Genomic DNA, 288,358 nt, shown 5'->3' with positions numbered 1-288,358 from the left:
CAGCTTAAGATACAATGGATAGGGGTCCATCCTGGTGAAGGATGAAGGTGGCGAGAGACTATACATCCGGTGACTAGGATACAGTTGGGGCTGGAAAACTGGAATTTGTCAAAGTGTCAGAAGAATCATAGATATAGGGATAGGGCCTAAACTTGGAAAAGGAAAGGAAAGGAGAGAGAGAGAGAGAGAGAGAGAGAGAGAGAGAGAGAAAGAGAGAGGTTTGCATTTTTATAATGCCTTTCACAACCTCAGGACATCCCAAAGGGGCTTTACAGACAATGAAGTAATTTTGAAATGTAGTCACTGGTGTAATGTAGGAAGCGCGGCAGACAATTTGCGCAAATTAGCTCCCACAAACAGCAATGTGATGATGACCAGACAATCTGTTTTAGTGATGTTGATTGATGGATAAATATTGGCCAGGATACCGGGGATAACTCCCCTGCTCTTCTTTTAAATATTGCCATGGGATCTTTTACGCCACCTGAGAGAGTAGATGGGAATTCGGATTAACGTCTCATCCGAAAGACGGCACCACCGACAGTGGAGTGTCAGCCTAGTTTTTTATGCTGAAGGAAGAAAAAAGAGTTAAGATAAGAAGAAATAAATTTAGCGGGGCAGGGGCAAGAGCAGGCTGAAAAGACTGGTCAACTGAGACAGTCCTTTTTATAGACCTTAGGGAGGAGGTAGAAACAGTAAGTGCAGGGTTAGGGAACTATGAGATTGAAGGACATTTGGAGGGGAGTGGGGGGGATGGCGTGGAAGAAGTGATCTCCTCAGGAGATGATGTCAGCAGACCATTCCCTCTCCAAATCTCCGCTGCTCATATCCTGTTCCATAAAGTCTAATTCACCCATTCCTGCTGATCTGCACTGGCTCCCCATTCCTCAACATACTAAATTCTGATCCATCTCTCTATCTTTCCATCGGCTTGTCTTACACTATGTCTTCAAGCTCTTCTGCCCTATAATGAGGGCTCCCAAAAGCTCCATTCCTCTAATTCTGGTCTTCTACGCTTTGCGTCAGCACTGGTGGGAGAGCCTTCAGACACAATAATCCTGCTTTCTGCAACACTCTCTCTACCTCTTTCCACCTTTAAAATTCTTTTCAAAAACAATTTTTTCAGCCAAGCTATTCACCCTATTTCCTAATCTCGCTCTTCCTGGTATTCATTCTCAATTGCCAAATTATAAAGTGCCTTGGCATGTATTTTTTATACATTGAAGGCACTATATAAATTTAAGTTGTTCAATAAAAGTATAAATGTGGGAAGAACAGATATAAAACATTTAAGAGACAGCATCAAAAAAGCAGTTGAAAAGAAGTCTTCAGTAGACTTTGTAAACAGGACGAAGTAGATAAGGCTGTAGGATTTTGGGATGGAGTTCCAGAGGGCAGGATCGAGATAAATAAAAGAGTAGCTGCCAATAGTGGAGCAAAGAAAATGGGAAATGACCAATGTAAGAGCAGGAGAGTGTGAGCAGAAACATAAGGCTGAAAGAGGTCACTACAATGAGGGTGGCAGTGGGGGCGGCAAGGCCATGATGGAATGTGAAGGTGATAATAAATGTTTTAAATTGATATGTGGGAGAGTCAAGGAGCTTTTAGTAGGTAGATACGTGTTCTGAATTTTATCATAAAGATGTGAATCTCTATAAAGTCATGCCTAGATCTTCTATCAGCCCAACCCCGCCCCCCGTTCTACTCATGGCATAACTTTACTATATTTTTGCTTTCTTCCTTTTCAGTGGTTTTCATGAAACTCTGATAGCTGGTAGATTTGTTGAATGTTCACATAATATAAAAGGGAAACATAAATAACAGTACAGCATCCCCGATAGATGTATGCCTTCATATTGCTGCGATGTGTCATGTAAGAACATCCCACAAATTTAAGAGAACAATTTGAAAGAAAGAAAAAATCTATATAAACAATTTGTCGTTAAAATTCATTACTTCAACATTATACTGGGCACGAATACTCACCCAACCTCTAGGTTGCACATGAATTATTTCATTTTATATTTCTGTTTTCTTCAGGGAAACACCAGTATCAAATATAGGTTAAGGTGGGGTATAACATTTAGCTCAATTAAATGGCTCAGGCCTAATTTAAAACACTGGAAACAGTCATTTTACACCTGCAGTCCCCTAAATATGGAGCAAAAAAATCACTGTCAGACCATACACTTCCAATATATGGTGTTTAGTGTTGGCATAGCATGTCACTGGAACTGGAGACACATAGCAATCTGAAGCAACTGAATGGAATTGGAGCTAAAGACATAGATGGAGCACACAGTGAAATTCCACTGTTGGAGGAGCACAGAGCTCTCGGGGGGGTTGTGAGGCTGGAGGAGATTGCAGACATAGGGAGGGATGAGACCGTGGAGGTTTTGAACATGAGGATGAGAATTTTGAATTCGAGGCGTTGCTGGACCGGGAGCCAATGTAGGTCAGCGGGCACAGGGCTGATGGGTGAGCGGGACTTGGTACGTGTTAGGCCATGGGCAGCTGAGTTTTGGATGAGCTTAAGTTTATGGAGGGAGGAAGATGGGAGGTCTGCCAGGAGGACGTTGGAAAAGTCAAGTCAAAAGCAATCCAGACTGCACCAGCCAGAGCACCGAAGATGGAGTTTGTTACTGTAACCTTGTTAAATTTATTGTGTAATATAAAATAAAAACAGAAAATGCTGGAAATAGTCAGAAGGTCAGGCAGTATCTGCGGAGAGAGAAGCAGAGTTCAGTACAAAGCAAAAGGAGATGGTAATATCACTTTAACTCTCCGCTTTACCCCCACTCTGAGATCTCTGTCCTCGGCCTCCTACACTGTCTTAAGGAAGCTCAACGTTACCTCGAGGAACAGCACCTCATCTTTCGTTTAGGCACTTTACAGCCTTCTGGACTCAATATCGAGTTCAACAATTTCAGATTATAACCTCTGCCCCTATATTTTACACATGGCAGTTGTTGATGACTCTGCCAATCCCATTTACACCTCCTCTTAACTCATCTTTTGTGTCTTTACTTGTCCCATTATCATCTCCTTTTGCCTCGCACCATCATCTCTTTTGTCTCTCTAATCTCTCCTGCCTTCCACCCTATCACAGACCTTCCCTTTTGTTCTTTCCTCCCCTCCCCACTTTCCCTGCCCATACACTTGCTGAAAAACCTGTTACATCTCTGACTTTTTCCAGTTCTGACGAAGGGTCATCGACCCGAAACGTTAACTCTGTTTCTCTCTCCGCAGTTGCTGCCTGACCCGCTGAGATTTCCAGCATTTTTTGTTTTTATTTCAGATTTCCAGCATCCGCAGTATTTTGCTTTTCATAAAATGTATTCTCGGATTGCAAAAAATAATAATTTTACTCAATCTAATACTGAGCCACAACATCTAAAGGTCCCAGGTTCCATCCTTGGTCTATGTCATGTATCTTACATTATTATATATAACTGTATCCTAACATGCTATACATGACTGTAACCACCAGCATACCTTACCACCAGTGGTGCACTTGCAAGAGACAGGTATACAAGGACAGGTCTCAGGCAAGTGCAACATTCCAGAGCTGTGAAATAAAGGTGCAGGTCCAGAGTGACCTTGACTTCATTACATGTCTCATGTGAATCTGTACTGAGGGGACAGGACTTTACAGTCTACGCTGAGTGAGCTGATTTCAGTCACGGGACTAAAGGCAGATAAATCCCCTGGACCTGATGGCTTGCATCCTAGGGTCTTAAGAGAAGTAATGGTCGGGATTGTGGATGCATTGGCTGTAATTTACCAAAATTCCCTGGATTCTGGCGAGGTCCTAGCAGATTGGAAAACTGCAAATGTAATGCCCCCATTCAAAAAAGGAGGCAGACAAAAAGCAGGAAACTATAGACCAGTTAGCCTGACATCTGTGGTTGGGAAAATGTTGAAGTCCATTATCAAAGAAGCAGTAGCAGGACATTTGGAAAAGCAAAATTTGGTCAGGCAAAGTCAACATGGATTTATGAAGAGGAAGTCATGTTTGACAAATTTGCTGGAATTCTTTGAGGATGTAATGAACAGGGTGGATAAAGGGGAACCAGTGGATGTGGTGTATTTGGACTTCCAGAAGGCATTTGACAAGATGCCACACAAAAGGTTACTGCACAAGATAAAAGTTCACGGGGTTGGGGGTAATATATTAGCATGGATAGAAGATTGGCTGACAAACAGAAAACAGAGAGTCAGGATAAATGGTTCATTCTCTGGTTGGCGATCAGTAACGAGTGGGGTGCCGCAGGAATCAGTGCTGGGACCCCAACTATTTACAATCTATATTAACAACTTGGAGGAGGGGACTGAGTGTAATGTAGCCAAGTTTGCTGATGATACAAAGATGGGAGGAAGGTAATGTGTGAGGAGGACATAAAGAGGCTGCAGGAGGACATAGACAGGCTAAGTGAGTGGGCAAGAATTTGGCAGATGGAGTAGAATATTGGAAAATGTGAGGTCATGCATTTTGGCCGAAAAAAATCAAAGAGCAAGTTATTATGTCAATGGAGAAAGATTGCAAAGGGCTGCAGTACAGCGGGACCTAGGGGTACTTGTGCATGAAACACAAAAGGATAGTATGCAGGTACAGCAAGTGATCAGGAAGGCCAATGGAATCTTGGCTTTCATTGCAAAGGGGATAGAGTATAAAAGCAGGGAAATCTTGTTACAGCTGTACAGGGTATTGGTGAGGCCACACCTGGAATACTACATGCAGTTTTGGTTTCCATATTTACGAAAGGATATACTTGCTGTGGAGGCAGTTCAGAGAAGCTTCACTAGGTTGATTCCAGAGATGAGGGGGTTGACTTATGAGGAAAGGTTGAGTAGGTTGGGTCTCTACTCACTGGAATTCAGAAGAATGAGAGGTGATCTTATCGAAACGTATAAGATTATGAGGGGGCTTGACAAGGTGGATGCAGAGAGGATGTTTCCACTGATGGGGGAGACTAGAACTAGAGGGCATGGTCTTAGGATAAGGGGCCGCCCATTTAAAACTGAGATGAGGAGAAATTTCTTCTCTTAGAGGGTTGTGAATCTGTGGAAATTGTTGCCTCAAAGAACGTGGAAGCTGGGACATTAAATAAATTTAAGACAGAAATAGACAGTTTCTTAAATGATAAGGTGTTATGGGGAGCAGGCAGGGAAGTGAAGCTGAGTCCATGATCAGATCAGCCATGATCTTATTGAATGGTGGAGCACGTTGTAATCAGAAGGCAGCACGGATATTGTGAGCTGCCTGCGTTGATACTAACGTGCGGGGATAGCTCGCATCCCGCTCTCCAACTGTGACTGAGCATTATCCGATTTCTAGTTGCAATATCTCTTTAATGAAGGGAGCAGAACACTTCGAGCTGTGTCATCTCATCACAAGACCAAATGCCTGGAGCGGGGTTACTGCTGAATGCTGCAGTTTTCTTGATAACATAGCAAGCTATTTATCTGGGATCTGCTCCCTGCAGTGACACCGTTTTATTGCTCCATTACTGAGAATTAAATACCAGTACCACTGTTTGTCACGCAGAAGCAGGCGCCATTTCAGCGGCTGGTTTTATGTCTGAGTTATGACTCGCTCAGCTCCCTGTTCTGTTAGACTCATTTTCAAAGTCTCTCTTATCAATTTCTCACCTGAGGGGTGTTAATCGTCAGGAAGGCATGAAATTCATTTTTACCTCCGGTCTCCTTACTTGCCAGTGCTTTTCGCTGTGGCTCCAATAATGAATCGAGGAACTATCCAAATGATTCACTGGGGCCTGAGGTGACTCTCGGCCTTCACGAAAGGATTAGCCTGTGCCCCTGAGTGTCCAGTACATCCGCTCGTCAACCAGGGTGAAGTAGGTCACAGCACAGGCAGTCGGGCCCGCTCAACAGGAAGAACTTGCATTTATATAGCGCCTTTCACAACCTCATTCCATGGAAACTGACAGTCCTCCAGTATCTCATCAAAGACTGAAGGGTCGAAATTCGTTATGGCCGTTTTTTAGGCGGTGTCACCGCCAGAGTGCTGATTTTACCGCCGGGTGTTAGGCGCAGCCTCAAAATGCAATATTCAGTTTTAACGCCCAAAGATGAGAGAGCAGCGCTAAAAGGTGGTGTTGTGCACTCATCCTTGGGCGGAGCTCAGGAGGCCGATCGAATTTCCCCACAGGAGACTGCCGGCATGCTGGCTGGGAAACGGGAAGGGAAGGGATGAAAGAAAAAGCCCCTCAAACTTCTCCGACCCACACACACTTCCCCAATGAAAAAAATGAAGAAATAAAGAAAGCAAAAAAACTCACCTTGCTCTCTGGCCGATTCCGCCCGAGTTCCACTGTTTACTCACCACTTTTTCCAGGCTGTAAGAACGCCTGCCGGGAAGGCCGACGTTCAAACTAAATATCGCGATAGAGGTGCCAAGGGGGCGTTGCAGTCTGGATGATGTCACCACGTGGGTGGCATTAGCCAGCGCAGCGTTTGCTCTTGGCGCCTCTGCCAAAGAGCCTTCAACCAGGGTGAAGTAGGTCACAGCACAAGCAGTTGGGCCCGCTCAACAGGAAGAACTTGCATTTATATAGCGCCTTTCACAACCTCATTCCATGGAAACTGACAGCCCTCCAGTACCTCATCAAAGACTGAAGAGTCGAAATTCGTTATGGCCGTTTTTGAGGCGGTGTCACCGCCAGAGTGCTGAATTTCTGCACAGGTGTGGACGGTGCTTCCCCTCGAAGGTTGGCCTGTGCCGTCCGTTAGCCGCCTCCCACACGGAGCAACGGGTGGCAGTAGAAACGGAATTTCGCCTCCTGAGTGTTGGTGGGCTATTTGAGTCTGGGGAGGGTTACTGCTCATCCTGATCCTGCCCTCATCTGGATATCCACTCAGAGCCAGGAGTCATGGGAGGGCAATCGGGCTGGTCCTCCCTCCCCTTGGTCTGGAGGAACTGAGGCCAACCGTAAGAACATAAGAACATAAGAAATAGGAGCAGGAGTAGGCCATTCGGCTCCTCGAGCCTGCTCCGCCATTCAATATGATCATGGCTGATCTGATCTTGGCCTCAACTCCACTTCCCTGCCCGCTCCCCACAACCCTTGACTCTATTAAGACAGACGCACCGATATTAGCGTCCTCTAGCAAGCCAACATCCCCAGCATTGAAGCGCTGACCACACTTGATCAACTCCGCTGGGCAGGCCACATTGTTCGCATACCAGACACGAGACTTCCAAAGCAAGAGCTCTACTCAGAACTCCTTCACGGCAAACGAGCCAAAGGTGGGCAGAGGAAACGTTACAAGGACACCCTCAAAGCCTCCCTGATAAAGTGCAACATCCCCTCTGACACCTGGGAGTCCCTGGCCAAAGACCGCCCTAAGTGGAGGAAGTGCATCCGGGAGGGCGCTGAGCACCTCGAGTCTCATCACCGAGAGTGTGCAGAAATCAAGCGCAGGCAGCGGAAGGAGCGTGCGGCAAACCAGTCCCACCCTCCCTTTCCCTCAACGACTATCTGTCCCACCTGTGACAGGGACTGTGGTTCTCGTATTGGACTGTTCAGCCACCTAAGGACTCATTTTAAGAGTGGAAGCACGTCTTCCTCGATTGCAAGGGACTGCCTATGATGATGATGATGATGATGATAAGGGTGGCACAACACTGGGCAACAGGTGTGAGTACGATGTGCCTGAAGAGGCCTCGCAAGTTCCGGGTTTAGGCGCCGAAGTGCATGCACCTCAACCCAGCGCTCATGAGCTGTCAAATTTTCTTTTGACAGATTGCACGCATCCCCGGGAGAAGGGCCTTCGTGGGTGGAGATTTGGGCTATTTGCCCACCTCCTGCCCAACAAATGTCCTTCAAACTCTGACGCTTGGTAAAAGCAGGCTGCTTTTTCCAGCGTAAGAGTTTTAAAAGATAGAAAAATTAAATGTTATCACTGATTTTCATATTAAAATTCCTATCCATTAAGATAAGTTTATTTTTAACCCTATTGAAAAAAAATTGCAAAAACATTTTTTTTTTCTGAAACATTTAATTTAATTCAATTTCAATTTGTTTTAAACATGTGAGGTGTTGTTTTTTTTATTTATGTATTGTGTTTCTGTGTGTGGGGGTATTCTCGTTGATAGTAATGGGAGCTCCATACAAACCCAACTCACCATTGTTATCAATGGGAATACTCCATGTTTATTGGTGGTCCAGGCCCATGTGATCTCAGTGAGGTGCCTGCGCTGATGGGATATGTGAGCCTCTGCGCATCTAGGCCTCGGAGCGCAAGTGTTCCTTCCTCCGGGACCATCAGGTACTTTCGTTAAAACATTTTTGGTCGGAGGCCTTGGCCCCGCGGGAAGCCTACGACCGCAATTTCTGGCCCAATGATTCGTGCATGCAGCCACCTACGCTATTTATAGGCCACATGCCTATTGGGGGGGCAGCTGAGGCCGAGAGTCTGAGGCGCTACTTAAAGGCAGCCTGCACCTCTTAAAGGGGAGGTGCATTCTGGCTGCAGAGACTGTGGGACAACTTGTTTACGACATGGCTGAAGGAGGGAGAGAGCGAGCACCAAGGTGATGTTGCACTTGGAGGCCTTCATGCACATAGTGGAGAGGAGGAAGGACATCCTCTTCCCCCCAGTACCACCCTCTCCCCCCCCCGCCCCCCAGGAGGCAGTCAGAGCAGATTGCCGAGGACGTCAATCCCAGGAGCATTGCCCCAAGGACAGGGCTGAAATGCAGGGCAAAAATTCAATGATCTAATCAACACTGTCAAGGTACGCAGACTGCACTCATGCTTTCTCATCACAGTTGCACCGATCACAGCTTCATTGATTACACACTGACAGCACGCACACCACTCCCTACCCCCACACCCTGCACTGTCCTGCAATCACTGCACCACACTTCACTAAACACCCTTCCCCTCGCACTCACACGCTCACCACTGCTATAATCCTTACTTACCCAAAACTCACATCTCACACACACAAACTGTTAGCTATTCCACCATAACAGTCACATCCTCCAAACTCCTCACGAGACTTTCACCAACACATTTCACTCTTTCTTGCAGGAGAAGGTGGCACGACACTAGGCAACAGGCTGCCACCGGAGGAGGAGGAGGAGCATATCTCCACAACCTCTCCTCCCTTTGAAGAGAGCACGCTGGCTGTAATGGAAAGGGACAGCATGGAGGCCGTGGCCACTGGTGACGCTGGAGGGGTTTCTTTGTACCTCTTTCTCTCTGCCTCTTCTGACTTCTCCCTCGCCCACATGCTCTGCATGACAACCTGCAGATGCTTTCAGCACCCGTTTCTTTCTCTCAGCCCTCCCTCACACCACAAGCAAACGCCTGTCCCTCTGCTTCATTTCACCTGCTGAGGATGTCGACAGCCCTCAGCCAGTGGATGAGGAGCCCAGCCTCCCTAGAGACGCACTAGGTCAGAGACTGACACCATCCGGACTTTAGCGGTGACGTTAGTGGAGGGGTTTGCAAGTGGGGACTCACTGGGCACGAGCGTGCAAGGGCCGCGGGAGCGAGATAGGATGCCACAGGTGCCATCTCACCAGAGGGCGAGATCACTGTCATGTTTGCACCTGCAAGTATGCTCACAGGTTTGTAGAGCTGTTGACAGACAGAATTCCTCATCGGCGCCAAGCCCCGAAACCTCCCTCAGGAGCCGGCGCCTCACAACTTGAGCCGCCTCAGGGAAATCCCCTCCATGCCTTTCAGTTCTGCACGGAGGGGTTTCCTGTATGGGCTGCTCTTGCATACTCTCCACCTTGCCATCCTCGTCTGCCATTCGGACACGCCATGGCGCACCATCTTGCTGTCTGGAGGAGGCGGGGGTCTCCAATTAAGTGCAATCTACGCGGGATCCCTCCCACTATTTATCGGGGACTTGGCCTGGAGGGCATGGAGCAGTCCCGTGCAATGAATTTTTAAGCTGGTTCACGGGCTCCCAGGCCGCCTGCAATTTCTGTGGTCTGGAAGAGTCCGTGTTCCTTGTTTTTATTGAATGCACGAGGTTGCAGCCCCTGTTCCATTATTTGAAGGGGCTGCTCCTGAAACTCTGGCTGCACTTCAGTCCCACTTTCCTGATCTTTGGGCACCCTGTGCGGAGGGGAGCGGGTAGGTCCGAGGGCCTCCTTGTAGGACTGCTCCTGGGCACGGCCAAGGGGGCCATCAGCCGGTCCAGGCAGCGGGCGGTCGAGGGGGTCGTTCAGCCCGACTGCCTGCCTCTCTTCCGCGCCTACATCATGGCCAGGGTGTCCTTAGAGATGGAGCACACGGTGTCCGCCGGTACACTCGCGCCCTTCCGCGAGAGGTGGGCGCTGGAGGGACGGGAGTGCATCGTTACCCCCGGCAACGAAATTTTAATTTGATTTTATATGTCTTAAAGTTTAATTTGTTTTAATTGCCAGTTTTTTGTCCCCCCTCCCCTTTTAACCAATAAGGGAATTAAGGGTTATGGGGAGTGGGCGGGTAAGTGGAGCTGAGTCCACGGCCAGATCAGCCATGATCTTGTTGAATGGCGGAGCAGGCTCGAGGGGCTAGATGGCCTACTCCTGTTCCTAATTCTTATGTTCTTATGTTCTTATTTTATAGGGGGCACTTGTTAAAAAAAAAAATGATTTTAATGCCCCAAAAAAATCACAAAAAAAAAAAAAAAATATTTTAAAAAAGGGGCAGTTGAAAAGTGTCTGGAGTGTCCCCCAGATCGGGAGGCACTTGATCTAACTGTTAATTTTGTCCCCCAAAAAGAGTTGTAGAGCTGTTGATGGACAGAATTCCTCATCGGCGCCAAGCCCCAAAACCTCCCTCGGGAGCCGACACCTCACAACTTGAGCCACCTCAGGGAAATCCTCTCCGTGCCTTTCAGTTCTGCACGGAGGGGATTCCTGTACGGGCTGCTCTTGCACACTCTCCACCTTGCCATCCTCATCTGCCGTCCGGACACGCCATGGCGCACCATCTTGCTGTCTGGAGGAGGCGGGGGTCTCCAATAAAGTGCAATCTGCGCGGGATCCCTCCCACTATTTATCGGGGACTTGGCCTGGAGGGTGGTGCATGGAGCAGTCCAGTGCAATAAATTTTTAAGTTGGTTCACGGGCTCCCAGGCCGCCTGCAATTTCTGCGGTCTGGAGGAGTCCGTGTTCCATGTTTTTATGGAATGTGCGAGGTTGCAGCCCCTGTTCCATTATTTATACGGGCTGCTCCTGAAGTTCTGGCTGCACTTCAGTCCCACACTCCTGATCTTTGGGCACCCTGTGCGGAGGGGAGCAGGTAGGTCCGAGGGCCTCCTCGTAGGACTGCTCCTGGGCACGGCCAAGGGGGGCATCAGACGGTCCAGGCAGCGGGCGGTCGAGGAGGTCGTTCAGCCTGACTGCCTGCCTCTCTTCTGCGGTTACATCCGGACCAGGGTGTCCCTGGAGATGGAGCACGCGGTGTCCACCGGTACGCTCATGGCCTTCCACAAGAGGTGGGCACCGGAGGGACTGGAATGCATCTACACCCCCGGCAACCAAATTTTCATTTGATTTTATATGTTTTAAAGTTTAATTGGTTTATTGTGCCGGGTTTTAGTGTCCCCTCCCCTTTTAGCCAGGGGGCACTTGTATAATTTGTGATTTTAATGCCCAAAAAAAACACCAAAAAAAAACCACAAAAAAAAAACAAAAAAAAAGGGCACTTGAAAAGTGTTTGTTTATGTTGTTTTCCACAAAAATAGTTGTAGAGCTGTTGGAGTGCCCTCAAAAAAAAGGGGGGCAATTGTCTAAAAATGTTTGGTGTGTCCCCCTTTAATCAGGGGGCACTTGATTTATTGTTTTTATAACAAAAGAGTTGTAGAGCTGTTGACGGACGGAATTCCTCATCAGTGCCAAGCCCTGAAACCTCCCTTGGGAGCCAGCACCTCACAACTTGAGCCTCCTCGGGGAAATCCCCTCCATGCCTTTCAGTTCTGCACGGAGGGGTTTCCTGTACGGGCTGCTCTTCACACTCTCCACCTTGCCATACGCGTCTGCCATCCGGACACGCCATGGCACACCATCTTGCCGTCTGGAGGAGGCGGGGGTCCCCAATGGAGTGCTCTCTACGCGGGAGTCCTCCCTCTATTTATTGGGGACTTGGCCTGGAGGGTGTTTCACGGAGCAGTCCCGTGCAATAAGTTTTTAAGTTGGTTCACGGGCTCCCAGGCCGCCTGCAATTTCTGCGGTCCAGAAGAGTCCGTGTTCCATGTTTTTATTAAATGTACGAGGTTGCAACCCCTATTCCAATATCTGAAGGGGCTGCTCCTCAAATTTTGGTTGCACTTCAGTCCCACACTCCTGATCTTTGGGCACCCAGTGCGGAGGGGAGCGGGTAGGTCCGAGGGCCTCCTCATAGGACTGCTCCTGGGCACGGCCAAGGGGGCCATCAGCCGGTCCAGACGGCAGGCAGTCGAGGGGGTTGTTCAGCCCGACTGCCTGCCTCTCTTCCGCGGTTACATCCGAGCCAGGGTGTCCCTGGAGATGGAGCACGTGGTGTCCACCGGTACGCTCGCGGCCTTCCGCGAGAGGTGGGCGCCGGAGGGACTGGAGTGCATCATCACCCCCGGCAACCAAATTTTAATTTGATGTTTTTTGTCTAAAGTTTAATTTGTTCATTGTGTCGGTTTTAGTGCTCCCCCCCCCCCCTTTTAGCCAGGGGGTACTTGTATAATTTGTGCTTTTAGTACCCTAAAAAAAAACAAGGGGGCACTTGTTTGAAAGTGTTTGGAGTCCCTCCCCCCCCGCCCCCCTTTAATCAGGGGGCACTTGTTTTAATGATTTAATTGTCTTGCAACAAAATAGTTGTAGAGCTGTTGAGTGCAGTTCTCCCCCGTCTGAAGTGGCGGCTGTCCTGCAGGAGCTGCTGCTCAGGAATCCGTACCTCCACGACCGCGGTTTTAGGCGGCAGGTGGACGAGCGGCTGTGTCTGGCAAGATAACCAGAGTCAGGGACCTGCTCGATGGCGGAGGAGCGGGCTGTATGGCGCCAGACGTGCTGGCACGGTGTCTATCCTGGGCCGACGTCCGGCATGCAACCGACACCATCAAGTCGCTAAAAACAGCTCTGGGCCCTGACTCCATTAGGTGTGTCGAGGAGGCTCAAGCACGTGGGGAGATCCCGTCCGAGCTGACCCCCGTCTGGACAGAATTCCTCATTGGCGCCAAGCCCCGAAATGTCCCTCACAACTTGAGCCTCCTCCGGGAAATCCCCTCCGTGCCTTTCAGTTCTGCGTGGAGGGGATTCTTGTACGGGTTGCTCTTGCACAATCTCCACGTTGCAATCGTCGTCTGCTGTCGGGAGACGCCATGGTGCACCATCTTGCTGTCCGGAGGAGGCGGGGGTCCCGAGTGGAGTACTCTCTACATGGGAGTCCTCCCTTTATTTATTGGGGACTTGGCCTGGAGCAGTCCCATGCAATAAGTTTTTAAGTCGGTTCACGGGCTCCCAGGCCGCCTGTAATTTCTGCGGTCTAGAGGACTCCGTGTTCCATGTTTATATAGAGTGTGCGAGGTTGCAGCCCCTGTTCCATTATTTGAAGGGGCTGCTCCTCAAATTCTGGTTGCACTTCAGTCCTATACTTCTGATCTTTGGGTACCCTGTGCGGAGGGAGAGGGAGGGGAGCAGGCAGGTCGGAAGGCCTCCTCGTAGGACTGCTCCTGGGCATGGCCAAGGTGGCCATCAACCGGTCCAGGCAGCGGGCGGTCGAGGGGGTTGTTCAGCCCGACTGCCTGTCTTTCTTCCGCAGTTACATCCGAGCCAGGGTGTCCCTGGAGATGGAGCACTAGGTGTCCACCGGTACGCTCGCGGCCTTCTGCGAGAGGTGGGCGCCGGAGGAACTGGAGTGCATCATCACCCCCGGCAACCAAATTTTAATTTGAAGCAGTTGACTGTCCAAAGTTTAATTTGTTTAATTGTGTCGGTTTTAGTGCCCCCCCACCTTTAACCAGGGGGCATTTGATTTATTTGATTTACAGGTGCAACTTAAAATAGTTGTAGAGCTGTTGAGTTGGGAGTGGCTTAGCCAGTCACGTGATGTGCACAAGACTTAATAAAACCCCAGCCAATTGGGTTCGGGGGATCCACGATGAAGCAGGTGGTTGTGAGCCTGGTGGATGAACTGGTAATGTGTCGTGTGATTGTTAAACCTTTGTTGATAATCCAACTAGTTCTTAAGTTCTTAAGACCACGATTGCACGTTGTCACCCCTTGCCACCCCCACCCCTACCCCAGCAAAGCTCCTATTCTTCACGTGTGAGCCGAGGCACTGAATGTGTGTTTGGGGAGGGGGAGAAGGGGCACGGAATCCCATCCCAATCCTGCCCTCTGCTGACAACCACACTTGAACACTATAGCAGGAGAAAAGAAAACTTTCATTTATATAGCACCTTTCACAACCTCAAGACCTCCCAAAGCACTTGTTATGAATTCTTAAGCAAAGAACCCATGAAGCAAATACATTACTGGCTCTGCTACAGAGGACTCAGATGCTGACTTTGAGAGCCCAGGCTGTCTACGGAGGCTCATGGATATACATCGGGGGATGCTTGGTGCACTGGGCAGCTTGTGCACAATGTCGTGGGGCATGGAGGAGTCCAGCTCCAACCTGGCACAAGACTTTGCACAGAGCTCGGAGACCATTCTGTCCAACATGGGCCGAGTGGAACCCACCATGGTGAAGCGTCCCCTCACAACTCACTCAGCTCGCATGACAGCACAAGCTGCTGCCATGGAAGCTCAGGCCTCTGCCAGCTTGGCTTTGGGGGCTACTGTTGAAAGTGGCTTCCTGGGCGTCCCATCACTCCCTGCAGAGCCCTCGGAATGCTGAGCTTCCACCGCAGGACAGTGGCCTAGGCTCCATGAACGAGGCACCCGCTGTCCTCTCTCTCAGGACCACAGCCTGTCTGCTCCCCGCCAGACCCTCTGCCATTCCCCCTCGCTGCTGCCACTCAACCAGCCGCCCCAGGCTGCCGCAGCCCAGGCCGTGATGCTGCAGTCTACAGCCGGGCTGCAGCTACTAACACTTGCCAGACCACGATTGCACGTTGTCACCCCTTGCCACCCCCACCCCTACCCCAGCAAAGCTCCTATTCTTCACGTATGAGCCGAGGCACTGAATGTGTGTTTGGGGGAGGGGGAGAAGGGGCACGGAATCCCATCCCAATCCTGCCCTCTGCTGACAACCACACTTGAACACTATAGCAGGAGAAAAGAAAACTTTCAATTATATAGCACCTTTCACAACCTCAAGACCTCCCAAAGCACTTTACAGCAAATGAAGTACTTTTGAAACGTAATCACTGTTGCAATGTGCGAAACACAGCAGCCAATTTGCGCACAGCAAGCTCCCACAAACAGCAATGTGGTAATGACCAGATAATCTATTTTAGTGATGTTGATTGAGGGATAAATGCTGGCCAGGACACCGGGGATAACTCCCCTGCTCGTCTTCAAATAGTGCTATGGGATCTTTTACATCTGTCTGAGAGGGCAGACGGAGCCTCTATTTAACGTCTCATCTGAAGGGCAGTACCTCCGACAGTGCAGCACTCCCTCAGTACTGCACTGGGCGTGTCAGCCTAGATTGTGTGCTCATGTTTCCGGAGCATGATTTATATTCACAACCTGCTGACTCAGAGGAGCGTGCACTGCCAGCAGGAACCCTCCCGAGCCCAGGCTCACCGAGGCCACGTTCAGAGCACCAAGTGCTACCCAGCCAACTTAATACTGACCAAAGCATTGAACTTGCAACCTTCTAGTCTCTATGGAGCAGTACCCAACAGTTACTCACTGAAACATAGTTTGCACTTCATTTTATATGTACATATATTTTTAATTCATTCTCAAGATGTGGGCATCGCTGGCAAGGCCGGCATTTGTTGTCCATTCCTAGTTGCCATTGAGAAGGTGGTGGTGGCCTCTTGTCTTAAGCCGCTGCAGTCGATGTGCTGCAGGTACTCCCACAGTGCTGTTAGAGCGAGAGTTCCAGGATCTTGACCCAGCGACGATGAAGGAATGGCGATATTGTAATATATGTGAACTACTGCTCCACCTAGTGGACTCCTGTGGTAATGCAACTGCTGCTGTAAATACATTAAAAGTCACCTGATGTATTGGAACCATCTTGTAAAGTGTGTGTGTTAATGATGTCATAAAGATGATATCACATTTGAACTCTCTACAACTTCAGACTGTTTGTCTGCCTGACACGGACTCAGACCTAAATTCTGACTTTCTCTTGGACTTGTTTCGAATACATCTGATGTAGGATGTGCTACTGGTACTCTACTTGTAACAAGACTATCTGATGAGTCAGAAATAATCGAATCATTCCAACTTTCAACTCCTTCTACATCTGTAGGTAAAACATGATCACTGTGAACAAACCTTTCCTGTCCATGATCAAACATCTTGACCAAATATGTGTGAGAGCCACATACCTTCACAATCTTCCTAGTAACCACTTTAACCATTTATGGTGATGTTTTTCCCTTGCACCTGCTGCCCTTGTCCTTCTGTGCATTTGGTTTATTCGCTAGGATTAAGATATCAATTTGCACATTGGCTGATCACGTTTCGGTTCAGGACACAGGTGGTTTGATGTATGTCGGATACTATTTTGTGCCCTTTTTATGTTTCTTGTATTCGCTGCTCTCAGAAAACCGTTCTTGCGCTCCCAGTGCTTCTGTCTCGCTGTGCCGACTGCAACTGACAGTTCTTGTGTAAACTGCCAGAGCAGTCTGCTGCTGGCTGACTGCAAATGACAATCGGCCCCATTCTGACGAGTCCACCTTGCTCGTTGAATGCAAGCTGAACATTTCACCCGGGGACCGGTGAAAACAAATGCGAGGGGCTTGCGTCACTGGCTCGAAGCGCGGAGGGGGAAAAGGCATGATGCTGATCCAGGAGATTGAGTTCAGGGAAGTGGAACCGTGTGTCAGCTGCTGTGCACGGCGATGATTAAATATGCTCCGGGGCTAATGTACCTCTTTCTAGCACAGTCAGCCTTCAGACAATCAGCTAACGTTAGCTGAGAGACGTTGACTTGAATGGCAAAATATTTCATGAGGAGAATCAGAGATGATTTTCTGTTAGTATTAACTATGATCTGAATGAGTTGGAAACCACATGAGCCTTGCATTGGGCGCTGTGACAATAGCTGAGCTTTCTCGCTCCATTAAATAAGGAACATTTCTGTACATTTTTTTCACAGCGTGAGCCATCATCACCATAGGCGGTCCCTCGAATGAGGATGACTTGCTTCCACAAGAGTTCACAGATGCTTCAATGAAGGACCCGATGTTCCAGTCCTGAACTCCAGTTGAAGATGCCTGTGCGTGGATTTTTTTAACGTGTGGTGACCGTTGCACATCAGCCACCACACGGGCTTGACAGAACTAGGTCTTGATCCAGTGGCAAGGGTTAACCAGGATGACTGGAGACCTGCTCTGCTGCACGGACCTAGTGCACACACATATTGCAGTGTGGGCTGGCCCCGTGCTGCCCCTGGGCCCTCGGCTCTTCTGGGTCCCATACCCTCATTTGCCACACCTCCGCCATGATCTCTCAGCGCTCCTCCATCACAAAACACGGCGTGAGCCATGGTTCAGTTGGTAACGCTCTTGCCTCTGAGTCAGAAGGTCGTGGGTTCAAGACCCACTCCAGAGACCTGAGCTCATAAATCTAGGCTGACACTTCAGTGCTGTACTGAGGGAGTGCTGCATTGTTGGATGTGCCGTCTTTCGGATGAGACATTAAACCTTTCAGATGACTGTAAAAGATCCCACAGCAATATTTGATGAAGAACAGGGGAGATCTCCCATGTGTCCCTGGCCAATATTTATCCCCCAACCAACACTAAAAACAGATTATCTGGTCAGTATCACATTGCTGTTTGTGGGAGCTTGGTGTGTGCAAATTGGCTGCCACATTTCCTACGTTATAACAGCAACTACACTTCAAAAGTACTTCATTGGCTGTTAAGCGCTTTGTGATGTCCTGAAGTCCTGAAAGGCACTATATAAATGTAAAACTTTCTGTTACATTTTTTGGTATTTGATCTTAGATATGCTGAGTCGTGCTTTTGGAAATAGCGTGTGTTGCTCTGGGAACTGGTCTTCCTTATTAAACTGCAAAGTGGAGGCCAGAACACATTCTTCCATTCCGGGCCTATGAGTGTCATGAACCCTCTCCCCATATGAGTACAAGCATTCCATGATGCTGAGAATTAGAGGCCTGTTGGCCCTTTAAATGAGGTGTCCTTGAAGTTTAACATCATCCTATGTGGTCAGGCGAGAGCGCGGCTAGTGAGTGCATATGGTGATTGAGTGTTTGGAGAGGGTGCCTTTTGCATTCATGAGTTCCACTGACACCCAGGTGCTGAGAAAGGTGTAGAGGTGAGTGTAAGCTCCATTAGTGGCAGAGGTGTGGATTGGCACCAGAACCTTGACTTACCTTGGCCACCCCTGTCAGGTCATTGAACCTCTTCCTGCACTGTGTGCCAGTTCTTGGGTTGGCGGAGGTTGCATTGACTTCCTCTGCCACCTCACCCCCGGACAGCCTGTACCACCTCCTCATGGGGCTTTCTGACCCCACCTCCCAGAGTCAGTCCCTCCTGGCTCTAATCCCTACCAGCAGGACATCCACAGATGCAAGTTAAGATGCTGGTACCCTTGTTGCATAAACTAAGATGGCCTATTTCCCCCACTTTAACATTGCCCGTCTCCGTCCTTGCCTCAGCTCATCCCCAGCTGAAACCTTCATTCATGCCCTTGTTAGCTCTATACTGGACTATTCCAACACGCTCCTGGCTGGCCTCCCACATTCTACTCCGTAAACTTGAGCTGATCCAAAACTCAGCTGCCCGTGTCCTAACTCGCACCAAGTCCCGCTCACCCATCACACCTGTGTTCGCTGACCTACATTGGCTCCTGGTTAAGCAAATCCTCAATTTCAAAATTTTCATCCTTATTTTCAAATCCTTCCATGGCCTCGCCCCTCCCTATCTCTGTAATCTCCTCCAGTCCCACAACCCCCCGAGATGTCTGTGCTCCTCTAATTCTGCCCTCTTGAGCATCCCTGATTATAAACGCTCAACCATTGGTGGCCATACCTTCTGTTGCCTGGACCCCAAGCTCTGGAACTCCCTGCCTAAACCTCTCCACCTCTCTAGCTCTCACCTCTTTCAAGACGCTCCTTAAAATCTACCACTTTGACCAAGCTTTTGGTCAGCTGCGCTGATTTCTACCTAGGCGGCTCGGTGTCAAATTTCTATCGCATAATACTTCTGTGAAGCGCCTTGGGACGTTTCACTACATTAAAGGTGCTATATAAATACACATTTTTGTTGTTGTTGCCATGTCTGAGACAGCTGCTCCCTCAGCCACCCTACACTTGGCATGGCTGTCAATGCAGGGTCCCACTTTAACATCAGTGCATATACATGGTTGCGTAGACATCCCAAATAAAGCTCGGCCCCCACTGAGTGGGCTGATCTGACGCACAAGCAATTAATGTCTCATAGAAGCTGGCATTGTCAACTCTGCAGCCAGAGGCACAAGTGTATGAAAACACCTGAGCATCTTCTCCAATGGGCCTCGAGCCAGGGCCCAGCAACAGCCTGAGCTAGACTAATGGCACCGATTGTCCTTTCCCTGACTTCTCGTCCTCTCTATTTCTTTCTGTCTTTTCCCACCTTTTGTCTCCACCTTATCCATTTCTCATTTATTTTAAGTGATCTCTCCATTTCGCTTTCAATTCCCTTCTCTCCGTTTCTCTGTCTCTCTAAACTTTTCTCTTTCTCGCTCTCTCCGTTTTCCATTTTTCCTCCCTGTCAGTTTTTTTTTCTCCCTTTCTCCATCAAGTTTTCTTTCATTCTTTCTTGCTTTCCCTTTCTCACTCTGTGTTTCTCTCTCTGTTCTTTCGCTCTGCCTCCTTTTCTCACTCTCTCTTTTATCTTTCACTATCTCTCTCTCTCTCTCTTGCTTTCTCTTTATCACACTCTGCTTTGAACAGATTTGTTTTATCACCCTGCCTGCAAAGGCTAAAGCAGAGGCAATAAACATGCAAATAAGGCAATGACGCAGAAGGCCCCAACCGCCAAGTGTGAGTCAATTTGTTCCAATTCAGTAGCTTAATAACCAAATGATTCTCTTAAAGGCAGATCACCGCCTGCTGTCGCTCTCACATTTCACATCCGAGGGGTCTGGACTCGTACAGAACAGGAGGCGGCCCAATAAAACAACTCAGTGCAGCTGAAGGACAGGCACAGCTGTTCCGGCGAGTTTAATTTCGTTTAGTGAGAACGATTTCACAGAGTGTGGAGGACACGCTGCTGAGGTGGGGTACCACTCTCACAACTCTTATAGGGACAGCCGAGCCCATACACCAGCTCACCGAATATTCTGCTGTCCACACAGCTTGCCTTTGAACCCTGTGTCTATTTCCAATCAATAGGTCCTCCACTCCTGAAGGTGCTGACTCTCACTGAGGTTTTTAAGGAGATTAAAACTGAGGGAAGCTTGGCCCCATCTATGAGGAGCGGTATCATCTTAGCTTAGAAAAATAAAGGGGATAGAAGGGATCTGAATTGGAGGCCCATCACATTATTAAATGTGGATTATAAGATCTTGGTGAGGGTTATGGCAAATCTTATGAAGGAGGTGATGCTGCAGATAGTTTCGCCCTCTCAGTCCTATGGAGTCACAGGCCGGGACATCGCTGACTCTGGTCTCAATCCGAGATGCGGTAGAACTCATGGAAGAGAATGGGAGGGAAGCTTATGAGCTAAAGATGGATCGAGAGAAATCCTTTGATAGAGCCTCTCATGAGTTTTTATTGATGGTTTTGGAAGCATTTGGTTTTGGGGAAAATTTCATTGAGTGGATAAGGATTTTTTATTCAAACGCATTTAGCTGTGTTAAATGTAATGTTTTTTATCTAAGTATTTTCCAATCCAGAGATCAGTGAGACAGGGCTGTCCCCTATCCCCAGTGTTGTACACATTGGTAGCAGAACCATTAGGTTACATGATGCGAAAGGAACAAGGCGTAGTCGGGATTGCGGTTCCCAGTTCCGGGCGGGTGTCAGTAATACACCAATATGCAGATGATACAACCTTAACGTTGAGAGATGGGGAGTCAGTGAGGAAAGCTGTGGGAGTAGTGGAGGAGTATTGTAGAGCTTCAGGAGCCAGAGTAAATGATAGTAAGTATTATGTTCAGAATAACTCCACAAGACTGTGTTGTAAGCTTAAACCATTGTGACCTTGGTCTCTTTAATGTAACTCCAGAGTGAGGAAGCAGCATGGATTGCCTTTTATACCTGCTTGTCCAGGGTGCACAGGTGACCCTTAGGTCTCCCACAGGTGTGCCCCCTAGTGGCAAGTCTTACACATTGGTGAGGTTTGCATACATAACATCACTCCCCCCCCCCCCCAAAAAAAAAGTCTTGTACAAGTTATTTACAGGTTGAGGCGATCTGGCGCTCTGCGTTCCCGGGTCGATCGCCTGAGTTGAAGTCCTGGCATGGGTGAGTTGGTCGGATCATTGTTGCACGACAGCACGGCTGGTCTGATTGGGCTGTCGGGCATGGTGGGTTCATCCTTGTGGTTGACAGCGAGGTCGATTGCTGGTTGGGTGTGTGTTGGTGGATCATAGATGGTGAAGTCTTCTTCAAACTGTTCTTGGTCGTCAATGAATCGCAGTTTGATTTGATTCAAGTGCTTTCTGCACGTTTGCCTTCAAGAGTTTAACAACAAACACTATATTCCCCTCCTTGGCTAAAATAGTGCCAGCAATCCATTTGGGACCATGACCGTAATTGAGGTCGAACACAGGATTATTAACCTCAATGTCACGCGATACAGCCGCGCGATTGTGGTACACGTTATGCCGGTGACGCCGGGTTTCTACGTGATCATTGTGATCCGGGTGGACTAAGGAGAGCCTGGTTTTGAGTGCTCTCTTCATTAACAATTCTGCAGGGGGATCCCCGGTGAGCGAGTGCGGGCGCGTCTGGTAGCTGAGCAGGACCCGAGATAACCGGGTCTGCAAGAAGCCATCCGTTACGTATTTCAAGCTCTGCGTGATGGTTTGGACAGCCCATTCCACTTGACCATTGGATGTGGGCTTAAATGGAGCAGACCTGACATGCTTAATGCCATTGCGGGTCATGAACTCATTGCATTCCGAACTGGTGAAACTCGGTCCATTGTCACTAACAAGGATGTCGGTGTAGGGGGTGGTGTGTGGGGTCAGGTTCACCTCTGACCTTCTGAGTGGTTCGAACCGCTCCCACTCCCTGGGTTCTGGACTTTGGATTTATTTGGGGGATGTGACAAAGTGAAAGAGACAACTGGTTTGGTGCAAAAGAACTTTGATTTTATTAAGGACAAGAAAATACAATGTCAAACTTATAATCACTCAAATAAAGAGCACTATATCACACATTCAAAGGTGTTACAGTGAATAATACACCTCCCACCTCCAAATGCCTAACTCTGACTAGGTTAAACTCCAGGGCAAACAGGGACTATACTCACCAATCCTTTACTCGTAGTTGGCAGCGGTTCGCGATTTCGGGGTTCGCTGGATTCTGTAGATTCTGCTTGCCATACCCCGAACGTCGTAGAAAACTTCTTACTGCGCAATCTTCAGTTGGGTGGTGTCCGCTGATGCGGTAGGGCACGTATTGGACATATGGGGCGAGTACCCAATTTCTTTCATTAGAAATAGGTTTCAAAGTCTCTTTAGGCCTCTGTTGGTAGTCAGGCCTAGATTGTAGAGTAGAAACTTTCGAATCTTCGGTTTCTTCTTTGAGGAGTTTTGTTTCGGAGTTGGTCGATCGCGATGTTTTCGGTGGTACCATGTTGGCTGTGGTCGGTTGCTGCCGCGATGGCAATGTTCTTCCTTCCTTTTCGAAAGCAGGGCGATATGGCCCTGGGAGTGTCGTCGAGGCTGGAGAAGCTTGTTAAAACTGCTGCGGTGGTCTCTCTCCCTTCTTGATGCTCTATGATGCTATGCTGCTTACTTTCTGCTAAGCATGGCATATCTTTGTTAAAACAAGGCCCCAGTTTATACTTTTGGAGCTGTTCTAATCTTCGTGCCAAATCAGCCCTGATTCTTTGTTTAATTTTTGACGGCCTTGTTATCTCTTTGTCATATTTTGGTCAGCCCATTAAATGTTAACCTGTCTCGGATGTGTCGATCTTTTAAATCTGTTTCTTGATGAAAAATTTGCTTTGGTATTTGCAATGTCTGCCTAGGCTTGGGTTTTGCATGCGGGCTGGATGTGCCATTGTTATTATGTATGTGCTGGAATGGATTTCCTACTCAGGATGATAGCTAGCTATTTCTGGGTTGATTGTTGCTATGTTAATGTCTCCTAGGGAGAAGGGTTTTCGAGTATACAGAATTTCCCAGACAATTTATTTTAGCTTCAATACCCCAGACAGCTTCAATACTCAAAACTGGCTTCTTTGAAGGATAGAAACATAGAAACATAGAAAATAGGTGCAGGAGTAGGCCATTCAGCCCTTCGAGCCTGCACCACCATTAAATAAGATCATGACTGATCATTCCCTCAGTACCCCTTTCCCGCTATAGAAATAGATAGTTCCTTTAGTTCTTAGCCTTTCCCACACAGACCCAATCTGCCTCGTAAAATCCCAAATTCGATTAAAGTTCGTAGTTTCTTCCATGTGCACTTTAGGATCTCAAACTTTCTGGTAGATAGTTCCAAATTAAATTTCCTTTCCAATGAGTCCAAACACTGGGGGGGGTTTTCCCACGAATTTTGCAACTCTACAGTCGGGCAAACCATGGGTAGCGAACATGGCCCTGAGGCTTTCAATGGTGGCAGTGGACATACATGATGACATTATTATACATTCAATACATTTGGAGTAAGCGTCCACTGCTACTAGAAACATCTTTCCTAGAAAAGGGCCAGCAAAATCTACGTGGACCCATGACCATGGACTCAGTGGGGCCTCCCTGGGTGCGTTGCTCAACTGTGAGAAAGTGTTGCATTGGTGTACGCATAACTCCAATTCGGAGTCAATGCCGGGCCACCAAACGTGCGACCTGGCGATAGCCTTCATCATGACTATGCCTGGGTGGGTACTGTGTAAGTCGTGTATAAACGTTTCCCTGCCTTTTTTTGGCAAAACCGCGTGATTCCCCCATAGGAGACAATCCAGTTGGATGGACAATTCATCCTTACGTCAGTGGAACAGCTTAATTTCATCTTGCATTTCCCCGGGAACCGGCAACCAGCTCCCATCAAGGATGCAGCGTTTTACAAATGATAGCACAGGGTCCTGGCTAGTCCAGGTCCTGATCTGGCGAGCCGTGACAGGTGACCCCTCGCTCTCAAAAGCATCCATGACCAGAAATAAGTCTGCGGGCTGCGCCATTTCCACCCCGGTGGTGGGCAATGGTAGCCAACTGAAGACGTCAGTGCAGTTCTCTGTGCCTGGTCTGTGGCGGATTACATAGTCATACGCAGACAATGTTAGTGTCCACCTTTGGATGCGGGATGAAGCATTGGTGTTGATACCTTTGCTTTCTGAGAGCACTGAAGTAAGCGGTTTGTGGTCGGTTTCGAGCACAAACCAGAGACCAAATAGGTATTGGTGTATTTTCTTAACCCCGTATTGTAAGGGGTGGTCTTGGGGTTAGGTTCACCTCTGACCTTCTTGAACGGTTCAAATCGCTCCCACTCCCTTGGGTTCTAGACTCTAGATTTATTTGGGGGGGTATGAGGAAATGCAAGAGACAACTGGCTTGGTGCAAAAGAACTTTGATTTTATTAAAGACAAGAAAATACAATGTTACACATATAATCACTTACAATAAGGAACAGTACATCACACATTCAGTGAATAATACACCTCCCACCTTCCAATACCTAATACTAGCTAGATTAGACTCCAGGGCAAACAGGGACTATATTTACCAATCCTTTACTGTTAGTTAGCGGTGGTTCGCGATTTCGGGGTTCGCTGTATTCTGTCGGTTCTGCTTGCCATACCCCGAACATCGTAGAGGAGGCCTCACTGCGTAGTCTTCAGTTGGGTGGTGTCCGCTGATGTGATAGGGTGCGTTTTGGATCCATGGGGTAAGTACCCGCTTTCCTTCATTAGAAATAGGTTCAAAGTCTCTTCACCTGTTGGTAGTCAGGACTTAGATTGTAGAGTGGAAACTTTCGATTCTTCGGTTTCTTCCTTGTGGAGTTTTGTTTCGAAATTGGTCGATCGCGGTGGGTTTTTGGTGGTACCACGTTGGCTGTGGTCGGTTGCTGTCGCGATGATGATGTTCTTCCTTTCTTTTCGATTTCAGGATGTCGAGGCTGGAGAAGTTAGTTACAACTGCTGTAGTGGTCTCTCTCCCTTCTTGATGCTAAGCATCCCTAGCAGTGTCTTCTGAGACAGTAGCAACTGCATAGCATACCCTTTGTTAAAACAGAGCCCAGTTATACTGTTGGAGCTGTCCTAATCTTCACGCCAAATCAGTTCAGAATTCTTTGTTTAATTTTGGCGAACTCATTAAAAATGTTAACTTGACTCGGGGTGTCGATCTTCTAAATCTGTTTCTTGATGGAAATATTAGCTTGGTATTTGCAATGTCTGTCTGTGCTTAGGGTTTGCATGCAGGCTGGATTGGGCCTTTTGTTATTATGCATGGGCTGAATTGGTTTCCTGCTCAGGGTGATGGCTGGCTATCTCGGAATTGATTGTTGCTATGTTAATGTCTCTTGTGCAGAAGGGTTTTTGAGTATCCACAATTCTAGACAATTTACTTTAGTTTTCAATACCCCAGACAGCTTCAATAATCAAACTGGTTTCTTTGTGGGATGGTCACCCTTTAGTTTCTCTAAGCCCGCCCACACAGATTAAATATGTCTTGTAAAATCCCAAATTCGATTAAAGTCCGTAGTTCCTTCCATGTGTACTTTAGGATTTCAAATTTTCTGGTAGTTAGTTCCAAATTAAATTTCCTTTCCAATGAGTCCAAACACTGGCGGGTGGCGAGGAGGTTCCCCACGAATTTTGCCCCCTTCAGTATACACATGCTAATGCTTCTTTCTCAACCATACTGTAGGCTCTTTCAGCCTTGGATAAACTTCTGGACGCATATGCAACCGGTTGCAGTTTGCCTGACACATTTGCTTGCTGTAACACACAACCAACCCTGTATGATGATGCATCACAAGCTAGTACTAAACATTTACATGGGTCATATAATACAAGTAACTTGTTTGAGCATAGCAGGTTTCTGGCCTTATTATAGGCTGTCTCTTGAGATTTACTCCAAACTCAATTGTCAGCAATAAATGCAAGGGTTCTAGCAAAGTGCTCAATCCCGGTAGAAAGTTACCAAAATAGTTGAGGAGTCCCAGGAACGAACGCAGCTCCGTCACATTCTGTGGTCTGGGTGCATTCTTGATGGCCTCCATCTTGGAGTCCGTGGATCTGATGCCATCTACTGCAATCTTTCTCCCCAGAAATTCGACCTCTGGCACCAGGAAAACACGCTTGGAGCGTTTTAACCTGAGTCCCACTCTGTCCAGTCGCTTTTGAACCTCTTCCAGGTTGTGCAAGTGTTAGGTGGTGTAGCGGCCAGTGATCAGGATGTCATCTTGGAACACCACAGTGCATGGAACCAATTTCAGCAGACTCTCCATGTTCCTCTAGAAGATGGCCGCAGCCAAGCGAATCCCAAAGGGGCATCTGTGGTACACGAACAGTCATATCTGCGTGTTGATGCACATCAATTTCTTTGACGGTTCAGCCAGCTCCTGTGTCATGTAAGCAGAGGTTAGATCTAGCTTGGTGAATGACTTTCCCTCTGCTAGCGTTGCGAATAGGTCCTCCACTTTAAGTAGTGGGTACTTGTCCTATAACGAGACTCGGTTGATTGTTACCTTGTAGTCCCCACAGATTCTGACCGTCCCATCGCTCTTTATCACCAGCACAATTGGACTGGCCCACTCATTGAACTCGACTGGCGATATGATTCCCTCTCGTTGAAGTCTGTCCAGCTTGATCTCGACTTTCTCTCGCATCAAATATAGGACTGCTCGGGCCTTGTGATGAATGGGCCGTGGCCCAAGAACAAGATGGATCTGCACCTTGGCGCCTGTGAAGTTGTCGATGCCTGGCACAAATTTGTTTAGCACCTGGGTGCACGAGGCATCATCCACCGAAGACAGTGCTTTGATGTCATCCCAGTTCCATCGGATCTTTCCTCGCCAGCTTCTGCCGAACAGCGTTGGGCCATCGCCTGCTACAATCCACAGTCGTAAATCATGCACCATTCTGTCATACGATACTTTCACTGACACACGGCCAATAACAGGTATGAGTTCTTTGGTGTATGTGTGCAGCGTTGTGTGAATCGGGCTCAGTTTTGGCCTCTGTGCCTTGTTTCCCCACAGTTTCTCAAAGGCATTCTGGCTCATGGTTGACTTGCCCCCGTGCCCAATTCCATGGAAACTGGAATGCCATTAAGTTAACTTTTAACATTATCGGAGGGCTTTTGGTGGTGAAGGTGTGTACCCCATACACTTCTACTTCATCCTCAGGTTGAGCTGCCTTTCCGGCTCGTTCAGCGTGATCCACGCTGGATCGGTCACCTTCTGCTGACTCTGCCACGTGGTGAGTCAGAGATCGTTTGCACATTCGCTGGAGGTGCCCCATTGTTCCACAGCCCTTGCACACATAGTACTTGCATCGACATTGATGGGCTCTATGGTTGCCCCCACAGCGCCCACATGGTGTTAATGGATACGCATTCACACCCCACAGCAGCCTCTGATTCACCCTAGGCCTGGCCTCTGCAGTCGTGTGGACCCTGCCATGTACAGTTCTGCCTGCTGAAGGCATTATTTTATGCACAGTACTTGCCGGTGAGCTTCGATGCTGTGAAGATATCTGTTTCGTGTTGTCGCTTGTGGACATGAAAGCCTGGGCTATTGTGATGGCCTCGCTCAGACCTAGGAAACCAGCAGACAGCAGTTTGCGACGAATGACCTTGTGGCCGATTCCAAGCACGAAAAAGTCCAGCAGCATTTCCCCCAAAGATCCGGCAAATTCACACTGTCCCGCAAGGCGTCTTAGATCGGCGACAAAGCTCGCCATGTTCTGGCCCTCGGAGCGATGGTGCATGTAAAAGCAATACCTGGCCATTAGGATGTTCTCCTTCGGCTTGAGGTGTTCCCAAACCAGCGTGCACAGCTCTGTGTAAGTCTTGTCTGTTGGTTTGTCTGGTGCAAGCAGATTTTTAACAAGGCCATATATCGAAGACCCACATACGGTGAGGAGAATCGACCTGCACTTGACTGCAGTCTCAGCAGTGTCCAACTCATTGGCCATGAAGTACTGGTTGAGATGCTCAATGAAGGCTTCCCAATCATTACCCTCAACAAATCTCTCAAGAATACCAACGTCAGCCATTACCACATGAAAGTTCGTGATCTGTAACTCATCGCCAATTATTATGTTCAGAATAACTCCAAAAGACTGTGTTGTAAGCTTAAACCATTATAACCTTGATCTCTTTAATGTAACTCCAAAATGAGGAAGCAGCATGGTGGATTGTCTTTTATATCTGCTTGTCCAGGGTGCACAGGTGACTCTTAGGTCTCCCACAGCTGTGCCCCCTGGTGGCAAGTCTTACATATTGGTGAGGTTTGCATACATAACAGTAAGTCCCAATGCCTGGTTGTGGGAAGGAGTAGGGGGAGTGGTTGGAGGAAAGCCCTTTTAAGGTGGTGGAGGTTTTAGAAGTTCTGGGGGTGCATATGGGGTGCAAGAAGGATAGGGATGAAGTGGATCAACTAAATTGGGAACCGAACGTTATGAAAATTAAAAAGATTTTGTGAAGATGGGAAAGAAGGTGGTTGAAAGTGCAAGGAAGAGCGACAGTGGTGGCAGCTCTCACGCTGACTAAACTCTGGTACTTATTGACGGTGGAAAAGTCTATCCGAGAGGCTTGTGTAAAGTTTTTATGGGAAGGGAAACCAGCCTTGGTTGCTTACAATACCATCAATGGACAGCGAAATCAGGGAGGACTCAATTTCCCAGATAATGCGTTCAATTTTCCCCAGTGATTTGCGCCATTTTTTAGGCGCACACCGCTTTTTTTGGCCTAAATTTTAAAATCCAAGTTTCCCCAAAGATTGTGCGCCAACGTTACTCAGTTATTTACGATTTTTTTAGGTAACTTTTTTTTGTAACCTGATGTCTGCACCAGGTTTTCACAATTATGCATTTGGCCAACTTACATTTATCCTAGGACGACGTATGTGACCACTTCCGAAAAACCTTCTGGGCACTTAAGAAAAACCAGCGCACATCAAAAAATCGGCGCAGAAAGACACCATTATTTTGAGACAAAATTTTGGAGGGAGTTAAGAACACATAAATATGCATCATCAAGCTTAAAATTTTCAAACTTAAAACGCAGAAAATGGAAGTTTCATGGAATTCTTTAAGTTGTGATTTTTTTTAAAACTGCCACGCCTCCACCAAACGTCTCCAAACCGGGCTCGAGGGTTGGAGCGTCGGCCGGCAGAATCGCTCCCTTGCCCGGACACAGGGGCTCGGGGCTCAGCTTGAAAAGAAGCCCGTGGAGGGGTGGGGGGGGTGTGGAAGCCAAACTGAAGGCATGAGAAACCTTACTCTATGCCACTATGCATCAAATGAAGCCCAGGGGGGGTTCCCAATCATTGCACATGCTCAGACCTGGGTGGGGTCCATACTAGGGCATTAACCTTGGGGAGGGAGAACAAAAAACCTTGACCCGCCTGCCATTTTGAGCTTCTTGCAAAGGTACAAATTAATCATGGGGGCAATACTGACAATGTAATGCCTTGTGCAAATTTTCTGCATGGTGGTACTGCGGAGGAGACAATTGATTCGATGTCAGCACATGAGGAACCTCAGAGCCCATAGGATGATGGGCAGGAGGCTTTACCCACGTCGGGGATATTGAGACAGGCATTCGTACCTGCACCTGAGCGATGCAGACTGTGTCAGAAGGCTGCGTTTCTGCAAAGAAGTTGTAACCAAGATCTGTGAGTTAGTAAAAGCAGACCTGCAACCTAGAAACATCAGGAGGACTGCTTTGTCAGTTGAAGAGAAGGTTACAGCTGCACTTTCATTCTATGCATCTGGATCGTTCCAGGCCACAACTGGGGATGTATGCATCATTTCTCAACATGCAACACATGTCTGCACTCGGCAGGTGACTGCTGCACTATATGCCCGGAGGAATGACTAAATAAAGTTCCCCATGACCACCCAGGCAATGCGTGAAAGGGTTGTGGACTTCTCCAGGATCGCTGGCTTCCCAAAAGTACAGGGCTTCATTGATTGTACCCACATCACATTGCGAGCACCTTTGGAAGATTCCGAGATGTACAGGAACAGAAAAGGTATTCACTCCGTTAATGTGCAACTCGTGTGTGACGACATGCATCGCATCATGTCAGTTGATGCGACATACCCTGGGAGCACCCATGATGCATTCATCCTACACGAGAGCGCTATATCTGTCATGTTTCAGCCAGAAGAGCAGAGCTAGCTACTGGGAGACAAAGGGTACTGCCTCGCCACCTAGCTCATGGCGCCCCTATGCGTAATCCGGACAGAAGCTGACCGGGAATACAACATGTTGCACATTGTGACATGCAGCATAATAAAGAGGACCATTGGTTTCCGATGCCTGGACTATTCCGGAAGCTACTTGCAATAGTCCCCTGAGATTGTCGGTCAGTTCACTGTTGTGTGCGGCATGCTGCACAACTTAGCCATCATGAGGCAGCAGCATCTGGTAGTAGAAGACCCACCTGAGGTGAGAGTGGCTGATGATGATGAGGAAGATGCAGATGACGAGGAGGATGAGGATGTGGAAGCCATGCAACTACCTGAACCAGGAGCACGACGGCGGAGGAGGGCGGGCCGTCGTGCCCCTTTAACGATTGTTCGAGCCTTGCACCAGCAGCTCATCCGTGAACACTCTGCTGCCTGAAGGCTCAGCGGCAACTATTCCACATGGACCATGTTTACTGTTTGGACCTGTTCCGTAATGTTGTGTTGTTAACGGAACAAATGATGGAAATGATTCTTGTTTATTTCAAAAAGTTGTGTTAATAATGGAACAAATAATGTAAATGATTCAGTTATAATGTAAAATATATATTATTCAAAAGTTTAACAAACATTTGTTTGTACTTCACTTAACTTTAATAAAAATATTCTTGTATCAAACTTTAAAGTTTTCAGTTAAGATCACTTACAAACTTTAATATCACTTACAAACTCTAAGATCACTTATAAACTTTTAAACTTGTAAATTTACATAACTTACAAAAAACTTTTAATTTGAGAACAGTTACAACAGTAACAATAATAACAACAACAACAACAGCAGCAGCAAAGAAAGGCTGCACCCATCTCTCCTCCACCTTATTCTAAGACCGCCCGCCGCGCTTGGTCTTGGTGACTCCACCCCTGCCTGCAGGCGATGGCACAGTGTTTCTCGGGTTGGTATCAAGCTTGTTCTTTTGAACATCTCGGGTAATGCACATTTCTCGATGGAGGAGGGGGGCAGGCAGTAATGTGGAGGGCCCGGCTTGGATGTCTTCAGAGGCTTGTCTGGGGATTGGAATGGGAGTGGCAGTTGATTCTGTCAATGGGTGCGGGGTCTGGGCGTGTTCCCTTATTGCAGCAGCTAACTCTGACATTCCCTCCCTCATGTGCCCAGACAGTGTCTCACCTACCTGAAACATTCCCTCCCTCATGTTGAGCAAAAGTATGTCAACTACCTGCAACATTCCCTCCCTCATGTTCACCGACAGCGATCAGCTACCTGGGACATTTCCTCCCTCATGTGCAGACATTGTATCCGCTGACTGAGACACTCCCTCCCTCATGTTCCCAGACAGTGTTTCCATTTCTCGTGAGAGTGTTGTTACTTCTCCCAACAGTACCAATACCTCATCACCCATCCCACTGATGGTGTCCAGGAGCGATCATGTAAGATCTATGCTCTCCGCACTCATTGCCATCATCTGAGCCACATGTGTTAGATCCTGCACCTCAGGAGGGCACTGTCGAGCTCTCCTTCCCCTCCTCACCCTTGGTGTGGCTCACTGCATCTCACTGGGACCCGCAGCCTCGAAGGGTGGGGCCCTGGGTGTGCCTCGCTGCACCCCACCGGGACCCGCAGTCTGTGACGGTGGGAAACCATGGAATGTCCCACCAACACTCGACCACTCAGGAAAGGGGTTGGCACCTCAATGAACGGCACCTGCACCTCCTCCAGAGTGAGTACGGGATGGGGGCTTCATCCATCACCTCCACTCCCCCTCCCCCTCCCCCCCATGCTCTTGGTCTGGAAGGTGGGATTGGAAGATGTTCTCCTCTTCAGGCTCGGCCGTGTCTGAATCTTCTTCTGCATCGTCAGGATTGGCCTCAAGTTCTGCAAAATATAAGAGAACAGACAAATGGTTAGCAGCAGAGGAGGGCGCAGGGTGGGTGGCATGAGTAGGCTCACACAGCGCAGGCAGCAGGCTGATTTCAAGGGTCACGATGAATGATAGCACATTGCATCAACCGAAGCGTAGCTGATGGAGACATCCCCATGAACAGAAGCATGGCTAGCCCGCGCAGTACTTAACATTTATCAAAGCCAGACGGTGGAATTTGCAGGACTTACCCTTTCCCTCAAGTGTTGGCCCAGCTTGTGCAGTGGTGGTTGCTTTTCTCCAGGCAGGACCCATCAAAGCAGCGACCCTCTCTTCCAAGGGTATCAGTGGCTGCAGATTTGCCGGGCCTCCTCCTGTTCGAGTTCTTTCCCTTTTGTTGTGTGCCACCTTCCTCTGCAAAGATGAAAATATAACTTTTTAGAGAGGGTGTCTTTCTGCTGGGTGGGACATATACAGCTGGTCACATTTACAATTGCAATTCCATTGAATAAATTAAAATATTATTTACACCAACTACTTGACCAAGGTCCTGCCACTTTTTGCACTGGCCTCCAGACCTCGGGATGGTCACTTTCGCACAGTAATCTTCTGCAAGTTGGTTCCAGCATTTTTATTTATTTTGGTGAAACTTTTATGTGACCTCTGCTGGTGTCCAGCTCGTGCCATCTGCCCTCTACCACTTCATCCTGTAAGAAATTCTTTGTCCTTGAGCCGCGATGCATCTGTATAGCAGCTCCGATTTTTCCAAAGTCTCACACACAACTGGCTCTTTAAAAATGGCCGATTGCAGACCGGGAGCTCCTTTTTTTCGCACATGTGCAGAAGGAGGGAGCGTCGTTTTTTCGGAGCAGACATTGGGCTCCACCCCCCGAGGCTACAGGACAGGCTGCACGGCGCCAAATTCAAAAAATAGAACGGGGAAACTTGCTACTTATTTTTTTGGAGTAGTTGGGGCCAAGAAAAACGGGCGTAACTCTGGCAATACGCCACAAAACGGCATTGGGGAAAATTGAGCCCATTGATTTGAAGAAAAAATACCTTAGAATTAAATGGGTGAAGAAATTTCTTCAGAAGTCAAATACAAGTGTTTGGAAGAGTTGTTTCCAACATTTTTAAAAATTAATTGTGATAGGAGGGCAGGGAATATTTTACATGGAATACAACAATATGTTTTTGAAATCGATTAAACCTCTCCCTAGGTTTTATAAGGGGATTGTAGACACTTGGGTCCAATTTTTAAAAGTGTGCAGTTTATGCCCAAAGGTGCTGAGGAATTTTTAGAACAGCCCTTATTTTTGAACAGGTGGATCAACATTGAATCAAGCTTTAAAAAAAAACGGTATTATATATGTGAAAGATGTATTATATGAGGTAATTCCAGGTTGGTTGTTGGAAGCGGTAGTGAGGGACATGGTTTAGGAGGAGGATCAGGAGGTAGAGGAAAAAGCAATTATGATCATGTATGAGAAGATTGTGAGGGCAATGCCACAGGATTGGATGGAAGAAATAAATACGCAAATCTCCAAAGGATGTATAACGCGTCCCACTTTTCCAAGCTTTCTGCTGGAGAAAAGGGTGGAGTTGGTCCAAGTTGACAACTGTAATACTGGAGATTTCTACGGGGTAATTAGAGAATGGAGATTTAAGACACCCGCTGGTCAGGAGTTTTGGCAGAATATATACCCACAGCTGGACTTCAACAGGATTTGGAAGGGAGTGTGGGCGGATTTTAAATGTCCAGAATGGATTGAACTGGATTTCAAATTGGCTCATAACCGGATTTTTACCATGATGGTCTTATGTAAGATTGGGCGAGTAGAGGTGGCAACTTGCCCAGTGTGTGGGACGCGGGATGAGACTCTGTCCCATTTGCTGGTGTTATGCCCGCAGTTAAAGGATTTTAAGGACTATGTTCGACAGTTGTGTGAGGTTTTCTTGCTGGGTGAGGACCGAAGAGCAAGGATGGGAATCTGTTTTGAGATGGGGATTGCAAGAGAATGCCCACCACGCACTTCTCCTCATCAAGGTCCCGGCTGGGCTCGAAGTTGCCCAATGAATGGGGTCCAAACTCCACTATGGGAAAGAGTGGGGAAATCCTGTGTAAGTGACAGCATGTGCTGGCGGAACACATCTGACACGACTCTGACAGACACTCATGGGTCAGCGGGAAGTGTGTTTTCGGGGCGGTAATGGCGGCGGGGCGGTAAAGTTTGCGCCCGGGAACAGTTTGCGCTTCAGTCAGTAACATTGGGCAGCTGGGCCCTGAGTCAGGGGGTGCAGCACTAAGGGAGGCGGGAGAGGTGGGGGAGGGGGGGCGGAGCCACAAAAACATTTCCAATACATAGCCCACGCCACCACAACACAAATCGCAAAAAAAATTTAAAAGAATAAACAATCACACTTACCTCAGGAGCCCATTACTCACCTCTCCGCTGTCGGGATGGTTGGACCACCCTGATTTCCCAGGCGGTCAGTGCGGGGCGTGCTGCGGGGTGGACAGATCGGGCAAGAGTCAAAACTCGCGCCGGTGTCACAACCAGGGGCGTTGCACACCGGGCGCAGCTCTTCCGGGCGGTGCTGCTCCGTGCCGCGGCTAAAGCGGACCCGATGACCGCTGCGGGCGCTGGAGGCTGACCGTCCACCCAGAACACCTCACCGCCGCCATTGTTGCCGCTGGGAGGCGAAAAACAGAGCGCACAGGAGCCAAAAATCCAGCCCAAATATTGTGTGAAATATGGTGAGATGTTTCTGTGTCACGTGACCCGGAGTTGCGTAAACGCGAGTTTGCCTATTTGAGGTTTGCAGAAATTAGGTAAGATATGAATTTTTATTTCTAAACATTAAAAGAGTTCTGTTGCTGGTTAAAGTTCACATTGCTAACTTTGCACAACGGTCGAGTTTACCAAGGTCTAACAAATGTTTTTTCCTCTCTCACACAGAATTCTCCGCATTCCTTGAGGAGATTAGTATTTGCAGGGCTCCCTCGGGCTGAGCAAAAGCCTCAGAGAGAATGGAACTGAGGTTCACGTGCATTCACATGATAACATCACAGAGGATCTATTCATGAGCTCGAAAACAAGGCACGGTTCAGTCCAGTGACAGGCCACGGGTTTCGGGAACAATGTGTGACGTTCTTTAGCAATTGAGACTCTCCAAGTAAACAAATCAGAAGCTTATGTACAAGACGGCACTGACCCCTCTGAACAAAAGCATTTGGACACCAAGCTGACAGTGGTGTAGCTCTGGGCTACGCTGGATGCGGCCAGCGCGTGTATACATCATAAACAGGCGGACACTCCCAGTACAGTGCTGAGGGAGCGCAGCGCTTTTGGAGGTGCTGTCTTTCGGATGAGACGTTAAACTGAGGCCCCATCTGCTCTCTCAGGTGGATGTAAAAGATCCCATGGCCCTATTTCGAAGAAGAGCAGGGGAGTTATCCCCGGTGTCCTGGCCAATATTTATTCCTCAATCTACATAACAAAAACAGATTATCTGGTCATTATCACATTGCTGTATGTGAGAGCTTGCTGTGCACAAGTTGTCTGCCGCGTTTCCTACATTACAACAGTGACTACATTTCAAAGGTACTTCATTGGTTGTAAAAACGCTTTGGGATGTCCAATGGTCATGAAAGGCACTATAGAAATGCAAGTCTTTCTTTTATTCTTTACAATGGAGAGCTATGGGGGCGAAATTGCCCGCTTTTCGGAGGATCGTTAGCGCCTCCAGGAGGTGCTAATGGGGCATAAGAACATAAGAAATAGGAGCAGGAGTAGGTCATTTGGCCCCTCGAGCCTGCTCCGCCATTTAATAAGATCATGGCTGATTTGATCCTGGTCTCAACTCCACTTCCCTGCCCGCTCCCAATAACCCTTTACTCCCTTATCGCTCAAAAATCTGTCTACCTCCACAAATATATTCAATGCCCCAGCCACCACAGCTGTCTGGGGCAGAGAATTCCACAGATTTGCAACCCTCTGACAGAAGAAATTCTTTCTCATTTCAGTTTTAAATGGGTGACCCCCTATTCTGAGACTATGCCCCCTAGTTCTAGATTCCCCCACGATGTGAAACATCCGCTCTGCATCTACCCTGTCAAGCCCCTTCAGAATCTTATACGTTTCAATAAGATCACCTCTCAGTCTTTTAAACTCAAATGAGTAGAGGACCAACCTGCTCAACCTATCTTCATAAAGACAACTCTTTCATCTCAGGAATCAACCTAGTGAACCGTCTCTGAACTGCCTCCAATGCAAGTATATCCTTCCTTAAATATGGAAACCAAAACTGTATGCAGTACTCCAGGTGTGGCCTCAACAATGCCCTGTACAGTTGTAGCAGGAGTTCTCTGCTTTTATACTCTATCCCCCTTGCAATAAAGGCCAACATTCCATTTGCCTTCCTGAGTACTTACTGTACCTGCATACTAACTTTTTGTGTTTCATGCACAAGGATCCCCAGTACCGCAGCACTTTGTAATCTCTCTCCATTTAAATAATAATTAGCTTTTTTATTTTTCCTGCCAAAGTGGATAACCTGCGGGTAGCGCCCTGGGGGCCGTCGCGTGCCAACCCCTTACCGCACCCCCCCCCCCCCCCCATGGGGGGGAGGTGGAATTTGCCCCACGGCTCGCGAGGCTGCCGCCAGTGGGTGTCAACACCAGCTCCATGTGTCGTGAAGTGGGCCGACGTCCGTTCGCTGGGTGGAGGTTAAAGGGGAGGGTGCCAGCCCCGTGCCGCCACCTTTCATTTTTTGCCAACTCTCGGGTCGGCTCATTAACCTGATTTTTCCCGTGGTCCGGACAGTCATTGTGCAGCCCGGCACTCCACTTTGGGTGCCGGGCTGCAGCCCGGGTACCACGCTGCCTTGGTGGTCTAGTGGAGGCCTTCAGAGGCCTTGCAGAGTGCGCAGTGGCCCTCCCCTTTGCTTAAAGGGGAGGGATGTTGAAGCTCATCAGCGCTATGTGGAGCATCCGTGTAGCTCTGCTCTACTCGGCCCAGCACTGCTCCAGGACCTGCCCCTAAAGGATTGAGCTCCACTTTGTTTGAGGAGCAGTAAGCCCAATTGAGCGGCTGGGGCGGGTCTTCTGTGCCGGGCACAGGAAGTCCTGACCCCAACATGTTACCGCCCCCAATTGCAGGGCAATTTTGCCCCTCATAGAATATATGTAACATCTATTTCAGGCGTGGGCCCTGGATGCCTATGCGTGAGCCTTTACCAATATGGCGGGAAGCGTACTTCCGACATGGAATGCATGCATCATATTTGCCCGTTTTACACCTGCAAGATGGGAGCTGCCCAATTAACTTCGAGGCCAAAGTGTGTGCACTGTTTGCTTAGCGTGTACCAAGCGTGTGTTAGGCATGTGCTGTGCATGTGTACCAAGATTATGCTGAGCATGTGATATGTGTACCAAACGTATGTTAACTGTGTGTACGTGTGGTGTGTGTAAAGAAAGAAAGATAAAGGTCGAGAGGTGCATTATAGCCCAGGAATAGGCGCTGTCATTAGAAAAATTGGAGAATTACCACTAGGCGCTAATCATTGAAACCGCACGCAAAATTCCTGCTCACTGCTCAAAGAAATGATTGGAGCAATAATTCAAGTCTTTAAGCCCAAGCTCCTTGGCGTTACAGTCAAATGGTGGACCAATATCAGGTGCAGTCTAATCGCAAGTCATGATTGCAACAGCGGGCTTTTTTCACGACTTAAAGCGGAGGTTCATTGATGCTGCAGCACCTCATTCTCAGCATTGCTGGCTGTGCAGCTCCCTCAGCAAGTAGCAGCAGGTCAAAGAGAAGGAGACGGAGAACTGAAGCAGCTGTACTCATGGCAGATCCGCGCCCCAGGGAGAGAGCCCGCAGATCCTGCGATCAAGCATTGGCGCCGTTAGTGTTTACTGTGGAGAGACAGAGAGTGGCGCTCCACCCGTCAAGTGACCGGAGGCCCTCGTCACAAGTCGTCCACACCATGTGGAGGGAGGTAGCGCAGCACATCTCGGGCAGCGTGTCTCAGGCAGTGTGCCTCGGGCTGTGTGTCTCGGGCAGCATGTCTCAGGCAGCACTGTGATCCCCAGGACACACACACAGTGCAGGAAGAAATTTAACAACCTCACTTGGGTGGTCAGGGTAAGTGAATGTTCAACAAATGCTACGCACCACCATCTGAACCCCAGTCTTCACACACTGCCGACAGCACCACACCTCCAGCACTCACCCACCAACAATCCCTACCTACCAACACTCATACCCCCATTTCACACCTTGCACACAATGACAGCTGTTAAACAATGGCAAGACACATCACCCAAACACATTGCTCCCCACTCACTCACACACTTTCCTTTCTCTTGCAGGCCAAGGTGGCTCACAACAGGAGGGAGCAGGGGCGGACAGACGGGGGACGAGCCAACACCCAACCACTGTCTGCGCTGGAGAATCGAGTGTGGCAGATTATTGGGCATCAGGTGGTGGGCGCTGTGGCCACCGGCGACGTTGACCCCCTTGGGGACAACAACGGTATGTTCATCCCTACTCCTTCTTCTCACATCCCACTTCCCGCTCACCCCACAAGCGTTCCGCACTGTCCAGCTAATCGTGCTTTGTGCCTTCTGCCTTCCTGCCCCCCACCCCTCCCATCACGTTAATCCAACTCTTGTGCCTTCATGCTTTCAGATAATCGGCAAGCACCTGAGCAGCTTGAGCTTGTCCCTGAGAACATAAGAACATAACATAAGAATTAGGAACAGGAGTAGGCCATCTAGCCCCTCGAGCCTGCTCCGCCATTCAACAAGATCATGGCTGATCTGGCCGTGGACTCAGCTCCACTTACCCGCCCGCTCCCCGTAACCCTTAATTCCCTTATTGGTTAAAAATCTATCTATCTGTGACTTGAATACATTCAATGAGCTAGCCTCAACTGCTTCCTTGGGCAGAGAATTCCACAGATTCACAACCCTCTGGGAGAAGAAATTCCTTCTCAACTCGGTTTTAAATTGGCTCCCCTGCATTTTGAGGCTGTGCCCCCTAGTTCTAGTCTCCTCGACCAGTGGAAACAACCTCTCTGCCTCTATCTTGTCTATCCCTTTCATTATTTTAAATGTTTCTATAAGATCCCCCTCATCCTTCTGAACTCCAACGAGTAAAGCCCCAGTCTCCTCAATCTATCATCATAAGGTAACCCCCTCATCTCCGGAATCAGCCTAGTGAATCGTCTCTGTAGCCCCTCCAAAGCTAGTATATCCTTCCTTAAGTAAGGTGACCAAAACTGCACGCAGTACTCCAGGTGCGGCCTCACCAATACCCTGTACAGTTGCAGAAGGACCTCCCTGCTTTTGTACTCCATCCCTCTCGCAATGAAGGCCAACATTCCATTCGCCTTCCTGATTACCTGCTGAACCTGCAAACTAACTTTTTGGGATTCATGCACAAGGACCCCCAGGTCCCTTTGCACCACAGCATGTTGTAATTTCTCCCCATTCAAATAATATTCCCTTTTACTATTGTTTTTCCCAAGGTGGATGACCAAGGTCAGGGCAGGGCAGAGAGTGAGGCGAGAGAGGAGGAGGAGAAGGATGAACACACTGCGACACTGCATGTCTCACCAGCAGGCACCGGCTCAGATACTGGCACTACGTGTTCTATAGAGACCAGTATAGTAGTGGGATCTGCATGGGGTGAGGCACCAGGCTCGAGTGGGCTGCAGTATGGCCAGCGGGAAAGGGTACTCGAGGGCCAGCTCGTGTGCGAGTTCTGTTGCACAGGACTCAAAAGAGGACCTCAATGTGGAGGCATTTAGAAGAAGGGTGATGGGTATACACACAGAGATGATAGGTGCAATGGCAAGGGTGCCCGAGCACCTCTCTGCAATGATAAGGAGCGTGGAGGAGTCTGTGCATACCATGGAACCCATCATTTCCAGCAAAGGATGGTGGACTCCCAGAGAGACCGTGGTGACCCAGACCTGTTGCCGTGTGTAATGGGCGATCTGCAGCTTCCATTGCAGCACAGGCGGAAGTGACACAACATGTTGGTGCTGTAATGCAGTCTCTATTTGGTGGCATCCAATCTCAGACTGCTCTCATGCAGTCTCAGTGTGATGCCACGCAATCTGTCACTGCTGCCATCGTGGCTGGGTTTACCACTGTCGACCGTGGATCTCACAGTGTCTCAGCAGGCCAGCAATCTGTGCTCCAACAGACTGGCGAAGAATGCTGAGCTGCTGCCCCGGGGGAGTGGCAGTGGGTCAGTGGAGCAGGAACCTGCTGTCCTCTCTCAGGATGACAGCATTCCTGATCCCACCACTGTCACTCCACCATTGCACGTGTCGCTACCTGTCACCCAGCCAGCCCAGGCTGCTGCCGCCCATGCCGAGATGGTGTACTCGACAGTCAGGCCTTCCAGGCCCAGAGCTGGTCGAGGACGCCCCGCATGGACCTTCAGCAGCCTTCCACCAGCTCTGCTACAGCCGCTGGGCCAAAACTTCGTAGGAGCACTAGAGTCAGCAAAGGCACAGCTATGACAGGCATTAAGGGATTACACAAGGGTGAATAGTTAATATTTTTGGTGTAAATATGTGTTCGCTGATTTTTGATAAATTTATTCATTTAGTTTGGATTCTTTAGTGGCGTGTCTCATTCCAGCTTTGCACTGTGATACGGCCTGCGACAGGGATGGAATGATGGGGATGTGGTGAGCAACGGGAATCTGGGGTTTCATTCATTCGAAGCACGGACGGCCACGGACCATCCTTCAGGCAGGCCGATTGAGTGACTGCCTCCTCCCTCGCTCCTTTTCCTCCTCATTGTCATCCTCCTCGTCTTCTTCTTTGTCCTCCTCTTCATCCTCCCCCTCTTCCTCCTCTTGAGGTGGTCCAGCAATCCCTGGTGGCAAGGGCTGGGGCCCTCAAGGTGGCCAAGTTGTGCAGCATGCAGTAGACCACCACGAAATGAGACATCAGCTCATTCAATACTGGAGGGCTCCTCCTGAGCGGTCAAGGCAGCGGAACCTTTGCTTTAGTAGGCCGATGGTCTGCTCGATGATGTCCCCGGCAGCAGCAAGGCTCTCATTGTGCAAGTGCTGGGCAGGGGTGGTGGGGCTGCGGTGGGGAGTTATGAGCCAGATGGAGAGCGGATAACCCTTGTCTCCGACCAGCTGGTTGCGAGCTTGACGTGGTGGCTGGAAGAGAGCTGGCACACCAGTCTGGCGCTGGATGAAGCATCGTGGCTGCTGCCAGGATAGCGGGCATTGACGGTGAAGATTCGGTGCGCATGGTCGCACACCAAGCGCACATTAAGTGAGTGGTATCCTTTGCGGTTACGGAAGATCCCAGGATTGTTATGCGGTGCCTGCAAAGTCACGTGGGTACACCATGGCGCCCTGCACCATGGGAAATCCCGCTATACTGGCAAAGCAACATGCACGCACGTCCTGCTTCTCGCTGGTGATCGGGAAGCCAATTTGAGACGTTCATTCACCTGATGTAGAGAGCCTCTGTGACCTCCCGGATGCAATGAAGGACAGCGAACTGTGAAATGTTAGTTATGTCTCCTGTTGCAGACTGGAAGGATCTGCTGGCAAAGAAATTGTGGGCCACAGTGACTGATATGTCCTTACTATATAGTATAAATGCACACGAGAACCATACTTGAGAAAAGATCACTCTGTGACCAGTTACCTTTATTACCAAGACCTCAAGAGATAGACGGTGGGTGGAGCTTTCCCTTTTACACCAGAAAGTCCAGGTTAGGAGTGTCTCCCAAAAGTTCGCTTCCTGTGGTCAGTGTTCTCAAGGTGTACAACTTAGGTTAGTTTATACATGGGTTACAATGACAGTTGAATACATGACATCATCTCTCCCCCAAAGTCTTATTGGGATCACAGGTTAAGTCTCTCTGGTGGTTTACGCTCTCTTGTAGAGCGCCTGAGTTGGGGCTCCGGTTGTTGGGTGCTGGCCTGAGTGTCTGCTGTTTGCGGTGCCTCAGCCTGTCCAGACTGCCCACAGTGACTGGGCTCTCCTCCACTTGGTTCCGGTGTTCGGACACCTGTGGTGGAGTAAACTCTACGTCGTGTTCTTCCGCTGCTTCTTCTATGGGTTTGCTGAACCTCCTTTTAGTTTGATCCACATGTTTGCGGCAGATTTGTCCATTGGTAAGTTTAACTACCAAAACCCTATTCCCCTCTTTGGCAATCACAGTGCCTGCAAGCCATTCGGGCCCTGCAGCGTAATTAAGGACAAAAACAGGGTCATTGACATCAATACATCATGCCCTCGCATTCCTGTCATGGTAGTCACATCGTGACTGACGCCTGCTCTCAACAATTTCTTTCATAGTAGGGTGTATAAGGGATAACCTGGTTTTGAGCGTCCTTTTCATTAGCAGCTCTGCGGGTGGAACCCCTGTGAGCGAGTGTGGTCGGGATCTATTGGCCAACAGGAGGCGTGATAAGTGGCTTTGTAGGGAACCCTCTTGGATTCTGAGCATCCCCTGATTGATTATTTGCTCGTTCTGCCTGGCCATTTGAGGCCGGCTTGAACGGTGCCATTCTGACATAGTTGATTCCATTGCCTGCCATGAAGTCCTGGAATTAAGTGCTTGTGAAGCACGGGCCATTGTCGCTGATCAAGACGTCCGGTAGACCATGTGCAGTGAGCATTGCCCGTAGACTTTTTACCGTGGCAGAGGATGTGCTTGAATTTAAAATGGCACACTCAATCCATTTGGAGTAGGCGTCTACTACAACCAAAAACATTTTTCCCGTGAAAGGACCTGCGTAGTCCACATGGATACGTGACCATGGCTTGGCGGGCCAGGACCAGGGGCTAAGGGGGGCTTCCCTGGGTGCGTTGCCCAGCTGAGCACACGTGTTGCACCTGCGAACACAAAGTTCCAGGTCTGCATCTATCCCTGGCCACTAAACGTGTGACCTGGCAATTGCCTTCATCATGACAATGCCTGGGTACTTATTGTGAAGTTCTCTGATAAACATCTCTCTGCCCTTCTGGGGCATGACTACTCGGTTTCCCCACAGTACGCAATCGACCTGAATCAAGAGTTCATCCTTGCGCCTATGAAACGGTTTAAATTCCTCAGGGCATGCCCCGTAGGTGGCTGCCCAGTCCCCATTCAGGATACATTTCTTAACTAAAGGCAGTAGCGGGTCTTTATTAGTCCAGACTTCAATCTGACGGGCTGTCACAGGTGAGCCTTCGCATTTGAAAGCTTCAACAGCCATGACCATCTCAGCATCATGCTCAGCTGCCCCCTCAGTGGTGGCTAGTGGTAGCCTGCTGAGTGCATCGGCACAGTTTTCAGTGCCCGGTCTGAGGCGAATTGAGTAGTCATAGACTGCTAACGTGAGTGCCCATCTCTGTATGCGGGCCAATGCATTCGCATTTATGGCCTTGTTGTCGGCCAAAAGGGATGTTAGGGGTTTGTGATCTATCTCCAGCTCAAAGTTCCTGCCAAACAGGTACTGGTGCATTTTTTTTACTGCATATACACATGCTGGCGCTTCCTTTTCTACCATCCCGTAGCCCCGTTCTGCCCGGGACAGACTTCTGGAGGCATAAGCTACCAGCTGTAACTGACTATTGGTATTCACATGCTGCAACACACACCCGACCCCATAGGACGATGCGTCGCACATTAAAACTAGTTTCTTACACGGGTCATATAACGTTAACAGTTTGTTGGAGCATAACAAATTGCGTGCTCTATCAAAAGCCCTTTCTTGGCTGTCCCACCAGATCCAATCGTGACCTTTGCATAGGAGCACATGTAGTGGCTCTAACAGCGTGCTCAATTTGGGAAGAAAGTTGCCAAAATAGTTCAGGAGCCCCAGGAACGAACGCAGCTCCGTCGTGTTACGGAGTCTGGGTGCTCTCTGGATCGCTTCCTTTTTGGACACAGTAGGTCTGATCCCGTCTGCTGCTACCCTCCTCCCCAGGAATTCTACCTCTAGAGCTAAGAAGACGCACTTCGCCTTTTTCAGTCGCAGCCCTACCTGGTCCTTCTCCAGGTTGTGGAGGTTTTCTTCAGTATCACGACCCGTGATGAGGATGTCGTCTTGAAAAACCACCATCCTTCGAATCGACTTGAGGAGACTTTCCATATTTCGCTGGCGGCCGAACAAATCCCGAACGGACATCTGTTATACTCAAACAACCCCTTGTGTGTCGTGATGGTGGTCAGCTTCTTCGACTCACTCACCAGCGCCTGGGTCATGCAAGCTGAGGTCAGGTCCAATTTTGAAAAAAGTTTGCCACCGGATAGCGTCGCAAAGAGGTCATCCGCTCTCGGTAGCGGGTACTGGTCTTGGAGTGACACCCGATTGATGGTGGCCTTGTAATCGCCACATATCCTGACCGACCCATCCACCTTGAGCACCGGCATGATTGGGCTCGCCCAGACACTGAATTCGACTGGCGAGATGATGCCTTCCCTCAGCAGGCGGTCCAATTCGCATTCTATCTTTTCCCGCATCACATACCGCACCGCTCTGGCCTTGTGGTGTACTGGCCTGGCATCTGGGTTTATGTGAATCACTATCTTGGTCCCCATGAAAGTGCCGATGCCGGGTTGAAATAATGAGTCAAATTTGTCCAGGACCTGTGAGCATGATACTCGCTCCACAGAAGAAATTGCATTGACATCGCCCATTTCCAGTTCATGACAACATGCCAACTCCTCCCCAGTAGTGCGGGACCGTCCCCCGGGACAATTCAGAGTGGCAACCTGTTCTCCAAATCTTTGTGGGTCACGACTACCATGGCGCTGCCTAGCACCGGAATGATCTCCTTTGTATATGTCTGTAGCAGTGTGTCAATCGGCAATAATTTTGGCCTCCTGGCCTTGGGCACCCACAACCGTTCGAACTGTTTGATACTCTTCAGGGACTGGCTGGCTCTCGTGTCCAGCTCCATTAATACTGGGATGCCATTGAGGAGCACTTTCATCATTATCGGTGGCGTCCTGGTATAAGAACTGTATATGTGCTCTACATGAACTCGCTGAATTTCAGCTTCTAGCAATTTCCCCCAGTATTCATTTGGCCTCGTAGAGCTTACATCGGGCCTGTCCTCCTCGTACATCAACCTGGCTGCAGGCTTCCTGCATATACGCGGCAAGTGACCGCTGACGTTGCAGTTTCTGCAGGTATATTGCTGACACCTGCAAGCTCTGGCTGGGTGTTTGCCTCCACACCTCCAGCATGAGCTGGAGGCCCCAATGTTGGAAACAAAAGGTCCATTACCAGTCGATCGTCTCTGACTGTCTCTGTGAATGTCCTTAAGCGCACCATTAACAGGTGTTGCTGGCCCCATTACTGGCCGCATTGTCCATTGTGATGGCATGAATCGCCGTTCAGCTAGCCATTGTCTCTGTTGAATTCCCCCTTTGGGTTCGACTGCATGCTGGGGCATGTCCGATTGCCCTTGTCTGCCTAGAGAACTATGTGCCGCGTTAACAATGTTGTCTCCCTGGTCGTTTGCCGCATTTGAGCCAAGATTTTTTCCATAAATCATTCTGGTCTCTTCCTCCCCTGAGATAATTGTCTGGGCCATCATAGCCGCTGCTTCCAAGGTCAAGTCTTTGGCCTCAATCAGTTTCCTGAAAACCCCAGCATGCCCAATGCCCTCAATAAAAAAGTCTCACGGCATCTCCGCTCTGCATACATCTGGGAACTTACATAGGCTCACCAGTCGCCGGAGATCTGCCACGAAGTCTGGAACGCTTTGCCCTTCTCACTGCCGGTGCGTGTAAAACCGGTGTCTCGCCATGTGCATGCTGCTCGCCAGTTTAATTTGTTCCCCAATCAACTTACTGAGCTCTTCGAACGTCTTGTCCGCCGGCTTCTCTGGCGCTCGACGGTCCGTCATCAGGGAGTACGTTCTGGATCCACAAACCATCAGGAGATGAGCCCTGCATTGGTCGGCCGAATCCTGTCCCAACCATTCCTTAGTGACAAAACTTTGCTGTAGTCTCTCAATAAAGTCATCCCTATCATCATCAACACAGTACCTCTCTTCTGTGCTGCTAGTGGCCATGCTCACGTGGTTTAAATCCCAGTTTCTCGTCGCCAATAATATGTCCTTACTATACAGTATAAATGCACACGAGGCTCATACTTGAGAGAAGATCACTCTGTGACCAGTTACCTTTATTACCAAGACCTCAAGAGGCAGATGGTGGGTGGAGCTTCCCCTTTTATACCAGAAAGTCCAGGTTAGGAGTGTCTCCCAGAAGTTCGCCCCCTGTGGTCAGTGTTCTCAAGGTCTACAACTTAGGTCAGCTTATACATGGGTTACAATGACAGTTGAATACATGTCAGTGACCTTGACTACCACTGGGAGAGCCGTGGACGCCCTGGTCTGAGGCTGGGGGTCTGGTTGCAGGAGGTGAAGCGGAGCCTCCTAAAACACTGCTGCTCGCTTAATTGGAGGTAAGAGAAGTGCTGTCGGAATATCCTCGGAGGGTAAATCCTCTTGTTGAGAGCCCTGATGGCCCTCCTCCTCCCTCTGTGCACATGTTCCCATCTTTCTCACTGTCTCCACTCCCTCTGCCATAGATCCTGGAGGTCGAGGTCGACTGCCAGTACAGCCCCCCATTAATGTTACCAAGTTTTTGTGGAAAGAAACCACACGGAGTCATGGGTAGGCTTTGATGTGAGAAACTTTATTACAAGCATGCAGGGGAGAGAACTTCAGTGAACCAAAGACTCTCTCTGATCGGACAATTACATCAGATTTTATACATGATTGGGTGGAAGCGTTAGCTCAACAATCTACAAAAATAAGAAATGTCCATGTATGTCTGTGATTGATGGCTGCTCAAACGTTGGCCCTGCCCATGTGACAGGTTAATGACTACGTCCATGTCTCTTCCCTATCTAGAACAGAGTCTACAACGTAGGCTTTGAAAGATGCTTTCCGTTATCTCAAATGTTCCAGTTTCAAGGCCCTTATATTTCACTTTCTGTGGTTCTTCAACCACCGTATCTCGTCACAAGTTCAACTTATTGTCCTTGTTCTAAACTGCTGAAGCCTGAATTTTTAACATTTATAGCTCACAAATGGCCAAGCTTCCCATCATGCCTTGTGATTACAATGGCTTGTTACTGACATAACTACAGCATCCATTAAACAGTCATTGTGACTTACACGTGATGGAATAATCACAGGTTCTCATCGCATCAGCACATTGAACAATGCTACTATCCTATTGGCCCCTTAATTGGCTCCAGACCCTCCAGGTCGCCACTTCACAAGTGTAGCAGTTTGATTCTTTGAAGAATAAAGGTAGCTACTTTTTAGTTGCCACAACACTCCTGATACAAAAGAACCTTGAAATTACTGAATGAAACTGTGGAGTATGTGAAATTGCACTAATCTGACAGCTGCATGTCATCATTGATGATCCCTTTAAATAATGTCCCTGGCACCGGCTTCATGGTGCTTCACACCAGCTCTCCCTGTCGGTGTTTACTCCAGGCGCTAAGGCAGTTGGCGACAATCAATTTAGCAAATTGGGCAGTCAGTGAGCGTTGAACACTCACTGATGTCACGATCCACCTGGCGTTGATGTCGCCGGCGGTAACTCGGACCGGCGGTGCTGCGGGGTGGTGGGATTTGGCGTGTGGTGTTGGATTCACCTCACCCCATCAATACTGCTCCAGTGCCCCATTAGCACCATCGGCTGGCATTAACGGGAGGTGCTAAGGGGAGGAATCTTTCCCGCAAAAGCGCTGCATTTCTATAGTCCCTTGCACAACATCAGGATGTCTCAAAGTGCTTCATAGCCAATGAACCTTTGGAGTCACTGTTGTAATAATATATATTAATGATTTAGATGAAGGAATTGAATGTAATATCTCCAAGTTTGCAGATGACACTAAACTGGGTGGCAGTGTGAGCTGTGAGGAGGATGCTAAGAGACTACAGGGTGACTTGGACAGGTTATGTGAGTGGGCAAATGCATGTCAGATGCAGTATAATGTAGATATATGTATGGTTATCCACTTTAATGGCAAAAACAGGAAGGCAGAATATTATCTGAATGGTGACAGATTAGGAAAAGGAGAGGTGCAATGAGACCTGGGTGTCATGGTACATCAGTCATTGAAAGTTGGCATGCAGAACTGTACACAATACTCCAGGTGTGGCCTCACCAAGGCCCTGTACAACTGTAGCAACACCTCCCTGCCCCTGTACTCAAATCCCCTCGCTATGAAGGCTAACATGCCATTTGCTTTCTTAACCGCCTGCTGTACCTGCATGCCAACCTTCAATGACTGATGTACCATGACACCCAGGTCTCTTTGCACCTCCCCTTTTCCTAATCTGTCACCATTCAGATAATAGTCTGTCTCTCTGTTTTTACCACCAAAGTGGATAACCTCACATTTATCCACATGATACTTCATCTGCCATGCATTTGCCCACTCACCTAACCTATCCAAGTCGCTCTGCAGCCTCATAGCATCCTCCTCACAGCTCACACTGCCACCCAACTTAGTGTCATCCGCAAATTTGGAGATACTACATTTAATCCCCTCGTCTAAATCATTAATGTACAGTATAAACAGCTGGGGCCCCAGCACAGAACCTTGCGGTACCCCACTAGTCACTGCCTACCATTCTGAAAAGTCCCCATTTACTCCTACTCTTTGCTTCCTGCCTGACAACCAGTTCTCAATCCATGTCAGCACACTACCCCCAATCCCATGTGCTTTAACTTTGCACATTAATCTCTTGTGTGGGACCTTGTCGAAAGCCTTCTGAAAGTCCAAATATACCACATCAACTGGTTCTCCCTTGTCCACTCTACTGGAAACATCCTCAAAAAATTCCAGAAGATTTGTCAAGCATGATTTCCCTTTCACAAATCCATGCTGACTTGGACCTATCATATCACCTCTTTCCAAATGCACTGCTATGACATCCTTAATAATTGATTCCATCATTTTACCCACTACCGATGTCAGGCTGACCGGTCTATAATTCCCTGTTATCTCTCTCCCTCCTTTTTTAAAAAGTGGGGTTACATTGGCTACCCTCCACTCCATAGCAACTGATCCAGAGTCAATGGAATGTTGGAAAATGACTGTCAATGCATCCACTATTTCCAAGGCCACCTCGTTAAGTACTCTGGGATGCAGTCCATCAGGCCCTGGGGATTTATCGGCCTTCAATCCCATCAATTTCCCCAACACAATTTCCCGGCTAATAAGGATTTCCCTCAGTTCCTCCTCTTTACTAGACCCTCCGACCCCTTTTATATCCGGAAGGTTGTATGTGTCCTCCTCAGTGAATACCGAACCAAAGTACTTGTTCAATTGGTCCGCCATTTCTTTGTTCCCAGTTATGACTTCCCCTGATTCTGACTGCAGGGGACCTACGTTTGTCTTTACTAACCTTTTTCTCTTTACATATCTATAGAAACTTTTGCAATCCGTCTTAATGTTTCCTGCAAGCTTCTTCTCGTACTCCATTTTCCCTGCCCTAAACAAACCCTTTGTCCTCCTTTGCTGAGTTCTAAATTTCTCCCAGTCCCCGGGTTCGCTGCTATTTCTGGCCAATTTGTATGCCACTTCCTTGGCTTTAATACTATCCCTGATATCCCTGATAGCCACGGTTGAGCCACCTTCCCTTTTTTATTTTTACGCCAGACAGGAATGTACAATTGCTGTAGTTCATCCATGCGGTCTCTAAATGTCTGCCATTGCCCATCCACAGTCAACCTCTTCAGTATCATTCACCAATCTATCCTAGCCAATTCACGCCTCATACCTTCAAAGTTACCCTTCTTTAAGTTCTGGACCATGGTCTCTGAATTAACTGTTTCATTCTCCATCCTAATGCAGAATTCCACCATATTATGGTCACTCTTCCCCAAGGGGCCTCGCACAATGAGATTGCTAATTAATCCTCTCTCATTACACAACACCCAGTCTAAGATGGCCTCCCCCCTAGTTGGTTCCTCGACATATTGGTATAAAAAACCATCCCTTATGCACTCCAGGAAATCCTCCTCCACCATATTGCTTCCAGTTTGGTTAACCCAATCTATGTACATATTAAAGTCACCCATTATAACTGCTGCACCTTTATTGCACGCACCCCTAATTTCATGTTTGATGCCCTCCCCAACATCACGACTACTGTTTGGAGGTCTGTACACAACTCCCACTAACGTTTTTTGCCCTTTGGTATTCTGCAGCTCTACCCATATAGATTCAGTCAGTCAGTCGAGGAGGCGGGAGCTCGGAGCAGAGCGAGTCCGGGGTCGGCGAGAGGCCTACAAAGGCCAGCGGGAGTTGAGCAGTTCGTGCAGTCAGTCGAGGAGGCGGGAGCTCGGAGCAGCGCGAGTCCGGGGTCGGCGAGAGGCCTATAAAGGCCAGCGGGAGTCGAGCAGTTCGAGCAGTCAGTCGAGGAGGCGGGAGCTCGGAGCAGCGCGAGTCCGGGGTCGGCGAGAGGCGTGCCGGTGCAGCTACAGGGAGAAGGCAAAGAAAGAAACAAAGGTGACGTCACAGCCTAGGGGGTAAGTGATTGGCTGGTGATTGGTGAGTAGTTTTTCTTTTTCTTCTTATATTAGACAGTAACTTTTAACATTGTTGTTGCCAATTTAAGTGTATCTAAGGGTTCAGTCATGGCAGGAGAGCTCGGCCGGGTGTTATGCTTTCTTGTACCATGTGGGAACTCAGGGACACTTCCGGTGTCCCTGACGACTACGTGTGCGGGAAGTGTGTCCACCTCAAGCTCCTGACGGCCGCGTTACGGAATTGGAGCTGAGGGTGGATTCACTCTGGAGCATCCACGATGCTGAGAATGACGTGAGTATCACGTGTAGTGAGTTGGTCTTACCGCAGGGAAAGGGTCCACAGCCAGATAGGGAATGGAAGACCAGCAGGAAGAGTAGTGCAAGGAAGGTAGTGCAGTGGTCCCCTGTGGTCATCCCCCTGCAAAACAGATACACTGTTTTGGGTACTGTTGAGGGGAATGACTCATCAGGGGAGGGCAGCAGCAGCCAAGTTCATGGCACCGTGGCTGGCTCTGCTGCACAGGAGGGCAAGAAAAAGAGTGGGACAGCAATAGTGATAGGGGATTCAATGGTGAGGGGAATAGATAGGCGAGACTCCAGGATAGTATGTTGCCTCCCTGGTGCAAGGGTCAAGGATGTCTCGGAGCGGGTGCAGGACATTCTGAAATGGGAGGGAGAACAGCCAGTTGTCGTGGTGCACATTGGTACCAACGACATAGGTTAAAAAAAAGGGATGAGGTCCTACGAAACGAATTTAAGGAGCTAGGAGCTAAATTAAAAAGTAGGACCTCAAAAGTAGTAATCTCGGGATTGCTACAAGTGCCACGTGATAGTCAGAGTAGGAATCGCAGGATAGTGCAGATGAATACGTGGCTTGAGCAGTGGTGCAGCAGGGAGGGATTCAAATTCCTGGGGCATTGGGACCGGTTCTGGGGGAGGTGGGACCAGTACAAACCGGACGGTCTGCACCTGGGCAGGACCAGAACCAACGTCCTAGGGGGAGTGTTTGCTAGTGCTGTTGGGGAGGATTTAAACTAATATGGCAGGGGGATGGGAACCAATGCAGGGAGACAGAGGGAAACAAAAAGGAGGCAAAAGCAAAAGACAGAAAGGAGATGAGGAAAAGTGGAGGGCAGAGAAACCCAAGGCAAAGAACAAAAAGGGTCACTGTACAGCAAAATTCTAAAAGGACAAAGGGTGTTAAAAAAACAAGCCTGAAGGCTTTGTGTCTTAATGGAAGGAGTATCCGCAATAAAGTGGATGAATTAATTGTGCAAATAGATGTAAACAAATATGATGTGATTGGGATTACGGAGACGTGGCTCCAGGATGATCAGGGCTGGGAACTCAACATTCAGGGGTATTCAACATTCAGGAAGGATAGAATAAAAGGAAAAGGAGGTGGGGTAGCATTGCTGGTTAAAGAGGAGATTAATGCAATAGTTAAGAAAGACATTAGCTTGGATGATGTGGAATCTATATGGGTAGAGCTGCAGAACACCAAAGGGCAAAAAACGTTAGTGGGAGTTGTGTACAGACCTTCAAACAGTAATAGGGATGTTGGGGAGGGCATCAAACAGGAAATTAGGGGTGCATGCAATAAAGGTGTAGCAGTTATAATGGGTGACTTTAATATGCACATAGATTGGGCTAGCCAAACTGGAAGCAATACGGTGGAGGAGGATTTCCTGGAGTGCATAAGGGATGGTTTTCTAGACCAATATGTTGAGGAACCAACTAGGGGGGAGGCCATCTTAGACTGGGTGTTGTTTAATGAGAGAGGATTAATTAGCAATCTCATTGTGCGAGGCCCCTTGGGGAAGAGTGACCATAATATGGTGGAATTCTGCATTAGGATGGAGAATGAAACAGTTAATTCAGAGACCATGGTCCAGAACTTAAAGAAGGGTAACTTTGAAGGTATGAGGTGTGAATTGGCTAGGATAGATTGGCGAATGATACTTAGGGGGTTGACTGTGGATGGGCAATGGCAGACATTTAGAGACCGCATGGATGAATTACAACAATTATACATTCCTGTCTGGCGTAAAAATAAAAAAGGGAAGGTGGCTCAACCGTGGCTGTCAAGGGAAATCAGGGATAGTATTAAAGCCAAGGAAGTGGCATACAAATTGGCCAGAAATAGCAGCGAACCTGGGGACTGGGAGAAATTTAGAACTCAGCAGAGGAGGACAAAGGGTTTGATTAGGGCAGGGAAAATGGAGTACGAGAAGAAGCTTGCAGGGAACATTAAGGCGGATTGCAAAAGTTTCTATAGGTATGTAAAGAGAAAAAGGTTAGTAAAGACAAACGTAGGTCCCCTGTAGTCAGAATCAGGGGAAGTCATAACGGGGAACAAAGAAATGGCAGACCAATTGAACAAGTACTTTGGTTCGGTATTCACTAAGGAGGATACAAACAACCTTCCGGATATAAAAGGGGTCAGAGGGTCTAGTAAGAAGGGGGAACTGAGGGAAATCTTTATTAGTCGGGAAATTGTGTTGGGGAAATTGATGGAATTGAAGGCCGATAAATCCCCAGGGCCTGATGGACTGCATCCCAGAGTACTTAAGGAGGTGGCCTTGGAAATAGCGGATGCATTGACAGTCATTTTCCAACATTCCATTGACTCTGGATCAGTTCCTATGGAGTGGAGGGTAGCCAATGTAACCCCACTTTTTAAAAAAGGAGGGAGAGAGAAAACAGGGAATTATAGACCGGTCAGCCTGACCTCAGTAGTGGGTAAAATGATGGAATCAATTATTAAGGATGTCATAGCAGTGCATCTGGAAAATGGTGACATGATAGGTCCAAGTCAGCATGGATTTGTGAAAGGGAAATCATGCTTGACAAATCTTCTGGAATTTTTTGAGGATGTTTCCAGTAAAGTGGACAAAGGAGAACCAGTTGATGTGGTATATTTGGACTTTCAGAAGGCTTTCGACAAGGTCCCACACAAGAGATTAATGTGCAAAGTTAAAGCACATGGGATTGGGGGTAGTGTGCTGACGTGGATTGAGAACTGGTTGTCAGACAGGAAGCAAAGAGTAGGAGTAAACGGGTACTTTTCAGAATGGCAGGCAGTGACTAGTGGGGTGCCGCAAGGTTCTGTGCTGGGGCCCCAGCTGTTTCCATTGTACATTAATGATTTAGACGAGGGGATTAAATGCAGTATCTCCAAATTTGCGGATGACACTAAGTTGGGTGGCAGTGTGAGCTGCGAGGAGGATACTATTAGGCTGCAGAGTGACTTGGATAAGTTAGGTGAGTGGGCAAATGCATGGCAGATGAAGTATAATGTGGATAAATGTGAGGTTATCCACTTTGGTGGTAAAAACAGAGAGACAGACTATTATCTGAATGGTGACAGATTAGGAAAAGGGAAGGTGCAACGAGACCTGGGTGTCATGGTACATCAGTCATTGAAGGTTAGCATGCAGGTTCAGCAGGCGGTTAAGAAAGAAAATGGAATGTTGGCCTTCATAGCGAGGGGATTTGAATACAGGGGCAGGGAGGTGTTGCTACAGTTGTACAGGGCCTTGGTGAGGCCACACCTGGAGTATTGTGTACAGTTTTGGTCTCATAACTTGAGGAAGGACATTCTTGCTATTGAGTGAGTGCAGCGAAGATTCACCAGACTGATTCCCGGGATGGCGGGACTGACCTATCAAGAAAGACTGAATCAACTGGGCTTGTATTCACTGGAGTTCAGAAGAATGAGAGGGGACCTCATGGAAACGTTTAAAATTCTGACGGGTTTAGACAGGTTAGATGCAGGAAGAATGTTCCCAATGTTGGGGAAGTCCAGAACCAGGGGTCACAGTCTGAGGATAAGGGGTAAGCCATTTAGGACCGAGATGAGGAGAAACTTCTTCACCCAGAGAGTGGTGAACCTGTGGAATTCTCTACCACAGAAAGTAGTTGAGGCCAATTCACTAAATATATTCAAAAGGGAGTTAGATGAAGTCCTTACTACTCGGGGGATCAAGGGTTATGGCGAGAAAGCAGGAAGGGGGTACTGAAGTTTCATGTTCAGCCATGAACTCATTAAATGGCGGTGCAGGCTAGAAGGGCTGAATGGCCTGCTCCTGCACCTATTTTCTATGTTTCTATGTTTCTATTCCACATCATCCAAGCTAATGTCCTTCCAAACTATTGCCTTAATTTCCTCCTTAACCAGCAATGCTACCCCACCTCCTTTTCCTTTTATTCTCTCTTTCCTGAATGTTGAATACCCCTGGATGTTGAGTTCCCAGCCATGATCATCCTGGAGCCACGTCTCCGTAATCCCAATCACATCATATTTGTTAACATCTATTTGCACAGTTAATTCATCCACCTTATTGCGGATACTCCTTGCATTAAGACACAAAGCCTTCAGGCTTGTTTTTTTAACACCCTTTGTCCTTTTAGAATTTTGCTGTACAGTGGCCCTTTTTGTTCTTTGCCTTGGGTTTCTCTGCCCTCCACTTTTCCTCATCTCCTTTCTGTCTTTTGCTTTTGCCTCCTTTTTGTTTCCCTCTGTCTCCCTGCATTGGTTCCCATCCCCCTGCCATATTAGTTTAAATCCTCCCCAACAGCACTAGCAAACACTCCCCCTAGGACATTGGTTCCGGTCCTGCCCAGGTGCAGACCGTCCGGTTTGTACTGGTCCCACCTCCCCCAGAACCGGTTCCAATGCCCCAGGAATTTGAATCCCTCCCTGCTGCACCACTGCTCAAGCCACGTATTCATCTGCGCTATCCTGCGATTCCTAATCTGACTATCACGTGGCACTGGTAGCAATCCCGAGATTACTACTTTTGAGGTCCTACTTTTTAATTTAGCTCCTAGCTCCTTAAATTCGTTTCGTAGGACCTCATCCCTTTTTTTACTTATGTCGTTGGTACCAATGTGCACCACGACAACTGGCTGATCTCCCTCCCTTTTTAGAATGTCCTGCACCCGCTCCGAGACATCCTTGACCCTTGCAGCAGGGAGGCAACATACCTTCCTGGAGTCTCGGTTGCGGCCGCAGAAACGCCTATCTATTCCCCTTACAATTGAATCCCCTATCACTATCGCTCTCCCACTCTTTTTCCTGCCCTCCTGTGCAACAGAGCCAGCCACGGTGCCATGAACTTGGCTGCTGCTGCCCTCCCCTGATGAGTCATGCCTCTCAACAGTACCCAAAGCAGTGTATCTGTTTTGCAGGGGGATGACCACAGGGGACTCCTGCACTACCTTCCTTGCACTGCTCTTCCTGTTGGTCTTCCATTCCCTATTTGGCTGTGGACCCTTTCCCTGCGGTACGACCAACTCGCTACACGTGATACTCACGTCATTCTCAGCATCGTGGATGCTCCAGAGTGAATCTACCCTCAGCTCCAACTCCGCAACGCGGACCGTCAGGAGCTGGAGGTGGATACACTTCCTGCACACATAGTCGTCAGGGACACTGGAGTCATCCCTGAGTTCCCACATGGTACAGGAGGAGCATAACACATGACCGAGCTCTCCTGCCATGACTTAACCCTTAGATACACTTAAATTGGCAACAACAATGTTAAAAGTTACTCACTGATATAGAAGAGAAAAAAGAAAAACTACTCACCAATCACCAGCCAATCACTTACCCTCTTGGCTGTGACGTCACCTTTTGATTTCTTTCTACTTCTTTTTTGCTTTCTCTCCCCGCTGTAGATGCACAGGTAGGCCTCTCGGACTGCCGCCGCCTCTCACTGCCGCTGAGCCTTTTATAGGCCTCACCAATGCCAGGAACTCCCGCCTCTCGGACTGCTGCCGCCTCTCGCTGCCGCTGAGCCTTTTATAGGCCTCACCAATGCCAGGAACTCCCGTCTCTCGGACTGCCGCCGCCTCTCGCTGCCGCTGAGCCTTTTATAGGCCTCACCAATGCCAGGAACTCCCGCCTCTCGGACTGCCGCCGCCTCTCGCTGCCGCTGGGCCTTTTATAGGCCTCACCAATGCCAGGAACTCCCGCCTCTCGGACTGCCGCCGCCTCTCACTGCCGCTGGGCCTTTTATAGGCCTCACCAATGCCAGGAACTTCCGCCTCTCGGACTGCCGCCGCCTCTCGCTGCCGCTGGGCCTTTTATAGGCCTCACCAATGCCAGGAACTCCCGCCTCTCGGACTGACATGTGAAGAAAGACTGGATCGACTTGGCTTATATTCACTGGAATTTAGAAGAATAGGATCTCATAGAAACATAAAATTCTGACGGGATTGGACAGGTTGGATGCAGGAAGAATGTTCCCAATGTTGGGGAAGTCAAGAACCAGGGGTCACAGTCTAAGGATATAAGGGGTAAGCCATTTAGGACCGAGATGAGGGAAAACTTCTTCACTCAGAGATTTGTGAACGTGTGGAATTCTCTACCACAGAAAGTTGTTGAGATCAGTTTGTTAAATATATTCAAAAGGGAGTTAGATGTGGCCCTTACGGCTAAAAGGATCAAGGGGTATGGAGGGAAAGCAGGAAAGGGGTACTGAAGTTGCATGATCTGCCATGAACTCATTGAATGGTGGTGCAGGCTCGAAGTGATAAAATGGCCTACTCCTGCACCTTTTTTCTATGTTTCTATGTTTCTATGTAATGTGGGAAATGCAGCAGCCAATTTGCGCACAGCAAGCTCCCACAAACATGAATGTGATAATGACCAGATAATCTGCTTTTTTTTAATGCTGTTAATTTGTGGGATAAATATTGGCCAGGGCACCAGGGATAACTCCCTGCTTTTCTTCAAAATAGTGCCATGGGATCTTTTACGTCCATCTGAGAGGGCAAACGGGGCCTTGGTTTAACATCTCATCCAAGAGGCAGCACCTCTGACAGTGCAACTCTCCCTCAGTACTGCACTGGAGCATCAATCTAGATTTTTGTGCAAAATTCTTTGGAGTGGGACTTCAACCCCCAACCTTCAAACTCAGAGGCAAGACTCAGCTAACACCTGTACGCAGGTGGTGTGTGTACACGTGTCATGGTGGAAGTGCAGCGAATGCTTATGGCGGAGGAGCGGCGAGAGATCGTGGTGGAGGTGCGGCAAATGAGGATACAGGGCCCAGAAGAGCCGAGAGCCCAGGGGCAGCACGGGCCAGCCCACACTGCGATACGTGTGCGCACTAGGTCCGTGCAGCAGAGCAGGTCTCCAGTCCTTGCCACTGAATAAGGGCCTAGCTCTGTCAAGCCCGTGTGGTGGCTGGTGTGCAACGGTCACCACACGTTAAAAAAATCCACGTACAGGCATCTTCCATCCCTGGAGATCAGGAATGGAATATCGAGTCCTTCATTGAAACATCAGTGAGCTCATCCCTTTTGGTGTGGAAACACGTCATCCTCGTTCGCAGGACTGTCTATGATGATGATGTACCAAACATATTATGAGCATGTGTAGTGTGTGTGCCAAAAAGAAACCTTGTTGATGGGGGAAAGCCCTATCAAAATTGTGTATCAAACCTTTCAAAAAACTCTTGATAGAATACCCCAGATGAGGCTGCATCTTGTGGGACTGGGGGCCAGTTAGGAGGTTGGATAAAGAACTGCTTTCATTCAGGTAGAAAGAGGGTAGTTATTAATGATAGGAGCTTGGGTTGAGGGATGGGCACATGTGGAGTCACTGCACCATCAGTGTTGGGCCAGTTGCCCTTGGAGAAAGGATCTATGAGCTTGTGGATGTTACATACCATATGTGCGGGTATGAGGACGTCAGATGAGAAAAATAGGTTGTCGGCAGATTTGGACACTGTGGGGGAATGGGTCCATGTCCACCTAATGTCATGGAACATGGACAAGTGCAGCCTTTGGGCAGGGATAATTGTACACACCATGCAGAGGACCATGGTGTATGTGTGGTGTGCACTAAGTGTGAGCATGTGCAGTGTGTGTGGTGTGTGTACAAAGTGTGTACTGAGCATGTGCAGTGTGTATAGTGTGTGTACCAAGTGTGTTCTGAGCATGTGTGTTCTGGGCTGGGAACTCAACATCCAGGGGTATTCAACATTCAGGATGCATAGACAGAAAGAAAAAGGAGGTGGGGTGACGTTGCTGGTTAAAGAGGAAATTAACGCAATAGTAAGGAAGGACATTAGCTTGGATGATGTGGAATCTGTATGGGTAGAGCTACAGAATACCAAAGGGCAGAAAGCGCTAGTAGGAGTTGTGTACAGCCCACCAAACAGTAGTAGTGAGGTTGGGGACAGCATCAAACAAGAAATTAGAGCTGCATGCAATAAAGGTACAGCAGTTATCATGGGCGACTTTAATCTACATATTGATTGGGTTAACCAATCTGGTAGCAGTGCGGTGGAGGAGGATTCCCTGGAGTGTATTAGGGATGGTTTTCTAGACCAATATGTCGAGGAACCAACTAGAGGGCTGGCCTTCCTAGATTGGGTGATGTGCAATGAGAAAAGACTACTTAGCAATCTTGTTGTGTGAGGCCCCTTGGAGAAGAGGGACCATAATATGGTAGAATTCTTATTAAGATGGAGAGTGACACAGTTGATTCAGAGACTAGGGTCCTGAACTTAAGGAAAGGTAACTTCGATGATATGAGACGTGAATTGGCTAGAATAGACTGGCGAGTGATACTTAAAGGGCTGACGCTGGATAGGCAATGGCAAACATTTAAAGATCACATGGATAAACTTCAACAATTGTACATCCCTGTCTGGAGTAAAAATAAAATGGGGAAGGTGGCTCAACCGTGGCTAACAAGGGAAATTAAGGATAGTGTTAAATCCAAGGAAGAGGCATATAAATTGACCAGAAAAAGCAGCAAACCTGAGAACTGGGAGAATGTTATAACACAGCAGAGGAGGACAAAGGGTTTAATTAGGAGGGGGAAAATAGAGTATGAAAAGAAGCTTGCCGGGAACATAAAAACTGACTGCAAAAGCTTCTATAGATACGTGAAGAGAAAAAAATTAGTGAAAACAAACATAGGTCCCTTGCAGTCAGATTCAGGTGAATTTATAATGGGGAACAAAGAAATGGCGGACCAGTTAACCAAATACTTTGGTTCTGTCTTCACGAAGGAAGGCACAAATAACCTTCCGGAAATACTAGGGGACCGAGGGTCTAGTGAGAAGGAGGAACTGAAGGAAATCCTTATTAGGCGGGAAATTGTGTTAAGGAAATTGATGCGGTTGAAGGCCGATAAATCCCTGGGGCCTGATAGTCTGCATCCCAGAGTACTTAAGGAAATAGCCCTAGAAATAGTGGATTCATTGGTGATCATTTTCCAATAGTCTATCGACTCTGGATCAGTTCCCATGGACTGGAGGGTAGCTAATGTAATACCACTTTTTTAAAAAGAAGGGAGAGAGAAAACGGGTAATTATAGACTGGTTAACCTGACATCGGTAGTGGGGAAATTGTTGGAATCAATTATTAAAGATGAAATAGCAGCGCATTTGGAAAGCAGTGACGGGATCGGTCCATGTCAGCATGGATTTATGAAAGGGAAATCCTGCTTAACAAATCTTCTGGAATTTTTTGAGGATGCAACTGGTAGAGTGGACAAGGGAGAACCAGTGGATATGGTGTTTTTGGACTTTCAAAAGGCTTTTGACAAGGCCCCATGGTATTGGGGGTAATGTACTGACATGGATAGAGAACTGGTTGGCAGACAGGAAGCAGAGAGTCGGGATAAATGGGTCCTTTTCAGAATGGCAGGCAGTGACTAGTGGGGTGCTACAGGACTCAATGCTGGGACCCCAGCTATTTACAATATACATCAATGATTTAGATGAAGGAATTGAGTGTATTATCTCCAAGTTTGCAGATGACACTAAGCTGGGTGGTGGTGTGAGCTGTGAGGAGGACGCTAAGAGGCTGCAGGGTGACTTGGACAGGTTAGGTGAGTGGGCAAATGAGTGGCAGATGCAGTATAATGTGGATAAATGTGAGGTTATCCACTTTGGTGGCAAAAACACAAAGGCAGAATATTATCTGAATGGCGGCAGATTAGGAAAAGGGGAGGTGCAACGAGACCTGGGTGTCATGGTACATCAGTCATTGAAAGTTGACATGCAGGTACAGCAGGTGGTGAAGAAGGCAAATGATATGTTGACCTTCATAGCTAGGGGATTTGAGTATAGGAGCAGGGAGGTCTTACTGCAGTTGTACAGAGCCTTAGTGAGGCATCACCTGGAATATTGTGTTCAGTTTTGGTCTCCTAATCTGAGGAAGGACGTTCTTGCTATTGAAGGAGTGCAGCGAAGGTTCACCAGACTGATTTCTGGGATGGCAGGACTGACATTTGAGGAGAGACTGGATCGACTGGGCCTGTATTCACTGGAGTTCAGAAGGATGAGAGGGGATCTAATAGAAACATATAAAATTCTGACGGGACTGGACAGGTTAGATGCAGGAAGAATGTTCCCGATGTTGGGGAAGTCCAGAACCAGGGGACATAATCTAAGGATAAGGGGTAAGCCACTTAGGACTGAGATAAGGAGAAACTTCTTCACTCAGAGAGTTGTTAACCTATGGAATTCCCTACCGCAGAGAGTTGTTGATGCCAGTTCATTGGATATATTCAAGAGGGAGTTAGATATGGCCCTTACGGCTAAAGAGATCAAGGGGTATGGAGAGAAAGCAGGAAAGGGGTACTGAGGTGAATGATCAGCCATGATCTTATTGAATGGTGGTGCAGGCTCGAAGGGCCGAATGGCCTACTCCTGCACCTATTTTCTATGTTTCTATGTGCAGTGTGTGTGGTGTGTGTACCAAGTGTGTTCTGAGCATGTACAGTGTGTGTGGTGTGTGTACCAAGTATGTACTAAGCATGTACAGTGTGTGTGGTGTGTGTACCAAGTGTGTTCTGAGTATGTGCAGTGTGTATGGTGTGTGTACCAAGTGTGTTTTGAGCATGTACAGTGTGTGTGGTGTGTGTACCAAGTGTGTACTGAGCATGTGCAGTGTGTGTGATGTGTGTACCAAGTGTGTTCTCAGCATGTGCAGTGTGTGTGTATACAAGTGTGGTGTGTGTGCACCACATGTATGGTATACTTCAACAACAACAACAACTTTTATTTATATAGCACCTTTACTTTTGTAAATCGTCACAAGGCACCTCACAGCAGAGTTATGAAACAAAACAGATACATTTAACATCATGATCAGATCAGCCATGATCTTATTGAATGGCAGAGCAGGCTCGAGGTGCCGTATGGCCTACTCCTGTTCCTATTTCTTACCTTCTTATGTAAGCCACATAAAAATAAATTACAGCAGATGACCAAAAGCTTGGTCAAAGAGGTAGGTTTTAAGGAGTGTCTTAAAGGAGGAAAGAGAGGTAGAGAGGTGGAGAGGTTTAGGGAGAGAGTTCCAGAGCTTGGGGCCCAAGCAGCTGAAGGCACCGCCACCGATGGTGGAAAAGGTCATGTAACTTGGGCTGCCGACTCACTATTGTCTGTTTCGAACAATTCAGATCAATTTCTACCCCAATTTGTCTGGTTAACCTCTCAGTTCTGCTGAGTGCCATGGGGTCAGCCCATTGAAGGGCACTAGCGCTCATTCTCCTTGTCTTGACAGCAGCGCCTTCCACCCTTCTAACTACTTGTCATGACGGATCTGTCTGAGGAGGGTTGATGGATGCTTTGACAGAGTAGGAGCTTATGGCCAGTGATGACAGACTGTCCGGGGGGAAGCATGTGCTCCCACCACACTGACAGAGAAACACAAGGTGCTGCTGGCCGCTTTAGCACCGTACATGTGAATTCTTGCCTCTTCCCAAGAGAATAGTCGTGTTAACTTTGTCAAGGGCGCCTAGTTCATTCAACGAGTAAGTCTTTTCTCTAGGATAGGACAGTTGAGCTAGAACCAGCTCTAGTAGGCCCAAAATAAAATTTGATGATCTTGGCAACTGAAGTAACAGCCTCTTTAAAAAACAAAGATTGCTCACCTGGTGTTGACATAAATATCAGAAGGTTCCTAGGACTCTATCCCTAGTCTGAGCAGTCAGTCCCTCTCAGCCAAGGAGGTCAAGGGTCACTGCAAGCCACAGCCTTCTTGGCTGAGATCAGATAAGTGCAACATCTTTCTCATACGGCAGTCGATGTGTTAACTCCTTCAATGGATGAATGTTGCTTTTGTGATGTTATGTTTGACCCCGAGATGTGCGTCCGACCACATAGATCTGATAATGTGTAATGAGACAGGATTAATAAATGATCTCCTCGTAAAGGATCCTCTAGGAATGAGTGACCATAACATGGTTGAATTTCAAATTCAGTTGGAGGGTGAGAAAGTTGGATCTCAAACCAGTGTCCCAAGCTTAAATAAAGGAGACTACAAAGGTATGAAGCCAGAGTTGGCTAAAGTGGACCTAGAAAGTAGATTAAAGTATGGGACGTTTGATGAACAGTGGCAGACATCGAAGGAAGTATTTTATAACTCACAACAAAAATATATCCCAATGAGAAGGAAAGACTGTAAGAAAAGGGATAACCATCCGTGGCTAACTAAGGAAATAAGAGATGGTATCAAATTGAAAACAAAGGCATACAATTTGGTCAAAACTAGTGGGAGGACAGAGGATTGGGAAACTTTTAAAAGCCAGCAAAGAACGACTAAAAAATTGATAAAGAGATGGAAGATAGATTATGAAAGTAAACTAGCACGGAATAGAAAAACAGATAGTAAGAGTTTCTACAGGTACATAAAAAGGAAAAGAGTGGCTAAAGTAAATGCTAGTCTTCTAGAGGATGAGACTGGGGAAGTAATAATGGGGAACAGGGAAATGGCAGAGATGTTCAACAAATATTGTGTATCGGTTTTCATGGTAGAAAACACTAAAAACATCCCAATAATGGATTATCAAAGGGCTATAGGGAGGGAGGAACTTAATACAATCACTATCACTAAAGAAGTAGTACTTGGTAAAATAATGGGACTAAAGGCAGACAAGTCCCCTGGACCTGATGGCTTATATCCTAGGGTCTTAAAAGAAGTGGTTGCAGAGATAATGGATGCATTGCTTATAATCTACCAAAATTCCCTGGATTCTGGGGCGGTCCCAGCAGATTGGAAAACCTCAAATGTAACGCCCCTATTTAAAAAAAGAGGCAGACACAAAGCAGGAAACTATAGACCAGTTAGCCTAACATCTGTCAATTGGAAAATGCCGGAGTCCATTATTCAGGAAGCAGTAGCGGGACATTTGGAAAAACATAATTCAATCAAGCAGAGTCAGCATGGTTTTATGAAATCATATTTGACAAATTTGCTGGAATTCTTTGAGGATGTAACGAGTAGAGTGGATAAGGGGAAATCAGTGGATGTGGTGTATTTGGATTTCCAAAAGGCATTTGATAAGGTGCCACATAAAAGGTTACTGCACAAGATAAAAGTTCACGGGGTTGGGATAGAGGATTGGCTAACTAACAGAAAACAGAGAGTCGGGATTAATGGGTCATTTTCCTGTTGGCAAACAGTAACTAGTGGGGTGCCATAGGGATTGGTGCTGGGGCCTCAACTATTTACAATCTATATTCATCATTATCATCATAGGCAGACCCTCGAAGTGAGGATGATTTGCTTCCATGCCAAAAAGGGATGAGTTCACAGGTATTTCAATGAAGGACCTAATATTCCAGATCCCGAACTACATCGTGAAGGGTGGAAGATGCCTGTGCTTGGATTTTTTTAACGTGTGGTGGCCGTTGGACACCAGTCATCACACGGGCTTGACAGAGCTAGGTCTTGGTCCAGTGGCAAGGATTACCCAAGACTAACTGGAGACCAGCTCTGCTGCACAGACCGAGCGCGCACACATATAGCAATGTGGGCTGGCCCGTGCTGCCCCCGGGCCCTTGCCTCTTCTGGGCCCAGATTCACGCCTCTCCTGGGCCCCGGTCACTTCCCTCTTGCCGCTCCTTCGCCCCTCCTGCTGTGCCTGCCCGCACTGCAATCAGCGACCTGGCTTCGCAGCCGTCGCCCTCCTGCAGCAGCACGCGCTGCTCCCTGCAGTGGTATGCTGCCGCACATTACTGCCTCTAACGGCCCCGGCCTGCTGATGGTTTTGCATGCCGGGAACGCACCGATTTCCGGGCCAGGCCTGGATGAAGAGGTCGTGTGTAATGGAGCCAAGTTTGCTGACGATAAAAAGATGGGTGGGAAAGCAAATTGTGAGGAGGACACAAACCACCTGCAGAGGGCTATAGACAGACTAAGTGAGTGGGCAAACATTTGGCAGACAAAGTATAATGTGAGAAAATGTGAGGTTATCCACTTTGGCAGAAAAAATAGAAAAGCAAATTATAATTTAAATGGAAAAAAATTGCAAAGTGCTGCGGTACAGAGGGACCTGGGGTCCTTGTGCATGAAACACAAAAAGTGAGTATGCAGGTACAGCAAGTAATCAGGAAGGCAAATGGAATGTTGGCCTTTATTGCAAAGGGGATAGAGTATAAAAGCAGAGAAGTCCTAATCCATATGCACAGGGTATTGGTGAGGCCACACCTAAAGTACTCCGTACAGTTTTGGTCTCCTGATTTACGGAAGGCTATATTTGCATTGGAGACTGTTCAGAGAAGGTTCATGAGGTTCATTCCGGAGATGAGGGGGTTGACTTATGGTTGAGTAGGTTGGGTCTACACTCATTGGAGTTCAGAAGAATGAGAGGTGATCTTACCGAAACATATAAGATAATGAGGGGGCTTGACAAGGTGGATGCAGGGAGGATATTTCCACTCATAGGGGAAACTAAAACTAGGAGACATAGTCTCAGAATAAGGGGCCGCCCATTTAAAACCGAGATGAGGAGGAATTTCTTCTCTCAGAGGGTTGTAAATCTGTGGAATTCTCTGCCCCAGAGAGCTGTGGAGACTGGGCCATTGAATATATTTAAGGCGGAGATAGACAGATTTTTGAGCAATAAGGGAATAAAGGGTTATGGGGAGCGGGCAGAGAAGTGGAGCTGAGATGATCAGATCAGCCGTGGTCGTATTAAATGGCAGAGCAGGCTCGAGGGGCCAAATGGCCTACTCCTGCTCCTATTTCTTATGTTCTTATGTTCATATCTGCTCGATCACCAAGACTACCTAATTCCACCCCTGACTCCGCCCTTGCATCAGCTCATCCGCTGCTGAAGCCCTCATCCATGCCTTTGCAACCTCCAGATTTGACTACTCCAACTCTCTCCTGGTTGGCGTCCCATCTTGCACCCTACATAAACTTGTATAAAAACAGAAAATGCTGGAAATCTCAGTGGGTCAGGCAGCATCTGTGAGGAGAAACAGAGTTAACGTTTCGGGTTGGTGACCCTTTGTCAGAACTGGAAAAGTTTGAGATGTAACCGATTCTTAAGAAAGTGCAGGGTCAGTGATAGGGGGAGGGGAGGAAAGAACAAAAGGGAAGATCTGTGATAGGGTGGAAGGCAGGAGAGATTTAAGAGACAACAGGGATGATGGGTAAAAATGAGATTGTAAATACAAGTTAGGAAACAAAAGATGAGTCTAGATAGGGAGTGAATGGTGGAATCATCACCAGCTGCCCTGGGGAAGAGGGAAAAAAATTAAAAAGAGTTTTAAAAAAAGGACCCGTTTATTTGTACTGTAAAAATGGCTGCCCTTGTCTCTGATTGGTCCTCTTGGAGGATAAGCCACATCCTGAAGTTTCTCAGGAATGTGTAACTGGAACTGCCCGTCGAAAGTTCCCACTGACTTCGCAAATTCTAACTCGATCCATTTTGACTTCCAGAAGCTACAGAGGATAGATCTCCCCAGAAGCCACCAAGTCCCAGTGGAAGTCCCTTACCCCAACACAAGTGCATAATCCCCCTCCCCCCGCCATAGATGGGGCATTGTGTGCGGATTGTTAACAGGTTTATTGAGTATGAAGTGAATAGTGACAGTGTTGTGACTTCCGGATAGGAAGAATCTCTCTCCCCTTTGATCCTCCTCCTTTCTCTCTCCCCCAAGTCTCTCTCTATCTCTCTCTCCCCCCCGTATCTCTCTCCCCCCGCCCAGCCTCTCTCTTTCTCTTTCCCCCCGTGTCTCTCTCTTCCCCAAGCTCTCTCTCTCTCCTTACCCCCTGCCCCCCCCCCACCTCCACACCCCCAGCCTCTCTCTCTCTCTCTCTCCCCCAGTCTCTCTCTCTCTCTCTCCCCCAGTCTCTCTCTCTCTCTCTCTCTCCCCTGGTCACTCAGAGCTCGCAGAACGTGGTCGGACTGATTGCAGGGTCCTACTTCCGGTCCGGTGCCGCAGGTCCGGTTCGGGCAGGAAGCATCGGGGGCAGAGTCTTGACAGGATGCATGCGCAGAAGGACAGAAAAAGAACAATACAAATAGTCAATCCCTTAAAAAAAAGGGAAGAAAGGGAATAAAATATGGGCAGAGGTTATGGTCTGAAATTGTTGAACTCGATGTTGAGACGAGAAGGCTGTAAAATGCCTAAATGAAAGATGAGGTGCTGTTCCTTGAGCTTGCGTTGAGCTTCATTGGAACAGTGCAGGAGGCCGAGGATGGAGAGGTCAGAGTGGGAGTGGAGCGGAGAATTAAAGTGGCAGGTGATCGGAAGCTCGGGGTCACACTTAACGGAGGTGTTCTGCAAAGCGGTCACCCAATCTGAGTTTGGTCTCCCCAATGTAGAGGAGGTCACATCGTGAGCAGCGAATACAGTATACTAAATTGAAAGAAGCACAAGTAAATCGCTGTTTCACCTGGAAGGAGTAGTTGGGGCCCTGGACAATGGGAAGGGAGGTGGTAAAAGGGCAGGTGTTGCATCTCCTGCGCTTGCACGGGAAGGTGCCGTGGGGAGGGGAGGGGGTGCTGGGGGGTGATTGTGGAGTGGACCAGGGTGTCACGGAGGAACTTGTGTTCATCCAAACTCTGCTGCCCATATCTTAACTCACACCAAGTTTCATTCACCCATCATCCCTGTGCTCGCTGACCTACATTGGCTCCCGGTCCGGCAATGTCTCATTTTTTAAATGTTCATCCTTGTCTTCAAATCCCTCCATGGCCTCTCCCCTTTCTATGTCTGTAAGCCTCCAGCAGCGCTACAAGCCTCCAAGTTCTCTGCGCTCCTGCAATTCTGGAATTTTGTGCATCCCTGATTGTAATCGCTCCACCATTGGTGGCCGTGCTTTCAGCTGCCTTGGCTCTAAGCTCTGGATTTCCCTCCCTAAACCTCTCCGCCTCTCTACCTCGCTCTCATCCTTTAAGATGCTCCTTAAAACCTACCTCTTTGCTCAAGCTTCTGGTCATCTGTCCTGATGTCTCCTTCTGTGGCTCTGTGTCAAAGTTGGATTGATAATACTCTTGTAAAGCACCTTGGAGCATTTTGCTCTGTTAAAAGCACTACATAAATACAAGTTGCTGTTGCTATACAATCTGGTTAACTGTGCCCAGTTCCACAGTCCCGTGCTCCACTGTGACACACAGATGCCAGAATTCCACAGGGTTCTGCCATAAACTCAGTGTCAGCTGTGGCTCATTGGGTAACACCCTTGCTGTTGACACAGGAGGTTGTGGGTTCAAGACCCACTTCAGGAACTTGAGCACATAAATCTAAGCTGACACGGGAGTGCTGCACTGTTGGAGGTGCCATCTTTTTGGATGAGACATTAAACCGAGGCCCCATTTTCCCTTTCAGGTGGAAGTAAAGGTCCCACGGCACTATTTTGAAGAAGAGCAGGAAAGTTATCCTCAGTGTCCTGGCCAATATTTATCCCTCAATCAAAAATTAAAAGAGATTATCTGGTCATTATCACATTGCTGTTTGTGGGAGCTTGCTGTGCGCAAATTGGCTGCTGCGTTTCCCACATTACAACAGTGACTACACTCCAAAAGTACTTCATTGGCTGTAAAGTGGTTTGAGACGTGAAAGGCGCTATATAAATCTAAGTCTTTCTTTTTTCCCATTCACACTGAATGAGTAGAAGCCCAATGGGCCCAATCCTTTCCCGTTCTCTCTCACTATATGGAATAATGGACTAAAACAAAGCATGCCGTTGTACAAAACGTTCTGGGCGTAGCGTTTACGCTCAGGGGGCAATCGGAAAAAAGCACCCAGAATACGCTGGACACTGCGGAGGCTTAGCCCAGGGGAGGTGGCGCTCTCGTCTCCGCTCAAACTCACTGGCATAAGCCCGAAGGTAACATCTCTCATGGATCAGCGCAATCAAGCAGTGTGATCGAAGGTAATTGATTATAACGGGACCAGGGAGTTCTCCAGCATCACAGGGGAGTGGGATTGTCAGAAAATGAGTAAATCTTCAACCGACTGATGTAATGCTCTTGGTCTGACATTATAATTGGCTCCAATTGACTGTTTTGCTCTGTCCTTGGTCCACGAGACCGGTGAGCAGCAGTCCACTGAAGCCACACTGGTGAGTCCTACTCTGCTGCAATTGGCAAACTTTACACTGGAGTTAAACTGAATTTGAAGTAATTGCAGCAGCAGGAGAAACACGATAGAGTAAGGCTTCCCTGGCCAAGGTGGCCATTAACCAGTCCAGGCAGCGGGCGGTCGAGGGGGTCGTTCAGCCCGACTGCCTGCCTCTCTTCTGCGGATACATCCGAGCCAGGGTGTCCCTGGAGACGGAGCACACGGTGTCCACCGGTACGCTCGCGGCCTTCCGCGAGAGGTGGGCGCTGGAGGAACTGAAGTACATCATCACCCTCGGCAAACAAATTTTGATGTGATTTGTGAGGTTTTCTTAAAGGTGTTTGGTTAGTTTGCAGGTTCTGGTTAACAAGGGGACGCTTGGTTGAATTGCATTATTTAAAAGGGTTCGAGTCAGACTTCGATCGACTGCGGATACAGGAGATGAACACTGGGATCATGTGACCTGAGGTGCCTGAGCACCCAGGAATCGGGACACGGTGAGATGAACACCCCGAAGGGGTGCAGTTGGCAGAAAGTCGCCATGCCGACCTGGTGGCCAAGACCAGTGGGCGAGCACTGCTTCGGGAGAAGGGACTTTTTGAACCAGCGCAAAATATCACAGGCACTCCACCGTAAAGTGGGCACGGATGCAGCTCACTTACATTTAAAACTTCTGCGATCTTTAGCGCTACTTCATTCCATTCCGCCTAGATTGAGCTGATATCACGTGTGTAATGTATTTGCTTCATGGGTTCTTTGCTTAAGAATTAACACATAAAGCCGAGTGCTCCCTTATTAAAGGGACACTAGAACCCACAAATTAACAATGAAACTTTAAAAGAACCTTAACGGATCAAATTAAAATTTGGTTGCCAGGGGTGATGATGCACTCCAGTCCCTCCGGCTTCGCGGAAGGCCGCGAGCATACCGGTGGACACTGCAACAGCTCTACAACTATTTTGTTGTAATCTGTAAAACATAATCATTAAATCTATTGCCCCCTTGTTTTTTCTTTGTTTTTTTCTGTTTTTTTTGAGGGCACCAGAAACACAAATTATACAAGTGCTCCCTGGCTAAAAGGGGAGGGGGGCAGGCACTAAAACCAACAATTAGACATTAAATCAAATAAAAATTTGGTTGCCGGGGGTGATGATGCACTCCAGTCCCCCTGGCGCCCACCTCACGCGGAAGGCCGCGAGGGTACCAGTGGACACCGCAACAACTCTACAACTCTTTTCGGGGGGGGGGAACAAATTAAACATTAGATCAAGTGCCCCCCCCCGATCTGGGGGACACTCCAGACACTTTTAACTGCCCTCTTTTTTCATTTTTTTTGTTTTTTTGGGGGTTTTTTGTGTTTTTTTGATTTTTTTTTGGAGGGGTATTAAAATTATATATTTTACAAGTGCCCCCTATAAAAGGGGAGGAGGACACTAAAACCCCGGCAATTAAAACAAATTAAACTTTAAACATGTAAAATCAAATTAAAATTTGGTTGCCGGGGGTGATAATGCACCCCAGTCCCTCTGGTGCCCACCTCTCGCGGAGCGTACCGGTGGACACCGCAACAGCTCTACAAACCTGAGAGTATGCCCACAGGTGCATACATTACAATGTGGAAACCCTGGTGTTTACTGCATAGCGTAAGGTACAGCCAACATGTTGGCAAATGGCTGCTGCAGCCTGAGCACTTTGTGTGCACTTGTTCTGATTGAGTGTTTCCTTTTTGTGTTTAGTTGGAGGCCTGGATTGATTGAACAGACAACTGGATATAGACATGCAGACTGACTGCTGTTATCAACATCCTAAACATCTCATATCCATCTCGCACTTATCTCGCACCCAGACTGAAAGACAACACACATTTATTAATAATGTAGCAGGTGGTTAATATTTAAACTGAACGTGCTGAAGTCAGTGTTTTGCCAGCGAAAAGAGCTGTTATATTCAATGGAGATTTCAGTTCAGCATGATTGAAAGGCCTCGTGCGATGTTACACCGACAACCAGGGAGTTGCAGTAACCCAGCCCAGCTCAGCAGTTCCCTCTGCATTGTCCAAACAATGAGCTTTACCACCAGCCCCAGGGCACCTGCTCCAGTATTTAAATCGATAAAGGGACTAGGCAGAAAAAAACTATTTAAACATAACAAGAGGGCACACTCTTAAAATTAGAGCCAGGCCGTTCAGGAGTGAAGCACTGCATCAACAGAGGGCAGTGGGAATCTGAAACTCTCTCTGCCCCCCCCCAAAAGGCTATGGATGCTGGGGGTCAATTGGAGCTTTCAAGACGGGGATCGATAGGTTTTTGTTAAGTAAGGGTATCAAGGAATATAAGAACATAAGGAATATGAGCAGGCTAAGCCATACGGCCCCTCGAGCCTGCTCCGCCATTTAATACGATCATGGCTGATCTGATCATGGACTCAACTCCACTTCCCTGCCCGCTCCCCATAACCCCTTATCCCCTTATCGGTTAAGAAACTGTCTGTCTCTGTCTTAAATTTATTCAATGTCCCAGCATCCACAACTTTCTGAGGCATTCCACAAATTTACAACCCTCTGAGAGAAGAAATTTCGCCTCGTCTCAGTTTTAAATGGGCGGCCCCTTGTTCTAAGATTATGCCCTCTAGTTCTAGTCTCCTCTATCAGTGGAAACAATTTCTGTGCATCCACCTTGTCAAGCCCCCTCATAATCTTAAACGTTTCGATAAGATCACCTCTCACTCTTCTGAATATGGAGCAAAAGTGGGTTAATGGAGTTGAAATGCTGATCTGCCCTGATTTAATTTGATGGTGGAACAGGCCCAAGGGACTGAAAGGCCTCCTCCTCTTTGTGCTTCTTCACTCTTAATCAATAAGCAGCGGAACTCTCTGCGGAGAATCACAATGAGCAACGATACTCCACGCAGCCACTCAGACAATTTGCTGCCTCGGGCGGTGTTTATGTTTAAATCTTCACTGATTGAATCTTAAAAGCACAAGGGGCTGTGTGTATTCCTTCACTGTGAGTCTGTATGAACTTGTGGTACCTGGAAGAGAACCTGAATGAGAAGGAGAGCTGGAGGCATTTCATGACCTGTATGCTTAAATTGTAAAACCCATCTGCTTGCTCCATGATATCACAGTCTGCGAGATGGATGTTTCACACACTGCTTCCTGTTTCCCTTTCCCACGTTAGCCAACCTTGCACCTCTCTGACTGACTGCCAGGCTGGGAATTTGCCTGGAGATGCAAGCCTGCTCCTCATCGTACCTTCACCGAAAGCGCAGCGGGAACCTACCGCCCGCCTGCTGGGTGGGGGGGGCAGGAGAATTGGGAGGTGAAGGGGTTTGGGGGGACATGGGGTGGGGGAGGGATAGGGGAGGTAGGGGGTGGGTACTGGGGGCGGGGGTGTCGGGGGGTAGGGGAAGGGGGTGGGGTTGGGAGGCAGAGGGAAGGGGATGGGGGGTGGGTGGCAGACAGAGGGGGTGGGGTTGGGTGGGGGGGGGGCAAAACGTGTCGGAATGCTGTGGCAGCCTGCTGATCTCTTTTTAAGGACCACGGGTTAGGCCGTGTGCAGATTTTCCTGAACGTAAACTGCCCGGCACACCTGCGTTCAGGACAGACTGATTTTACAAAGCGTTAGGCCCTCTATTTGCAGATACAAAGAGCTTAACACCTGTTTCAGGCGCGGGCCCTGGACACCTCTATTTTTGCCTTCTTTCGTCTTTTGGATGAGACGTTAAACCGAGGCCCCTTCTGCCCTGTCAGGTGGATGTAAAAGATCCCATCTGAAGAAGAGCAGGGGAGTTATCCCTAGTGTCCTGATTAATATTTATCCCTCAATCAACATAACAAAAAAACAGATGATCTGGTCATTATCACATTGCTGTTTGTGGGAGGCAGCTGTGGCAAATTGGCTGCTGCATTTCCCACATTACACCAGTGACTACACTCAAAAAAGTTGGCTTCATTGGTTGTAAGGTGCTTTGAGATGTTGGTGAGACCACACCTGGAGTATTGCGTACAGTTTGGGTCTCCTTATTTAAGGAGGGATATACTTGCATTGGAGGCAGTTCAGAGAAGGTTGACTAGGTTGATTCCTGAGATGAAGGGGTTGTCTTATGAAAGGTTGAGCAGGTTGGGCCTATACTCATTGGAGTTTAGAAGAATGAGAGGTGATCGTCTTGAAACGTATAAGATTCTGAGGGGGCTCGACAGGGTAGATGCAGAGAGGATATTGTTGTGTATGTATGTAAACCTCACCAATATGTAAGACTTGCCACCAGGGGGAACACCTATGGGAGACCTAAGGGTCACCTGTGCACCCTGGGCAAGCAGGTATAAAAGGTGATTCACCATGCTGCTTCTTCACTCTGGAGTCACATTAAAGAGACTAAGTTCACAACAGTTTGAGCTTACAACACAGTCTTGTGGAGTTAGTCGGAACATAACAATTGGCGACGAGTAACGGATCATGAACTTTCATGCGGTAATGGCTGCCGTTGGTATTCTTGAGCGATTTATTGAAGGTGATGATTGGGAAGCCTTCATTGAGCATCTCGACCAGTACTTTGTGGCCAACAAACTGGACAATGCTGAGATGCGGTCAAGCGCAGGGCGATTCTCCTCACCGTGTGTGGGTCTTCGATATATGGCTTCCTCAAAAATCTGCTGGCACCGGACAAACCAACGGACAAGACCTACACAGAGCTGTGTATGCTGGTTTGGGAACACCTCAAGCCGGAGGAGAGTATCTTAATGGCCAGGTATCGCTTTTACACGCACCATCGCTCCGAGGGCCAGAACGTGGCGAGCTTTGTCGCTGATCTAAGAAGCCTTGCGGGACAGTGCGAATTTGCGGGATCTTTGGGGGAAATGTTGCGGGACTTTTTCGTGCTTGGAATCGGCCACGAGGTCATTCTTCGCAAACTGTTGTCTGACGAATCCCTAGATCTGAGCAAGGCCATCACGGTAGCCCAGGCTTTCATATCCCCGAGCGACACCACGAAACAGATATCTTCACAGAATCGAAGCTCACCGGCAAGTACGGTGCATACAATAATGCTTTCAGCAGGCAGAACTGTACATGGCAAGGCCTACACGACTACAGAGGCCAGACCTAGGCCTAGGGTGAATCAGAGTCCGCCGTGGAGCGTGAATGCGTATCCATTAACACCATGTTGGCGCTGCGGGGACAGTCATAGAGCCCTTCAATGTCGATTCAAACACTATGTGTGCAAGGGCTGTGGAACAATGGGGCACCTCCAGCGAATGTGCAAATGACCTGTGACTCACCACGTGGCAGAGTCAGGAGAGGACGACTGATCCAGACGACTGAACGAGCAGGAGAGGCAACTCAACCTGAGGATGAAGAGGAGGTATATGGGATACACACCTTCACCACCAAAAGCCCTCCGATAATGTTAAAAGTTAAACTCAACGGCACTCCAGTCTCCATGGAATTGGACACGGGGGCGAGTAAATCAATACTGAGCCAGAAAACATTCGAGAGGCTGTGGGGCGACAGAGCACAACAATCCAAGCTGATCCCGATTCAGGCAAAGCTGCGCACCTACAGCAAGGAACTGATACCAGTTATTGGTGGTGCGGACATAAGAGTATCCCATGAGGGAGCAGTGCACGATTTACCACTGTGAATTGTTTCAGGTGATGGGCCAACGCTGCTTGGTAGAAGGTGGATGGGGAAGATTCGATGGAAATGGGAAGACCTCTGCATACCTTCTCTGGTGAACGACGTCTCCCTTGCTCAAAGGCTGAGCAAGCCCCCACCTTCAGCTGAACCAGGCATCGAAGCGCAGATCCATTTGCAGATCCCCAAGGCACAGGCCACTCATCACAACCACGAGGGGGTAAAGTTCAACTGAGCAGCGGTACAGGCACGGTACCCACCACCCAAAGCCGACGACCTCTTCGCGACGATGGAAGAGGCTCCAGGTCGACCAAGCAGAGTGGGACTCCGGCTGAAACAATCCGAATGCGTCTTCCCGACGCCAGAGGCAAAATCCCTGGCGAGGAAGATGGCGGCAATCGGCATCACAGACAGGGAGGAGAGTGCGTCCAGACCACAGAACGAAAGAGCATCCAGACCAAGGAATGAGAGTGCATCCAGACCACGGGACGTTGCCGCAACGAAACAGAGGCATGTGTTGCCCAGCAAGGAAGATGACTGGGCTTGGGACAAAGGTAAAGGGGCGGCCACTGCGAAGGCCAGGAACCCACCACATTACAATAAGTTGATTGCACTGTGTAACCCATGTGAGCTCTCTTTCGCGGCAAATGATGCATTATCATATGGGGTCGGGGGTACCTTACAACAAGCCAAAGTAGCGGGCAAACATCAACCAGTTGTATATGTATCTGACAAAGTACTTGTAGCAAGTGATGTGTGATCACATGGGGTCGGGCGTATTGTACAGCAAGCCAAAGTAGCGGGCGATCCCCAACCGGTTGTATATGTATCCGATAAGTTAACCAAGGCAGTAGCCTGCATTCACGGGACAAAAGAGACGTACCAAAGAGTATCCCAATATTTGCTCGAGTCAGATAAGCTGCCAGTCTCACAGTTTTTGGAGAGCAGAGGCACTATTATCAATGCTTTGTTTCGAATATGTCTAACATTGTCTGTGCACTGTAATGTGATCCGCCACGGGCCAGGCACTGAGAACAGCGCTGATGCCCTCAGTTGGCTACCGTTGCCCACCAATGGGGTGGAAACGGCGGAGCCCGCAGACCTGCTCCTTGCTATGGAAGTGCTCGAGAGCGCGAGGTCAACCGTAACGGCTCCCCAGTTTAGGACCTGGACCAGCCAGGATCCCATATTACCGCTTGCTGACGGCGAACCGCTAGACGGGATGTTGCAGCTTATCCGTCGCAAAGACGAAATGCTCATCCCATCAGAATGTCCCCTATGGGGCAACCCTGCAATGTTGCAAAGAAAGGCAGAGAGGCTACACACAGTCAGTGGTCTGGGTCCTCCATACCATGGCCCAGGATACACGGGGACCACTACTGAAAATCTCAAGGCCATATCGGCCATCCTGGGCTTGCCAGACCTCAGGGTCAGCGAAAATAGTCCGGAGCGGGCAGTCCAAATTGTAAGGTCCTTACTCTACAGCATGAAACTACACGAGGCACATTCCAGGGACAAGGCCACTCTGTGACCTTGACTCTTTATTACAGGACTCCAGAAGTGATGACCCTGCGTGGGATCTCCCTTTATATACCTGTGTGATCAGGTAAGGATTGTCTCCCACAAGTTCACCCCCTGTGGTCAAGGTGTGCATCTAAGTTGAGTATATACAGTAATACAGTGGTGTTACATTGTAGCTACAAACATGACATCAACTTCCCTCAGTCCAAAGTCTTACTGGGATCATAGGTTCAGTCTTTCAGGTGGTCTATGCTCCCTCGTGGAGCGCCGCAGTTGGGGCTCTGGTTGTTGGACGCTGACGTGAGTGTCTGTCACCTGTGGTGATTCCGGCCTGTCCGGGCTGACCGCAGGGACTGTGCATTCTTCCAATTGCTCTTGTTGCACGTTCGCTGGTGGTGTTGTGATCTCCATCTCATGGTCTTCTTCAGGTTCCTCCGTGTCCATGTTGAACCTTTTTTTAACTTGGTCCAGATGCTTACGGCATATCTGACCATTGTTGAGTTTTACCACGATGATCCTATTCCCCTCTTTGCCAATTACAGTACCCTCAAGCATGATTGAAGACGAATACAGGATCATTTATTTCTATACATCTCCCCCTTGAATTTCGGTCATGGTACTCGTTTTGTGACTTGCGCTTGCCCTCAACTATGTCGGTCAGGACTGGGTGGATGAGGGACAACCGAGTTTTGAGCGTCCATTTCATGAGTAGCTCTGCGGGCGGGACCCCCGTGAGCGAGTGCGGGCAGGATCTATAGGTCAGCAGGAAGCGCGATAGGCGGCATTGTAGGGAGGGTCCTTGAATCCTGAGCATACCTTGCTTAATGATTTGGACTGCCCGTTCTACCTGGCCATTGGAGGCCGGCTTGAACGGCGCAGTCCTGACGTGGTTGATGCCATTGCCTGACATAAACTCCCGGAATTCATAGCTCGTGAAATACGGGCCATTGTCACTAACCAGGATGTCCGGCAAGCCATGGGTTGCAAAGATCACACGTAGGCTTTCCACGGTGGTGGATGACGTGCATGAATTAAGGATGATGCACTCGATCCATTTCGAGTTCGCATCTACTACAATGAGGAACATCTTCCCCATGAACGGGCCCGCGTAGTCAACGTGAATGCACGACCATGGCTTGGTGGGCCAGGGCCACGGGCTGAGCGGGGCCTCCTTGGGGGCATTATCTAGCTGGGCACAGGTCGTGCACCTGCGAACACAGTGTTCCAGGTCTGAATCAATTCCAGGCCACCAAACGTGTGACCGGGCAATGGCCTTCATCATCACAATGCCTGGGTGCTCGCTGTGGAGTTCCCTGATGAATGCCTCCCTGCCCTTCTGGGGGATGACTACCCGGCTGCCCCATAGTAGGCAGTCGGCTTGGATGGAGAGCTCATCCATCCATCTGTGGAACGGTCTGACCTCCTCAGGGCATGCTCCGTGTGCGGGCGCCCAATCCCCAGTCAGGACACATTTCTTAATCAAGGATAGGAGGGGATCTCTGTTTGTCCAGATTTTGATCTGGTGGGCTGTGATGGGGGAGCCTGCACTCTCAAAGGAATCGACAGCCATGACCATCTCAGCGCTTTGCTCAGCTGCCCCCTCGGTGGTGGCCAGTGGGAGCCTGCTGAGTGCGTCAGCGCAGTTTTCAGTGCCGGGCCGGTGCCGGATGGAGTAGTCAAAAGCAGCTAGCGTGAGGGCCCACCGCTGTATGCGAGCTGATGCGTTGGCATTGACAGCCTTGCTGTCTGACAACAGAGATGTGACTGGCTTGTGATCCATCTCTAATTCAAACTTCCTACCGAAAAGGTACTGATGCATTTTTTTTACACCATAGACACATGCAAGCGCTTCCTTCTCGACCATGCCATATCCCTGTTCTGCTTGATAGTGCGACCTGGAGGCATAGCCACAGGATGTAGCTGACCCTCAGCATTACCCTGCTGCAACACGCACCCAACCCCGAAGCATCACAAGTCAGAACTAAACATTTACAGGGGTTATACAGGGTCAACAATTTGATTGAACAAAATAGGTTTCGCGCCAGATCAAAAGCCCGTTCCTGACAGTCCCCCCAAAACCAATCGCAACCCTTACGCAGCAGCACATGTTGCGGCTCCAACAATGTGCTCAAGTTCGGCAGAAAGTTCCCGAAATAGTTCAACAATCCCAGGAATGAATGCAGCTCCGATGTGTTGCAGGGCCTGAGTGCTCGTCGAATCGCCTCTGTTTTGGATTCGTTGGGCCGAATCCCATCTGCAGCAACCCTCCTGCCCAGAAACTCAACCTCAGGAGCTAAAAACACACATTTAGACGTCTTGAGTCACAGACCTACCCGGTCCAGTCGGCGTAGCACCTTCTCCAGGTTGTGAAGGTGTTCCTCGGTGTCTCGACCCGTGATGAGGATGTCGTCCTGGAATACGATCGTTCCAGGAATGGATTTAAGCAGGCTTTCCATGTTACGTTGAAAAATCGCGGCCGCTGATCGAATGCCAAACGGGCACCTGTTATACGCAAACAGTCCCTTGTGCATGGTGATGGTGGTCAGTAGCTTAGGTTCGTCGGCCAGTTCCTGGGTCATATAGGCTGCAATGAGGTCCAACTTAGTGAACAGCTTGCCGCCTGCCAGCGTGGCGAAGAAGTCCTCCGCTCTTGGGAGCAGGTATTGGTCTTGTAGGGACACCCATTGATGGTGGCCTTGTAATCGCCACAGATCCTGACAGAGCCATCTGCTTTTAGAATGGGAACGATGGGGCTCGCCCAGTCGCTGAATTCAACCGGCGAGATGATGCCTTCTCGCAACAGCCGGTCCAATTCGTTCTCGATTTTTTCCAGCATTACATACGGCACCGCTCTGGCTTTGTGGTGCACTGGCTTGGCGTCCGTGGTGATGTGTATCCTTACTTTAGTGCCTTTGAAAGTCCCGATGCCCGGTTGAAATAGTGACTCGAATTGTTATAGGACTTGTGAGCACGAACTTCGCTCCACCGAGGACATTGCGTGAACATCCCCCCATTTCCAGTTCATCTCGGCTAACCAGCTCCTCCCCAACAGTGCGGGACCATTGCCCGGGACAATCCAGAGTGGCAGCCAGTTCACTAGCCCATTGTGTGTGACTGCCATCATTGCACTGCCTAGCACCGGAATTATTTCCTTGGTGTAGGTCCGTAATTGTGTCTCAATACGTTCTAATTTGGGTCTACTGGCTTTGTGTGGCCATAGCTTCTCGAATTGTTGAACGCCCATGAGTGACTGGCTGGCCCCAGTGTCCAGCTCCATGCATACTGGGATGCCGTTCAACAAAACCCTCATCATCATTGGTGGCGTTTTGGTGTATGAACTGTGAATATTCGCCGCATGGACCCGCTGAACCTCGGAGTCCATCGATTTGCCCCAAAAGTCCTCCTGCATCACAGAGCCCTCTTCTGGCCCCTCTGTCTCATATATCAGTCTGGTTGCAGGTTTTCTACACATTAGAGCTAAGTGGCCACTGAGATTGCAGTTTCTGCAGACAAAATGTTGGAATCTACAAGATCTGGCTGAGTGTTTCCCCCACACCTCCAGCATGAGTTAAAGTTTCCATTGTTGGGGACAAAGGGACTATGGCCAGGAATTCCGTGCTGACTGTCCCTTTGACTGCTCTTAAGTACCCTATTAGTGGGTGTCAATGGCCCCATCCCAGGCCGCATTGTCCACTGTGATGGTGTAAACATCCGTTCAGCCTGCCATCGTCTCTGTTGAGATCCTGCTCTGGGATCTATTGCTGCCTGGTAAATGTCGGACTGCCCCTGCCTGCCTGCAGGGCTCTGAGTAGCATTTATGACTCCCTGATCCATCGCCACATTAGAGGCAGAATTGCGCGTGTAAATCATTTTCGTCTCTTCCTCCCCCGCCATGAAAGTTTGAGCTAACAACGCTGCCGCTTCCAAGGTCAAGTCCTTGGTCTCAATTAACTTGCGAAAAATTCCTGCATGACCGATACCCTCGATGAAGAAGTCCCTTAGAATCTTCCCTCTGCAGGCGTCTGTGAACTTACAGAGGCTGGCCAAACGTCGGAGGTCCGCAATGAAGTCCGGTATGGTCTGTCCTTCACGACGTCGGTGGGTGTAGAATCTGTGTCGAGCCATGTGTATGCTGCTCGCCGGTTTGAGGTGCTCCCCGATTAGTTTGCTGAGCTCTTCAAAGGTTTTGTCCGACGGCTTTTCGGGTGCCAGTAAGTCCTTCATGAGCGCGTAAGTCTTTGGCCCGCAGCTGGTCAGGAGATGAGCCCGTCGCTTGTCGGCCGCTGCATCCCCCAGCCAGTTTTTAGTTACGAAGCTTTGCTGAAGCCTCTCGACAAAATTGTCCCAGTCTTCCCCAACACAGTACCGTTCCTCAGTGCTACCGGTGGCCATTCTCGTGGGTCGTGAATTCCTGTTTCTCGTCGCCAATATAAGGTCCTTACTCTACAGCATGAAACCACACGAGGCACATTCCAGGGACAAGGCCACTCTGCGACCTTGACTCTTTATTACAGGACTCCAGAAGTGATGACCCTGCGTGGGACCTCCCTTTATATACCTGTGTGATCAGGTAAGGAGTGTCTCCCACAAGTTCACCCACTGTGGTCAAGGTGTGCATCTAAGTTGAGTGTATACAGTAATACAGTGGTGTTACATTGTAGTTACAAACATGACACAAATCATAAAGCCACATTCTGTGGTCTGGGTGCATTCTTGATGGCCTCCGTCTTGGAGTCCGTGAGTCTGATGTTGTTCGCTGCAATCTTTCTCCCCAAAAATTCAACCTCTGACGCCAGGAGAACACATTTGGAGCGTTTCAGTCTGAGTCCCACTCTGTCCAGTCGCTTTAGAACGTCTTCCAGGTTGTACAAGTGTTCGGTGGTGTTGCGATCAATGATCAGAATGTCATCTTGAAACACCATGGTGCGCGGAACCAATTTCAGCAGACCCTCCATGTTCCTCTGGAGCCGCAGCCAAAAGGGCATCTGTGGTATATGAACAGTCCTTTGTGCGTGTTGATGAATGTCAATTTTTTCGAAGGTTCAGCCAGCTCCTGTGCCATGCAAGCAGAGATTAGATCCAGCTTGGTGAACGACTTCCCCCCTGCTAGCATTGCGAACAGGTCATCTGCTTTGGGTAGTGGGTACTGGTCCTGTAACGAGACTCGGTTGATCGTTACCTTGTAGTCCCCACAGATTCTGACCGTCCCATTGCTTTTCAACACCAGAACAATTGGACTGGCCCACTCGTTGAACTCGACTGGTGATATGATTCCCTCTCGTTGAAGTCTGTCCAGCTCGATCTCGAATTTCTCTCGTATCATATATGGAACCGTTCGGGGCTTGTGATGAACGGGTCACGCATCAGGGACTAGATGGATCTGCACTTTGGCGCCTGTGAAGTTGCCGATGCCTGGCTCAAATAACGATGGGAATTTGTTAAGCACTTGGGCGCACAAGGCATCATCCACCGAAAACAGTGCTTTGATATCGTGCCAGTTCCATCGGATCTTTTCTAGCCAGCTTCTGCCGAACAGCGTTGAGCCATCATCTGGTACAATCCATAGTGATAAATCATGCACAGTTCCATCGTACGATACCTTCACTGCCGCACTACCAATGACTGGTATGAGTTCTTAGGTGTAAGTGCGCAGTTTTGTGTGAATCGGGCTTAGTTTTGGCCTTTGTGCCTTGTTGCCCCACAGTTTTTCAAAAGCCTTCTGGCTCATAATTGACTGACTCGTCCCCGTGTCCAATTCCATGGAAACTGGAATGCCATTTAATTTGACTTTCAACATTATCGGAGGGCTTTTGGTGGTGAAGGTATGTACCCCATACACTTCCTCTTCAGCCTCAGGTTAAGTTGCCTCTCTTCCTTGTTCAGCGTGATCCACACCAGATCGGTCATCTTCTGCCGACTCTGCCACGTGGTGAGTCACAGTACATTTGCACATTCGCTGGAGGTGCCCCATTGTTACACAACCTTACACACATAGTGCTTGAATTGACATTGATGGGCTCTATGATTGCCTCTGCAGCGCCAACATGGTGTTAATGGATACGCATTCATGCCCCACAGCCGATTCTGAGTCATCTTAGGTCTGGCCTCTGCATGTACACTTCTGCCTGCTGAAAGCATTATTTTATGCACAGTACTTGCCGGTGAGCTTCGATGCTGCAAAGATATCTGTTTAATGTTATCATTCATGGACATGAAAGCCTGGGCTATTGTGATGGCCTTGCTCAGATCGAGGGATTCAGCAGACAGCAGTTTGCGAAGAATGACCTCGTGGCCGATTCCAAGCACGAAAAAGTCCTGCAACATTTCCCCCAAAAATCCAGCAAACCCGCACGGTCCCGCAAGGCGCCTTCGGCCGGTGACATAGCTCGCCACGTTCTGGCCCTCGGAGTGATGCTGCGTGTAAAAGCGATACCTGCCCATTAAGATGCTTTCTTTCGGCTTGAGGTGTTCCCGAACCAGCGTGCACAACTCTGCATATGTCTTGTCCGTTGGTTTCATCAGTGCTAGCAGATTTTTGACGCAGCCATATATCGTGGACCCACAAACGGTGAGGAGAATCGCCCTGCGCTTGACTGCGGTATCTTCCGTATCCAGCTCATTGGCCACGAAGTACTGGTCAAGACGCTCACCGAAGGCTTCCCAATCATCACCCTCAACAAATCTCTCAGGAATACCAACGGCAGCCATAACCGCATGAAAGTTCGTGATCTGTTACTCGTCGCCAATTGTTATGTTCAGAATAACTCCACAAGACTGTATACTGTAAGCTCAAACTGTTGTGACCTTGGTCTCTTTAATGTAACTCCAGAGTGAGGAAGCAGCATGGTAGACTGCCTTTTATACCTGCTTGCCCAAGGTGTGCAGATGACCCTTAGGTCTCCCACAGGTGCACCCCCCTGGTGGCAAGTCTTACACACTAGTAAAGTTTACATACATAACACACCGGACGTCTCAAAGCGCTTTACAGCCAATGGAGTACATTTGGAGTGTAGTCACTGTCGTAATGTAGGAAATGCGGCAGCCAGTTTACGCACTTACCTTCTGACTCAGAGATGAGACTGCTACCCACTAAGCTATGGCTGGCACAGATGACAAGAGTGTGAGAATGCGCACAGACCAAGTACTATCTGGCCAGAAATAGACTTCCAGATGTACCTACTGTCAGAACCAATCGCATCACAGCCGCTGAGTATGAAAGTTAGTTGATGCTTTGATGTTATGAAAGCTGACAGCAGCTAAAACAACAGCAAAGTCTACAAGTAATGCTGCCACTCCCTGGGGTGCAGCAAAGCAGATAGTAGGAGCGAGCCCTCGCCAGGCACTGAGGCAAAACAGCTCCTCAGTCTCTGCAGCAGATCCACAGCCTAGGGGTGCGGCAGGAATAAGTGGTTTGATAAGAAGTATAGAAAGTAATCCAGGGTAACTGTGATGACCTCACTGTTTGTATATTAGCCTCAACCGAAGCTCCAGATCAAAAGTCGCCCACTGCTGCTAACTATGACGCATTAATTATCCATAAAAGATCATTAATTGAGCTGGATTTCCGGCTTTGATGATTTCGGGGGCGGTAAAGTTTGCGACCGAGAACAGTTTGCGCCTGAGTAAGTAACACTGGGCAGCTGGTACACTCTCTTGGGGCATTAGGATGGGAAACTCCCGAGCTAAAGAGCCAGGCCGGGAGCACAGAGAGACACCTGGGCTGTGGGGGGGGGGGGGTGGGGAACCTAAAATAAAAGCCACAAAAACATTCCCAAAAAATAGCCCACACCACCACAATGCAAATCGCAAAAGAAATTAAAAGAAAAAACAATCTCACTTCCCTTAGGAGTCCATGACTGACCTCTCTGCTGTCGTTGCCCTTGCACTGCCTGGCGGTCAGTGCGGGGCGCTGTAGGGCAGACAGGTCAGGCAAGAGTCACAACTCGCGCCGGTGTCATAACCGGGGGCGTTGCACACCAGGCGCAGCTCCTCCGGGCGGTGCTGCTCCGCGCCACCGCTAAACTGGATCCGAGGATCGCCGTGGGGCGCTGGAGGCGACCGCCCGGCCAAAACACTTCACCGCCGCCATTGCCGCCGCTCCGGGGCGAAAACGGGGGAGGAGACGAAAATCCGCCCCAAATCTCTTTATTTCCAAGTTTGCCTTCCCGTTTTCTCATTTCCTCTCTTCATGACACAACCTCATGTTGGGTATGGGAACGCAAAGGCCTGGGCCCATCACCACTGAGTCCGTTCCTGTGTTAGTGTCACCCCAGCTCAGTGGGCGGCACTCTCGCGTCTGAGTCAGAAGGTCGTGGGTTCAAGCCCTGTGCAATAGACTTCAGCACATAATGTCGGCTGGCACTTCGGGTGCCGTCTTTTTGAATGAGGCGTTAAACCGAGCCCCCTGAAATAGTGATGCAATTATATTCCATAGGAACTTTCAACAGGCAAATGGACAAGCACTGAAGAGAACCAGAGGTGTGAACACTAAGCTTGGACTATCTGCTGAACGGAAGGGCTTGTCAAACGGAATGGCAGCGGAAATTTGGTGAGTGGAAATTCAGTGCAGAGGGAGAAGGTGCTAAGTACTTTAAAGCAAGGGGCCGCAGTAAATGTATAAATAATCAGAGTGATTAATTAGATCTAAAGGGATAAAATTAAAATGGTCTCATTCGAAGCTACCAACACCCACAGCACCGTGGGGCGAATGACTGCACAGGGGAGTGCAGCAAAATGTGGAAATGCAGTGGTCACAGGGGATTCGATAGTCAGGGGGATAGACAGGTGTTTGTGCAACCACCGACGTGAGTCCCGCATGGCCTGTTGCCTCCCCGGTGCCAAGGGAAAAGGCATCACGGAGAGGGTGCAGAACATTCTGCGGGTGGGGGCCAGGGTGAGAAGAACAATCAGATGTTGTGGTCCACCTGGGAACCAATGAGGGGGTAACAAAAGGAGAGGGTAACAGTCTCGATCAAAGAAACCATTATAGCACTGGAGAGGAACGATGCAGCTGAGGGGGTCAAAGACAGAATTGATTAGATTAGAATTAAGGAACAATAGAGGAGTTATTACACTACTGGGTGTATGCTATAGGCCACCAAACAGTGGGAAGGAGATAGCAGAACAAATTAGTTGGCAAATTACAGACAGAGTAGTGATAATGGAAGACTTCAATTATCTTAATATAGACTGGGATAATAACAGTGTGGTGGTAACAAAGGGGTGGAGGAATTAATGAAATGTGTACAAGAGAACTTTCTTGTTCAGTGTGTTTGGAAGGGAGCAATGCTGGATGCAGTTCTGGATCATGTATCAGTGGGAGAGCATTTGAAGAACAGTGATCATAATAACATCGGATTTACAATAGTTATGGAAAAGGACAAATAACTGGAGGACTGCTATCTTCAGTGAGTGGGCTAGGTGGATTGGAGTCAAAACTTGGTAGGCAAGACAGTAATTGAACAATGGGAGAGCGTCAAAGAGGAGATGGTTCGGGTACGGAGTAACCACATTTCCATCAGGGGGAAAGGAAGGGCATCCGAAGCTAGAGCTCCCTGGGTGACGAAAGATATAGGGCCCGAATTTGGTGAAGGCCTCCGCCCCCCCAAGTGCCGCCCAAAGGACCACCGATGGCCACTGAGGTTCCTGACGGTTCTTTGGGCGGGGTTTTCATCAGCAAGGTCCCACGAAGGTCGGCGGGCGGTAAAGCAGCGGCATATGCCACCAATCTGGGCGGGAGCTCTCATTCTCGGCGGCAGAGGCGCTTGCCGCCCAAGTGCCACCGAGGATGGAGTCGGGCCCACGGAGGGTCGAACACCTAAAAATAAAAAGCATCAAAAAGAAAAACATCTGACGACCTTCAGGGTAGCCCATCCAGGTCAGTAAAGAAATAAATTTTAAAAATGTCGCTTGCCTGTTTTCCCCCATCTTCAAAGGAGTGGAGGAATTATTCTCGTCTTCTCTCTTTGCTGCTTATTCCCTTTTTTAGATCTCCTCTGTACTTTCTATATTCTGCTTGGTTCTCTACGGTGTTATCAACCTTCTATTTGTCGTAAGGCTCCTATTTCTGTTTCATTTTAACCTCTATGGGGCCGAAATTGATGAACCACCCAGTGCCACTTTCGGTGGCACTTGGGCGGCAAACCCATTTGCCGCCGAGAATGAGAGCTCTCGTCGGCTCTCGCCCGGATTGGCAGCGTACGTCGCTGCTTTGCCGCTCGCCGACCTTCATGGGATCTTGCTGATGACCGTTGAGAACAGAGCTGCCTCCGTGCGTAAGGACATTACATTGGCGACGAGAAACGGGAATCAACGACCCACGAGAATGGCCACCGGTAGCACAGAAGAACGGTACTGTGTTGGTGAAGACTGGGACGATTTCGTTGAGAGGCTCCAGCAAAGCTTTGTCACGAAAGAATGGCTGGGAGATGCAGCGGCTGACAAGCGAAGGGCCCATCTGCTGACCAGCTGCGGACCTAAGGCTTAGACGCTTATGAAGGACCTACTAGCACCCGAAAAGCCGGTGGACAAAACCTTTGAAGAGCTCAGCAAACTAATCGGTGAGCACCTCAAACCGGCGAGCAACATACACATGGCTCGACACAGATTCTATACCCACCGACGTCGTGAAGGACAGAGCATACCGGACTTCATTGCGGACCTCCGGCGTTTGGCCAGCTTCTGTAAGTTCACAGACGCCTGCAGGGGGGAGATGTTAAGGGACTTTTTTATTGAGGGCATCGGTCATGCGGGAATTTTTCGCAAGTTAATTGAGACCAAGGACTTGACTTTGGAAGCGGCGGCGTTGATGGCTTAGACTTTCATGGCAGGGGAGGAGGAAACCAAAATAATATACACGCGCAATTCTGCCTCCAACGCGGCGGGGGATCAGGGAGTCAATATCATAAACGCGACTCAGAGCCACGCAGGCAGGCAAGGGCAGTTCGATACACCCCAGGCAGCAACAGACCCCAGAGTAGGTTTTCAACAGAGACAATGGCAGGCTGAACGGACATTTACGCCATTACAGTGGACAATGCGGTCCGGGATGGGGCCATTGACACCCACTAACAGGGTACTCAAGAGCAGTCAAAGGGACAATCAGCAAGGAATGCCAGGTCATAGCTCCTTTGTTCACAACAATGGGAATCTCAGCTCATGCTGGAGGTGTGGGGGCAAAAACTCTGCCAGGATTTGCAGGTTTCAACAATTTGTCTGCAGAAATTGCAGCCTCAGTGGCCATTTAGCTTGAATGTGCAGGAAGCCTGTAACCAGGCTAATTTACGAGGCGGATGGACCAGAAGAGGGGTCTGTGAGGCAGGATGACTCTTGGGGCAAATCAATGGATGCTGAAGTTCAGTGGGTTCATGAGCAAACATTCATAGCTCATATACCAAAACGCCACCAATGATGATGAAGGTTTTATTAAACGGCATCCCTGTACGCATGGAGCTAGACATGGGGGCCAGCCAGTCACTCATGAGCATTCAACAATTCGAAAAGCTATGGCCACTCAAAGCCAGTAGACCCAAACTAGAACGCATTGAGACACAACTACGGACGTATACCAAAGAAATCATTCCAGTTCTAGGCAGTGCAATGTTGGCGGTCACACACAATGGATCAGTGAACCGGCTGCCGCTCTGGATTGTCCCGGGCAATGGTCCCGCACTGTTGGGGAGGAGTTGGTTAGCTGAGATGAACTGGAAATGGGAGGATGTGCACGCAATGTCATCTGTGGAGTGAAGTTCATGCTCACAAGTCCTACAACAATTTGAGTCACTATTCCAACCTGGCGTCACGACGTTCAAAGGTACCAAAGTAGTGATACGCATCACCCTGGACGCCAGACCAGTGCACCACAAAGTTAGAGCGCTGCCGTATGTGATGCGGGAGAAAATTGAGAGTGAATTGGACCATTTGCTGAGAGAGGGCATCATCTCACCCGTTGAATTCAGCGACTGGGAGCCCTATCGATCCCGTCCTAAAAACGAATGGTTCTGTCAGGATCTGTGGCGACTCCAAGGCCACTATCAATCGGGTGTCCCTACAAGACCAATACCCGCTCTCGAGAGCGGAGGATCTTTTCGCCACGCTGGCAGACGGCAAGCTGTTTACCAAGTTGGATCTCACTTCAGCTTACATGACCCAAGAACTGGCCGACGAATCTAAACTACTGACCACCATCACTACGCACAAGGGACTGTTCGTTTACAACAGGTGCCCGTTTGGCATTCGATCAGCGGCCGCAATTTTTCAAAGAAACATGGAAAGCCTGCTCAAATCCATTCCTGGAACAATCATATTTCAGGATGACATCCTCATCATGGGTCGTGACACCGAGGAACACCTCCACAACCTGGAGGAGGTGCTACGCCGACTGGACCGGGTAGGCCTAGGACTCAAGAAGTCTAAATGTATGTTTTTGGCTCCTGAGGTTGAGTTCCTGGGCAGGAGGGTTTCTGCAGATGGGATTCGGCCCACCGAATCCAAAACAGAGGCGATTCGACGAGCGCCCAGGCCCGGCAACATATCGGAGTTACGTTCATTTCTGGGACTCTTGAACTATTTCGGGAACTTTTTGCCGAACTTAAGCACGTTGTTGGAGCCGTTTCACGTGCTCCTGTGTAAGGGTTGTGATTGGTTTTGGGGAGACTGTCAAGAACGGGCTTTCAAACGGGTGCGGAGCCTACTTTGTTCAAATAAATTATTGACCCTGTACGACCCCTGTAAGAAATTGGTTCTGACATGTGATGCATCGTCCTATGGGGTTGGGTGCGTGTTGCAGCAGAGTAATGCTGAGGGCAAATTACAACCTGTGGCTTATGCTTCCAGGTCACTCTCTCAAGCAGAACGGGGATATGGGATGGTTGAGAAGGAGGCACTCGTATGTGTCTATGGTGTAAAAAAAAATGCATCATTACCTTTTTGGCAGGAGGTTCGAATTAGAAACGGACCACAAGCCGTTAACATCCCTGTTGTCAGACAGCAAGGCTGTCAATGCCAACGCATCAGCTCGCATACAGTGATGGGCTCTCACGCTGGCTGCTTATGACTACTCCATCCGGCACCGGCCCAGCACTGAAAATTGCGCTGACGTGCTCAGCAGGCTTCCACTGGCCACCACCGAGGGGGCAGCGGAACAAAGCACTGAGATGGTCATGGCCGTTGATGCCTTTGACAGCGCAGGCTCCCCCATCACAGCCTGCCAGATCAAAATCTGGACCAACAGAGATCCCCTCCGATCTCTGATTAAGAAATGTGTCCTGACTGGGGATTGGGCGCCCGCACACGGAGCATGCCCTGAGGATGTCAGACCGTTTCACAGGCGGATGAGTGAGCTCTCCATCCAAGTTGGCTGCCTACTATGGGGCAGCTGGGTAATCATGCCCCAGAGGGGCAGGGAGGCATTCATCAGGGAACTCCACAGCGAGCATCCAGGCATCATGCTGATGAAGGCCATTGCCTGGTCACATGTTTGGTGGCCTGGAATTGATTCAGACCTGAAACACTGTGTTCGCAGGTGCATGACATATGCCCAGCTGCGTAATGCCTCCTGGGAGGCCCCGCTCAGCCCGTGGCCCTGGCCCACCAGGCCATGGTCACATATTCATGTCGACTACGCGGGCCCGTTCATAGGAAAAATGTTTCTCATTGTGGTAGACGCATACTCGAAATGGATCGTGATACGTCCTTACTATACAGTATAAATGCACACAAGGCCCATGCTTGAGAGAAGGTCAGTCTGTGACCTGTCCTTTATTCCTTAGCACTCAAGTGCAGCAAGTGGGTGGAGCTTCCCCTTTTATACCTGAAGGTCCAGATTAGGAGTGTCTCCCACCTAGTGGTCATTGTTCTCACGGTGTACAACTTAGGTCAGTTTATACATGGGTTACAATGCTGGTTGAATACATGACATCATCTCCCCCCCCCCAAAGTCTTATTGGGATCACAGGTTGAGTCTCTCTGGTGGTTTACGCTCCCTTGTAGAGCGCCTAAGTTGGGGCTCCGGTTGTTGGGCGCTGGCCTGAGTGTCTGCTGTTTGCGGTGCCTCAGGCCTATCCAGACTGCCCACAGTGACTGGGCTCGCCTCCCTTTGGTTCCTATGTTCAGTCACCTGTGGTGGAGTGAACTCTACATCGTGTTCTTCCTCTGCTTCTTCTATGGGGTTGCTTAACCTCCTTTTTGTTTGATCCACATGTTTGCGGCAGATTTGTCCATTGGTAAGTTTAATTATCAGAATCCTATTTCCCTCTTTGGCAACCACAGTGCCTGCGAGCCATTTGGGGCCTGCAGCGTAGTTGAGGACAAAAACAGGATCATTTACATCAATACATCGCGCCCTCGCATTCCTGTCATGGTAGTCATATTGTGACTGGCGCCTGCTCTCAACAATTTCTTTCATGGTGGGGTGTATAAGGGATAACCGGGTTTTGAGCATCCTTTTCATTAGCAGCTCTGCGGGTGGAACCCCTGTGAGCGAGTGTGGTCAGGATCTATAGGCCAACAGGAGGCGTGATAAGCGGGTTTGTAGGGAACCCCCTTGGATTCTGAGCATCCCCTGTTTGATTATCTGCACTGCTCGTTCTGCCTGGCCGTTTGAGGCCGGCTTGAACGGTGCAGTTCGAACATGGTTAATTCCACTGCCTGCCATGAAGTCCTGGAATTGAGTGCTTGTGAAGCACGGGCCATTGTCGCTGACCAAGATGTCCGGTAGACCGTGGGTGGCGAACATTGCCCGTAGACTTTCTACCATGGCAGAGGATGTGCTTGAATTTAAAATGTCACACTCGATCCATTTGGAGTAGGCGTCTACGACAACCAAAAACATTTTCCCCATGAAAGGACCTGCGTAGTCCACATGGATGCGTGACCAAGGCTTGGCGGGCCATGGCCAGGGGCTAAGGGGGGCTTCCATGGGCGCATTGCCCAGCTGGGCACACGTGTTGCACCTGCAAACACAAAGTTCCAGATCTGCGTCTATCCCTGGCCACCAAACGTGTGACCTGGCAATTGCCGTCATCGTGACAATGCCCGGGTGCCCATTGTGGAGTTCTGTGATAGAAACATAGAAACATCGAAAATAGGTGCAGAAGCAGGCCATTCAGCCCTTCTAGCCTGCACCGCCATTCAATGAGTTCATGGCTGAACATGCAACTTCAGTACCCACTTCCTGCTTTCTCGCCATACCCCTTGATCCCCCGAGTAGTAAGGACTTCATCTAACTCCCTTTTGAATATATTTAGTGAATTGGCCCCAACCACTTTCTGTGGCAGAGAATTCCACAGGTTCACCACTCTCTGGGTGAAGAAGTCTCTCCTCATCTCGGTCCTAAATGGCTCACCCCTTATCCTTAGACTGTGACCCCTGGTTCTGGACTTCCCCAACATTGGGAACATTCTTCCTGCATCTAACCTGTCTAAACCCGTCAGAATTTTAAACGTTTCTATGAGGTCCCCTCTCATTCTTCTGAACTCCAGTGAATACAAGCCCAGTTGATCCAGTCTTTCTTGATAGGTCAGTCCCACCATCCCAGGAATCAGTCTGGTGAATCTTCGCTGCACTCCCTCAATAGCAAGAATGTCCTTCCTCAAGTTAGGAGACCAATATTGTACACAATACTCCAGGTGTTTCCTCACCAAGGCCCTGTACAACTGTAGCAACACCTCCCTGCCCCTGTACTCAAATCCCCTCGCTATGAAGGCCAACATGCCATTTGCTTTCTTAACCGCCTGCTATACCTGCATGCCAACCTTCAATGACTGATGTACCATGACACCCAGGTCTCGTTGCACCTTCCCTTTTCCTAATCTGTCACCATTCAGATAATAGTCTGTCTCTCTGTTTTTACCATCAAAGTGGATAACCTCACATTTATCCACATTATACTTCATCTGCCATGCATTTGCCCACTCACCTAACCTATCCAAGTCACTCTGCAGCCTCATAGCATCCTCCTCGCAGCTCACACTGCCACCCAACTTAGTGTCATCCGCAAATTTGGAGATACTACATTTAATCCCCTCGTCGAAATCATTAATGTACAATGTAAACAGCTGGGGCCCCAGCACAGAACCTTGCAGTACCCCACTAGTCACTGCCTGCCATTCTGAAAAGTACCCGTTTACTCCTACTCTTTGCTTCCTGTCTGACAACCAGTTCTCAATCCACGTCAGCACACTACCCCCAATCCCATGTGCTTTAACTTTGCACATTAATCTCTTGTGTGGGACCTTGTCGAAAGCCTTCTGAAAGTCCAAATATACCACATCAACTGGTTCTCCTTTGTCCACTTTACTGGAAACATCCTCAAAAAATTCCAGAAGATTTGTCAAGCATGATTTCCCTTTCACAAATCCATGCTGACTTGGACCTATCATGTCACCATTTTCCAAATGCGCTGCTATGACATCCTTAATAATTGATTCCATCATTTTACCCACTACCGATGTCAGGCTGACCGGTCTATAATTCCCTGTTTTCTCTCTCCCTCCTTTTTTAAAAAGTGGGTTTACATTGGCTACCCTCCACTCGATAGGAACTGATCCAGAGTCAATGGAATGTTGGAAAATGACTGTCAATGCATCCGCTATTTCCAAGGCCACCTCCTTAAGTACTCTGGGATGCAGTCCATCAGGCCCTGGGGATTTATCGGCCTTCAATCCCATCAATTTCCCCAACACAATTTCCCGACTAATAAAGATTTCCCTCAGTTCCTCCTCCCTACTAGACCCTCTGACCCCTTTTATATCCGGAAGGTTGTTTGTCTCCTCCTTAGTGAATACCGAACCAAAGTACTTGTTCAATTGGTCTGCCATTTCTTTGTTCCCCGTTATGACTTCCCCTGATTCTGACTGCAGGGGACCTACGTTTGTCTTTACTAACCTTTTTCTCTTTACATACCTATAGAAACTTTTGCAATCCGCCTTAATGTTCCCTGCAAGCTTCTTCTCTTACTCCATTTTCCCTGCCCTAATCAAACCCTTTGTCCTCCTCTGCTGAGTTCTAAATTTCTCCCAGTACCCAGGTTCGCTGCTATTTCTGGCCAATTTGTATGCCACTTCCTTGGCTTTAATACTATCCCTGATTTCCCTAGATAGCCACGGTTGAGCCACCTTCCCTTTTTTATTTTTACGCCAGACAGGAATGTACAATTGTTGTAATTCATCCATGCGGTCTCTAAATGTCTGCCATTGCCCATCCACAGTCAACCCCTTAAGTATCATTCGCCAATCTATCCTAGCCAATTCACGCCTCATACCTTCAAAGTTACCCTTCTTTAAGTTCTGGACCATGGTCTCTGAATTAACTGTATCATTTTCCATCCTAATGCAGAATTCCACCATATTATGGTCACTCTTCCCCAAGGGGCCTCGCACAATGAGATTGCTAATTAGTCCTCTCTCATTACACAACACCCAGTCTAAGATGGCCTCCCCCCTAGTTGGTTCCTCGACATATTGGTCTAAAAAACCATCCCTTATGCACTCCAGGAAATCCTCCTCCACCGTATTGCTTCCAGTTTGGCTAGCCCAATCTATGTGCATATTAAAGTCACCCATTATAACTGCTGCACCTTTATTGCATGCACCCCTAATTTCCTGTTTGATGCCCTCCCCAACATCACTACTACTGTTTGGAGGTCTGTACACAACTCCCACTAACGTTTTTTGCCCTTTGGCGTTCTGCAGCTCTACCCATATAGATTCCACATCATCCAAGCTAATGTCTTTCCTAACTATTGCATTAATCTCCTCTTTAACCAGCAATGCTACCCCACCTCCTTTTCCTTTTATTCTATCCTTCCTGAATGTTGAATACCCCTGGATGTTGAGTTCCCAGCCCTGATCATCCTGGAGCCACGTCTCCGTAATCCCAATCACATCATATTTGTTAACATCTATTTGCACACCTCTCTGCCCATCTGGGGCATGACTACGCAGTTTCCCCACAGTAGGCAATCGGCCTGAATCGAGAGTTCATCCTTGCGCCTGTGAAATGATTTAAATTCCTCAGGGCATGCCCTGTATGTGGCTGCCCAGTCCCCATTCAGGACACATTTCTTGACTAGAGACAATAGCGGGTCTCTATTTGTCCAGACTTTAATCTGACGGGCTGTCACAGGTGAGCCTTCGCTTCCGAAAGCTTCAACAGCCATGACCATCTCAGCAGCATGCTCGGTTGCCCCCTCAGTGGTGGCTAGTGGGAGCCTGCTGAGTGCATCGGCGCAGTTTTCGGTGCCCGGTCTGTGCCGAATTGTGTAGTCGTAGACGGCTAACGTGAGTGCCCACCTCTGTATGCGGGCTGATGCATTTACATTTATGGCCTTGTTGTCGGCCAAAAGGGACGTTAGGAGTTTGTGATCAGTCTCCAACTCAAATTTCCTGCCAAACAGGTACCGGTGCATTTTCTTTACCGCATATACACATGCGAGCGCCTCCTTTTCTACCATCCCGTAGCCCCTTTCTGCTGGGACAGACTTCTGGAGGCATAAGCTACCGGCTGCAACTGACCCTTGGCATTGACATGCTGCAACACACACCCGACACCATAGGACGACGCATTGCACGTTAACATAAGTTTCTTACATGGGTCATATAGCGTTAACAGATTGTTGGAACATAACAAATTGCGTGCTGTATTAAAAGCCCTTTCCTGGCTGTTCCCCCAGCCCCATTCGCGACCTTTGCGTAGGAGCACGTGTAGCGGCTCTAGCAGCGTGCTTAATTTCGGAAGAAAGTTACCAAAATAGTTCAGGAGCCCCAGGAATGAACGCAGCTCCGTCGTGTTATGGGGTCTGGGTGCTCTCTGGATCGCTTCCGTCTTGGACAGAGTAGGGCTGATCCCGTCTGCTGCTACCCTCATCCCCAGGAATTCTACCTCTGGAGCTAGGAAGACGCACTTCGCCTTTTTCAGTCGCAGCCCTACCCGGTCCAGTCTGCGTAGCACCTCCTCCAGGTTGTGGAGGTGTTCTTCAGTATCGTAACCCGTGATGAGGATGTCATCCTGAAAAACCACCGTCCCTGGAATCGACTCGAGGAGGCTTTCCATACTTCGTTGGAAGATCGCGGCGGCCGAGCGAATCCCGAACGGACATCTGTTGTACTCAAACAACGCCTTGTGTGTCGTGATGGTGGTCAGCTTCTTCGACTCACTCGCCAGCTCCTGGGTCATGTAAGCTGAGGTCAGGTCCAATTTTGAAAAAGGTTTGCCACCGGATAGCGTCGCAAAGAGGTCCTCCGCTCTCGGTAGCGGGTACTGGTCTTGGAGTGAGACCTGATTGATGGTGGCCTTGTAATCACCACAATGGCAGACATTTAGAGACCGCATGGATGAAGTACAACAATTGTACATTCCTGTCTGGCGTAAAAATAAAAAGGGGAAGGTGGCTCAACCGTGGCTATCTAGGGAAATCAGGGATAGTATTAAAGCCAAGGAAGTGGCATACAAATTGGCCAGAAATAGCAGCGAACCTGGGTACTGGGAGAAATTTAGAACTCAGCAGAGGAGGACAAAGGGTTTGATTAGGACAGGGAAAATGGAGTACGAGAAGAAGCTTGCAGGGAACATTAAGGCGGATTGCAAAAGTTTCTATAGGTATGTAAAGAGAAAAAGGTTGGTGAAGACAAACGTAGGTCCCCTGCAGTCAGAATCAGGGGAAGTCATAACGGGGAACAAAGAAATGGCGGATCAATTGAACAAGTACTTTGGTTCGGTATTCACTAAGGAGGATACAAACAACCTTCCGGATATAAAAGGGGTCAGAGGGTCTAGTAAGGAAGAGGAACTGAGGGAAATCTTTATTAGTCGGGAAATTGTGTTGGGGAAATTGATGGGATTGAAGGCAGATAAATCCCCAGGGCCTGATGGCCTGCATCCTAGAGTACTTAAGGAGGTGGCCTTGGAAATAGCGGATGCATTGACAGTCATTTTCCAACATTCCATTGACTCTGGATCAGTTCCTATGGAGTGGAGGGTAGCCAATGTAACCCCACTTTTTAAAAAAGGAGGGAGAGAGAAAACAGGGAATTATAGACCGGTCAGCCTGACCTCAGTAGTGGGTAAAATGATGGAATCAATTATTAAGGATGTCATAGCAGTGCATCTGGAAAATGGTGACATGATAGGTCCAAGTCAGCATGGATTTGTGAAAGGGAAATCATGCTTGACAAATCTTCTGGAATTTTTTGAGGATGTTTCCAGTAAAGTGGACAAAGGAGAACCAGTTGATGTGGTATATTTGGACTTTCAGAAGGCTTTCGACAAGGTCCCACACAAGAGATTAATGTGCAAAGTTAAAGCACATGGGATTGGGGGTAGTGTGCTGACGTGGATTGAGAACTGGTTGTCAGACAGGAAGCAAAGAGTAGGAGTAAACGGGTACTTTTCAGAATGGCAGGCAGTGACTAGTGGAGTGCCGCAAGGTTCTGTGCTGGGGCCCCAGCTGTTTACATTGTACATTAATGATTTAGACGAGGGGATTAAATGCAGTATCTCCAAATTTGCGGATGATACTAAGTTGGGTGGCAGTGTGAGCTGCGAGGAGGATGCTATTAGGCTGCAGAGTGACTTGGATAGGTTAGGTGAGTGGGCAAATGCATGGCAGATGAAGTATAATGTGGATAAATGTGAGGTTATCCACTTTGGTGGTAAAAACAGAGAGACAGACTATTATCTGAATGGTGACAGATTAGGAAAAGGGAAGGTGCAACGAGACCTGGGTGTCATGGTACATCAGTCATTGAAGGTTGGCATGCAGGTACAGCAGGCGGTTAAGAAAGCAAATGGCATGTTGGCCTTCATAGCGAGGGGATTTGAATACAGGGGCAGGGAGGTGTTGCTACAGTTGTACAGGGCCTTGGTGAGGCCACACCTGGAGTATTGTGTACAGTTTTGGTCTCCTAACTTGAGGAAGGACATTCTTGCTATTGAGGGAGTGCAGCGAAGGTTCACCAGACTGATTCCCGGGATGGCGGGACTGACCTATCAAGAAAGATTGGATCAATTGGGCTTGTATTCACTGGAGTTCAGAAGAATGAGAGGGGACCTCATAGAAACGTTTAAAATTCTGACGGGTTTAGACAGGTTAGATGCAGAAAGAATGTTCCCAATGTTGGGGAAGTCCAGAACCAGGGGTCACAGTCTGAGGATAAGGGGTAAGCCATTTAGGACCGAGATGAGGAGAAACTTCTTCACCCAGAGAGTGGTGAACCTGTGGAATTCTCTACCACAGAAAGTAGTTGAGGCCAATTCACTAAATATATTCAAAAGGGAGTTAGATGAAGTCCTTACTACTCGGGGGATCAAGGGTTATGGCGAGAAAGCAGGAAGGGGGTACTGAAGTTTCATGTTCAGCCATGAACTCATTGAATGGCGGTGCAGGCTAGAAGGGCTGAATGGCCTGCTCCTGCACCTATTTTCTATGTTTCTATATCCTGACCGACCCATCCGCCTTGAGCACTGGCACAATCGGGCTCGCCCAGTCACTGAATTCGACTGGCGAGATGATGCCTTCCCTCAGCAGGTCCAATTCGCCTTCTATCTTTTCCCGCATCACGAACGGCACCACTCTGGCTTTGTGGTGTACTGTCCTGACGTCCGGGTTTATGTGAATCACTACCTTGGCCCCCATGAAAGTGCCAATGCCAGGTTGAAATAATGAGTCAAATTTGTCCAGGATCTGTGAGCATGATACTCGCTCCACAGAGGAAATTTCATTGACATCGCTCCATTTCCAGTTCATGACAGCAAGCCAACTCCTCCCCAGTAGTGCGGGACCGTCCCCTGGGACAATCCAGAGTGGCAGTCTGTTGTCTTTGTGGGTCACGACTACCGTGGCGCTGCCTAGCACCGGAATGATCTGCTTTGTGTAAGTCCGTAGCTGTGCGTCAATCGCGATAATTTTGGCCTCCTGGCCTTGGACGCCCACAACTTTTCGAACTGATTGATACCCATCAAGGACTGGCTGGCCCCCGTGTCTAACTCCATTGATACTGGGATGCCATTGAGGAGCACTTTCATCATTATCGGTGGTGTCCTGGTGCATGAACTGTATACGTGCTCCACATGAACTCGCTGAACTTCAGCTTCCAGCGATTTCCCCCAGCGTTCATTTCTGCAATTTCTGCAGGTATTTTGCTCACCTCTGCAAACTCCAGCATGAGCTGCAGTTTGAAACAAAAGGTCCCTTGCCAGTCGATCGTCCCGGACTACCCCTGTTATTGCCCTTGAGTGCGCCATTAACAGCTGTTGATGGCCCCATTACTGTCCATATTGTCCCTTGCAATGGCATGAATCGCCGTTCAGCTTGCCATTGTCTCTGTCGAACTCCCCCTCTGGGTTCGACTACATGTTGGGGCATGCCCGACTGCCCTTGTCTGCCTGGAGAACTGTATGCTGCTTTAACAATGTTGAATCTCTGTCCCAACCATTCCTTAACACAGTACCTCTCGTCTGTTCTGCTAGTGGCCATGCTCGCGTGGTTTAAATCCCAGTTTCTTGTCGCCATTGATACGTCCTTACTATACAGTATAAATGCACCGAGGCCCATGCTTGAGAGAAGGTCAGTCTGTGACCTGTCCTTTATTCCTTAGCACTCAAATACAGCAAGTGGGTGGAGCTTCCCCTTTTATACCTGAAGGTCCAGGTTAGGAGTGTCTCCCACTAGTGGTCATTGTTCTCACGGTGTAGAACTTAGGTCAGTTTATACATGGGTTACAATGCTGGTTGAATACATGACAGATCGAGTGCATCATTTTGAATTCGTGCACAACATCCACCACTGTGGAGAGTCTACGTGCGGTCTTTGCAACCCACAGCTTGCCGGACATCCTTGTTAGCGATAATGGCCTATGTTTCACGAGCTACGAATTCCGGGAATTCATGTCGGGCAATGGCATCAACTATGTCAGGACAGCACCGTTCAAGCTGGCCTCCAATGGGCAGGCGGAACGTGTGGTCCAAATCATTAAACAAGGCATGCTCAGGATTCAAGGACTCTCCCTTCCTGCTGGCCTATAGGTCCCGACCACACTCGCTCACGGGGGTTCTGCCCGTTGAGCTACTTATGAAACGAACACTCAAACTCGGTTGTCCCTCATTCACCCAGTCCTGACCGACATAGTTGAGGGCAAGCGCCAGTCCCAAAACGAGTACCATGACCGAAATTCAAGGGGAAATTCAAAAGGTTCAGCATGGACACTGAGGAACCCGAGGAAGATCATGAGAGGGTGCTCACACCACCGCCAGTGAACGAGCAATGCAAACATTCAGCAGCATGCACAGTCCCGGCGGTCAGCCCGGACAGGCCGGAATCACCACAGGTGACAGACACTCACTCCAAAGCTCAATAACCAGAGCCCCAACTGCGGCGCTCCACGAGGGAGTGCAGACCACCCGAGAGACTTAACCTATGATCCCAATAAGACTTTTGGGGGGGGGGGGGGGAGGTGATGTCATGTATGTAACCTTTATGTAACAACACTGCAATACTGTATATATCTAAGCAATGCACACCTTGACCACAGGGGGTGAACTTGTGGGAGACACTCCTCACCTGGTCATCCAGGTATATAAAGGGAGGTCCCACGCAGGGTCGTCACTTCTTGGTCCTGTGAATAAAGGTTCAGGTCATGGAGTGACCTTGTATATAGAATGTGCCTCGTGTGGGTTTTGTGCCATTGAGTAAGGACATTACACTTATGACAAATAAAAGGTTCATAGCACAGTGGAGAACCAAGCAGAATATAAAACGTACAGAGGAGATCTAAAAAAGGGAATTAAGAGCAGCAAAGAATATGAGAATCGATCAGTGGCTAACATAAAAGGGAACTCAAAAGTATTTTATAAACATAAATAGTAAAAAGGTCGTCAGAAGAAGGGCAAGGCTGAGTGGGGTCCAAAAAACAAATTTTTTTGTGGCGGCAGAGAGCATGGCTGATGTGCGAAATGAATACTTTTCATCTGCCTTCACTAGGGAAGAGGATGCTGCCAATGTAGCAGTAAAGGAGGAAGCAGTAGTGATAGTGGATAGGATAAAAATAGATAAAGAGGAGGCACTTAATAGGTTGGCTGTCCACAAAATCGAAAAGTCACCTGGTCCAGATGGTGTAAGCCGTGCGGAATTACCCCTCGCCCCGTCCAACAGTTCATGGAGTTCGAACTTGTGAAGCAGACCACTTAAAGCAAAGATTTCTGGAATAAGTTCACTAAACTTAAAATCAACAGAAGATTACAAGTCAGCATCTAATAGTACCGTTACACACACAGTAATTCCAGATTACGAATAAACAGGCACAGATCTATTGCTGTACTTAAAACTCAAGTGACCGTAACAACAACAACTTTTATTTATATAGCGCCTTTAACGTGGTAAAACGTCCCAAGGCGCTTCACAGCAGTGTCATAAGACAAAACAGATAAATTTGACACCGAACCACATAAGAAGAAATTATGGCAGATGACCAAAAGCTTGGTCAAAGTGGTAAGTTTTAAGGAACGTCTCAAACGAGGAAAGAGAGGCAGAGAGGCGGAGAGGTTTAGGGAGGGAGTTCCAGAGCTAGGGGCCCAGACAACAGAAGGCACGGCCATCAATGGTTGAGCGATTATAATCAGGGATGCTCAGGAGGGCAGAATTAGAGGAGCACAAGTTCCGCCCATTTTTCGGCGGTCCCTGGGCAGTGCTTCATTTTTTACCGCCCGGTACCACTGGGGACAAGTGGGCGGGAGTTTCATCCTGTTTTTTCAGCGGGAACTGGAGTGGAGTGTAGCGGGTGGGGGAGAGATCACCGTGGGAGTGGGAGAGATCGCTGTGGGAGGGAGAGAGATCACCGTGGGAGGGGAAGAGATTGCTGTGGGAGGGGGGGGATCGCTGTGGGAAGGGGGAGAGATCGCTGTGGGGGGGGGAGAGATCACTGTGGGAGGGGGAGAGATCACTGTGGGAGGGGGGAGATCTCTGGGGGGGGGAGAGATCACTGTGGGAGGGGGAGAGAGATTGCTGTGGGAGGGGGAGATCGCTGTGGGAAGGGGGAGAGATCGCTGTGGGAGGGGGGGAGAGATCACTGTGGGAGGGGGAGAGATCACTGTGGGAGGGGGGAGATCTCTGGGGGGGAGAGATCACTGTGGGAGGGGGAGAGAGATTGCTGTGGGAGGGGGAGATCGCTGTGGGAAGGGGGAGAGATCTCTGGGGGGGGCGAGATCGCTGTGGGAGGGGGAGAGATCGCTGTGGGAGGGGGAGAGAGATCGCTGTGGGAGGGGGAGAGAGATCGCTGTGGGAGGGGGAGAGATCGCTGTGGGAGGGGGAGAGATCGCTGTGGGAGGGGGAGAGATCTCTGGGGGGGGCGAGATCGCTGTGGGAGGGGGAGAGATCGCTGTGGGAGTGGGGGGGGAGAGACTGGGGGTTGGGAAAGACTAATAAAATTTTTATTATAGTTTATTATTAAAGGAATAAATAAGGCTTTATTAGACCATTTATATTATTGCCTAACACTAGAAAATACTACAATCCATTTAAAAATATATCAAACTGTGGAGAACTATAAAGATCTGTATAATATCAAACACACCTGTCAGCTCTGTGTCCACACCCCCTACTTAAGATCCACTTAAAAGCACCTTCTCCAGGATGGTAGGCAGCTCCGGCGGTATGTCGGCGGAATGTTATGGAACTTGCACTTTGGGCGTATGTCGGCGGTTCTACATGGGCGGGCGGTGTGCATACTGCCCGACGGTATGTCACTGATGAAACTTCTGCCAGGCGGTATATCGGCGGTATGTACCTGTTTTTTGATGAAACTTGTGTTTTGGGCGGTAAGCGGGCGGTATGTCGATGAATTTCGGGTCCTATGATTCTATGACATAGCAGTGATCAAAATAGACCATTTATCAATCTGAAGATATCTCAGTGTGAGGACTCTTTGATCTGAAGATATCTCAGTGTGAGGACTCTTTGATCTGAAGATATCTCAGTGTGAGGACTCTTTGATCTGAAGATATCTCAGTGTGAGGACTCTTTGATCTGAAGATATCTCAGTGTGAGGACTCTTTGATCTGAAGATATCTCAGTGTAAGGACTCTTTGATCTGAGGACTAAGGGTGAGGACTAAGATGACTCAGGCTACACAAAGTATGCGGCAGATTTCAATTTGAAGGCAGCTGTGAAAAACAGAACCTTCTCAGTTTGGAGATAGTTCGCACGCTGTGAAGAAACTTTCCAACTGTTCCGAGGCACGTCGAGGAAACTCTAACAGAATATAACGGGGAGTGACTTTATCCAAAAATATCCCGTTCCCATTCATTGCTCTGTGGTAATAACCAGGACCTTTCCAGGTGTTTGCTGGGAGGATGGTTTCTCACACCCTGACGGGCTGATTTGACAGCATGTCTTACACAGAATAACCTGATTAAAACCCAGCACTGCACCCCGCTCCTGTGCAGTGAGAAGATTTTCACGAGGTAATAACTCTCTTCCCTGCTACAATAGTCATCGCTGTGAGTGGGTGAATGCGAGCTAATGTAATGCTTTATACTTCACAGTAATGTAATTTAAATAATTGGAATAATTCCCTTAATTACCAGCTTATAAACAGTCTTCACAGAGGCTCCGGGCATTGAACAGAGCAGTGCCTGTCAAATGATAGGGTTAAAACTGAAATCGTGTGTTAATCACAAAAGTTAGAGCAGCAACTACAATGAAGATTGCAGGCTGCTAACACTACACCCTCACTAACAGAAGGGACAGAGACACATGATAAAATGCACTGCTCAGAGTTTTATACAACCAGACAGCAAAGGAGAAGGCCATTCATAACATAAGAACATAAGAACATAGAATTAGGAACAGGAGTAGGCCATCTAGCCCCTCGAGCCTGCTCCGCCATTCAACAAGATCATGGCTGATCTGGCCGTGGACTCAGCTCCACTTACCCGCCCGCTCCCCATAACCCTTAATTCCCTTATTGGTTAAAAATCTATCTGTCTGTGATTTGAATACATTCAATGAGCTAGCCTCAACTGCTTCCTTGGGCAGAGAATTCCACAGATTCACAACCCTCTGGGAGAAGAAATTTCTTCTCAACTCGGTTTTAATTTGGCTCCCCCGTATTTTGAGGCTGTGCCCCCTAGTTCTAGTCTCCCCGACCAGTGGAAACAATCTCTCTGCCTCTATCTTGTCTATCCCTTTCATTATTTTAAATGTTTCTATAAGATCACCCCTCATCCTTCTGAACTCCAACGAGTAAAGACCCAGTCTACTCAATCTATCATCATAAGGTAACCCCCTCATCTCCGGAATCAGCCTCGTGAATCGTCTCTGTACCCCCTCCAAAGCTAGTATATCCTTCCTTAAGTAAGGTGACCAAAACTGCACACAGTACTCCAGGTGCGGCCTCACCAATACTCTATACAGTTGCAGCAGGAACTCCCTGCTTTTGTACTCCATCCCTCTCGCAATGAAGGCCAACATTCCATTCGCCTTCCTGATTACCTGCTGCACCTGCAAACTAACTTTTTGGGATTCATGCACAAGGACCCCCAGGTCCCTCTGCACCTCAGCATGTTGTAATTTCTCCCCATTTAAATAATATTCCCTTTTACTGTTTTTTTTTCCCAAGGTGGATGACCTCACAATTTCCGACATTGTATTCCATCTGCCAAACCTTAGCCCATTCGCTTAACCTATCTAAATCTCTTTGCAGCCTCTCTGTGTCCTCTTCACAACCCGCTTTCCCACTAATCTTTGTGTCATCTGCAAATTTTGTTACACTACACTCTGTCCCCTCTTCCAGGTCATCTATATATATTGTAAACAGTTGTGGTCCCAGCACTGATCCCTGTGGCACACCACTAACCACCAATTTCCAACCCGAAAAGGATCCATTTATCCCAGCTCTCTGCTTTCTGTTAGCCAGCCAATTCTCGATCCATGCTAATATATTTCCTCTGACTCCGCGTACCTTTATCTTCTACAGTAACCTTTTGTGTGGCATCTTATCGAATGCCTTTGGAAATCTAAATACACCACATCCATCGGTACACCTCTATCCACCATGCTCGTTATATCCTCAAAGAATTTCAGTAAATTAGTTAAACATGATTTCCCCTTCATGAATCCATGTTGCGTCTGCTTGATTGCATTATTCCTATCTAGATGTCCCGCTATTTCTTCCTTAATAATAGCTTCAAGCATTTTCCCCACTACAGATGTTAAACTAACCAGCCTATAGTTACCTGCCTTTTGTCTGCCCCCTTTTTTAAACAGAGGCGTTACATTAGCTGCTTTCCAATCCGCTGGTACCTTCCCAGAGTCCAGAGAATTTTGGTAGATTATATAACGAATGCATCTGCTATAACTTCCACCATCTCTTTTAATACCCTGTGATGCATTTCATCAGGACCAGGGGACTTGTCTACCTTGAATCCCATTAGCCTGTCCAGCACTACCCCCCTCGTGATAGTGATTGTCTCAAGGTCCTCCCTTCCCACATTCCCGTGACCAGCAATATTTGGCATGGTTTTTGTGTCTTCCACTGTGAAGACCGAAGCAAAATAATTGTTTAAGGCCTCTGCCATTTCCACATTTCCCATTATTAAATCCCCCTTCTCATCTTCTAAGGGACCAACATTTATTTTAGTCACTCTTTTCCGTTTTATCTATCGGTAAAAGCTTTTACTATCTGTTTTTATGTTTTGCACAAGTTTACTTTCGTAATCTATCTTTCCTTTCTTTATTGCTTTCTTAATCATTCTTTGCTGTCATTTAAAATTTTCCCAATCTTCTAGTTTCCCACTAACCTTGCCACCTTATATGCATTAGTTTTTAATTTGATACTCTCCTTTATTTCCTTGGTATCCAAGGCTGGTTATCCCTTCTCTTACCGCCCTTCTTTTTCACTGGAAGTGTAGTCACTGAAAGTATCAGCCCCTCAGTGACAGCTGTGGCTCAGTGGGCAGCACTCTCACCTCTGAGTCAGACGGTTGTGGGTTCAAGTCCCACTCCAGGCACTTGAGCACAAAAAATCTAAGCTGACACTCCAGAGCAGTGCTGAGGGAGTGCTGCACTGTCGGAGGTGCTGCCTTTTGGATGAGACGTTAAACCGAGGCCCCGTCTGCTCTCTCAGGTTGATGTAAAGGATCCCATTGCGCTATTTGAAGCAGTGCAGGTGACTTCTCCCTGGTATCCTGGTCAATATTTATCCCTCAATTGAAACAGATTATCTGGTCCTTTTCTCATTGCTGTTTGTGGGAGCTTGCTGTGCACAAATTGGCTGCCTTTTTTCCCACATTACAACAGTGACTACACTTCAAGAGTACTTCATTGGCTATAATGCATTTTGAGATGTCCAGTGGTTGTGAAAGGCACTATATAAATGCAAGTTCTTTCTTTCTATCATGCCTGTGCTGGCTCTATGAAAGAGCTATCCAATTAGCCCCACTCCCCATGCCACCCCATTCTTTCCCCTTAGCCCTGAAAATTTATTTTGCTTTTCAACTATTTATCCAATTCTTTTTTGAAAGTTACTACTGAATCTGCTTCCACCAACCTTTCAGGCAGTGCATTCCAGGTCACATTGTGCAGCCTGTGTAAATGGCAGTCGTGCTGCAAGGAGCTCTCTGCAATCAGCACCAATCCGATGTTCAGTGGAAAAAAGAAAGGGACTTGCATTTAAACAGCATTTCTCTCAGAAATGCCTCAAAGCACCCCCGGTATCATTTTTCCAATTAATATTTCCCATGTCCGCATTTATAATGGAAATTGCCGATGTAAACTTTTCACGCTGTAATTATACCCTTCCACCAGTGGCAGCGGTGCACTCCACTGTCAGGAGGAATAATTGCAGCATGACAAAGCGGTATAACAGATTGCGTTCTAAAGGTGGACAAAGGAATTCATAATGCCGAAAGTTGACAGGAAGTGTGCACAGATATAAGGGGGTAAAGTTTCCAAGGAGGCTCCCGGATCTTCTCCACAATCTTCTCCCCAATCATCTCCCTGATCTTCTCCGAGAGCTTGGGGGAAACCCCAGATAAACAACATAAATTACTCTCCAAAGTTTCTGCAGAATTAATGGCAGGAAGTTGACAGAGCCCCTGCAGAAATTATTGGAGAAGCTTTGGAATAAGATAAGACAAGATAAGACAAAATAAGACAAGATGAGATAAGATAAGTTGGTAGGAAGGAAGGAAAGAAGGAAGGAATGTGTCATGTATCTTACATTATTATATATAACTGTATCCCAACATGCTATACATGACTGTAATAAGATATGACCTGTAACTACCAGTATACCTTACCACCCGGGGTGCACTTGCAAGAGACAGATATATAAGCACAGGTCTCAGGCAAGTGCAGCATTCCAGAGCTGTGCAATAAAGGTGCAGGTCGAGAGTGACCTTGACTTCACTACATGCCTCGTGTGAATCTGTACTGAGGGGACAGGACTTTACAATGGCGACGGGTTACGGGATTACAGAATCCACAGAATGGCGAACAACAGATCAGATGAAAAGTACAATGCGGGAGACAATTGGGAGGACTTTATAGAAAGGCTCCAGCAAAGCTTTGTAACCAAAGACTGGTTAGGCGACGATAAGGCAGACAAGAGAAGAGCCCATCTCTTGACCAGCTGTGGCTCGAAAACATACGCTTTAATGAAGGATCTGTTGGCACCTGAGAAACCAGCAAGCAAGTCGTTTGAAGAATTGAGCACACTGGTAAGAGACCACCTGAAGCCAGCGAGCAGCCTACACATGTCCAGACACAGGTTCTACAACTACAGACGCTGTGTGGGCCAGAGCATACCCGACTTCGTGGCGGAACTTCGGAGGTTGGCTAGTTTATGTGAGATCTCCGATGAAGTGAGGAGAGAAATGCTGAGAGACTTTTTCATTGAAGGAATAGGCCACGCAGGCATATTCCGAAAGCTCATAGAGACCAAGAACCTGACCTTAGAGGCGGCAGCACTGGTTGCACAGACATTCTTGGTAGGGGAAGAAGAAACAAGGTTGATTTACAATGCAGGTACGACAACTAACGAAATAATGGAACAAGGAGTTCACAGCATTAGACAAGCTGCTACCCCCACACACAGACAAAACTGGCAGAACAGGCTTTCGACAGCAAGCAGTGGCAACAGAAGCCATCAAGGGCCACAGGAACAGCCGTTCACACCTCATCAACCCACAATGCGAGCAATCAACTACAAACTGAGAGAAGCTCAAGAGAGATCAGCCAGACGCAGCTCATTCTTTGCAAGCAGTCTGTGCTGGAGGTGTGGGGGTGGGCACTCTTCAAGGGGATGTCGATTTCAGCAGGCTGTTTTCAGGAACTGTGAATATACAGGGCATTTGGCCCGCATGTGCAAAAAAACGGCAGCTCGGCTGGTATACGAATCGGATGGGTCGGAAAGCGGACCAGAAGACGGTGGGGACAGTACCCGGGACACCGATGTACAGTGGGTCAACACGATCAATGGCTGCTGCTCCTATGACAGGACGCCTCCTATAATGATGAGGGTCCTACTCAACGGGATATCTGTCAACATGGAGCTGGATACAGGAGCGAGTCAATCTCTCATGGGCGCTCAACAATTTGAACAACTGTGGCCGCATAAAAGAGACAGATCAAAGCTCACAAGGGTCGACACCAAACTAAGGACCTATACCAAAGAAATCGTACCAGTCCTCGGCAGCGCCATGCTCTCTGTCACACACAAAGGGACAGTGAACCGACTTCCCCTGTGGATTGTCCCCGGAGACCCCCCAGCACTGCTGGGGAGAAGCTGGCTGGCAAAACTAAACTGGAAATGGGATGATGTCCATGCCATGTCATTAGAGGAACGGACCTCCTGCTCAACAGTTATAAAGCGATTTGAACATCTCTTTCAGCCAGGTTTGGGCACTTTCAAAGGGGCCAAAGTCAAAATCTACATCACACAGGATACTAGACCGGTCCATCACAAGGCCAGAACTGTACCCTATGTGATGAGGGAAAAGATTGAACACGAACTAGACAGACTTCTGCGGGAAGGCATTATGTGGAATTTAGCGACTGGGCACGTCCCATCGTCCCAGTCATGAAGCCTAATGGATCCGTCAAATCTGTGGGGACTACAAATCTACCATAAACAGAGTCTCCCTACAGGACCAGTACCCGCTGCCCAGAGCGGAGGACTTATTTGCCACATTGGCTGGAGGTAAACTTTTCTCAAAATTAGACCTCACGTCTGCGTATATGACGCAAGAATTGACCGAGGAATCCAAGCTACTCACCACCATCAACACACATCGAGGCCTTTTCATGTACAATCGATGCCCATTCGGCATCAAGTTGGCAGCTGCCATATTCCAGCGCAACATGGAGAGTCTGCTCAAGTCCATCCCGGGAACGGTTGTATTTCAAGACGACATACTTATCACGGGCAGGGACACCGACTCCCATCTCCGTAATTTGGAGGAAGCGGTTGGATCAGGTTGGCCTACGAGTCAAGAAATCCAAGTCCCTGTTTCTCGCACCCGAGGTTGAATTTTTGGGCAGAAGGATTGCCGCTGATGGAATCCGCCCAACAGAGTCCAAAACAGAAGCAATTCGCCTGGCACCCAGGCCCCGGAATGTCTCAGAACTGCGCGCCTTTCTCGGGCTACTCAATTACTTTGGGAACTTTATGCAGAACTTAAGCACGCTGCTGGAGCCTCTCCACGTGCTACTCAGGAAGGGGTGCGATTGGTTTTGGGGGGACGCCCCGGGACCCGCCTTCAATAAGGCATGCAACCTTCTGTGTTCCAACAGTGTTTTGACTTTCTTTGACCCAGGTAAAAAGCTAGTTCTCACATGCGATGCGTCAGCGTATGGGGTCGGGTGCGTTTTGTAACATGTCAATAGTGCGGGCAAATTACAACCCATAGCTTAAGCCTCCAGGTCACTTTCGCGGGCGGAGCGCGGGTACGGAATGGTAGAGAAGGAGGCGCTCGCGTGCGTGTACGGTGTCAAAAAGATGCACCAATACCTTTTTGGGGCCAAGTTCGCATTAGAAACAGACCACAAGCCTCTCACATCCCTCCTATCCGAGAACAAGTCAATAAACGCCAACGCCAACGCCTCGGCGCGAATTCAACGGTGGGCACTCATGCTGGAGTCCTACGACTATACCATAAGGCACAGACAACTGTGCCGACGCACTCAGCAGGCTATCCCTGGCGACCACGGCAGGGTCTGACGAACAGGACTGTGAGCTAGTCATGGCAATCAATGCCTTCGAGTCACCAGGTTCGCCCATGACGGCTCGCCAAATCAGAGCCTGGACGGCCAGCGATTCCACGTTATCCTTAGTAAAAAGATGTGTCCTAACCGGTGACTGGGCAGAGGCTCGCGATGCCTACCCCGAGGAATTAAAACCCTTTCACAGGCGCATGCATGAGCTATCACTGCAAGCAGACTGCCTGATGTGGGGCAGCCGAGTAGTCATGCCTCTGCGAGGCAGAGAGGCATTTGTCCGGGAGCTCCACCGCGAGCACCCGGGGATCGTTCTCATGAAGGCCATAGCCAGATCCCACATCTGGTGGCCTGGTATTGACGCGGACTTGGAGCTATGCGTCCGAAGGTGCACCATTTGTACCCAACTCAGCAATGCCCCCAGGGAGGCTCCACTGAGCCCCTGGTCCTGGCCTACCAAACCGTGGTCGCAGGTACACGTAGACTATGTGGGCCCATTCATGGGCAAAATGTTCCTCGTAGTTGTAGATGCATTTTCAAAGTGGATCGAATGAACCATTTTAAACTCGAGCACAACCTCAACCACTGTGGAAAGCCTCGCAACCATGTTTGCAACGCACGGAATCCCTGACATATTGGTCAGTGACAATGGTCCGTGCTTCACCAGCGCAGAATTCCAAGACTTTATAATTGACCATGGCATAAATCACATTAAGATGGCACCGTTCAAGCCGGCCTCCAACGGCCAGGCGGAGAGAGCAGTGCAAATCATTAAACAAGGCATGCTTAAAATCAAAGGTCCCACGCTGCAGGGTCGCCTGTCGTGACTGCTGTTGGCATACAGATCTCATCCGCACTCACTGACTGGGATCCCCCCCGCGCAACTGTTGATGAAAAGGACTTTAAAAACAAGGCTCTCATTAATCCTTCCAGACATGCATGAAATCGTTGAGGCAAAGCGCCGTAAGCTGACTGAGTACCATGACAGAAATTCGCAGGGGAGACAAAGTGTTTGTACTGAACTATGGCAGGGGTCCCAAATGGCTTGCAGGGACAGTAACGGGCAAGGAAGGAAACAGGCTACTGGTAGTACAAATGGACAATGGCAAAAGCAGATTTACCAACAGCACTGCGGAATCAGAGGCAGACTACAATGTGGAACTCGCACCACACCTGGTGGACAGACAGAGGGAACAACCTGAGGAAAGGGCAATCCCAACAGACAGCCCAGGCGAGTCAACAACAATCACACCAATCGAAACAGACAGCCCAGGCGAGATACCAGCAACCACACCCAAAGAAAAACAGACACCAAGGCAAACAACTGAACCACAACTCAGACGCTCCACGCGAGAGCGTAGATCACCTGAGAGACTGAACCTATAAAGACAATAAGACCTTGGGGGAGGGTGATGTCATGTATCTTACATTATTATATATAACTGTATCCCAACATGCTATACATGACTGTAATAAGATATGACCTGTAACCACCAGCATACCTTACCACCCGGGGTGCACTTGCAAGAGACAGGTATATAAGGACAGGTCTCAGGCAAGTGCAGCATTCCAGAGCTGTGAAATAAAGGTTCAGGTCCAGAGTGACCTTGACTTCACTACATGCCTCGTGTGAATCTGTACTGAGGGGACAGGACTTTACAGAAGAAAAGAAAAAGAAAAAGAAAGAAAGAAAGAAAAGAAAAGAAAAGAAAAGAAAGAAAGAAAGAAAGAAAGGAAATGAAAGAATGGGAATGAAAGCTGTTACTCTATCGTTTTATTGTAGTGTTGGCCTCGATGTTACAGACAGCGCTCGGCTAATTGATAAGGAATTACAGGGCCCTTTTCCTCCAGAACCAGTGGTGCAGTATGTGTGTTCCTGTGTGCACATCAGTTAAGATGATTCCTGTCTGTATTGTGATAAGGGGAGAGTGAGGTATGACTGGATCAGTGCTGTTGCCTGTTGCTGCTCCACACGGAGCCTGTTCATCACACTCTCCCCCGGGAGTGCAGTCGATGGTGCCTGGCCGTTGTGTTTGACTCCACACTGTACAAGGCAGCCTGGGGCCTGACTGTTGCTTCGGGCACTTAGCAATTAGCGTCCTCCCAAAATCAATCCCACCACTATGTCAGAGCTGAGAGAGGGCCGTTGATTCTTCTCTCCGGGTTTGGAGTCACGCCCGCTTCAGCTGAAGGAGTCAACACTTTTCCCTCGGCCAAAATAGGTCTGACCTACTGAGCTACAGGCAATGGGCTGCAGCCCAATACATGGGGGCAGTGCCCAGACCCACCTCAGGCCTACACATGGCACTGAAGATGACCCCATCTGATGGACATACTCCTGGAGGTTTTATCACATGACCTGCTTCCAATCGCCCCACCCTCACACTTCTACCATTAGTCGCCCATCCTCGTCGATTGAATGACTCTTGACAGTCAGTCAAACAGACAATTTTCCTGTTATGATTAGAATAACTCCACAAGGCTGAGTACTGTAAGCTTAAACTGATGTGACCTTAGTCTCGTTAATAAAACTTCAGAGTGCCAAAGTGGCATGGCAGACAACCTTTTATACTCACTTGCATGAGGTGTGCAGGTGACCCTTGGGCCTCCAACAGTTATAATGTTTACATACATAACATCACTCCCCCCCAAAGTCTTTGTTACAAGTTATTTACAAGTTGAGGCGGTCCGGGGCTCTTCGCTCCCTGGTTGAACGCCTGAGTTCGAACGCTGGCATGGGTAAGTTGGTCGGGCCATTGCTGCACTGCAGCGCGGCTGATCTGACCGGACTGTTGGGCATGGTGGGTTCATCCTCTTGATTGACAGCGAGGTCGATTGCTGGTTGGGTGTGTGTTGGTGGATCGATGATGGTGATGTCCTCTTCAAGTTGATCCTGGTTGTCAGTGAATCGCAGATTGGTCTGATCTAAATGCTTTCTGTATGTTTGTCCATTACGTAGTTTGACAATAAACACTCTATTCCCCTCCTTGGCCAAGACAGTGCCAGCAACCCATTTAGGACCATGACTGTAATTAAGGACAAACACAGGGTCGTTTACATCAATGTCACGCGATACAGCCGCTCGGCCAGTTACACCGGGTTTCCACATGATCTTTAAGATCTGGGTGGACTAAGGAGAGCCTGGTTTTGAGTGTCTCTTCATTAACAATTCCGCCGGGGAAACCCCGGTAAGCGAGTGGGGTTGCATCCGGTAGCTGAGAAGAACCCGAGATAAACGGGTCTGCAGAGAGCTGTCCATCACACATTTCAAACTCTGCTTGATAGTTTGGACTACCCATTCTGCTTGACCGCTGGATACGGGCTTAAACGGGGCAGATCTGACATGCTTATTGCCATTACAGGTCATAAACTCGTTGAATTCCGAGCTGGTGAAACACGGTCCATTGTCACTGACAAGGACGTCAGGCAAGCCATGGGTGGCGAACGTGGCCCAGAGGCTTTCAATGGTGGCAGTGGACGTGCTGGATGACATGATTACACATTCAATCCATTTAGAGTAAGTGTCCACTATTATTAATAACATCTTTCCTAGAAGGCGGCCAGCGAAATCTATGTGGATCCTGGACCACAATTTGGAGGGTCATGACCACAGACTCAGTGGAGCCTCCATTGGTGCATTGCTCAACTGTGAGCAAGTGTTACATTAGTGTACGCATGACTCCAAATCCGAGTCAATGCCGGGCCACCAAATGTGCGACTGGCGATAGCCTTCATCATGACTATGCCTGGGTGGGTACTGTGTAGGTCATGTATAAACGTTTCCGTGTCTTTTTTTGGCAAAACCACGCGATTACCCCATAAGGGACAATCCGACTGATGGACATTTCATCTTTACGTCGATGAAACGGCTTAATATCATCTTGCATTTCCCCGGGAACATCCAACCAGCTCCCATTGAGGACGCAACTTTTTACTAGTGATAGCACAGGGTCCAGGCTGGTCCAGGTCCTGGTCTGTGGTCTGTGGCGGATAACATAGTCATAAGCGGACAATGTTAGTGCCCATCTTTGGATGCGGGACGAAGCACTGCTGTTTATACCTTTGCTTTTTGAAAACAGCGAAATGAGCGGCTTGTGGTCAGTTTCAAGCTCGAACCGGAGTCCAAATAGGTATTGGTGCATTTTCTTAACCCCATATACGCATGCTAACGCCTCTTTCTCGACCATACTGTAGGGTCTTTCAGCCTTAGATAGACTTCGAGAAGCATATGCAACTGGTTGCAGTTTGCCTGATACATTGGTTTGCTGTAACACACACCCGACCCCGTACGAAGATGCAGCACAAGCTAGCACTAAACGTTTACACGGGTGATACAATACAAATAACTTGTTAGAATATAGCAGATTTCTGGCCTTCTCAAAGGCTGTCTCTTGAGATTTACCCCAAACCCAGTCATTACCCTTACGTAGCAACATGTGCAATGGTTCCAGCGAAATGCTCAACCCGGATAGAAAGTTATCAAAATAGTTGAAGAGTCCCAGAAACGAGCGCAGCTCTGTCACATTCTGTGGTCTGGGTACGTTCTTGATGGCCTTCGTCTTTGAGTCCGTGGGTCTGATGCCATCCGCCGCAATCTTTCTCCCCAAAATTCGACCTCTGGCACCAGGAATACACACTTGGAGCATTTCATCCTGAGTCCCAATCTGTCTAGTCGAATTAGAACCTCTTCCAGGTTGTACAGGTGTTCGATGGTGTCACAACTGGTGATGAGGATGTCGTTTTGAAACACAACGGTGCGCGGAACCGATTTCAGCAGACTCTCCATGTTCCTCTGGAAAATGGCAGCAGCCGAGCGAATCCCAAAAGGGCATCTGTGGTATATAAACAGTCCTTTGTGCGTGTTGATGCACATCAATCTTTTTGAAGATTCAGTCAGCTCCTGTGTCATGTAAGTGGAGGTTAGATCCAATTTGGTGAATGACATACCCCCTGCTAACGTTGCGAACATGTCATCCACCTTGGGTAGTGGATACTGGGCTTGAAACGAGACTCAGTTGATCATTACCTTGTAGTCTCCGCAGATTCTGACCGTGCCATCAACACCGGAACAATCGGATTTGTTGAACTCGACTGGCGATATGATTCCCTCTCGTTGAAGTCTGTCCAGTTCGACCTCGACTTTCTCCCGCATCATATATGGAACCTTTTCTAGCCAGCTTTTGCCGAACAGCATTGGACCATCGCCTGGTACAATCCATAGTGATAAATCATGCACAGCTCCATCGTACGATACCTTCACTGCTGCACTGCCAATGACTGGTATGAGCTCTTTGGTGTAAGTACGCAGCTTTGTATAAGTCGGGCTTAGTTTTGGCCTTAGTGCCTTGTTGCCCCACAGTTTCTCAAAAGCCTTCTGGCTCATAATCGACTGACTCACCCCTGTGTCCAACTCCATGGAAACTGGAATGTCATTTAATTTGACTTTCAGCATTATAGGAGGGCTGTTGGTGGTGAAGGTGTGTACCCCATACACTTCTTCCTCGGCCTCGGGTTGAGTTGCCTCTCTTACTCGTTCTGCATGATCTGCTTCAGATCAACCATCTTCTGCCGACTCTGCCATGTGGTGAGTCGCAGCATGTTTGCACATTTGCTGGAGGTGCCCCATTGTTTCGTAGCCTTTGCACACGTAGTGCTTGAATCGACATTGATGGGCTCTATGATTATCCCCGCAGCGCCAACATGGTGTCAATGGATTCGCATTCACGCCCCACGGCGGACTCTGAGTCATCCTAGGTCATGCAACTGCAGCGTGTAGGCCCTGCCATGTACACTTCTGCCTGCTAACGGCGTTATTTTATGCACAGTACTTGCCGGTGAGCTTCGATGCTGAGAAGATATCAGTTTAGTATTATCGTTTGTGGACATGAAAGCCTGGGCTATCGTGATGGCCTTGTTCTGGTCTGGGGATTCGGCAGACAGCAGCTTGCGAAGAAGGATCTTGTAGCCAATTCCAAGCACGAAAAAGTCCCACAGCATTTCCGCCAAATATCCAGCAAAATCACAAGGTCCCGCAAGGCGTCTTAGGTCGGCGACATAGCTCGCCATGTCCTGCCCCTCGGAGCAATGGTGCGTATAGAAGCGATACCTGACCATTAAGATGCTCTCCTTTGGCTTGAGGTGTTCCCAAACCAGCGTACACAGCTCTGCAGATGTCTTTTCCGTTGGTTTCGTCGAGGAACCAACTAGAGGGCTGGCCATCCTAGACTGGGTGATGTGTAATGAGAAAGGAAAAATTAGCAATCTTGTTGTGCGAGCACCCTTGGGGCAGAGTGACCATAATATGGTAGAATTCTTTACGAAGATGGAGGGTGACACAGTTAATTCAGAGACTAGGGTCCTGAATTAAGGAAAGGTAACTTCGATGGTATGAGACATAAATTGGCTAGAATAGACTGGCGAGTGATACTTAAAGGGTTGACGGTGAATAGGCAATGGCAAACATTTAAAGATCACATGGATGAACATCCCTGTCTGGAGTAAAAATAAAATGGGGAAGGTGGCTCAACCGTGGCTAACAAGGGAAATTAAGGATAGTGTTAAATCCAAGGAAGAGGCATATAAATTGGCCAGAAAAAGCAACAAACCTGAGGACTGGGAGAATTTTTTAAGACAGCAGAGGAGGACAAAGGGTTTAATTGGGAGGGGGGGAAATAGAGTATGAGAGGAAGCTTGCTGGGAACATAAAAACTGACTGCAAAAGCTTCTATAGATATGTGAAAAGAAAAAGATTTGTGAAAACAAACGTAGGTCCCTTGCAGTCAGATTCAGGTGAATTTATAATGGAGAACAAAGAAATGGCGGACCAGTTAAAAAAGTATTTTGGTTCTGTCTTCACGAAAGATGACACAAATAACCTTCCAGAAATACTAGGGGACCGAGGGTCTAGTGAGAAGGAGGAACTGAAGGAAATCCTTATTAGGCGGGAATGGTGTTAGGGAAATTGATGGGATTGAAGGCCGATAAATCCCCGGGGCCTGATAGTCTGCATCCCAGAGTACTTAAGGAAGTAGCCCTAGAAATAGTGGATGCATTGGTGATCATTTTCCAACAGTCTATCGACTCTGGATCAGTTCCTATGGACTGGAGGGTAGCTAATGTAACATCACTTTTTAAGAAAGGAGGGAGAGAGAAAACGGGTAATTATAGACTGGTTAGCCTGACATCAGTAGTGGGGAAAATGTTGGAATCAATTATTAAAGATAAAATAGCAGCACATTTGGAAAGCAGTGACGGGATCGGCCCAAGTCAGCATGGATTTATGAAAGTGAAATCATGCTTGACAAATCTTCTGGAATTTTTTGAGGATGTAACTGGTTGAGTGGACAAGGGAGAACCAGTGGATGTGGTATATTTGGGCTTTCAAAAGGCTTTTGACAAGGTCCCACACAAGAGATTGGTGTGCAAAATTAAAGCACCTGGTATTGGGGGTAATGTACTGACGTAGATAGAGAACTGGTTGGCAGACAGGAAGCAGAGAGTCGGGATAAACGGGTCCTTTTCGGAATGGCAGGCAGTGACTAGTGGGATACCGCAGGGCTCAGTGCTGGGACGGCTGCTATTTACAATATACATCAATAATTTGGATGAGGGAATTGAGTGTAATATCTCCAAGTTTGCAGATGACACTAAGTTGGGTGGCAGTGTGAGCTGTGAGGAGGACGCTAAAAGGCTACAGGGTGACTTGGACAGGTTAGGTGAGTGGGCAAACATGTGAGATTATCCACTTTGGTGGCAAAAACACAAAGGCAGCATATTATCTGAATGGCGGCAGATTAGGAAAAGGGGAGGTGCAACGAGACCTGGATGTCATGGTACATCAGTCATTGAAAGTTGACCTGCAGGTACAGCAGGCGGTGAAGAAGGCAAATGGTATGTTGGCCTTCATAGCTAGGGGATTTGAGTATAGGAGCAGGGAGGTCTGACTGCAGTTGTACAGGGCCTTGTGTTCAGTTTTAATCTCCTTATCTGAGGAAGGACGTTTTTGCTATTGAGGGAGTGCAGCGAAGGTTCACCAGACTGATTCCCGGGATGGTAGGATTGACATATGAGGAGAGACTGGATCGACTGGGCTTGTATTCACTGGAGTTTAGAAGGATGAAAGGGGATCTCATAGAAACATAAAATTCTGACGGGATTGGACAGGTTAGATGCAGGAAGAATGTTCCCGATGTTGGGGAAGTCCAGAACCAGGGAACATAGTCTAAGGATAGGGGGTAAGCCATTTAGGACTGAGATGAGGAGAAATTTTTTCACTCAGAGAGTTGTTAACCTGTGGAATTCCCTGGCGCAGAGAGTTGTTGATGCCAATTCATTGGATATATTCAAGGGGGCGTTAAATATGGCCCTTACGGCTAAAGGGATCAAGGGGTATGAAGCGAAAGCAGGAAAGGGGTGCTGAGGTGAATGATCAGCCATGATCTTATTGAATGGTGGTGCAGGTTCGAAGGGCCGAATGGCCTACTCCTGCACCTATTTTCGATGCTTCTATGTTTCATTGTGCTAGCGAATGCTTGAAGGGGCCATATGTTGTAGACCCATAAACGGTAAGGAAAGTCGCCCACGCTTGATCGCTTTATCGTCCGCATCCAGCTCGTTGGCCACGAAGTACTGGTCAAGACATTCAGCGAAGGCTTCCCAATCATCACCCTCTACAAATCACTCAAGAATACTAATGGGAGCCATAACCGTGTGAAAGTTCGTGATGTGTTACTCGTCGCCAATAGTTATGTTTAGAATAACTCCACAAGACTGAGTACTGTAAGCTTAAACTGATGTGACCTTAGTCTCTTTAATAAAACTCCAGAGTGCCAAAGCGGCATGGCAGACAACCTTTTATACTCGCTTGCATGAGGTGAGCAGGTGACCCTTGGACCTCCAACAGGTGCGCCCTCTGGTGGCAAGTCTTACACATGCATAATGTTATGAATGCAACACCTTGAAACCAGCATTCCACCGCCACCAGTGGGCGCATCTGTTGGAGTCCCAAGGGATCCCAGCCTCCCTTGGGAGCACTGCATATAAGCAGGCCTCCCATGCTGTGGAGCACTCTGGAGTCAAAATAAAGAGACTAAAGTCACACTTACTCAAGTCTACAGTACTCAGTCACATTGCTTTATTTGAGACATAACAACTGGCGACAAGTAATTGATAATGAACCATCATGCGAAAATGCAGAGAACTGTTGGTATCCTGGAGAAATTCTCAGATGGTGACAATTGGGAAGCCTTCGTGGAGCAACTCGACCAATACTTCTTGACCAATGAGCTGGAAGCGGATGAGAATGCTGCCATACGAAGGGCGATCCTCCTCACTGTCTGCGAGGCAACAATTATGGCCTCATGAAGAATCTTCTAGCTCCGGTGAAACCAACAAACAAATCGTATGAAGAACTGTGTACACTGGACCAGGAGCACCTAAATCCGAAGGAGAGCATTCTGATAGCAAGGTATCAATTTTATACATGTCAACGGTCTGAAGGCCAGGAAGTGGCAAGCTACGTCAGCGAATTAAGGCACCTTACAGGACATTGCGATTTTGGTGGATTCCTGAAGCAAATGCTAAGTTACTTTTTTGTGCTTGGCATTGGCCATGAGGTTATCCTTCGCAAACTATTGACTGTTGAAAAACTGAACCTGAGCAAAGCCATAACGCTAGCCCAGGCATTTATTTCCACCAGCAATAACACCAAACAAATTTCGCAGCATAAAGATGCATCGGCAAGTACTGTACACAAAGTACCGTCGTTTTCAGGCAGGAATGCATATGGCAGAACGTACACGCCTGCAGCTGCACGACCTCAGATGACTCAGAGTCCGCCATCAAGTGTGAATGCGAGGTAATTAACACCTTGTTGGCGCTGCGGAGGGAATCATCGAGCCCATCAATGTCGCTTCAAATACTATGCGTGCAAAGTATGTGGAACAATGGGACACCTCCAACGAATGTGCAGACGAGCTGCAAACCCTGCAAACCACCACGTTGCAGAAGAAGACCGATCCATGGCGGATCAAACTGAACTAGAGACTCGAACCAAGGAGGCAGAAGCGTATGGGGTTCACACCTTCACCACGAAATGTCCATCGATCATGTTAAAAGTTGAACTGAACGGAATTCCAATATCCATGGAATTGGACATGGGTGCGCATGAGCAAAAAGGCCTTCAACAGGCTGTGGTGCAACAAGGCACAAAGGCCCAAGCTGAGCCCTATTCATACCAAGCTGAGAATTTACACTAAAGAGCTGATCCCTGTAATTGGCAGCGCAGCAGTAAAAGTCTCCTATGATGGAGCGATGCACGAACTACCACTATGGATTGTATCAGGAGATGGCCCCACACTGTTCGGCAGAAGCTGGCTGGGAAAAATCCGCTGGAACTGGGACAACATCCGAGCGCTTTCGTCCGTCGATGACGCCTCATGGGCCCAGGTTTTGAGCAAGTTCCCATTGTTGTTTGAGCCAGACATCGGAAAACCAGAGGGCACATTGGTTGGAGTCCCAAGGGATCCCAGCATAAGCAGGCCTCCCATGCTGTGCCAGCACTCTGGAGTCAGAATAAAGAAACTAAGGTCACACTTACTCAAGTCTACAGTACTCAGTCACATTGGTTTATTCGAGACATAACACATAACATTTCCCATCTCCAATCATTTTTGCAACTAATAAATGAAAGTGCTCAGAAACAAAATGAGAACAACTTGCAATTTTTTCCTCGCAGGTTTTGCTCGCAGCACTGACCGGGAGATAAGTCGGTAATTCCTGGGGACTCCAGGCCCTTCCTGGAGGGTTGGGTTGGCCACCCTATGTCTGATTTAAGGTTTCCACCTGCCTTGTTTTGGATTGAATGGTTTGGTTTTTTGGGCGGTGCGTGTGGAACTTTCACAAATGAACATCAGTGGGGGCACCAGAAACAGTTTAGTGTACTCGTGAGTTTGGCTGAGAGAAGTGAGGTTGTGAGTACCTGTGTGTATCCTGGGAGAATGTGGCACTGCTGGGAGCATGTCTTTGGGTGCAGGGATCGCTCCCTGTGTCTACTGACTGCGGGAAAGCTAGCCTAAACGAATTTCTAGACCTGGATGTTGCATTACCTCTGTCATGTATGTAACCTTCATGTAACTGTAACCTTCATGTAACAACACTGCATACTGTATACACCTAAGAAATGCACACCTTGACCACAGGGGGTGAACTTGTGGGAGACACGCCTAGCCTGGTCTTTCAGGTATAAAAGGGGATGCTCCACCTACCTTCATCACTTCTTGGTCCTGTGAATAAAGGTCAGGTCACAGAGTGACTTTGTCTGCAGAATGTGCCTCGTGTGAATTTATAGTAGTGTGTAAGGACACAACATTTGGCGACGGGAAACAGGAATCAACGACTCACGAGAATGGCCACCGCTAGCACAGAGGAACGGTACTGTGTTGGTGAGGACTAGGACGATTTCATTGAAAGGCTCCAGCAGAGCTTTGTCACGAAGGACTGGCTGGGAGAGGCAGCGGCTGACAAGCGAAGGGCGCATCTACTGACCAGCTGTGGACCCAAGACGTACGCGCTGATGAAAGACCTGCTCGCACCCGAGAAGCCGGCGGACAAAACCTTCGAGGAGCTCAGCAAACTGATCGGTGAGCACCTCAAACCAGCGAGCAGTATACACATGGCCCGACACCGATTCTATACACACCGACGTCGGGAAGGACAGAGCATACCGGACTTTGTTGCGGACCTTCGGCGTTTGGTCAGCCTCTAAGTTCACAGACACCTGCAGGGGGGAGATGTTACGGGATTTCTTCATTGAGGGCATTGGGCATGCCGGGATTTTCAGAAAGCTAATTGAGACCAAGGACTTGACCTTGGAAGTGGTGGCGTTGATGGCTCAGACCTTCATGGCGGGGTAGGAGGAAACCAGGATAATATACACGCGCAACTCTGTTCCCAACGTGGTGATGGAGCAGGGAGTTAACATTGTAAACGCGACTCAGAACCCGCAGGCAGGCAAGGGCAATTCGACACCACCCAGGCAGCAACAGACTCTAGAGTGGGTCCTCAACAGAGACAATGGCAGGTTGAACGGACATTTACGCCATCACGGTGGACAATGTGTCCCGGGATGGGGCCATTGACACCCATTAACAGAGTGCTCAAGAGTAATCAAAGAGACAATCAGAGAGGAATGCCTGGTAACAGCCCTTTTGTTCACAACAATCTCAGTTCATGCTGGAGGTGTGGGGGCAGACATGCTGCAAAAACCTGCAGGTTCCAACAATCCACCTGTAGAAATTGTAACTTCAGTGGATATTCGGCCAGAATGTGCAGGAAGCCTGCAGTGAGGCTAATTTATGAGGCAGATGAACCACAAGAGGGGTCGGCAATGCTTGGGACACAGCAATGGACGATGAAGTTCAACGGGTTTAGGTGGCAAACATCCACAGCTCATATACAAAAACGCCACCGATGATGAAAGTCCTATTCAACGGCATCCCGGTACGCATGGAGCTGGACACAGGGGCCAGCCAGTCACTTATGAGTGTCCAACAATTCAAGAAACTATGGCCATTCAGAGCTAGCAGACCCAAACTAGAACGCATTGATACGCAATTACGGACGTACACCAAAGAGATCATCCCAGTGCAAGGCAGTGCAATGTTGGTGGTCACACATAATGGATCAGAGAACCGGCTGCCACTCTGGATTGTCCCGGAAAATGGGCCCGCACTTTTGGGGAGGAGCTGGCTAGCCAAGATGAACTGGAAATGGGGGGATGTGCATGCCATTTCATCTGTGGAGCGAAGTTCATGCTCACAGGTCCTACAGAAATTTGAGTCACTATTTCAACCTGGTGTCAGGACTTTCAAAGGTACCAAAGTTGTGATACACATCACCCCAGACACCAGACCAATGCACCATTATGCCAGAGCTGTGCCGTATGAGATGCAGGCAAAAATTGAGAGTGAGTTGGACAGGTTGCTAAGAGAGGGCATAATTTCGCACGTTGAATTCAGCGACTGGGCAAGCCCCATCGTCCCTATCCTAAAAATGGATGGCTCGGTCAGGATTTGTGGCAACTACAAGGCCACTATCAACCGAGTGTCACTAGAAAACCAATACCCGCTTCCGAGAGCGGAGGATCTTTTTGCCACGCAGACAGGCGGCAAACTGTTCACCAAGTTGGACCTCACTTCGGCCTACATGACCCAGGAACCGGCCGAAGAATCCAAGCTACTAACCACCATCACCACGCACAAGGGACTGTTTGTCTACAACAGGTGTCCGTTTGGCATTCATTCAGCAGCCGCTATCTTTCAAAGGAACATGCAAAGCCTGCTCAAATTCATCCCTGGAACAATCGTATTTTAGGATGACATCCTTATCACGGGTCAAGGCACCGAGGAACACCTCCACAATCTGGAGGAGGTGCTACGCCGACTGGACCGGGTAGGCCTGCGACAAAAGAAGTCCAAGTGTGTGTTTTTGGTCCCAGAGGTCGAGTTTGTGGGCAGGAGGGTTGCCGCAGACGGGATCCGGCCTACCGAATCCAAAACGCATGGCGATTCGGCGTGCGCCCAGGCCCGGCAACACATCAGAGTTGCGTTCATTTCTGAGACTCTTGAACTATTTCGGGAACTTTCTGCCGAACTTAAGCACATTGTTGGAGCCGCTACACGTGCTCCTGTGTAAGGGTTGCGATTGGTTTTGGGGGAACTGTCAGGAACGGGCGTTCAATCGGGCGCGGAACCTACTTTGTTCTAATAAGCTGTTGACCCTGTACAACCCCTGTAAGAAATTGGTTTTGACATGTGATGCATCATCCTATGGGGTTGGCTGCGTGTTGCAGCAGAGTAATGATGGGGGCCAACTCCAACCTGTGGCTTATGCCTCCAGGTCGCTCTCCTAAGCAGAATGGGGATGTGGGATGGTTGAAAAAAAAGCACTCGCATTTGTCTACGGGGTGAAAAAGATGCACCAGTACTTTATTGGCAGAAGGTTCGAGTTAGAAACGGACCAGAAGCCGTTAACATCCCTGTTGTCAGACAGCAAAGTTGTCAATGCCAATGCATCAGTTCGCATACAGCGATGGGCTGTCATGCTGGCTGCATATGACTACACCATACGGCACTGGCCAGGCACCGAAAATTGCGCTAACGTGCTCAGCAGGCTTCCACTGGCCACCACTGAGGGGGCAGCGGAGAAAATCGCTGAGATGGTCATGGCTGTCGATGCTTTTGACAGCGCAGGCTCCCCCATCACAGCCCGCCAGATCAAAATCTGGACCAACAGAGATCCCCTCCTATCCTTGATTAAGAAATGTGTTCTGACTGGGGATTGGGCGCCAGCACACGGAGCATGCCCTGAGGAGGTCAGACCGTTTCACAGACGGATGGATGAGCTCTCCATCCAAGCCGACTGCCTACTATGGGGCAGCCGGGTAGTCATGCTCCAGAAGGGAAGGGAAACATTCATCAGGGAACTCCACAGCGAGCACCCAGGCATCGTGCTAATGAAGGGCATTGCCCGGTCACATGTATCGTGGCCGAGAATTAACTCAGACCTGGAACACTGTGTTCGCAGGTGCACGACGTGTGCCCAGCTGGGCAATGCCCCCAGGGAGGCCCCACTCAGCTCGTGGCCCTGGCCCACCAGGCCAGGGTCACGTATTCACGTAGACTACGCGGTTCCGTTCATGGGAAAAATGTTCCTCATTGTGGTTGATGCGTACTCGAAATGGATCGAGTGCATCATATTGAATTCGTGCACGACATCCACCACTGTGGAGAGTCTGCATGCAGTCTTTGTGACCCACGGCTTGCCGGACATCCTGGGTTAGCGACAATGGCCCGTGTTTCACTAGCTATGAATTCCGGGAGTTCATGTCGGGTAATGGCATCAAACATGTCAAGACAGCACCGTTCAAGCCGGCTTCCGATGGCCAGGTGGAACATGCGGTCCAAATCATAAAACAGGGCATGCTCCAGATTCAAGGACCCTCCCTTCAATACCGTCTATTGGGCCTCCTGCTGGCCTATAGGTCCCGACCGCATTCGCTCACGGGAGTCCCGCCCGCGGAACTACTCATGAAACGTACACTAAAAACTCGGCTGTCCCTCATTCATCCAGTCCTGCCAGACATTGTTGAGGGCAAGTGTCAGTCCCAAAATGAGTGCCATGACCGCAACTCAAAGGGGAGATGGATAGAAATCGATGACCCTGTATTTGTTCTTAATCACGCTTTGGGGCTCAAGTGGCTTGAGGGTACTGTAATTGGCAAAGAGGGGAATAGGGTCATAGTGATCAGACTTAACAATGGACAGATATGCCCAAGCATCTGGACCAAATAAAAAAAAAGGTTCAGCATGGACATTGAGGAACCTGAGGAAGATCATGAGATGCTGCCCACACCACTGCCAGTGAATGAGCAACAAGAACTTTCAGCAGCATGCACAGTCCCTGCGGCCAGCCCGGACAAGCCAGAATCACCACAGGTGACAGAGACGCATGCCAAGGCTCAACAACCAGAGCCCCAACTGCGGCGCTCCACGAGAGAGCGTCGACCACCCGAAAGACTTAATCTTTGACCCCACAAGACGTGGGGTGGGGGGGGGGAAGGTGATGTCATGTATGTAACCTTCATGTAACTGTAACCTTCATGTAACAACACTGCATACTATATACACCTAAGAAATGCGCACCTTGACCACATGGGGTGAACTTGTGGGAGACACTCCTAGCCTGGTCTTTCAGTATAAAAGGGGAAGCTCCACCCACTTTCATCACTTCTTGGTCCTGTGAATAAAGGTCAGGTCACAGAGTGACTTTGTCTGCAGAATGTGCCTCATGTGAATTTATAGAAGTGTGTAAGGACACAGCAACCTCCTTACGGCTGGCATGCACCGAACCAACAACATTAACTCGGTGAAACAAAAATACTTAAATTGGACAGAAGTGGCTTATGAAAGAAAGAAACATAAGAACATAAGAAATAGGAGCAGAAGTAGGCCATAAAGCCCCTTGAGCCTGCTCTGCTGTTTAATAAGATCATGGCTGATCTGATCATGGACTCAGCTCCACTTCCCCGCCCACTCCCCATAACCTTTTATTCCCTTAGCGCTCAAAAATCTGTCTATCTCCGCCTTAAATATACTCAATGACCCAGCCTCTACAGCTCTCTGAGGCAGAGAATTCCACAGATTTACAACCCTCTGAGAGAAGAAATTCCTCTTCATCTCAGTTTTAAATGGGCGGCCCCTTATTCTGAGACAATGCCCCTAGTTTTAATTTCCCCTATGTGGAAATATCCTCTCTGCATCTACCTTGTCGAGCCTTGCATTTATATAGCAACTTTCACGACTATCAGATGTCTCAAAGTGCTTTACAGCCAATGAAGTACTTTTGGAGTGTAGTCACTATTGTAATGTGGGAAATGCGGCAGCCAATTTACGCACAGCAAGCTCCCACAAACAGCAAGGTGATAATGACCAGATAATCTGCTTTTTTTGTTATGTTGATTGAGGATAAATATTGGCCCCAGGACACCGGGGATAACTCCCCTTCGCTTCTTCAAAATAGTGCCATGGGATCTTTTACGTCCGCCTGAGAGAGCAGACAGGGCCTCGGTTTAATGTCGCATCCGAAAGACGACACCTCCGACAGTGTAGCGCTCCCTCAGTACCTTCTGATTCAGAGGCGAGAGTGCCGCCCACTGAGTCACAGCTGACACTGTGGCTAGCGAAAGCGAGGGTGCTTGAGGTAACAGGAACTCTTTGGCCCCGACATTAGCGGGGAGCTGGGGAGGGAGCGGAGGGGTAGTTTTGCGCTTGCCCCCGAGGCCCTGCCGAACTTAGCAGGACCTCATTAGCATTTTTGAAAGGGAGGGAGAGGTCGGGGGTCGGGGAGGGGAAATCTAAGGTGGGGTGGGGGAGCCGGAGAAATCGGCGGGGGGTGGGGGGGGGACATCGATGCGGGGGAGCCTGGAGAATTATGGGGAGGAGATTGTGGACAGGCCCATGGAGGATGTGGGGGGGGGGGGGGTTGCCTGGAGGAGCTTCTATAGATATGTGAAGAGAAAAAGATTAGTGAAGACAAACTTAGGTCCCTTGCAGTCAGAATAAGGTGAATTTATATTGGGAACAAAGAAATGGCAGACCAACTGAACAAATACTTTGGTTCTGTCTTCACGAAGGAAGACACAAATAACCTTCCGGAAATACTAGGGGACCGAGGGTCTAGTGAGAAGGAGGAACTGAAGGAAATCCTCATTAGTCAGGAGTAAGGGGTATGGCGAGAAAGCAGGAAAGGGGCATTGAGGTGAATGTTCAGCCATGATCTTATTGAATGGTGGTGCAGACTCGAAGGGCCGAATGGCCGACTCCTGCACCTATTTTCTATGTTTCTATGAAGGTCGGCGAGGACATTAGGAGGGCATCAGATGGGGGGGGAGGTGGGGGTCCAATTGCTGGAGAAGTTTACAGGTCTGCTTAGGGGGCCGGGGTAGGAGGGGGGAGGGAATAGCACTCCTGCTCCTCCTGGCCCATAAGCAGTGCTGGAAAGGCACTTACCCATCCACACAGTATTCCTCACCTCTGTTTAGCTGCCGTGTTTCCTGAATCCCGGAAAACCCGACCGCCCAGCGTTAAAACTGGAACAGAGAAAAAATGTGAGATGCGCCTCCTGGGAGTGGAGTGGTCGCTCCTCCACGTCCCGCCTCTGTTGAAACCGGAAGAGGGTGGGTTCGGGGCGGGTCGGGTTCGGGTTTGAGATTTGTTTTACATTTTTACTTCCCACCCAAACCCACACCCACCTGTTTTTTTTTTGTGGGGGGAGGGGGGGTGGGTTTAAAGTCCCTCCTTTGCAGCCATCTGATAGTTAACAGAGGTCCTGGTCAAGAGCCTTCCCCTGTCGGAAACACTTCATTAGCAGCGCGTACCTTAATCCAGATTTACTCAAACGTTTTGTCTGCTGCGCGCCAGATCGCATTCGAGAGTAACGAGATTATCACTGATCCCAGCTTCACCAGCAGCAGGTTGCGATGTGCGTGTTTGTGTTGCCAGGGTTTGATCAGTATTCAGAGCGAGTGCTCCCCACATCAGCTTCCCAAAAGTAATTTAAGACCATGTCAGCTCTCAGTAACAAGGACATCCACAGGCAGCAGAGGCCAGAGTGGTTTCATAACAGATTAAATAGTAAAAGGCAGCCCAACAGAGCCTGAGATGGCTCCACAGCGACCGAATAAACAGCAGTATCTTTTTATTATCACAACTGGCACATTTAAAGATATTGAATGCATTGAAATCGCCATTCGACTCTGCCTTCATCTCTCCGTGTTCAATTCTTTTTGCTTCCGTTTTGATTCTGAGTTGGGCTTCTGTAATGTATTTGCTTCATGGGTTCTTTGCTTAAGAATTCATAGCAACACATTGCTATTAAGAACTAATTGGTTTATTAGCAAAGGTTTAACAATCACACTACACATTACCAGTTCATCCACCAGGCTCACAACCACCTGCCTCATCGTGGATCCCCCAAACCCAACTGGCTGGGGTTTTATTGAGTCCTGTGAACATCACGTGACTGGCTAAGCCACTCCCAACTCAACAGCTCTACAACTATTTGGGGGGGGGGGGGACAAAATAAACATTAGATCAAGTGCCCCCCTGATCTGGGGGACATTCCTCTTTTTTTATATTTTTTTTTTTTTGTTTTTTTTTTGTGGGTTTTTTTGTGATTTTTGGGGGCATTAAAATTAATATATTTTAAAAGTGACCCCCTATAAAAGTGGAGGGGGACACTAAAAACCCAGCAATTAAAACAAATTAAACTTTAAAACATATAAAATCAAATTAAAATTTGCTTGCCGCGGGTGATGATGCACTCCAGTCCCTTTGGTGCCCACCACTCACAGAAGGCCGCGAGCGTACCGGTGGACACTGCGTGCTCCATCTCGAGGGACACCCTGGCTCGGATGTAAGCATGGAAGAGAGGCAGGCAGTCAGGCTGAACGACCCCCTCGACCGCCCGCTGCCTGGACCGGCTGATGGCACACTTGGCCGTGCCCAGGAGCAGTCCAACAAGGAGGCCCTCGGACCTACCCGTTCCCCTCTGCACAGAGTGCCCAAAGATCAGGAGTGTGGGACTGAAGTGCAACCAGAAATTGAGGAGCAGCCCCTTTAAATAATGAAACAGGGGCTGCAATCTCGTGCATTCAATAAAAACATGGAACACAGACTCCTCCAGACCGCAGAAATTGCAGGCTGCCTGGGAGCCAGTGAACCGGCTTAAAAATTTGTTGCACGGGACTGCTCCGTGCACCACCCTCCAGGCCAAGTCCCCGATAAATACTGGGAGGACTCCCGCGTAGAGTGCACTCCATCGGGGACCCCCGCCTCCTCCGGACGGCAAGATGGTACGCCATGGCGTGTCCGGACGGCAGACGAGGATGGCAAGGTGGAGAGTGTGCAGGAGCAGGCCGTACAGGCAACCCCTCCGCGCAGAACTGAAAGGCACGGAGGGGATTTCCCCGAGGCGGCTCAAGTTGTGAGGCGCCAGCTCCCGAGGGAGGTTCCGGGGTTTGGCGCCGATGAGGAATTCCGTCCGGACGGGGGTCAGTTCGGACGGGATCTCCCCACGTGCTTGAGACTCCTCGATGCACCTAACGGAGTCAGGGCCCAGAGCTGTTTTTAGCAACTCGATGGCATCGGCCGCGTGGCGGACGTCGGCCGAATTTAGGCGCCGTGCCAGCATGTCTGACGCCATCCAGCCCGCTCCTCTGCCATCGAGTAGGTCCCTGACCCTGGTCACCTCGCCAGCCACAGCCCTCTCGTCCGACTGCCACCTAAAACCTCGGTCGTGGAGGTACGGATTCCTGAGCAGCGGCTCCTGCAGGACAGCCGCCACTCCAACCGGTGGAGAGCTGCGCTTGGTGGAGACTTTGTTCCAGACCCTGGTGAGTTCCTTGTAAAAGACAGGCAGCCCCTGGACAGCGGTCCTGACGCCCCCCAAGCTCACAAACAGGAGCTGCGTGTCGTAGTTGAGGCCATGCTGCTGGCGGAAGAAATACGCCGCCAGCGCACGCCACCTAGGAGGGGGCTCGACGTAAAGGTATCTCTGCACTGTCTGAAGACGGAAAGTCGTGAGCTGGGTGCTGACGTACACCAATGTCTGACCACCCTCCCTAAGCGGGAGACTCAAGACCGCAGCAGAGACCCAGTGCTTCCTGTTGTTCCAGAAGAAGTCCACTAGCTTCTTCTGTATCTTGGCGACAAACGCAGGGGGAGGGGTCAAAGTGACCAGCCGGTACCACAGCATAGTGGCCACCAGCTGGTTTATGACTAGCACTCGACCCCTGTAGGACAGCACTCGGAGCAGTCCTGTCCAGCGCCATAGGCGAGCAGCGACCTTGGCCTCCAGCTCTTGCCAGTTCGCTGGCCAGGCTTCCTCGTCGGGGCTAAGGTAGACTCCCAGATAGAGGAGATGGGTCGTGCTCCAGGCAAAAGGCCTGAGCTCCTCCGGCAGGGAGTCCACCCACCACTGACCCACCAGGAGTCCAGAACATTTCTCCCAGTTGCTGCTGGCGGAGGATGCGGCCGAGTAAATCTCCTGGCACTCACGCATCCTCCGCAGGTCAGCGGGATCCTCTACCATGAGGAGCACATCATCGGCGTAAGCAGAGAGGACGACCTCCACGCCCGGCCCTTGCAGAGCTAGTCCAGCCAACCTCGTCCGCAGGAGGCGCAGGAAAGGCTCCACGCTGACGGCGTATAACTGGCCGGACATGGGGCATCCCTGGTGCACCCCTCTCCTAAAGCGAAGGGGCGCCGTCAAGGACCCATTAACCTTAATCAGACACTCCGCGGCGGGGTACAAAAGTCGGATCCGGGCGACGAAATGCGTCCTCAACCCGAAAGCGCGCAGAGTTCCGAACAGATAATCGTGATCCACCCTGTCGAATGCCTTCTCTTGGTCGAGGGATAGGAAGACAACCGACAGACCAGCCTCCTGGGAGTGATGGATGAGGTCCCGGACCAGATGGATGTTATCATGGACTGTCCGGCCCGGGACCATGTAGGACTGGTCGGGGTGGATCATGTGGTCCAGCATGGCGCCAAGGCGAGCAGACATCACCCTGGTGAAGATTTTGTAGTCCGTGCTGAGGAGGGAGACCAGGTGCCAGTTCTTAAGGAGGTGGAGATCGCCCTTCTTAAGCAGCAGGACGATGACTGCCCTGCGCCAAGAGAGGGGCATCTCCCCGGTCGCCAGACTTTTCCCCCAGGACCCGCGCGTAGTCGCCCCCCAGGATGTCCCAGAACGCTCTGTGGAACTCCACGGTCAGCCCGTCCAGCCCTGGGGCTTTTCCCCTCGAGCGCCGGTCGAGGGCACCGGTCAGCTCCGCCAGGCTTAGCGGAGCTTCCAGATTTTCGCCGCCCTCCAGGCCGACCTTCGGCAGGTCCTCCCACAAAACTCTACGCGCTTCCTCGCTGGACGGCTCCGGAGGGAACAGAGCCCCGTAATAGTCTCGGGCCCTGTTGCTGATGCCCTCCGGATCCGAGACGAGAGAGCCGTCGTCGGCCAGCAGCGTCAAGAGCTGCTTACGGACACTCTGCCTTTTTTCCAGCGAGTAGAAGAAGGGGGAGCCGTGGTCCAGATCCCACAGGAACCGGATCCGCGACCTCACGAACGCGCCTCGGGACCCGACGAGCTGCAGGTCCTTCAGCGCGGCCTTCTTCGCTTCGTACACCGTCCGCAGGGCCGGGTCCTCGACGACTTGACCGAGACGGGACTCCAGGTCGAGCACCTCTTTTTCTAGGCGCCCGACTCTGGCCGCCCGCCTCTTGGTCGACCCCCTCGCATACTTTTGACAGAAGACACGGACGTGAGCCTTGCCCACGTCCCACCATAGCCTCAAGGAGGGGAAGCCCCCCTGCTTCCTTCTCCAGTCGGACCAGAATCGACGGAACGAGTCCTGGAACCGCACGTCCTCCAGCAGCCGGTTGTTAAAGTGCCAGTACACGGACCCCGTCCTCGCGCGGAGCGAAGCGAGCTCCGCCCACACCAGGTGGTGGTCCGAACACGGCACCGGCCGCATGGAGGCCGCCGGGACGCAGGAGACGTACGCCCGAGACACGTAAAGGCGGTCGATTCTGGACCATCCTACTCCAGGCCTCACCCAAGTAAAGGCGCTGGAGTCGGGATGGAGATTTCGCCAGACGTCCACCAAGTCGAAGGACCCAACCTGGTCCCTCAACTTCTCGATTGTCGTCATGCTCTGCGGGGCACCGGAGCGGTCCCTCGCCTCGAGGGTGCAGTTAAAATCCCCCCCGAGGACAATGCAGTCGCCGACGTCGACGGAGCCAAGAAGAGCGGACACTTCTTCGAAGAAGTGCGTTTGCTGCGGGCCGGGCTGAGGGTACCGTACACGTTCATGAGATGGAGCGGCACGTCCCCCAGGCGAACCGTTACGTGCAGCAAGCGGCCTGGCACGGGCTCCTCGACCCCCAAGATCTCCGGCTGAAAATGCGGGGCCAGCAAGATGGCCACCCCACAAGAAGTGGCGGTGAGGTGGCTCATGCGGACCTCTCCTTGCCATTCCAGGAGCCACGTGGCTTCGTCTCCCGGAACGGTGTGGGTTTCTTGCAGGAAGCACACCGCATATTTCCCCTCCCGCAGGAGCGAAAAATTGTTAAATCTACGGCGTGCCTCTCTGCCGCCGTTGATGTTGAGGCTGGCTATGGTTATCTTCATGACAAAAGCACAGTGCAACCTCTACCTAACCTATTGTGGGGGGGGGGGGGAGTGGAGTCGTTTGTTGACCTCCACTCCGTCAGCAGCCCAGCGAGGAACGTTTTGAGCCGGCGCAGTTCAAGGCTTTGCGCCTTTGATAAGGGCCCGCCCGCGGCCATGGTTTAAGCGGCGGCGCGGACGGATGTGATGAGCAGCGCCAGCTCGGACCATTTTTCCCGGGCCAGATGGGCTCGGTTGCGGCGACCGTGGCTCTGGACCATAAAGTTCCGGAGTTCCTCTACGGGAATGAGGGAGGACTCAGCGGCGGGCGCAAGGAGATCCATGCCTCACTGGCGATGGACTCCAGATCTTCTCCCGCGTCCTCCACCGAGTCCCCGTCCCCCTCCGGGAGGTTGCCGCCAGCAGCCGGTCCGTCGACCACACGAGGTACGGCAAACGGCCCGGCCGCTCCATCCGGCCCTGGCTCTGCCCCGATCCCACCCCCAGGATCGTCGGCAGAGGAGTCCCCACTGGGCTCTTTTAACTGTGGTGCCGGGTCAGGAAGCGGCAGCGGAAGGGGTTCCTCCTCCGCCCCAGGGACCGGGGAACATGGAGAGACCTGGTTTAGGAAATTCTCCAGGTCCTCCAATTCCCCCAGCCCCGAAGTTGGGGGCGAGGGTTTCTGTTCTTCCCCCTCCCCACCGCCAACCCCCGGCCCAGCGTGTACAGGTTCATTAAAATCATTAAAATGTTCAGTTTCTGCCGGATCGAGCAACTCCTGGGGGAAGTTGGATAATGGCTGGGCAGGCTCAGGTTCGGCCTTTTCGGCCCCGCCCGCCTCAGTCCCCGGGATGGTCGACCCGGTGGCAACGCATTCCTCCGTCGGCCCCACGCCCCCCACGACAGGCAGATCTTCCTTGCCATCCCCGGGAGGCAGAGGCTGGGCAGCCTCGACTGTCTGACCCTCCCCGGGTACCGATTCCCCCTGTCTACGGCGCAGTTTGGGGGCGCTGGTGGGGGACGCGGGACACGCGGCGGGCACCGACTCCTCCGCGGAGGGATGTTGTTCCCCCTCCGCCTCATTGGAGCGGCGCCTCCTTTTTTTCCTGGGGGGGGGGCGCGGAGGCAGTGAGACCTCCATGTCTGCCGAGGCCTCCTGCTCCGCTCCCCCCTTTTGCTTTTCTTGCCCACGCCCGGGCCCCTCTGCGGTATTGGCCAGGGACAGGGATGGGCCGAGCGCGGTGATTGGGCTGTCCGGCGCACTGAGGGGACCCGCCTCGAGGTGTCTTGTCTTCCTCCGCGCCTTCCTTCCGCCCGGACGCTCTTCCTCCCCCCTGCCGGAGGCCATGAAGACAAAGGCCTCCGACGATGTCCGCGCACCCACGCGGACGCGACTAGGGGGAGAGGTGGCGGCGGCGCCAGCCTTGGCCGCCTTCGGTGGTTTGGCGGCCTTGGAGGCGGGGCAGTTCTTGCGAACGTGCCCCACCTCCCTACAGGCATGGCACCGCACGCCGTCCGACGTCCAGAAGACGCGGTAGGCAGTCCCCTCATGCACCACATTAAAAGTGCCCTCCGTCGTCTCCTCCCGCTCCAGCTGGACAAAAAGCTGGCGGCGGAAGGAGAACACGTGATGCAGGCTGGTCTCCCGGAGGCCGAGCGGTATCGGGTTAATCCCCGACCTTACCTCCCCCAGTTGGTGTAGGTGGGGAGGAGGAGCTCAGCGGGAACAAAGGGCGGGTCGTTTGAAAGAATGACCCTCTGCGCGGTGGCCTCGAGAGGATCCACCGGCAGGAACGTCCCGCCCACCGTGAGCCCCTTTTCAAGGGCCAGGGACACCGCCCGCTCCGACCCCAGGAAGAACACAGGCTTCCCGGACATCTTGGAGGCTGCGACAATGGCCGAGGGGCCGACTACCCCAGCCATTGCCCACACGCACTCCTCAATGCTGATAGTGGGGTGAGTGTAGCTGTTGACCCCGTTTTTCTTTGTTATTAATCTAAACGGTGGCAGGGCAGCAGGAGGCGCCGTGGCTGCGGACGCCACCTGCGCGTACGTCTTTGCTGGCCCTGCCACCCGCGTGGATAGGGTCGCCATCACAGGGTCCCTTTAAGGGCCACACTCACCCCAAAGTCACAGGCCTTAAGGTCTTAATGGCCTCGTTAAATGTTGAGCAGAGGGAGCTCTTAAAGAGGCACACCTCTCCCCTAGTTGACGATTGGGGAGGGGCCTTGCTCCCTCTGCTCAGTTGTCTTATTCAATATAATTGTCTTGAATTAGGAGGAAAGGGCTCTCAGAGAGGGGAGAGACTGAGAGACAGAGAGAGAGAGAGAGAGAGAGAGAGAGAGAGAGAGAGTGAGGGGTGGGAAAGAGGGAAGCTGTGAGGGCAGGTCTCCCCTCACAGTGATGGGTGAGTGTTGCTGGGGTGCACTCCCCAGATGGTAAAAGCACAAAGTCTTTTGGATGGTCTTCGGGTGGGGGGAGAAGATGTCTTCACCTGGGGCAGCTGAAGCTACCCAGGCACAGCACTCCGATTGATGAAAAAAGGGTCTCAACGAGTCTCAGCCAGGCAGCTCCAGCTATCCCAGGCCAGGCAATGGGGGAAGGGGTGCTTCAGTGGTGTGTGGGGCCTAGTTGTGGACAAGACCCCCACACACACTTCCACACACACACATCCCCCGCGATATTCCTGCCTTTAAATTATTCTTCTTTCCTCCCCCCACTGATAAAACAAAGTCTTTAGGGGAATGCACTAGTACACCCACCTGTAGAAGATTGTAGAGTCTCCCTCCTTCCACACTGGATGGATGTAGATTTGTTCTTTTCCCCCTCTTTCCAACTCTCTCTGTAGCAGAAATAAAGTTGTTGTATTTCTTCTCTCCTCCTCTCCTCCTCTCCACCTCTCCCTCTGGATGGTGATGTAGTAGCAAGCCCCTTCCTCCTCTTCCTGGGGTGTTGTACAGGGTTCACAAAGGCCTTCAGGCAGGAGCTAAAGCAGAGAGCTCCTTCCCTCACTGCACCAAGCTCCAAATGATTAGGCCACGCCTCCAACAGCTCTACAACACCTGTGAGCATACTCACAGGGGCATACATTATTGCTTCAAACGACATTGAGCCTAATTGGCAGTCCATGATCTAGGCCACCTATTTCTGTTTGTGGGAGCTTGCTGTGTGCAAAATTACTGCATTACTACAGTGACTACACTGCAAAAGTACTTCATTGGCTGTGAAGAGCGTTCTGAGGTTGTGAAAGGCGCTATATGAATGCACGTTCTTTTTTTGCTTCTGCTCTGTTCACCCAGGTATGTCCGATCCACAAAACAACAGGATCAATCTAATCTGGCCAATTACTGCCCAATCAGCCTTGTCCCAATCATCAGTGAAGTGATGGAAGGACTCATCAATCGTGACATCAACCGCCAATCACCTGCTCATTGATGCTCAGTTCAGGTTCTGCTGGAAACCACTCAGCTCCAGAACCCAGCACAGACCTGGAGCCAGACATGGCCACAAGTGCTGAATGGGACAGGAGAGGCGAGAATAGTTGCCCTTGGCAACAAGGCAGCTTTCGATAGACTGCGGCACCAAGCAACCCGAGCAAAAACTGAGGTCAATAGGGACCAAAGGGAAAACCCTCCAACGGCCAGAGTCATACCTTTCACAGAGGGAGATAGCTGTGGTTGTCGGAGGCCAATCGGCAGTGCCCCAGGACACCGCTGCAAGTGTTCCTCTGTCTTACCGATTCTGCTGCTTCATCAGTGTCCTTCCCTCTATCGTAAGGTCAGGAGTGGGGCCGTTCACTGATAATTCATTGTGCTCAGCCCCATTCACAACTCTCTCCGATAATGGCAGCCTACAGCAGGGCCTGGTGCACATGCAGGCCTGGGCTGAGGGAACATTCGAGTCACATAAGTGCTAGGTAATGGCATCACTATCGCCAAGCCCTTCAACCATCAACATTCTGGGGGCCACCATTGACCACAAGTGGATTCCAGCGCATTGCGCCTAAGGGTGCACTCCAGCACATTGAACCCATATGTGCCCTCCAGCACATTGCACCCATGGGTGCTCTCCAGCGCATTGCGATCATGGGTGCCCTCCAGCGCATTGTATCGACAGGTGCCCTCCAGCACATTGCACCCGTGAGTGCTCTTCAGCACATTGCAATCATGGTTGCCCTCCAGCACATTGCACCCATGGGTGCTCTCCAGCACATTGTGATCATGGGTGCCCTCCAGCACATTGCATCCATGGGTGCCCTCCAGCACATTGCACCTATGGGTACTCTCCAGCACATTGCGATCATGGGTGCCCTCCAACACATTGCATCCATGGGTGCTGGTTGACTAGATTCGATCTTACACGAGACTGCAGCATACCTGAATTGCATAGTTCGCTGCATCAGATGGTGGTCTTTTCCTGTCCTATTTTGAATGCCCTTACATGGAGATAAGCCACATATCACAGAAGACCCCACCTCCGGTCCGCGGGCCGCACTGAGCTAGCTGATCTCCGTCGGGGCACTGCCATTTGCCTCAGTGCCCCTGGATAAGGGGAAGCAACTCCAGATCACCATCCATTGGGCCAATGCTGGAAGATGCCTGCATGCGAGGAGACAGCTGAGGACGGGTGCAGACTCGCTGTGATTCCCTGTCGAGTGGAATCTCCTGCCGACACTCACCATCTGGGCAGATGCCTGAATAACCATCCTGGGAACCGTGACCCATCCATCAGGAGCCAGTGTCCTGGGCAGAAAAGGGACTGAGCTGATCAGTCAATTCCATTTCTTCAAACCCACAGGGGAAGTAACATACCATCAAAATATAGTCAGGACTAAGGACAGGAAACGACACAGTGGCCTACTGTGAAAGAATTGCTATTATGTTGAATTTGTAGGTTGGAGAGAATGTAATACTCTTTAATCCCAGTGGGCACTGGGATGATTCCTAGGATGAGGAGGCTGTTTTATGTGGAGAGATTGTGTAGAATGGGCCGATACTCTCTGGAGTTTAGAAGAAAGAGAGTTGATCTCATTGAAACACTCAAGATTCTGAGGGGCATTGACAGGGTAGATGCTGAGAGGATGTTTCCCCCGGGCTGGAGAGTCTAGAATGAGGGGGCCCAGTCTCAGGATAAGGGGTCGGCCATTTAAGACAGAGATAAGGAGCAATTTCTTCACTCAGAGGGTGGTGAATCTTTGAAATTCTCTGCACCAAAGGGCTGTGGATGCTGAGTCTCTGAATATATTCAAGGCTGAGACAGCTAGATTTTTGGATTCTAGGGGAATCAAGGGATATGGAGATAGTGCAGGAAAGTGGAGTTGAGGTAGAAGCCATGATCTTATTGAATGGCGGAGCAGGCTCGAGGGGCCATATGGCCTACTCCTGCTCCTATTTCTTATGTTCTTACTAAAAGGTTGTGCATTATGAGGTCTTGCCGCCACCTGCAGTCCCATAGCAGGGACTGCACTTTATTCTTGCGCTTGTTATCGGTGTATTGCGCCCGCTGGGAGTTTGATCTTCTCCAGCGGGATTGCAATGTCATTACATGTGATCAATGCAGTGAATTCCACTGCCTGCAGCCTGCAGGGCTTCACTTCAGCATTGCAAGTGCACAATGCAGGGTTTAGGAGGCCAGCCCTGACATCAACCCTCCCTCCCTGTCACAACCCAGGAATAATTTGTCCTCTGCTGGACACGATCCCAGAAAGTCAGATAGACAGACGTTGCTTCCCAGCGCCCACAGCCTGCCCCACTCTCCTGTTTCAGTCTGTGGTTTGAACCGGTGTGAGAGGCGGGATGAATTTCCGTCTCCTGTTTTAAAGTGTACCTCGGTGTCTCAGCCTTCAGTGAAGTCACTGGCTTTGCCCCAGCTTTTGAATCGTTTTGCACATGGGATCTTGACTATTATTGTTATGTATTGATGCGTGTATCGTCCTGGTACCTTAAATGTATAATAAGCACAATGGTACACCACAGAGGGCGCTGTGGTGGGAGACCTGAAAGTACCTGCAAGAGGCAGTATAAAAGGCTGCCCACCACACCTGAGAGTCACTCTGAGGCTGTTCAATAAAGGGCGAAGGTCACAGCAGTTAGACTTACACCAGACCGTGTGGAGTCAGTGATTTGTGTGCTACATACATCACATTGGCGACTAGGAAGCGGACGAACTCCACGCAACCATGGCTACTCTGGGCTCGCTAAAGGATTTTACCGTGGGCAATGATTGGGAGGCTTTTACGGAAAGGCTCGAGTACTACTTCACAGCAAACGATCTGACGGAGGACACGGACACAATGAGAGAGAAGCGTAAGGCAATATTGCTCTCCAGTTGTGGAGATGAGGTTTACTGTCTCGTCAGGGATTTGCTGGCACCCGGGAGTGCCAGGGACAAGTCATACGAGGAGCTGACTGAACTCATTCGTGACCAGTTGAAACCGAAGGAGAGCATCCTCACGGCCAGATACAAATTTCACCATCACTGCAGACCTGAGGGCCAGGATGTCACCAAATATGCTGCGGACCTCAGGAGACTCGCGGCGCCGTGTGATTTTGGCGCACACCTTGACGAGGCGTTACGGGACGTTTTCGTTATGGGGATTGGCCACGAGGGCCTTCTTCACAAGCTGTTAGCCACGGAACCCACAGTCACTCTGACAAAGGCCATCACCATCAGTCGGGCATATATGACCTCAACTTGCAGCACCAAGCAAATAATCCACACAGTCTCGAACCCGGCAGGCACTGTCCACAGGATATCGCCCACCACGGACAAAACTGCAGAACGTGGCTCTGCCCGGGGCAGAGAGCACGGACCTCAGGGTCCTGGAACTCAGAGTCTGCTGAGGGGGCCAATCAAGCAGCACCATGCTGGCACTGCGGAGGAAGCCATGGGGCTCACCGGTGCAGGTTTGCGGAGTACACGTGCAATGCCTGCCACACGAAAGGCCACCTTCAGCGTATGTGTAAAAGAAATCGGACTCACAGTGTGGTTGAGGAGATGGGGGATGATCCACTGTTCAGCGAGGAGCAGGCAGAAGAAGATGAGGTGTTGGGACTGTACACGTGTACCGACGATTCGCCCCCAGTGATAAGGGAAGTAAAAATCAACGGAGTCCCTGTGAGTATGGAAGTGGACACAGGCTCGGGTCCGTCGTTGATAAACTGTGATTAACCCAGCTGCACGACCCAAGCTGGTCCCGGTCACGGCGAAGCTGCGTACCTACACCAGGAACTAATACCTGTTCTTGGCAGAGCGATGGTGCAGGTATCCCACGGGGACGAGACGCACGGTTTACCTTTGTGGGTCGTTGCAGGCGATGGGCCGACACTCCTCGGCCGGAGGTGGATGGGGACGGTCTGTGGGAGCTGGGTAGACTTCACCACTCCACAGGCTGCTGCTCCCCGGGGTGCTGCCATGCCCCGGGTCCCCAGAGAGCAGCGCCGACTGAGCTGGAGCTGCAGCCTCAATCCACCCACAGGCAAGCCCCAGGCCCGGACCTCACACAGAGATCCTGCAGCCTCAGCCCCCACAGGCAAGCAGCCCTGCAGAGAGGGGCCTAGTGGGGGTGGGGGGGGTGAGCCGGTGGGGCGCTGCGGGCGTGGTGCGAGGGATCCAGGGTGGCCGGCGGATCGGAGGGGCCCACGCAGAGGGAGAGTCGGGCGGCGGCAGCAGCTGGAGGTCGGTGGCCGCAGGGGAAGCGGCTACGGAGGCCGCGGGGGGGGGAGGCGGAAAGTGCGGCCGCTGGAGAGGCGGCAAGTCAGGTGGCAGCGGAGGCTGCGGCGGCGGAGGGCATCCGGAGCGGCGGAGAGCAAGATGGCGGCGGCCTCGTGTCCAGAGCAGCAGAGCATCAACGATGGTGGCGCCCACGGAGAAGCCTCATGGAATCCAAGATGGCGCCTTAAAAAGGAAATGCATCCGGGAGTCTTAAAAGGGCCTGACCACGTGGTGGTCCCCACAAAGTGACTTTTGTAAGGCAAGAGCGAGTCTAAAATGAGCTATATTAATGTGAGATGACGGATTTATAATAAGAATTAATATTTTAATGCTGAATGGTCACTGTGTTTGTGTAAAATAATGGATATGAAGTACAATTAATGATAAGAGCTAACAAGGAAATCAGGGATCCGTTACGATGTCACTGCACCTCACCCAGAGGAGCTGGGATTTAATAACTATTTAATGTAACTGCTCAGTGTACCCGCAACCCGTTGACACAACATCCGTACCAGATAACATGTACCATACAAACGCACTGTCTATGCATACCTGCCTTCCGTTGGACAAACAAGGCCGAGATCGCCGGCAACGGCTTCGGGACTGGGGGGGGGGGGAGTGTAAGGGGTGGTTTGCAAGGGGTCAGCTTTCCCTTTGATCTTATATGAGCGGTTCCAAATCGCTCCCACACCCTTGGTTCTAGACACTGGAATTATGAAGGGACTGTGACAGACTTGGACAGACAATCGGTTTCAAGGTCGGAAGCAGGTATGGCTTTATTGTGTTTAAAAAGAAGTAAAAGGCACACCTTTAATAACACACACAGACCAATACACACTGAGGGGTACAACACATTGAATAAAATGTCAACATACAGCCTGTGGGGAAAAGAATACAGCTTAAACTCGAAATGGGGTAAAGAGGAGAATGCAGATACATTTACACAAGTTATCCCAGCCTCCCGCCTCCCAATTCCCCTAACTATCTAAGTTATAGCTCTGGGGATTCAGGAGCTATGCTCACCAATCCCTTTAGACAGTTGCCGGTGAATCACGGTTTCGGGTTTCGCTGCACTTGGCCTTCTAGGCGAGCTGCACCCCGGTTGGAGGAGAGGACTTCGGACTGCGTAGTCTTCAGTTGGGGTGCGTCCGTTGATGCGGTAAGTTGCATTTTGGATGTTTGGGGTAAGTACCCACTTTCTTTGGTTAGGAATAGTTTTAGTTAGTCCCTTTTGGTAATTTCTCCCCCGTTTGAACCTTCAGAAGTAGTTTGTAGAGTGGTTGTCAATTTGGTTGCTGACAACCTTCTGTTTCGTGGGCCTCGTGCTCGGTCAGTTCTTGATGAGTTCTGGTAGTTTCCTTCACTATGCCATTCCTTCACTTTAGAGGAAGCAGGCTGCTTGTGTCTGTGTCTGTGTTCCAGTCTGTGTCCTTGTTCGAGTCTGTGCGAGTTCCAGTCTGTGTTCTGTTCGAGTCTGTGCGAGTTCCAGTCTGTGTTCTGTTAGTTTTTCCTTGTAAAACTGGGGATAGATATATCCCAAAAAAAGGCTCCGTTATCTCCCATCAAATCTCTTGGGCTCTGCTTAAACTGTTCTGTCCATTGATTTTCAAATGTCTCCTTTGTCAGCAGTAATTCGATTAGGGTGTGAGAATGTGCTATCACTGGTTTTGCATTGTTTTAGGATTGTCCAGTTTCCTGACTATGATTTCCATTGTGCTTGATTGGGTAATTCAATTATCTCTTAGGGGGTGAATAGCCTGGGATCCTTAATACACGAATTTGCTTCAGAGGTTGGCCCCACATCCTGTATTTGGTAACTCTTTTTCGCAGCCAAAATATTGTAGAATCTTAAAATTGATATGCTCCTTCCCATAGATGTTTAGGGGATCTCAAGTTTCTGTAATTTAGGTCAATTTTGAATTCCCTTTCCTATGAGTCCAAACACTGGGCGGGGGGGGGGGCGGGGGTTCTCCATGAATGCATCCCCTTTTATCCCCTGCAGGCTTCGTCTGCCCCTTTAAACTCATTTTAAAAGCCCAGAAAGGGATCTTTCTCCTCTGTAGGGGAAAGGTACCTGGAATATTTGCGAGATATTGGTAAATTCTACAGAAGTGAGATGTTAAGTATCGATGCGTGTATCGTCCTGCATCCTGGGGGGGGGGGGAAGTGAGATGTTAAGTATCGATGTGTGTATTGTCCTGGTACCTTAAATGTATAATTAGCACAATGGTACACCACAGAGGGCGCTGAAAGTACCTGCAGGAGGCAGTATAAAAGGCTGACCACCACACCTGAGAGTCACTCTGGAACTGTTCAATAAAGGACAAAGGTCACAGCAGTTAGATCAACATCGGACCGTGTGGAGTCAGTGATTTGTGTGCTACATACATCACAATTATCATCAAAAGAGCCCTGAACCCTCCCTATTCCCAAGTTGCTAAGTGCTCCAGTCCAGGATTGCTGACTGGTTTTTGCCCCCTCGCTATGTGGGAGCTGAGTTCACTGCTGTATCTTGCTGTTTGGGTTCCGAGGAATTTTGTGGGCTCCTGATTTGTCCCACCACCTTAGCCTGACTGAGATAGCCCCATGTATAACTTTACACCGCACCCCAACAATCTCAAATCTGTTACAGAGTGACTGCTGCCAACGAACCGGAAGCTACCGAAAATGTTAAACAAGACAATTCATCTTTTAATTTTTATTTTCTTCAGTTCAACAGCAGATCACTTTTCCCCGACTCATGAATGCTAACTTTCTCTCTCGGCTCAATTCGGCAACACATACATGTTAATTTAACTCTTAATTTTTTTTTCTTCTCCTGATGCGACTCAGTTCAGCAGCAGCGATCTCTTTTCTACACTCCCTCCCTCTCTGTCGCCAATCTGTGGGGAGTCCAATGAAAACAACCCATAAACCACAGGAACTGTGCATGCACACATACTTAACTTCATTGGCAGCAGTCGGATACAATCTGTGACATAGAAACATAGAAATTTACAGCACAGAAGGAGGCCATTCCGGCCCGTCGTGTCCACGCTGGCTGACAAAGAGCCGCATGGCCCTTGGTCAGCAGCCCTGAAGGTTACATATAAACCTATGAACAATGAGGGAAAGGCAAAGAGCACCCAGCCCAACCAGTCCACCTCACACAACTGTGCCACCCCTTATACTGAAACATTCTACACTCCACCCCAACCGGAGCCATGTGATCTCCTGGGAGAAGCAAAAACCAGATAAAAACCCGGCCAATTTAGGGAAAAAATCTGGGAACATTCCTCTCCGACCCATCCAGGCAATCAAAACTAGTCCAGGAGATCACCCTGGCCATATTTGATTCCCTGCAGTACTTACCATTATATCTGCACCGTCCAACAAAAGGTCATCCAGTCTAATCCCAATTACCAGCTCTAGGTCCATAACCCTGCAGGTTACGGCACTTTAAGTGCCCATCCAACCAGCTCTTAAGGGTGAGGGTTTCTGCATCCATCACTCTTCCAGGCAGTGAGTTCCAGATCCCCACAACCCTCTGCGTAAAGAAGCTCACCTCTCAAATCCCCTCTAAACCTTCCACCAATCACCTTAAAACTATGGCCCCTCGTAATAGACCGCTCCACTAATGGAAATAGGCCCTTACTATCCACTATGTCCAGGCCCCTCAATATTTTGTACACCTCAATGAGGTCTCCTCTCAACCTCCTCTGTTCCAATGAGAACAAACCCAGCCTATCCAATCTGTCCTCATAAGTAAGATTCTTACCACGTTATTAAACCCATTAGCTGCCTCTTGGTGAATTAGTGCATCTGTCCCCTAGACCACCCCCTTTGGTCTTAGACTTAACGCCATTTTCTGGTTACAAATAATCTGTATTGAGTTCGACCAAATCTTGACACATTCAGTGTCTTAGGCAATAGTCCTGCATAGAAATAAACAATATTACCGAAGTTTGCTCTGGGTAGTGACGGAACCATCATTGATTTTTTTTTCATTCTTGGCTCCCTACGAATTGTGAAGGAAAGCCTAAGATCTTTATGGAGCTCTAGTCATGCACAGTCATCCCTTGTAACCTTGATGATTAATTATGGTGTGATAGTTGTTTTTCAGTTTTTGCATTATCATTCAGTTTCCTAATGAGTCTGTAGATCAGTGTCCTGTTTATTTGTGATATAGGTTACCCTCTTATCTGAAAAACCACTGACTCCTTATTCAGCATTCCTTGCGAACAAAAAACTCTCCTGGTTGACAAAGCTTTTTCTTGCTGAATGTCATCCACGCCCTGAAGCATTCTGGGAATGAGCAAATTGACCATTTTATTGTATCTAACTATAGTACAGGTCGAGAAGCTATTTATAAGTAAAAGAAAGCATGAACTTTAATCCTATGCGATTAAACCTAATCCTAATCCTACGTATATAAAAATAGGGTATCTTACAGTTTCTGCTCTTTATTGTGGGGAGGGGGGGTTACCTGAATACTGCGGCAGAACCCCAGGGACCCCAATGTCCTAACCTACCCAAAGAAAATATTTCAATACCATGCAGAAAAAGTACGCCCAATTTTAACCCTACTCGACCGTGGGTAGCTAAAATGGCATTCGGGTGCTCAACATTGCATTCACGACACATTCGTGCCAGCCATTTTCAGCAGTGTCCGGTGCAAGCAGACAGGGCCCTCATTAATACTTAACTGTCGGGGCTCGATGATGCCTTGTGAGCCGGGGGGGGGGGCGGTGCAGGAGCTGCTCTTCTGGACCTCACAAGGAAACCTCGGGCCTGCATGTTCAGAACTTTCCGCCCCCTCCACCAACTGCAATCGCATCCGTACCCGCCGCTCCCTCCCCCCACACCCCTGGCACAGTTATCTTATACCAGGGACCATTCCCTTGGGCTCCTGCCGCCTGAAATCCTGCTCCCACTCCCATTCCCCGGCAAGGTTGTGATGGGAATCAATGAAGTGAGGCCCGAGAGTTAAAATCTCCTTCACCATGCTAAGGAAGGGTGGACGCGGGCACAGTGGGGGTGGGGGGGGGGGGGGAGGAGGTCAGTCAGCTGAACAGTCTTCCATCCGCTTCTGCCTCCTCATGCTGCACTAGTGCATTAAAATGGTGGTTAATATGCTGGTAAATCAGCAAATACAGAAATCTAATGACAGACAGCAATGTAATGTATGCAGCTGTGAGGATACTTACTTACACGTTTGTCAAGCTGTTGCGTTGTGAGTAGCTTAGCCAGTCAGTCATGTGATGTTCACAAGACTCAATAAAATCCCAGTAGGTCATCCACAATGAGGTATGTAGTTGTGAGCCTAGTGGATGAGTTGGTAATGTATAGTGTGATTGTTAAAGCTTTGTTAATAAATCAATTCATTCTTGATAGCAATGTGTTGCTATGAATTCTTAAGCAAATACATTACAGGCTGTAATCTCAAGACCCCGAGATGTGCCCATTGACCAAGCTTCAAGCTCCATGCTGTGAAGGTGTCCCTCCAGTCAGCCTCTGCCAGTTCCGTTGTAAGGTCCTACCTGAAACGTTGGGCCTACCGTTCTCTTTCGTGTCCTGGATGAACACACCTGACCTACTTTTCCATGTCTGCCGTGGCTCAGGGGCAGCACTCCTGTCTGAGTCAGAAGGTTGTGGGTTCAAGACCCACTCCAGAGACTTGGTCACAAAATCTGGGCTGACACTCCAGTGCCATGCTGATGGAGTGCTGCACTCAGAGGTGCCGTCTTTAGGATGAGATGTTAAACCGAGGTCCCGTCTGCTCTCTCAGTGGCATGTAAAAGATCCCATAGCACTATTTTGAAGAAGAGCAGAGGAGTTATCCCCGGTGTCCTGGCCAATATTTATCCCGCAACCAACATAACAAAAACAGACTGTCTGCCCATTATTTAATTGCTGTTTGCAAGATCGTGCTGTGCGCAAATTGGTTGCCGCGTTTCCTACATTACAACAGTGATTACACTTCAGAAGTATTTCATTGGCTGTGAATTGCTTTGCAACGTGCTGAGGTTGTGAAAGGTGCTATATAAATGCAAGTTATTTCTTTTAGATGCTGACTGACCATGCGGCTCATTTCTGCCATTTTCTGTTTCTTTATTTCCCATTTGCAGCAATCACAGTTTAGTTCTGCCGTCTACTATTAAGCACGCTAATGGGTTGGTAGGATTTGCAGAGTGCACCAGTCTAGACTGATCTACTTTAGCATGCAGCAGGTGTACTGACTTGAATTACACGGTCTAACTTCAAACACTGAAAGATTGCCGCTTGCCAAAGCAATTTGATACATTGCACCCCTTCACGCCAACGCATCACGTAGACAAAGCATCTTGCTTCAGACATCAAACGTTGGAAAAGTGTGGGTTTGAATTGTGAATCACATTGTCCTTTGATGTCTTTCATGTATTTGAATCATTTCCAAGGCCTCTATCTATCTGGAACTAACTTGAGAAAAGTCTGGAAACCAAGTTGCATAAAGTGGGCTTGTAGTCCCTGGAGTTTAGAAGGTTGAGGGATGATCTGATCGAGGTGTTCAAAATGTTAAAAGGATTCGATGGGGTGGATTTGAAGAAATTATTTGCATCAAGAAGGGACAGAATCTTAAAGTTAGAGCCAGGCCATTCAGGAGCGAAATCCAAAAGCACTTGATCGCACAAAGGGTAGTGGAAATCTGGAACTCTCTCCCCCAAAAGACGACAAATGTTGGGGGTCAATTAGAGCTTTCACGACTAAGGTCGATAGATTTTTGTGAGGTAAGGGTGTCAAGGGATATGGAGCTAATGCAAGTAATGGAGTTGAAATACAGATCGGCCGTGATCTAACTGAATGGCTGAGCAGGCTCGAGGGGCAGAATATCCTTCTCCTGTTCCTACGTTCCTAAATCATTGCAATTCAGGCTGGTCTTGTTTTAGTGCGAAAAGTGAATCACCTTTCTGTTTCTCACAACCCTTCACACTCGTTGCACTGTGTTATAAACCAAGCGCTCATGCTTACAACGCGTTGATTCACGTGGTGGTGTTCTCATCACTTATTTTCGGAGAACGACAGAGCTTTTATGACTAACCGACACTTTGAGCAAAATAAGACACAACTTCTGAACGTGACCCAGGAATTAGACAACCTTTAACTATTCATTCCTACTCTGTTCCAGTCTTTCCAATGCGGAGAGACCTAGGTCATTTCTTGACCTGGACTGTGAGCCCAGAACTGAATGGGAGGGTCACTAATAAAATGCTGGGGTCACAATTTAATCTCTGCATTGTCCCTCCACTATCTTGTCATCCTCAGTTATTGCCTCTGCCGCATCGTGAGATGAGGTGACCCGACCCATCCTCGTCTCCACTCAAACCGTCCACCTCTTCTGAGTCTCCCCATTCCTTGGTCATCTGTCAACAGGCCCTGGGACTTGGATTTTCGGCTTTGTTCATTTTGGGGCAGTAATGGCGGTGGGGCGGTAAAGTTTGCGCCCGGGAAACAGTTTGCGTCTCAGTCAGCAAAAGTCATCAGCTGGGCTCCAAGTGTGGGGCGGAGCGCTAAGGGAGGTGTTGTACACCTCTCTCAGGGCGCAAGGCCGGCTGAGCATGTGAAAATCCCGAGCTAAAGAGCCGGCCTCGGAGCGCTCTGGGAGAGGCCTGGGGAGGAAAAAAAAACACCAAAACATTTCCAATAAATAACTCACGCCACCACAACATAAATCGCAAAAAAAATAAAATAAAAATTAATCACATTAACCTGAGGTGGACATTACATACCTCACTGTAGCCGCTACAGCTCGGAACACCCACTTTCACAGGCGGTCCCAGCAGGAGGCGATACAGGGACGTTTTACACCGGCTCGCTTCTCCCGGGCGGTAATGCTCTGCACCCCGTTGAAACCGGTCCCGAAAACGCCGGCGGGGCGCTGGAAGCTGGCCTCCTGCCCGGAAGTGCTTACCGCCGGCATTGCTGGAAACAGAGGCGGCAACAAGCTGAAAATACAGCACTGGAAGTTAAAATAGCCCTTTCTTGTTTCTTGCTGCAGTGGGTGAGCATTCCGCCAATCACCAGCACAAAACCTGCTTGGAGTTAAAACCAGAGTCTGCATTTGGAATTATGTCAGGACCAGTCATTCAGTGTAGAGTTTCAGGACCATGCCACACATAAAATGATTGTTGTACATAACCTTTATTGATCTAAATCTTCTTCAATTGTAGTGAAGTAGTAACAGTTTGCTTTATATAAACATTATCCGTTGATAGCACGGTTCCTATACAACTGGAACGTAGAAAGAGAGAGGTTTATCTTAATAAATGACTTCATATGCATTTAATAAAAGAGCAGGCACTTGTAGCGCCCCCACTGCAAACACCCAACTAACAACTGTTAGAGGAGCTGGAAGCAAGCATTAGAATATGTGATATACGCGATATAACAGCGGGACAAGAATAAAAGGTGTAACACGAGAGCGTTCCAGGCATTTTAGCTGCAAAAATGACACTTCCAGCGCTTGACAGCATCGTACGTCAGGGGCCGTGTCCCAAACGCACGGTCTGGGCTCGAGGCCTTGTCCACCGAGAATGGGATTCGAGCGATCGCAGGCATGCTGCCCCCCCTCCACTCTGCCACATGGCTGGATGGATGGACAATCCCGGGAAGCCTGCCCCACTATCTCCCAATCGCCGTCAGCAGAATGTCCAGACCACACTCTGCCAAGAGTGCGCGTCTGGAAAATTGGTGCAATGAGGCTGGCGGTGGAGTGGCCCGAGTCTTTGTGACGTTTCCACGTGTGTGGGTGTGGGCCGCATCACAACCACAGCTTCGATTAATAGCGTGGCCCCTCCGTGAACAGAATAACCACACAGAGAACAAGGGGGCATCTAGGCATGGGCACACGAGGAACTGAGTCCCGCACTGGGTCCAGCTCTCACCCCGGCAGCTGGGTGTGAATCATTCCCAGGATGTGGGCATCGCTGGCAAGGCCTGCATTTATTGCCCATCCCTAATTGCCCTCGAGAAGGTGGTGGTGAGCTGCCTTCTGGAACCGCTGCAGTCTGTGTGGTGAAAGTACTCCCACAGTGCTGTTAGGGAGGGAGTTCCAGGATTGTGACCCAGCGACAATGAAGGAACGGCGATATCTTTCCAAGTCAGTATGGTATGTGACTTGTACGGGAACGTGGAGGTGGTGGTGTCCTCATGCATTGGCTGCCCTTGTCCTTCTAGGTGGTGAAGGTTACAGATTTGGGAGGTGCTGCCGAAGAAGCCTTGGCAAGTTGCTGCAATGCATCCTGTGGCTAGTACACACTGCAGCCACGGTGTGCCAGTGGTGGAGGGAGTGAATGTTTAAGGTGGTGGTGAGCCAATCAAGCGAGCTGCTTTGCCCTGGATGGTGTCGAGCTTCTTGAGTGTTGTTGGAGCTACACTCATCCAAGCAAGTGGAGAGTATTCCATCACACTCCTGTCTTGTGCCTTGTAAATGGTGGAAAGGCTTTGGGGAGTCAGGAGGTGAGACACTCATCGCAGAAAGTCCAGCTCAAAATATTTGCAAAAATACAATAGGCTTGTCTTAATGCAAGTGCCCTTGTGTAAGGGTCTATAAGGTGGTGTGGTACTCAGTCATCTAGGCCAGGGCCCAAGGATCACTGCTCTGTGCCTGATCTACCTGATCTGAGCAAAGGTAGTCGTGGGAATGTTACAATTGACCTCAACGGCACAGGAAGCAAATATCAGCAAGGCTACCTGCTCCTCACAGCTGCCCAGTGGCCTCTGGTAAGTAAATGTGTGTTGTCGGGTGAGGATAGTTATCAGGCTTGGTTGCGATGCCATATATGGTGGAATATCCAAATGGCACTCACTTTACAAGCTCCCACATGAAGAATACCTATTTGGGAGTGTTGACCCGCTGAGACCCAGATGCCTTCAGCACACACGCATAAAAAAAAAAATCACAGGTGAGAAATAAACTTAGCTCTACTAATGTCAGCCTGCCCCTGGTTACTTGAGCTGGCAAATACAGAGAGCTGTGCCTGACCCAATCCAAAACACGGGATACAGCGGCTCTTTAAAGGCAGCTTGGAACTTGTGCAACAGCTTCATCATGCCAGCCACTCCGTAGAACGACAAGGTGCCAGCCAGATAATCCAGGTAAATCCCAATCCGATTGTAAGCCTGGCTGGGTAACTTAAACTCCACCTTATTGTGCCAGGTGGACACAGCATAAGGCAAATGATGCAATCCGTTCACCTGGCCACTCGAAGGGGTGATTTCCAAACACCAGGACATGTCGTTCCTCCCCAGGTAACAGGAGCAGTCCCGGCCTTTCCGGTTCACCCTCTTGTACGCAACCCCCACGTCGGCCCAGGCACCCCACAGGCCCTCAACAAGTTGAACCTCCCAATAACATTTCCCCCGGTATGAGCTCTCCAAACACATGACTTGCTGGCAATTGTCAAATCTCTGCGAGTGATCTGGATAGTGCCGTGACTTTGGATAGGTGTGCTCCACTCTCTGACCCCCACTGCACAAGCGAAGGTATTTACTGGCTGTGTTTGGATCAAAAGTTAGCTTCATGGCATCTAAGAAACAGAAAGATGATGGCATTTGGTCCAATGTTGTACTTTTTGCTCGTATTGTAACAACAAATTAACATGCATTACATCCCTGTGTCAGCTGTGGCTCAGTGGGTAGTGTAATGTATGCACTTGTGACTATGCTTACAGGTTGGTTGAGCTGTTGAGTTGAGTTAGCCAGTCACATGATGTTCACAAGACTCAATAAAACCCCAGCCACTTGGGTTCAGGGGATCCACGATGAGGCAGGTGGTTGTGAGCCTGGTGGATGAACTGGTAATGTGTAGTGTGATTGCTAAACCTTTTGCTAATAAACTAACTAGTTCTTAATAGCAATGTGTTGCTATGAATTCTTAAGCAAAGAACCCATGAAGCAAATACATTACTAAATGGCGACGAGGATGAGAGTTTCTTCATGAAGAAACTTTTGGTGGAATTTCCTTTTATGAGAAGGCAAATGGAAGTGGAACAGAGCAAGGAGATATACCGGCAAGGAGATTCCTGAATTAGAATCAGGTAGTCCTATTTTTTTTCTGAGTACTGAACAATGTTGAACCAACAAAAAGAGCTTGTGGAAAGCCATTTAGAGTCTTTGAAAAGCAATTCAAGATTGTTGAGCCTTGTGAACATCAAGCCACTCACAACTCAACAGCTCAACCAACCTGCAAGCATACTGACAGGTGCATACGTTACAAGTAGTACTCTTGCCTCTGAGTCAGAAGGTTATAGTTGAAGTCCCACTCCAGAGACTTGAGCACATAGTCTTGGCTGGCACTCTGAGGGAGTGCTGCACTGTTGAAGGTGCCGTCTTTCAAACTGTTAAACCGAGGCCCCGTCTGCTCTCTCAGGTAGACGTTAACGATCCCATGGCACTATTTGTAGATGAGCAGGGGAGTTATCCCTGGTGTCCTGGCCAATATTTATCCCTCAACCAACATCACTAAAAACTGATTATCTGATCATTATCGCATTGCTATTGTGGGAGCTTGCTATGCACAAATTGGCTGCCTCAGGACGTCCGAAAGTGCTTTAAAGCCACTACTTTTGAAATGTAGTCACTGGTGTAATGTGGGAAACATGGCAGCCAATTTGAACACAGCAAGGTCCCACAAACAGAAATGAGATAAATGATCTGTGTTTGCCCATTTCACCAGTCTGTCTATGTCCTCCTGAAATATGTTACTATCCTCCTCACAATTACTACATAACTGAGTTTCATGTCATCTGCAAACTTTGAAATTAGTATACCCAAGTCCAGATTGTTAATATATAACTGACCCTAGGGAGCACCACAATATACCTCCCTCCAGTCTGAAAAATAACCGTTCAACACTACTCTCTGCTTTCTGTCCCTTAGCCAATGTCATGTCCACACTTAAATACCATGGGCTTCAACTTTGCTAACAAGTCCATTATGTGGTACTTTATCAAACACCTTTTGAAAGCCCATATACACAACATCAACTGCACTACCCTCATCAACCCTCTCTTTACTTCATCAAAGAATTCAAGTTAGTAAAACATGATTTTGCCTTTGACAAATTCGTGCTAGCTTTCATTTATCAACCCATGACTCTCCAAGTGAATGACAATTAATTTTGTCTTGGATTTTGGTCTTTAGGAGTTTCCTACCACTGATGTTAGGCTGATTGGCTGCAATTACATCCCCTTTTCTGAACATTGCTGTAACATTTATTTCCCTCCAGTCCTCTGTCACCACTCCCATATCTAAGGAGGAGTGACGATTGTGATTAGAGCCTCTGCAATTTCCACCCTTACTTCCCTCAGCAACTTCGGGTGCATCCCATCCAGACTGGGAGACATATACTTTGTTTGACTGCTGTAACCCCTTTAAGTATCTCCTCTCTATCTATTTTTATCCTATCCGATTTTTCCACTAGCTCCTCCTTTACTGTGACATTGGCAGTATCCTCTTCTCTCGTGTAGAGAGGTGCAAAGTACTAATTTACTACCTCAGCCATGCCCTCTGCCTCCACAAGAAGATCTGCTCTTTGGGTCCACCTGGTCATTAATCAAAATGTCAACTTCAAGCCGAGGCTCTTCAGAGAATCTGAGACCGTCAGGTAAAAAAATATTAATCAAGGACAGGTTTTGCAAGTTTAATAATGTCATTGTGGGCCAGGTGATATTTTGATGTTTTTTTAATTTGGTTTTAAAGTCTTGTATTAGATGTAAAGAATTTCAATTACTGAGGCTAAGTGGCAGACCTAAGAAACCTTTTTTGAGAGAGTTTATTGGTTCACTTGGCTCGCCTTTAGCCCTTTAAATAAGTTAGTATAGGAGTCCATCCCAAAGGATCGTGCTAGAAAGGAGCTGGAAAAGACCCAAGGGGCTGAATGGCTTCTGTCTGCATTGTGAACTTATATGATTTTTCTGGAATAAATTTGCCTATCGCCCAATTAGCTGGGAGAAATTTGCTTGACTGGGAGTAAAATGATATGCTATCCAATCAACTGCCATATATTTGAATAAATTATACATTGATTAACATAATTGAATAAATTTGATGGGGAAATGAATCAATCAGAGATAAAGGCATGAAACAGGGCCAAAATAGGAACATAGGAACAGGAGGAGACCATTCAGCCCCTTGAGCCTGTTCCTCCATTCAATGAGATCATGGCTGATCTGTGACCTAACTCCATGATATAATTAGGATTACGGAGACATGGCTCCAGGGTGACCAAGGCAGAAACTTAACATCCAGGGTTATTCAACATTCAGGAAGGATAGACAGAAAGGAAAAGGTGGTGGGGTAGCGTTGCTGGTTAAAGAGGAAATTAACGCAATAGTAAGAAAGGACATTAGCTTGTATGATGTGGAATCTGTATGGGTAGAGCTGCGGAATACCAAAGGGCAGAAAAGGCTATTGGGAGTTGTGTACAGAACACCAAACAGTAGTAGTGAGGTTGGAAATGGCATCAAACAAGAAATTAGGGATGCGTGCAATAAAGGTACAGCAGTTATCATGGGTGACTTTAATCTACATATAGATTGGGCTAACTAAACTGGTAGCAATACGGTGGAGGAGGATTTCCTGGAGTGTATTAGGGATGGTTTTCTAGTCCAATATGTCGAGGAACCAACTAGAGGGCTGGCCATCCTAGACTGGGTGATGTGTAATGAGAAAGGACTAATTAGCAATCTTGTTGTGCGAGGCCGCTTGGGGAAGAGTGACCATAATATGGTAGAATTCTTTATTAAGATGGAGAGTGACACAGTTAATTCAGAGACTAGGGTCCTGAACTTATAGAAAGGTAACTTCGACGGTATGAGACGTGAATTGGCTAGAATAGACTGGCGAATGATACTTAAAGGATTGACGGTGGATAGGCAATGGCAAACATTTAAAGATCATGTGGATGAACTTCAACAATTGTACATCCCAGTGTGGAGTAAAAATAAAATGGGGAAGGTGGCTCAACCGTGGCTAACAAGGGAAATTAAGGATAGTGTTAAATCCAAGGAAGCAGCATATAAATTGGCCAGAAAAAGCAGCAAACCTGAGGACTGGGAGAAATTTAGAATTCAGCAGAAGAGGACAAAGGGTTTAATTAGGAGGGGGAAAATAGGGTATGAGAGGAAGCTTGCTGGGAACATAAAATCTGACTGCAAAAGCTTCTATAGATATGTGAAGAGAAAAAGATTATTGAAGACAAATGTAGGTCCCTTGCAGTCAGAATCAGGTGAATTTATAATGGGGAACAAAGAAATGGCAGACCAATTGAACAAATACTTTGGTTCTGTCTTCATGAAGGAAGACACAAATAACGTTCCGGAAATACGAGGGAACCGAGGGTCAAGTGAGAAGGAGGAACTGAAGGAAATCCTTATTAGGCAGGAAATTGTGATAGGGAAATTGATGAGATTGAAGGCTGATAGTCTGCATCCCTGGGACCTGATAGTCTGCATCCCAGAGTACTTAAGGAAGTGGCCCTAGAAATAGTGGATGCATTGGTGATCATTTTCCAACAGTCTACCGATTCTGGATCAGATCTTACGGACTGTAAGGTAGCTAATGTAACACCACTTTTTAAAAAAGGTGGGAGAGAGAAAACAGGGAATTATAGACCGGTTAGCCTGACATCAGTAGTGGGGAAAACATTGGAATCAATTATTAAAGATGAAATAGCAGCGCATTTGCAAAGCAGTGACAGGATTGGTTCAAGTCAGCATTGATTTATGAAAGGGAAATCATGCTTGACAAATCTTCTAGAATTTTCTGAGGATGTAACTAGTAGAGTGGACAAGGGAAAACCAGTGGATGTGGTGTATTTGGACTTTCAAAAGGCTTTCAACAAGGTCCCACACAAGAGATTGGGGTACAAAATTAAAGCACCTGGTATTGGGGGTAATGTATTGACGTGGATAGAGAACTGGTTGGCAGACAGGAAGCAGAGAGTCGGGATAAATGGGCCCTTTTCAGAATGGCAGGCAGTGACTAGTGAGGTACTGCAGGGCTCAGTGCTGGGACCCCAGCTATTTACAATATACATCAATGATTTAGATGAAGGAATTGAGTGTAATATCTCCAGGTTTGCAGATGACACTAAGCTGGGTGGCGGTGTGAGCTGTGAGGAGGATGCTAAGAGGCTGCAGGTTGACTTGGACAGGTTAGGTGAGTGGGCAAATGCATGGCAGATGCAGTATAATGTGGATAAATGTGAGGTTATCCACTTTGGTGGCAAAAACACGAAGGCAGAATATTATCTGAATGGCGGCAGATTAGGAAAAGGGGAGGTGCAACGAGACCTGGATGTCATGGTACATCAGTCATTGAAAGTTGGCATGCAGGTACAGCAAGCGGTGAAGAAGGCAAATGGCATGTTGGCCTTCATAGCTGGGGGATTTGAGTATAGGAGCAGGGAGGTCTGACTGCAGTTGTACAGGGCCTTGGAATATTGTGTTCAGTTTTGGTCTCCTAATCTGAGGAAGGACTTTCTTGCTATTGAAGGAATGCAGCAAAGGTTCACCAGACTGATTCCAGGGATGGCAGAACTGACATATGAGGAGAGATTGGATCGACTGGGCCTGTATTCACTGGAGTTTAGAAGGATGAGAGGGGATCTCATAGAAACATATAAAATTCTGATGGGACTGGACAGGTTAGATGCAGGAAGAATGTTCCCGATGTTGGGGAAGTCCAGAACCAGGGGTCACAGTCTAAGAATAAGGGGTAAGCCATTTAGGACCGATATGAGGAGAAATTTCTTCACTCAGAGAGTTGCTAACCTGTGGAATTCTCTACCGCAGAGAGTTGTTGATGCCAGTCCGTTGGATATATTCAAGAGGGAGTTAGATATGGCCCTTACAGCTAAGGGGATCAAGGGGTATGGAGAGAAAGCAGGAAAGGGGTACTGAGGTGAATGATCAGCCATGATCTTATTGAATGGTGGTGCAGGCTCGAAGGGCCGAATGGCCTACTCTTGCACCTATTTTCTATGTTTCTATCCCTTAATACCTTTGGTTAACAAAAATCTATCAATCTCAGATTTAGAATTAACAATTGACCCAGCATCAATTGCCGTTTGGGGAAGAGAGTTTCAAACTTCTACCACCGATTGTGTGTAGAAATGTTTCCTAATTTCACTCCAGAAAGGTCTGGCTCTAATTTTTAGACTTTGCCCCCAGTCCTAGAATCCCCAACCCAACAGAAATTGCTTCTCTCTATCTACCCTATCTGTTCCCCTTAATATCCTGAAAACTTTGATGAGATCACCCCTTAACCGTCTGAATTCTAGGGACTGCAACCCTAATTTGTGTAATCTCTTCTCATAACTTAACCCTTGAAATCCGGGTATCATTCTGGTAAACCTACACTGCACTCCCTCCAGGGCCAATATATCCTTCCTCAGGTGTGGTGCCCAGAACTGCTCACAGTGCTCCAGGTGTGGTCTAACCAGGGCTTTGTACAGCTGCAGTGTAACTTCTACCCCCTTGTATTCTAGTCCTCTAGTTATAAAGGCCAGCATTCCATTAGCCTTTTTGATTATTTTCTGCACCTGTTCATGACCCCACCAAGTCTCTTTGGACTTCCACTGTTTTTAGCTTTTCACCATTTAGAAAGTACCCTGTCCTATCCATTTTAGGTCCAAAGTGAATGGTCTCACATTTTCTCACATTGAAATCCATTTGCCACAGTTTTGCCCATTCACTTAATTCACTCACAGTGAAACAGAAAATGTGCTATAATTAAAATGTGACAGCGAAAGCGTGACAGGGTAGGAGTTTTTCATGTAAATGAAGTGCACACTATGTGCAAAACTTCGATATGTCACAGATATCGGCTAGCAGATCTCTCATCATATTGCTCATGGTAAGTCAGGCCTTAAACTGTTGCGAAGGGGAGGTGCTGAGGAAGAGGAAGAGGGAGGGGGAGAGGGAGAGGGCTACACTACAAAGATTAGGAATTAACCTTGTAAAGAGATGTAGTCAGAGACGGTGGTGATTTTCAGCTGCTGCTTAGAAAATCTGAGGCAATTTGAATTGTTGGTGTGGCTGGCACAATAGATGGTGTGCTGTCATTAATAAAGCTAAAGATCAGCCATGATCCTGTACACAGAATGTCAGTGCCAGTGGTCTCTCTCTCTCTGCCATCTTCATGTTGCTGCTTCTCTCTCTGTCTGCCAGCTCTTCTGCTTCAAACTCCTTTTTTCTTTTCTGCTCCACTCACTTCTTCTTGTTTTCTTCTCTCTTTCTTGGCACGAGGTATCGGCTGGTGTCACATGACGTGACATGGCGTGACACGACATTGCATTGGTGTCGTGGCTTGGCGTGGCATGACATGATGTGGCATGACGTGATGTGACATGGCATGGCGTGGCGTGATGTGATGTGACATGGCATGGTGTGGCGTGATGTGGCGTGACCTGGCATGGCATGGTGTGATGTGGAGTGACATGGCATGGTGCGACATGACATGATGTGACATGGCATGCCGTGGTGTGATGTGGAGTGACATAGCATTGCGTGGCATGGCGTGTCATCATGTGAATGACATGATGTGACATTTGGCATGATATGACATGGCATTGTGTGGTGCGGCGTGATGTGACATGATGTGGCGTGACACAGCACGGCATGACGGATGTGGTGTGTCGTGACGTGACATTGGCAAGGAAGGAAGCTGCTGAAGGCTGCAGGCCCACATTTTCTGCTTCAGGTGCGTGAGGAATGTAGCTTTTCTCTGCTCCCTCCCCATCCTCTCCCCACACTCCATCCCTCTTGATTCCCCCTCCCCTTCTCATCATCCCATAACTTCCATCACTTTCCCCACCCATTCCCCTTCGCATTATCTCCTGACCCCCATATCTCTCATTCCTCTTTCTTCTCCTATCGTCTCCCCTCCTTTATCCCTGCCTCCATATCCTAGTCCCTTCCACAGAGGTAGGGTGATCAGAGGCTAAAGGCTTCCCTTCCCATCGCCTGCCCTCCCTCCAAACCACCATCCCCTACCCTCTGCCCCATCTCTCTTAGTGCTAGGAAGCCATTGAAGAAAAAGCATGGCACCTGGGCCAGGGTGGCCCAAGAACAGGTGAAGGAGTAACCGCCAGTGCCCATGAGCATGAGCAGGCGGGGGGGGGGGGGGGGGGGCGGGAAACAGACAACCAGAGACCCCAGGCCTGGGGAGAGAAAGCAGCTGGAGAAATACTGGGCCTCAGGCCTGAGCAGTCTGCAACAGGCAAATTAATTAAAACAAAATAGAATCACTAAATCACATTTCAGTATAAAAACACTTACGTGCAGGGAACAGGAAGATAAAAATCAATATAAAATGTAAACTCACCTGCAGCGCCGCCTAGAGGAACAGACCTGGGAGACGGGCCGTGGAGAAGCAGCAGCGCCACCTGGTGGTGGGGGGATTGAAAGATAAGTATAATGGTCAGTATACATACCTTACAGTCGAAAGTAATACCTCGGTGCTACACCCAGGTGTGACAAAACCGTAACGCAGGAAGTACGCGTGACAGCAGCAAGCACGAGCGAGGAGCGTGACACCGAGATTCCGTGGGGCAGGGGGGCTTCCCCTGGCTGTAACTCTGACCCTGTACAACAGCACAGTTTCCAAAAGTTTTCTATCGCCGTGTGAAGAAGAGGAACTACCTTCCGGCCCCAAATGTCGGCGGTGAAGGGCCGTAACCAGGGACTCCTGGCAGTGGGAGTTGCCGCACCTCTCGTTCCATCAAGGCCCGGCATGTGGGTGGATGCCTGTTGTGGCCTCCAGAAGGGCGTGTGTGGGAAGCAGCCTGTGGCACCCGAAGAAAAGATTGACATGTTTTTAATTTAAGGTTGGCCCCTTTTACGTTGGCTGCAGAGACTACAGCTGGGATTGGGAGAAGGGGAGGAGAGCTAACCTGGGCAAGCCCCCGCAGCCAAGAGACAGTGATGGTGAGGTGGGTGAGGTGAAGGTTCTAGCCCCCTTGGATAGGCGGGTGCTGGAAAAGCACCCAAAGTGACAATTGTCCCACAAAATCCCCTTGCACTGCCTCCGGAGATTTCAGTGGGTCCACATAGGAGGGCATCGGTGGATGGGAACATTAGACCCCAGCTCCAAATTTTTTAACATATTACTGGAAGATCTGCTCTGTGCCGGAGGGTACGCTGAGTTGTAACAACAGGGCTGCTTATGTCTGTCGGAGATCACATCGGGCCACTCATTTGAAGGGGCTGTCAATAAGTCAAATTCGTCCATTTATTGCATGATATTGTGTGTTTTTTACAGGTGTTTTGGCAAGTACGTGCCGTAACTTTATCCATTATTCTCATAAATGTGGCTCAGTCAGCAGCACCCTCACCGCTGAGTCCGAAGGTCGTGGGTTCAAGTCCCACTCCAAGGACATGAGCACACAATCCAGGCTGACACTCCAGTGCAGTGCTGAGGGAGTGCTGCACTGTCAGAGGTGCTGTCTTTCGGAGGAGACGTTAAACCGAGGCCCCGTCTGCTCTCTCAGGCGGATGTAAAAGATTCGATTGGCATGTTGTGAAGGAGAGCAGGGGAGTTATCCCCGGCGTCCCCATGCAGACAGCGGGGTTCTAAAATGACTCCCTGACCCTCTGCTGAAGGGGACAAAGGTCGCTCTGGCCTGAGCATCCAGGGTGCATTAAGTCGAGGTCCTGGCTGCTCTGCCTGCCAAACAGCAATGGATCCCTCTTGGAGCAAATGTCGTTCGGAGATGGTGGCAACACTTGTACGGCTCCCACAGCTGCCTGGCACAAGTGTACCTGCCTCTGGTTGTAGACTGGGCGGAACCGCTGGGATTTCCAGTCAGAGGTTGATTCGCGAGAAGAAGAAGTTGTCATATGAAGAAAGGTTGAGCAGGTTGGGCCTGTGCTCATTGCAGTTTAGAAGACTGAGAGGCGATCTTACTGAGGCATACAAGGTTCTGAGGGGGCTCGACAGGGTAGATACAGAGAGGATGTTTCCCCTCGTGGGGGAATCTAGAACTAGGGGGGGATTGTTTCAGAATAAGGGGTCGCCCATTTAAAACGGAGATGAGGAGGAATTTCTTCTCTCAGAGGGTTGTAAATCTGTGGAATTCTCTACCCCAGAGAGCCGTGGAGGCTGAGTCATTGAATATATTCAAGGTGGGGATAGACAGATTTTTGAACGATAGGGCAGTCAAGGGTTATGGGAGTGGGCGGGGAAGTGGAGCTCAGATCTTCACTGCGAGCTGTCAGTGGGGCTCAGTGTGGAGCGTTCTCACCCCTGAGTCAGCAATGCTGTGGGTTCCAGTCGCAGTCCAGGCACATATGCAGATAATGTAGACTTCGGAGCACTACTGAAGGAATGCTGCATTGTTATAGGTGCCATTTTTTGGGATGAGATGTTGAACCGTAGCCTTGCCTGCCTGTTCAGGAAAGATCCAAAGGACAAGCAAGGAAGTTCTCTCGGTGTCCTGCTCAACACTTCTCATATAACAAACACCACCAAAACAGACTACCTGGGCACTGATCTCGTTTCCTGTTTTTTGGAGCAAATTAGGTGCCACGATTCCACCATGACAACAGTGATTATACTTTTGTGCTTCTGTGTTGAATCAGCCGTGGCTCAGTGGGCAGCACTCGCGCCTCTGAGTCAGCAGGTTGTGAGTTCAAGTCCCACTCCAGGGACTTGAGCACATAAATCTAGGCTGACACTCCTGGTGCAGTACTGAGGGAGCGCTGCACTGTCGGAGGTGCCGTCTTTCGGATGAAACGTTAAACCGAGGCCCCCTCTGCCCTCTCAGGTGGATGTAAAAGATCCCATGGCACTATTTCAAAGTAGAGCAGGTGTCCTGGCCAATATTTATCCCTTGATCAGCATAACAAAACAACAGATTATCTGGTCATCATCACAGTGCTGCTTGTGGGAGCTTGCTGTGTGCAAATTGGCTGCTGCGTTTCCCACATTACAACAGTGACTACACTCCAAAAGTACTTCATTGGCTGTAAAGTGCTTTGAGACGTCCGGTGGTTGTGAAAGGTGCTATATAAATGCAAGTTCTTTCTTTCTCAGTGCCAGAAATCGAGTGGGAAACCCAGGGAATTCCAATTAGATCGGGAGGTCACTCACAGTTGGTAACTGATCAATAACCTGATTGTCTGGCCCTTAATAGGGAAATGTTTTGGAGTGATTGGTGTTTCTGGGATCAGCATCAGCAACGGACTGTCCTGAAACAGTAAGGCTATGAACAGCGCATGTGATCAATTCAACCAAACTTGCAAAAATCTACTCACACTGCACAAAGTCATTCCACACCTTGGGCTCAGGGGGAAGCAGAGAGGTTTGTGGAGACACGTCTGATGTCCGAACAGCTTTCTCACTCCCTGCACACAACAATGATAAAAAGAGTTGAGTTTATTTGTGTCATGTATCTCACACTACTGTATATAACTGTATCTTACCATGCTATACATAACTGTAACCAGATATGACCTGTAACCACATTCATACTTTACCACCAGGGGTGCACTTGCAGGAGACGCTGCATACCTGTTCCACACAGGTATATAAAGGCAGGTCTCAGGCAAGTGTGGCACTCAAGAGCTGTGAAATAAAGATGCAGGTCCAGAGTGACCTTGACTTCAGCATGTGCCTCGTGTAAGTCTGTACTGCAGGGTCAGGACTTTACAGTGGCGACGAGTTACGGGATCAATCCACAGAATGGCTACAAACGGCTCAGATGAGAAATACAATGTTGGAGACAATTGGGAGGACTTTATAGAAAGGCTCCAGCAAAGCTTTGTAACCAAAGACTGGTTGGGCGACGATAAGGCAGACAAGAGAAGAGCCCATCTCTTGACCAGCTGTGGCTCGAAAACATACGCCTTAATGAAGGACCTGCTGGCACCCGAGAAACCAGCAAGCAAGTCGTTTGAGGAGTTGAGCACAGATGCTGTGTGGGCCAGAGCATACCTGACTTTGTGGCGGAACTTCGGAGGCTGGCTAGTTTATGTGAGTTCTCCGATGAACTAAGGAGAGAAGTACTGAGAGACTTTTTTTATTGAAGGAATAGGCCACGCAGGCATATTCTGAAAGCTTATAGAAACCAAGAACTTGACCCTAGAGGCAGCAGCACTGGTCGCACAGACATTCTTGGCAGGAGAAGAAGAAACGAGGTTGATCTATCCTACGGGTACGACAACTAACGAAACATCAGAACAAGGGGTTCACAGCGTGAAACAAGCTGCTACCCCCACACACAGACAAAGGCAGGAGAGCAGGCCTTCAACAGCAGACAGTGGCGCCAGAAGCCATCAAGGGCCACACCTCATCAACCCACAATGCAAGCAATCAACTGCAGACTGAGAGAAGCTCAAGAGAGATCTGCCAGACGCAGCTCATCCTTCGGAAACAATGGAAGCGATCTGTGCTGGAGATGTGGGGGAAGGCACTCAACAATGGGGTGTTGATTTCAGCATGCTGTTTGCAGAATCTGCAACTATACAGGGCATCTGGCTCACGTGTGCAGAAAAACAGCAGCTCGGCTGGTATACGAATCGGAAGGGTCGGAAAGCGGACCAGAAGACGGTGGGGACAGTGCCCAGACGCCGAGGTACTGCGGGTCAACACGATCAATGTCCACTGTTCTTAGAACAAGACGCCTCCAATAATGATGAGGGTCCTACTCAAGATACCCATCAACATGGAACTAGACACTGGAGCTAGTCAATCTCTCATGAGCATCCAACAATTTGAACAGCTGTGGCCGCACAAAAGCAACAGACCAAAACTCACAAGGATCGACACCAAACTAAGGACCGATACCAAAGAAATCGTTCCAGTTCTTGGCAGCGCCATGCTCTCAGTCACACACAAAGGGACGGTGAACCGAATTCCCTTGTGGATTGTCCCTGGAGATCTCCCAGCACTGTTGGGGAGAAGCTGGCTGGCAAAACTAAACTGGAAATGGGATGATGTTCACGCCATGTCGTCAGAGGAACGGACCTCCTGCGCAACAGTTCTAAATCGTTTTGAACATCTCTTTCAGCCAGGTGAGGGCACCTTCAAAGGGGCCAAAGTTAAAATCTACATCACACAGGATGCCAGACCGATCCATCACAAGGCTAGAGCTGTGCCTTATGTGATGAGGGAAAAGATTGAACATGAACTGGGCCGGATTCTGCGGGAAGGCATTATCTCACCCGTGGAATTTAGCGACTGGGCAAGTTCCATCGTCCCTGTCATGAAGCCTGTTGGATCCGTACGAATCTGTGGGGATTACAAGTCTACCATAAACAGAGTCTCCCTACAGGACCAATACCCGCTGCCCAGAGCGGAGGACCTATTTGCCACATTGGCTGGAGGAAAACTTTTCTCGAAACTAGATCTCACATCTGCGTATATGATGCAAGAACTGAGCGAAGAGTCTAAGCTACTCACCACCATCAACACACATCGAGGCCTTTTTATGTACAATCGATGCCTATTCGACATCAGGTCGGCAGCTGCTATATTCCAGCGCAACATTGATAGTCTGTTCAAGTCCATCCCGGGGATGGTTGTGTTTCAAGATGACATACTCATCATGGGCAGGGACACCGACTCCCATCTCCGCAATTTGGAGGAAGTACTAAGTCGATTGGATCGGGTAGGCCTAAGAGTTAAGAAATCAAAGTGTCTGTTTCTTGCGCCCGAGGTTGAAGTTTTGGGCAGAAGGATTGCCGCTGATAGAATCCGCCCAACAGAATCCAAACCGAAGCAATTCGTATGGTACCCAGGCCCCGGAATGTCTCAGAACTGCGCGCCTTTCTCGGGCTACTCAATTACTTTGGGAACTTTATGCAGGACTTGAGCACACTGCTGGAGCCTCTCCACGTGGTGCTTAGAAAGGGGTGCGATTGGTTTTGGAGGACGCCCAAGAACGCGCCTTCAAAAAGGCACGCAACCTTCTATGTTCCAACAGTGTTTTAGCCTTTTTTGACCCAGGTAGAAAGCTAGTTCTTACATGTGATGCGCCGCGTACGGGGTCGGGTGTGTTTTACAGCATGTCAATGATACGGGTAAATTACAACCCATTGCTTATGCCTCCAGGTCACTTTCGCGGATGGAGCGCGGGTACGGTATGGTTGAGAAGGAGGCGCTCACGTGCGTGTACGGTGTCAAAAAGATGCACCAATACCTTTTCGGGGCCAAGTCCGCATTAGAAACCGACCACAAGCCCCTCACGTCCCTGTTATCTGAGTACAAGGCAATAAACGCCAATGCCTCGCCGCGCATTCAGCGGTGGGCACTCATGCTGGCGTCTTACGACTACACAATAAGGCACAGACCAGGCACAGACAACTGTGCCGACGCGCTTAGCAGGCTACCCCTGGCAATCATGGAAGGGTCCGATGAACAGGACTGTGAGATGGTCATGGCAATCAATGCCTTTGAATCCACAGGTTCACCCATGATGGCTCGCCAAATCAGAGCCTGGACAACCAGCGACCTCACGTTATCCTAAGTCAAAAGATGTGTTTTAACTGGTGACTGGGCAGAGGCTCACGATGCCTGCCCCGAGGAGATCAAACCTTTCCATAGGCGCGTGTATGAACTATCACTACAGGCAGACTGCCTGATGTGGGGCAGCCGAGTAGTTATGCCCTTGCGAGGCAGAGAGGCGTTTGTCTGGGAGCTCCACCGCGAGCACCCGGGAATCGTCCTCATGAAGGCCATAGCCAGATCCCACGTCCGGTGGCCTGGCATTGACGCAGACTTGGAGCTCTGCGTCCGGCGGTGCACCATTTGTGCCCAACTCAGTAATAGCCCCAGGGAGGCCCATCAAACCGTGGTCGCAAGTGCATGTAGACTATGCGGGCCCATTCATGGGCAAAATGTTCCTCGTAGTTGTCGATGCATTTTCAAAGTGGATCGAGTGCACCATTTTAAACTCGAGCACCACCTCCACCACTGTGGAGAGCCTTAGAACCATGTTTTCAATGCACGGAATTCCTGACATATTGGTCAGTGATAATGGTCCGTGTTTCACCAGCGCAGAATTTCAAGATTTTATAGCTAACCACGGCGTAAATCACGCTAAGGCGGCACTGTTCAAGCCGGCCTCCAATGGCCAGGCAGACCGAGCAGTGCAAATCGTTAAACAAGGCATGCTAAAAATCCAAAGTCCCACGCTGCAGAGCCGCCTGTCGCGACTGCTGCTGGCATACAGATCTCGTCCGCATTCGTTAACTGGGGTTACCCCGCGCAACTATTGATGAAACGGACCTGAAAGACTAGGCTCTCGTTAATCCTCCCATACATGCATGAAACTGTTGAGGCAAAGCGCCGGAAGCAAACTGAGTACCATGACCGAAATTCGAGGGGGAGGTGGAATGAGATAGGGGACAAAGTGTTTGTGCTAAACTATGGCAGGGGTCCCAAATGGCTTGCAGGGACAGTAACAGCCAAGGAAGAAAACAGGCTATTGGTTGTATAAATGGACAATGGCCAAACCTGCCGGAGGCATGTAGACCAAGTAAAAAGTAGATTCACCAACAACACTGCAGAACCAGAGGCAGACCACAATGTGGAACTCACACCACACCTGGTGGACAAACAGAGGGAACAACCTGAGGAAAGGGCAGTCTCAACAGACAGCCCAGGCGAGATACCAGCAATCATACTGAACGAAACAGACAGCCCAGGCGAGATACCAGCAATCACACTGAAAGAAAAACAGGCACCAAGGCAAACAACTGAACCACAACTAAGATGCTCCACGCGAGAGCGCAGAACACCTGAGAGACTGAATCTATAAAGACAATAAGACCTTGGGGGAGGGTGATGTCATGTTTCTCACACCACACTGTATATAACTGTATCTTACCATGCTATACATGACTGTAACCAGATATGATCTGTAACCACAAGCATACTTTACCACCACGGGTGCACTTGCAGGAGACACTGCATACCTGTTCCACACAGGTATATAAAGGCAGGTCTCAGGCAAGTGTGGGACTCGAGAGCTGTGAAATAAAGGTGCAGGTCCAGAGTGACCTTGACTTCAGCATGTGCCTCGTGTGAGTCTGTACTGCAGGGTCAGGATTTTACAATGTGTGCGTTGTGGGTTCTTATTCATTACCTGAGGGTGTTAGCCGTGGCTCAGTGGGCAGCTCTCTCTCTCGCCTCTGAGTCAGGAGGTTGTTGGTTCAAGCCCCACTCCAGGGACTTGAGCCCATTAACTAGGCCGACACTCCCAGTGCAGTGCTGAGGGGGTGCTGCACTGTCGGAGGTGCCGTCTTTAGGATGAGACATTAAACCGAGTCCCTGTCGGCCCTCTCAGTTGAAGGTAAAAGATTCCACAACATTATTAGAAGAAGAGCAGGGGAGTTCTCTTGGTGTCCTGGCCAATATTACTGGGTGTAATGTATGCACCTGTGCATATGCTCACAGATTTGTAGAGCTGTTGAGCGCCGGAGGGACTGGAGTGCATTGTTACCCCCGGCAACCAAATTTTAATTTGATTTTATGTTTTAAAGTTTAATTTGTTTTAATTGCCAGGGTTTTTAGTGTCCCCCCTCCCCTTTTATAGGGGGCACTTGTAAAATTTATGATTTTATTGCCCCAAAAAATCACAAAAAATACAACAAAGAAAAAAAAAATTTTTTTTAATTTTTTTAAAAAACTAAAAAAGGGCAGTTGAAAAATGTTTGGAGTGTCCCCCAGATCGGGGGGGCACTTGATTTAATGTTTATTTTGTCTCCCTCAAAAAGAGTTGTAGAGCTGTTGATCGTCCGGAGGAGGCGGGGGTCCCCGATGGAGTGCACTCTACGCGGGAGTCCTCCCACTATTTATCGGGGACTTGGCCTGGAGGGTGGTGCACGGAGCAGTCCCGTGCAACAAATTTTTAAGCCAATTCACGGGCTCCCAGGCCGCCTGCAATTTCTGCGATCTGGAAGAGTCCGTGTTCCATGTTTTTATGGAGTGTGTGAGGTTGCAGCCCCTGTTCCATTAGTTAAAGGGGCTGCTCCTGAAATTCTGGCTGCACTTCAGTCCCACACTCCTGATCTTTGGGCACCCTGTGCGGAGGGGAGCGGGTAGGTCCGAGGGCCTCCTCGTAGGACTGCTCCTGGGCACGGTCAAGGGTGCCATCAGCCGGTCCAGGCAGCGGGCGGTCAAGGGGGCCGTTCAGCCTGACTGCCTGCCTCTCTTCCGCGGTTACAACCGAGCCAGGATGTCCTTAGAGATGGAGCACGCGGTGTCCGCCGGTACGCTCGCGGCCTTCCGCGAGAGGTGGGCGCCGGAGGGACTGGAGTGCATCGTTACCCCCGGCAACCAAATTTTAATTTGATTTTATATGTTTTAAAGTTTAATTTGTTTTAATTGCCGGGTTTTTAGTGTCCCCCTCCCCTTTTATAGGGGGCACTTGTAAATTATGGTTTTAGAGCCCAAAAAAAACCCACAAAAAAAACCTACAAAAATACAAAAAAAAAACGCCTTGGGAAATGTTTGGAGTGTCCCCCAGATCAGGGGGCATGATTTAATGTTTATGATTTAATGTTTATTGTTAACTTCAAAAGAGTTGTAGAGCTGTTGATCGTCCGGAGGAGGCGGGGGTTCGCAGTGGAGTGCTCTCTACGCGGGAGTCCCTCCTTTATTTATTGGGGACTTGACCCAGAGGGTGGTGCATGGAGCAGTCCCGTGCAATAGGATTTTAAGTCGGTTCATGAACTCCCAGGCCGCTTGCAATTTCTGAGGTCTGGAGGAGTCCGCGTTCCAAATCTATGTTGAATGTGTGAGGTTGCAGCCCCTATTCCAATATTTGAAGTGACTGCCCCTCAAATTCTGGTTGCACTTCAGTCCCACACTCCTGATCTTTGGGCACCCTGTGCGGAGGAGAGCGGGTAGGTCCGAGGGCCTCCTCGTAGGACTGCTCCTGGGCACGGCCAAGGGGGCCATCAGCCGGTCCAGGCAGTGGGCGGTCGAGGGGGTCGTTCAGCACGACTGCCTGCCTCTCTTCCGCGGTTACATCCGAGCCAGGGTGTCCCTGGAGATGGAGCACGCGGTGTCCACCGGTACGCTCGCGGCCTTCCGCGAGAGCTGGGCACCGGAGGGACTGGAGTACATAATTTCAACCGGGAACAGAATTTTAATTTGATTTAATTTGACAAAGGTTCCCTTATGGTAAGAGGGCACTTGAATGAAAGTTTCTCCAAAATAGTTGCTAAACAGTCCAATACGAGAACCACAATCTCTGTCATAGATGGGACAGATAGTCGTTGAGGGAAGGGGTGGGTGGGACAGGTTTGCCGTACACTATTTCCGCAGCCTGTGCTTGATTTCTGCATGCTCTCGGCGATGAGACTCAAGGAGCTCAACGTCCTCCCGGATGCACTTCCTCCATTTAGGGCAGTATTTGGCCTAGGTGTTGGTGGGGATGTTGCACTTTATCAGGGAGGCTTTGAGGGTGTCCTTGTAACGTTTCCTCTGCCCACCTTTGGCTCGCTTACCGTGAAGGAGTTCCGAGTAGAGCTCTTGCTTTGGGAGTCTCGTGTCTGGCATGTGGACAGTGTGGCCTGCCCAGCGGAGCTGATCAAGTGTGGTCAGTGCTTCAATGTTGGGGATGTTGGCCTGGTCGAGGACGCTAATGTTGGTGCGTCTGTCCTCCCAGGAATCTTGCGAAGATATCGTTGGTGGTATCTCTCCAGCGACTTGAGGTGTCTGCTGTATATGGCGGAGTATGTACGACAGCCATGTACGACATGGGAATAAAGGCTGTCTGACCGACAAGTCAAGGACCATCCGGCGTAGCTTCAGGGCGAAAACGGGTTGCTGCGCACCGTGATGACACCGCCATTGCCGGCGCAGTGGAGCGGGGCGCTACCAGTCACCGCCACCGCTATAACCCCCGCAGGATTTAGCGGGAGCCGTTAGCAGGCGTCGCGCCCGGCCGAAAAATCCCCAATTTCTCCCGCTGAGTGTCAAAGGATTGAGTGATGAGCAACTGGGACTCTTTAGCCTTGCAAGGAGGTGGCACAGAGGTGAGTTTATAGAAGTGTACAAGGTACTAAACGGGATGGATAAGGTTAATCCAGAGCACCACATCACGGGACACTGTGATACGACAGCAAGGAGCCATCACCGGCAGTGGTAAGAGGATAGTTTAGAACTGATGTCAGGAAAAGCGCCTTCAAGTGAGAGCGAGAATGGGGCCTGTTTCTGGCTGGGACAGCGAGCACCTTGTATAAGAGCTGGGTACGGTGTCATATTATCGGGGCCAGAGTGACCTCCTGAACTAGATTCAAACGCCTCGGGAGGGGGGCGGTCAGAGAGGAATATCCTGGATTTTTTTCCCCAAATGGGCCTGGGTTTTTTCACCACTCCCAGATGATGACATTGTCTCGGGTGGGGTTGGGAGCGATGTACTGTGACGCACAAGGCATGTGTGGGACAGGCTGGCTGGACCAGGGAGGCTGGACCACTCCCGTCATTGGTCATACGCTGGTTATATGGTGATCAACACTTGGGGGTGGCTTTACGGGTCTTCTGCGCTCCGTTTCCCCCCCCTCCCCGGAGCGGCAGCAATGGCGGGGTGAGGTGTTCTGGACGCCCGGTCAGCCTCCTGCGCCCCGCAGCGATCCTCGGGTCCGGTTTCGCGGCGGTACGGAGCAGCACCGCCCGGAAGAGCTTCGCCTGGTGTGCAACACCCCCGGTTGTGACACCGCCGCAAGTTTGGACTGTAGCCCGACCCGCAGTGGCCGCCTGGGAAATCAGACGGTGCATGGACATCGACAGCAGAGAGGTACGTAATGGACTCCTGAGGTAAGTGTGATTGTTTGTTCTTTTAATATCTTTGGCGATTTGTGTTGTGGTGGCGTGGGCTATGTTTTGTGAATGTTTTGTGGGGTTTTTTTTATAGGTTGTTTTTTCCTCCCCCAGGCGTCTCTCGGAGCGCTCCCGGCTGGGCTCTTTAACTCGGGATCTTCCCATGCCAATGCCCAAGAGAGGTGTACAACGCCTCCCTTAGCGCTGCGCCCCCTTTCTCAGGGCCCAGCTGCCCAAACTTACTTACTGAGGCGCTAACTGTTCCCGGGCACTAACTTTACCGCCCCGCCGGTATTATGCCCCAAAATCATCAAAGCCAAATATCCAGCCCTTGGAGTGGTCTCCAGTTGGAGGATGAAATGAGGGGGAATGTAAGTTGTTTTGATTTTTTTATGAATGAACCTCCCTTGCGGCTACCCTCTGACCTTGTGAATGCAAAGCCCGTGTCAACGTCCCGAGCACCAGGAACATTGGAACGGCAGGGCGGGGGGTGGCTGTTCAGCCCCTCGAGCCTGTTCTGCACACTGACCGGTGATGGAATTCACTGACCTCTATTCTCTGTGCTCTTCAGTTTGCGTTTCATGGCTCGATGCAGACACTCCTTCACCTGGGCGGAAAGTTCAGTGGCAGCTTCGCTGGCACGAGCGAGCTTGGAATGTAAATCGGACTTCAGCTGCGGGACCTCAGCGATCTGAGAGGCTGTACTGAAACAGAGGGACTCCTGAGAGAAAACATAAAACTGTAAGAAAAAACAAGGACTTGCATTCCTATCGCGCCTGTCACAATCTCAGAATATCCTAAAGCGCTTTACAGCCAATAAATACTTTTGAATTGTAGTCACTGTTGTAATGTAGGAAACGCGGCAGCCAATTTGCACACAGCAAGCTCCCACAAACAGCAATGTGAAAATCACCAGGGAATCTGTTTCAGTGATGTTGATTGAGGGATAAATATTGGGCGGGACCCCAGGGAGAACTCACCTGCAGTTCTTCAAAATAGTGCCATGGGATCTTTTACCTCCATCTGAGAGAGCAGACGGGGCCTCGGCTTAACATCTTATCTGAAAGACAGCACCTCCAACAGTGCAGCACTCCCTCAGCACTGCACTGGAGTGTCCGCCTGGATTTATGTGCTCAAGTCCCTGGAGTGGAGCTTGAACCCACAACCTTCTGACTCAGGGGCGAGTGTGCTACCTGAGCTAAGGCAGACACTGAAGCAATGTTGTTTACTGAACAGATGACAACCCCGAAAACATTTCAACACTGGCACTGGGGAATGCAATGGGTTAGCACACCACACTTGCAGCTCTTAGACCTGGGGTCAGACTGGTGGGTTGAAAGGCCCTCCCACCCCCATCATCTGTTGGCCGCAAGGGTCTGACCAGCAAAGCTCTGAGTGGACAAGACTCCACAGCACAAAACTAGCAGTGAGTGGCCCCGATGTCAGGTAGAAATCCCAGGGGGCATCACAAGGGAGACTCGTGGGGAAAGTGGGAAATATCGCACCGGACACAAACAGGGAGGGGGCGCCTCTGCGTTTGGGGCTGAGGCGCATGATTGAGGTGTGGTCGGGGGTGGGGGGTGGGGTTGGCTTTACGCTGCAGCGAGTTGTGTTATGTTTAGGGCGAGCTTGCTGCTGACACTGCGGCCGAGACATTGGAGTGTGCTCAAATCGGGACTGTGTCCCGGTCCAGCGTACACTGCCCACGCCTGATGGGGGCTGCCCATCTCATTAGCATAGTATCGGCGAGCTGCGGGCAGCAGACACGGCCCCAGAGGCAGCTCATTGGTCAAAGGTGGTGGGGGGAGGCGGAGAGGCGGGGTGGTGTTCTGCGGCTGGGACACCGCTCGAGAGCCTCAGGTGGCGGGGAGGGGGAGTGTGGCGGGGGAGGGGGTGTGTGGCGGGGGAGGGCAGGTGGGGCGGGGGAGGGGAGGTGGGGCGGAAGGGGTGTTGAGCCATTACAGGCGGCGGCTCATGGTTTTAGCGATTAGTCGGGAGGAACATTCCTGCTCCTCTAGGATCCACAGTCAGACAAATACACCGATTCAAACTTCCCCTTTGGGCGGGTGGGGGGGCACAGCCTCCCAATAAGGACCCTCTGGTTTGGCTGTGCTCAATCAGAAACAAATTTTCACAAAACCCGACCCTCCCGATCCCTCCCGACCCGTCCCATCCGATCTCCCTCCCCTCCAAACTTTCAGATCTCCCTCCAGCCCTTCCGATCTCCCCTCCGGCCTCCACTCCCTCCCCACCTCCACGATAAGATCGGGGCCTGTGTTCTTCAGACATTCCCGGTGAGCGAGATGTTCCCGGATCAGGATCACACTTCCATGTCAGGCGCACTTCTCGGCCGCTAGTGGCTGTAGGTTAACAGCAGTGACTCCCTGCTGGTATAATGGGCTCCAGCAACAGCAGCCAGCAGTTAGCTCCACAAAGACTGAACCAAACACTTCAACAGCTGTACGCGATTCTTTCATTTGTCCGCATAAAGCAAGGCCTCTTGTACACGTTAACATGTCTGGAACCTCACTCATGACCAATTTTCTTCCGACATCCCCACCTGTCTCAACTTACATAAGAAATAGGAGCAGGAGTAGACCATTCTGCCCCTCGAGCCTGCTCCGCCATTCAATAAGATCATGACTGATCTGATCATGGACTCAGCTCCACTTCCCTGCCCACTCCCCATAATCCTTCACTCCCTTATCGTTCAAAAATCTGTCTTTCTCCACCTTAAATATATTCAATGGCCCAGTCTCCACAGCTCTCTGGGGCAGAGAATTCCAAAGATTCACGACCCTCTGAGAGAAGAAATTCCTCCTCATCGCCCTTATTCTGAAACTATGCCCCCTAGTTCTAGACAACCCCACAAGCGAAAACATTCTCCCTGCATCTACCCTGCCATGCCCCCTCAGAATCTTAGGCGTTTCAATAAGATCACCTCTCATTCTTCTAAACTCCAATGAGAATAGGCCCAACCTGCTCAACCTTTCTTCATATGACAACCCCTTCCTCTCAGGGAACTCTCCAGGTCTCTCTGACCCAACCATTCCAGATCTTCAGGCCTCCCCAAGCTGACCTACTCTAACTCCCCAGGCTGCACTTACTCCACCTGACACATCGAACCTCCCCAACACAGGGTCTCCCTGACACAATCCAACTCTCCAAGCCTCCCCAATCAACTGTACCCAATCCAACTCTCTTTGGCTTCGTGAACTACATCTGTTGCCTTAGACAGCCTGTGCTATGCGAGAGTTACTAAACCTTCGATTCTTAATAAATATCCATGTGTACCATGCAACACGCACTACATTATAATCTCAAAAGCAGGTCAAGTTGTTCAATTCAGTTAAAGCCTTTTAAAAATGTGCTATAGTTTCCCACCAATGAGCTAAGTATGTAACAAAGCAGAGCTGGTCTCCGGTCGTCCTGGTTAACCCTTGCCACTGGACCAAGACCGAGCTCTGTCAAGCCCGTGCGGTGGCTGGTGTGCAACGGCCACCACACGTTAAAAAAAATCCACGCACAGGCATCTTCCACCCTTCAACATATAGTTCGGGACCTGGAATATTAGGTCCTTCATCGAAACACTTGTAAAGTCATCCCTTTTTGGTGTGGAAGCAAGTCATCATCGATACGAGGGACCACCTAAGAAGTAACAGTTGTGTTGTACGTTGAGCTAGTGGTGAACAATGATTTTACCTGCACAAATTTGAAATTATCACTCTTATTGGTTAAGATTTCCAGTTGGAGTTTCTTCTCCCTGAGCTCGATGCATTTCTGTTCCAGTTGGGTCCTGAGAGTTTTGGCCTGGTTCAACGCCACCCGCTGCTCCCTCCCGATTAACCCGATCACCAACTTCAGGGCCTCCTCAATGCCTTCAATCATCACAGAAAACTTGTTGGTGATTTCCGATTCCACCTTCTGTGATGAACTCTGAGGTGAGATAAGAAAGAGTTTTAGGGGGAAAATGCAGGGCGTTTTGCACCTCCCATTAGCACCCCCTTTTGCCGGGGCACGGCATCGCTACCGACTCCCGGGAAACTCCACGAGGGTTTAGTGCGGTGGTAAGCGGTAGCGCCCCCCCCGGTGCCAGTGCTGACACATCGCCGTGCGCAGCAACCCGCTTTCACCCCGGAGCGAAAATTCAGCACCCTCTCCCAGCTCTCGGTGCCACCCAGCACCCACTCCCAGCTCCTGGTGCCACCCAGCACCCACTCCCAGCTCCCGGTGACACCCAGCACCCACTCCCAGCTCCTGGTGCCACCCAGCACCCACTCCCAGCTCCCGGTGACACCCAGCACCCACTCCCAGCTCCCGGTGACACCCAGCACCAACTCCCAGCTCCCGGTGACACCCAGCACCCACTCCCAGCTCCCGGTGACACCCAGCACCCACTCCCAGCTCCCGATGACACCCAGCACCCACTCCCGGTGCCACCCAGCACCCACTCCCAGCTCCCGGTGACACCCAGCACCCACTCCCAGCTCCTGGTGACACCCAGCACCCACTCCCAGCTCCTGGTGCCACTCAGCACTCACTCCCGGTGTCACCCAGCACCAACTCCCAGCTCCTGGTGACACCCAGCACCCACTCCCGGTGACACCCAGCACCCACTCCCAGCTCCCGGTGCCACCCAGCACCCATTCCCAGCTCCCGGTGACACCCAGCACCCACTCCCGGTGACACCCAGCACCCACTCCCAGCTCCCGGTGCCACCCAGCACCCACTCTCAGCACCCAGTACCGCCAAGCTCCCACTCCCAGCATTCAGTGCCACCCAGCACTCACACTCCCAGCTCCCGGTGTCACCCAGCACCCGCTTGCAGCACCTGTGCCACCCAGCACCCACTCCCAGCACCCGGTGCCAAGCCTCATTGCATTTTCCGAATTCCCGGCTTTCCCGGTGGTTCGGCAGGCAATCCATTCGTGGGGTAACCGTCAGCGAGAGGGCAAGAGTGAGCAAAAGGAAGGAACATGCCTGAAAAAGCTGGTCCCACTCCAAAAACAGGCAACTAGATGGAGGCTTTTATGATTCAGAACAAATCAGCTGCGGGGCAGGGAGCAGTGAAGGTGACATCGATCGGCCTTGCCGAGCATCGCCAACCCTCCTGGATTGTCCTGGAGTCTCTAGGGATTGAAGATCAATCTCCCGGACACTGCTGAGAGCGTCCTGGGACAGCCATGACTGGGGTATTAGAAACAATTGTGTGTTTCTTCCATTTTCTTTGAATACTTTAGCTTATTGGTTATAATAATATTGGCTGTTGGGGGTAGGGTGGTTGGAGATGGGAGGTCACGTGATGAAGCCTCCAGGAATACGTCCGACCAGAGTTGGCAACCCTCGTTCTTTTACCACAGCCTCGTTTGTTAACATTGGTCCATCAACACAGCCTGGAGCACACACCTCGTCTCCAATCGTCATTAAATAGCTTCTCTACACAACACAGTGGTTAGACTGCCCGCTCCTGCTCACTCCCCTTCAATGGACTTTCAAAAGCAACTCCCCACTAAAACTGAGCTGATCAGGAGCAGCAAGGGAAGTCAAGTGAGATGGGATAACGGAGCTGTGAATTGGACGGCGTAAATGAGCTCCAAACACGATGCGTATCTGGAGGGAGGGAGGACAATGGTAGAAGGTGGGGGGATTGGAAAATGACTCCTAGGAACACAGGAACAGGAGTCAATCATTCAACCCCTCCGGCCCTGCTCCACAATTCAATTAGATCATGACTGATCTGTACCTCAACCCAATCTAAAGAAAGAAAGACTTGCATTTATATAGTGCCTTTCATGACCACTGGACATCTCAAAACTCTTTACAGCCAATGAAGTACTTTTGGAGTGTAGTCACTGTTGTAATGTGGGAAACGCAGCAGCCAATTTACCGCACAGCAAGCTCCCACAAACAGCAATGTGATACTGACCAGATAATCTGTTTTGTTATGTTGATTGAGGGATAAATATTGGCCCCAGGGATAGCTCCCCTGCTCTTCGTCGAAATAGTGCCGTGGGATCTTTTACATCCACCTGAGAGAGCAGAGGGGCCTTATCTGAAAGACAGCACCTCCAACAGTGCAACACTCCCTCAGCACTGCACTGAAGTGTCAGCTGAGATTTATGTGCTCAAGTTCCTGGAGTGGGGCTTGAACTCACAACCTTCTGACTCAGAGGCGAGTGTGCTGCCCATTGAGCTACAGCTGACACATCTACCCGTCTTTGCTCCATATCCTTTGCTATCCTGACCCAGCAAAAATCTATTCCTCTCGGCCTTGAAAGCCACAATTGTTGCCCAGTGCCTACAGCCTTTTGGGGCAGCGAGTTCCAAATTTCCAACACCTTTTTGTGTGTGAAAAAGTGCCTCCTGATTTTGCCCCTGAATGGCCTGGCTCTCATTTTCCGACGGATCACAGTGTGAGCGAGCGTGATTTTTTCCACCCATTCCAAAAAAAGCGTAGAATCGCAGGCTGTGGTCGCTGAAAGCTGTCACGCCGAGGAACGCGAGCGGAAGATCACCCCTTCAATTCCACACCGGGATTGGGAAGCGCGAACAATTGGGGATTGCCCCAGTGTCCAGGAGGCTGAGAACCAACTCACGGTGATGGACTCGATGTTCTGCTGAAGCAGTCCAATGTCACGCAGGGTCCCCTGTAACTGCTTCTCCATCTCAAAGTTCGTCAGACGAAGTTCTTTCTGGGAAATGAGAGACCATATACCTTCAAGGCAAGCACGTAATAGGAGCAACCCATCACAGGTTTAACTGATAGTCACGGCAGCGGGCAGAGAGGCGGATCTGGGGGCAGAGGTCTGATCAACCTTCATTTTATATCTAACTTTCCCTGTACAGCAGGAATACATCATCAAAGTTATATTCATTAATCAGAAATTATAATCCAATTATTACAAAGGTTTTCTATTCTGTATATCCTCGGGAATTATTATTCCTTTTATTTAACACACACCAAGCTAAGCACCCTCCCATGTGTCACGCTGATTGTGACACCCCCGTGTTACACAGGACTACACCGGATATACGACACAGAAACAGGCCATTCGGCCCAACCAGTCCATGCTCCACTCGAGTCTCCTCCCGTCTTTCCTCATCTAAATCTATCAGCATAACTCTCTATTCCCTTCTCCCTCATATGCTTGTCTAGCCTCCCCTTAAATGCATCAATACTATTCACACCACTCCCTGTGGTAGCATGTTCCACATTCTCACCACTCTGGGTAAAGAAGTTTATTCCGAATTCCCTATTGGATTTCTCGGTGACTATCTTATATTAATGGCCTCTAGTTATGCTCTTCCCCACAAGTGGAAACGTTCTCTCTATATCCAGTCTATCAAAACCTTTCATAATCTTAAAGATCTCTATTAGGTCACCCCTCGGTATTGTTTTGTCAAGAGAAAAGAGATCCAGCCTGTTCATCCTTTCCTGATATGTATAACCTTGCATTTCTGGTATCATCCTTGTAAATCTTCTCTGCACCCTCTCCAGTGCCTCTATATCCTTTTTATAATATGGTGACCAGAACTCCAAGTGTGGTCTAACCAAGGTTCGATACAGGTTTAGCATAACTTCCCGACTTTTCAATTCTATACCTCTAGAAATAAACCCTAGTGCTTGGTTTGCTTTTTTTAAGGCCTTGCTAACCTGTGTCACAACTTTTAGTGATTTGTGTATTTGTACTCCGAGATCCTTTTGTTCCTCTACCCCACCCAGACTCGCACTCTCCAAGTAATAAGTGACCTCCCTATTCTTCCTACCAAAATGTAAGACCTCACATTTATCGGTGTTGAACTCCATTTGCCAATTATATGCCCATTCTGCAAGTTTATTCATGTAATTTATTGCAGTCCTCCTCAGTATAGACTACCCCTACAATTTGGTGTCTCTGCAAATTTAGAAATTGTGTTTTTGATTCCAAAGTCTAAAACGTAAATATAAATTGTGCACAACAGTGGTCCCAGCACTGATCCTTGTGGAACACCACTACCCACCTTCTGTCACTGTGAATAGCTCTCTTTACCCCCACTCTCTGCTTTCTGTCTTGAAGCCAGCTATCTTCCATTCTGCTACTTGTCCCCTGACTCCACATTCTCTGACCTTGTTCATTAGTCTATTATGGGGTACCTTATCGAAGGCCTTTTGAAAACCTAGATAAATTACATCTACTCCATTACCCTTGTCTACTCTCTCTGTTACCTCGTCAATAAATTCAATGAGGTTGGTCAAGCAAGACTTTCCTTTTTGAAATCCATGCTGACTATTCATTATTATATTTTTGGTTTCTAGATGTTCTTCTATTTTCTCCTTTCATAGGGATCCCATTATTTTTCCTACCACCGATGTTAAGCTGACTGGTCTGTACTTCCCTGGACATGTTCTATTCCCTTTGTTAAATATAGGTATTACATTAGCAATCCACCAGTCCTCTGGCACTACACCTTTTTCTAATGAATTATTAAATATGTGTAGTAAGGCCTCTGCTATCTGTTCCCTAGATTCTTTTAAAATGTGTGGATGCACTGAATGTCCCCCTCCCGTGTGTCATACCGAATGTCACTCTTCTGTGTCACACCAAATGTCACACCTCCGTGTGTCACACTGTATATCACACTCCTCATGTGTCACACCGAATGTCACTCTTCTGTGTCACAACGAATGTGACCCTTGCTGTGTGTCACACTGAATGTCACACCCCCGAGTGTCACACTGAATGTGAGCCCCCCGTGTGTCACACCGAATGTGACCCTCCTGTGTGTCACACTGAATATCACACTCCCATGTGTCACAATGAATGTGACCCTCCTGTGTGTCACACCGAATGTCACCCCCCTGTGTGTCACACCGAATGTCACCCCCCACCCCCCCCGGAACACTGTGTGTGGAGAATGCTGATCAGTAATCCTTGACAAGTCTGAACAATCCCTCTGCCTTTCTCACCTTCCTGCTCTGCACCTCCTCCTCCAGTGTGACGGCCTGGTGCTTGTGGTGCTCGCTGGTCGTGCAGACGCAGCAGATGAAAGTGTTGTCGGTGCGGCAGAACAGCTCCAGGTGCTTGCGGTGCATCTTACATTTGCGCTCCCTGATATCGGGCACAGGGTCGGTCAGGGGGTGGTCCTGGAAGGCCGCGCTCTGCCGGTGAGGCTTCAGGTGGTCCTCGCAGTAAGAGGCCAGGCACACCAGGCACGACTTGGCCGCCCTCAGCTTGGCGTCAGTGCAGAAGTCGCAGGAGATGTCCCCCGGGCCAGCCAGGGGCCTGGCCATGCCGAGCTTGGCCCCCGACTTCAGGAAGTCCTCCGCTATGTCGCACACCATGGTGTTCCTGTGGAGCGTGGGCCTGGGGAGGAAGGTTTCCCGGCACTGAGGGCAGCTGTAGGCTCCGACACCGAACTGCTGGTCCCAGAACTGCCCGATGCAGCCCAGGCAGAAGTTATGCCCACAGGGAATGGTGGCTGGATCCTTGAACACCTCCAGGCAGATGGCACAGACCAGCTTCTCCCCAGAGACACGCACGTTTGATGATGGCAACGCCATGCCCGGCTCCCAGTTTCAGACCAGCTGAGACCAGATGCTGCCGTGATTCCGGCAGCTGGCTGAATTTATTGCCTGCTTCCTGGATTCTTTTTCCAAGTTAGTTAAGTGGGAGGGCGAAAGAGTAAAAAAATCTTGTTTGCTGAGATTTAATGTTCAGCACAAAGCCAGTTTGGTGAACCTGAAGATATCCTGTGTGACGTTAAACCATATTAAAACAGCAATAACAAGTATTTATACTCCCAACAGATGTCCAGAGGCACTGTGGATGAAGATATTAAAGTGTCACGTCATTTTTTTTAAATTTCCATTTATATAGCGCCTTTCATAACCACCAGACGTCTCAAAGCACTTTACAGCCAATGAAGTGCTTTCGGATGGTAGTCACTGTTGTAATGTGGGAAACGTGGCAGCAAATTTGCACACAGCAAGCTCCACAAACAGCAATGTGATAATGACCAGATTTTCTGAATCAGTGATGTTGATTGAGGGATAAATATTGGCCCCAGAACACTGGGGATAACTCCCCTGCTCTTCTTCGAAATAGTGCCATGGGATCTTTTATATCCACCTGAGAAAGCACACAGGGCCTCGGTTTAATGTCTCATCCGAAAGGCGGCACCTCTGACAGTGCAGTACTCCCTCAGCACTGCATTGGGAGTGTCAGCCTAGATTCGTGTGCTCAAGTCCCTGGACTGTGACCCAAATCCATGACCTCCTGACTCAGAGGCGAGAGTGCAACCCACAAAAAATAGAAAGGAGAAGAGTAAAAGTGGAGGGTAGAGAAACCCAAGGAAAAAAACAAAAAGGGCCACTTTACAGCAGAATTCTAAAGGGGCAAGGTGTGTTAAAAGACAAGACTGAAGGCTCTGTGCCTCAATGCGAGGAGTATTCGGAATAAGGTGGACGAATTAACTGCGCAGACAGCACTTCACGGATATGATGTGACTGGCATCACGGAGACATGGCTCCAGGCTGACCAAGGCTGGGAACTCAACATCCAGGGGTATTCAGCATTTAGGAAGGACAGACAGAGAGGAAAAGGAGGCGGGGTGGTGTTGCTGGTTAAAGAGGAAATTAATGCAATAGTAAGAAAGGACATTAGCCTGGATGATGTGGAATCGGTATTGGTGGAGCTGCGGAATACCAAAGGGCAGAAAACGCTGGTGAGAGTTGTGTACAGGCCACCGAATAGTAGTAGTGAGGTTGGGGACAGCATCAAACAAGAAATAAGGGATGTGTGCCATAAAGGTACAGCAGTTATCATGGGCGACTTTAATTTACATATAGATTGGGCTAACCAAACTGGTAGCAATGCGGTGGAGGAGGATTTCCTGGAGTGTATTAGGGATGGTTTTCTTGACCAATATGTCGAGGAACCAACTAGAGAGCTGGCCATCCTATGCTGGGTGATGTGTAATGAGAAGGGACTAATTAGCAATCTTGTTGTGCGAGGCCCCTTGGGGAAGAGTGACCATAATATGGTAGAATTCTTTATTAAGATGGCGAATGACACAGTTAATTCAGAAACTAGGGTCCTAAACTTAAGGAAAGCTAACTTCGACGGTATGAGGCACGAATTGGTTAGAATAGACTGACAAATGTTACTTTAAGGGTTGACGGTGGATAGGCAATGGCGAACATTTATCGATCACATGGATGAACTTCAACAGTTGTACATCCCTGTCTGGAGTAAAAATAAAACCGGGAAGATGGCTCAACCGTGGCTAACAAGGGAAATTAAGAATACTGTTAGATCCAAGGAAGAGACATATAAATTGGCCAGAAAAAGCAGCAAACCTGAGGACTGGGAGAAATTTAGAATTCAGTAGAGGCGGACAAAGGGTTTAATTAGGAGGGGGAAAATAGAGTATGAGAGGAAGCTTGCCAGGAACATAAAAACATGTCTGCAAAAGCTTCTATATATATATGTGAAGAGAAAAAGATTCGTGAAGACGAATGTAGGTCCCTTGCAGTCAGACTCAGGTGAATTAATAATGGGGAACAAAGAAATGGCAGACCAATTGAACAAATACTTTGGTTCTGTCTTCATCAAGGAAGACACAAATGACCTTCCGGATGTACTAGGGGACCGAGGGTCCAGTGAGAAGGAGGAACTGATGGATATCCTTATTATGCGGGAAATTGTGTTGGGGAAATTGATGGGATTGAAGGTCGATAAATCCCCGGGGCCTGATTGTCTGCATCCCAGAGTACTTAAGGAGGTGGCCCTAGAAATAGTGGATGCATTGGTGATCATTTTCCAACTCTGGATCAGTTCCTATGGACTGGAGGGTAGCAAATGTAACACCACTTTTTTAAAAAGGAGGGAGAGAGTCAATTATTAAGGATGAAATAGCAGCACATTTGGAGAGCAGTGACAGGATCGGTCCAAGTCAACATGGATTTGTGAAGGGGAAATCATGCTTGACAAATCTTCTGGAATTTTTTGAGGACGTAACTAGTAGAGTGGACAAGGGAGAACAGGTGGATGTGGTGTATTTGGACTTTCAAATGGCATAAGAGATTGGTGTGCAAAATCAAAGCACATGGTATTGGGGGTAATGTACTGACGTGGATAGAGAATTGGTTGGCAGACAGGAAGCAGAGAGTCGGGATAAACGGGTCCTTTTCGGAATGAAAGGCAGTGACTAGTGGAGTGCCACAGGGCTCAGTGCTGGGACCCCAGCTCTTTACATTATACATTAATGATTTGGATGAAGGAATTGAGTGTAATATCTCCAAGTTTGCAGATGACACTAAACTGGGTGGTGGTGTGAGCTGTGAGGAGGATGCTAAGAGGCTGTAGGGTGATTTGGACAGGTTGGGTGAGTGAGCAAATGCATGACAGATGCAGTATCATGTGGATAAATGTGAGGTTATCCACTTTGATGGCAAAACCACGAAGGCAGAATATTATCTGAATGACGGCAGATTAGGAAAAGGGGAGGTGGAACGAGACCTGGGTGTCATGGTACATCAGTCATTGAAAGTTGGCATGCAGGTGCAGCAGGCGGTGAAGAAGGCAAATGGCATGTTGGCCTTCATAGCTAGGATATTTGAGTATAGGAGCAGGGAGGTCTTACTGCAATTGTACAGGGCCTTGGTGAGGCCTCACCTGGAATATTGTGTTCAGTTTTGGTTTCCTAATCTGAGGCAGGATGTTTTTGTTATTGAGGGAGTGCAGCGAAGATTCATCAGACTGATTCCAGGGATGGCTGGACTGACATATGAGGAGAGACTAGATCAACTGGGCCTTTATACACTGGAGTTTAGAAGGATGAGAGAGGATCTCATAGAAACGTATAAGATTCTGACTGGACGGGACAGGTTAGATGCGGGAAGAATGTTCCCGATGTTGGGGAAGTCCAGAACCAGGGGACATAGTCTTAGGATAAGGGGTAGGCCATTTAGGACTGAGATGAGGAGGAACTTCTTCACTCAGAGAGTTGTTAACCTGTGGAATTCTCTACCGCAGAGAGTTATTGATGCCAGTTCATTGGATATATTCAAGAGGGAGTTAGATATGGCCCTTACGGCTAAAGGAATCAAGGGGTATGGAGAGAAAGCAGGAAAGGGGTACTGAGGGAATGATCAGCCATGATCTTATTGAATGGTGGTGCAGGCTCGAAGGGCCGAATGGCCTACTCCCGCACCTATTTTCTATGTTTCTATGAGCCGCAGCTGGCACTTAAATGCCCGTCTAGATAAAGATAGCTGGTCAGATACACGATAGACGAGAGCGCTGGCCTATCCGATTGCGCCCGTATATAGACGTGCAGAGAGTGGGGCGCAGTAGACGCAGCTGGTCACATGGTCCCAGGCACCACGCGACGTTTGTGCTGGGATCTCATTCTACTGATAGAGGCGGGCGGCCCTCGCTACACACACTATTTATTGGCTTCGCGCCAGGTTCGGGAGGGTTGGGAAATCAGGCCTCTCTGATGTCACTTAAAGGAAGCCAGCACATCTTAAAGGGGTGTGCCTGCCTGCAGATGACAGGGAAACTTTCCAGATTGAAAAAGAACTATATTTTCTGTAGCGCCTTTCTCGATCTCAGGACGACCCAAAGCGCTTTACAGCCAATGAAGTCTTTTTTTGAAGTGTAGCCACTGTTATAATGTAGGGGAGACGGCAGCCAATATCTGCACAGCTAGCTCCCACAAACAGCAAATATGATAATGACCAGCTAATCTGTTTTTACTGCTATCTGAGATATTAAAACAAGATATGGGTTTTAAGGAGCATCTTAAAAGGAGGAGTGAGAGGTAGAGAGACGGAGAGGTTTAGGGAGGGAATTCCAGGGCCTAGGATCTGGACAACTGAAAGTACGGCCACCAATGGTGGAGCGAAGCAAGTCGGGGATGTCCAAAAGGCCTGAATTCTAGGAGCGCCGACATCTCGGGAGGTTATGGGGCTGGAGAAGATTGCAGAGCTAGGGAGGGGTGAGGGCATGGAGGGATTTGAAAATAAGGATGAGAATTTTTTAATTTTGGGGGCATTGCTGGACCGGGAGCCAATGTAGGTCGGCGGGCACAGGGGTGATGGGTGAGCGGGACTTGGTGCGAGTTAGGACATGGGGCAGCAGATCACTGGATGAACAATTGTCTAATAATTGCTACAGTGAATCGCTGCCTGATTTGGGGACAAGGTGACAGGAGACTGAAGTCGTGGTTTGAAGAATCAATTTGTTACTGCTTTCAAATCTAAATTCTGGGTGCTGTCACTTGGTATAATTCCCACTTGGGGTGCTGTGGTCGTTCCTCAGCATCGTACATGAAGCAGAATTTATGGTGGACAGTGGCACCTGCAGTGGAAATTGAACATTACAGGTGCAGTGCAAATGATGACAGACTTCCTCAAACTACGCCCACCCAGGGGTTGAAATGCATTTCAAAACACTCTTGCAGCTGTAGCCCTAAGACCCTAGGCATCCTGTGCATTGCTGACTGTCTAAGTGTCTGGGCCCTAAGCTCCACCTCCCTTTCCTCCTTTAAGACGCTCCTTAAAACCTACCTCTTTGACCAAGCTTTTCTGCTTAAAAGTCTCCTTCTTTGGCTCGGTGTCAAATTTTGTCTGATTACCCTTCTGTGAAGCATCTTGGGACATTATACTATGTTAACGGCGCTATATAAATGCTGGTGTTGTTATGTTACTGGAGTGTTAATCTCAAGAGCGTGGGTCCAAATCTCACTGCGGCACTTTGAGAATTTAAAATTGTTTTAAAAAAATCTGGAAATAAAAAAGCAGGAGTCATTAAATGTGAGCATGAAGCTGTCGGATTGTCCAAAATCCAACTGGTCACGAACATCCTTTAGGGAAGGAATCCTGCAATCCGTACCCGGTCAGACCACATGGGACTCCAATCCCACACCAACATGGTTGACTGTCAAATGCCTTCTGAAGTGTGCCACCCTTACTCAGGACAACTGACGATGGGCAATAAATCCTGGCCATCGCCATCAATGCCCAAATCCTGAGAATACCCTTTTAAAAACTGCCCATGTTTTATAAGGACAGATCAGAGAATTATAGAAAAATTATGGCACAGAAAGAGGCCATTCAGCCCATTGTGACCGTACCGGTCGAAAAAGATCTATTCAGCCTAATCCCACCTTCCAGCACTAGGTCCGTAGCACTTCAAGTGCATATCCAAGTACTTTTTAAATGTGGTGAGGGTTTCTGCCTCTACCACCCTTTCAGGCCGTGAGTTCCAGACCCCCACCACCCTCTGGATGAAGAAATGTTTCCTTATCTCCCTCTAAACCTTCTACCAACTACTTTAAATCTATGCCCCCTGGTTAGTGACCACTCTGCTAAGAGAAATAGGTCCTTCCTATCCACTCTATAGGCCCCTCATCATTTTATACCCCAATTAAATCTCCCCTCAACCTCCTCTGTTCCAAAGAAAAAAACCCAGCCTATTAAATCTTTTCTCGTAGCTAAAGTTTTCCAGTCCTGGCAACATAAGAACATAAGAAATAGGAACAGGAGTAGGCCATTTAGCCCCTTGAGCCTGCTCCACCAATTAATAAGATCATGGCTGATCTGATCTTAGGCTCAGCTCCACTTCCCTGCCAACTCCCCATAACCCTTCACTTCCTTATCATTCAAAAATCTGTCTATCTCCACCTTAAATATATTCAATGACCCAGCGCTACAGCTCTCTGGGGGTAGAGAATTCCACAGATTCACGAACCTCTGAGAAGAAATTCCTCCTCATCTCCATTTTAAATGGGCGACCCCTTATTCTGAAACTATGCCCCCTAGTTCTAGATTCCCCCATGAGGGGGAAACATCCTCTCTGCATCTACCTTGTCGAGCCCCCTCATTATCTTATATGTTTCAATAAGATCACCTCTAATTCTTCTAAACTCCAATGAGTACAGGCCCAACCTGCTCAACCTTTCTTCATAAGACAACCCCTTCATCTCAGGAATCAACCTAGTGAACCTTCTCTGAAATGTCTCCAATGCAAGTATATCCTTCCTTAAATAAAGAGACCAAAACTGTACAGTTGTAGCAGGACTTTCCTGCTTTTATATTCCATCCCCCTTGCAATAAAGGCCAACATTCTTGTAAATCTCCTCTGCACCCTCTCCAATACAATCACATCCTCCCTGTAATGTGGTGACCAGAACTGCATGCAGTACTCTAGCTGTGGCCTATCATTTAATTAATGCTGTAGCAGCTGCTAGGATGGCAGAGTCTCCCTTGTAGGTTACAGGCCAGGAACGGTCCACCTCAGTGTTCCCGCCATTAAAATGAACAGATGGAAAACCAAGGGCCAGGAGCGGAGAAAGGGAAAATCCCAGCCACGAAGCCTGAATGCTGTTAAGTAAACTGGGCCTCCGGGTCAATCAGAGTTCAATTGTTTGGTGAAGGGACTATGCAGCTTACAAAAAAAACTTGTACGTTTCGGGCTCCAGATCGCTCGCAGCCAGAATAAGTCACTCACCTTTATTAAAAGTCCATTTTGTATCGAACAAAATTCCACAACTAAGCCTTGATTTTATCTCAGGCCGGGTGGTGATGGTACAGGGTCGGTGGGGTCTAGGGTGTGAGGGGCCGACATGAGCCACTTTAACTCCCAGGCCTCGTTTACATTGACCGGGCCTGACTCCCGCCCGGACCAGACGTCGATGACCGGAGGCCAGAGGGCAGGAGATCGCTGCCTGGGACATGGGCGAATGGACCCCGGAAACACAAGTGAAGGCAGGAAGTAGGGGAGGCCGAAGGGACCAAATGAAATACAGGTATATCCAAGTTTTCTGATGATACAAAGCTAGGCGGGAATGCAAGTTGTGAGGAGGATGCAAAGAGGCTTCAAGGGGATATAGACAGGCTAAGTGATTGGGCAAGAACATGGCAAATGGAATATAATGTGGAGAAATGTGAAGTTATCCACTTTGGTAGAAAAAATAGAAAAGCAGAGTATTTTTAAATGGTGAGAGATTGGGAAATGTTGGTGTTCAGAGGGACCTGGGTGTCCTTGTACACAAATCACTGAAAGTTAACATGCAGGTACAGCAAGCAATTAAGAAAACAAATGGTCTGTTGGCCTTTATTACAAGAGGATTTGAGTATAAGAGTAAAGACGTCTTACTGCAATTATATAGGGCTCTGGTGAGACCACACCTGGAGTATTGTGTACAGTTTTGGTCTCCTTACCTAAGGAAGGATTTACCTGCCACAGAGGGAGTGCAACGAAGGTTCACCAGACTGATTCCTGGGATGGGGGGATTGTCCTATGAGGAGAGATTGAGTAGACTAGGCCTATATTCTCTGGAGTTTAGAAGAATGAGAGGTGATCTTTTGAAACATACAACATTCTTACAGGGCTTGAAGTGTAGTTGCAGGGAAGATGTTTCCCCTGGGCTGGGGAGTCGAGAACCAGGGGTCACAGTCTCAGAATAAGGGGTCAGCCACTTAAGACTGAGATGAGGAGAAACTTCTTCACTCAGAGGGTGGTGAATCTTTGGAATTCTCTACCCCAGAAGGTTGTGGAGGCTCAGTCTGTGAGTATATTCAAGTCAGAGATCAATAGATTTTTGGATATTAGGGGAATCAAGGGATATGGGGATAGTGCAGGAAAGTGGAGTTGAGGTAGAAGATCAGCCATGATCTCATTGAATGGCGGAGCAGGATCGAGGGGCCAAATGGCCTACACCTGCTCCCAATTCTTATGTTAATGTTCTTATGATTACTTTGTAGAGCCTGGGGCCGCCCTCCAGTGGCTCCTGCTCAGGACCCCAGGTGTGGCCAGTCGCTGCCACCGGTTAAAATGTGGTTGGGGTCTGAATGATGTCATCGAACCCTGACCATTGAACCTTAAGGAGGCCCACGCACACTTGCCAAAATACGCCTATTATAATGGCTCAGGACGCATGTGCAGAGTGGGTTGGGTAAATGCCACACTGCTGATATTTTAACCTGCCTTCTCCATGGGCACAGGGTGGAAGGGGGGTTAAAATCGGATCTCAGGAGTGTGAGGGTCCAAACCTCCGCTGTTTAGAATGTTAATCTGTTTACAATGTGCCATTAAATCTTACCTCGCACTTGAAATGGAAGGGTGTTCTTGAGGCCGTAACTGATTCATGTCATTTTGGGGGAGAGAACCTCTGAATAATGAGGGGGAGGGGATTGGAGGATGGTTAAAAGTACAGTCGGCCTTAAGGAGAATGCAACTCAACGGCCATGTAGTCTTTGCTGGTCACACTTCAACAGCCATTTATTTTCTCTACAACATCACAGCACACTCAGACTACAAGATGGCTCCATTCCTTTTATTGTATAAACATTAGCAGTTGCATTACCACAGTAGTCCACTAGGTGGAGCAATATATTACACTTCTCCTCCTTAATGAAGAAGTCTTTCAGATGAGATGCTGATAACGGTTACAGTATCAGAGGGTGATAGTGGATACAGTATCAGAGACCGATAGCCGATATAGTATCGTAGGATGATAGTGGATACAGTATCGGAGGGTGAAAGTAGATACAGTATCGGAGGATGATAGCGGATACAGTATCGGAGGGTGATAGCGGATACAGTATCACAGACCGATGGTGGATAGAGTATCACAGACCGATAGTGGATACAGTATCAAAGACCGATAGCGGATACAGTATCACAGACCGATAGTGGATACAGTATCAGAGACTGATAACGGATACAGTATCAAAGACGGATAGCGGATACAGTATCACAGACCGATGGTGGATACAGTATCAGAGACTGATAACGGATACAGTATCAAAGACCGATAGCGGATACAGTATCACAGACCGATAGCGGATACGGTGTGAGGTTCGCAAAGATACTTGACTCAGGGCACAGGAATATCCCAGGATCTGGAGACTAAAACTTTAGGCACAGGAAAAGACGATAGCCAACTACAGTTTTGAGTCGATGAAGGACATTGATACTGGACATTGGGATGTTTTAAAGCTTTTCTTGATTGACTATGAAAAGGAGCATCCATGGAAATATGTGGCCTGGCATCTTGAGCACGCCTCGATTGATGTCGATGGGAGACGTTAGCATCTGGACAATGCTCTCGTGTTCACTCAAATACTGGGATCAGATAACTTCATGGCCTGAATCAGAAAAACATTTATCTGCGAGCCGACGCCCAGACACACTCATCAGCAGTAAGAGGAAACCACAGTAAATGTGTATTTCAGGGAGCAGGAAACAAAGATGAGGAATCATCTTCAATCTCGCAGACTCTGCATATCTCCAGTGGTTGAATTACCAGTTGATAATGTGTCAATGTTGGCCATTCAGAAGCCCAGCAACTGAAACTACAATTGGGGGGAGGGCTTTGTGACAAAAAGACTTGGACAAGGAGACATACAGGGAGACACTCTCTCGCTCTCGAGGACTGCGGCAGTCAGGTGAAGACGGAGGGGGACCACTCAGTCCCAGCTCCAGGGCCCACAATCGGCATCGGGGAGGACCAGCCGAATTGGGAGACTGTATGTTTCAACCAAATCTCTAAGGGATTTTGTCCGTGTTTTGTTGGCTTTAATAAACTAATAGTTTTGGGTTGAGCCAAAACCTTTGTGTCGTGTATATTTTGTTCCTGTAAATCCCAGAGTCAAAGAACTGTAGAAAGGGCAAGGAAAGCAAAAACCTTACAACAGTATCAGAGGGTGATAGCGGATACAGTATCAGAGACCGACAGCGGATACAGTATCGGAGACCGACAGCGGATACAGTATCGGAGACCGACAGCGGATACAGTATCGGAGACAGACAGCGGATACAGTATCGGAGACCGACAGCGGATACAGTATCGGAGACCGACAGCGGATACAGTATCGGAGACCGATAGTGGATACAGTATCGAAGGGTGATAGCGGATACAGTATCAGAGACCGACAGCGGATACAGTATCGGAGACCGATAGCGGATACAGTATCGGAGACCGATAGCGGATACAGTATCGGAGACCGATAGCGGATACAGTATCAGAGATCGATAGCGGATACAGTATCGGAGGGTGATAGCGGAATCAGTACTGGATGTTCCTGTGTTCAGTTGTCTCAATGTCTTTATTATTAATTTGGGCAACATCATTTCAAAAATATGTATAATTTTTGTAACAGTTCAGATCAAAGTGCACCTTAAATGAAACCAGTTAAATGCAGAACATAATTTGTTAAAAGATATTTAAAATTGTGAAGTATTACGGATATAAATAAAGTTAAAGTTAAATAATACTGGAAATACTCTTTATAAAATAATTTTCGATTAATATTCAAATTTGAAAATGCTATGAAATTGATATTGAAGGGGAGAATAACTTGAGCTTTGTGTAGTGACATCTATATTGTGTTCATTAAGATTTCCTCTGCTCCGTTATTCAGGAAATTGCAAACATATTTATAAAGACGTTGTTATAATACTGACCAGAGGAAGCCTTTATGAAGACATTTTGTTTCTATCTGTTGTTGGGATGTGGGTGGTGCTGGCATTTACCGCGCAGACCTAGCTGCCCTGAGAAGATGCTGCTGTGGTCTCGCTCCGTGCACCGCTGCAGTCCGTGTGGTGATGTTACTTCCAGACTGGTGTCAGGGAGGGGACTGTAGACTATTGACCCAGCGGCAATGGGGGAACGACACTATAGGACCAAAAATCTGCGGCAGCAGGAATGATGACACGTGTCCAAGTCAGGATGATGGTCTTCCCATGACCTTGCTGCTTTTGTCCTTCTTGACGGTGGAGATAATGGTGCTGGAAGGTGCTGTCAAAGTGAGCTGGGTGCATCCTGTAGATCTGACACAGTGCGACTGTGATGCAGGGCGTGGATACTGAGTTCCAAAGCAAGGGATGCCAATCAAGTGATATCACGACACATAGGACACAAGAAATTCTTCCCCCGAGATTAGTATTTGTTCTCCGACTTGTTGGCAAAGTGTAAATTGAAATGATCTATGTTTCCTCTCACATATTCCACCCCCCAGCCCCTCACCATTATCCTCTGCTGGGCACGTTCCATGTCTAGACCAAGGTTAGCAGATGGGTGGATAATCTGCACCCGGGGGTCCCTGACTGTTCCAGCAATGCTGTTAGGGAATGTTCCAGGATTTTGACCCAGCAACGATGAAGGAACGGCGATATATGTCCAAGTGGGGATGGTGTGTGACTTGGAGGGGAACTTGTAGGTAATTACATAGAATATACGGCACAGAAACAGGCCATTCGGCCCAACTGCTCCATGCCAGTGTTTATGTTCCACACGAGCCTCCTCTCACCCTACTTCATCTAACCCTGTCAGCATATCCCTCTCGTCCTTTCTCCCTCATGTGTTTAACCTAGCTTCCCCTTAAATAGATCTATGCTATTCGCCTCAACTCAGCCGTGATCTTATTGAATGGCGGAACAGGCTCCAGGGGCCATATAGAAACATAGAAAATAGGTGCAGGAGTAGGCCATTCGGCCCTTCGAGCCTGCACCACCATTCAATAAGATCATGGCTGATCATTCCCTCAGTACCCTTTTCTTGCTTTCTCTCCATACCCCTTGATCCTCTTAGCCGTAAGGGCCATTTCTAACTCCCTCTTGAATATATCCAATGAACTGGCATCAACAACTCTCTACGGCAGGGAATTCCACAGGTTAAAACTCTCTGAGTGAAGAAGTTTCTCCTCATATCAGTCCTAAATGGCCGACCTCTTCTCCTAAGACTGTGTCCCCTGGTTCTGGACTTCCCCAACATTGGGAACATTCTACCGCATCTAACCTGTCCCGTCCCGTCAGAATCTTATATGTTTCTATGAGATCCCCTCTCATCCTTCTAAATGCCAGTGTATAAAGGCCCAGTTGATCCAGTCTCTCCTCATATGTCAGTCCTGCCATCCCAGGAATCAGTCTGGTGAACCTTCACTGCATTCCCTCAATAGCAAGAACGTCTTTCCTCAGATTAGGAGACCAAAACTGAACACAATATTCCAGGTGAGGGCTCACCAAGGTCCTGTACAACTGTAGTAAGACCTCCCTGCTCCTATACTCAAATCCCTTAGCTATGAAGGCCAACATACCATTTGCCTTCTTCACCACCTGCTGTACCTGTATGCCAACTTTCAATGACTGATGAACCATGACACCCAGGTCTCGTTGCACCTCCCCTTTTCCTAACCTGCCGCCATTCAGATAATATTCTGTCTTCGTGTTTTTGCCCCAAAGTGGATAACCTCACATTTATCTACATTATACTGCATCTGCCATGCATTTGTCCACTCACCTAACCTGTCCAAGTCACCCTACAGCCTCTTAGCGTCCCCCTCACAGCTCACGCCACCACCCAGTTTAGTGTCATCTGCAAACTTGGAGATATTACACTCACTTCCTTCATCCAAATCATTGATGTATATTGTAAAGAGCTGGGGTCCCAGCACTGAGCCCTGTGGCACTCATCTAGTCACTGCCTGCCATTCTGAAAAGGACCCGCTTATATCCCGACTCTCTGCTTCCTGTCTGCCAACCAGTTCTCTATCCACGTCAGTATATTACCCCCAATACCATGTGCTTTGATTTTGCACACCAATCTCTTGTGTGGGACCTTGTCAAAAGCCTTTTGAAAGTCCAAATACACCACATCCACTGGTCCTCCTTTGTCCACTCTACTAGTTACATCCTCAAAAAATTCCAGAAGATTTGTCAAGCATGATTTCCCTTTCATAAATCCATGCTGACTTGGACCGATCCTGTCACTGCTTTCCAAATGCGCTGCTATTTCATCGTTAATAATTGATTCCAACATTTTCCCCACTACTGATGTCAGGCTAACCGGTCTATAATTACCGCTTTCTCTCTCCCATTTTAAAAAGTGGTGTTACATTAGCTACCCTCCAGTCCATAGGAACTCATCCAGAGTCGATAGACTGTTGGAAAATGATCACCAATGCATCCATTATTTCAATGGCTACTTCCTTAAGTACTCTGGGATGCAGACTATCAGGCCCCGGGGATTTATCGGCCTTCAATCCCATCAATTTCCCTAACACAATTTCCTGCTTAATAAGGATATCCTTCAGTTCCTCCTTCTAACTAGACCCTCGGTCCCCTAATACTTTCGGAAGGTTATTTGTGTCTTCCTTCGTGAAGACAGAACCAAAGTATTTGTTCAATTGGTCTGCCATTTCTTGGTTCCCCATTATAAATTCACCTGAATCTGACTGCAAGGGACCTACATTTGTCTTCACTGATCTTTTTCTCTTCACATATCTACAGAAGCTTTTACAGTCAGTTTTTATGTTCCCGGCAAGCTTTTTCTCATACTCTTATTTTCCCCCTCTTACTTAAACCCTTAGTCCTCCTCTGCTGAATTCTAAATTTCTCCCAGTCCTCAGGTTTGTTGCTTTTTCTGGCCAATTTATATGCCTCTTCCTTGGATTTAACACGATCCTTAATTTCCCTTGTTAGCCATGGTTGAGCCACCTTCCCCGTTTTATTTTTACTCCAGACAGGGATGTATAATTGCTGAAGTTCATCCATGTGATCTTTAAATGTTTGCCATTGCCTATCCACCGTCAACCCTTTATGTATCATTAGCCAGTCTACTCTAGCCAATTCATGCCTCAAACCATCGAAATTACCTTTCCTTAAGTTCAGGTCCCTAGTTTCTGAATTAACTGTGTCACTCTCCATCTTAATAAAGAATTCTACCATGTTATAGTCACTCTTCCCCAAGGGGCCTCGCACAACAAGATTGCTAATTAGTCCCTTCTCGTTACACATCACCCAGTCTAGGATGGCCAGCCCTCTAGTTGGTTCCTCGACATATTGGTCTCGAAAACCATCCCTAATACACTCCAGGAAATCCTCCTCCACTGTATTGCTACCAGTTTGGCTAGCCCAATCAATATGTAGATTAAAGTCGCCCATGATAACTGCATACATCCCTAATTTCTCGTTTGATGCTGTCCCCAACCTTGATGCTGTCTCTCTCCTTCCCACTCCCTCCCGGCTCAGTCTGTCTCCTGCCCTCCAGCTCGTTCTATCTCTCCCCCCGAGGTTCAGGCCTGCCCCGCTTTCACTCCAGCACCTGGTGCTCGGGCCTGCGCACTGCAATTGCCGGTCGCGGCTTTCTCTGACTGTATATGGCCTACTCCTGCTCCTATTTCTTATGTCTTATGTAACTACTCCCTGAGGTTGCAAGTTCCACATTCTAATCACTCTCCGTGATGGTGTCCCCACCATAGTGCACAATAGTGATCAGTTTTCCCATCTCTAATGATGCAGCCTAAAGCTATCTTGTGATATAAGTTATCCACCCCGAATGGAGCCTCCCCTAGCTCAGCTGGCAGATACTGAGAGATGTTCCCAGAAATACCCAAAAGACGGGGTACACGGGCTCTGTAAACGCCGCCTTGAATCTGTGGATTAGACTGGTCTCGCTGCCGATCCCATAAAAGTCCAGCGTCCCCTGGGGGTAGTCCAGGAAGACCCCGATCCGTCGGTGCCTCCCCGACGACACGGCCACCTCCTGCTTATTGTGCAGGGCCGAGAACTTGCTGTTGCTGCACAGCAGGCACCAGGACAGGTCGTTCCTCCCGATCAGGCTGCACATGTTCGAGCCTTTCCTGCGGATTCCCCGGTAGGTCAGCCCGATCCCTGCCCAGTGACCGCTCACTTCCACCTCCCAGTAGCTCCGGCCCTCTGACACGCCCTCGCAGCACAGCACTTGGGGGAAGCTGTTGAACCTCTCGGGGTGCTCGGGGTACGGGACGCAGTCGGGGTCAACGTCCGTCACCGTGCGGTTGCCGTCCGACAGGAGGAGGTTCTTGTGCGCCGTGTTGGGGTCAAATGTCAACTGCAGGGCATCTGGAGACACACGAGAAAACAGTTAGTGCACCGTTCTGTACAAAGGCAGTCCCTTCTGAGCTACTGCCTGATTCACAGGGTGTTATCCCAGCCCAGCGTAAAAGTGGCGCTCGGGATTGGCGGTCCATTATACCACCCGCGCGATTCCCCTTTCCTCTCCATTGAGTTACCGCTCGGTGTCAGGACACACCTTAACTTTACGCCTCCCAAGTTTTAAAAGTTTGACCACATCTACTGGAGATTATCGGAGGAAGCAGAGAAGCTCCAGATCTCAGTTAGAGGTACATAGAATGTACAGCACAGAAACAGGCCCTTTGGTTCAACTGCTCCATGCTGGGGTTTATGCTCCACATGAGCCTCACGGAAACATAGAAATTTACAGCGCAGAAGGAGGCCATTTCAGCCCATCGTGTCCATGCCGGCTGACAAACAGCCGCACGGCCCTTGGTCAGCAGCCCTAAAGATTACATATAAACCTATGAACAATGACGGAAAGACAAAGAGCACCCAGCCCAACCAGTCCGCCCACACCACTGCAACACCCCTTATACTGAAACATTCTACACTCCACCCCAACCGGAGCCATGGGATCTCCTGGGAGAGGCAAAAACCAGATAAAAACCCAGGCTAATTTAGGGAGAAAAAAATCTGGGAAAATTCCTCTCCGACCCATCCAGGCGATCGAAACTAATCCAGGAGATCACCCTGGCCGTATTTGATTCCCTGCAGTACTTACCATTATATCTGCTCCGTCCAACAAAAGGTCATCCAGTCTAATCCCAATTACCAGCTCTAGGTCTGTAACTCTGCAGGTTACTGCACTTTAAGTGCCCATCCAACCATCTCTTAAAAGTGGTGAGGGTTTCTGCATCCATCACTCTTCCAGGCAACAAGTTCCAGATCCCCACAACCCTCTGCGTAAAGAAGCCCCCCCTCAAATCCCCTCTAAACCTTCACCAATCACCTTAAAACAATGCCCCTTTGTAATAGACCCCTCCACCAATAGAAATAGGCCCTTACTATCCACTATGTCCAGGCCCCTCAATATTTTGTACACCTCAATGAGGTCTCCTCCCAACCTCCTCTGTTCTAATGAGAATAAACCCAGCCTATCCAATCTATCCTCATAACTAAGATTCTCCATTCCAGGCAGCATCCTAGTAAATCTCCCCTGCATCCTTTCTAGTGCAATCACATCCTTCCTATAATATGGCAACCAGAACTGCACGCAGTACTCCAGCTGTGGCCTAACCAAAGTATTATACAATTTAAGCATAACCTCCTCCCACCTTACTTCATCTAATCTTATCAGCATAACTTTCTGGTATGAAACAGTGAGTTAAGAAATTAGGACTTGCATTTATATAGCACCTTTCATGACCACCGGACATCTCAAAGCATTTTCAGCCAACTACTTTTGGAGTGTAGTCACTGTTGTAATGTGGGAAATGCGGCAGCCAACTTGCGCACAGCAAGCTCTCACAAACAGCAATGTGATAATGACTAGATAATCTGTTGTTGTTATGTTGATTGAGAGATAAATATTGGCCCCAGGAGACCGGGGAGAACTCCCCTGCTCTTCTTCAAAATAGTGTCACGGGATCTTTTACATCCATCTGAGAGAGCAGACAGGGCCTCAGTTTAACGTCTCATCTGAAAGTGAGCATCTCCGACAGCGCAGCACTCTCTCAGCACTGCACTAGAGTGTCAGCCTAGGTTTATGTGCCCACAACCCACAACCTTCCGACTCAGAGGCGAGTGTGCTACTCGCTGAGCCACAGCTGACATTGAGCTTACATTACAAGAGTGACTATACTTCAAAAGTACTTCATTGGTTCTTTCTCGCTTTCTTTCTTTCGCTCTTTCTTCAGCTTCGGAGGATCAAAAGAAGGAAGCTCATAGAAGCAGTGACCATAACAGCATTAATAAAACAGGGAAAGGTCGGCAACAGAGGTGAGAATGGAGGTGAGAGGAAGATTGTCTATCAGAGGAGTGTGTTATGTATTGTCCAGGTACATTAAATGTATAAGTACAATGATGCACCACAGAGGGCACTGTGGTGGGAGACCTGAAAGTACCTGCAAGACAGAGTATAAAAGGCTGCCCACCACCCCTGAGAGGCACTCTGGAGTTACACAATAAAGGTCACAGCAGTTATATCAACACCAGACCGTGTGGAGTCAGTGATTTGTGTGCTGCATAAGCCACAGAGTCCGTCTCCCTGTGTGAGAGAGGGCCAAGAACAGCATCTTTAGATCTGGGAGAAGGATTCGAGGGTTGGATGGACTTATGTTTTACAGATTTATTGAGGGGGAAAGAATTCCTTCGCATGAAAGAGAAATCTGTGAGTGGAGGCAGCTTTAGTGATGGTGATGTTGGGGTTTGCTTTGAGATCAGGGGACACAGTGAAGGCAAGAATGTCAATAGCTAGTGAAGGAAGATTTCATGCGGTTTCTAGTAAGGACAGGGCTGCTTCCTGCTTTATGTACCATGTAACGAACACATAGAAACCTGTGGAGATGCGTGAGTGTCGACAGTAAATGTTGGCAGGTCGATCAACTGCAGGAGACATCATGACTGCTCCCGTTCCTCTTCTCCTGGCAGTGTCTGCATGAGCACCTTCCAGCAGGGGGGCGTCACTGAGCACATTCCAGCAGGGGCCGTTACTGAGCATCTACCAGCAGGGGGCGTTACTGAGCACCTTCCAGCAGGGTGAGTTACTGGCCACCTTCCAGCAGGGGGAGGTACTGAGCACCTTCCAGCAGGGTGAGTTACTGGCCACCTTCCAGCAGGGGGAGGTACTGAGCACCTTCCAGCAGGGGGCGTGACTGAGCACCTACCAGCAGGGGGCGTCACAGAGCACCTACCAGCAGGGGGCGTCACAGAGCACCTATTAGCAGGGGGCGTCACAGAGCACCTATTAGCAGGGGGCGTCACAGAGCAACCTCCAGCAGGGGACATTACTGAGCACCTACCAGCAGGGGTTGTCACAGAGCACCAACCAGTAGGGGGCGTTACTGAGCACCTTCAGTGTCAGCTGTGGCTCAGCAGGCAGCACTCTCGCCTCTGAGTCAGAAGGTTGTGGGTTCAAGTCCCACAACAAGGACTTGAGCACATAAATCTACACTGACACTCCCAATGCGGTGCTGAGGGAGTGCTGCATTGTCGGAGGTGCCATCTTTTGGATGAGACATTAAACCGAGGCCCCGTCTGCCCTCTCAGGTGGATGTAAAAGATCCCATGGTATTATTTCGAAGCAGAGCAAAGGAGTTATCCTCAGTGTCCTGGCCAATATTTATCCCGCAAACAACATAACAAAAACAGATTATCTGGTCATTATCACATTGCTGTTTGTGGGAGCTTGCTGTGCAGAAATTGGCTGCCGCGTTTCCCACATTACAACAGTGACTGCACTCCAAATGTACTTCATTGCCTGTAAAGTGCTTTGAGATGTCCGGTGGTCGTGAAAGGCGCTATACAAATGCAAATCTTTCTTTCCAGCAGGGGGAAATCACTGAGCAACTTCCAGCAGGGGGAGACACTGGATAGCATCAGGCGTGGAAGCCCTTTCTCGACTGGCAATCCCAGAGGCACTGAGGCAAACAGTAGCACCCTAAATGCTGCACCAACTCGATCACCTTCATGTGACAGTCTCACTGTACGCTAGCTCAGCATTCCGATAGTTGGAATAGAAACATAGAAACAGAGAAAATAGGTGACATTTATTCCATTGCAGGTTTGCCTGACAGTTCTATTAGAAAATGCACGTTGAATCTATAAATTAGAAATATTTATATCAAAACAACAAAGAAATATGAGTTATTTTTTCAAAATAATTTGAAGTCACCCAGCCCAGACTGGAGCTCAAACCCTGGACAGTGCTGCTCCATGTGATCCAGCTCCATTGTGATTATTTCCCAACATACGACACTTAATCAGATGTGCAGTATTAAGAGACACAAACGTACATTGTAAATAATCCGCCCGCTTCTTGCAGTTGAAGTCCGGCTTTGTTTCCGCGGGGCATTTTACTGGTGGGCTGGGAGAGGGCGGCACTTGAGTATCTGTGTACAGGAAATTAATCATTCAAAATACATTCACTTGCTTCTTCATTACATTTTTGAGGGTTATTAAAGTTGATATTGGGAAATTGAACACTGTCCCCTCAAACATTCCCAGGACAGGTACAGCCCGGGTTAGATACAGAGTAAAGCTCCCTCCATACTGTCCCATCAAACATTCACAGGGCAGGTACAGCAGCAGTTTGATACAGAGTAAAGCTCCCTCTACACTGTCCCATCAAAACTCCGAGGGCAGGTAGAGCACGGGTTAGATACAGAGTAAAGTTCCCTCGACACATTCCCATCACACACTCCCAGGGCAGGTACAGCACGGGTTAGATACAGAGGAAAGCTCCCTCTACACCGTCCCATCGAACACTCCCAGGACAGGTACAGCACGGGCTAGATACAGAGTAAAGCTCCCTCTACAGTGTCCCACCAAACACTCCTAGGGCAGGTACAGAACGTGTTAGATACAGAGTAAAGCCCCCTCTACACTGTCTCAGCAAACACTCCCAGGGCAGCTACAGCACGGGTTAGATACAGAGTAAAGCCCCCTCTACACTGTCTCAGCAAACACTCTCAGGGCAGGTACAGCATGAGTTAGATACAGAGTAAAGCTCCCTCTACACTGTCCCATCAAACACTCTCAGGGCGGGTACAGCACGGGTTAGATACAGAGTAAAGCTCCCTCCACACTGTCCCATCAAACACTCCCACAGCAGGTACAGCATGAGTTAAATACAGAGTAAAGCTCACTCGATACTGTCCCCATCAAACATTCTCAGGTCAGGTACAACACGGGTTAGATACAGAGTAAAGCTCCCTCTACACTGTCCCATCAAACACTCTCAGGGCAGGTACAGCACCGGTTAGATACAGATTAAAGCACCCTCTACACTGTCCCATCAAACACTCCAAGGGCAGGCACAGCACGGGTTAGATAGAGAGTAAATCTCCCTCTACACTGTCCCATCAAACATTCCCAGAGCAGGTACAGCATTGGTTAGATACAGAGCAAAGCTCCCTCTACATTGTCCCATCAAATACTCCCAGGCCAGGTAGAGCACGGGGTTAGAGACAGAGTAAAGCTCCCTCTGCAATGTCCCATCAAACACTCCCAGCGTAGATATAGCACGGGGTTAGATACAGAGTAAAGCTCCATCTACACTGTCCCATCAAAACTCCGAGGGCAGGTAGAGCACGAGTTAGATACAGAGTAAAGCTCCCTCTACACCGTCCCATCGAACACTCCCAGGACAGGTGCAGCATGAGTTAGATAGAGAGTAAAGCTCCCTCTACATTGTCCCATCAACACTCGCAGGGCAGATACAGCACATGTTAGATACAGAGTAAAGCTCCCTCTACACTGTTCCATCAAACACTTGCAGGGCAGGTGCAGCATGAGTTAGATACAGAGTAAAGCTCCCTCTACATTGTCCCATCAACACTCGCAGGGCAGATACAGCACATGTTAGATACAGAGTAAAGCTCCCTCTACATTGTCCCATCAAACACTCCCAGGGCAGGCACAGCATGGGTTAGATACATAGGAAAGCTCCCTCTACACTGTCCCCTCAAACATTCCCAGGACAGGTACAGCCCGGGTTAGATACAGAGTAAAGCTCCCTCCATACTATCCCATCAAACATTCATAGGGCAGGTATAGCAGCAGTTTGATACAGAGTAAAGCTCCCTCTACAGTGTCCCATCCAACACTTCCAGGGCAGGTACAGCACGGAGTTAGATACAGAGTAAAGCTCCCTCGATACTGACCCATCAAACATTCTCAGGTCAGGTACAGCACGGGTTAGATACAGAGTAAAGCCCCCTCTACACTGTCTCAGCAAACACTCTCAGGGCAGGTACAGCATGAGTTAGATACAGAGTAAAGCCCGCTCTACACTGTCCCATCAAACACTCTCAGGGCAGCTACAGCACGGGTTAGATAGAGTAAAGCTCCCTCTGCATTGTCCCATCAAACACTCACAGAGCACGTACAGCACTGGTTAGATACAGAGTAAAGCTCCCTCTACACTGTCCCAGCAAACACTCTCAGGGCCGGGTACAGCACGGGTTAGATACAGAGTAAAGCTCCCTCCACACTGTCCCATCAAACAGTCCCACAGCAGGTACAGCATGAGTTAAATATAGATTAAATCTCCCCCTATATTGTCCCATCCAACACTCCCAGGGCAGGTACAGTACAGAGTTAAATGAAGAGTAAAGCTCCCTCTATACTGTCCCCATCAAACATTATCAGGCCAGGTACAACACGGGTTAGATACAGAGTAAAGCTCCCTCTGCATTGTCCCTTCAAACACTCCCAGGGCTGGTACAGCACGGGTTAGATACAGAGTAAAGCTCCCTCTACACGGTCCCATCAAACACTCCCAGGGCAGGTACAGCACGGGTTAGATACAGAATAAAGCTCCCTCTACAATGTCCCATCAAACACTCCCAGGGCAGGTACAGCACGGGTTAGATACAGAATAAAGCTCGCTCTACAATGTCCCATCAAACACTCCCAGGGCAGGTACAGCACGGGTTAGATACAGAATAAAGCTCCCTCTACAATGTCCCATCAAACACTCCCAGGGCAGGTACAGCACGGGTTAGATACAGAATAAAGCTCCCTCTACACTGTCCCATCAAACACTCCCAGAGCAGGGACAGCACGGGTTAGATACAGAGTGAAGCTCCCTCTACACGGTCCCATCAAACACTCCCAGAGCAGGGACAGCACGGGTTAGATACAGAGTGAAGCTCCCTCTACGCTGTCCCATCAAACACTCCCAGAGCAGGTACACCATGGGATAGATACAGAGTAAAGCTCCCTCTACATTGTCCCATCAAACACTCCCAGGGCAGGCACAGCATGGGTTAGATACATAGGAAAGCTCCCTCTACACTGTCCCCTCAAACACTCACAGAGCACGTACAGCACTGGTTAGATATAGGGTAAAGCTCCCGCTATACTGTCACATCAACACTCCCAGGCCGGTTACAGCACGGGTTAGATACAGAGTAAAGCTCCCTCTACACTGTCACAGCAAACACTCCCACAGCAGGTACAGCATGAGTTAAATACAGAGTAAAGCTCCCTCTATACTGTCCCCATCAAACATTCTCAGGTCAGGTACAACACGGGTTAGATACAGAGTAAAGCTCCCTCTGCACTGTCCCATCAAACATTCTCAGGTCTGGTACAACACGGGTTAGATACAGAGTAAAGCTCCCTCTGCACTGTCCCATCAAACATTCTCAGGGCAGGTACAGCACAGGTTAGATACAGAGTAAAGCTCCCTCTACACTGTCCCATCCAACACTCCCAGGGCAGGTACAGCACGGAGTTAGATACAGAGTAAAGCTCACTCGATACTGTCCCCATCAAACATTCTCAGGTCAGGTAATACACGGGTTAGATACAGAGTAAAGCTCCCTCTACACTGTCCCATCAAACACTCTCAGGGCAGGTACAGCACCGGTTAGATACAGATTAAAGCACCCTCTACACTGTCCCATCAAACACTCCAAGGGCAGGCACAGAACGGGTTAGATACAGAGTAAATCTCCCTCTACACTGTCCCATCAAACATTCCCAGAACAGGTACAGCATGGGTTAGATACAGAGTAAAGCTCCCTCTACACTGTCCCATCAAACACTCCCAGGGCAGGGACACGACAGCAAGAGTTTGATACAGATCAAAGTGCCCTCTACACTTTCTCATCAAACACTCCCAGGGCAAGTACAGCACGGGTTAGATACAGAGTAAAGCTCCCTCTGCATTGTCCCTTCAAACACTCCCAGGGCTGGTGCAGCATGGGTTAGATACAGAGTAAAGCTCCCTCTACACGGTCCCATCAAACACTCCCAGGGCAGGTACAGCACAGGTTAGATACAGAATAAAGCTTCCTCTACAATGTCCCATCAAACACTCCCAGGGCAGGGACACGACAGCAAGAGTTTGATACAGATCAAAGTGCCCTCTACACTTTCTCATCAAACACTCCCAGGGCAAGTACAGCAGAGGTTAGATACAGAGTAAAGCTCCCTCTACACTGTCCCATCAAACACTCGCAGGGCAGGTGCAGCATGAGTTAGATACAGAGTAAAGCTCCCTCTACACTGTCCCATCAACACTTTCAGGGCAGGTACAGCACGGGTTAGATACAGAGTAAAGCTCCCTCTACACTGTCACAGCAAACACTCCCAGGGCAGGTACAGCACGGGTTAGATACAGAGTAAAGCTCCCTCTACACTGTCCCATCAAATACTCACAGGGCAAGTACAACACGGTTTAGATACAGAATAAAGCTCCCTCCACACTGTCCCAGCAAACACTCTCAGGGCGGGTACAGCACGGGTTAGATACAGAATAAACCACTCTACACTGTCTCAGCAAACACTCCCAGGGCAGGTACAGAACGGATTAGATTCAGAGTAAAGCTCCCTCTACACTGTCCCATCAAATACTCCCAGGGAAGGTACAACACGGTTTAGATACAGAATAAAGCTCCCTCTACACTGTCCCATCAAACACTCCCAGGGCAGGTACAGCACGCAGATAGATAGAGATTAAAGCTCTCTACACTGTCTCATCAAACACTCCGAGGGCAGGTACAGCACTGGTTAGGTACAGAGTAAAGCTCCCTCTGCACTATCCCAGCAAACACTCTCAGGGCGGGTACAGCATGGGTTAGATACAGAGTAAAGCTCCCTCCACACTGTCTCATCAAACACTCCCACAGCAGGTACAGCATGAGTTAAATACAGATTAAAACTCCCTCTATATTGTCCCATCCAACATCCCAGGGCAGGTACAGTACAGAGTTAAATACAGAGTAAAGCTCCCGCTATACTGTCCCATCAAACATTCTCAGGTCAGGTGCAACATGGGTTAGATACAGAGTAAAGCCCCCTCTACACTGTCTCAGCAAACATTCTCAGGTCAGGTGCAACACGGGTTAGATACAGAGTAATGCCCCCTTACACTGTCTCAGCAAACACTCTCAGGGCAGGTACAGCATGAGTTAGATACAGAGTAAAGCCCCCTCTACACTGTCCCATCAAACACTCTAAGGGCAGGTACAGCACGGGTTAGATAGAGTAAAGCTCCCTCTGCATTGTCCCATCAAACACTCACAGAACACGTACAGCACTGGTTAGATACAGAGTAAAGCTCCCTCTATACTGTCCCCATCAAACATTCTCAGGTCAGGTACAGCACGGGTTAGATACAGAGTAAAGCCCCCTCTACACTGTCTCAGCAAACACTCTCAGGGCAGGTACAGCACGGGTTAGATAGCGTAAAGCTCCCTCTGAATTGTCCCATCAAACACTCACAGAACACGTACAGCACTGGTTAGATACAGAGTAAAGCTCCCTCTATACTGTCACATCAACACTCCCAGGCCGGTTACAGCACGTGTTAGATACAGAGTAAAGCTCCCTCTACACTGTCTCAGCAAACACTCTCAGGGCAGGTACAGCACGGGTTAGATAGAGTAAAGCTCCCTCTGAATTGTCCCATCAAACATTCTCAGGTCAGGTACAACACTGGTTAGATACAGAGTAAAGCTCCCTCTACACTGTCCCATCAAAAACTCCCAGAGCATTTACAGCATGGGTTACAGAGAGTAAAGCTCCCTCTACACTGTCCCATCCAACACTCCCTGGGCAGGTACAGCACGGAGTTAGATACAGAGTAAAGCTCCCTCGATACTGACCCCATCAAACATTCTCAGGTCAGGTACAACACGGGTTAGACACAGAGTAAAGCTGCCTCCGCACTGTCCCATCAAATACTCACAGAGCACGTACAGCATGGGTTAGATACAGATTAAAGCTCCCTCTACAGTGTCCCATCAAACACTTTCAGGGCAGGTACAGCATGAGTTAGATACTGAGTAAAGCTCCCGCTACACTGTCCCATCAAACACTTCCAGTGCAGGAACAGCACGGGTTCGATATAGAGTAAAGCTCCCTCTGCACTGTCCCATCAAGCACTCACAGAGCACGTCCAGCACTGGTTAGATACAGAGCAAAGCTCCCTCTACACTGTCCCATCAAATACTCCCAGGGCAGGTACAACACGGTTTAGATACAGAATAAAGCTCCCTCTACACTGTCCCATCAAACACTCCCAGGGCAGGTACAGCACGTAGTTAGATAGAGATTAAAGCTCCATCTACACTGTCTCATCAAACACTCCGAGGGCAGATACAGCACTGGTTAGGTACAGAGTAAAGCTCCCTCTGCACTGTCCCATCAAACACTCCAAGGGCAGGTACAGCACGGGTGAGATACAGATTAAAGCACCCTCTACACTGTCCCATCAAATACTCCCAGGGCAGGTACAACACGGTTTAGATACAGAATAAAGCTCCCTCTACACTTTCCCATCAAACACTCCCAGGGCAGGTTCAGCACGTAATTAGATAGAGATTAAAGCTCCATCTACACTGTCTCATCAAACACTCCGAGGGCAGATACAGCACTGGTTAGGTACAGAGTAAAGCTCCCTCTGCACTATCCCAGCAAACAATCCCACAGCAGGTCCAGCATGAGTTAAATACAGATTAAAGCTCCCTCTATTTTGTCCCATCCAACACTCCCAGGGCAGGTACAGTACAGAGTTAAATTCAGAGTAAAGCTCCCTCTATACTGTCCCCATCAACCATTCTCAGGTCAGGTCCAACACGGGTTAGATACAGAGTAAAGCTCCCTCTACACTGTCCCATCAAAAACTCCCAGAGCATGTAAAGCATGGGTTACATACAGAGTAAAGCTCCCTCTACACTGTCCCATCCAACACTCCCAGGGCAGGTGCAGCACGGAGTTAGATACAGGGTAAAGCTCCCTCGATACTGTCCCCATCAAACATTCTCAGGTCAGGTACAACACGGGTTCGATACAGAGTAAAGCTCCCTCTGCACTGTCCCATCAAACACTCCAAGGGCAGGTACAGCACGGGTGAGATACAGATTAAAGCACCCTCTACACTGTCCCATCAAACACTCCAAGGGCAGGTACAGCATGGGTTAGATACAGAGTAAAGCTCCCTCTACACCGTCCCATCGAACACTCCCAGGACAGGGACTGCACGGGTTAGATACAGAGTAAAGCTCCCTCTCCACTGTCCCATCAAAAACACCCAGAGCAGGTACAGCACATGGTTAGTGAGAGATTAAAGCTCACTCTACAGTGTCTCATCAAACATTCCGACGGCAGGTACAGCACTGGTAAGATACAGAGTAAATTTCCCTCTGCACTATCCTAGCAAACACTCCCATGGCAGGTGAGGCGCGGGTTAGATACAGAGTAAAGCTCCCTCCATACTGTCGCATCAAACATTCTCAGGGCAGGTACAGCACGGGTTAGATACAGAGTAAAGCTCCTTCTATCCTGTCCCCATTAAACACTCCCATGGCAGATACAGCAGGGGTTAGATACAGAATTAACCTCCCTCTACACTGTCCCATCAAACACTCTCAGGGCAGGTACAGCACTGGTTAGATACAGATTAAAGCTCCCTCTACACTGTCCTTTAAACATTCCCAGGGCATGTACAGCACAGCTTCGGTACAGAGTAAAGCTCCCTCTACACTGTCGCATCAAATACTCCGAGGGCAGGTACAGCACGTGTTAGATACAGAGTAAAGCTCTCCCTATACTGTCCCATCAAACACTCCCAGGGCAATTACAGCACGATTTAAATACAGAGTAAAGCTCCCTCTACACTGTCCAATCAAACACTCTCAGGGCAGGTACAGCACGGGTTAGATACAGAGTAAAGCTCCCTGTACACTGTCTCAGCAAACATTCCCAGGGCAGGTTCACAGCACTTGTTAGATACAGAGTAAAGTTCCCTCCACACTGTCCCATCAAACATTCTCAGGGCAGGTACAGCATGGGTTCGATATAGATTAAAGCTCCCTCTACACTGTCCTATCAAACACTCACAGAGCACGTACAGCATGGGTTAGATACAGATTAAAGCTCCCTCGACAGTGTCCCATCAAACACTTTGAGGGCAGGTACAGCACGGGTTAGATACAGAGTAAAGCTCGCTCGACCCTGTGCCATCAAACACTCTCAGGGCAGGTACAACATGAGTTATATACAGAGTAAAGCACCCTCCACACTGTCCCATCAAACACTCCCAGGGCAATTACAGCACGAGGTCGATACAGAGTAAAGCTCGCTCTACACTGTCCCATCAAACACTCTCAGGGCAGGTACAGCATGAGTTAGATACAGAGTAAAACACCCTCCACACTGTCTCATCAAACACACCCAGAGCAGGTACAGCACTGGTTAGATACAGAGTAAAGCTCCCTCTACACTGTCACATCAACACTCCCAGGGCGGTTCCAGCACTGGTTAGATACAGAGTAAAGCACCCTCTACACTGTCCCATCAAACACTCCCAGGGCAATTACAGCACTGGTTAGATACAGAGTAAAGCTCGCTCAGCACTGTCTCAGCAAACACTCCCAGGGCAGGTACAGCACCGGTTGGATACAGAGTAAAGCTCCCTCTACACTGTCCCATCAAATACACCCAGGGTAGGTACAACACGGTTTAGATACAGAATAAAGCTCCCTCTACACTGTCCCATCAAACATTCCCACAGCAGGTACAGCATGAGTTAAATACAGATTAAAGCTCCCTCTATATTGTCCCATCCAACACTCCCAGGGCAGGTCCAGGACAGAGTTAAATACAGAGTAAAGCTCCCTCTATACTGTCCCCATCAAACGCTCCCATGGCAGGTACAGCATGGGTTAGATACAGAGTAAAGCTCCCTCTACAATGTACCATCAAACATTCCCAGGTCAGGTACAGCATGGGTAACATACAGAGTAAAGCTCCCTCTACACTGTCCCATCAAACACTCCCAGGGCAGGTACAGCACTAGTTAGATTCAGAGTAAAGCTCCCTACACACTGTCCCATCAAACACTCCCAGAGCAGGTACAGCACATGTTAGATACAGAGTAAAGCTCGCGCTACACTGTTCCATCAAGCAATCCCAGGCCAGGTACAGCACGGGTTAGATACAGAGTAAAGCTCCCTCTACACGGTCCCATCAAATACTCCCACTGCAGGTACAGCACTAGTTAGAAACAGGGTAAAGCTACCTCCACAATGTCCCATCAAACATTCTCAGGGCAGGTACAGCACGAGTTAGATACAGAGTATAGCTCCCTCTGCACTGTCCCATCAAACACTCCAAGGGCAGGTACAGCACGGGTGAGATACAGATTAAAGCACCCTCTACACTGTCCCATCAAACACTCCAAGGGCAGGTACAGCATGGGTTAGATACAGAGTAAAGCTCCCTCTACACCGTCCCATCGAACACTCCCAGGACAGGGACTGCACGGGTTAGATACAGAGTAAAGCTCCCTCTCCACTGTCCCATCAAAAACACCCAGAGCAGGTACAGCACATGGTTAGTGAGAGATTAAAGCTCACTCTACAGTGTCTCATCAAACATTCCGACGGCAGGTACAGCACTGGTAAGATACAGAGTAAATTTCCCTCTGCACTATCCTAGCAAACACTCCCATGGCAGGTGAGGCGCGGGTTAGATACAGAGTAAAGCTCCCTCCATACTGTCGCATCAAACATTCTCAGGGCAGGTACAGCACGGGTTAGATACAGAGTAAAGCTCCTTCTATCCTGTCCCCATTAAACACTCCCATGGCAGATACAGCAGGGGTTAGATACAGAATTAACCTCCCTCTACACTGTCCCATCAAACACTCTCAGGGCAGGTACAGCACTGGTTAGATACAGATTAAAGCTCCCTCTACACTGTCCTTTAAACATTCCCAGGGCATGTACAGCACAGCTTCGGTACAGAGTAAAGCTCCCTCTACACTGTCGCATCAAATACTCCGAGGGCAGGTACAGCACGTGTTAGATACAGAGTAAAGCTCTCCCTATACTGTCCCATCAAACACTCCCAGGGCAATTACAGCACGATTTAAATACAGAGTAAAGCTCCCTCTACACTGTCCAATCAAACACTCTCAGGGCAGGTACAGCACGGGTTAGATACAGAGTAAAGCTCCCTGTACACTGTCTCAGCAAACATTCCCAGGGCAGGTTCACAGCACTTGTTAGATACAGAGTAAAGTTCCCTCCACACTGTCCCATCAAACATTCTCAGGGCAGGTACAGCATGGGTTCGATATAGATTAAAGCTCCCTCTACACTGTCCTATCAAACACTCACAGAGCACGTACAGCATGGGTTAGATACAGATTAAAGCTCCCTCGACAGTGTCCCATCAAACACTTTGAGGGCAGGTACAGCACGGGTTAGATACAGAGTAAAGCTCGCTCGACCCTGTGCCATCAAACACTCTCAGGGCAGGTACAACATGAGTTATATACAGAGTAAAGCACCCTCCACACTGTCCCATCAAACACTCCCAGGGCAATTACAGCACGAGGTCGATACAGAGTAAAGCTCGCTCTACACTGTCCCATCAAACACTCTCAGGGCAGGTACAGCATGAGTTAGATACAGAGTAAAACACCCTCCACACTGTCTCATCAAACACACCCAGAGCAGGTACAGCACTGGTTAGATACAGAGTAAAGCTCCCTCTACACTGTCACATCAACACTCCCAGGGCGGTTCCAGCACTGGTTAGATACAGAGTAAAGCACCCTCTACACTGTCCCATCAAACACTCCCAGGGCAATTACAGCACTGGTTAGATACAGAGTAAAGCTCGCTCAGCACTGTCTCAGCAAACACTCCCAGGGCAGGTACAGCACCGGTTGGATACAGAGTAAAGCTCCCTCTACACTGTCCCATCAAATACACCCAGGGTAGGTACAACACGGTTTAGATACAGAATAAAGCTCCCTCTACACTGTCCCATCAAACATTCCCACAGCAGGTACAGCATGAGTTAAATACAGATTAAAGCTCCCTCTATATTGTCCCATCCAACACTCCCAGGGCAGGTCCAGGACAGAGTTAAATACAGAGTAAAGCTCCCTCTATACTGTCCCCATCAAACGCTCCCATGGCAGGTACAGCATGGGTTAGATACAGAGTAAAGCTCCCTCTACAATGTACCATCAAACATTCCCAGGTCAGGTACAGCATGGGTAACATACAGAGTAAAGCTCCCTCTACACTGTCCCATCAAACACTCCCAGGGCAGGTACAGCACTAGTTAGATTCAGAGTAAAGCTCCCTACACACTGTCCCATCAAACACTCCCAGAGCAGGTACAGCACATGTTAGATACAGAGTAAAGCTCGCGCTACACTGTTCCATCAAGCAATCCCAGGCCAGGTACAGCACGGGTTAGATACAGAGTAAAGCTCCCTCTACACGGTCCCATCAAATACTCCCACTGCAGGTACAGCACTAGTTAGAAACAGGGTAAAGCTACCTCCACAATGTCCCATCAAACATTCTCAGGGCAGGTACAGCACGAGTTAGATACAGAGTATAGCTCCCTCTGCACTGTCCCATCAAACACTCCACGGCAGGTAAAACACGGGTTAGATACAGAGTAAAGCTCCCTCTACACTGTCCCATCAAACACTCCCAGGGCAATTAAAGGACGAGTTAGATACAGAGCAAATGCTCGCTCTACACTGTCCCATCAATCACTCTCAGGGCAGGTACAGCACGGGTTAGATACAGAGTAAAGCACGCTCGACCCTGTGCCATCAAACACTCTCAGGGCAGGTACAGCATGAGTTAGATACAGAGTAAAGGACCCTCCACACTGTCCCATCAAACACTCCCAGAGCAGGTACAGCACTGGTTAGATACAGAGTAAAGCTCGCTCTACACTGTCCCATCAAATACACCCAGACCAGGTACAGCACGTGCTAGATACAGAGTAAAGCATCCTCCACACTGTCCCATCAAACACTCCGAGGGCAGGTACAGCACGGGTTAGATACAGAGTAAAGCTCCCTCAACATCGTCCCATCAAACACTCCCAGGGCAGGTACAGCATGAGCTAGATACAGAGTATAGCTCCCTCTACACTGTCCCATCAAACACTCCCAGGGCAGGTACACAGCACTAGTTCGATACAGAGTAAAGTTCCCTCCACACTGTCCCATCAAACATTGTCAGGGCAGGTACAGCATGGGTTAGATATAGAGTAAAGCTCCCTCTCCACTGTCCCATCAAAAACACCCAGAGCAGGTACAGCACATGGTTAGTGAGAGATTAAAGCTCACTCAACAGTGTCTCATCAAACATTCCGACGGCAGGTACAGCACTGGTAAGATACAGAGTAAATTTCCCTCTGCACTATCCTAGCAAACACTCCCATGGCAGGTGAGGCGCGGGTTAGATACAGAGTAAAGCTCCCTCCATACTGTCGCATCAAACATTCTCAGGGCAGGTACAGCACGGGTTAGATACAGAGTAAAGCTCCTTCTATCCTGTCCCCATTAAACACTCCCATGGCAGATACAGCAGGGGTTAGATACAGAATTAACCTCCCTCTACACTGTCCCATCAAACACTCTCAGGGCAGGTACAGCACCGGTTAGATACAGATTAAAGCTCCCTCTACACTGTCCCTTCAAACATTCCCAGGGCATGTACAGCACAGCTTCGGTACAGAGTAAAGCTCCCTCTACACTGTCCCATCCAACATTCCCAGGTCAGGTACAGCACGGGTTAGATACAGAACAAACCTCCCTCTGCACTGTCCCATCAAACACTCCCAGGGCAGGTACAGCACCAGTTAGATACAGATTAAAGCTCCCTCTACACTGTCCCATCAAACATTCCCAGGGCATGTACAGCACAGTTTAGATACAAAGTAAAGCTACCTCAACACTGTCCCATCAAACACTCCCAGGACAGGTAAAACACGGGTTAGATACAGAGTAAAGCTCCCTCTACAGTATCCGATCAAACACTCCCAGGGCAGGTAAAACATGGGTTAGATACAGAGTAAAGCTCCCTCTACACCGTCCCATCAAACACTCCCAGGGCAGGTACAGCACGAGTTAGATACAGAGTAAAGCTCATAAACATAAGCATAAACATAAGAATTAGGAACAGGAGTAGGCCATCTAGCCCCTCAAGCCTGCTCCGCCATTCAACAAGATCATGGCTGATCTGGCCGTGGATCAGCTCCACTGAACTGCCTGCTCCCCATAACCGTTAATTCCCATATTGGTTAAAAATTTATCTATATGTGATTTGAATATATTCAATGAGCTAGCCTCAACTGCTACCTTGGGCAGCGAATTCCACAGATTCACAACCCTCTGGGAGAAGAAATTCCTTCTCAACTCGGTTTTAAATTGGCTCCCTCATATTTTGAGGCTGTGCCCCCTAGTTCTAGTCTCCCCGACCAGTTGAAACAACCTCTCTGCTTCTATCTTGTCTATACCTTTCATTATTTTAAATGTTTCTAGAAGATCACCTCTCATCCTTCTGAACTCCAACGAGTAAAGCCCCAGTCTCCTCAATCTATCATCATAAGGTAACCCCCTCATTTCCGGAATCAGCCGAGTGAATCGTCTCTGTACCTCTCCAAAGCTAGTATATCCTTCCTTAAGTAAGGTGACCAAAACTGCACGCAGTACTCCAGGTGCGGTCTCACCAATACCCTGTACAGTTGCAGCAGGACCTCCCTGCTTTTGTACTCCATCCCTCTCGCAATAAAGGCCAACATTCCATTCGCCTTCCTGATTACCCCATCAAACACTCACAGAGCAGGTACAGCATGGGTTAGATACAGAGTAAAGCTCCCTCTACACTGTCCCATCAAACATTCCCAGGTCAGGTACAGCACGGGTTAGATACAGAACAAACCTCCCTCTGCACTGTCCCATCAAACACTCTCAGGGCAGATACAGCACCAGTTAGATACAGATTAAAGCTCCCTCTACACTGTCCCATCAAACATTCCCAGGGCATGTACAGCACAGTTTAGATACAAAGTAAAGCTCCCTCTACACTGTCCCATCAAACACTCCCAGGGCAGGTACAGCACGGGTTAGAACTGAGTAAAGCTTCCTCTACACTGTCCCATCAAACAGTCCCAGAGCAGATACAGCACGGGATAGATACAGAGTAAAGCTACCTCAACACTGTCCCATCAAACACTCCCAAACAGGTAAAACACGGGTTAGATACAGAGTAAAGCTCCCTCTACAGTGTCCCATCAAACACTCCCAGGGCAGGTAAAACATGGGTTAGATACAGAGTAAAGGACCCTCCACACTGTCCCATCAAACACTCCCAGAGCAGGTACAGCACTGGTTAGATACAGAGTAAAGCTCGCTCTACACTGTCCCATCAAATACACCCAGACCAGGTACAGCACGTGCTAGATACAGAGTAAAGCATCCTCCACACTGTCCCATCAAACACTCCGAGGGCAGGTACAGCACGGGTTAGATACAGAGTAAAGCTCCCTCAACATCGTCCCATCAAACACTCCCAGGGCAGGTACAGCATGAGCTAGATACAGAGTATAGCTCCCTCTACACTGTCCCATCAAACACTCCCAGGGCAGGTACACAGCACTAGTTCGATACAGAGTAAAGTTCCCTCCACACTGTCCCATCAAACATTGTCAGGGCAGATACAGCATGGGTTAGATATAGAGTAAAGCTCCCTCTCCACTGTCCCATCAAAAACACCCAGAGCAGGTACAGCACATGGTTAGTGAGAGATTAAAGCTCACTCTACAGTGTCTCATCAAACATTCAGACGGCAGGTACAGCACTGGTAAGATACAGAGTAAATTTCCCTCTGCACTATCCTAGCAAACACTCCCATGGCAGGTGAGGCGCGGGTTAGATACAGAGTAAAGCTCCCTCCACACTGTCGCATCAAACATTCTCAGGGCAGGTACAGCACGGGTTAGATACAGAGTAAAGCTCCTTCTATCCTGTCCCCATTAAACACTCCCATGGCAGATACAGCAGGGGTTAGATACAGAATTAACCTCCCTCTACACTGTCCCATCAAACACTCTCAGGGCAGGTACAGCACCGGTTAGATACAGATTAAAGCTCCCTCTACACTGTCCCTTCAAACATTCCCAGGGCATGTACAGCACAGCTTCGGTACAGAGTAAAGCTCCCTCTACACTGTCCCATCCAACATTCCCAGGTCAGGTACAGCACGGGTTAGATACAGAACAAACCTCCCTCTGCACTGTCCCATCAAACACTCTCAGGGCAGGTACAGCACCAGTTAGATACAGATTAAAGCTCCCTCTACACTGTCCCATCAAACATTCCCAGGGCATGTACAGCACAGTTTAGATACAAAGTAAAGCTCCCTCTACACTGTCCCATCAAACACTCCCAGGGCAGGTACAGCACGGGTTAGAACTGAGTAAAGCTTCCTCTACACTGTCCCATCAAACAGTCCCAGAGCAGATACAGCACGGGATAGATACAGAGTAAAGCTACCTCAACACTGTCCCATCAAACACTCCCAGGACAGGTAAAACACGGGTTAGATACAGAGTAAAGCTCCCTCTACAGTATCCCATCAAACACTCCCAGGGCAGGTAAAACATGGGTTAGATACAGAGTAAAGCTCCCTCTACACCGTCCCATCAAACACTCCCAGGGCAGGTACAGCACGAGTTAGATACAGAGTAAAGCTCATAAACATAAGCATAAACATAAGAATTAGGAACAGGAGTAGGCCATCTAGCCCCTCAAGCCTGCTCCGCCATTCAACAAGATCATGGCTGATCTGGCCGTGGATCAGCTCCACTGAACTGCCTGCTCCCCATAACCCTTAATTCCCATATTGGTTAAAAATTTATCTATATGTGATTTGAATATATTCAATGAGCTAGCCTCAACTGCTACCTTGGGCAGCGAATTCCACAGATTCACAACCCTCTGGGAGAAGAAATTCCTTCTCAACTCGGTTTTAAATTGGCTCCCTCATATTTTGAGGCTGTGCCCCCTAGTTCTAGTCTCCCCGACCAGTTGAAACAACCTCTCTGCTTCTATCTTGTCTATACCTTTCATTATTTTAAATGTTTCTAGAAGATCACCTCTCATCCTTCTGAACTCCAACGAGTAAAGCCCCAGTCTCCTCAATCTATCATCATAAGGTAACCCCCTCATTTCCGGAATCAGCCGAGTGAATCGTCTCTGTACCTCTCCAAAGCTAGTATATCCTTCCTTAAGTAAGGTGACCAAAACTGCACGCAGTACTCCAGGTGCGGTCTCACCAATACCCTGTACAGTTGCAGCAGGACCTCCCTGCTTTTGTACTCCATCCCTCTCGCAATAAAGGCCAACATTCCATTCGCCTTCCTGATTACCCCATCAAACACTCTCAGAGCAGGTACAGCATGGGTTAGATACAGAGTAAAGCTCCCTCTACACTGTTCCATCAAACACTCGCAGGGCAGGTGCAGCATGAGTTAGATACAGAGTAAAGCTCCCTCTACATTGTCCCATCAACACTCGCAGGGCAGATACAGCACATGTTAGATACAGAGTAAAGCTCCCTCTACATTGTCCCATCAAACACTCCCAGGGCAGGCACAGCATGGGTTAGATACAGAGTAAAGCTCCCTCTACACTGTTCCATCAAACACTCTCAGGGCAGGTACAGCACGGGTTAGATACAGAGTAAAGCTCCCTCTACACTGTCCCATCAAACACTCCGAGGGCAGGTACAGCACGGGTTAGATACAGAGTAAAGCTCCCTCTACACTGTCCCATCAAACACTCCGAGGGCAGGTACAGCATGAGCTAGATACAGAGTATAGCTCCCTCTACACTGTCCCATCAAACACTCCGAGGGCAGGTACACAGCACTAGTTAGATACAGAGTAAAGCTCCCTCTCCACTGTCCCATCAAAAACACCCAGAGCAAGTACAGCACATGGTTAGGGAGACATTAAAGCTCCCTCTACAGTGTCTCATCAAACATTCTGACGGCAGGTACAGCACTGGTAACATACAGAGTAAATTTCCCTTGCACTATCCTAGCAAACACTCCCAGGGCAGGTGAGGCGCGGGTTAGATACAGAGTAAAGCTCCCTCCACACTGTCGCATCAAACATTCTCAGGGCAGGTACAGCACGGGTTAGATACAAAATTAACCTCCCTCTACACTGTCCCTTCAAACATTCCCAGGGCATGTACAGCACAGCTTCGATACAGAGTAAAGCTCCCTCTACACTGTCGCATCAAATACTCCGAGGGCAGGTACAGCACCGGTTAGATACAGAGTAAAGCTCCCTCTTCACTGTCCCATCCAACATTCCCAGGTCAGGTACAGCACGGGTTAGATACAGAACAAACCTCCCTCTGCACTGTCCCATCAAACACTCTCAGGGCAGGTACAGCACCAGTTAGATACAGATTAAAGCTCCCTCTACACTGTCCCATCAAACATTCCCAGGGCATGTACAGCACAGTTTAGATACAAAGTAAAGCTCCCTCTACACTGTCCCATCAAACACTCCCAGGGCAGGTACAGCACGGGTTAGAACTGAGTAAAGCTTCCTCTACACTGTCCCATCAAACAGTCCCAGAGCAGATACAGCACGGGATAGATACAGAGTAAAGCTACCTCAACACTGTCCCATCAAACACTCCCAAACAGGTAAAACACGGGTTAGATACAGAGTAAAGCTCCCTCTACAGTGTCCCATCAAACACTCCCAGGGCAGGTAAAACATGGGTTAGATACAGAGTAAAGCTCCCACTACACCGTCCCATCAAACACTCCCAGGGCAGGTACAGCACTAGTTAGATACAGAGTAAAGCTCATAAACATAAGCATAAACATAAGAATTAGGAACAGGAGTAGGCCATCTAGCCCCTCAAGCCTGCTCCGCCATTCAACAAGATCATGGCTGATCTGGCCGTGGACTCAGCTCCACTGAACTGCCTGCTCCCCATAACCCTTAATTCCCATATTGGTTAAAAATTTATCTATCTGTGATTTGAATATATTCAATGAGCTAGCCTCAACTGCTACCTTGGGCAGCGAATTCCACAGATTCACAACCCTCTGGGAGAAGAAATTCCTTCTCAACTCGGTTTTAAATTGGCTCCCTCATATTTTGAGGCTGTGCCCCCTAGTTCTAGTCTCCCCGACCAGTGGAAACAACCTCTCTGCTTCTATCTTGTCTGTATCTTTCATTATTTTAAATGTTTCTATAAGATCACCTCTCATCCTTCTGAACTCCAACGAGTAAAGCCCCAGTCTCCTCAATCTATCATCATAAGGTAACCCCCTCATTTCCGGAATCAGCCGAGTGAATCGTCTCTGTACCCCTCCAAAGCTAGTATATCCTTCCTTAAGTAAGGTGACCAAAACTGCACGCAGTACTCCAGGTGCGGTCTCACCAATACCCTGTACAGTTGCAGCAGGACCTCCCTGCTTTTGTACTCCATCCCTCTCGCAATGAAGGCCAACATTCCATTCGCCTTCCTGATTACCCCATCAAACACTCCCAGAGCAGGTACAGCATGGGTTAGATACAGAGTAAAGCTCCCCCTACATTGTTCCATCAAACACTCCCAGGGCAGTTACAGCACGAGTTAGATACACAGAAAATGCTCCCTCTACACTGTTCCATCAAACACTCTCAGGGCAGGTACAGCACGGGTTAGATACAGAGTAAAGCTCCCTCTACACTGTCCCATCAAACACTCCCAGGGCAGGTAAAACACGGGTTAGATACAGAGTAAAGCTCCCTCTACAATGTCCCATCAAACACTCCGAGGGCAGGTACAGCACGGGTTAGATACAGAGTAAAGCTCCCTCAACATCGTCCCATCAAACACTCCGAGGGCAGGTACAGCATGAGCTAGATACAGAGTATAGCTCCCTCTACACTGTCCCATCAAACACTCTCAGGGCAGGTACACAGCACTAGTTAGATACAGAGTAAAGTTCCCTCCACACTGTCCCATCAAACATTCTCAGGGCAGGTACAGCACTAGTTAGATTCAGAGTAAAGCTCCCTACACACTGTCCCATCAAAAACACCCAGAGCAGGTACAGCACATGGTTAGTGAGAGATTAAAGCTCCCTCTATAGTGTCTCATCAAACATTCCGCCGGCAGGTACAGCACTGGTAAGATAGAGAGTAAATTTCCCTCTACATTATCCGAGCAAACACTCCCAGGGCAGGTGAGGCGCGGGTTAGATACAGAGTAAAGCTCCCTCCACACTGTCGCATCAAACATTCTCAGGGCAGGTACAGCACGGGTTAGATACAGAGTAAAGCTCCTTCTATCCTGTCCCATCAAACACTCCCATGGCAGATACAGCAGGGGTTAGATACAGAATTAACCTCCCTCTACACTGTCCCATCAAACACTCTCAGGGCAGGTACAGCACCGGTTAGATACAGATTAAAGCTCCCTCTACACTGTCCCTTCAAACATTCCCACGGCATGTACAGCACAGCTTCGGTACAGAGTAAAGCTCCCTCGACACTGTCCCAGCAAACACTCCCAGGGCTGGTACAGCACCGGTTGGATACAGAGTAAAGCTCCCTCAACATCGTCCCATCAAACACTCCGAGTGCAGGTACAGCATGAGCTAGATACAGAGTAAAGCTCCCTCGACACTGTCCCAGCAAACACTCCCAGGGCAGGTACACAGCACGAGTTAGATACAGAGTAAAGTTCCCTCCACACTGTCCCATCAAACATTCTCAGGGCAGGTACAGCATGGGTTAGATATAGAGTAAAGCTCCCTCTCCACTGTCCCATCAAAAACACCCAGAGCAGGTACAGCACATGGTTAGTGAGAGATTAAAGCTCCCTCTGCAATGTCTCATCAAACATTCCGATGGCAGGTACAGCACTGGTAAGATAGAGAGTAAATTTCCCTCTACATTATCCTAGCAAACACTCCCAGGGCAGGTGAGGCGCGGGTTAGATACAGAGTAAAGCTCCCTCCACACTGTCGCATCAAACATTCTCAGGGCAGGTACAGCACGGGTTAGATACAGAATTAACCTCCCTCTACACTGTCCCATCAAACACTCTCAGGGCAGGTACAGCACCGGTTAGATACAGATTAAAGCTCCCTCTACACTGTCCCTTCAAACATTCCCAGGGCATGTACAGCACAGCATCAGTACAGAGTAAAGCTCCCTCTACACTGTCTCAGCAAACACTCCCAGGGCAGGTACAGCACCGGTTGGATACAGAGTAAAGCTCCCTCTACACTGTCCCATCAAATACACCCAGGGTAGGTACAACACGGTTTAGATACAGAATTAACCTCCCTCTACACTGTCCCATCAAACACTCTCAGGGCAGGTACAGCACCGGTTAGATACAGATTAAAGCTCCCTCTACACTGTCCCTTCAAACATTCCCAGGGCATGTACAGCACAGCATCGGTACAGAGTAAAGCTCCCTCTACACTGTCTCAGCAAACACTCCCAGGGCAGGTACAGCACCGGTTGGATACAGAGTAAAGCTCCCTCTACACTGTCCCATCAAATACACCCAGGGTAGGTACAACACGGTTTAGATACAGAATAAAGCTCCCTCTACACTGTCCCATCAAACACTCCCAGGGCAGGTACAGCACGTGGTTAGATAGAGATTAAATCTCCCTCTACACTGTCTCATCAAACACTCCGAGGGCAGGTACAGCACTGGTTGGGTACAGAGTAAAGCTCCCTCTGCACTATCCCAGCAAACACTCTCAGGGCGGGTACAGCACGGGTTAGATACAGAGTAAAGCTCCCTCCACACTGTCCCATCAAACACTCCCACAGCAGGTACAGCATGAGTTAAATACAGAGTAAAGCTCCCGACACACTGTCCCATCAAACACTCCCAGAGCAGGTACAGCACATGTTAGATACAGAGTAAAGCTCGCGCTACACTGTCCCATCAAGCACTCCCAGACCAGGTACAGCACGGGTTAGATACAGAGTAAAGCTCCCTCTACACGGTCCCATCAAACACTCCCACTGCAGGTACAGCACTAGTTAGATACAGGGTAAAGCTACCTCCACAATGTCCCATCAAACATTCTCAGGGCAGGTACAGCACGAGTTAGATACAGAGTATAGCTCCCTCTACACTGTCCCATCAAACACTCCACGGCAGGTAAAACACGGGTTCGATACAGATTAAAGCTCCCTCTACACTGTCCCTTCAAACATTCCCAGGGCATGTACAGCACAGCTTCGGTACAGAGTAAAGCTCCCTCTACACTGTCGCATTAAATACTCCGAGGGCAGGTACAGCACCGGTTAGATACAGAGTAAAGCTCCCTCTTCACTGTCCCATCCAACATTCCCAGGTCAGGTACAGCACGGGTTAGATACAGAGTAAAGCTCCCTTTTCACTGTCCCATTCAACAATCCCAGGTCAGGTACAGCACGGGTTAGATACAGACCAAACCTCCCTCTACACTGTCCCATCAAACACTCCCAGAGCAGGTACAGCACGGGTTAGAACTGAGTAAAGCTTCCTCTACACTGTCCCATCAAACAGTCCCAGAGCAGATACAGCACGGGATAGATACAGAGTAAAGCTACCTCAATACTGTCCCATCAAACACTCCCAGGACAGGTAAAACACGGGTTAGATGCAGAGTAAAGCGCCCTCTACAGTGTCCCATCAAACACTTCCATGGCAGATACAGCACGGGTTAGATACAGAACAAACCTCCCTCTACACTGTCCCATCAAACTCTCTCAGGGCAGATACAGCACCAGTTAGATACAGATTAAAGCTCCCTCTACACTGTCCCATCAAACATTCCCAGGGCATGTACAGCACAGTTTAGATACAAAGTAAAGCTCCCTCTACACTGTCTCAGCAAACACTCCCAGGGCAGGTACAGCACCGGTTGGATACAGAATAAAGCTCTCTCTACACTGTCTCAGCAAACACTCCCAGGGCAGGTACAGCACCGGTTGGATACAGAGTAAAGCTCCCTCTACACTGTCTCAGCAAACACTCCCAGGGCAGGTACAGCACCGGTTGGATACAGAATAAAGCTCCCTCTACACTGTCCCATCAAATACACCCAGGGTAGGTACAACACGGTTTAGATACAGAATAAAGCTCCCTCTACACTGTCCCATCAAACACTCCCAGGGCAGGTACAGCACGTGGTTAGATAGAGATTAAAGCTCCCTCTACACTGTCTCATCAAACACTCCGAGGGCAGGTACAGCACTGGTTAGGTACAGAGTAAAGCTCCCTCTGCACTATCCCAGCAAACACTCTCAGGGCGGGTACAGCACGGGTTAGATACAGAGTAAAGCTCCCTCCACACTGTCCCATCAAACACTCCCACAGCAGGTACAGCATGAGTTAAATACAGATTAAAGCTCCCTCTATATTGTCCCATCCAACACTCCCAGGGCAGGTCCAGGACAGAGTTAAATACAGAGTAAAGCTCCCTCTACACTGTCCCCATCAAACACTCCCATGGCAGGTACAGCATGGGTTAGATACAGAGTAAAGCTCCCTCTACACTGTCCCATCAAACACTCCCAGGGCAGGTACAGCACTAGTTAGATTCAGAGTAAAGCTCCCTACACACTGTCCCATCAAACACTCCCAGAGCAGGTACAGCACATGTTAGATACAGAGTAAAGCTCGCGCTACACTGTCCCATCAAGCACTCCCAGACCAGGTACAGCACGGGTTAGATACAGAGTAAAGCTCCCTCTACACGGTCCCATCAAACACTCCCACTGCAGGTACAGCACCGGTTAAATACAGAGTAAAGCTCCCTCTTCACTGTCCCATCAAACACTCCCAGGGCAGGTACAGCACGGGTTAGAACTGAGTAAAGCATCCTCTACACTGTCCAATCAAACAGTCCCAGAGCAGATACAGCACGGGATAGATACAGAGTAAAGCTACCTCAACACTGTCCCATCAAACACTCCCAGGACAGGTAAAACACGGGTTAGATACAGAGTAAAGCTCCCTCTACAGTGTCCCATCAAACACTCCCAGGGCAGGTAAAACATGGGTTAGATACAGAGTAAAGCTCTCTCTACACCGTCCCATCAAACACTCCCAGGGCAGGTACAGCACTAGTTAGATGCAGAGTAAAGCTCATAAACATAAGCATAAACATAAGAATTAGGAACAGGAGTAGGCCATCTAGCCCCTCAAGCCTGCTCCGCCATTCAACAAGATCATGGCTGATCTGGCCGTGGACTCAGCTCCACTGAACTGCCTGCTCCCCATAACCCTTAATTCCCATATTGGTTAAAAATTTATCTATCTGTGATTTGAATATATTCAATGAGCTAGCCTCAACTGCTACCTTGGGCAGCGAATTCCACAGATTCACAACCCTCTGGGAGAAGAAATTCCTTCTCAACTCGGTTTTAAATTGGCTCCCTCATATTTTGAGGCTGTGCCCCCTAGTTTTAGTCTCCCCGACCAGTTGAAACAACCTCTCTGCTTCTATCTTGTCTGTATCTTTCATTATTTTAAATGTTTCTATAAGATCACCTCTCATCCTTCTGAACTCCAACGAGTAAAGCCCCAGTCTCCTCAATCTATCATCATAAGGTAACCCCCTCATTTCCGGAATCAGCCGAGTGAATCGTCTCTGTACCCCTCCAAAGTTAGTATATCCTTCCTTAAGTAAGGTGACCAAACTGCACGCAGTACTCCAGGTGCGGTCTCACCAATACCCTGTACAGTTGCAGCAGGACCTCCCTGCTTTTGTACTCCATCCCTCTCGCAATGAAGGCCAACATTCCATTCGCCTTCCTGATTACCCCATCAAACACTCCCAGAGCAGGTACAGCATGAGTTAGATACAGAGTAAAGCTCCCTCTACATTGTCCCATCAAACACTCCCAGGGCAGTTACAGCACGAGTTAGATACAGAGAAAATGCTCCCTCTACACTGTTCCATCAAACACTCTCAGGGCAGGTACAGCACGGGTTAGATACAGAGTAAAGCTCCCTCTACACTGTCCCATCAAACACTCCCAGGGCAGGTAAAACACGGGTTAGATACAGAGTAAAGCTCCCTCTACAATGTCCCATCAAACATTCCCAGGGCATGTACAGCACAGCTTCGGTACAGAGTAAAGCTCCCTCTACACTGTCGCATCAAATACTCCGAGGGCAGGTACAGCACCGGTTAAATACAGAGTAAAGCTCCCTCTTCACTGTCCCATCCAACATTCCCAGGTCAGGTACAGCACGGGTTAGATACAGAACAAACCTCCCTCTACACTGTCCCATCAAACACTCTCAGGGCAGGTACAGCACCAGTTAGATACAGATTAAAGCTCCCTCTACACTGTCCCATCAAACATTCCCAGGGCATGTACAGCACAGTTTAGATACAAAGTAAAGCTCCCTCTACACTGTCCCATCAAACACTCCCAGGGCAGGTACAGCACGGGTTAGAACTGAGTAAAGCATCCTCTACACTGTCCAATCAAACAGTCCCAGAGCAGATACAGCACGGGATAGATACAGAGTAAAGCTACCTCAACACTGTCCCATCAAACACTCCCAGGACAGGTAAAACACGGGTTAGATACAGAGTAAAGCTCCCTCTACAGTGTCCCATCAAACACTCCCAGGGCAGGTAAAACATGGGTTAGATACAGAGTAAAGCTCTCTCTACACCGTCCCATCAAACACTCCCAGGGCAGGTACAGCACTAGTTAGATGCAGAGTAAAGCTCATAAACATAAGCATAAACATAAGAATTAGGAACAGGAGTAGGCCATCTAGCCCCTCAAGCCTGCTCCGCCATTCAACAAGATCATGGCTGATCTGGCCGTGGACTCAGCTCCACTGAACTGCCTGCTCCCCATAACCCTTAATTCCCATATTGGTTAAAAATTTATCTATCTGTGATTTGAATATATTCAATGAGCTAGCCTCAACTGCTACCTTGGGCAGCGAATTCCACAAATTCACAACCCTCTGGGAGAAGAAATTCCTTCTCAACTCGGTTTTAAATTGGCTCCCTCATATTTTGAGGCTGTGCCCCCAAGTTTTAGTCTCCCCGACCAGTTGAAAAAACCTCTCTGCTTCTATCTTGTCTGTATCTTTCATTATTTTAAATGTTTCTATAAGATCACCTCTCATCCTTCTGAACTTCAACGAGTAAAGCCCCAGTCTCCTCAATCTATCATCATAAGGTAACCCCCTCATTTCCGGAATCAGCCGAGTGAATCGTCTCTGTACCCCTCCAAAGCTAGTATATCCTTCCTTAAGTAAGGTGACCAAAACTGCACGCAGTACTCCAGGTGCGGTCTCACCAATACCCTGTACAGTTGCAGCAGGACCTCCCTGCTTTTGTACTCCATCCCTCTCGCAATGAAGGCCAACATTCCATTCGCCTTCCTGATTACCCCATCAAACACTCCCAGAGCAGGTACAGCATGGGTTAGATACAGAGTAAAGCTCCCTCTACATTGTCCCATCAAACACTCCCAGGGCAGTTACAGCACGAGTTAGATACAGAGAAAATGCTCCCTCTACACTGTTCCATCAAACACTCTCAGGGCAGGTACAGCACGGGTTAGATACAGAGTAAAGCTCCCTCTACACTGTCCCATCAAACACTCCCAGGGCAGGTAAAACACGGGTTAGATACAGAGTAAAGCTCCCTCTACAATGTCCCATCAAACACTCCGAGGGCAGGCACAGCACGGGTTAGATACAGAGTAAAGCTCCATCAACATCGTCCCATCATACACTCCGAGGGCAGGTACAGCATGAGCGAGATACAGAGTATAGCTCCCTCTACACTGTCCCATCAAACACTCTCAGGGCAGGTACACAGCACTAGTTAGATACAGAGTAAAGTTCCCTCCACACTGTCCCATCAAACATTCTCAGGGCAGGTACAGCATGGGTTAGATATAGAGTAAAGCTCCCTCTCCACTGTCCCATCAAAGACACCCAGAGCAGGTACAGCACATGGTTAGTGAGAGATTAAAGCTCCCTCTATAGTGTCTCATCAAACATTCCGACAGCAGGTACAGCACTGGTAAGATAGAGAGTAAATTTCCCTCTACATTATCCTAGCAAACACTCCCACGGCAGGTGAGGCGCGGGTTAGATACAGAGTAAAGCTCCCTCCACACTGTCGCATCAAACATTCTCAGGGCAGGTACAGCACGGGTTAGATACAGAGTAAAGCTCCTTCTATCCTGTCCCATCAAACACTCCCATGGCAGATACAGCAAGGGTTAGATACAGAATTAACCTCCCTCTACACTGTCCCATCAAACACTCTCAGGGCAGGTACAGCACCGGTTAGATACAGATTAAAGCTCCCTCTACACTGTCCCTTCAAACATTCCCAGGGCATGTACAGCACAGCTTCGGTACAGAGTAAAGCTCCCTCTACACTGTCTCAGCAAACACTCCCAGGGCAGGTACATCACCGGTTGGATACAGAGTAAAGCTCCCTCTACACTGTCCCATCAAATACACCCAGGGTAGGTACAACACGGTTTAGATACAGAATAAAGCTCCCTCTACACTGTCCCATCAAACACTCCCAGGGCAGGTACAGCACGTGGTTAGATAGAGATTAAAGCTCCCTCTACACTGTCTCATCAAACACTCCGAGGCAGGTACAGCACGGGTTAGATACAGAGTAAAGCTCCCTCTACACTGTCCCATCAAACACTCCCAGGGCAGGTAAAACACGGGTTAGATACAGAGTAAAGCTCCCTCTACAATGTCCCATCAAACACTCCGAGGGCAGGTACAGCACGGGTTAGATACAGAGTAAAGCTCCCTCAACATCGTCCCATCAAACACTCCGAGGGCAGGTACAGCATGAGCTAGATACAGAGTATAGCTCCCTCTACACTGTCCCATCAAACACTCTCAGGGCAGGTACACAGCACTAGTTAGATACAGAGTAAAGTTCCCTCCACACTGTCCCATCAAACATTCTCAGGGCAGGTACAGCATGGGTTAGATATAGAGTAAAGCTCCCTCTCCACTGTCCCATCAAAAACACCCAGAGCAGGTACAGCACATGGTTAGTGAGAGATTAAAGCTCCCTCTACAGTGTCTCATCAAACATTCCGACGGCAGGTACAGCACTGGTAACATACAGAGTAAATTTCCCTCTACATTATCCTAGCAAACACTCCCAGGGCAGGTGAGGCGCGGGTTAGATACAGAGTAAAGCTCCCTCCACACTGTCCCATCAAACACTCTCAGGGCAGGTACAGCACCGGTTAGATACAGATTAAAGCTCCCTCTACACTGTCCCTTCAAACATTCCCAGGGCATGTACAGCACAGCATCGGTACAGAGTAAAGCTCCCTCTACACTGTCTCAGCAAACACTCCCAGGGCAGGTACAGCACCGGTTGGATACAGAATAAAGCTCCCTCTACACTGTCCCATCAAATACACCCAGGGTAGGTACAACACGGTTTAGATACAGAATAAAGCTCCCTCTACACTGTCCCATCAAACACTCCGAGGGCAGGTACAGCACTGGTTAGGTACAGAGTAAAGCTCCCTCTACACTATCGCAGCAAACACTCTCAGGGCGGGTACAGCACGGGTTGGATACAGAGTAAAGCTCCCTCCACACTGTCCCATCAAACACTCCCACAGTAGGTACAGCATGAGTTAAATACAGATTAAAGCTCCCTCTATATTGTCCCACCCAACACTCCCAGGGCAGGTCCAGGACAGAGTTCAATACAGAGTAAAGCTCCCTCTATACTGTCCCCATCAAACACTCCCATGGCAGGTACAGCATGGGTTAGATACAGAGTAAAGATCCCTCTACAATGTACCATCAAACATTCCCAGGTCATGTACAGCACGGGTAACATACAGAGTAAAGCTCCCTCTACACTGTCCCATCAAACACTCCCAGGGCAGGTACAGCACTAGTTAGATTCAGAGTAAAGCTCCCTACACACTGTCCCGTCAAACACTCCCAGGCCAGGTACAGCACGGGTTGGATACAGAGTAAAGCTCCCTCTACACGATCCCATCAAACACTCCCACTGCAGGTACAGCACTAGTTAGATACAGGGTAAAGCTACCTCCACAATGTCCCATCAAACATTCTCAGGGCAGGTACAGCACGGGTTAGATACAGAGTATAGCTCCCTCTACACTGTCCCATCAAACACTCCACGGCAGGTAAAACACGGGTTAGATACAGAGTAAAGCTCCCTCTACACTGTCCCATCAAACACTCCCAGGGCAATTACAGGACGAGTTAGATACAGAGCAAAGCTCGCTCTACACTGTCCCATCAATCACGTTCAGGGCAGGTACAGCACGGGTTAGATACAGAGTAAAGCTCCCTCGACACTGTCTCAGTAAACACTCCCAGGGCAGGTACAGCACGGGTTAGATACAGAGTAAAGCATCCTCCACACTGTCCCATCAAACACTCCGAGGGCAGGTACAGCACGGGTTAGATACAGAGTAAAGCTCCCTCAACATCGTCCCATCAAACACTCCCAGGGCAGGTACAGCATGAGCTAGATACAGAGTATAGCTCCCTCTACACTGTCCCATCAAACAGTCCCAGGGCAGGTACACAGCACTAGTTAGATACAGAGTAAAGTTCCCTCCACACTGTCCCATCAAACATTCTCAGGGCAGATACAGCATGGGTTAGATATAGAGTAAAGCTCCCTCTCCACTGTCCCATCAAAAACACCAGGAGCAGGTACAGCACATGGTTAGTGAGAGATTAAAGCTCCCTCTACAGTGTCTCATCAAACATTCCGACGGCAGGTACAGCACTGGTAACTTACAGAGTAAATTTCCCTCTGCACTATCCTAGCAAACACTCCCAGGGCAGGTGAGGCGCGGGTTAGATACAGAGTAAAGCTCCCTCCACACTGTTGCATCAAACATTATCAGGGCAGGTACAGCACGGGTTAGATACAGAGTAAAGCTCCTTCTATCCTGTCCCCATTGAACACTCCCATGGCAGATACAGCAGGGGTTAGATACAGAATTAACCTCCCTCTACACTGTACCATCAAACACTCTCAGGGCAGGTACAGCACCGGTTAGATACAGATTAAAGCTCCCTCTACACTGTCCCTTCAAACATTCCCAGGGCATGTACAGCACAGCTTCGGTACAGAGTAAAGCTCCCTCTACACTGTCGCATCAAATACTCCGAGGGCAGGTACAGCACCGGTTAGATACAGAGTAAAGCTCCCTCTTCACTGTCCCATCCAACATTCCCAGGTCAGGTACAGCACGGGTTAGATACAGAACAAACCTCCCTCTGCACTGTCCCATCAAACACTCTCAGGGCAGGTACAGCACCAGTTAGATACAGATTAAAGCTCCCTCTACACTGTCCCATCAAACATTCCCAGGGCATGTACGGCACAGTTTAGATACAAAGTAAAGCTCCCTCTACACTGTCCCATCAAACACTCCCAGGGTAGGTACAGCACGGGTTAGAATTGAGTAAAGCTTCCTCTACACTGTCCCATCAAACAGTCCCAGAGCAGATACAGCACGGGATAGATACAGAGTAAAGCTACCTCAACACTGTCCCATCAAACACTCCCAGGACAGGTAAAACACGGGTTAGATACAGAGTAAAGCTCCCTCTACAGTGTCCCATCAAACACTCCCAGGGCAGGTAAAACATGGGTTAGATACAGAGTAAAGCTCCCTCTACACCGTCCCATCAAACACTCCCAGGGCAGGTACAGCACTAGTTAGATACAGAGTAAAGCTCATAAACATAAGCATAAACATAAGAATTAGGAACAGGAGTAGGCCATCTAGCCCCTCAAGCCTGCTCCGCCATTCAACAAGATCATGGCTGATCTGGCCGTGGACTCAGCTCCACTGAACTGCCTGCTCCCCATAACCCTTAATTCCCATATTGGTTAAAAATTTATCTATCTGTGATTTGAATATATTCAATGAGCTAGCCTCAACTGCTACCTTGGGCAGCGAATTCCACAGATTCACATCTCTCTGGGAGAAGAACTTCCTTCTCAACTCGGTTTTAAATTGGCTCCCTCATATTTTGAGGCTGTGCCCCCTAGTTCTAGTCTCCCCGACCAGTTGAAACAACCTCTCTGCTTCTATCTTGTCTATACCTTTCATTATTTTAAATGTTTCTATAAGATCACCTCTCATCCTTCTGAACTCCAACGAGTAAAGCCCCAGTCTCCTCAATCTATCATCATAAGGTAACCCCCTCATTTCCGGAATCAGCCGAGTGAATCGTCTCTGTACCCCTCCAAAGCTAGTATATCCTTCCTTAAGTAAGGTGACCAAAACTGCACGCAGTATTCCAGGTGCGGTCTCACCAATACCCTGTACAGTTGCAGCAGGACCTCCCTGCTTTTGTACTCCATCCCTCTCGCAATGAAGGCCAACATTCCATTCGCCTTCCTGATTACCCCATCAAACACTCCCAGAGCAGGTACAGCATGGGTTAGATACAGAGTAAAGCTCCCTCTACATTGTCCCATCAAAAACTCCCAGGGCAGGTACAGCACGTGTTAGATACAGAGTAAAGCTCCCTCTACACTGTTCCATCAAACACTCCCAGGGCAATTACAGCACGAGTTAGATACAGAGTAAAGCTCGCTCTGCACTGTCCCATCAAACACTCTCAGGGCAGGTACAGCACGGGTTAGATACAGAGTAAAGCTCCCTCTACACTGTCCCATCAAACATTCTCAGGGCAGGTACAGCATGGGTTAGATATACAGTAAAGCTCCCTCTACACTGTCCCATCAAAAACACCCAGAGCAGGTACAGCACATGGTTAGTGAGAGATTAAAACTCCCTCTCCAGTGTCTCATCAAACATTCCGACGGCAGGTACAGCACTGGTAAGATACAGAGTAAATTTCCCTCTACACTATCCTAGCAAACACTCCCAGGGCAGGTGAGGCGCGGGTTAGATACAGAGTAAAGCTCCCTCCACACTGTCGCAGCAAACATCTGAGGGCAGGTACAGCACGGGTTAGATACAGAGTAAAGCTCCTTCTATACTGTCCCCATCAAACACTCCCATGGCAGATACAGCAGGGGTTAGATACAGAATTAACCTCCCTCTACACTGCCCCATCAAACATTCCCAGGGCATGTACAGCACAGCTTCGGTACAGAGTAAAGCTCCCTCTACACTGTCGCATCAAATACTCCGAGGGCAGGTGCAGCATGAGTTAGATACAGAGTAAAGCTCCCTCTTCACTGTCCCATCCAACATTCCCAGGGCAGGTAGAACACGAGTTAGATACAGAGTAAAGCTCCCTCTAAAGTGTCCCATCAAACACTCTCAGGGCAGGTACAGCATTAGTTAGATACAGAGTAAAGCACCCTCCACACTGTCCCATCAAACACTCCCAGAGCAGGTACAGCACTGGTTAGATACAGAGTAAAGCTCCCTCTACACTGTCCCATCAAATTCACCCAGACCAGGTACAGCACGTGTTAGATACAGAGTAAAGCACCCTCCACACTGTCCCATCAAACACTCCCAGAGCAGGTACAGCACTGGTTAGATACAGAGTAAAACTCCCTCTACACTGTCCCATCAAATTCACCCAGACCAGGTACAGCACGTGTTAGATACAGAGTAAAGCACCCTCCACACTGTCCCATCAAACACTCCCAGAGCAGGTACAGCACTGGTTAGATACAGAGTAAAACTCCCTCTACACTGTCCCATCAAACACTCTCAGGGCAGGTACAGCACTGGTTAGATACAGAGTAAAGCACCCTCTACACTGTCTCAGCAAACACTCCCAGGGTAGGTACAGCACGGGTTAGATACATAGTAAAGCTCGTCGACCCTGTGCCATCAAACACTCTCAGGGCAGGTACAGCATGAGTTAGATACAGAGTAAAGCACCCTCCACACTGTCCCATCAAACACTCCCAGAGCAGGTACAGCACCGGTTAGATACAGATTAAAGCTCCCTCTACACTGTCCCTTCAAACATTCCCAGGGCAGGTAAAACACTGGTTAGATACAGAGTAAAGCTCCCTCTACACCGTCCCATCAAACACTCCCAGGGCAGGTACAGCACTAGTTAGATACGGAGTAAAGCTCCCTCTACACCATCCCATCAAACACTCCAAGGGCAGGTACAGCACTAGTTAGATACAGAGTAAAGCTCATAAACATAAGCATAAACATAAGAATTAGGAACAGGAGTAGGCCATCTAGCCCCTCAAGCCTGCTCCGCCATTCAACAAGATCATGGCTGATCTGGCCGTGGACTCAGCTCCACTTAACCGCCTGCTCCCCATAACCCTTAATTCCCTTATTGGTTAAAAATCTATCTATCTGTGATTTGAATATATTCAATGAGCTAGCCTCAACTGCTACCTTGGGCAGCGAATTCCACAGATTCACAACCCTCTGGGAGAAGAAATTCCTTCTCAACTCGGTTTTAAATTGGCTCCCTCGTATTTTGAGGCTGTGCCCCCTAGTTCTAGTCTCCCCGACCAATGGAAACAACCTCTCTGCTTCTATCTTGTCTATACCTTTCATTATTTTAAATGTTTCTATAAGAGCACCTCTCATCCTTCTGAACTCCAACGAGTAAAGACCCAGTCTACTCAATCTATCATCATAAGGTAACCCCCTCATTTCCGGAATCAGCCTCGTGAATCGTCTCTGTACCCCCTCCAAAGCTAGTATATCCTTCCTTAAGTAAGGTGACCAAAACTGCACGCAGTACTCCAGGTGCGGCCTCACCAATACCCTGTGCAGTTGCAGCAGGACCTCCCTATTTTGTATTCCACTCCTCTTGCAATGAAGGCCAAAATTCCATTCGCCTTCCTGATTACCCCATCAAACACTCCCAGGGCAGGTCCAGCATGGGTTAGATACAGAGTAAAGCTCTCTCTCCACTGTCCCATCCCACACTCCCAGGGCAGTTACAGCACTGGTTAGATACAGAGTAAAGCTCCCTCTACATTGTCCCATCAAACACTCCTAGGGCAGGTACAGCATGTGGTTATATACAGAGGAAGAAAATGCTGAAAATCATTGTTAGAAATAAAAGACAAAAACAAAATATGTGGATGCTGGAATCTGAAATAAAGGGAGAAAATGCTGGAAATACTCAGTAGGTCAGGCAGTATCTGTGGAGATTGAAACAGAGTTAACGTTTCAGGAGAGTTCTGACGAAGAGTCATCGACCTGAAACGTTAACTCTGTTTCCAGCATTTTCTGCTTTTATTTCAGGTTACAGCATCTGCAGTATTTTGTTTTTGTATTATTCGAAGCCTTGACCTGCTGTCTGATGAGGTTGGAATTGAGGTGATTAGAAGACATATTCTGTTTGTCGTTCAGAGTTCCAGTACTTGTTGTTTTCTTTCACTCTTTTGAAAGGGAGTAAAACTGTAAGACCTGAGCTCGATAGCCAGATTCAGTGCCACATCCCATGGTGCCGCACTGGGTCACCTTCCATTGCCCACCGCAGGTTCTGACTGACTGCTCAGACCGAGACCACCAGTTTGCTCACAGTCTAACGCCCACTGGAAACCGTGCTGAGACTGCGTCGGGCTCATTTCACTGAGAAACTGTACAGCCAGCATAGAGTGGGGGCCTTTCAAGCCCCTCAGTTGGTCCTGGGTTAGACCGCAGGTCCTGGAGGTGAAAGGATGCCGTGCTATCTCACTCTGCCTCTCAGTGTTTCCATCAAAAGTGCACCTGTGTGGACAGGGCTTGGTTTGGATGCAAAGCCTTCCCCAGTGGAATATCCTGCCTTCGCCCGTTCCCTTGGATCGAAAATTAAGAAAGAAAGGAAAGAATGAACCAATTTATAAAGCATCTTTCCTGTCCTCGGGACATCCCAAGACGCTTTACGGCCAATGAATCACTTTTGAATTGTAGTCACTGTCGTGATGTCGGAAACGCAGCAGCCAATTTCTGCGCAGCAAGCTACCACAAACAGCAATGAAACACATGATTAGATAATCTATTTTAGTGATGTTGGATGAGGGATAAATATTGGCCAGGACATCGGCGACATGACACAGTACAGGCGAGCAGCCTGCTCCTATGCATCCATAACCCATCAAGAGTCACCAACACCCCTCCTCCCCCTTTAGGGGAGGAGGAAATTTTGGGGTGGGAGGAGGAAGGGGAAGACTGTCTGATGAGGTTATTGAAAAATTATCAATTTGAAACATAACTGATGATACACTGAAGCAAAATGACTCTCTCATTATGCATGGTCTTTAGGGGTCCTAAGGAAGTGAGTCTGGGCATTCAGGCACCCTTAAGGTCACCTTAAGATGAGGGTTCGGGGCCCAGAAGAGGCGAGGGCCCAGGGGCAGCATGGGCCAGCCCACACTGCGATATGTGTGACACTAGGTCCATGCAGCAGAGCTGGTCTTCAGTCGTCCTGGTTAACCCTTGCCACTGGACCAATGCCTAGCTCTGTCAAGCCCGTGTGGTGGCTGGTGTGCAACGGTCACCATACGTAAAAAAAAATCCACAGGCATCTTCCACCCCCTCAATTGGAGTTCAGGACTAGAACATCAGGTCCTTCATTGAAACACCTGTGAACCCATCCCTTTTGGTGGGACCACCTATGATGAAGGTCACCTTGCTTACATCGCTCCCTAGGGGCACAACCTGATGAATATTTTGTCATCCCATTTTTCTCCTGTAACTGTTTTCAGCCTACCATGGCCTAGCACAGCCTGGTCCCAGACCACTGGCAGTGCCAATTTTGGCCACTGTGAGGTGTGAACACAGTCAGGACATCCTCGGCCCATTTCCCTGTCCCACCACCCGCCCCCACCCCCCCCCCCACCCCATCTCGCCCCCCCGCCACCCCCCACTCGCTGGCCTCCATCTCTCCCACAGCCCTTGCCTCTCAGGTACCAAGTAGGAAGGGGGGATGGTTGGTGGGGAATGGGGAATGGGACCCACCCTCTCCCGCACCAGTAGACTCACTGCCACCTCTGTGCCCGATTGGTTGCAACACGATGCGACTGACCTTTGCACACTTCTGCCTCCAGATGTGGGTCGAAGCAGCTGTGCAGTTGCTCTGCGATGTGATTGGACAGTTCAGTCATGGTGCTTTCCACAGCAGAAAATTTGGCATTAACCTCGCAATGGGAGAAAGGGAGAGGCTCCACGGGTCTGTTTAACCTCCGATGTTCCTGGAACATTAACGGTGTTACATTACTTCAAAGGAATCATAACAACAACTTGTATTTATATAGCGCCTTTAACGTAGAAAATATTCCCAAGGCACTTCACAGTAGTGTTATAAGATAAAACAAATAAATTTGACACCGAGCCACATAGGAAGAAATAACGGCAGATGACCAAAAGCTGGGTCAAAGAGGTAGGTTTTAAGGAGCGTCTTAAAGGAGGAAAGAGAGGCGGAGAGGTTTAGGGAGGGAGTTCCAGAGCTTGGGGCCCAGGCAGCTGAAGGCACGGCCATCAATGGTTGAGCGATTATAATCAGGGATGCTCAGGAGGGCAGAATTAGAGGAGCGCAGACATCTCGGGGGGTTGTGGGGCCGGAGGAGATTACAGAGATAGGGAGGGGCGAGGCAATGGAGGGATTTGTAAACAAGGATGAGACTTTTGAAATTGAGGCATTGCTTAGCTGGAAGCCAATGTGATCGGGACTTGGTGCGAGTTAGGACACGGGCAGCTGAGTTTTGGATAACCTCAAGTTTACGTAGGGTAGAATGTGGGAGGCCAGCCAGGAGTACGTAAAAGTCAAGAGGTAAAATTTCTCAACATATCGGTCATTTATGTTAATATGTTAATATATGCAAATTTACCCACAGGAAGCAAACTAATAGAAAGAAAAGTAAGCATTTGCATTTGTACAGTACCTTATTATGGCCCAAAGCTCGTCGCGTGCAATGAATTACATTTGAAGTGCAGCGTCTATTTTGTAAGCAGACGCGGCAGCCATTTCCCTCACAGTCACGAGAACCATTTTCCTCACAACAAGATCCCACAGCCAGCAATGGGATCAATTGTCAGTTAATGTGATTATTGGTGGTGTTAGTTGGGGGAGCAGTGTTGGCCAGGACACTGCTCATCATCAAATGGCGCCAACGTGAATGTTAGTAATCTGTGACAGCCAGTTAGAAAACCTTTATAAATTAGGGGGAGAATCATCATCATCATAGGCAGTCCCTCCGAATCGAGGAAGACTTGCTTCCACTCCAAAAGTGAGTTCTCAGATGACTGAACAGTCCAATACAGGAATTACAGTCTCTGTCACAGGTGGGACAGACAGTGGTTGAGGGAAAGGGTGGGACTGGTTTGCTGCACGCTCCTTCCGCTGCCTGCGCTTGTTTTCTACATGATCTCGGCAAAAGTGGGAGAATCAATGGGGTCATTTTCACCTTCTCTGCCTGAGCTGTGACCTGCCGGAGTGGATCACCCACCCGTTTTACAACCTGCCTGATTTTCATTCCAGTTACTGCCCAGGCGATGTTGAAAATCTGCTCCAGAGCCACTGCCTCAGGGGCCTTGATTCCTGCAGAAAATGGGCCTCCAGAAAACACAGCTCAAACCTGGCCTTTATTGCAAAGGGGACGGATCATAAAAGCAATGAAGTCTTGCTACAGTGATACAGGGTATTGGTGAGGAGACACCTGGAATACTGCGTGCAGTTTTGGTTTCCATATTTACAAAAGTATATACTTGCTTTGGAGGCAGTTCAGAGAAGGTTCACTAGGTTGATTCCGGAGATGAGGGGGTTGACTTATGAGGAAAGGTTGAGGAGGTTGGGCCTCTACTCATTGGAATTCAGAAGAATGAGAGGTAATCTTATCGAAACGTATAAGATTATGAGGGGGCTCGACAAGGTGGATGCAGAGAGGATGTTTCTCTAATGGGGGAGACTAGAACTAGAGGGCATAATTTTAGAATAAGGGGCCATCCATTTAAAACTGAGATGAGGAGGAATTTCTTCTCTCTGTGGGTTGTAAAGCTGTGGAATTCTCTGCCCCAGAGAGCTGTAGAGGCTGGGTCATTGAATAAATTTAAGACAGAGATAGACAGATTTTTGAGCATCAAGGGAGTAAAGGTGTGATATCTTTACAGAGCACAACACACACAGCTTCCTAAGATGGCAGGCTGCTCTCTCGTAATTCTCCGGAAAGTGCCTGTTCTGTTTAATGATTAACTATACAGTTGCAGTACACAATACGTCCACATCCACAGTGTGGAGCTACCAGCATTACAGGCTTACAGACATTACACTTCTCCCTTCTCCCTCCTTAATGAAAAAGCCATCATAACAAACATCATAAATAACTTTCATTTTTATACATATTTGCAAATTTAACTTTACCACTTGTTTTCTGTTTCGAAGAGGATACCTTCGCTCTCGAACACAACCTTCCAAACATGGTGTTGATTTCACACTCATTTGAGGCTCATTCTGAGGAACATTTTCCTTCATGGAATTTTCTTGATTTTCATTTGAACTCACTCTAACTTCAAGCTCTTTGTTTCCCTGACTTGGACTCAGACTTTCATTCTGATTCTCTCCTGGATTTGTTTCCAGTACATTGGATTTAGGATTTGCTACTGGTATATCAAAACTATCTGATGAGTCAGAAATAATTGAATCATTTCCACCTTCAACTCCTTCCATGTCTGTAGGTAAAATATGATCAATATGGACAAACCTAACCTGTCCATTATCAAACATCTTTGCCAAATATGTGCGAGGACCACATATCTTCACCACTCTTCCGGGTAACCACTTTACCCATTTATGGTGATGGTTCTTCACTCACATCTTCTGGTTTAATTTCACTCTTCTCTCTTTTACTCTCCCTTTATCATGATTCTCTTTTTCTCTTAATTGTGTCTCTTCTACAGACTGTGCCAAATTTGGCTTTAACAATGAGAATCTGGTTCGTGGCTGTCGTTTGAGAAACAACTCTGCTGGTGTTCTACCAGTAGTTGTATGAGGAGTATTTCGATATGTAATCAAAAAATTAGCCAATTTGTGATCCAATGACAACTGTCGTTTTCTTGGACTTGGATCTAACATTTGTTTTATGAGGGCACGTTTTACAATTTGTACAGTGCGCTCTGCTGCACTATTCGAAGCAGGGTGATATGGTGGAACCTTGGTATGTTTCACACCATTTTTGCTCGTGAATTGTGCAAATTCTTCTGAACGAAATTGTGGTCCATTATCCGAAACAATTTCTTCAGGGAGGCCCAAATGCAGAAAATAATTTTCGTAAAATGTCCAATGTTTTACTTGTTATTTTCCACATTGGAAACACCTCAACCCACTTTGAATGGCTATCAATTACAATGAACAATTGTTGTCCATCTAACTCAGCAAAATCAATATGTAGCCTTTGCCACACCCTGGGAGGCCATTTCCATTGCTGTAATGGTACTGGTGGTGGTTGCTTGCTTACCGATTGACATGTCGTACACTGACTCACGATGTACTCTATATCTTTATCAAGACCTGGCCACCATAAATAACTGCATGCAAAACTCTTGGTCAAGCACATTCCCAGGTGCTGGTCATGGAGGTCTCCTAATAATTTGGACCTGAATTTATTTGGTATAACCACTCATACACCCCACATGATACAATCTTTATCGACTGATAATTCATTCCTAGGAATGAAGAATGGATGTGTATCTTTGTCTGTTACCTGGTTTGGCCATCCATTTGCAATATACTCATACACCTTTGACATCACTGGGTCACGTTTGGTTGCTCTACCAATCTCTTCAGCTGTGACTGGCAGTTCATCAATGTATGAATAATAAAACACTTCTTCCCTATCGGGTGTAACCTGTGATGGGGAAGGCAATCTAGACATTGCATCAGCATTACTGTGATCAGCTGATCGTCTGTATTCAATATCATTTGTATATGCTGACAAAATCAAAGCCCATCTCTGCATTCGGGCTGCAGCTAATGTTGGAACTGGGGTCTTTGGATGGAGGATTGCTGTTAGGGGCTTATGGTCCGCAACAATGGTAAACTTACGACCATACAAGTATTTGTGAAACTTCTTGACCTCAAAAATTAATGCCAAAGCTTCCCTTTCAATTTGCGCATAATTTCTCTCACTGGCACTGAGAGTGTTTGAAGCAAAAGCAATTGGTCTCTCCTCCCCACTACTTAATACATGAGAGATTACTGCCCCAACTCTATACGGAGAGGCATCACATGCTAGTTTAATCTCCTTAGATATATCATAGTGAACTAACATGGTGTTCTCTACCAATTTGTTTTTACACTCCTTGAATGCCGTATCGCATTCTTTTGACCACTTCCACTGGACCTGTTTTTTCAAAAGTTCATTCAGTGGATGTAATACTGTAGCCAAATTTGGTAGGAACTTCCCATAATAGTTCAAAAGACCTAAGAATGAATGAAGTTCAGTGACATTCCTGGGAGTGGGTGCATTTCTAATTGCATCCAATTTTTCCATGGTTGGATGTAAACCATCTTTGTCTACTCTGCACCCTAAGTACTCCGCTGAGTTTTTAAATAACTCGCACTCGTACTCTGTGCTTCTCTAGCCGCTTGAGGACTTAATTCAAAATGTTATTATGAATTTGTCTATTTGGTGCTGAAATTAGTATGTCAACCAAATAACATACTACCCCTTCAATACCTTGCAAAATCTGGTTCATCACCCCTTGGAATATGGCAGGGGCAGAAGGCACTCCAAACGGTAGCCTATTAAACTAATATAGGCCTAGATGAGCATTTATAGTCAAACATGACTTGGACTCCTCATCTAGTTCAAGCTGTAAGTAGGCATTCGTAAGATCCAGTTTTGAGAAGATCTGACCACCTGTCAGTGTTGTGAACAAATCTTCTATATTCGGCAATGTATTGGGGACATTACCCTCTAGAACCTGGTTTGCGGTTACCTTATAATCACCACACAACCTTACCTTACCATCAGACTTAGGTACAACAACAATTGGTGTAGCCCAATTACATCGATCTATCTTACAAATAATGTTCTCAGTCTCTAGTCTTTTGAGTTCTTGCTCAACTTTCTCCTTGAGTGCATATGGTACAGAACGTGGCTTGTAGTAAACCGATCTAGCGTCCTTCTGTACCTGACACTCGCTTTGAAGCCTTGGATCAGACTGCCCGTTTCGCAGAACACCTTCGGATACTTCTTGATAACCTCTTCCGTTGATGAAAATCTCGCTTCCACACAGAAAATCTTACTCCAATTCAGCTTCAGTGAGCTCAACCATTTCTTCCTAGTAAAGCAGTCTTGTCTCCTTTCACGACTATTAGAAGCAAGTTCTGAAATTGATCTTTATATTTCACCGGTACGGTGATACAGTCTACTACAGGAATTTTCTCTCCCGAGTAGCCTCGCAGCTCTATCTTGGATTTCTCCAGTTGGAAATCACGCAATTTGTCGTGGTACAGTGACTCCGGTACTACACTCACGGAGGCACACGTGTCAATTTCCATTGGTATCTTGAATCCCACAACATCTATGTGGATTTTGAGGCTTTCCGAATCGCTGTCCGTTAACATCGTGCTCCTGATGATGTGTAACTCTAACATCTCCTCGTCCTGTTGTTGTTCTTCCATGCTATGAAGTCTCTTTGGATTTCGACTCATAGCTTTGAATGCTGGACTCATAGCTTTAAAAACTAGTTTACCCTTCAGTCGGCATGCCTTCGCAAGATGCCCAGTCTTTCTGCAGAAGAAACACTCTGCCTTCACGTATGGACAACTTTGAGCAATGTGTGGTCCCAGGCACCTATAGCACGACTTCGACACTCTGGTAGAATTTGCAGTTTCTGAGACTTTCGGCCATGGCCGTCTTTTATTTTGAACCTGCAGGTGATTTACCTCGGTTGACTGACGACCGTAATTATTATTTAATTCTCGGGAATATTGTTCGGCCATGCCCATCGACCTCGCTGTCTGACAAGCAATCTCAAAAGTTAAGTCATCTGTCATCAATAACTTCCTTCTGATCGCATCATTTTTCACCCCACAAACAAAACGATCCCGTAATGCTCGGTTTTGAAAGTTTCCAAAACTACAGTGCATCAATAGCTTTTTTAATGCTATGATGTAATCAGCGATACTTTCATCCGCCTTTTGATTCCAAATCCTGAAACGATAGCTTTCAGCAATTTCTAACGGTTTGGGGTTATAGTACTGCTCCAGCTTCGTTAAAATCTCTTTAAGCGTTGTGTTCTTTGGCTCATCAGGCACAAGCAGATTTACAAGGGTTTCGTATAATGCCGGACCTGCCTCCGATAAGAAGATCGCTTTCTTATGTTCCAACGTAGCCCGGTTCTGGACTGCATTGTCTGGAACTTCAATTATGTTATTTGCAGTGAAATACATTTCTAGTCGATCCACATACGCTTTAAAACGTTCCCGGTCGTGTCTATATTCACCCAAATAACCGATTACACCTGCCATTTTTAATCTCTAGCTATTCACACCATGTGCTGTTTTTTTACCTCGGATTTTGTAGCTTTTTTTTCCAAAGACAGAAACTTCCAAAGTCTTCTGTCGGCTGGCTGAATCCTTCACCAACAAAATTTAAGCTTTAAACATCCGAAAAATCTCCCATCTCGCCGCCAAATGTGATATCTTCACAGAGCACAGCACACACAGCTTCCTAAGATGGCAGGCTGCTCTCTCGGAACTCTCCGGAAAGTGCCTGTTCTGTTTATTATTAACTATACAGTTGCAGTACACAATACGTCCACATCCACAGTGTGGAGCTACAAGCATTACAAGCTTACAGACATTACAAAAGGGTTATGGGGAGCGGGCAGGGAAGTGGAACTGAGTCCATGATCGGATCAGCCATGAGAAAGCCTTCCAACCTGCCCGCTCCCCTCCACACCGGGTGCCCAAAGATCAGGAACGTGGGACTGAAGAACAGCCAAAAATCGAGGAGCAGCCCCTTCAAATATTGGAACAGGGGCTGCAACCTCTTGTGCACTCCACATACACATGGAACACGGACTCCTCCAGACTGCAGAAATTGCAAGCAGCCTGGGAGTCTGTGAACCGACTTAAAAAACGATTGTACGGGACTGCCCCGTGCAATATCCTCCAGGCCAAGTTTCCAATACATAGAGGGAGGATTCCCGTGTAGAGAGCACTCCATTGGGGACCCCCGCCTCCTCCGGACAGCAAGGTGGTGTGTCAAGGCGTGTCCGGATGGCAGACGAGGATGGCAATGTGGAGAGAGTGCAAGAGCAACCCATACAGGAATCCCCTCTGTGCGGAACTAAAAGACACAGAGGGGATTTCCTGGAGGAGGCTCAAGGTGTGAGGTGCCAGCTCCCCAGGGAGGTTTCATGGCTTGGCGCCGATGAGGAATTCCGTCTAGACAGGGGTCAGTTTCAACAGCTCTACAAACCTGTGAGCATACTCGCAGGTGTATACATTACAGCCCTCGAGCCTGTTCCACCATTCAATGAGATCACTGCTGATCTGTGACCTAACTCCATGTACCTGCCTTTGGCCCATATCCCTTAGAAACCTTGGTTAACAAAAATCTATCAATCTTAGATTTAAAATTAACAATTAACCCCGCATCAACGGCCTTTTGCAGAAAAGAGTTTCAAACTTCTGCCGCCCTGTGCGTGTTTCCTAACTTCACTCCTGACAGGCCTAGCTCTAATCTTTAGGCTATGTCCCCTAGTCCTAGATTTCCCAACCAGGGAACTAGTTTCTCTCTGTCTACCCGATCACGGAGCTGGGGTTGGGGCTGGGCTTGTGTCTGGGCCTGGATTTGAGCCTGGGCCTAGAGTTACCAACCCTCCTGGATTGCCTTGGACTCTCCAGGAATTAAAGACTAATTGCCAGCACACCGCTGCGAGCAAGCCAGGAGAAACATCACAGGGGCAATAAAAAAATTGTGCTTTAATTTTTTTCTATGAGCGCTTTTGTTTACTAGTTATAAAAATATTGGACATGTGGAAAAAAGGCATGGACTGATTGGGCCGAATGGCCTGTTTCTGTGCCGTATATCCTATGACTGAAAGTCAAGAATCATCCAATCGGGTAATGAAAAGTCTAATCACTTTCTAATTTGTTATGTATGTAAACCTGTAAATACCATGTCTAACCACCAGAGGGCTTATCCCCTGGAGTCCCAAGGGATCTCACAATTCCTTGGGAGCACCTATATATAAGGAGGCCTCACAGGTTGGAGAGGCACTCTGAGATCTGTAATAAAGGACGACGGTCACATCTTACTTTGAGCTTGCAGTATCTAGTCTGACTCTTTATTCAAGACGTAACACAATTGGTCTGGGAAGGTGGTGCACCACGAGGATGGACGTGTCAAGGGCGAGAGTGTGGGGGCGGGGCGGTTTGAGGCACGAGGTCATGTTATGACAACTCCAGCAATACGCCCAAGCAGAGTTGGCAACCTTCGCTGGCAACCTTCGCTGGGCCTGGGTTTGAGCCTGAACCTGCAGTAGGTGCAGCATTGCAAGTGAAGCATGGTGGAGCATTGCTCATCTCCTGCTTCCTTTCCCTGGGACCCCGCTCGCTGGGAGTCACACTACAGTGGGTCAATGAAACCTAAGTTATGCACTGCCATAGGTAATTGATGTGCAGTTTGCATTGTTTATTTTTTTTACAAATAATGGAGGAATTATAGGAAAGAAATTGTTTCTGAAAACATGAGCAGGACTCAAGGCTGCTAAGGCAACGAACCAATCAGAAGCAACCTAGGCTCTGTGACAATTTTTCAATCCATCTTTGATATTGTGCTGGACTGTAGCCAATGTAACAGTCAGTGTAAGAACATCAGAACATAAGAAATAGGAGCAGGAGTAGACCATTTGGTCCCTTGAGCCTGCTCCGCCATTTAATAAGATCATGGCTGATCTGATCATGGACTCAGCTCCACTTCCCTGCCCAGTCCCCACAACCTTTTATTCCTTTATTGCTCAAAAATCTGTCTAATTTCCACCTTAAATATATTCAATGATCCAGCCTCCACAGCTCTCTGGGGCAGAGAATTCCACAGAAATTCCTCCTCATCTCAGTTTTAAATGGGTGGCCTCTTATTCTGAGACTATGTCCCCTAGTTTTAGTTTCCCCTATGAATGGAAATATCCTCTCTGCATCCACCTTGTCGAGCCCCTCATTATCTTATGTTTCGATAAGATCACCTCTCATTCTTCTAAACACCAATGAGTATAGGCCCAACCTACTCAATCTATCTTCATAAGTCAACCCCCTCATCTCCGGAATCAACCTAGTGAACCTTCTCTGAACAGTCTCCAATGCAAGTATATCCTTCCTTAAATACGGAGACCAAAACTGTACGCAGTACTCTAGGTGTGGCCTCACCAATATCCTGTACAATTGTAGCAGGACTTCTCTGCTTTTATACTCTATCCCCTTTGCAATAAAGGCCAACATTCCATTTGCCTTCCTGATCACTTGCTGTACCTGCATACTAACATTTTGTGTTTCATGCACAAGGACCCCAGGTCCCTCTGTACTGCAGCACTTTGCAATTTTTTTCTATTTAAATTATAATTTGCTTTTCTATTTTTTCTGCCAAAATGGATAACCTCACATTTTCCCACATCATACTCCATCTGACAAATTTTTGTCCAGTCACTTAGCCTGTCTATATCCATTTGCAGATTTTTTGTGTCCTCCTCACAATTTGCTTTCCCACCCATCTTTGTATCATCAGCAAACTTGGCTACATTACACTCGGTCCCTTCATCCAAGTCATTGATATAGATTGTAAATAGTTGAGGCTCCAGCACCGATCCCTGCGGCACCTCACTAGTTACTGTTTGCCAATCAGAAAATTACCCATTTATCCTGACTCTCTGTTTTCTGTTAGTTAGCCAATCATCTATCTATGCTGATATATTACCCATAACCTCGTGAGCTTTTATCTTGTGCAGTAACCTTTTATGTGGAACCTTATTGAATGCCTTCTGGAAATCCAAATACACCACATCCACTGGTTCCCCTTTATCCACTCTGCACGTTACATCCTCAAAGAACTCCAGCAAATTTGTCAAACATAATTTGCCTTTCATAAAACCATGCTGACTCTGCTTGATTGAATCATGCTTTTCCAAATGTCCTGCTACTGCTTCCTTAATAATGGACTGCAGCATTATCCCAACGACAGATGTTAGACTAACTGGTCTACAATTTCCTGCTTTCTGTCTGCCTTCTTTTTTAAATAGGGGCGTTACATTTGCGGTTTTCCAATCCACTGGGAATCCAGGGAATTTTGGCAGATTACAACCAATGCATCCACTATCTCTGCAGCCACTTCTTTTAAGACCCTAGGATGTAAGCCATCAGGTCCAGGGGACTTGTCCACCTTTAGTCCCATTATTTTACCGAGTACTATTTCATTAGTGATAGTGATTGTATTAAGTTCCTCTCTCCCTACACCCCTTTGATTATTCACTATTGGGATGTTTTTAGTGTCTTCTATCATGAAGACCGATACAAAATATTTGTTCAACTTCTCTGCCATTTCCCTGTTCCCCGTTGTTGGCTCAGAAATTCCACTCAAGGACTTCCCGTGGGCAAAGCACTGTAGAATAGAAATAAAATGCGCACTTACCTTAAGCTGCTGGGCCCGCTTGAGATCCAGGTCCGGAGACCTCTCGTGACTGCGCGTGGCAGCACGTTCATGTCGGGACGTCCGCAAGAGTCAGGTGGGCCTGAACTCCCAATCACAGCTAAGTATTTTCTCATTCATAGTACTACGAGATTCGTAAGTTACAAATTCTCTCTTACTATGAATGAGAAAAACCCCCAAATGCACAAACACTAGATAAAACATTTTTAAAAAACACCTCACACAATACACTAATAGAAATTATAGTTGTTATACATGTTTTTTAAAGAAAAAAAAATTGCCGATTTTTAAAAAAAGTTAGGGTTAGGGTTTAAAATAACATTACCTGAGTGGGCAGGGTTTTAACATAAATATGTTTTTTTTAATTTAATTTTAATCATTTTTTTGATAGTTTTTTAAACTCTTATGCTTGTAACAGTAGACTATGCACCTGCTTCTATCAGGCGCAAGAGTTTTGAGGACATGTGCCGGGCAAGATATGAGTAAATCCCGCAATCTTGCCTGTACAAATGTCCTTGTTCCTGATATATGGATCATCTGTCGAGCTCCAGCTTGACAGATCGGAAAAGCCGGTTTTCAGCACATGCACTTTGCGTGCTAAAAACCGGCTTTTCCTATGCCTTCCCGGATCCGTAGAAACTTCGTACGGGCCCAGGACATTGGAATTACTACCCCATTAATTCCCCAGTCTCATCCTTCAGGGGACCAACATTTACTTTAGCCACTCTTTTCCCTTTTATGTACCTGTAGAAACTCTTACTGTTTTTATATTTCGTGCTAATTTACTTTCATAATCTATCTTCCCTCTCTATTATTTTTTTAGTCGTTCTTTGCTGGCTTTTAAAAGTTTCCCAATCCTCTGTCCTCCCACTAGTCTTGGCCAATATTGTATGCCCTTGTTTTTAATTTTATACCATCCCTTATTTCCTTAGTTATCCACAGATGGTAAGAAGGGAGAGAAGGATGAACAGGGTGTAATTTTGAGATTCATATCTGTTTAACCTGGCTGGGATTTTTGATTTAATTTGTATTATGCTACTGATATGGGGGACAAAATTAGACTGCTCTTTCAAAGAACCAGCAGGGACACGCCAGGCCGAATGGCCTCATTCTGTACTGTAAGATTCTATGGGGGCAAAATTGCCCCGAACTCGGTTTGGGATGCTTAATTCGCATTAAGAGATTTATTTTCGCCCGGCGGATGTAAGAGTCCCAGATTTGGGCACTTTAACTTAAAAAAAATCATCCGTGCTCTCTCGGGGCAGGAGGGAGGTGGGAGCAGGGCACTCTGAGTTGCAATGTCCCTCCCCTTCTCTTAAAGGGGAAGGACACTGCAAACTATGGAGCTGGTTCCGTGGTGCACACTGGGCCACCAGGGAGGGTTTCGGCTGGGCCAGCAGCCCGGTACCCAAGAGGGGGGTATGGGGCTGCCTGTTGGTGGCCCGGCCGAACCAGAGTCCGCCATTGGTGGACCAACTCCAAAGTCGGCCCGACAATAAAACAAATATGGCGGCCGCAGTGCAATGCCCTCCCCATCATCGCTGTGTGCTCCACCACCCGGGGCGAAAACTACAGGGCGCAGCCCAAAGCCATTTTCATCACCATCATCCCGGGGGCAATTCCTGGAAGACCGCTTCCGCCGTCTGCCCTCCAGGCAAAAATCCTCTTTACGCCCCGTTAGCGCCCCCCCGGAGGTGCAAAAGGGCCTTTCTCAGAGGGGCAATTTCAGCCCCTATGAGTCTATGATTAAGTCAGATTCACATTACAAAGGGAAAACTCCCAGGGGCACACAAGTGATCTTGAAATGTTAATTAGGACAGTTAGTTAGAACACCAAATGGGTCAGTCATTAAATGTGTGTAAACCCGCCTGCCACATCGATTTTGATATAAAGGGGAGTCATCCAGCATATCCTAGAGCTGTTCATACCTTTCATGCTCGAATTCTTTTATTCAATAAATCCAGTAGAGGGCTTAGCTAAACAGTTACTGTGGGCCCCGTGCCAAGGAAGGGGTTCTCATTCAAGCTGACAGCTTTGATTGGAGGCTGGATAAGCCAATCCTCGCCGCAGAGAGCAGAGGGGTCAGACTTCAGCCTTTAACTCTCCGTCTCTCCTTGGAGGTCAGTCGAGGGTGTTTTGGATTTGAACCTCTGGGTACCCCTCATCATCCGTACCCTTCAACATCTTTCTATTGGATGTATGCTCTCAGTCACAAAATGTACAACCTCACACTTTCCCACATTAAACTGTATCTGCCACTTGTCTGCCCATTTCACTAACCTGCCCATGACTTACAGACGTAGTGAGACAGAGATGTCTCACTTTATAAGGTTTACTCCAATTATTGCAGGGACTGCTAAACTGTGTGAGTTTATTTGTAATGGGCAGGACTGGGTATTTTATTTTGTTCTTGGTATATCAGGTTGATTTGAACTTGGGCACAGGGAGCACGACCTCAAACCTGTTGAAGACATAAAAGCAAGGATTTGGCAAAAACGAGAGGACTGTAAAGTATTTCAGGACGTCATGGGCAGGTTAGTGGAATGGGCAGACAGGTGGCAGATACAGTTTAATGTGGAACAGTGTGAGGTTGTACATTTTGTGAGGAAAACCAAGGACTGAGAGCATACACCCAATAGAAAGATGTTGAAGGGTGTGGATGATGAGGGGTACCCAGGGGTTCAATCCATAATTCACTGAAAGTTTGAGTGCAGGAAGAAAAGGCCACAAAAAGACCAACAGCATTTTAGATTTTATAAATATAGGCACAGAGTAAAGATGTAATGATAAGTTTGATTAGACCACAGTAAGAGAACTGTGCGGAGTTTTGGGTACCCCATTATAGAATGCTCATTGAAACTTGGCCCTGATTTTAACTCCAGGTGGATTCTCCACTCAGGCCCGAGTTAAAATTACAGTTGGATCTCAATGATGTCAACATGCATATATAAAGAAGGACCCTGTTGTCTCCGGGCGTGTGTCCTTGCTGCCTGTTCAGGAGAGCAGGTTAAACTTTCAGATGTTGCAATCATGGCAGCTTTCGGACAGGTAAGAGCCTGGGCAATTTTAACTGGCCACCCGCCAGGTTTCTGCCAAGCGAGTCGGGTTAAAATCGTCCAGTCTATAGACTGTAACGTCACCAAAATGATACCAGGAATGAGGAAACTAGAGCTATGAAGAGAGACCTGTGATACTGGGACCATTTCCATTGGAGCAGAGAAAGCTGAGGAGATTTAATGGAGGTTTATTAAATTATGAAAGGTTTTGAAAGGGTAAGTGGGAAAGACGATATCCTCTGGTTGGGGAATCTGTGATGAGGGGTCAACAAGTTAAAATTGCCCTGAGAAAGAGTACAGAGGTTAGGAGGAATTTCTTTACACAGGGGGTTGCTGGAGCATGAAATGATTTGTCACAGGGAGTGGTCCGGGCAACTTTAAGAGAAAATTGGATAAATATTCAAAGCAAAGGAAGATACAGGGCTAACGGGCGAGAGAGTGGGGCAGTGGGATTCGTTTTTGGATTGCTCTAGCAAAGAGCTAGCATTGGCACAATGGGCTGAATGGGCTGTAAACATCTACGGCTCTATGATTGTTTAGGTTAGATGTAGCATCAGTTGGACAAAGGGTTAGGATCCCTTTACATTGCCGAACCAAGCACACAATCAGAAGCAGAGCAAAACTCCCTCTACCCTGCCCCAAGAATGTCTCAGCCCCAACTTCAGAAGGGCACAGAATTTTGCCCAGCTATTGCCCTCTCCCAGTATCGCCTTCTCCCAACTCAGCGCCAACCTCCATTTTGTCCCCACCGCCATTGCCACACGCCCCACATTGTTGCTCCACTCTGATTCAGTGGAGAAGCGCTGCCTTCATTAATCAGCCAAGTACTTGGCTCAATCAACCTTCTCCTATGCCCACTGGTCTGAGTTCCCAACTTCTGTCCAAGGCTGAATCAGACTGTTCGCAAACTTGGTGTCATACTTGACCCTGAAATTAGTTTTCGACCACATATCCACAGCATAACTAAGACCGCCTATTTCCACCTCCGTAACATCACCCATCACCGCGCTTGCCTCAGCTCATCCGCTGCTGAAGCCCTTATCCATGCCTTTGTTACCTCTAGACTTGACTATTCCAATGCACTCCTGGCTGGCCTCCCACATTCTACCCTCCGTAAACTCGAGGTGATCCAAAACTCGGCTGCCCGTGTCCTAACTCGCACCAAGTCCCGTTCACCCATCACCCCTGTGCTCGCCGACCTACATTGGCTTCCGGTTAAGCAACTTCTCGATTTCAAAATTCTCATCCTTATTTTCAAATCCTTCCATGGGCTCGCCCCTCCCTATCTCTGTAATCTCCTCCAGCCCCACAACCCCCCTGAGATGTCTGCGGTCCTCTAATTCTGCCCTCTTAAGCATCCCTGATTATAATCGCTCAACCATTGCTGGCCGTGCCTTCAGCTGCCTAGGCCCCAAGCTCTGGAATTCCCTTTCTAAACCTCGCTACCTCTCTTTCCTCCTTCAAGATGCTCCTTAAAACCTACCTCTTTCACCAAGCCTTTGGTCACCTGCGCTAATTTCTACTTATGCGACTCGGTGTCAAATTTATTTATCTCATAATACTCTTCTGAAGCGCCTTGGGACGTTTCACTACGTTAAAGGTGCTATATAAATACAAGTTGTTGTTGTATTAAGTTGGGTGTAACCCTCTCGGAAGAAAGTGTGCACTTCATGTTGGGCAACCCAAAACTCCACCCATGTGGATTTCTCAATAGCTCGGTATTGGAGACTCTTGATTTTAATTCGTTCTCGGGATGTGGGCATTGCTGGCAATACAGGCATTTAGTGCTATTCCTTAGTAGCCTCCAGTGTGCCAGTGCAGCCTTCGGCTGCCTGAGGAAAAGAGTTTTTGAAGACCAGGCCCTCAAATCTGCCACCAAGCTCATGGTTTACAGGGCTTAGTAATACCCGCCCTCCTGTACGGCTCAGAGACATGGACTATATACAGTAGACACCTCAAGTCGCTGGAGAAATACCACCAACGATGTCTCCGCAAGATCCTGAAAATCTCCTTGGAGGACAAATGCATCAACGTTAGCGTCCTCGACCAGGCCAACATCCCCAGCATTGAAGCACCGACTACTCTCGATTAGCTCCGCTGGGAGGGCCACATTGTTCGCTGCCAGACACGAGACTACCAAAGCAAACGTTCTACTCGGAACTCCTTCACAGCAAGTGAGCCCCAGGTGGGCAGAGGAACCGTTACAAGGACACCCTCAAAGTCTCCCTGATAAGGTGCAACATCCCCACTGATACCTGGGAGTCCCTGGCCAAAGATCGCCCTAAGTGGAGGAAGTGCATCCAGGAGGGCGCTGAGCACCTTGAGTCTCATCGCTGAGAGCATGCAGAAATCAAGCGCAGGCAGCGGAAAGGGCAAGTGGCAAACCTGTCCCACTCTCCCTTTCCCTCAACGACTATCTGTCCCACCTGTGACAGGGACTGTGGTTCTCATATTGGACTGTTCAGCCATCTAAGGACTTATTTCTAGAGTGGAAGCAAGTCTTTCTCGATTGCGAGGGACTGCCAATGATGATGATTAGTAGCCCTGAGAAGGCGATGCTAATGCTGGAGCTGCTTCTACAGACAGAGTGCCTTTCTGGGCCTCTTCAGCTGGGCAGTTAGACATTAACTCTATTGATATGGGACTGGAGTCAGGTGCAAACCTGGTACGGGCAGATACTTGGCTCGCTTGGACTGGCCGAGGGGCTTTACCTGAATGACCAGCAGACTGTCGTCGCTCCTCAGGGCCGCGTCCAGCTGCAGCTTGCCCTCCTGCAGCCCGGCCAGGCTGCGCTGCAATTGCCTGATGGAATCCTCCGCTCGGCTCACCACGACTGCCTCCTCATCGTCCAGGAATCGCAGCACCTCCCGCTGGGCCTTTTCGATGGCTCTCGCCAGTTCGGCGCACTTGTTTTTGGCGTTGTCTTTTGCCTGTAGCACCGTGCCCTAAAATGAACACCACCACAAAATACATGACTCAGCGTGTTAGTCCCAGCACCGACCCCACGCAGCTTAAATCTGGCAGCAGCCCTTACTTTAATGGAGTCGACTTTTTGCTGCAACTTTCCAATCTCGCCCGTTGTCTCCTGCATCTGTTTGTCCACTTCAGCCTGCCGCTCGTGGAGATCTTTCTGAAACATCAGAGCATTCAACATTCAGTTCAGCGACACCTGTTGTGCAATGGATTGAGTGGTTGTGTGTGTCAAAATCTATCCTATCCTCTCTTGCTCACTCTGTTCTGCTGACACAAGACTCCCAAAGCAAGCGCTCTACTCGGAACTCCTTCACGGCAGTCGAGCCAAAGGTGGGCAGAGGAAATGTTACAAGGACACCCTCAAAGCCTCCCTGATAAAATGCAACATCCCCACCGACACCTGGGAGTCCCTGGCCAAAGACCACCCTAAGTGGAGGAAGTGCATCCTGGAGGGTGATGAGCACCTTGAGTCTCATCGCCGAGGGCATGCAGAAATCAAGTGCAGGCAGCGGAAAGAGCACGCAGCAAACCTGTCCCATCCACCCTTTCCCTCAATGACTATCTGTCCCACCTGTGACAGGCACTGTGGTTCTCGTATTGGACTGTTCAGCCACCTTAGGACTCATATTAAGAGTGGAAGCAAGTCTTCCTCGATTCCGAGGGACTGCCTATGATGATGATATAAACCCCCCGAACCCGATTAGATTCCAGCCTGTAACTCACTCCCGGGTATCTGATTCTATATATAAACCACTCAAGCCGTTCGATTAGATTTCAGCCTGTAACTCACATCCGGGTATCTGTTATTATATATATAACCCCTCGATTAGATTCCAGCCTGTAACTCACTCCTGGGTATCTGTTATTCTATATATAAACCACTCAAAGCCCTCGATTGGATTCCAGCCTGTAACTCAGTCCCAGATATCCGTACTCTAAATTTAAACCACCCAAACCCCTCGGTTAGATTCCAGATTGTAACTAACTGCCGGGTATCTGTTATTCTATTTATAAACCACCCAAACCATTTGATTAGATTCCAGCCTTTAACTCACTCCCAGGTAGCTGTTATTTTATATATAAACCAGCCAAACCCCTCAATTAGATTCCAACCTGTAACTCATTCCCGGGTAATTGTTATTCTATATATAAACCGCCCAAACCCCTTGATTAGATACCTGCCTGTAACTCCTCCCGAGTATCTGTTATTCTATATGCAAACCACAAAAAACCCTCGATCAGATACCAGCCTGTCATTCACTCCTGGTTATCAGTTACTCAATATATAAACACCCGAACCCCTCGATTAGATTCCAGCCTGTAACTCACTCCCAGGTATCTGTTATTCTATATATAAACCCCCCGACGCCCTCGATTAGATTTCAGCCTGTAGCTCACTCACAGGTATCTGTTATTCTATATATAAACCACCCCAACCCCTGGATTAGATTCCAGACTGTAACTCATTCCCGGGTATCTGATTCTATATATAAACAACTCAAATCATTCGATCAAATTCCAGCCAGTAACTCACTCCTGGGTCTTTGTAATTCTATATATCAACCCTTTTGGGAGTCTCTTGTCTGACATGCGGACAATGTGGCCTGCCCAGCAGAGCTGATCAAGTGTGGTCAGTGCTTCAATGCTGGGGATGTTGGCCTGGTCGAGGACTGCAAATGAGCCAAAGTTGGGCAGAGGAAACGTTACAAGGAGATCCTCAAAGCCTCCCTGATAAAGTGCAACATCCCGACTGACACCTGGGAATCCCTGGCCAAAGACCGCTCCTAAGTGGAAGAAGTGAATCCAGGAGGGCGCTGAGCACCTCGAGCCTCATTGTTGAGAGTATGCAGAAATCAAGCACAGGCAGCGGAAAGAGCATGCGGTAAACCTGTCCCACCCTCCCTTTCCCTCAATGACTATCTGACCCACCTGTGACAGGCACTGTGGTTCTCGTATTGGACTGTTCAGCCACCTTAGGACTCATATTAAGAGTGGAAGCAAGTCTTCCTCGATTCCAAGGGACTGCCTATGATGATGATATAAACCCCCCGAACCCAATTAGATTCCAGCCTGTAACTCATTCCCGGGTATCTGATTCTATATATAAACCACTCAAGCCGTTCGATCAGATTTCAGCCTGTAACTCACATCCGGGTATCTGTTATTATATATATAACCCCTCCAAATCCCTCGATTAGATTCCAGCCTGTAACTCACTCCTGGGTATCTGTTATTCTATATATAAACCACTCAAAGCCTTCGATTGGATTCCAGCCTGTAACTCAGTCCCAGATATCCGTACTCTAAATTGAAACCACCCAAACCCCTCGGTTAGATTCCAGATTGTAACTAACTGCCGGGTATCTGTTATTCTATTTATAAACCACCCAAACCACTTGATTAGATTCCAGCCTGTAACTCACTCCCGGGTAGCTGTTATTTTATATATAAACCAGCCGAACACCTCAATTAGGTTCCAGCCTGTGATTCCTCCCGGATATCCGTTACTCTATATATAAACCACCTGAACCCTTCGATCAGATTTTACTCTGTATATAAACCCCCCCCGAACCCCTCGATTAGAATCCAGACTGTAACTCATTCCCGGGTATCTGATTCTATATATAAACAACTCAAATCATTCGATCAAATTCCAGCCAGTAACTCACTCCTGGGTCTTTGTAATTCTATATATCAACCCCTTTGGGAGTCTCTTGTCTGACATGCGGACAATGTGGCCTGCCCAGCAGAGCTGATCAAGTGTGGTCAGTGTTTCGATGCTGGGGATGTTGGCCTGGTTGAGGACTGCAAACGAGCCAAAGGCGGGCAGAGGAAACGTTACAAGGACACCCTCAAAGCCTCCCTGATAAAGTGCAACATCCCCACTGACACCTGGGAGTCCCTGGCCAAACACCGTCCTAAGTGGAGGAAGTGCATCCAGGAGGGCGCTGAGCACCTCGGGTCTCATCGCCGAGAGCATGCAGAAATCAAGCGCAGGCAGCGGAAGGAGCGTGCGGCAAACCAGTCCCACCCACCCTTTCCCTCAACGACTATCTGTCCCACCTGTGACAGGGACTGTGGTTCTCGTATTGGTCTGTTCGGCCACCTAAGGACTCATTTTTAGAGTGGAAGCAAGTCTTCTTCGATTGCGAGGGACTGCCTATGATGATGATATAAACACCCTGAACCCCTCGATTAGAAACCAGCCTGCAACTCATTCCCGGGTAATTGTTATTCTATATATAACCCCGCCCCGAACCCCTCGATTAGATACCAGCCTGTAACTCACTCCAGGATATATGTTATTCTATATATAAATCACTCAAAGCCCTCGATTAGATTGCAGCCTGTAACTCCCTCCCAGGCACCCATTATGTGTGTATAAACCGGCAGCTGTCTCTGGGTGCTTGTTGAAGCAGATAAGCAGGATACAATGGGCTGAATTAACCGGGTGTGGGGGAATTCCGGAGCTGGGCTACCGTTCCCAGGTGAGAGTCTGATCAGGGATCGCTTGAAACTCCAGGGATTGAAACGGAGACCAATCAGTAAAAACTGAGAACAAAGAGCCTTTTAAACAGAGAAAATCACACATTCTGGAAATCTGACATAAAAACTGCAGGGGCTGGAAATAGACGGCAGCTCAGTCAGCGAGTGATAAAAAAAAAAGCAGGTAATAACTCAGCTGGGGACCCTTTGGGTAGAAATTGCCCATTGTGGAACTAACGACAAACAGATTTGTATCGAATTCCTGCCTCGATAGAGTTTAACCCCTTCAGGCCCAGCAGTACTAGCAGCAGACTGAACGAGTTCCACTTACCCGTCACACTGGGCTGACCTGCCTTTCTGTCAAGCTGCCTATCCTGCTGTACACATAGTGCACTTTACAAAGTCTGTACCTTCAGTTCGCCCACTTGCTCCTCCACCGACACTGTCTCGTGTTGGCGGTGCTCATTGATGGCACACAGGCAGCAGACACACGTCTGGTCGGTCCGGCAGAAGACCTCCAGGGGCTTGCGATGGACCGGGCACTTGCGCCTCTCGATGTCCCTGACCGGGTCGATGAGCCGGTGATCCCTGAAGACCGGGTTGCTGCCGTGGGGCTGCAGGTGGAGTTCGCAGTACGATGCCATGCACACCACGCACGACTTGACCGCCTCCAGCTTGTGCTGGTCGCAGAAGTCGCAGAGCACGTCCCGGGGGCTGTCGGCGTCCCTGGGGGAGGCACAGGCCGGGTCGCAGTTGCTGAAGTCCTCCACGATCTCGCACAGGATGGTGTTCTTGGACAGGGAGGGCCGGGAGCTGAAGGTCTCCCGGCACTGGGGGCACCTGAAGGACTCCGGGCCCCCCTCTTGGTGCCAGCATCGGCCGATACACTCCATGCAGAAGTTGTGGCCACAGGGGATGGTGGCAGGAGACTTCAGCAGGTCCAGGCAGATAGCGCAGGCGAGCTTGGCTTCGGAGATCGAGACCTTAGACACCGCCATTCCTCGGGGAGACACAAGGAAGCCCAACCCTCACCAAGTCTGGGCAAGCAGAAACATTAAAGAGAAACTTGGAAGCGGTCCGAGAAGTTACGTTAATGATCTACAAAAATCTGTCTCAAAAGCAAATACGATTAATTCAGTCAATCACAATATTTCTCAAGAATAGTAGATTCGGTTTTATTTCCCTATTTGAAACCTTTTCTGTAAAAAAAACATTTTTTGTTTCAACATGACTGAGCTCCACCCTTGCCTAACATGCAGTTTCACAAGCCAGCTACCGACATTCCAGTAGTGTTTTATTGCAATGACAGCTGTGCGTGCCTGTTATCCGTGCAGCCACGGCTTAAAGGGGCACTGAGCTCATCCGCCTCGTGTTTTCCTTTTCAAAGTCTCTCTGCAACTATAGGCTGCAGCGATGTAAATCGTGCCGACTGTCCAGGCCAGGGCTGGGGTCAAGTCCCACTGCTGGGGCAACACGCAAAACTCCCTGCTCATCGTTCCTTACAACCCTCCTGATTTCCAGAGGTCCGACAGCCCCACAGGGCTCCAGAACATGCTGCAGATCAAAACAGATCTAAAGACATTTAAGATAGAAAGAGGGAGAGGGTGGGGGGAGAGATAAGTGATAAACTAATCCAACTTGGAGAGGAGGAAACCCTATGTCCCATGGATTGCATCCACGCATATGCAAAACACTTCGGGAGCAGAGACCCCATTACATATATATATACATATATATATATATAAATACATTAGACAACGGAATAGTGCCAGAGGACTGATGGACAGCTAAATTGATTCCTATATTTAAAAAGGGAGGTAGAACAAGTGCAGGGAACTATAGACCGATTTACTTAATGTAGGTTGCAGAGAAAGAAATGGAATCCACACTTAAAGTTAATCGAAAAACATCTAGAAACTAAAAATATAACAAAGCAGGGATTTAAAAAAGGAAGGTCTTGCTTGACCAACCGTATTGAATTCTTTAAAGAAGTAACAGAAAGGGTAGATGTCATGTATCTCACACCACACTGTATATAACTGTATCTTACCATGCTATACATGACTGTAACTAGATATGACCTGTAACCACAAGCATACTTTACCACCAGGGGTGCACTTGCAGGAGACACTGCATACCTGTTCCACACAGGTATATAAAGGCAGGTCTCAGGCAAGTGAGGCACTCAAGAGCTGTGAAATAAAGGTGCCGGTCCAGAGTGACCTTGACTTCAGCATGTGCCTCGTGTAAGTCTGTACTGCAGGGTCACAGAATCCACAGAATGGCGACCAATGGCTCAGATAAGAAATACAATGCTGGAGACAATTGGGAGGACTTTATAGAAAGGCTCCAGCAAAGCTTTGTAACCAAAGACTGGTTGGGCGACGATACGACAGACAAGAGAAGAGCCCATCTCTTGACCAGCTGTGGCTCGAAAACATACGCCTTAATGAAGGACCAGCTGGCACCCGAGAAACCAGCAAGCAAGTCGTTTGAGGAGTTGAGCACACTGGTGAGAGACCACCTGAAGCCAGCGAGCAGCCTACACATGGCCAGACACAGATTCTACAACTACAGACGCTGTGTGGGCCAGAGCATACCCGACTTTGTGGCGGAACTTCGGAGGCTGGCTAGTTTATGTGAGTTCTCCGATGAACTAAGGAGAGAAGTACTGAGAGACTTTTGTTATTGAAGGAATAGGCCACGCAGGCATATTCCGAAAGCTTATAAAGACCAAGAACTTGACCCTAGAGGCAGCTGCACTGGTTGCACAGACATTCTTGGCAGGAGAAGAAGAAACGAGGTTGATCTATACTGCGGGTATGACAACTAACGAAACATCGGAACAAGGGGTTCACAGCGTGAAACAAGCCGCTACCCCCACACACAGACAAAGGCAGGAGAGCAGGCCTTCAACAGCAGACAGTGGTGCCAGAAGCCATCAAGGGCCACATGAACGGCCATTCACACCTCATCAACCCACAATGCGAGCAATCAACTACAGACTGAGAGAAGCTCAAGAGAGATCAGCCAGACACAGCTCATCCTCCGGAAACAATGGAAGCGGTCTGTGCTGGAGATGTGGGGAAAGGCACTCAACATGGGGGTGTTGATTTCAGCATGCTGTTTGCAGAAACTGCAACTATACAGGGCATCTGGCCCACATGTGCAGAAAAACAGCAGCTCGGCTGGTATACGAATTGGAAGGGTCGGAAAGCAGACCAGAAGACGGTAGGGACAGTGCCCGGGACGCCGAGGTACAGCGGGTCAACACGATCAATGTCCACTGTTCTTACAACAAGACGCCTCCAATAATGATGAGGGTCCTACTCAACGGGATACCCGTCAACATGAAACTGGACATGGAAGCGAGTCAATCTCTCATGGGCGTCCAACAATTTGAACAGCTGTGGCCGCACAAAAGCAACAGACCAAAACTCACAAGGATCGACACCAAACTAAGGACCAATACCAAAGAAATTGCCCCAGTCCTTGGCAGCGCCATGCTCTCAGTCACATACAAAGGGACGGTGAACCGACTTCCCCTGTGGATTGTCCCCGGAGATCTCCCAGCACTGTTGGGGAGAAGCTGGCTGGCAAAACTAAATTGGAAATGGGATGATGTTCACGCCATGTCGTCAGAGGAACGGACCTCCTGCTCAACAGTTCTAAGTCGTTTTGAAAATCTCTTTCAGCCAGGTGTGGGCACCTTCAAAGGGGCTAAAGTTAAAATCTACATCACACAGGATGCCAGACCGGTCGATCACAAGGCTAGAGCAGTGCCTTATGTGATGAGGGAAAAGATTGAACACGAACTGGACCGGCTTCTGCGGGAAGGCATTATCTCACCCGTGGAATTTAGCGACTGGGCAAGTCCCATCGTCTCTGTCATGAAGCCTGATGGATCCATACGAATCTGTGGGGATTACAAGTCTACCATAAACAGAGTCTCCCTACAGAACCAATACCCGCTGCCCAGAGCGGAGAATCTATTTGCCACGTTGGCTGGAGGAAAACATTTCTCAAAACTAGATCTCACCTCACATCTGCGTATATGACGCAAGAACTGAACGAAGAGTCTAAGAGTCTAAAATCAACACACATCGAGGCCTTTTCATGTACAATCAATGCCCATTCAGCATCAGGTCGGCAGCTGCTATATTCCAGCGCAACATGGAGAGTCTGCTCATGTCCATCCCGGGGACGGTTGTGTTTCAAGATGACATACTCATCACGGGCAGGGACACCGACTCCCATCTCTGTAATTTGGAGGAAGTACTAAGTCGATTGGATCGGGTAGGCCTAAGAGTTAAGAAATCAAAGTGTCTGTTTCTTGCGCCCGAGGTTGAAGTTTTGGGCAGAAGGATTGCCGCTAATGGAATCCGCCCAACAGAATCCAAAACCGAAGCAATTCGTCTGGCACCCAGGCCCCGGAATGTCTCGGAACTGCGCGCCTTTCTCGGGCTACTCAATTACTTTGGGAACTTTATGCAGAACTTGAGCACACTGCTGGAGCCTCTCCACGTGCTACTCAGAAAGGGATGCGATTGGTTTTGGGGGGACGCCCAAGAACGCGCCTTCAATAAGGCACGCAACCTTCTATGTTCCAACAGTGTTTTAGCCTTTTTTGACCCAGGTAAAAAGCTAGTTCTTACATGTGATGCGTCAGCGTATGGGGTCGGGTGCGTTTTACAGCATGTCAATGATGCGGGTAAATTACAACCCATTGCTTATGACTCCAGGTCACTTTCGCGGGCGGAGCATGGGTACGGTATGGTTGAGAAGGAGGCGCACGTGCGTGTACGGTGTCAAAAAAATGCACCAAGGAAGGAAACAGGCTACTGGTTGTACAAATGGACAATGGCCAAACCTGCCGGAGGCATGTAGACCAAGTAAAAAGTAGATTCACCAACAACATGCAGAACCAGAGACAGATTACAATGTGGAACTCACACCACACCTGGTGGACAGACAGAGGGAACAACCTGAGGAAAGGGCAGTCTCAACAGACAGCCCAGGCGAGATACCAGCAATCACACCAAATGAAAAACAGGCACCAAGGCAAACAACTGAACCACAACTAAGACGCTCCATGCGAGACCGTAGACCACCTGAGAGACTGAATCTATAAAGAGAATAAGACCTTGGGGGAGGGTGATGTCATGTATCTCACACCACACTGTATATAACTGTATCTTACCATGCTATACATGACTGTAACTAGATATGACCTGTAACCACAAGCATACTTTACCACCAGGGATGCACTTGCAGGAGACACTGCATACCTGTTCCACACAGGTATCTCAAGGCAGGTCTCAGGCAAGTGAGGCACTCGAGAGCTGTGAAATAAAGGTGCAGGTCCAGAGTGACCTTGACTTCAGCATGTGCCTCGTGTGAGTCTGTACTGCAGGGTCAGGACTTTAGAGTAGACAAGGGTAATGCAGTAGATGCAAGATATTTGAATTCCAAAAGGCTTTCGATAAGGTACCACATAGACTCACCGACCTGGATCATGGTGACGTCCCTCTGCGCTGCCGTTGCTCTCCTGCTCCAGCACGTGCTGCTCCCTGGAGTGGTATTCCGCCATGCTGCATCTTCTGCTCCCCGGCATGCTCCGATGGTGCACGCCGGTCGGTGATTGGAGCGTGAGCAGGTACTGCAGGAGCAGCGAGGACGGGGCGAAGGATCGACAAGAGATTGTAGAGGGACGTGATTGGGCCCAGGAGAGGCAAGGGCCCAGGGGCAGCACGGGCCAGCCCACACTGCGATATGTGTGCGCACTAGGTCCGTGCAGCAGAGCAGGTCTCCAGTTGTCCTGGTAAATCCTTGTCACTGGACCAAGACCTAGCTCTGTCAAGCCCGTGTGGTGGCTGGTGTGCAACGGCCACCACACGTTAAAAAAATCCACGCACAGGCATCTTCCACCCTTCAACATGTAGTTTGGGACCTGGAATATGAGGTCCTTCATTGAAATACCTGTGAGCTTTTTGGCGTGGAAGCAAGTCATCCTCGCTTTGAGGGACTGCCTATGATGGTGACATAGACTCAGACTAAGGTCAGAACATGTGGAATCAGGGGACAAGTAGTAGAATGGATCGCAAGCTGGCTACAAAACAGAAAAGAGAGAGTAGGGGTTAAAGGTCATTACTTCAACTGGCAAAAGGTGGGAAGTTGAGTTCCACAGGGATCAGTGCCGGGACCGCTGTTGTTCACCATTTATGTAAATGATGTGAACTCGAGAATCGGATGTACAATTTAAAAATCTGCAGATGACACCAAATTTGGGGGGTGTAGTTAATACAGAGGAGGTCAAATTTGGGGGGGTGTAGTTAATACAGAGGAGGTCAAATTTGGGGGGGTGTAGTTAATATAGAGGAGGTCAAATTTTGGGGGGTGTAGTTAATACAGAGGAGGTCGACAACAAAATATAGGAAGTCATGAATAAACTTGCAGAATGGACATGTAACTGGCAAACGAACTTCAATATCGATAGTTATGAAGTGGTGCATTTTGCTGGGAAGAATAATGAGGCCACATATGCCTTGAAAAATAAGTGTGTAGATGTATAAATGGGGTGGAGGAGCAGAGAGGTCTGGGGGTACAGGTACACAGATCACTAAAAGTAGCAACACAGGTTAATGAGGCCATTAAAAAGCAAACACAGCACTGGGGTTAACTTCTGGAGGGATCGAACTGAAAAGCAGAGAAATTACAAACTTGTACAGAACCTTGGTTAGATCACACTTGCAGTACTGTGAACAGTCGCGATCTCCATATTACACAAAGGGATATCATCATCATAGGCAGTCCCTCAGAATCGAGGAAGACTTGCTTCCACTCCTGAAGTGAGTTCTTTGGTGGCTGAACAGTCCAATACGAGAGCCACAGACTCTGTCACAGGTGGGACAGATAGTCGTTGAGGGAAGGGGACTGGTTCGCCGCACATCTTTCCGCTGCCTGCGCTTGATCTCTGCGTGCAAAAAAGGATATAGAAGTACTGGAGAAGGTGCAATAGAGATTTACTAGAATTATACCAAACCTGAGCGGTTATACCTATCCGGAAAGATTGAACAGGTTGGGGCCCTTTTCTCCAGCAAAGCAGAGACTGAGGGGTGACCTGATAGAGGTCTTTAAGATTAGGAACGGGTTTGATGGGGTAGACATACAGAAGATGTTTCCACTAGATGTAAGATAGTTACTAACAAATCCAGTAAGGAATTCAGGAGAAACGTCTTGACCCAGAGAGTGGTTAGCATGTGGAGCTCACGACCACAGGGAGTGGTTGAGGTGACTAGAATAGATGCATTTAAAGGGAAGCTAGATAAACACATGAGGGAGAAAGGACTAGAAGGATATGTTGAAGGGGTGAGATGAAGTAGGGTGGGAGGAGGCTCATATGTAGCATAAACACTGGCATAGGTCTGTTGGGCTGAACGGCCTGTTTCTGTGCTGTAAATACAATACAAGTCTTTCAGTACTGCTGTTCAAATTATGTCAAATAAAGAGAATCATGTGGAGTTGATGGCCCTATATTCTCCCTGAGCCCGTGTCCCTCTGGTGTGTCCCTCTCCTGTACTCTCACAAGCCCGTGTCCCTCTTGTACTCTCACTGTGGGCCGTGTCCCTCTCCTGTACCCTCACTGTGGGCCATGTCCCTCTCCTGTACTCTCACTTTGGGCCGTGTCCCTCTCCTGTAGTCTCACTATGGGCCGTGTACCTCCTGTACTCTCACTGTCGGCAGTGTCTCTCCTGTATGAGGCGTGAATTGGCTAGGATAGATTGGCGACTGATACTTAAGGGGTTGACTGTGAATGGGCAATGGCAGACATTTAGAGACCGCATGGATGAACTACAACAATTGTACATTCCTGTCTGGCGTAAAAATAAAAAAGGGAAGGTGGCTCAACCGTGGCTATCAAGGGAAATCAGGGATAGTATTAAAGCCAAGGAAGTGGCATACAAATTGGCCAGAAATAGCAGCGAACCCGGGGATTGGGAGAAATTTAGAACTCAGCAGAAGAGGACAAAGGGTTTGATTAGGGCAGGGAAAATGGAGTACGAGAAGAAGCTTGCAGGGAACATTAAGGCGGATTGCAAAAGTTTCTTTGGATATGTAAAGAGAAAAAGGTTAGTAAAGACAAACGTAGGTCCCCTGCAGTCAGAATCAGGGGAAGTCATAACAAAGAAATGGCGGACCAATTGAACGAGTACTTTGGTTCGGTATTCACGAAGGAGGACACAAACAACCTTCCGGATATAAAAAGGGTCAGAGGGTCTAGTAAGGAGGAGGAACTGAGGGAAATCCTTATTAGTCGGGAAATTGTGTTGGGGAAATTGATGGGATTGAAGGCCGATAAATCCCCAGTGCCTGATGGACTGCATCCCAGAGTACTTAAGGAGGTGGCCTTGGAAATAGCGGATGCATTGACAGTCATTTTCCAACATTCCATTGACTCTGGATCAGTTCCTATGGAGTGGAGGGTAGCCAATGTAACCCCACTTTTTAAAAAAGGAGGGAGAGAGAAAACAGGGAATTATAGACCGGTCAGCCTGATATCGGTAGTGGGAATGATGGAATCAATTATTAAGGATGTCATAGCAGTGCATTTGGAAAGAGGTGACATGATAGGTCCAAGTCAGCATGGATTTGTGAAAGGGAAATCATGCTTCACAAATCTTCTGGAATTTTTTGAGGATGTTTCCAGTAGAGTGGACAAGGGAGAACCAGTTGATGTGGTATATTTGGACTTTCAGAAGGCTTTCGACAAGGTCCCACACAAGAGATTAATGTGCAAAGTTAAAGCACATGGGATTGGGGGTAGTGTGCTGACATGGATTGAGAACTGGTTGTCAGACAGGAAGCAAAGAGTAGGAGTAAATGGGGACTTTTCAGAATGGCAGGCAATGACTAGTGGGGTACCGCAAGGTTCTGTGCTGGGGCCCCAGCTGTTTACACTGTACATTAATGATTTAGACGAGGGGATTAAATGTAGTATCTCCAAATTTGCAGATGACACTAAGTTGGGTGGCAGTGTGAGCTGCGAGGAGGATGCTATGAGGCTGCAGAGCGACTTGGATAGGTTAGGTGAGTGGGCAAATGCATGGCAGATGAAGGAAAATGTGGATAAATGTGAGGTTATCCACTTTGGTGGTAAAAACAGAAAGACAGACTATTATCTGAATGGTGACAGATTAGGAAAAGGGCAGGTGCAACGAGACCTGGGTGTCATGGTACATCAGTCATTGAAGGTTGGCATGCAGGTACAGCAGGCGGTTAAGAAAGCAAATGGCATGTTGGCCTTCATAGCGAGGGGATTTGAGTACAGGGGCAGAGAGGTGTTGCTACAGTTGTACAGGGCCTTGGTGAGGCCACACCTGGAGTATTGTGTACAGTTTTGATCTCCTAACCTGAGGAAGGACATTCTTGCTATTGAGGGAGTGCAGCAAAGGTTCACCAGACTGATTCCCGGGATGGCGGGACTGACCTATCAAGAAAGACTGGATCAACTGGGCTTGTATTCACTGGAGTTCAGAAGAATGAGAGGGGACCTCATAGAAATGTTTAAAATTCTGATGGGTTTAGACAGGTTAGATGCAGGAAGAATGTTCCCAATGTTGGGGAAGTCCAGAACCAGAGGTCACAGTCTAAGGATAAGGGGTAAGCCATTTAGGACCAAGATGAAGAGAAACTTCTTCACCCAGAGAGTGGTGAACCTGTGGAATTCTCTACCACAGAAAGTTGTTGAGGCCAATTCACTAAATATATTCAAAAAGGAGTTAGATGAAGTCCTTACTACTAGGGGGATCAAGGGGTATGGCGAGAAAGCAGGAATGGGGTACTGAAGTTGCATGTTCAACCATGAACTCATTGAAGGGCCGAATGGCCTACTCCTGCACCTATTTTCTATGTTTCTATGTACTCTCACTGTGGGCCGTGTCCCTCTCCTGTCCTCTCACTGTGGGTCGTGTCCCTCTCCTGTACTCTCACTGTGGGTCATGTCCCTCTCCTGTACTCTCACTGTGGGCCGTGTACCTCCTGTACTCTCACTGTGGGTCATGTCCCTCTCCTGTACTCTCACTGTGGGCCTTGTCCCTCTCCTGTACTCTCACTGTGGGCCTTGTCCCTCTCCTGTACTCTCACTGTGGGCCTTGTCCTTCTCCTGTACTCTCACTGTGGGTCGTGTCCCTCTCCTATACTCTCACTGTGGGCTGTGTCCCTCCTGTACTCTCACTGTGGGCCGTGTCCCTCCTGTACTCTCACTGTGGGTCGTGTCCCTCTCCTGTACTCTCACTGTGGGCCGTGTCCCTCCTGTACTCTCACTATGGGCCGTGTCCCTCCTGTACTCTCACTGTGCACGTGTCCCTCCTGTACTCTCACTGTGGGCCATGTCCCTCTCCTGTCATCTCACTGTGGGCCGTGTACCTCCTGTACTCTCACTGTGGGCCATGTCCCTCTCCTGTACTCTCACTGTGGGTCGTGTCCCTCCTGTACTCTCACTGTGGGCCATGTCCCTCCTGTACTCTCACTGTGGGTCGTGTCTGATACGTCCTTACTATACAGTATAAATGCACACGAGGCCCATGCTTGAGAGAAGGTCAGTCTGTGACCTGTCCTTTATTCCTTAGCACTTAAGTGCTAAAGGTGGCTGGAGCTTCCCCTTTTATACCTGAAGGTCCAGGTTAGGAGTGTCTCCCACCTAGTGGTCATTGTTCTGACAGTGTACAACTTAGGTCAGATTATACATGGGTTACAATGCTGGTTGAATACATGACATCACCTCACCCCCAAAGTCTTATTGGGATCACAGGTTGAGTCTCTCTGGTGGTTTACGCTCTCTTGTAGAGCGCCTGAGTTGGGGCTCCGGTTGTTGGGCGCTGGCCTGAGTGTCTGCTGTTTGCGGTGCCTCAGGCCTATCCAGACTGCCCACAGTGATTGGGCTCTCCTCCCTTTGGTTGCAGTGTTCAGTCACTTGTGGTGGAGTGAACTCTACATCGTGTTCTTCCTCTGTTTCTTCTATGGGGTTGCTGAACCTCCTTTTTGTTTGATCCACGTGTTTGCGGCAGATTTGTCCATTGGTAAGTTTAACTACCAGAATCCTATTTCCCTCTTTGGCAATCACAGTGCCTGCGAGCCATTTGGGCCCTGCAGCGTAGTTGAGGACAAAAACAGGATCATTTACATCAATACATCACGCCCTCGCATTCCTGTCATGGTAGTCATATTGTGGCTGGCGCCTGCTCTCGACAATTTCTTTCATGGTGGGGTGTATAAGGAATAGCCGGGTTTTGAGCGTCCTTTTCATTAGTAGCTCTGCGGGTGGAACCCCTGTGAGCGAGTGTGGTCGGGATCTATAGGCCAACAGGAGGCGTGATAAGCAGGTTTGTAGGGAACCCCCTTGGATTCTGAGCATCCCCTGTTTGATTATCTGCACTGCTCGTTCTGCCTGGCCGTTTGAGGCCGGCTTGAACGGTGCCGTTCTGACATGGTTAATTCCATTGCCTGCCATGAAGTCCTGGAATTCAGTGCTTGTGAAGCACGGGCCATTGTCGCTGACCAAGACTTCCGGTAGACTGTGGGCGGCGAACATTGCCCGTAGACTTTCTACCGTAGCAGAGGCTGTGCTTGAATTTAAAATGACACACTCGATCCATTTGGAGTAAGCGTCTACTACAACCAAAAACATTTTTCCCCATGAAAGGACCTGCGTAGTCCACATGGATGCGTGACCAAGGCTTGGCAGGTCATGGCCATGGGCTAAGGGGGGCTTCCCTGGGCGCATTGCCCAGCTGGGCACACGTGTTGCACCTGCGAACACAAAGTTCCAGATCTGCGTCTATTCCTGGCCACCAAACATGTGATCTGCCAATTGCCTTCATCATGACAATGCCCGGGTGCTCATTGTGGAGTTCTCTGATGAACACCTCTCTGCCCATCTGGGGCATGACTACGCAGTTTTCCCACAGTTGGCAATCGGCCTGAATCGAGAGTTCATCCCTGCGCCTGTGAAATGGTTTACATTTCTCAGGGCATGCCCTGTACGTGGCTGCCCAGTCCCCATTCAGGACACATTTCTTGACTAGAGACAATAGCGGGTCTCTATTTGTCCAGACTTTAATCTGACGGGCTGTCACGGGTGAGCCTTCGCTTCCGAAAGCTTCGACAGCCATGACCATCTCAGCAGCATGCTCGGTAGCCCCCTCAGTGGTGGCTAGTGGGAGCCTGCTGAGTGCATCGGCGCAGTTTTCAGTGCCCAGTCTGTGCCGAATTGTATAGTCATAGGCTGCTAACGTGAGTGCCCACCTCTGTATGCGGGCCAATGCGTTTGCATTTATGGCCTTGTTGTCGGCCAAAAGGGACGTTAGGGGTTTGTGATCTGTCTCCAGCTCAAATTTCCTGCCAAACAGGTACTGGTGCATTTTCTTTACAGCATATACACATGCGAGCGCCTCCTTTTCTACCATCCCATAACCCCTTTCTGCCTGGGACAGACTCCTGGAGGCATAAGCTACCGGCTGCAACTGACCCTTGACATTGACATGCTGCAACACACAGCCGACACCATAGGACGATGCATCGCACGTTAACACAAGTTTCTTACATGGGTCGTATAGTGTTAACAGAGTGTTGGAACATAACAAATTGCGTGCTCTATTAAAAGCCCTTTCCTGGCTGTCCCCCCAGATCCATTCGCGACCTTTGCGTAGAAGCATGTGTGGCGGCTCTAGCAGCGTGCTCAATTTGGGAAGAAAGTTACCAAAATAGTTCAGGAGCCCCAGGAACGAACGCAGCTCCGTCGTGTTACGGGGTCTAGGTGCTCTCTGGATCGCTTCCGTCTTGGACGCAGTAGGGCTGATCCCGTCTGCTGCTACCCTCATCGCCAGGAATTCTACCTCTGGAGCTAGGAAGACGCACTTCGCCTTTTTCAGTTGCAGCCCTACCCGGTCCAGTCTGGTAAGCACCTCCAGGTTGTGGAGGTGTTCTTCAGTATCGTAACCCGTGATGAGGATATCATCCTGAAAAACCACCGTCCCTGGAATCGACTTGAGGAGGCTTTTCATATTTCGTTGGAAGATCGCGGTGGCCGAGCGAATCCCGAATGGACATCTGTTGTACTCAAACAACCCCTTGTGTGTCGTGATGGTGGTCAGCTTCTTCGACTCACTCACCAGCTCCTGGGTCATGTAAGCTGAGGTCAGGTCCAATTTTGAAAAAAGTTTGCCACTGAATAGCGTCGCAAAGAGGTCCTTCGCTCTCGGTAGCGGGTCCTGGTCTTGGAGTGACACCCGATTGATGGTGGCCTTGTAATCACTACGTATCCTGACTGACCCATCCACCTTGAGCACCGGCACAATCGGGCTCGCCTAATCACTGAATTCGACTGGCGAGATGATGCCTTCCCTCAGCAGGCGGTCCAATTCGCCTTCTATCGTTTCCCGCATCACGTACGGCACCGCTCTGGCCTTGTGGTGTACTATCCTGACGTCCGGGTTTATGTGAATCACTACCTTGGCCCCCATGAAAGTGCCAATGCCGGGTTGAAATAATGAGTCAAATTTGTCCAGGATCTGTGAGCATGATACTCGCTCCACAGAGGAAATTGCATTGACATCGCCCCATTTCCAGTTCATGACAGCAAGCCAACTCCTCCCCAGTAGTGCGGGACCGTCCCCTGGGACAATCCAGAATGGCAACCTGTTCTCCGAATCTTTGTGGGTCACGACTACCATGGCGCTGCCTAGCACCGGAATGATCTGCTTTGTGTAAGTTCGTAGCTGTGCGTCAATCGGCGATAAATTTGGCCTCCTGGCCTTCGAACTGTTTGATTCCCATCAGGGACTGGCTGGCCCCCGTGTCTAGCTCCATTGAGGAGCACTTTCATCATTATCGGTGGCGTCCTGGTGTATGAACTGTATACGTGCTGCACATGAACTCGCTGAACTTCAGCTTCCAGCGATTTCTCCCAGCGTTCACTTTTGCAATTTCTGCAGGTATTTTGCTCATTTCTGCAAACTCCGGCTGAGTGTGTGCCTCCACGCCTCCAACATGAGCTGTTGTTTAAAACAAAAGGCCCCTTGCCAGTTGATCGTCCCTGACTGCCCCTGTGACTGTCCTTGAGTGCACCATTAACAGGTGTTGATGGCCCCATTACTGGCCGCATTGTCCCTTGCAATGGCGTGAATCGCCGTTCAGCTTGCCATTGTCTCTGTCGAACTCCCCCCTCTGGGTTCGACAACATGTTGGGGCATGCCTGACTGCCCTTGTCTGCCTGGAGAACTGTGTGCTGCTTTAACAATGTTGAATCTCTGTCCCAACCATTCCTTAACACAGTACCTCTCGTCTGTTCTGCTAGTGGCCATGTTCCCGTGATTTAAATCCCAGTCTCTCATCGCCATTGATATGTCCTTACTATACAGTATAAATGCACACGAGGCCCATGCTTGAGAAAAGGTCAGTCTGTGACCTGTCCTTTATTCCTTAGCACTCAAGTGATGAAGGTGGGTGGAGCATCCCCTTTTATACCTGAAGGTCCAGGTTAGGAGTGTCTCCCACCTAGTGGTCATTGTTCTTACAGTGCTCAACTTAGATCAGATTATACATGGGTTACAATGCTGGTTGAATACATGACAGTGTCCCTCTCCTGTACTCTCACTGTGGGTCGTGTCACTCCTGTACTCTCACTGTGGGCCGTGTCCCTCCTGTACTCTCACTGTGGGCCGTGTCCCTCCTGTACTCTCACTGTGGGTCGTGTCCCTCTCCTGTACTCTCACTGTGCACCGTGTCCCTCTTGTACTCTCACTGTGGGCCGTGTCCCTCTTGTACTCTCACTGTGGGCCGTGTCCCTCCTGTACTCTCACTGTGGGCTGTGTCCCTCCTGTACTCTCACTGTGGGTCGTGTCCCTCTCCTGTACTCTCACTGTGGGCCGTGTCCCTCTTGTACTCTCACTGTGGGTCGTGTCCCTCTTGTACTCTCACTATGGGCCGTGTCCCTCTCCTGTACTCTCACTGTGGGCCGTGTCCCTCCTGTACTCTCACTGTGGGTCGTGTCCCTCTCCTGTACTCTCACTGTGGGCCGTGTCCCTCTTGTACTCTCACTGTGGGCCGTGTCCCTCCTGTACTCTCACTGTGGGCCGTGTCCCTCTCCTGTACTCTCACTGTGGGTCGTGTCCCTTCTGTACTCTCACTGTGGGTCGTGTCCCTCTCCTGTACTCTCACTGTAGGCTGTGTCCCTCCTGTACTCTCACTGTGGGTCGTGTCCCTCTCCTATATTCTCACTGTGGGCCGTGTCCCTCTTGTACTATCACTGTGGGTCGTGTCCCTCTCCTGTACTCTCACTGTGGGTCGTGTCCCTCTTGTACTCTCACTGTGGGCCGTGTCCCTCTCCTGTACTCTCACTGTGGGCCGTGTCCCTCCTGTACTCTCACTGTGGGTCGTGTCCCTCTCCTGTACTCTCACTGTGGGCCGTGTCCCTCTTGTACTCTCACTGTGGGCCGTGTCCCTCCTGTACTCTCATTGTGGGCCGTGTCCCTCTCCTGTACTCTCACTGTGGGTCGTGTCCCTTCTGTACTCTCACTGTGGGTCGTGTCCCTCTCCTGTACTCTCACTGTGGGCTGTGTCCCTCCTGTACTCTCACTGTGGGCCGTGTCCCTCTCCTGTACTCTCACTGTGGGTCGTGTCCCTTCTGTACTCTCACTGTGGGTCGTGTCCCTCTCCTGTACTCTCACTGTGGGCTGTGTCCCTCCTGTACTCTCACTGTGGGTCGTGTCCCTCTCCTGTACTCTCACTGTGGGCCGTGTCCCTCCTGTACTCTCACTGTGGGCCGTGTCCCTCTCCTGTACTCTCACTGTGGGCTGTGTCCCTCCTGTACTCTCACTGTGGGCCGTGTCCCTCTCCTGTACTCTCACTGTGGGTCCTGTCCCTCCTGTACTCTCACTGTGGGCCGTGTCGCTCTTGTACTCTCACTGTGGGTCGTGTCCCTCTTGTACTCTCACTGTGGGTCGTGTCCCTCCTGTACTCTCACTGTGGGCCGTGTCCCTCCTGTACTCTCACTGTGGGCCGTGTCCCTCCTGTACTCTCAATGTGGGCCGTGTCCCTCTTGTATTCTCACTGTGGGTCGTGTCCCTCCTGTACTCTCACTGTGGGCCGTGTCCCTCTCCTGTACTCTCACTGTGGGTCGTGTCCCTCTCCTGTACTCTCACTGTGGGCCGTGTCCCTCTTCTGTACTCTCACTGTGGGCCGTGTCCCTCCTGTACTCTCACTGTGGGTCGTGTCCCTCTCCTGTACTCTCACTGTGGGCCGTGTCGCTCTTGTACTCTCACTGTGGGTCGTGTCCCTCTTGTACTCTCACTGTGGGTCGTGTCCCTCCTGTACTCTCACTGTGGGCCGTGTCCCTCCTGTACTCTCACTGTGGGCCGTGTCCCTCCTGTACTCTCAATGTGAGCCGTGTCCCTCTTGTACTCTCACTGTGGGTCGTGTCCCTCCTGTACTCTCACTGTGGGCCGTGTCCCTCTCCTGTACTCTCACTGTGGGTCGTGTCCCTCTCCTGTACTCTCACTGTGGGCCGTGTCCCTCTTCTGTACTCTCACTGTGGGCCGTGTCCCTCCTGTACTCTCACTGTGGGTCGTGTCCCTCTCCTGTACTCTCACTGTGGGCCCGTGTCCCTCTCCTGTACTCTCACTGTGGGCCATGTCCCTCTTGTACTCTCACTGTGGGCCGTGTCCCTCCTGTACTCTCACCGTGGGTCCTGTCCCTCCTGTACTCTCACTGTGGGCCGTGTCCCTCCTGTACTCTCACTGTGGGCCATGTCCCTCTCCTGTACTCTCACTGTGGACCGTGTCCCTCTCCTGTACTCTCACTGTAGGCCGTGTCCCTCCTGTACTCTCACTGTGGGCCGTGTCCCTCCTGTACTCTCACTGTGGGCCGTGTCCCTCTCCTGTACTCTCACTGTGGCCCGTGTCCCTCTCCTGTACTCTCACTGCGGACTGTATCCCTCCTGTACTCTCACTGTGGGACGTGTCCCTCTCCTGTACTCTCACTGTGGGCCGTGTACCTCCCCTGTACTCTCACTGTGGGACATGTCCCTCTCCAGTACTCTCACTGTGGGCCGTGTACCTGCCCTGTAGTCTCACTGTGGGCCGTGTCCCCCCTGTACTCTCACTGTGCCCGTGTCCCTCTCCTGTACTCTCACTGTGGGACGTGTCCCTCTCCTGTACTCTTACTGCGGACTGTGGTCTTTTGGGTGGGACATTAAACCGAGACCCTGCCTGCTCGCTCAGGTGTACATAAAAGATCCCATGGCACTATTTCGAAGAAGAGCAGGGGAGTTCACCTGGTGTTCTGGTCAATATTTATCCATCAAAAACATTTTATCTGGCCATAATCACATTGCTGTTTGTGGGACCTTGCTGTGCACAAATTGGCTGCCGCATTTCCTACATTACAAGTGACTACACTCCAAAAAGTACTTCACTGGCTGTAAAGTGCTTTGGGACGTCCGGTGGTCGTGAAGGCACTTTATAAATGTAAGTCCTTTTTTTGAAGCTCTGGTGTATTCAGCTTTTAAGTGCAATGCTCGCCACTCTTAAAGTGGGTCTGTCCAAATTTGGAAAATGGCAGAGGCAAGGCATGGAGCTGAGTGGCACCAGTGCAAGGTACTCTGTTTTTGGGGACACTGTGCAGAAGGTGCACAGGGATGAAAAGCACCATTCTGGCCCGAGCTTCACTCGGACAGTGTGGACGGCAGTGAGAGTTGATGGTGACCTACCTGTGGCCTGAACCAGAGAGTTGGGCAGGGAGAAACGATGCTGGGCTGTGAAAAAAAGTTGTCAATTTAAATTTGCTCACACTTTGCGTCAATGAACAATGCTTTTCTTATAAGTTATCTTTAATGGGAGTTCAATGCACCCTTGGTATAAAATGAGAACCAATGCGCAGGTTTACATGCATGCACTGAAGGCGCTGTGTTAGCACTCCCACCTCTGGGTCAGAAGGCTATGAGTTCAAGTCCCAATTTCGGACTTAAGCCTGTCACCGAGGCTGTCACTCCAGTGCAGTGCTGAAGGAGTGCTGCACAACTGGAGGTGCCGTCTTTTCGATGAGGCGTGTTACAAATTTTGAGCCACTCTTGGGTACAGCAGTGAAGATCGCTCATGTAAGTGGTCTGGAGAGTCTATGGTTCAGGAGTGCGCCCCTACTGCCCAATATTTATTTATACAACAGCATCACCCAGGGTGTAACAACAGAGGTGTTCCTTGTGGTTGGAACTGGATATCGTGTCCTGTGCATGTGCACTTCTGCAATCCTTCAGTCGGCAAACAGAATACTTTGGGGAGACGATACCAGATATGAATCATTGCATTGATTTATTTGACAGACAGCAAGTGAACATACGAAGTAACCGTTGTAAACAAAACTCATTTGCTGCACTTAATTTCACTGAGACAAAAAAATAATAAGCTTGTACCCTGCCGCTTTTGTTTCTTAAATGATCTTTTTTCCGAGACTACTTCTAACATAAGAACATAAGAAATAGGAGCAGGAGTAGGCCATTTGGCCCCTTGAGCCTGCTCCACCATTCAATATCATGGCTGACTTGATCTTGGCCTCAGCTCCACTTCCCTGCCCGTTCCCCACAACCCTTTGCTCCCTTATCGCTCAAAAATGTGTCTATCTGCACCTTAAATATATTCAATGACCCAGCCTCCACAGCTCTCTGGGGCAGAGAATTCCACGGGTTCATGGCCCTCTGAGAGAAGAAATTCCTCCTCAGCTCCGTTTTAAATGGGCGACCCCTTATCCTGAAACTATGGCCCCTAGTTCTAGATTCCCCCTCGAGGGAAAATATCCTCCCTGCATCTACCCTATCAAGCCCCCTCAGAATCTTATACATTTCAATAAGATCACCTCTCATTCTGCTAAACTCCAATGAGTATTGGCCCAACCTGCTCAACCTTTCTTCATAAGGCAACCCCTTCATCTCAGGAATCAACCTTGTGAACCTTCTCTGAACTGCCTCCAATGCAAGTATACCCTCACAGTGTCCAGTTTAAAACTAGACGGATTTCCCAATTGCCTCGACTCTCTCCCAGCATTTATAGGACATGGAAGGGCAATGCCTGCAACTCCTACCCTGTTCATGGATTCGCCCATCAATAAAACCCGACTGACCTCTCTCCCAGTAATGTATCCTCAGCCGATGCTTCATCCCGGGTTCACATCAGTAGAATCTCCGCACTATAATTGGTGTGGAAGTTTGCTCAGGCTGCCTGAGACCAGAGCCTGATAATCTGCATCCCAGAGTACTTAAGGAAGTGGACCTAGAAATAGTGGATGCACTGGTGATCATTTTCCAACAGTCTATCGACTCTGGATCAGTTCCTATAGACTGGAGGGTAGCTAATGTAACACCACTTTTTAAAAAAGGAGGGAAAGAGAAAACGGGTAATTATAGACCGGTTAGCCTGACATCAGTGGTGGGGAAAATGTTGGAATCAATTATTAAAGATGAAATAGCAGCGCATTTGGAAAGCAGTGACAGGATCGGACCAAGTCAGCATGGATTTATGAAAGGGAAATCATGCTTGACAAATCTTCTAGAATTTTTTGAGGATGTAACTAGTAGAATGGACAAGGGAGAACCAATAGATGTTGTGTATTTGGACTGTCAAAAAGCTTTTGACAAGGTCCCACACAAGAGATTGGTGTGCAAAATTAAAGCACATGGTATTGGGGGTAATGTACTGACGTGGATAGAGAACTGATTGGCAGACAGGAAGCAGAGTCGGAATAAACGGGTCCTTTTCAGAATGGCAGGCAGTGACTAGAGGGGTGCCACAGGGCTCAGTGCTGGGACCCCAGCTATTTACAATATACATCAATGATTTAGATGAAGGAATTTAGTGTAATATCTCCAAGTTTGCAGATGACACTAAGCTGGGTGGCGGTGTGAGCTGTGAGGAGGATGCTAAGAGGCTGCAGGGTGACTTGGACAGGTTAGGTGGGCAAATGCATGGCAGATGCAGTATAATGTGGATAAATGTGAGGTTATTCACTTTGGTGGCAAAAACAGGAAGGCAGAATATTATCTGAATGGTGACAGATTAGGAAAAGAGGAGGTACAACGAGACCTGGGTGTCATGGTACATCAGTCATTGAAAGCTGGCATGCAGGTACAGCAGATGGTGAAGAAGGCAAATGGCATGTTGGCCTTCATACCTAGGGGATTTGAGTATAGGAGCAGGGAGGTCTTATTGTAGTTGTACAGGGCCTTGGTGAGGCTTCGCCTGGAATATTGTGTTCAGTTTTCGTCTCCTAATCTGAGGAAGGACGTTCTTGCTATTGAGGGAGTGCAGCGAAGGTTCACCAGACTGATTCCCAGGATGGCAGGACTGACATTTGAGGAGAGACTGGATCGACTGGGCCTGTATTCACTGGAGTTCAGAAGGATGAGAGGGGATCTCATAGAAACATATAAAATTCTGACGGGACGGGACAGTTTAGATGCAGGAAGAATGTTCCCGATGTTGGGGAAGTCCAGAACCAGGGGACACAGTCTATGGATAAGGGGTAAGCCATTTAGGACTGAGATGAGGATAAACTTCTTCACTCAGAGAGTTGTTAACCTGTGGAATTCTCTACCGCAGAGAGTTGTTGGTGCCAGTTCGTTGGATATATTCAAGAGGGAGTTAGATATGGCCCTTACGGCTAAAGGGATCAAGGGGTATGGAGAGAAAGTAGGAAAGGAGTACTGAGGTGAATGATCAGCCATAATCTTATTGAATGGTGGTGCAGTCTCGAAGGGTCGAATGGCCTACTCCTGCATCTATTTTCTATGAATTACTTAACCTTCCCTGTTGTCACGGAAATCTCTACAGTTCACGTCTTAAACCCTCTCCATCTCAGAAGTTGCAGCCTGTGGCTGTGCAAATTCACTTTGTTTTAAAACGCAATTCCTTTCCATGAGAAAAAAAGATCAAAGTTCCTAAACCAGAGCTGGGCTTTAAGCTGAGGCCTGTTCAGGTGGGTATAAAAATTATCCCACGCGACAATTTGAAGACCATTTCTTCCTCCACCAAAAACAGATCAACTGGTCATTTATCTCTGTTGTTGTTTGCTGGGTCAGGCATTTATCGCGAGACACCACCCCCCCTTCCCCCCCACCACAGTGGCTCAGTGGGCAGTACTCTCGCCTCTAAGTCAGAAGGTTGTGGGTTCAAGTCGCACTCCAGGGACTCGAGCACATAAATCTAGGCTGACACTCAAGTGCAGTGCTGAGGGAGTGCTGCACTGTCGGAGGTGACGTCTTTCGGAAGAGACGCTAAACCGAGGCCCTGTCTGCCCCCTCAGGTGGATGTAAAAGATCCCATGGCACTATTTTGAAGAAAAGCAGGGGAGTTATCCCCAGTGTCCTGGCCAATATTTATCCCTCAAATCAACATAACAAAAAAACAGATCATCTCGTGATTATCATATTACAGTTTGTGGGAGCTTGCTGTGCACAAATTGGCTGCCGTGTTTCCCACATTACAACAGCGACTACACTCCAAAAGTACTTAATTGGCTGTAAAGCGCTTTGAGCTGTCTGGTGATCGTGAAAGGCGCTATATAAATGCAAGATTTTATTTTCGCACAAGCAAAACAAGAAGTTAACAAATCTAAGGCAATAAGTCACACCACCTTCTCAAACCCATCCCCCGCTGCCCCAGGAAGGGGCCTGCCCCCTTATCCAAGGCGACAAAGCGTAGCGACAATGTCCTCCCCCACCCAAACAGCGGGATACAGCGGCTCGGTAAAGACCGAATAGAAGGTGTGCATCAGAGTCATGATGTCGGTGATGCCGTAGAAGGCCAGGGTCCCAGTGGTGCAGTCCAGGTGAATGCCGACACGTTCGTAGTTTGCTGGCTGCAGCTTCACTTCCTGGTCGTCGTGCCAGGCCGAATAGCTCTTGTTGAAGAGCTGCAGGGACCAGGAGACGTTGTTCCTGCCAATCAGCGAGCAGTCGTCGCGCCTGTCGATCTTACCGTAGGCCACTCCCAGGTAGGCCCACTGGTCGCTGAGGTGCACTTCCCAGTAGTGCCGGCCCGTGTCGAAGCTCTCGCAGCACAGCACCTGCCACTGCTTTTCAAAGCGCTCTCCGTGCGCCGGGTATCGCTGGGTGGCCTTGTGTGAAACCCGCCGGTTGTCTTTGGATAGAGTCAGGAATCGGTGCACCGTGTTGGGGTTGAACCTCAGCTGACGGTAACCTGCAGAGGCAGCCGAGCAATCAGGGGTTTGTACATCTGCAGCGGAAAGGCATTTAAAACAAGACAGACAACTGTACGGTGAATAATCCTCACCCCGCTGCATAAACAGTGACTCTGTACAATTACACAGTGAGTGACCCTTACCCTGAATAAACAGTGATTCTGTACAGTTACACAGTGAGTGACCCGTACCCTGAATCCGGTGTCCCTGACGACTACGTGTGCGGGAAGTGCATCTGCCTCCAGCTCCTGATGGACTGCATTGCGGCACTGGAGCTGCGGGTGGATGAACTCAGGAGCATCCACGATGCTGAGAATGACGTGAATAGCATGTTTAGCGAGTTGGTCTTACCGCACGTAAAGGGTACACAGCCAGATAGTAAATGGGTGACCAACAGGAACAGCAGTGCAAGGAAGGTAGTGCAGGGGTCCCCTGCAGTCATCCCCCTGCAAAACAGATACACCGCTTTGGGTACTGTTGAGGGGGATGACTCATCAGGGGAGAGCAGCAGCAGCCAAATTCATGGCACCGTGGGTGGCTCTGCTGCACAGGAGGGCAGGAAAAAGAGTGGGAGAGCGACAGTGATAGGGGATTCGTTGTAAGGGGAATAGATAGGTGTTTCTGTGGCCGCAACCGAGACTCCAGGATGGTATGTGGTGCAAGGGTCAAGGATGTCTCGGAGCGGGTGCAGGACATTCTGAAAAGGGAGGGTGAACAGCCAGTTGTCGGAGTGCATATAGGTACCAACGATATAGGTAAAAAACGGAATGAGGTCCTACGAGACAAATTTAGGGAGCTAGGAGCTAAATTAAAAAGTAGGACCTCAAAAGTAGTAATCTCAGGATTGCTACCAGTACCACGTGCTCGTCAGAGTAGGAATCGCAGGATAGCTCAGACGAATACGTGGCTTGAGGAGTGGTGCAGCAGGGAGGGATTCAAATTCCTGGGGCATTGGAACCGGAACCAATGTCTTAGGGGGAGTGTTTGCTCGTGCTGTTGAGGAGGAGTTAAACTAACATGGCAGGGGGGTAGGAACCTATGCAGGGAGACAGTGGGACATTAAATGGAGGCAGAAGCAAAAGATAGAAAGAAGAAAAGTAAAAGTGGAGGGCAGAGAAACCTAAGGCAAAAAACATTGCAGCAAAATTTTAAAGGGGCAAAGTGTGTTTAAAAAGACAAGACTGAAGGCTCTGTGCCTCAATGCAAGGAGTATTCGGAATAAGGTCGACGAATTAACTGTGCAGATAGCAGTTAACGGATATGATGTAATTGGCATCACGGAGACATGGCTCCAGGGTGACGAAGGCTGGGAACTCAACATCCAGGGGTATTCAACATTTAGGAAGGATAGGCAGAGAGGAAAAGGAGGCGGGGTGGCGTTGCTGGTTAAAGAGGAAATTAATGCAATAGTAAGAAGGGACATTAGCCTGGATGATGTGGAATCTGTATGGGTGGAGCTGCGGAATACCAAAGGGCAGAAAACGCTAGTGGGAGTTGTGTACAGACCACCAAACAGTAGTAGTGAGGTTGGGGACAGCATCAAACAAGAAATTAGGGATGTGTACAATAAAGGTACAGCAGTTTCATGGGCGACTTTAATCTACATATTGATTGGGCTAACCAAACCAGTAGCAATGCGGTGGAGGAGGATTTCCTGGAGTGTATTAGGGATGGTTTTCTAGACCAATATGTCGAGGAACCAACTAGAGAGCTGGCCATCTTAGACTGGGTAATGTATAACGAGAAGGGACTAATTAGCAATCTTGTTGTGTGAGGCCCCTTGGGGAAGAGTGACCATAATATGGTAGAATTCTTTATTAAGATGGAGAGTGACACAGTTAATTCAGAGACTAGGGTCCTGAACTTAAGGAAAGGTAACTTCGATGGTTTGAGGTGTGAATTGGCTAGAATAGACTGGCGAATGATACTTAAAAGGGTTGACGGTGGATAGGCAATGGCAAACATTTAAAGATCACATGGATGAACTTCAGCAATTGTACATCCCTGTCGGGACTAAAAATAAAACGGGGCTAACAAGAGAAATTAAGGATAGTGTTAAAACCAAGGAAGAGGCATATAAATTAGCTAGAAAAAGCAACAAACCTGAGGACTGGGAGAAATTTAGAATTTAACAGAGGAGGACTAAGGGTTTAATTAAAAGGGGGAAAATAGAGTACGAGAGGAAGCTTGCAGGGAATATAAAAACTGACTGCAAAAGCTTCTATAAATATGTGAAGAGAAAAAGATTAGTGAAGACAAACGTAGGTCCCTTGCAGTCGGATTCAGGTGAATTTATAATGGGGAACAAAGAAATGGCAGACCAATTGAACAAATACTTCGGTTCTGTCTTCACGAAGGAAAACACAAATAACCTTCCGAATGTACTAGGGGACAGTGGGTCTAGTGAGAAGGAGGAACTGAAGGATATCCTTATTCGGCAGGAAATTATGTTCGGGAAATTAATGGAATTGAAGGCCGATAAATCTCCGGGGCCTAATAGACTGCATCCCAGAGTACTTAAGGAAGTGGCCACAGAAATAGTGGATACATTGGTGATCATTTTCCAACAGTCTATCGACTCTGGATCAGTTCCAATGGACTGGAGGGCAGCTAATGTAACATCACTTTTTAAAAAAGGAGGGAGAGAGAAAACGGGTAATTATAGACCAGTTAGCCTGACATCAGTAGTGGGGAAAATGTTGGAATCAATCATTAAGGATGAAATAGCAGTGCATTTGGAAAGCAGTGACAGTATCAGACCAAGTCAGCATGGATTTATGAAAGGGAAATCATGCTTGACGAATCTTCTGGAATTTTTTGAGGATGTAACTAACAGAGTGGACAAAGGAGAACCAGTGGATTTTTAAAAGGCTTTTGACAAGTCCCGCACAAGAGATTGGTGTGCAAAATCAAAGCACATGGTATTGGGGGTAATGTACTGACATGAATAGAGAACTGGTTGGCAGACAGGAAGCAGAGAGTCGGGATAAACGGGTCCGTTTCAAAATGGCAGGCGGTGACCAGTAGAGTGCCGCAGGGCTCAGTGCTGGGACCCCAGCTCTTTACAATATACATTAACGATTTAGATGAAGGAATTGAGTGTAATATCTCCACATTTGCAGATGACACTAAACTGGGTGGTGGTGTGAGCTGTGAGGAGGACGCTAAAAGGCTGCAGGGTGACTTGGACAGGTTAGGTGAATGGGCAAATGCATGGCAGATGCAGTATAATGTGGATAAATTTGAGGTTATCCACTTTGGTGGCAAAAACAGGAAGGCAGAATATTATCTGAATGGCGGCAGATTGGGAAAAGGGGAGGTGGAACGAGACCTGGGTGTCATGCTTCATCAGTCATTGAAAGTTGGCATGCAGGTGCAGCAGGCGGTGAAGAAAGCAAATGGTATGTTGGCCTTCATAGCTAGAGGATTTGAGTACAGGAGCAGGGAGGTCTTACTGCAGTAGTACAGGGCCTTGTGTTCAGTTTTGGTCTCCTAATCTGAGGAAGGACTTTCTTGCTATTGAGGGAGTGCAGCAAAGGTTCACCAGACTGATTCCAGGGATGGCTGGATTGACATCTGAGGAAAGACTGGATCAATTGGGCCTTTATTCACTGGAGTTTAGAAGGATGAGAGGGGATCTCATAGAAACTTATAAGATTCTGACGGGACTGGACAGGTTAGATGCGGGAAGAATGTTCCCGATGTTGGGGAAGTCCAGAACCAGGGGACCTAGTCTTAGGATGAGGGATAGGCAGTTTAGGACTGAGATGAGGAGAAACTCCTTCACTCAGAGAGTTGTTAACCTGTGGAATTCCCTGCCGCAGAGAGTTGTTGATGCCAATTCATTGGATATAGTCAAGAGGGAGTTAGATATGGCCTTTACGGCTAAAGGGATCAAGGGGTATGGAGAGAAAGCAGGAAAGGGCTCCTGAGGGAATGATCAGCCATGATCTTATTGAATGGCGGTGCAGGCTCGAAGGGCCGAATGGCCTACTCCTGCACCTATTTTCTATGTTTCTATGAATAAACAGTGACTCTGTACAGTTACACAGCGAGTGACCTTACTCTGAATAAATAGTGACTCTGTACAGTTACAGTGAGTGACCCTTAGCCTGCATAAACAGTGACCCTGTACAGTTACACTGATTAACCTTTACTCTGAATAAATAGTGACTCTGTACAGTTACAGTGAGTGACCCTTAACCTGAATAAACAGTGACTCTGTACAGTTACACAGTGAGTGACCCTTACCCTGAATAAACAGTAACTCTGTACAGTTACAGTGAGTGACCCTTACCCTGAATAAACAGTAACTCTGTACAATTACACAGTGAGTGACCCTTACCCTGAATAAACAGTAACTCTGTACAGTTACACAGTGAGTGACCCTTACCCTGAATAAACAGTGACTCTGTAGTTACACAGTGAGTGACCCTTACCCTGAATAAACAGTGACTCTGTACAGTTACAGTGAGTGCCCTTACCCTGAATAAACAGTGACTCTGTACAGTTAATGAGTGACCCTTACCCTGAATAAACAGTGACTCTGTACAGTTACACAGCGAGTGACCTTACTCTGAATAAACAGTGACTCTGTAGTTACACAGCGAGTGACCTTTACCCTGAATAAACAGTGACTCTGTAGTTACAGTGACCTTTACTCTGAATAAACAGTGACTCTGTAGTTACAGCGAGTAACCCTTACCCTGAATAAACAGCGACTCTGTACAGTTACAGTGAGTGACCCTTACCCTGAATAAACAGTGACTCTGTACAGTTAGTGAGTGACCCTTACCCTGAATAAACAGTGATTATGTACAGTTACACAGCGAGTGACCTTACTCTGAATAAACAGTGACTCTGTACAGTTACACAGCGAGTGACCTTCCTCTGAATAAACAGTGACTCTGTACAGTTACACAGTGAGTGACCCTTACCCTGAATAAACAATGACTCTGTACAGTTACACAGTAACACTTATACCGAGGAATAAATGAGAACGTTTTACAGATCTGCAACAGATAACACTGACTTTACTAAATTTTGAATTTTACATTAGCTGCGTCCTGACACCACCATTGAACACAATAATTACACAGGAGTACTGGACAAGCGTGTAACAGAATAATTACACTTACACTGTAGGAACGGCTTCCTGGTCTGCAAATGTAACGGGACAGCACGAGGCTCGAGAGGTTTTGCAGGAACACATCGGTCAGTCCCAGTGGACTCTGTAGCAGATTAGTTACAATGAAAAAAGGTCACTTTTACACAGACTTACAGATGTGCTGTGAAGGTACAAAGCAGCAGTGTGACATAAATCCAAGTATCTATCTACTTCGGTCTTACATCTAGCATAAGTCCCTCACACATGCACCATTTATGTCCCAACAACAATAGCTTGTATTTATATAGCGCCTTTAACATTGCGAAACATCCCAAGGCGCTTCACAGAAGTATTCTGAGAGAAAACAACTTGGCACTGAGCCACATAAGTAGAAATTAGCGCTGGTGACCAAAAGCTTGGTCAAAGAAGTAGGTTTTAAGGAGCAGCTTGAAGGAGGAAAGAGAGGTAGAGAGGCGGAGAGGTTTATGCAGGAAGTTCCAGAGTTTGAGGCCCAGGCAACAGAAGGCACGGCCACCGATGGTTGAGCGATTATAATCAGGGATGGTCAAGAGGGCAGAATTAGAGGAGCGCAGACATCTCGGGGCTGGAGGAGATTACAGAGATAGGGAGGGGCGAGGCCATGGAGGGATTTGAAAAGATGAGAATTTTGAAAATTGAGGCACTGCTTAACCAGAAGCCAATGTAGGTCGGCGAGCACAGGGGTGATGGGTGAGCGGGACTTGGTGCGAGTCAGGACACGGGCAGACGAGTTTTGGAGCACCTCTAGTTTACGTAGGGTAGAATGTGGGAGGCCAGCCAGGAGTGCATTGGAATAGTCAAGCCTAGAGGTAACAAAGACATGGATGAGGGTTTCAGCAGCGGATGAGCTGAGGAAGGGCGGAGACGGGCGATGTTACGGAGGTGGAAATAGGCGGTCTTAGTTATGTTGCGGTGATGTGGTCAAAAGCTCATTTTAGGGTCAAATTTGACACCAAATTTGCAAACAGCCTGGTTCAGCCTCAGACGGAAGTTGGAAGAGAGATGGAAAGAAAGCCAGTCATTTCCTGGCAGCTTTTTCTGACCTTGAATAAGAATTTGGGATTCACCAACTAGCTCCACTCCATGGAGATGCTGCCCAAACTCTCTGCAGTCGTTGGTCTTCCTGTAGGACAGGCCTCTCTATAGCATAGGCCTGCTGTCATAGGCTGTATCGTCATAACCCTTCCATTAATTGGCCTGCTGTACCATCAGTTTGCTGATTTGAGCCTTATTATACGATGCTGTAGTTGTTCGTGCTGTACCAGATCTAGCTGTAGTTAATGGAACTGGTTCCAATCTCTGCATACTCTAGGTGGGAATTCCAGCCCACAGAATGTAGCTTCTAGAATCAATTCAGGCAGCTGCAATCAGGCAGGAGTGGTGTTGGAGGGTGAGCAAAGTGGGGAAATGAAATGGGAAATGCAAGAGAGTAGAAGTCAGAGCAGTACTTTGGAGTAGGGCAAAGAGTGCATCTAAAATTAACCAGGAGCAGAGTGTCTGTGAGAAACAGTGGGGAATTGGATGGGGTACAGTATCTCTAGGTATGGATGTAGAGTTTGATGGGGTGAAGTTACTGTGTGAAAGGGTGCGGAGTTGGATGGGGCAGTGTGTGTGAGGGGGTTGGAGTTGGATGGGGTACAGTGTGTGTGTGAGGGGGTGGGGAGTTGGATGGGGTACAATGTATGTGTGAGGGGGTGGGGAGTTGGATGGGGTACAGTGTGTGTGAGGAGGTGGGGAGTTGGATAGGGTACAGTGTGTGTGAGGGGGTGGGGAGTTGGATGGGGTACAGTGTGTGTGAGGGGGTGGGGAGTTGGATGGGGTACAGTGTGTGTGTGAGGGTGGGTAGTTGGATGGGGTACAGTTTGTGTATGAGGGGGTGGGGAGTTGGATGGGATACAGTGTGTGAGGGGGTGGGGAGTTGGATGGGGTACAGTGTGTGTGTGAGGGGGTGGGGAGTTGGATGGGGTATAGTGTGTGTGGGGGATGGGGAGTTGGATGGGGTACAGTGTGTGTGAGGGGGTTGGAGTTGGATGGGGTACAGTGTATGTGTGAGGGGGTGGGGAGTTGGATGGGGTACAGTCTATGTGAGGGGGTGGGGAGTTGGATGGGGTACAGTCTGTGTGAGGGGGTGGGGAGTTGGATGGGGTACAGTCTATGTGAGGGGGTGGGGAGTTGGTTGGGGTACAGTGTGTGTGAGAGGGTGGGGAGTTGGATGGGGTACAGTCTGTGTGAGGGGGTGGGGAGTTGGATGGGGTACAGTGTATGTGAGGGGGTGGGGAGTTGGATGGGGTACAGTCTGTGTGAGGGGGTGGGGAGTTGGTTGGGGTACAGTGTGTGTGAGGGGGTGGGGAGTTGGATGGGGTACAGTGAGTGACAGAGGGTGGGGAGTTGGATGGGGTACAGTGAGTGACAGAGGGTGGGGATTTGGATGGGTTACAGTGTGAGGGGGTGTGGAGTTGGATGGGGTACAGTGTGTGTGAGGGGGTGGGGAGTTGGATGGGGTACAGTGAGTGACAGAGGGTGGGGAGTTGGATGGGGTACAGTGTGTGTATGAGGGGATGGGGAGTTGGGTGGGGTACAGTGTGTGAGGGAGTGGGGAGTTGGATGGGGTACAGTGTGTGTGAGAGGGTGGGGTACAGACCTGGGGCAAGGGGTCTTGGATGTAGGAGTGAAGGTTTTGAGGAAGTGATGGTTTGATTTGCCTGTTGAAAATTAAATAAGAATCTATTCATTGCGAGATATAAAAGTGCTTGAAATTAAGCAGAATGTATAATTGTTAATATAAAATTGTACATTTTCTGGAGTGCCCAGCCTCCAGACTCGCATCAGAAAATACAGCCAATTTTCTCCCTTTAACATGGGGTTCTCCCTCTTCAGTCTTTAATGTATTTGGGAGCTTTTATTTCCTCAAATACTACTAAAGGAAAAACTGCAAATGCTGGAAATAGGAAATAAAAACAGAAAATTCTGGGAATACACAGGTCAGCTTGCATCATTGTGGTGTAGGGCACACACCCACAGCACTAAAACCGGTTTTATTCTGCTTACAAACACTGACTCACCAACCGCACATTTCCAGCAGTTTCCATTTCAGCTGAGGTAAGTCATGTATACCTACACTGAGTTCCAAAGTCCATGGGCTAGACTTTACACTTTTGTGCAGATCGCCCAAAAATGGGTGTTATTTCTGGTGTGGGCGGTAAAAATGAGTTTTCAGATTGGCGGCTTGTTGCCCATTCTCAAAGCCCCTCGTCTCCATTTTTGAAATTGGGCGTCACCGCGAGCGATATGAAATGGGCGGTAGTATTAAATCTCTCTGACCTTCTACCATACAGTGTCACCGTTATTAGCAATGGCATGGCAACGCTCGATTCCTGCGATTCAAGAGGTCAACGGTCATCATGACATGCGCAGAAGAGGAGACAGAGAGAGGGAGCTGAGAGGGTCTGAAGGTGGGTCTGGGTGTGGTGTGGCGGCTTTGGGAGGAAGGAGGGAGAGTTTAGAGCTTTAGAGCAAATAGAGAAACAAAAATTAGCTGTTACCAGCCATATATTTGCCCAAATTTGGCCTATAATGGAGGGAGAGGAGGTGGCATCACAGCACGCTGTGGAGACTACACTGGAGAGAGCAGTGAGGTGGGAGAGGAGCACATTGGAGGCCGCAAAAGAGCGAGGAGGTTCTCAGACAAGGTAAATGCCTCCCTCCTGCAGGAGGTCGAGTTACGCTGGGGTGATTTGACAAAGGGAGGGTGTGGGAAGCCCACCCCAAAGGCCTACCAGAAGATATGGGCTGAGATAGCAGAGGTGGTCTCGTCGGCGACCAACGAGGTATGTGAGGGCAACCAATGCCGCAAATGATGGAACGACCTTGTGGGATCCGAAGGGTAAGTATTATATTTATTTACATGTACTTATATATTTATATAATTTGATTTATAACAGCAGATGTGAGGTCTTGCACTGTTACCGGGAATGTTTTACTCAAAGCCTGCGGTCACAGTGCACGTCTTTCGGTAAAGAATGATAATTATCATAATAATCATGATTACATCTGTCGGTTATGTGTTGTATCAGTGTCTATGACAGTACCCAGCAATGATATCACGCAATGATCTCATGCCATGTCGTCCTGTCACCTTTTACAGAAGAAGCTATTGACGATGAGGTCCGTGCAGAGGTGAACGGGTGGGGGGCCACCAGTCCCCAGCGACATCACTGAGATGCAGGAGCGAGTGCTCGCACTCGTGGGGAAGCACACCTGGACAGCCACAGAAGCATCTGCAGACCTTGAAGTGATGCCACATGAGTAAAGCTTACACCATTGCATGATGTAATAGATGCCACACCCACTGATATGCGAACAATCATATATGATAGATGATTTCTAAAATTGTCATAGAAATAATGCTGGACTAATGAAAATCATTGCAATGCACAATGTGTTGATGGTCATGAAATGTGATGTCTGCGATGATGTTGAGAGCGGTGGTGCTTTTGTCGTGCATATGCTGTGTGTAGCGCTGGACTCACCTTTTGACCCTAGCACGCCCTTCTCCTCTAATAACCTCATTTGTGTTTTGCAGCTCAGCCAGCAGCGCGGCCCCAGGAAAGGCCACAGAGGCCAGAAGGTGGGGGCGCGGGGCAGGAGTCGGCACACGATCCTACTACATCTGGTGCTGAGCAGCTCCGATTCTCGCCCGTCAATCCGCTGGGTCTGTTCTCGACGGATGAGAGCGCAGACTTCGAGCAACCTGCATCGTCACGCACCAGAAGCCATTCCACCCCAAGACCATCTTGTGGTCCTCCGGTCATTCCCGCCTCCACTCTGGAGGTACCGGCCCCAAGCACCTCGCCACAGAGCACCCCATTTGTCCCCAGGACGGCGCCGACACCGCAGACGCCTCGTGGACGCGGCAGGTTTGTTCCATGAGCGCCACGTGACAGTGGAGAGATGGTACAGTTGTCCAGGATTACTGTAGACATTGGTGACCAGCTCATCGAAGCATTGGGGGGCATATCCCGACACCTGGCCACCATGACCGAGTACGTTCCACAGATGGCAGAGGCCCTGGATGCGATAGCCAGGAACACTGCTGGCACAGGCCTCCCAGAGTGGTCCCAGAGCGTGGCACTCCATCCCTAGGTTCCGCACCACCTCTGCGAACGACAGATGAGAGCAAGGACCAAGATCCTGCTTCTGCATCAGAGAATGTTGCTCCCCCTGGCATCCCCCGCTCCCGTACCCATGCAACCACCGCCTCTGCCTTCATCCCCCGCAATGAGGCACTGCCTGAGGAGCTCCTCGGCCAGGCGCCATGGAGTGAGGAGGGGAAGGGGTAGAGGTGGGGAGAAGAGAGGCGGGGAAGGAAAGTGAGGTGCATGTGCGCAGGTGATGGCTGTGTTATATCTCCATCTGGGTGTATGCAATTTGTTGTAATGTATGGGGGCTGGGGACCATGCTCCTGCTTTGCCTTTGTATTTTGTGTTGCTGGACATATTGAACATTTGATTGATGTCAATGGTGGAAAAAGTGGGATGTGGGCTGAGGTGGTTTTGCCCGTGATACTTATGATTTCAGACCAATGCTGGTATAAAAAATTTTTTTTTGAACATAACCTTGTTGCGCATTATCTCAGATAGCTGGACCGTTACACACTGGTGATTCCTTAACATGAAAGGGTTAAATAAAACTTAACTTCAATCAAATAAACTTTAACTGGCACCAAGTTGATGGGCACCATTGATGCCTGAGCTGCACACACACAGCAGTGTGTCAGCATTGTCACTCACAGTAATGTTCTTTCAGGCAAATCGTTCAGATATCAGCTCCTCACATAAGAGTCTTGCAGTTATGTAGCCACCACGGGCCCTTTCCTGCGGTCTGGAGGGGGTCGTGGGCATGGTTGCATAGCCAGCCTGATTGTCTGGCCCTAGGTCAGTGTCCAGCCCCTCGTCGTCCTCTTCCTCTCTCTCCTGAGGTGGACCATCAGTCCCTTCTGGCAATTCTTGGCCCCTCCTGATAGCCAGATTGTGCAGCATGGAGCACATGACCATGAATTTACCTACTTGCTCAGGGTTGTATTGTAGCTCCCCTCTGAGTGCTCCAGACATCTGAAGCGCAGCTTAAGCACAGTTATTGTTTTGTGGACCACAGTGCGGTGTCTCTGTGGCTCTGGTTGTATCGCTTCTCGGCCTCGGTGTGGGTGTCACGCGGGGGGGTCATCAGCCAGGTGGCTAGGCCATACTGGTTATCACCAAGCATCCAACATTGTCCTTGTGGCTGACTCTTAAAGATGTCAGAGACAGCGTTCTCACGCAGGATGTGAGCCTCATCGAAGGTGCCCGGACATTTGGCATTCACTGTCATGATGATCTGGTTGTGGTCGACAACTAGTTGGACCTTCAGGGAGTGAAATCCTTTTCTGTTACGAAAACGCTCCAGTCCTGAGAAGGTGGCCGCATGGCGATGTGAGTGCACTGTATAGTTCCCTGCACCCTGGGGAACTGAGCAATGTGGTAGAATGCTCCAGCCCTGTCAGTCTGAGCCTCCGTGGTCATGGGGAAGCTGATAAAGTCCATCCTTCTCGTGTACAGGGCCTCCGTGTCCTGTCTAATGCAGCGATGTGTGGCATGGAGAGACAGAGGGCAAGTCTCGACCGCGGAGGCCCGAAAGGAACCGGACGCATAGAAAGACAGTGCCGCGGTGACCTTGACCGACACTGATGTCCTGATGGCAGGCTCATATGTGGCCTGATGAGCTCACATATTTCATTGATCACCACATTGTGGAAGCGGAGTCTCCGAAGGCAGGTGTGGTCGGACACGTCGAGGTAAGACTTCTGCTCCCTGTACGTATGGGGTGTGTATGGTCTGGCCCTCCTCCTCATTCTTGCACATCTTAAATTGGGGACATAATGATGTGCATCACACATTGAGCCATCTGCACACTGCAGCATCTGTGTATTAATCGGTGCAGACTGA

At 48.7% G+C, this 288,358-nt stretch overlaps 3 protein-coding genes across 4 annotated transcripts in view; all 3 read right to left on the bottom strand.

Annotated features, from left to right (window-relative positions):
• Positions 1-148,316: 148,316 nt before the first annotated feature.
• On the bottom strand, positions 148,317-179,554 carry LOC139226611 (E3 ubiquitin/ISG15 ligase TRIM25-like). Its single transcript, XM_070857477.1, has 7 exons — positions 178,914-179,554; positions 176,563-176,658; positions 173,669-173,902; positions 170,516-170,687; positions 161,474-161,541; positions 158,522-158,582; positions 148,317-150,720 (listed from the first exon to the last, which is right to left on the bottom strand). Exons 1-7 carry the CDS (start codon positions 179,505-179,507, stop codon positions 150,140-150,142), a joined length of 1,806 nt encoding a protein of 601 aa, XP_070713578.1. The 5' UTR covers positions 179,508-179,554; the 3' UTR covers positions 148,317-150,139.
• Positions 179,555-188,276: 8,722 nt separating this feature from the next.
• On the bottom strand, positions 188,277-255,050 carry LOC139226612 (E3 ubiquitin/ISG15 ligase TRIM25-like). The gene is made up of 6 exons (XM_070857478.1): positions 254,401-255,050; positions 250,566-250,661; positions 250,243-250,476; positions 233,855-234,020; positions 198,807-198,902; positions 188,277-194,838 (listed from the first exon to the last, which is right to left on the bottom strand). The coding sequence occupies exons 1-6, from the start codon at positions 254,986-254,988 to the stop codon at positions 194,306-194,308; spliced, it is 1,713 nt and encodes a 570-aa protein (XP_070713579.1). The 5' UTR covers positions 254,989-255,050; the 3' UTR covers positions 188,277-194,305.
• Positions 255,051-272,328: 17,278 nt separating this feature from the next.
• LOC139226613 (E3 ubiquitin-protein ligase TRIM65-like) overlaps positions 272,329-288,358 on the bottom strand; it is a 64,006-nt gene continuing 47,976 nt past the window's right edge. Inside the window, exons 5-6 of one of the 2 annotated variants that reach the window (XM_070857479.1) lie at positions 281,371-281,463; positions 272,329-276,267 (exon numbers count right to left, since the gene is read on the bottom strand). In XM_070857479.1, the coding sequence (XP_070713580.1) occupies positions 275,711-276,267; positions 281,371-281,463 (650 nt within the window). In that variant the 3' untranslated portion in view covers positions 272,329-275,710. The remainder of the gene's footprint in view (positions 276,268-281,370; positions 281,464-288,358) is intronic. The other variant, XM_070857481.1, reaches the window with a different exon arrangement.

The sequence above is a fragment of the Pristiophorus japonicus genome, chromosome 16 (genome assembly GCF_044704955.1).
Source record: "Pristiophorus japonicus isolate sPriJap1 chromosome 16, sPriJap1.hap1, whole genome shotgun sequence".
Taxonomy (NCBI): domain Eukaryota; kingdom Metazoa; phylum Chordata; class Chondrichthyes; family Pristiophoridae; genus Pristiophorus; species Pristiophorus japonicus.
This window is presented reverse-complemented; position numbering and strand designations above follow the sequence as displayed.

Excerpts from the sequence above, each read along its gene's own strand:
- LOC139226612 (XM_070857478.1), bottom strand. The coding sequence starts at position 254,988 with ATGGCGGTGTCTAAGGTCTCGATCTCCGAAGCCAAGCTCGCCTGCGCT. Across the intron at positions 250,477-250,565 it reads AAAAAGTCGACTCCATTAAA|GGCACGGTGCTACAGGCAAA; the intron begins GTAAGGGCTGCT and ends TGTTCATTTTAG. Across the intron at positions 194,839-198,806 it reads GCGGGCGGATTATTTACAAT|ATGCCCTGCAGTTGACATTT; the intron begins GTACGTTTGTGT and ends GTGTGTCTCCAG.
- LOC139226611 (XM_070857477.1), bottom strand. The coding sequence starts at position 179,507 with ATGGCGTTGCCATCATCAAACGTGCGTGTCTCTGGGGAGAAGCTGGTC. Across the intron at positions 170,688-173,668 it reads ATAATTTCAAATTTGTGCAG|GAGTCCCTCTGTTTCAGTAC; the intron begins GTAAAATCATTG and ends GTTTTCTCTCAG. Across the intron at positions 150,721-158,521 it reads TCCTCTAGGCGGCGCTGCAG|ATGCCATGAAGCTAACTTTT; the intron begins GTGAGTTTACAT and ends TCTGTTTCTTAG.